Genomic DNA, 288358 nt, shown 5'->3' with positions numbered 1-288358 from the left:
GGAAAAATAGTGTGCATTTGAGAAGGTAAGGTCAAAAGGTCTCTCCTATACCCCCATGTCAAGTTTCAACACCCATTCCTCAGCTGCCCCTATGTATGCTTATGTCCCCTAAACCAAACTCTGTCCTTCAAACCACCCATATGTCTGATCCTCCCCCCATGCCAACCTCTGCCATTCCACCCACCCCTCAGGCTTCATGTTCCCTATGTCAAGGCCTGACATTTTCATGGCCATTCACCCACATTGCACTTTCCAGAACCAATGAACACCATAGTGACGTGTGTAAAAAAAAAAGCTTGGAAAAAATGTAACCTATTGCTAACTTTCTCCTACGGTTGAATACAAAATTCTGGCCTACAAGCTAAATTAAACTGTCAATCATCCAGGCCCTTTGAAGTTTTAAAAAACACAATCCACAAACACGTGAAACCCCTTAACTTCTGTAAACAAATATTGTGAAATTAACGCCTGAGTTATCAATCAAACAATGTTTCATCTGCGGAACAGGCATTCTCATGTTGTAAGAGCTGTCTGGTCTCTCTGCCATGCCTCATTATGAAATGCCGCCACATTTCTTCCCTGGCTGGTCTGACTCCAGCCCACCCCCAGTCCCCAGCAATGCAAGTTCCTTTTGAGGGCACTGTCTACCGAGGTGTGTGAGCCCAGTTGGAAATGTTGCCAACTCCCCCTTACCTAACAAGTATATTTTTTTGAATACTGTTGGGGGGGTTGCCTATCAGGGGAAAACAGAAGCAGCAGCCAGAGCAGTGGCATCACGGCTGGCTCCGTTGTTAAGCAAGGAGGGACAAAGCGCAGAAGAGCATTAGCTGTAGTGGATTCTATAGTCAGGGGTACAGATAGGTGTTTCTGTGGACGTGGATCTTGGGATTACTGCCTGTGCCACGTGTCAGTGAGGCTAGAAATAGGAAGATAGTACAGCTAAATATGTGGCTAAACAGCTGGTGTAGGAGGGAGAGTTTCAGATATCTGGACCATTGGTATCTCGTCTGGGGCAGATGGGGCCTGTATAAGAAGGACAAGTTGCATCTAAACTGGAGGGGCATAAATATCCTGGCCGCAAGGTTTGCTAGTGTCACACGGGAGGGTTTAAACTAGTGTAGCGGGGGGTGGGGGGGCGGGGACTAAGCAATAGGTCGGAAGGTGAAATAACTGAGGGGGAACTAAAGAATAGGGCCAGTAAGATGCAGAGGAAGCAGGGAGATATTGCTGAACATAGCAGGACTGGTGGTTTGAAGTGCATTTGTTTCAATGCCAGAAGTATAACAGGTAAGGCAGATGAACTTAGAGCTTGGATTAGTACTTGGAACTATAATGTTGTTGCCAATACAGAGACTTGGATGAGGGAGGGACAGGATTGGCTGCTAAACATTCCAGGATTTAGATGTTTCAGGCGGGATAGAGGGGGATGTAAAAGAGTGGGGGGGTTGCGCTACTGGTTAGGGAGAATATCACAGCTGTACTACGGGAGGACACCTGAGCGGGCTCATGGAGGCAATATGGATAGAGCTCATGAATAGGAAGGGTGCAGTCACAATGTTGGGGGTTTACTACAGGCCTCCCAACATCCAGCAGGAAATAGAGGAGATGTAGGCAGATTTTGGAAAGGTGTAAAACCAACAGGATTGTTGTGGTGGGTGATTTTAACTTCCCCTATATTGACTGGGACTCACTTTGTGCTAGGGGCTTGGATAAGGCAGAGTTTGTAAGGAGCATCCAGGAGAACTACTTGAAACAATATGTAATAGTCTAATTAAGGAGGGGCTGTAATGAACCTGGTAACAGGGAATGAGCCCTGCCAGGTGGTCGAAGTTTCAGTCGGGGAGCATTTTGGGAACAGTTACCATATTCAGTAAGTTTTAGGGTACTGTTGGACAAAGATAAATGTAGTCCTCGGGTGAAGGTTGTAAATTGGGGGAAGGCTAATTATAACAATATTAGGCAGCAATTAAAGAATCTAGATGGGGCAGATGTTTGAGGGTAAATCAACATCTGGCTTTCAAATGTCAGTTGATAGGAATTCAGAAACGACATGTTCCTGTAAGGAAGAAGGATCAATATGACAAGTTTTGGGAACCTTGGATAACGAGGGATATTGTGAGCCTAGTCCAAAAGATAAAGGAAGCATTTGGAAGGGCTAGAAGGCTGGGAAGAGACGAAGCCATGAGGAATACAAGGAAAGTAGGAAGGAACTTAAGCAAGAAGTCAGGAGGGCTAAAAGAGTCACAAAGTTATTGGCAAACAGGATTAAGGAAAATCCCACGGCCTTTTATACATATATAAAGAGCAAGAGGCTAGCCAGGGAAAGGATTAACCCACTCAAGGACAGGGGAGGGAATCTATGTGTGGATCCAGAGGAAATGGGCGAGGTACTGAATGAGTACTTTGCATCAGTATTCACCAAAGAGAAGGACTTGGTGGATGATAAGTCTGGGGAAGGATGTGTAGATAGTATGGGTCACATTGAGATCAAAAAGGAGGAGGTTTTGGGCATCTTGAAAAATATTAAGGGAAGTAAGGGAGGAAATTGCTAGGGCCTTGACAGAAATCTTTGCATCCTCACTGGCTACAGGAAGGTCCCAGAGTACTAGATAATAGCTAATGGTGTTCCTTTGTTTAAAAAGGGTAGAAAGGATAATCCAGGAAATTGTAGGCCAGTGAACCTTACTTCAGTTGTAGGGAAATTATTGGAGAGGATTCTTCGAGACCAGATTTACTCCCATTTGGAAGCAAGTGGACATATTTGGGAGAGGCAGCATGGTTTTGTGAAGGGGAAGTCGTGTATCGCTAACTTGATCAAGTTGTTCAAGGAAGTTTGGAGGATGATTGATGAAGGCAGGGCAGTGGATGTTGTCTACATGGACTTCAGTAAGGCCTTTGACAAGGTCCCTCATGGCAGATTGGTACAGAAGGTGAAGGCACACAGGATCAGAGGTAAGCTGGCAAGATGGATACAGAACTAGCTCAGTCATAGAAGGCAGAGAGTAGAAGTGTAAGGGTTCTTTTCTGGATGGAGGGCTGTGACCAGTAGTGTTCCACAGGGATCAGAGCTGGAATCTTTGCTGTTTGTAGTAATATAAATGAATTGGAGGAAAATGTTACTGGTCAGGGGCGGCATTCTCCCCTACCCGGCGTGACGGAGGGTCCCGGAGTAGGGGAGTGGCGCCAACCACTCAGGGGTCGGGCCTCCCCAAAGGTGGGGAATTCTCCCCACCTTTGGGGGCCAGCCCCACGCCGGAGCGGTTGCCACCAGTATGGGTGTAGTCCTCGGGTGTAGTCCCCGGCAGTGGGGCTGGCCGAAAGGCTTTCGCCGGTCCACGCATGCACCGGCAGTGACGTCAGCGGCAGCTGGCCGCTGACGTCACTGCCGGCGCATGCGCGATGTGGGGTTCTCTTCCGCCTCCACCATGGCGGAGGCCGTGGCGGACGCGGAAGAAAATAGTGCAGCCAGGGCACTGGCCCGGAGTCTGAGCGGGGGGCCCCGATCGCGGGCCAGGCCACCGTGGGGGCACGCCCCGGGGTTCGATCTCCCCCCGCCCCCCCAGGACCCCGGGGGCCTGCTCGCGGCGCTGAGCCCACCGTTCCAGAAGTGGTTTAAACCTCGGCGGTGGGAGAGGCCTCCCAGCGGCGGGACTTCGGCCTATCCGGGCCGGAGAATCACCGCAGGGGCCTCTCCGATCGGAGTGGCGAGATTCCTCCGCCGCCACTTCCCGGGTGGCGGAGAATCTCTGCCACGGCGGGGGCGGGATTTTAGGCGCCCCCAGGCGATTCTCCGACCCTGCTGGGGGTCGGAGAATTTCGCCCCTGATTAGAAAGTTTGCGACACAAAGATTGGTGAAATTGCGGATAGTGATGAGCACTGTCAGAGGATACAGCAGGATACAGATCGGTTGGAGACTTGGGCGGAGAGATAGCAGATGGAGTTTAATCTGGACAAATGTGAGGTATTGCGTTTTGGGAGGTCCAATATAGGTGGTAAATATATGGTAAATGGCAGCACCCTTAAAAGTATGGATCCCTCTGAACAACACGTAATTGTATTTGAATATGTGTATTATAGTGTTGTGCTTCTGATGTCAACTCACTACTGTCCACTACTTCAGAGCAAATGTAGCAAATGGCAGAAGCTTTCAGGGTATTGACAGGCAGAGGAATCTGGGTGTACAGTTCCACAGGTCACTGAAAGTGTCAAAGCAGGTGGAGAAGGTAGTCAAGAAGACATGCAGCATGCCTGCCTTCATCGGCCGGGGCATTGAGTATAGAAATTTGCAAGTCATGCTGCATAAAACCTTAATTAGGCCACACTTGGAATATAGTGTTCAATTCTGGTCACCACACTACGCGAAGGATGTGGAGGCTTTGTAGAGGGTACAAAAAAACTTTACCAGGATGTTGCTGGGTATGGAGAGCATTAGCTATGAGGAGAGGTTGGATAAACACGGTTTGTTCTCACTGGAACGATGGAAGTTGAGAGGCAACCTGATAGAAGTCCACAAAATTATGATGGGCATGGACAGAATGGATAGTCAGAAGCTTTTCCCAGGGTAGAACAGTCAATTACTTGGGAACATAGGTTTAAGGTTCGATGGGCAAAGTTTGAGGAGATGTGCGAGGGAATTTTTTTATACAGAGGGAAATGGGTGCCTGGAACTCGCTACTGGAGGAGCTGGTGGAAGCAGGTATGATAGTGAAGTTTAAGGGGCGTCTTGACAAGTACATGAATAAGATGGGAATAGAGGGATTCAGACCATGGAAGGATAGAAGGTTTTACGTTAGATGGGCAGCATGGTCAGCACAGACTTGGAGGGCCAAAGGGCCTATTCCTGTGCTGTACTTTTCTTTGTTCTTTGTACCTGCCTGGAGGAGAGAAATCTAGGTCCAGGTGAAAACAGTCCACCTGGTCATTTATCTCATTGTTTGTAGGGTATGTGAAATTGGCTGCCACATTTCCTCATGTTACCGCAGTGACTACCATTAACATTACTTCATCAGTCTTGTATAAGGCACTGTGAAATCTACCTTCTTTCTAGATCATTCTGATTTCACTGAAGTTAAAACCCAGTAATAGATAAAGAGATTTTAAAATGCATAATTAATTTATCCCCATTTATTATTATGGACAACAGTTAAGAATTTAAGTTTTAATTAAGCTAATTTGACGGAAGCTAGTGTCCTCCCCACCGTGCCCCTCCCTCCTCCTTCTCTCCTCCACCCCCATAGGTGGGAACTTTTATTTTAAAATAACATCCTGTCTGGGTCTGTAGAAATGGAACAAGAAATAAATATATTTCGAAGGTCTGAGTGTAAATAGTTAGCTTAATATGAAAAACAAATGTGAAAATGTCTTTAAATTGTGACTGAAAGTTTGGAATAATGTTAAATTCACAGGATTAACTCGGTTCCCAATGTATTGAATTGGTTTCAGTAACATATGGTACCGATTTAACCTCAAGCACAGTCCTATATCTTACCCCACTGTGCTGCCACACAGATTAAGCAGAGCTGAGTTTATTAAGGCATTAAATTATGCATGTAGATCTTGATTTTTATTCACTTGTCATCTATTATTATTCTGTTTTTTTTTAAATTATCCCTCCTCCTATATTCTGAGCAATTAAGAACAATCTGATCTTCATGAAACGTAACATTTATCAGAATACTGAAAAAGGGCCAATCAGAATCCTTTGGTAACCAAACAACACATTCAATCACAGTAGTTCTGAAAAACATTAAGAAACTTTTTTATTAATACGTATCTTAAGAAGCTTTTGTTTTTGAATTATTCATTTCAGTCAGGGATTTTCATCAGGCACAAGTTATTGTGGAGAAAACCATTTCATTGCAGTCTTTCACAACTTCAGACTCCAGTATTGAACGATACTGTGCAATTCTTAGCTGGGAGATCAAAGGGAACAATTATATTCCTGGAAGAATTCAAGCAGAATGAAGGTCTGCTAATCTTTAGCAAATTACATTAACAAGGTCTGGAATCAGACTGCAGGAGTTCTGCTAGCTTTTCTGGAGAATCACGCACACCCGAACACTTCAAAGTTATAATGAGGCTAACAACTACAGGGGGCCAGCAACAAATTTAACAAGGGGATTTTCCGTGGCCTCAAAACAAAAAGGTCTTCACTTCCACAGAATCAGGTCTCACTATTCAGCTCTCACACTCAAGTTCAATAATTCTGATAAGTATTCCTCACGCAAATATCATCCCTATTTTTTCCAGAGAACTTAATTAAATATTTTGCTGTCTCAATTTCACCCCTTAGGTTTCACTTCCAATTCAGTTCTATGTTTATCAGTACTTAATGGTAACTCAAGTTTTGAAAGTCTGTTACTTATCTGCTGCAGTAAAAAGTGTAATAGTATGCAATGTACTTAGTAAAACAAATCTCCTCATGCACCACACCCTAATTAACTCGTGCAAGAGCCTAACTATGTTTTATATCTCATGGAACTTGTTTCTATTTGAGCATCTTGGGTGATTAAGATCATGTAGGAAATATTGGGTTTTATTGAAAATATGCAACAATTATTTAAGCAGGCTGAAAGAGGTACTAAAGAGCTGCTGTAACCATATTTCAGGATGAATCACTACCTCCAGGCTAGGAGGAGCAAAGGGAGAAAGTTGAAGGGGACAAACGATTGGCTTCCATGACAGTTATTGTTGGGGGTGCGGGGAAGGAGTATCTGTTATATAATGTAATATATAGAATAGAGTCGTAGAGGTCTACAGAACAGAAAATAGCCCTTCAGCCCATCTCGCATGTGTCAACTTTTGCATTAGGTCTAAAACAACCTGGGACACAGTATTATGTTAAAGGTACTACATGACTGTGCAGTCAGGTGGAGCAGTTGGTGACATCACTGCCTCTGAGCTAGAAGCTCCCTCTTCGAGTCACACTCCAGGACTTGATGGCCAAGGAAGGTGCTTGATGGCCAAGAAAATCCCACCCATTTGTTTTCAGAATGTCGCCAGCCTCAGAATGCAGCCAACAAATTTTCTAAATACCAGGAGAAATGTGATACCTCTTGAATTATTGGTTTATTGCTCAGGATATTCAGGTCTGCTTGCACCTTTTGCAATGGTGGAGAGTTACCTTGCCTGGTGGGATGATTATTCATAGAATTTACAGAGCAGAAGGAGGTAATTTGGCCAATTGAGTCTGCACTGGCTCTTGGAAAGAGCACCTCACTTAAGCTCACCCCTCCACCCCATCCCCGTAACCCCAGCTAATCTTTTTTTTGGACACGAAGGGAAATTTAGCATGGCCAATCCACCTAACCTGCACATCTTTGGACTGTGGGAGGAAATCGGGGCACCGGGAGGAAACCCACGCAGACACGGGGGAGAACGTGCAGACTCCGCACAGACAGTGGCCCAAGCCGGGAATCGAACCTGGGACCAAGGAGCAGTAAAGCAACTGTGCTACCCACTGTGCTACCGTGCTGCCCATTATTCTCTGGTGGCAGAAAGCAGTTTCCAAATGACTTTCTGTGGAGCAAAGAAGCCATTCATTCCAGCAAGCACTGTTCTTAATGTACCAATATAAGTCATAGCATGCATATTCCAGCTCACATATAGCATAGAATGGAACACAATTTAGTTTTTAATTGTTCTCACATGGGTGTATTTTATATCTTGATCTAAAAGTATTTTCAGTTAGCAGTCGGGAATGAATGGGCCCAGGAAGCAGTTGCACAGTAAGAAAACTAACCAATGGAGTCCAACTAAATCACTTCTACTTTAACACAAGTCTGAACCATCCGATTAGATGTGCTGAGAGCAATATCAATGGACTAGATATGCAATTGACTATTACTACATAACAGGTTCGTGCTCAAAAGTGGTGGAGGGTAAAGACTGGAAACAACAGGGATACTCAGAAACTAGTAAAACGTGAGGAAAAAAATAAGATAACTTTTGGAAAAGCTATTTATTTGGCTAAATATGAAACATTTTATCACTAAAAACAATCACTAGTGCCTCTTTCGTTATGTGAGATGGTTACAGTGAATTGGTGGGCCCTGCATAAAGCGAGTTGTAGCCTCTTTGAAGTTGTTAAGATAGGCTTTCTTTCCAATGATAAATATAAGCTGACAAATCCATTCTACATTGCCATAATAGGCAGTTTATCCAGGCGCTTTCGCACTTCAATAGAACAAATCATTTTTTATGTGTAATATATTATGTACTTGGTTTGGGGGAGGGAAATACTTTTGAAGGAAGGAAATGGAACCCAAATTAGGTCTCTTTAAGCAACCATGATGTCAGTGCGGTTGAAGCTTGATAAATATTTATGCTGCCTTTATCTGTGGAGAAATATCAGAGAAATATTTGAATACATTCTAAATGCTGAAATTCAAATTTACAACAAAGGGGGCGGGATTCTCCCCCCCCCCGCCGGAGAATCGGCGTGGGACAGCGTGAATCCCACCCCGACACTGGCTGCTGAATTCTCCGCCGCTGGGGTTTTTGCGGGGGCAGGAATCGCGCCGCGCCAGTCGGCGGCCGCTGGCAGCAGCCCCCTTGGTGATTCTCCGGCCCGTGATGGGTTGAGCGGCCGCCCGTTTTCAGCCGTTCCCACCGGCGTGAATCAAACCAGGTCCATACCGGTGGGCGTCCTGCTGAGTCCCCGGGGGGGGCGGGGGATCTGGCTCCGGGGGGTTCCCCCCACGGTGGCCTGGCCCGCGATCGGCGTGGCGCGGAGAAGAACCCCCTGCGCATGCGCTGGGATGACGCCGGTACACACTGATGCTCCCGTACATGTGCCAACTCGCGCCGGCCGGCGGAGGCCCTTCGGCGGCGGTTGGCGCTGTGCCAAGTCCTTCCGCGCCATGCCAACCTCGCCGGCGCCGGCCTAGCCCCTGAAGATGCGGAGGATTCCACACCTTCCGGGCGGCCTGACAACGGAGTGGTTCACGCCACTCCTCGACACCGGTACGGCCCGCGCTGCCGGGTGGGGTAGAATCCCGCCCAGGATGTTGACGGAATGTCCTTTAGGCTCATGCTTGATTTGTAACGGAAATCGTGTCAAAGCATCAGCATTGGCATGCTGCTCTGACTTGTGATATTAGATTTCATAGGTGTGGTGCTGACAATATCAATGACAATCTTAGTAATCTACTAGCTGCTAAATAAGGAATACCTTCATACGGCCCAAAGATTGTGGTCAAGGGTCAATGCTCCATCAAAAGAGTGAAATGACATCTATGAAGGCCATGGAGGAACCCTCTTACATCAAAATGATGTTCAAAGCTTATTCTTTTGGCTGAGTGTTATTCGTTTCTGCGCTAGTAAGAGTTTGTGAAGCAAGTGCTATCGGTCGTTCCTCTCCTGAAGGCATAACGTACGAGACGACTGCACCAATCCCATAGGGTGAAGCAAGTCACAATTTCAGTTTGGGATTATAATGAACCAACGGCTCTGATGTCTGTAAGGCTACTTTTGCCTTGTTGTAAGCATTTTCACATTCTTCTGACCAGTGCTATACCTGTTTGACACATAGTAAAGGTTCAATCATATTCCTAAATTTGCCATATATTTACCATAATAATTGATCAATCCTAAAAAATGATCTCAATTGGGTCACATTTTGTGGACATGTTGCTTCTGAGATTGCTGACAATTCTTTGACTCCTTGTGTAAGCCATCTTTACCAATCATATAGCCTGACTTTGGTGGCGGCCATGGAGGGCAGCTCCGGCTCAAAGGCGTTGGTTTGGGCATTTTCTACCCATCAGTGGGGTAGCTCCAGCAGGAAAGCGGTGCAGAAGATGTAGAGGGAGAGGTTCTCCCCAAGATTGGCATGTCTACTGGCTACCAGACCCAGCATAAAAACAGTCAAAGACCTGGCTGAGGAACTGGAGGGGACAAGTGGCGGAATAACAATTGGGAAAATGGCAAAGGGAGAAGGGCCGATGCCAGTGGGAAAGGCCCAGAAAGGACAGTTGATGGCTTTCATCAAAAATGAATTTCGTCAGCAAAGGAAGGAGATGCATGGAGACTGGTCAAAGGCCATCGAGGGAGAAGTAGCACCGCTGCGAGGGTCGATGTACCGAGTAAGGAAGTGCTTGAGGCACACGGTGCGAAGATAGGAGAGGTGGAGACAATGGTGTTGTCTGACCAGAGTGACCAGATCATGTCCCTGGAGGCAGATATGGGGATCCTGGGGGATCTGTTCAAGTTGCTGAGGGTGAATAATGAGGAGCAAGAGAACAGGTCCAGGTGGCAGACCCTATGGATTGTGGGACTGCCAGAAGGTGTGGGAGGAACAAGCGCCACAAAATATGTATCAACGATGTTGGTCGGGCTGGCAGAGCGGGGAGTGCTGGACAAGGCCCAGAGGTGGATAGGGCCCACGGGTCTTGAAGGCAGAGGCCGAGAGCGGGGGAGCTGTCATGGAGGGTGATTGTGCAGACGCACAAATTCGTGAAGAAGGAGAAGATCCTACAATGGTTCCAGGAAGAAGCAAGACTGTGAATGGGACGAGAACCATGTCCAAATATATCAGGATACTGGCAAAGAGGCATGCAAGATTCAACCTGGCCAAGGCTGGGGAAGGGGTATGTAGGGGAGGCCTTTCAGCAGGAGCTGCCACGCTGGCCGGTAATGCTGGGGAACGGAGGTGAGGTGGCGGAGGAGGCCAGGAGAGGTGGCCAGGTTGGGGGAGGGAGAGGGGGTGATGGGGGTAGGGGCTGGGAGGGGGATGCGGGGGTAGGGTCAGGAGAGGGAACCGGGGTTTGCGACGTGGCAGAGTTGGAGACTGAGCAGCATCATGAACGAAGAGGAGGGCCATCTTGGATGGGCCTGATTTTGGGTGGTTTTAGAGGAAACCGATCCGGAGGAGAATGATGGTGAACGGTATAGGGGAGTGGAGGCGTAAAGCTTCCGGTAAGAATTGTAATGTGGAACATCCGGGGGTTAAATGGGTCGATTAAGAGTGCTTACCACTGTGCCACCGTGCCACCCAAGGTACAGTTCAAGGTAGTGCATAGGGTGCATATGACTCGGGCAAGGATGAGTGGACCGACAAGTGCGAGAAGTGCGGGCGAGGGCCAGCAAATCATGCGCACATGTTCTGCAGCTGCGAGAAGCTGGAGAGATACTTAGTAGCGATGTGTGGGACATTGTCTAAAAGTGTGAGGGTGGAGGTCAGGCGGAACCCAATGGTGGCGATCGTTGGGGTGTCAGCAAAGCCGGAGCTCATGGAGGGGAAAGGGGCCGCGTCTTGGCCTTCACCTGTCTAAGTGCCCGGCAAACTACTTGCTGAATTGGAGGTCGGATGTGTCGCCGGAGGTGGTGTCTGGCTGGGGGACCTGCATGACTTTCTCCGATTGGAAAAGATCAAATGTGAGTTGATGCAGTCGAAGGAGGGCTTCGACATAGTGGGGGTTGTTCCTGACAATGTTTGAGGAACCGTTCTTCGCGGGGAATGAGGAGAGAATTGTACAAACTGTGTATTGTGAGGTTGCGGAGGGTGCTGTTGTAAGTTACTGTTTTTATACGTGTTTGCAATAAGCCACATTTTAAAAAAATCAGGTAGCCAAGGTCATTTATGGATGACTTGAAAAACATTTTCTTCTTAACTCTCAGGTTGTGGTTCTGTAACCGGATCAGGGCAGCTTCCAAATTTGCCAAGTGCTCCTGTTCACTCGAACCAGTGACAAGTGTATCATCTAAACAACATTGCACTCCATTTAACCCACTTAGAATTTGATGCATGGATTTTTGAAAACGAGAAGGAGGAGATGTTATTTCAAAAGGAAGTCTTCTGTAACAAAACATCTTTGTGCGTTACTATGTGAGTAGTGATTTTGCAGCCACATTCAACTGCAGATATGCCTGTAAAAGATCAATTTTACTAAATTTCTGCCCTCTGGAAAGTCCAGCAAACAAGTCTTCAACCAGCAACATAATGATCTGCACACAATACTGGGTTAATAGTTGTTTTAAAATCTCCACATATTCTCACTGAACCATTACGTTTCAGGAGAGGAACTGTAGGTGTTGCCCAATCACTTGTAGCAAACGGTTCAATGACTCCTGTTTACGAGCTTTTCTAGTTCCTCTTCAACTTTAGGTTTAATGCTGTATGGTACGGGTTCTAGTTTTGAGATATTTGGATGTTTTGTCTGGATTGATGTTTAGGTGTAGCTCAACTGCAGTTATAGAAGCTAGCAAATCTTCAAACATCTTCTCGTACTTCATCAGGAGTTGCTGCAAGTTTCTCTTTGAATCCATTAGTTGGTTTACTGCTTCCCAGTTCAGCCGAACCTTTGCCCACCATGCTCTGTCAAATAGAGCAGGAAAATTTCCACGGACAACCTGAAGAGGCAACTCCGTTGTTTGCCCATTTGATTCTACTTTCACCATAATGCACCGTTTTAACGGTACAACCTTTTCAATGTCTGCCTATAGGATCACATTTGACAGTTGTAAAGGCAGATGCTTTAGCTTTTGATGGTAAGTTGTCTCAGATATTAACGATACTGCTGCACCCATATCTACTTCCATTTTAATTTCATGACCTTCGAGTTTAGATATGGCCAGAAATGTTGTTGATTGCCCCGCATTGAGAAGATACCTAGTTTCAGCTCCTGCAGTAGCTTGGTTATGTTATCATTTGAATGATCTTGAGCTTCTGTTAATAATTTATAGGATGCCTACTCTATTTAGCTGTGTTTAGTCTTGTACATTCTTGGTGTAGGAGTTTTTTGAGCCTAACATGACGTGGCGATATGGCCCTTCTTGCCACAGTTCTTGCATGCATTTGTCTTACTCCAGCATTCCCCCGCTGAGTGTCCAACCTGTGTACATTGGTGTCATGGTTGCACCCTTGCAGCCTTGTTCCTTGAGATATTCATTTTGCGAATCATCGCTCCAGTCCCTATCTGTGAAGCTTCTTTTGTTGTCAGCTCCACAGATGTGGCAATTTCCACAGCAGCTTTGAAAGTTAAATCACCTACAGTAAGCAGCTTCCTCTGAATAGTTTAACTGTGGAGTCCACAAACCAGCCTAACCTGCAAGGTATCATCAAATGTTACACCAAATTCACAATATTTTGTTATCCTTCTTAAAGTCGCTAAGAATTGTACACCGCTACAGAATGAAATCTTTCTACAATCAGTAACAGTCTAGGAAAGAAATGCTCCTCTAAGATTTTCATTAATTCAATATAGGACTTATCTCCTGGTTTTGATGGGTAAACTAAATTTTGTAGCAGCATTAAAGTTTTATGCCCAACTGAGCTGAGAAATGTTGCGACCGTTAAGTCCTCTGCTGTCTGATTTGCTATGAGATATAATTGGAATCTTTCCCCATATGAGTTCCAAGTCTCACAGTCTTCATCAAATATATCCATGACATCCATGTTTTCTGCCATTTCAGATCCCAGATCCTCGGGTCTATCTTCAATCAACTCCCTCCTTTCTGAAACGTTTTATGGAAAGTGTGTGCAAATGGAGCCCATTGATTACAAGCAACTAGAATTTTTTGTTCCATTTTACCTGACTGTGGTTTGACTTTTTCCCCCAAGTAGTGGTCCGTAAAGAGTCAGCAGACTTTGAAATTCCCGTTCCCCACAGACCATTTAGCTTCACGAAATGCAAAGCTCCTGCATCCTAAAGACCCTACTCACTTTAATGGCAGGTAGGTTTTCGCCAACTGTCGGTCTTTTTACTCATAATTGCAGTTGAAAAATCTTTAAACCTTCAGCATTGGCAGACGTGCTTCACCCAACTTGCGTGTGTGAGAGCCCAGTCCCAAGAATTTTCCTTTGCTCCCCATGCTGTCTCCAATGTTTAGTCGAGAATTCTTTTCTTCCAGTGACTTTTTCTGCCTCAATCCTCATCGCCAGTTTTCTCTTCTGTTATATTTCTTTATTGCCACAAAGAGAAAAGGTGTGGAAGTTCCCACACTTTGGAGTCTTTCAAATCACGTTGAGAGGTTTAATTAAGAGCTGTTTCTCATACAATCTAAGGTGGAGAACTCTGCAAAGCCTGCGCAAATACTCTGCTGATGGAACTGCACATCACTTAATCTGCAGGAATGTATTCTCTGATACATAGCAATGTGGTTTTACCAATACCCTGTACAGCTGTAGCAAAATTTCCCACCTTTTATATTCCATTACCCTTGCAATAAATGACACATTCCATTTGCCTTCCCAATCCCTTGCTGTACCTGCGGACTAACCTTTTGTGATTCATGCCCAGGACTCCCAGAACCCTCTGTACCTCAGAATTCTGCAGTGCCTCTCCATGGAAATAACATCCTAGTTTTCTATTCTTCCTGCCGAAGTGGACAAGGTCACATTTTCCCACATTATTATCCAGCTGCATTACTTTTGTCCACTGACTTACTCTATATAGATCCCTTTACAGAGGCTCCTTCATTCTATGGTCACTAGTATTGGGCTGAGCTTTCAGGCCCCTCCTGCTGGGGGGATCTTCCGGGCGATGCCCCCCCCCCCCCCCCCCCACCTTCCCGTCCTGGGTTCCCAGGCAGCACAGCCAGCAAACCAAACAAAACACCCTTGACATGGTGGGAATGGAAGATCCCACCACAGGCCAATGGCGAGCTGCCCCCACTGCCAGAAAACATGCTGTGGGGGGGGAGGGGGGGGGGGACAGGAAAATTATAAGCGATTGAGGTCCCAACATTGATCCCTGTGGCACTCCACTCATTAAATCTTGCCAATCCGAAAATAACCCAATTATGCCTATTCTCTGTTTCCTGTCAGCTAACCATTTCTCTATCCATGTTACCACCAACAGCATGAGCTCTTATTTTGTGTAGTAACCATTGGCGTGGCAACTTGGAAATGATTATGATTGGATTATCAAGATAAAAAAGTTAACTCTGAGCATTTGACACATTTTTCTTTCCTGTTTTCATCTTTTCTTCTTCTTTCTTTGCAAATGTCTGGGTCAAATGTGCCTCCCATGTTTCCACAAAATATGTTGGAGAAAAATGCAGCTGGGGAAAGAACAATAGCCTGTAGTGGATCGTTATAAAGTCCAGCTGGATTTTGCAAACTGTGCCAATCTAGAAAACTAACAAAAGCAGCAACTTCCACAAAGCTGTCAAGGACACTACAAAAGGTGACAGTTCACAAAGACCCTTTGAAACATGAAGACAAGGAGTTAGACTGTAAGTGTCATAGGCACAGGTTCATCATAACTTATGCTGCAGGTACAACGAACATCTGATTACTTTTATTCACTTATCTCATTGCTACTGAGCATCTATAATCCCAAAGAAAAGTCATTTTCTTGTGAATATTGATATTGGGGTCAAATACTGACCTCATCTATAAGCAGTTGACATGCAAAATATTGACCTGAATTTATTTTATTATCAGGGCTTTTATTCAGAACTGGAGTTTGTTTTCCAAATGTTCTTCTGAGCACATAATTGTATATTCATCTCAAGGCTCTTAGTTTTATGATTCAGAATTTACCAATCCAGCAATTGTCAAGTGCAGGAATAAGCAGTACTATATGGAATAATGCTGTTTTAAAGCCAGGATCTCTGAATAATGACCAATACACAAAGAATATTGATAGGATTATATCATGTGGTGAGATGGGATTCGGAAGCACATACAATTGTGTTTTAATAGCGAGTTAACATAATCTCTCAGATTTCAATAAGCACACAGCTGTGGAAAACACTCAGTTGTTATTAAAGCTAAGATTCACTTGACCACCGTCAAGTATAAATAATTTGCCATTAATTTAAGAAGTATTCAGCTACACTCCTCATGCACTTGCTAACTGCTTTGTCAGTTTGTTTTTTCAAGCTTTCAAACTGATTTAGTCCACATCCCTTTCGTCGCCCCCCAGCCTGCTTGCCTGTATTCCCTGTGGCATGCCTGCCAACTCATACAGGAAACAACAGAGATTGATATCCTTTATGGAAGAACCTCCCACCCTTTGAGAAAAGTATCAGTATCATCCTGACTGCCAACATCTCTCCGTGTTTACATGCTTTACTGAGGGACTAATCTGACTCGAGAGGCAAAGGATGTATAAACAATGCATGTTGCTTAATAAAACATTAATGTTTGCATCTTAATTTAACCCTTTGAGTATCATTTCATTGAGTGATATGACTCACATGGTAATTTTTCTATGTACATGGCGATGATCATGGAATTAAGGGAGTAGATGTAATCTGACATGAAACCACGGAACCAGGTTAAATGCAGCCTTGGAGCCTGCCCAATCCAACTTCATCTGGTTACATCTGTTTGCCTGGTTGCTGCCTGGGTCTGAACCGGTCTATATTGTGGCATCCTATTTGACTCTTTGATGTGTTTCTGACTATATACTCACTGCAGCATCAAGATCATCCTCCCTCCCTAGGGTAATCCTTGGTATGTAGCGATTATCTTGTGAGCAAAGGTTAAAGAGATTGGGACTCTACTCATTGGAATTTAGAAGAATGAGAGATGATTTCATTGAAATATAGTGGGTTCTTAAGGGGCTTGATAGGGGTAAATGCTGAGAGGATGTTTCCCCTCATGGGAGAGCCTAGGACCAGAGGTGTGTCAATTTAAGACTGAGATGAGGAGGATTGCTTCTCTCATAGGGTTGTGTGTCTTTGGAACTCCTTGCCACAGAGAGCTGTGGAGACAGAGTCCTTGCATATATTTAAGGCTGAGATAGATTCTTGATCATTCAGGGAATGAAGGGTTATGGGGAAAGGGCAGGAGAGTGGACATTAGGAATTTTGGATCAGCCATGATCCTATTGAATGGTGGAGGAGGCTTGAGGGACCGAACAACCGACTCATGTGCCTATTTTTTATGGTCAACTACTTCCATCTCTGTAACATTGTCCATTGTCCACTCTGCCTCTGTTCATCCACTGCAGAAACCCTCATCCATGCCATTGATTATTTCAGCGCTCTCCTCGTCCACCTCCTATCTTTCGTTAACTTGCACACATCCAGAATTCTGCTGCCCTATCCTAACTCACATCAAATCCCATTCACTCCTATTCTTGCTGACCTCCCGGTGCTGGAAAGATATTTCTAAGTTTTCATCTTTATTTTAAATCCCTCCACAGTCGCACTATTTCTTATGTCTATAATCTGTAAAAAGCCCCACAGCCCCTCCATGATTTCTGCGCCTCCAAATTGGCCCTATTTGCATATCCATTATTTTTCTTTTAATTGCTGCACAATTGTTAGTATTGCCTTTAGCTGCCTCGGCCCTGCTTTCTTGAATTAGCCCGTTAAAACTTTATCCGCTCTTAAGACAGTTTTTAAAAATTAAGACAATTTTTAAAAACCTATGGAAGGTTTTTGGAACCTGTCCTAATACCTCCTTACTTTGACTAGGTATCAAATTCTGTAACACTCCTTGGGGCGTTTTCCAACATTAAAAGCACAATATAAGTTCAAGATGTTGTTGCATTGTTTAGCTGTGCCTTCAATGGAGCATAAAATTAGGTCGTATCTAAAACCAGCCTTGCACCCGAATACATTTGTTCCCCAACAGGCGGGTTAGGTTAAAATTGCTCTCTCTGTCTCTACTCTGAGTCAGAAGGATACATTTTATCGTGGTCCTTGTTCAAGGCAGCAATGGTTATAGCGCTAATAATACAATATATTCATCGGGACTATTTCTGAGCTACTTGTGCCTGATGAGGTACTCAGGAGTGTAATACCCCATAAAGTCAAACTCCTTTCATGATCAGCCAATGCCTTGATACAATCTCCAGCCCTCAGTGTGGGATTCCCACAATGTTAACTGCACCCTACATTGCTAGCTTTACTTATTCTCCCATTCCTACCCCTACATGCGAATAAGGGTTGTGACCAAAACAAATCCAAAAGTACATTTAACCTAGTAAGGGTACAAACATGCATTAAAAAATACCTGTTTATCATCATCCACTTCTTCCCAAACCTCAAGGTCTAACTCAACCGTATTTCTCTCTTTTTCTGTTGCTGCACATCTTTGATAATATAGATCACCCAGCGTCTCCTATTTTAGTTTAGTTTATCGTATCTCAGCAGTAAGTCGCTCTCCTTCACTGCTGACATTCATATGTCCAGAGGCGCACTGTACTAAGTAATTGTTCATTATCCTGCCACCTACAGAGTAGAAACTATTGTGAAAGAACTTTGAAAACGTGAAATGTAGTAAAGCCATTCAGCCAACAATAAGTTATGATTATTATTATATCCGCCATGAACTCAACCAGTACAGCCGACTAACAAATGTGTTCATCGACCATGGGCTATTGTCAAGTAAAAATCACAGAGCATTCAATTTTACTGTGTATCCTTTGAATCACTGAAGTCAATGTCCCCTTCTGTTTGGAGTTACTGGCACTTACTGGATTTAGGACAAGCGTACAACCATCTCGTTCCCTCCGTTCAAGTCAAAAAAGCATCAACCACAAGACTGACAGATGTACAACCAGTCCTGTCTAATGTGGAAACAATTAAATTCTAAGCTCCAACTCGTGCAGTAAAACGGCCCCTTGGAGAATACTGCCAAGTCAAACAAACAGGTGAAGGTAATTCATTCTGAAGTCTTGGCAATTGCTTTTTGGACTGTTTTTCCTATTGTCCAATTTTAACATCAATGGTATTTTTCAGAAGGAAACTAACTTATTGCACAGCGTGCTATTTTAAATATTTTAAATCTCGTTTTTCACATTTTTTCCCAAATTTACACCTAACAGTAAACAACAATCAGTCACGAATGTAGTGTCAATCCCCATCTCAATAACAACGATCCTATTCTCCCACCAAACCCCCCAAACATTAGCCCGCATGTTAACAGAAACAAATTACAAAAAGGAATCAGGAATCACCCATAGTCACCATTAACACATACAGTCCCCGTCCCCCCAACCCTCCCAGCAACCAACCCCCCCCCCCCCCCCCCCACCACCACCCCGCCGCCTAATGTTCGATGTAATCCAATTCTCAAAAGTGCAGAATGAATAATGCCCATGAATTGTAGAACCCTTCCATCCTTCCCCTCAGTTCAAATTTGACCTTCTCAAGAGTCAAGAATTTCAGCAGGTCCCCCCACCACGCCAGGGCACAGGGTGGAGAGGTTGATCTCTATCCCAGCAGGATCCGCCTTTGGGCGATCAACGAGGCGAAGGCTACAACATCTGCCTCCGCGCCCGTTTCCAAATCCGGAAGAACAAAGAAAATTACAGCACAGGAACAGGCCCTTCAGCCCTCCCAGCCTGCGCCAATCCAGATCCTTTTTATCTAAACCTGTCTCCTATTTTCCAAGGTCTACTTCCCTCTGTTCCCGCCCGTTCATATACCCGTCTAGATGCCTCTTAAATGATGCTATCGTGCCTGCCTCTACCACCTCCGCTGGTAAAGCGTTCCAGGCACCCACCACCCTCTGCGTAAAAGACTTTCCACGCACATCTCCCTTAAACTTTCCCCCTCTCACTTTGAAATCGTGACCCCTTGTAACTGACACCCCCACTCTTGGAAAAAGCTTGTTGCTATCCACCCTGTCCATACCTCTCATAATTTTGTAGACCTCAATCAGGTCCCCCCTCAAACTCCGTCTTTCCAATGAAAACAATCCTAATCTACTCAACCTTTCTTCATAGCTAGCCCCCTCCATACCAGGCAACATCCTGGTGAACCTCCTTTGCACCCTCTCCAAAGCATCCACATCCTTCTGGTGATGTGGCGACCAGAACTGCACGCAGTATTCCAAATGTGGCCTAACCAAAGTCCTATACAACTGTAACATGACCTGCCGACTCTTGTACTCAATACCCCGTCCGATGAAGGCAAGCATGCTATATGCCTTCTTGACCACTCTATCAACCTCCGTTGCCACCTTCAGCGTACAATGGAACTGAACTCCCAGATCTCTCTGTACATCAATTTTTTCCCCAAGACCCTTCCATTGACCATATAGTCTGCTCTTGAACTTGATCTTCCAAAACGCTCTTGAACCGTTGCAGTCCCATGTGGTGGAGGTACACCCACAGTGCTCTTAGGAAGGGAGTTTCACGATTTTGACCCAGCGGCAGTAAAGGAACGTTGATACATTTCCAAGTCAGGATGGTGAGTGGCTTAAAAGGGAATTCCAGCTGGTGGAGTTCCCATGTATCTGCTGTTCTTGTCCTTCTAGATGGTAGTAGCCGTAGGTTTGGAAACTGCTGCCTAAGGAACCTTGGTGTCTGGTAAGTGATCTCCTTAATTACACATGTAATAACTACATCAAATGTTGCATTGAACCAGAAAGATTTGAAGATTCCAAAGCTGATTTCCAGTCTGAGACAAGATAGCTGACCACAGCAAGAAAACGAGATAATTGCATGCGTTATCTCCAAATTTGCAGATGACACTAAGCTGGGTGGCATTTAATACCCTTCCTCAAGGTGAATATCAGAAGCTATACAATCCGATGAGAGGGTGGTGGATGGGGACCTGCCACTTTTCCCCTTCTGCCCATGAAGTCTGATACAAGAAGGTTAATGGACCGCCTTCCTGCCGCAATGCCAATTGGAGCCCTTGAGTGGCCAATTAATGCCCTGTTAAGGGCCTCATCTTGTCTCCGCTGGTATTCAACCCACAGCGGGCAGGGCAGTTACCAAGCAGAAAGCACGAAAAACAAACCTTGTTGTATTTGCTTGCAAGATCCAGGGGTGGAGGGGGAGGTGTTGGCACACTGTGTCTGGATGAAGGGCCCAGCATTAGGAAGTGGAAGCGGGTGTGCTGAGAACCCCTGGGCCTCTGGTGGGTGCCTTGCCAGCAGCTACCACCATGCCCTCGCTGGCACTCATGACAATGAACAGCTGTCGGCCTCTCTTTGGCCAGCAGCTCGAGGGTGGTTTTTTCCTGCCCTGGGACCTTTGATCTCAGAGACGGCTCACCATTGGCCACTTAATTCAGCGGGTCTTACCCAAAGGAGGCAACCCAAAGCTCCCACTGCCCTTCAGCCAGTGATCAAGATCCCATCAATTGGATTAAATTTCACCCTCTGTGTGCAATAAATAGAGCCAAGCAAAGAACCAGAACCATTTGTAGTTAATTATCATGTAATTCAATGTTTTTATTATTTATTTTTTCTTAAAATATATTTTAGAGTCAAAGAGTAAACACAAGTTGAAACTAGTTTTCGTGTTTTCATTTTAAAGAGCAGATTTTGTAAGATGTCTCAGACACAGCAGGGATTGGAGCTTCAAAGTATTGATCATTGAAGTACTTACACCCTGGAACTCCCATATAATGAGCGCCTGATATCACATATGCTGCTGTGGGAAAGCAAAAGCTGAGAATCATTGAATTGTAACAGCCAGAAGGAAGCCAGTTGACCAGTCGCGCCTGTGCCAGTTCTTTGAAAAAGCTGTCGACATTAATCCCACACCCCAGCTCCTTCCCCGCCATCCTGCAAATTAGTTCCCTTCATTACATGTTCAATCGTCCAAGGAAGGTTCCATGAAATCCGTTTCCATTACTCTTTCAAGTAGTGTTCCAGATCTCGGCCTCCCTCTACACGTTAAAAAAAAAATTCTTAATTTCTCCTCGAATTCCTTTGGCCAGAATTTTACTTTCATGACCTCTGGCTACCGACACACTTGCCAAAAGAAACAATCTCTCCCCACTCGTGATCAAACAAAATTCCTAATTTTGAATACTTCTATCAAATCTCTCCTTCATCTTCTGTACTGTAAATGAGAAAAATCCCAGTTTCAGTATTGCTGAGAAAAGATACACACTGTTGAAGCTTTTCAACTTCCACTCGTTAAGACAGATGCAAGAATGCCAAATTTCAAAGGAACCAGCAGTTTATACTGCCTCCAAACAGTTGTTCTTGGCTTGAAATTGGACTGCAGTGTTCAAGGGGGAAAAGTAAACAGAAAAAATGCATTTTATGCTGGCAGTGAAAATCTGTTATTGGAAGGATTCTGCTTCCCTAACCCAGTATTCAGAATTTAATCTCTCTCCTGACCTCTTGAAGAGATGGTACGCAGTAGTAATGGATTGGTCTCTCTCTGGAGTCTATAGACCAGGGGTGGGCAAACTACGGCCCGCGGGCCGCATGCGGCCCGACAAAGGTTTTTATGCGGCCCGCCAATGAGGTGCCCGGAATCATAACCGGCATTTTTGAAAAGCCGCCGGGGAAAAGCCGCTGAAGGAAATGCGCTTATTCAATAAGCGCATTTACTTCAGTGGCTTTTCCCTGGCGGCTTTTCCAAAAATGCCGGTTATGATTCCGGGCACCTCATTGGCGGGCCGCATAAAAACGCGCGTAGTGGGGTGGATAAGTGGGGCTGTCTCATTGGTCGGTTTAGTTGGGTGTGCGACCAATAGGAGTCCAGGTTACAAACAATAATATTATTGTTTGTAACCTGGACTCCTATTGGTCGCACACCCAACTAAACCGACCAATGAGACAGCCCCACACATCCACCCCACTACGCGCATTTTTATCGTTGACTCGGCTAGGCTGTGCTTCTGTCAGTGTTAAGGATCAGCACAAGCAACTTGACACCTGATTTCAACAAACTGGTAAATGACTGCAGTCAGATGCATCATTCTCATTGACATTGCTCTGTTACTTACTGAGTTACTTTGTTTTTCAAATAAATGTGCTTTTTTTTCTTTAAAGACCTTTTATTTTGGCTATTTAAAATATTAATTATTTTACTACTGGGGCAGCAGGGTAGCATGGTGGTTAGCATAAATGCTTCACAGCTCCAGGGTCCCAGGTTCAATTCCCGGCTGGGTCACTGTCTGTGTGGAGTCTGCACGTCCTCCCCCTGTGTGCGTGGGTTTCCTCCGGGTGCTCCGGTTTCCTCCCACAGTCCAAAGATGTGCGGGTTAGGTGGATTGGCCATGCTAAATTGCCCGTAGTGTCCTAATAAAAGTAGGGTTAAGGGGAGGTTAATAAAAAAGTAGGGTTACGGGTATAGGGTGGATACGTGGGTTTGAGTAGGGTGATCATGGCTCGGCACAACATTGAGGGCCGAAGGGCCTGTTCTGTGCTGTACTGTTCTATGTTCTATGTTCTACTTAATATACTATGCGGCCCTTTAAAATTGTGAATTTCTGAATGTGGCCCTTGCACGGAAAAGTTTGCCCACCCCTGCTATAGACCCTCCAACGTCAGCTATTTAACCACTGTTCCAGTACAAATATCACAGCAGAAATACTAATTAAGTTCTCCCAAATTTAAACAATCTCACCAGGACCCAGTGCCCACTGATTGGAGTGATATCCCAGAACAAAGGTACCCTATGTAGGATCCCTACAATGCTAAAGAATTACTTGTACATGGTGAGTTGCTACCTGATGGGTGTTTTTTCACTTCTGCACCAATTCTCTGGCTACATGTGAAGGGTCCAGCGTTGTATCCTTCTCAGCCAAATCTTCAAAAACCACACTGTCACCATGTTATCTTCTTCAATTTAATGTAAACATGCCAATCTCACAATGATTGATAAAACAATGTGGGTTCTTCATTAGAAGGTCAGACTAGATGCATACAGTGTTAATTAGAAGGCACATCCAACTTCTGCTGCTGAATTCTAAGTACAGGGTCATGGGACATTGCATCCTGTCTCTGTGGTTGTGATTGACGACAGTTTACGATACATTCCTTTAAAGGTACATGCACATCATATCACAACAAATGCTACCAACTGAGCCACAGCTGATTCTTCCTCACACCAGCTCACAAGCCTCCCACGAACACAGCCGCTTTATTTTTATGGAGGAAGGTCCCTCCCAAGCATGAAGCAGAAGGAAGCAGTGGGAGGAGGCCGATCCCACCTGCACACTTAATCCACTTCGGAAGACCATTGCTGGCCAACACAGGCAGGAGCAGAGTCACACCCATGGTGGGTGGTAACCATGGAGGTGTTGTCATGCAGGTTTTCTTCACACCTGATCCTCAATTTCCCTTCTCACTCTTATTGCACCCGACACATTCCACAAACTCCAGAACGGCCGGATATTTGTGAGGCAATGTGATCCAACTGACAGGTGACTCAGGCCAGTGCAGAATTTCTTTACTCTTTTTTTTCTTTCAGTGGAGTGTGCTGGCTGTGCTAGCATTATTGCCCATGTCTAATTGCCCTTGAGAAAGTGGTGCCGGCTGCTTCTCAAAGTTGCAGCACAGTCCAATTTCTAGACCAACATACTCATTGTTCTGATTCCGCACTATTTATAGACTTCAACACTGAAAATCTTGGCTTCCTCTATCTTTCTAACCAATTAGACAGTCAAAGGGTATCTGTTTTTAAATTTAAGTGAGGTAATAGAATACATTTGAATGCCACGTGCCACAATAGCGATCCTTTCAATGGAGAAAATTACAAAAAGAACAGGTTAGACGATAAGACATAGGAGCAGAAATAGACCACTCAGCCCATCGAGTCTGCTCCACCATTCAATCATGGCTGATATGTTTCTCATCCCCGTTCTCCTGCCTTCTCCCCATAATCCCTGATCCCCTTATCAATCGAGAACCTTTCTATCTCTGTCTTAAAGACACTCCGTGATTTGGCCTCCACAGCCTTCTGCGGCAAAGAGTTCCACAGATTAACCATCCTCTGGCTGAAGAAATTCCACCTCATCTCTGTTTTAAAGGATCGTCCCTTTACTCTGAAGCTGTGACCTCTGGTTCTAGTTTTTTCTACAAGTGGAAACATTCTCTCCACGTCCACTCTATCTTGTAAGTTTAAATAAGTTCCCCCCTCATCCTTCTAAACTCCAACGAGTACAGACCCAGAGTTCTTAAACCTTGTCAAACCTCATATGACAAGGTTTTACCATTTAAAACAGAAAAGTATCATTGTAGAATAGAAAATCCAGCAAATTAGAGCTGAAAAGATTTAATGACTGACTAATTAACTAATCAGTGACACATCCTGACATTATTGCGGCCGAGCGGAACAGGAGTGTTCCCTCAGCTGCCCAAGAATATTATGTAAGTTGAATGGAATAACCAGAACTGTTTCACTTATATCATTCCATGGCAGTTATCCCAGTTGGCTGATAGCAGTATATGGGTGACAACCTGTGCTGGTTACCAATGCTGTTTTCTTTTACTATTTTGATCAGGGTTTTCCCGCTGTCGTTAGACAAGCAACTTCAACTTCATATGCAGGAATTCTGATAGTTTTTAAATAATCTTTCAAGAGATGTGGGTTTAGGTCAGCATTTGTTGCGCATCCCAAATTGCCCTTGAACTGAGTGGATGAATAGGTCATTTCAGAGCTCAGTAAAGAGTCAACCTCATTGCTGTGAATGTAGTCACATGTAGGCCAGACCAGGTAAGGACGGTCGATTTCCTTCCTTCAAGCAGCATTACTGAACCAGAATGGGTTTCGCAACAATCGATTATAGGTTCGTAGCCACCATCACTTCGACTAGCTTCATCTGCCATGGTGGGATTTGGACCCATGCCTCTGGACCATTAACCTGGGTATCAGGATTACTAGACCAGTGACATTACCAGTACACCACCTCCCTTTTAAATTATGGATGTAGCAGACATGCTTTAGTTTTAAATAAGATAAAGATTCATTTATTACAAAAACTACTGCTGAAAGTTACTTAGGTAAAAGTGATAAACATTATTAACTTAATAATAATAATAAACTTTATTGCCGCAAGTAGGCTTACAGTAACACTGCAATGAAGTTATTGTGAAAAGCCCCTAGTCGCCACATTCCGGCACCTGTTTGGGTACACGGAGGGAGAATTCAGAATGTCCAAATTACCTCGCAGCACGTCTTTCTGGACTTGTGGGAGGAAACCGGAGCACCCGGAGGAAACCCACACAGACACAGGGAAAACGTGCAGACTCCGCACAGACAGTGACCCGAGCGGGAATTGAACCTGGGACCCTGTCGCTGTGAAGCAACAGTGCTAACCACTGTGCTACCGTGCCGCTCCAGATGTAAGACGAAAATGCAGATAAAGTAAAAAGATATTTAAAGATTAGATTTCAAATCCATCCCTTGAGATATCACTGCAGGCCCCTTGCGTGAGCTCCTTCTTTCCAAAGTGAAGGCGTTTTAGTTTGAAAGTTAACCAGTCAGTGTTTGCCTTTTTCAGATGGACTCAGCAGGTTAGCAGGCTTTTGGGAGCGAGAGGTTTCCTATTCCTTACCAATTCTGTGGTTATGGCACTTGTATTTTGTCTGGCTTCTTTCAGCAGAACAGCAGTTGATTTCTTAGTACCTTACTCTTTGTCCACCCTCTCTGAAGTTGTTTTCATAGTTCTTCCTGCGATTCTGCACAAAAAATAGCAGTTCTCAAATAGACTTTATACAGTCGGCGGCTTTGTTAATATTGAACAAGCATTGTTCCACTAGGCAAAGACATTAGTTATGTGGAGGTCCTTTCCTGTCTCCTGTTTCCTCGGAAGTAAGATGGTTTTTCAGACCTTTTAGATGGCCATCACTGGAGATCTTTGCATTTTTAATGAATCCTTGTAGCCAGCTCGAGAGATGGACGTCTGACGAGATTTCAATAAACACTGGAAGGTGCTATGTTGTCTGTCTATACTTGCAATTTGAAAAAGGCTTTTAAACTACATAGAACATAGAACATTACAGCGCAGTACAGGCCCTTCGGCCCTCAATGTTGCGCCGACCTGTGAAACCACTCTAAAGCCCATCTACACTATTCCCTTATCATCCATATGCCTATCCAATGACCATTTGAATGCCCTTAGTGTTGGCGAATCCACTACTGTTGCAGGCAGGGCATTCCACGCCATTCAACTAGGATTGAAAACAGAAATTTGCCTTTAACACAATTGTCCTTAAAATCTATCAAATCATAATAGTATGTTCATGACAGACTCTCTTTTTTTATGTCCCATGACTTTGTACATAATGCTGATGTACAAAAATGCTGATATTTTTCATTCTTACATCTCTGACCCTCGAAAATGTGTGTGATCTGGGGGAAGGTCCTAGAATTTAGCGATTTTTGTAGAATTGGCTACACATCACATTCCCGTACCAGCCTCCCCAGACAGGCGCCGGAATGTGGCGACTAGGGGCTTTTCACAGTAACTTCATTGAAGCCTACTCGTGACAATAAGCGATTTTCATTTTCATTCATCTGCAGTGTTCCGGGAGGATCAGCTGGAAAAGACTGTTGAAAGGTCTCAGAGTGGGTGGGTGGGATTCTGCGACCCCGGGCCGTGTCGGAGAATTGCTGTGGGGGGGAGGGGGGGGGGGCGCGCGATTCACGTGACGACGCCCCGACGCCAGTCCGCCGATTCTCCGGTCACCGGCATTGCGGCCGGCGCAGTCGGCGGTCAGGGGCCCCTCTATACGGTCCCCCCGCCAATCCTCCGCGCGTGATGGGCCGAGTGCCTGCCAGGTTAGGCCGTGTCCCGCTGGCGCCATTCACGTTTGGTCCTACCCGGCGGGACCTCGCTGTTCATGTTGCTGGGGCGGCCTGGTGGGGGGAGGGGAGATCCGACCCCGGGGGGGGGGGCCTCCACCATGGCCTGGCCCGCAATCGGGGCTTACTGATTGGCGGGCGGGCTTCTCCTGGTGGAGGCCTATGTTCCTCTGCGCCGGGCCCCTGTAGCTTTCTGCCATGTTGCGTCAGGGCTGGCGCGGAGAGGGCATCTATCGCGCATGCGCGATTTCATTTTGGCTGTAGCATGCATGTGCGAGTTAGTGCCGGCCGTAGCGAGCATTGCCCGTTCTGACGATGGTGTCGGCAGCTGGACCTGCGCTCCAGTGCCATGCTGCCCCCCTGTGCGGTGCAGGATCCCTGCTCCTAGGGGCCTGTTGACGCTGTCGGAAAACGCGACGTCGTTTACGACGACGTCAACACTTAGCCTCAAGATCAGACAATCCCGCCCGGTATGTGGGGAATTTCAAAGTTTCCTTGGATTAAATCTGCACAAACAAAACAAAATGCATTAGCAATTTTGGGGGGAATTCACGGAATACTTCCCTGGATTTCCAGATAGTCCCATATGTGCTGGTGGATCCAAAGGCGTTGCTGGCCTGGCTGGGCATTTCTATGCTGACTTTGCACTAGCTTTGAGCACTCGAGGCTATCCCAGAACACTTAGCACTGATCATTCAGACAGACATCCCATCAAAATCTTAGTGTGTTTATTGGGGAGGTCCTGTGGCACAGTGGTAGCATCCTTTTCTCTGGACCAGAAGCTCCCAGTTCAAGTCCCACTTTAGGACTAGATCAGTGTTTTTCAAACGTTTTTTCCGGGGACCCATTGTTCCCAATCTTCGGGACCCACGTCGGCCGACCTTTAGGACTCACGCCGGCCGACCTTCGCGGCCCATGCCGGCCGACATTCGCCACCCACTATTTTCTCTTGCCTTTAATGCGAGAGGTGAGCCTGCTTGGTCCTCATGATCTCACTCCAATCAGGTTCACAGGAGGAGAGGACTATGCACATGTCGGGTGCAGGATTCAGCCAGTTCCTTTGTCCGTATTTTTTTAGCTGGTCACGGCCGCCATTTTTAAAGCCGCTCGCAGACGGTATTATTAAAAGCTGGCTGGTGCGGCTGTTGTGCGTGAATTCCTGCGATTGGGAACACCGCAATGGCTGGCTCCGCGACACCCGCCCACGACCCACCCGTGGACTACGACCCCCAATTTGAAAATGCCTGGACTAGAAGGTCTTGGAAGGTGTGTTCATAACATTTTCAAACAGCTTGATTCTCAGCCGGTAAATACTTCCAATATGCTGGTAGCAGGCAGTAAGAGATAGTCAACCATAGTGTAGAAGGCAACAGCAAACCACAGCAGTCCTTTGCCAGGCATAATCAGAGGCCAATCCAATGGAAGTCCATGATCACCCATAGCCTTTTAGGGCATGGTATCTGCTTTTACTATGCACTTCTATGTCTGTCAGCAGTTCATTTTCATAACATTCCTTCCAAGAATCTCATTCAATATGTTTCTCCAATCTGGAAGATTCGATCCAGCTGAGAATCTCTGAAGCTGGAAGATAATTGAGACAAGTACCCTTGAGATCTGGATCCGTGGCTTAGAATTCCTACAGAACCATAGAATTCCTATAGCGCAGAAAGAGGCCATTCAGCCCATTGAGTCTGCAACAAACCTTTGAAAGAGCACCCTATCCCACCCCCACCCTATCCCCTTAACACCAGAACCCCACCTAACCTTCACACACCTGCACACTAAGGGGCAATTTTATCATGACCAATCTACCTAACCTGCACATCATTGGACTGTGGGAGGAAACCCATTTGGTTTAGCTGGCCATTTATTGTTTTCATTAATGAGGTGCTTTGATTAAATGTGCACTTTTGTTTCCATATGTCCACTGATTATGCTAATGTAGCATAGTACGGTTAGGTCAGAAATTGTATTGTAAACAGAAAGCTTCTTTACGTTCAGCTTTAGAGGGTTGACAGAATGAATATATGTTGCCCGAATGTTGGCAAATCTTGATAAACATGTCCCATAAAATCTTCTCTTCAAGCATCAGCAACAATAACGGCCCCCCTCAGGCCCTGACCCTTGGCAGTGCCACCCTGGCACCTGCGTATCCTGCTACTGCCACCCTATTGCCCTGACAGTACTCCTGACAGCACAACACAGTCACCTTGGCTGTGCCAGGGTGGTACTGCAAAGGTGTCAGCCTGGCAGTGCCAAGATATCCTGGTGGAAATGGGAGAGACAGGGGCCACCTTTCCCTGTCCCTGACCACCCAGGGGCCTCCAATGGTCTCAGAGACCCCTAAGTGCCCTTCTGCATGATCCACTCAAAATTGGACAAGTACTAATTGGCACCCAGCTGGGGTCTCCCTGGGACACAGGCGGAGGCCAGGAGCTGGTTAGATCCAGCATCAGCATGGTTAGATGGATTCTTAAACCCACTTAGCCGTGCGGGGCTGATCACGGCATTCAACGACCATCGGGAAGCCTGGGGAAGGCCTCTCCAGGCATCTACCAGCTGTATCACACCCCTGTTCGGGCACGACACAGCCGGTAGATCGCACCCAATGTCAGGTTAGGTTGATTGGCCATGTTAAATTGCCCCTTATTGTCCAGGGATGTGGGGGTGAGTGGGGTTATGGAAATGCAGTTATAGGGTGCTCTTTCAGAGGGTCGGTGCATACTCAAAGGGCCGAATGGCTTCCTTCAGCACTTTAGGGAGAAAGCTCATCACAACCTGCCCAAGGTCAATTAGGGATGGGCAATAAACACTGGCCTCGCCAGTAAGTTCACATCCCATGAATGAATGACAACAGATCCATTGGGGCAACTTTTTCGTTCTTATCAGGTATCTGGTGAAAATTGCTCCTTTATGTCTTGTCTAACCTAATGCGGGGCTTGTGTGATTCATGTGAGCAATGTTTTCTTTCCACTTTGTATTTCTCTTGTAATTGGTGGATAAAAATACTTTTCTCTTTTATAAATGCAACATAACACACAGAGGCAGTGGTTTGAGTTTGGCAAATAAGTTTTGAGGTATAGTCAATCATGAGATTTATACAAGAGTGCAGTATAGTATTCATCAAAAGCTATTAAAGGAGGTCACCTGCCACTTTAAATTTCTATTGCTAATTGGAATATTTTAAATAGCTACCTTCCTCACAGTTGTGTTCTACTAATGTCTAGACCAGAAACATTTTTGGCGAGAACAAGAAAGCTAATTTGAGTGCTTGAGAGGTAAAAGTCACCTTCTGTGGATAGTCTGTCATCCACATTTGAGAAATATATTTTTTCTATATAGTTTTGTGGAGTCAAACTCAATAGTAACTTCAAAGTAACAAATCAAGTAATTCAATCGTGCCGGTGACCTTCTTCTCACTTTTGACCATGAGGGGCTGGTTTAGCTCAGTGGGCTAGATAGCTGGCTTGTGATGCAGAACAAGGCCAGTAGTGCGAGTTCAATTCCCGTACCAGCTGAGAATTCTGAATTCGCCCTCTGTGTACCCGAACAGGCGCCGGAATGTGGCAACTAGGGGCTTTTCACAGTAACTTCAATGCAGTGTTAATACAAGCCTACTTGTAACAATAAAGATGATTTATTATTATTTATTTTTTTTTAGATTTTTTTTTAAAATTTAGATTACCCAATTATTTTTTCCAATTAAGGGGCAATTTATCGTGGCCAATCCACCTACTCTGCACATTTTTGGGTTGTGGGGGTGAAACCCACGCAGACACGGGGAGAATGTGCAAACTCCACACAGACAGTGACCCAGAGCCGGGATCGAACCTGGGACCTTAGCGCCGTGAGGCAGTTGTGCTAACCACTAGGCCACCGTGCTGCCCATGATTTATTATTATGATGGGCGGCACAGTAGTTAGCATTGCTGCATCACAGCGCCAGGGACCCGAGCTCAATTCCGGCCGCAGGTGACTGTGTGGACTTTGCATGTTCTCCCTGTCTCTGTGTGGGTTTCCTCCGGGTGCTCCAGTTTCCTCCCACAGTCCAAAGATGTGCAGGTTAGGTGGATTGGCCATGCTAAAAAATTGCTCCTTAGTATTCAAAGTTACGCAGGTTATGGGGTTGCAGGGATAGGGTGGGAGAATGGGCCTGGATTGGGTGCTCTTTCAGAGGGTCAGTACAGACTTGGTGGGCTGAATGGCCTCCTTCTGCACTGTAAGGATTTTATAATTCTATGAAATCTCTGAAAGCATTTATGTAAAATTTATGATGTCTAATAGCATGGCTGTTGTATTAACATTGTGTAAAAATGGCTTTGAAAACAATTAAACTAAACACCAAAGAGAAACCCAGAGTCATATCACTAAATACATACCTTTGAAGGTTGGAGTCTCAAGACCAAACATTGTGGTTTAGTGTTGGGGTGGGAGCTAGTGAGAAGCCCGCAGGTGGAGGCAGGAATTTCCAAGCCTATTAAACTACCCATTGATCAGTGCGTTAGTGTTATCTCCCACCTGGTCTCCTGCATTCTCTTTGTTTAACAAGGCGTGTGCCTTTCATCAGCGGCAGTGGTAGTTTGGTCTTTGTTCCTTAACTGTTTTTTTATTCCTCCTCTGATTATGCACCATTAGACTCTAGTGTAATTAGATACTCCAGCAGGATAATTATCCCGTAATTTAGATTTGAATGGCTCTCTAATTATCTGGGTCACGTTTTATAAAAAACACTTCTATGAACCAGATTGGATTTGTTCCACCATACTTGAAATTGCAGTTAAATTGTCATAATGTTCGCAGCATTTAGGGGAAAGCCATGCTAGATTTTTAGCTGCTCTTTGAACACTCAGCACCAGGGCCACTCTTAGACTTTGCCATCCAGTGTTGAGACATCAGTCCAGACGGCCTTAAGGGACCTGATCCACCTCACCAAGGCAGCCCAAATCAGAAATTCCAGGTCATAATGTAACATAGTTCGAAACTTAAGTTGGTTTCCAAATGAAGATTGTTCAAATGCCAGCTCTGAAATCAGTAAAGCATACACACCTCAACCTAGGACTGCCTATATCGAAATTATCTGAATACTATGGAATGCTGATCTACAATTTGTGGATGACTGCAGTGTTGTGCACACTCTGCACCAGATTTGCAAACCTTTCTTGATCCCTTCAATTCTGCATACATGGATCTTGGCCTGCCCTTGAACGTTGCTAAAGAAAAAACTCCTATGTCAACTCACAAAAGGCCACATCATGACTCACACCTGGTCAGCCAAATATTCCACCTCCCATATAGGTGACACTCTGGAAGACTGAGAAATTCACATACCTTGGCAGCCACCTCTCTCAAAAGGCCACCATTGATGAGGAAGATCCAACGTCAGATCAACTGCGCCAGTCAGCCTTCTACAAACTGCTGCAGTGAATGTTTGACAATAAAGACCACAGAAGACCTGCAAGTCATCAGCACTCCTAGTGTGTGGTGAGTTGTTCCCAACATACTTCTGAACTGCAGTGAGACCTGAACTCTGTATCAGCAACACATAAGGGCACTAGAGCAATTTCATCAGTAATGACTCCACCACATATATCTAACGGGAGGACAATTGAACAAACACCAGTGTCATCGAAACCCTGTTCACAGGCATGCAGACAAAACTCCTGCAAACTCAACTTCAATGATCTGGACACTTGGCTGGAAGGTCATAAACTGGGCAGGATTTTCCGGTCCGCCAGTCGCGTTTTCCTCAGCAAGGCGCCATTGCCTGCAGCAGAATTCTCCATTCCCGCCACCTGCCAATGGGATGTCCCATTGTGGCCACCCCACACTGCCGGGATACCTATGGTGTGGCTGCCCAGCCAACGCAACGAAGAATTCTGCCGGCGGAGAATCCTGCTGACTGTGTCCCTCCCACACCACCCCACTCTGCACTCTGGATCTTGTTACTTCAAAGCCATCCTGCCCCATATGGCCAAAGGTGTGCAGGTCAAGAATCAGTCACTTGAAAACTCATGGCAGAATCTCATGACCCTAAGCGTAAATCACCCATAAATCGAGGGACAGCCAACAATGGCGTTGGAAGTCAATTTATAATATGTCTGGTCATGAGTATAGTAAAACAAAAAATTATGGTCGCTGAATTTTGTTCACTCTAAGGTGGAGAAAAAATACATTCTCCCGGTAGGTTGTGATACACTGGGAAAGGGTAATGGTTCAAATGTAGTGCTTGAGGCACCTCCTACCCCTCTGGATTTTAATTTGGATACTAACCTTCTTAACAAACTGTGCTTCACATATTATTATAAGCAGGTGAGGAGAGTACTTATCAAACATCTTGGAGTTTGCATGTCCTCCCCGTGTCAGCGTGGGGTTCTTTCAGGTGTTCTGGTTTCCTCCCAAAGTCCAGAGATGTGCAGGTGAGGTGAATTGGCCATGCTAAATTGCCCCTTAGTGTCAAAATGTGCAGGCTAAGTGGGGTTACAGGGTTATGGGGAGGGGTGGAGGAGTGGGCCGAGGGAGGGAGCTCTTTCAGAGGGTTGGTGCAGACTCGATGGGCCGAATGGCCTCCTTCTGCATTGTAAGGATTCTGTGGATCCAAATAGAGATCATTACACAGATTTGAGAGTTTCCCAGAAACTGATTTAAATATTCTTTTGATGTGCTTCAATGCCAAACAATATTGTTGCCACTTGATAAAAATTGGTAAACCTAGATGTTTGATTGCTATATTAACTGATTATCAGAAGATAGGTGGCCTTGAATAGAAACATGGAATATATAATTAATGGATGGGGTGGGGGTGGGAAGGGGGGCAACCTGGCAGTGTGAGGGGGCACCAAAAGGGAAAGGAACGGTAGATAAAATATGGTGAATTCATGGTTACTAGGATTAATTATACCAAATAAATATAAAATCCAATAGTCGAGTCAGACTTGACTGAACATTTTTCAAGCGCAAATAGTTCCAAGTGCATCCACACAGAACCTTGGCCCCACACAGTTATATTCTCTTAGGATTATGAATTTGGAAAACTTTCAAAATCAGTACTGTCCAATTGGTGACTTTACTTAAATGTGTAGCCATGTTTTCATAATTGGGTTGAAGTTTAGCTGAATGTACAGGAAGTCACACAAACTGCACTAAACTGAACTCTTCAACTTTAGCTTTACCCAGGAACGTGCATAATTCTACATTTGGTGTAAAGTTTGACTCTAATACCATCTGACTGGCTTGAGAATTTGAATGTGAGTTTCTTTGATTGCTGAATGAGTACCTGCCCTTCAAAGAGCGCTACTAACTCACTTTTGGCCAGGAAAATAGCAAGTTTAGTTCCCAGTGTGTTAATTCTGTCCGGAATACATCTGCAGCATCTCACCCTCAGTGTACAGAAAAGACACCAAAAATACATCAGCAAAGCAAGATGTATCTTGAAAACACCTGAATTCTTTTGTGATTGACAGAGCCACCCACATACAGGCTCTGCTCAATGTTTTATCCTAGCATTTTGCCGAATATTTCTATGGTGTGAGTATCTCAGCAAATAAAGTGACAGATAGGTTTTAGGGAAGTAGAAGGAGTAAAAATCAGAATATTGGGGATGCAGGACATGAAATAAAGACAAGGTGCCACACAAAAGGTTGTTGCATGAGATAAAGATGCATGGCATTAAGGGTAAAGTAGTAGCATAGATAGAGGATTGGTTAATTAATAGAAAGCAAAGAGTGGGGATTAATGGGTATTTCTCTGGTTGGCAATCAGTAGCTAGTGGTGTCTCTCAGGGATCAGTGTTGGACCCGCAATTGTTCACAATTTACACTCCAGTCCTTCCTGCTGACGGGATCTTCCGGCCCCGTCAATGGCGACCCCCACCCCTGCGGGTTTTTTTGGCAGCAGAAGGTGCGAGCCACACAAAATAGCATAGAGATTGGATGGACCGGAAAATCCTGCCAACAGCCAAATTGGACCCTTCTCCGCCGTCGGAAAAGAACGCACGGGATGGGGCGGGGGGGCGGGCAGTGTGATGGAAAATCCCTCTTGTTGTCTTTGTTTCTCTCATTACTGATGTTGACTGCTCCCTTTTTAGCATTTCCAGCATGTTTTGTTGTCAAAAGTAGTAGCATGAATAGAGGATTGGTTAATTAATAGAAAGCAAAGAGTGGGGATTAATGGGTGTTTCTCTGGTTGGCAATCAGTAGCTAGTGGTGTCTCTCAGGGATCAGTGTTGGACCCGCAATTGTTCACAATTTACATAGATAATTTGGAGTTGGGGACCAAGTGCAATGTATCCAAGTTTGCAGACGACACTAAGATGGGTGGTAAAGCAAAACGTGCAGAGGATACCGGAGTCTTCAGAGGAATTTGGATAGGTTAAGCGAATGGGCTCGGGTCTGGCAGATGGAATACAATGTTGACAAATGTGAGATTATCCATTTTGGTAGGAATGACAGCAAAAGGGATTATTATTTAAATGATAAAATATTAAAACATGCTGCTGTGCAGAGAGACCTGGGTGTGCTGATGTATGAGTCACAAAAAGTTGGTTTACAGGTGCAACAGGTGATTAAGGAGGCAAATGGAGTTTTGTCCTTCATTGCTAGAGGGATGGAGTTTAAGACTAGGGAGGTTATGCTGCAATTGTATAAGGTGTTAGTGAGACCACATCTGGAGTATTGTGTTCAGGTTTGGTCTCCTTACCTGAGAAAGGACGTACTGGCACTGGAGGGTGTGCAGAGGAGATTCACTAGGTTAATCCCAGAGTTGAAGGGGCTAGATTACGAGGAGAGGTTGAGTAGACTGGGACTGTACTGATTGGAATTTAGAAGGATGAGGGGGGATCTTATAGAAACATATAAAATTAAGAAGGGAACAGATAGGATAGATGCAGGCAGGTTGTTTCCACTGGTGAGTGAAAGCAGAACTAGGGGACATAGCCTCAAAATAAGGGGAAGTAGATTTAGGACTGAGTTTAGGAGGAACTTCTTCAGACAAAGGGTTGTGAATCTATGGAATTCCTTGCCCAGTGAAGCAGCAGAGGCTCCTTCATTAAATGTTTTTAAGATAAAGATAGATACAGGTTCGAATCCCGGCTCTGGGTCACTGTCCGTGTGGAGTTTGCACATTCTCCCCGTGTCTGCGTGGGTTTCGCCCCCCCAACCCAAAAAAATGTGCAGAGTAGGTGGATTGGCTATGCTAAATTGCCCCTTAATTGGAAAAAATAATTGGGTAATCTAAATTTTTATTAAAAAAAAGATAAAGATAGATAGTTTTTTGAAGAATAAAGGGATTAAGGGTTATGGTGTTCAGGCCGGAAAGTGGAGCTGGGTCCACAAAAGATCAGCCATGATCGCATTGAATGGCGGAGCAGGCTCGAGGGGCCAGATGGCCTACTCCTGCTCCTAGTTCTTATGTTCTGATGTAATAGATTTTGAGCAAGGAGTGGGTGGGACAAGGACTGAAAGAAAGTCTGTGATAGGGTGGAAGATAAGAGAGATTGAACGACAGAAGGGTTAGTCTTCCAGGGCCAAAGGGAATGGTGTTGGGGCAAGAAAATAAATTTTTTAAAACGGGTCTCCGTCCCGCCAGCCCCATTTTCCTGTGTGGCCCGTCCCCATCAGCAGCGGGATCCTCCATTCCTGCAGCTGGCCAATGAGATTTCCCATTGTGGCCACCCCACGCCTTCGGGAAACTGCGCTGCTGGCGGACCAGAGTATCCGGCCGACAGAGAATTCCTCTGCTGGAGTTTCATATGCCATGTATGAGCAACATACTGTTGCTCTGACCCAAATCAGCTTCTATGTACTTTCAAACAGGGATCAGCCAAGGCCAAATAAGAGAAGGCAACTGTGGAATACTTAATAATGCAACCTACTCCACTTAAGTGTAGTCCTGAATTAAGAATAAACATGATCAGATTTCAAGGAGGGTTACAGTTCCACTGGGCCTTTGAGTTCCATCTTGTTGAGCAAAGTCAGTGCAGTTCACTTACTTTGCGCCCGGCAATTGTCGCCTTTTCTTTGAAGCTGGGATCAAATACATTGCAACCGTTGAACACAAAACCACAGACGTTTCATAGTGTGGTAGTCAAATCTCCTGCTTTGTATATTAGTTGCAGTCCAACATTTCTCCATAAATCACTGATTCGCAGTAAAAGCACTTACACCTGTTTTGAATTCTTTACAATTAATCATATGGAATACTTGAAGTCTGTCCAAACAGCACTGCTTTCTATTTCAGATGTGCAGTTGAGTTTTAAATCCTCAAATAAAGAGAGCGAAAGTGGACACCCACTTGGTTAACGTACAGACCTCGAAGGTCCCAGATCTATTTCCAGCTGTGTTTGGTTTACTGTGTAATAAGGCCACGGAGGCAGAATCCCCTTTATTAACAAAATCAATAGCAGTACATCCACGTGCATTCAGCTTGCTGTCTACACTGGGAGTGCAGAGGATTTGACACTCCCTGCTATTTACAAAGAAGGGGTTCCCTGATTGGCCCCCTAATCAGGGAACTCATATTCCAATGGGCCAATCTCAAAGGCCTGGTCTAAATCATTAACACCTGACTTCGACTGAACGGCGGCAATATCTCCAACTGCCTCTGGATTAAACAGCCAAAGACTAGCCAACTTTCACATTCCTGAGCATGCTGTAGCCCCTCGATACCGTGTGTGGAAACTCTTACGCATCTTTCTTAGGTTTCCACTGTGATGAGCCAAAGTTATGGGAATGATTGGACGAACGCCCATGGAGATTTCGGGCGATGAGAATGAACAGCCTGCTACCACACTGTGTAAAATCACCCATACAAAATGGTCAATAGTGCAAGCAACTAAAGGCTATCTAATTATAAATAAATATTCAGCCAGCAAGGAGTTAATGCCGAGAGGAGCAGCAGAGAAAATCCATGGGAAGGAAGTATGGAAGGGCGGCAATTAACCCAGGGGAATATGGGGCCTCCTGAACTGCAGGTTCAGTAAAACTATCACCCACACACGGTAATGGACGACACTTCTTCCATTTAGTAGATACAATTTTCCACCCTGTTGAGTTCTCCTTCCTGTTGCCGCCTGAGGAATATTTCTCAGAGTTAGTCTAATTCCAAGTTTTTCCTGCACCCGGAAGCAGAAACTTTCCAGAAAAAATTGTTCACTGATTTTTTTTTAATTAATTTACGGGATGTGGGCGTTGCTGGTTAGGCCAGCATTTATTGCCTCTCCCTAGATGCCCTTCAGAAGGTGATAGTGAGTTGCCTTCTTGAACTGCTGCAGTCCTTCAGATGTAGGTGCATCCATCGTGCTGTTTGGGAGGGAGTTCCAGTATTTTGTTCCAGCGATAGTGAAGGAGCAATGATATATTTCCAAGTCTGGGTGGTGAGTGACTTGGAGGTGATCCTCCAGGTGGTGGGGGTCCCAGATATCTGCTGCTCTTGTCCTTCTGTATGGTAGTGGTTGTGGATTTGGAAGGTGCTGTCTGAGGAACCTTAGTGAGTTACTGCAGGGCATCTTGTAGATGGTGCACACAGCTGCCACTGTTCACCGGTGGTGGAGGGTTTGAACGTTTGTGGAAGGGGCAGCAATCAAGCGGGCTGCTTTGTCCTGAATGGTGTTGAGCTTCTTCAGTGTCGTTGGAGCTGCACTCATCCAGGCAAGTGGAGATAATTCCATTACATTCCTGACTTGTGCCTTGTAGATGATGGACAGGCTTTGGGGAGTCAGGAGGTGAGTTACTCACCGTAAAATTCCTAACCTTTGACCTGCCCTGGTAGCCACAGTATTAATGTGACGAGTCCAGTTCAGTTTCTGATCAATGGTAACCCTCAGGATGTTGATGAAGAGGAGCTGCCAGCTGTTTGGTTGAGAGAAGAACTAAATAATAGCCAAAAAATATAAATAATGATTTAAAAATGTAATTTTTTCTTTCAGCTCATTCAACTCCTAACATTGCTCTATTTTGCATGAAGAATCTGTGGGCACCAGCTTTTCTTCAGCAGTTTACCCAAGTGGTTAATCTTCAAGGGTGAGCGTGGGCAGTGAGTATGAGCAGGTTAATTAACCAGTTGGAGAGAAGAGGTAGCACAAGTGGTCACCCCAACCCCACCTTAAACTGTCGCTCCTCCACCACCAATGCACAATGACAGCAGTGTGTACTATCTACCAGATGCACTGCAGCAACTCACTAAAGCTCCTTTGTGGTGCAGTAGTTAGCACTGTTGCCTCACGGCATCAAGGACCCGAGTTCGATCCCGGCCCAGGGTCACTGTCCTTCTGGAGTTTGCACATTCTCCCCAAGTCTGCATGGGTCTCACCCCAACAACCCGGGGTGGGTGGATTGGCCACGCTAAAGTTGTCCCTTAATTGGAAAAAATAACTAAAGCTCCTTCAACATACACCTTCAAAGCTTGCGGCCTCTACCATCTAGAAGGACAAGGGCAGCAGATTCATGGGAACACAACCAGCACAGGTTCCCCTCCAAGCCACACACCACCCTAACTTGGAACTATATCGTTGTTCTTTCATTGTCGTTGGGTTAAAATCCTGGAGCCACCTTCTCAGTCGCACTGTGGATATATGTACACCACATGGATTGCACCGGTTCAAAAAGGTGGCTCACCATTACCATCCCAAGTGCAATTAAAAATGGGCAATAAATGCTGGCCTAGCCAGCGACACACGTATCCCGTGAAAAGAAGCTGCTGTATGACTATGCATGCACATGCACTTCTGGCAGGAGTCATTAGACAGGAATCAAGAATGGAAACCAACTGCACTTTCTTTACTAGTGTTAATTGCAATTGATTAAATCAGCATAATCTAGGAATTGCGTTTCAGACATGCTTGGTTTCTATGGCTGGGTTCTGCACTGAGTAATGCTCAGTCTTAATGTGCATAATTATTTTAGTTTAAAAATGCTATTTTGATAGTTGGAGTTTTGACAATTTGAAATAGATTTGAAAAAAAAAGCTATTTTTAAATGTTGGGTTTTTAAAGCAAAGTTTATTTATGTTAATTACAAAATGCACAAAAACGATAGGTGTTCACAATGCTAAGAAAAGCAAAAAAAAAATAAAGAACTACTTTGCGATAGCACCTGTCATGATTTCAGGACGTCCCAAATAACTTTCCAGCCAAAGGCGTACTTCTGAAAAGTAGCTACTGTTGTGATATTATAATCGTAATCATTAAAGCTTCCTCATAGGCTTTAAAAAATGTGTCAGTGTAGCAACTTCTTCAGCCAATCGATAAATACCTTCACACCAATGACATTGGGAAGGTTCTATCCGCCTTTTGGCGGTGAATGCAGATTCACAGAAGAGTCAGTCAGGTTTTGAGAATAGGAATCTGCGAATTAAGCTTTGGTAAGGTTCAACAATTTAGTACGCAGGAGGGTAATTAAGAATTATTGAAGTAAAACAACCTACTGATGTGGGAAAGTACAACATATTTGCCTGAAGAGTAATTGTACTGATTGGACTAAATTAATGGTATCTTAAATTGCTCTTTATGTTTGTTCACTGTGAAATAAATTAAATATATTTTTTAAATCTGGCCTCATCAAGTGTTTTCTCAATCTGCTTTTGAAGACATTAGAGAACACGTGTTGTGAGGCTTTGGAACTTCTAACCACAGAGAGCTGTGGGGGCAGAGGCCTTGTGCATATTTAAGGCTGAGATAGATTATTGATCAGTAAGGGAATAGAGAGTTAACGGGAAAGAGCAGGAAAGGGGACGTGAGGGGGGGTGGGCGGGGGGGGGGACCCGAGGGGGGGGGCGGACCGAGGGGGGGGCGGGGCGGACCGAGGGGGGGACCCGAGGGGGGGGGCGGACCGAGGGGGGGGCGCCCTGGGGGAGGGCGGCCACCGCGCATGCGCTGGTTGGCACCTGCCCAACTGCGCATGCGCGGGACCCGAGTGTCTGGCGCCCCCTAGCACATGGCGCCCCGGGCGACTGCCCGAGTTGCCGGTGCCTTGAGCCGGCCCTGTCTGCATCAATGGCTCTGAAGTGGAGATGGTCGATAGCTTTAGGTTCCTGGGGGTCACCATCACCAACAGTCTGTCCTGGTCCACTCACATTGATGAAATAGTTAAGAATGCCCAACAACGTCTCTACTTCCTACGGAAGCTAAAGAAATTTTGCATGTCTGCATTGACTCTCACAAACTTCTACAAATGTGTGATAGAGAGCACCCTATCCAGCTGCATCACAGCTTGGTATGGCAACTGCTTGGTCCAAGATTGCAAGAAACTGCAGAGTGTGGTGAACTCAGCCCAACGCATCACACAAACTTGCCACCCCCACATTGATGCTGTGTACATCTCCCGCTGCCTCAGGAAGGCAGACAGCATTATCAGAGACTTCTCCCACCCAGGCATTGCCTTCTTCCAGACCCTTCCATCAGGCAGAATGTACAGAGGTCTGAAGACTCGCACATCCAAACATAGGAACAGCTTCTTCCCCACAACTACAAGACACCTCAACGACTCCCCCTTGGACTGATCTGTTTGCTGTAAGAACACTATTCATGACGCCTTATGTTGCTCTTGCTCATGTATTTGCTTTGTTTGGCTCCTTATTCCGCACTGTAACCAATCACTGTTTGTCGATGTACCATTTGTCAATGTTCTCTGTTGATTATTCTTTTGTCTACTATGTACGTACTGTGTATGTTCCCTCGGCCGCAGAAAAATACTTTTCACTGTACTTCGGTACATGGGACAATAAATCAAATCAATCAATCAAGTCAATATTGCTGTTACAACCCTGCATATAATTTATTTATATATTGGACTTCCCAGTGCACTGCTAAATACTGTGCCAGTTTATGGGAGTGGTTAGCAGCACTGCGCCTATGAGAATATCTAATACCAAACTATAAACTTGTAGAAACTACCATAGTGTGTAAGGGGTTATGTATTTTTTACCAGTTTGTAAGTTTGTTTAAAGATACACAATTGCCATAACAAAGTTTCAGATGGTCCAATGTTTTATTGCTTGCCAAACTCAAAGAAATATAGACATAATGCTCTACCTTACAATCACTGGGTCAAGATGTTAGAAACTGACTCATCAAATACATACGTCTATTTCTGGCAGAGCCGTTCTCTGCACCTCAGCCTTGATCTAGGCATGGATGCACTATCTCAATACCGTATATAGAGATAAATATAAGGTTCAACACAGGAGCAGATCGTTGAGACAAACAAATACAGATTCATGTTTATCCTTTAAGCAAGCAAGGAATTCTAATCATATTTACCTACTCTATTTCCATATCGATTCATCACCTTTTAATTCATCCAACTGTCCAAGAATGTGGACATAGTTTTTACCTTAGCCAAGCATTGCAAGTGAATTCCATACCCTCATAACTCTATCCGTAAAGAATGCTCTCTGCTCTAGATCACTTGCATCTAATCTTGCCCCACCTGTCTGAATCTTTCAACAATTTCAAACAAGCCTACATCTACCTACTTTTCCCATCCTTTCAGAATTTTAAACACGTGTATCATGTTACCCTGTAATCTATGTTGTTTTGATGGCAAAACCCATGAAAGAGTTTTTTTTATTCATTCATGGGTTGTGGCTGCCCTCAACATCAAGGCAGCATCCGACTGAATACAGTACCAAGGAACCCCAGCAAAATTAAAATCATTGGGTGTCAAAGGAAATCTCTCCAATGATTGGATTCATAACCGCCACAAAGGAAATGGTTGTGGCTCTCAGAGGCTGTTAGTTGCAGCTGCAGAGAATTGCCGTAGGAGTTTCTCAGGGTAGTGATCATGTTCAACAATGACGCCCTGCCCTCTGACACATGGTCAGAAGTTTGCATTTGTTTGCTGATGATTCAATCCATTCACAATTCCTCCCAATACTGAAGCAGCCCAATGACAGTCAACAGCAGGAGCTGGATAACAGCCAGGTTGGGGCTAACAAGCGGCAGGTAGCATTTGCATTAAATGGCAAAACTTACCGTCTTGAATGAAAATAAAAGGTAAGCTATTTCCCCCTGACCCTCAATGTTCCCTCCCTCACCAGGTCAACCACCATCAATGTTCAGGAGGGGTTCAACAGTGTAAAGGCAATAGAATCATACAAAGATTACAACACTGGAGACCATTCAACCCAACCTATCTGGGCTGCAAGAGCAACTCGCTAGTCCTACTTCCATCCTTTAACTTTGTAGCCCTGCAAGTCTTTTCTCTTCAGGTAATTATCGAATTCCCTTTTCAACACCACAATTTAATCTACCTCCATCATTTCCGGCTGCGCATTCCAGGTCCTAACCATTCACAATGTAAAAAGGTTTTCTCACTTGTCCCCTCTGCTTTTTTTTGTCGATCACTGGTAAACGGTGTCCTCTGGTTCTCGCCCCTTTCACCCTATCTACTCTGACCAGACCCATCATGACTTTGAACACCTCTATCATTGAACCTAAGTTTAACTTTACCAGTCATGGTAACCACAAAAGCAAGGTAGAGTCTCGTACTCTGTAATAACTGTCCTCTCAATGCTATTCCACCATCCACAGTGCTTAGATCAAGAGTGTGATGGGATAGTCAGGACCTGTTTGCATGGGTGCAGCCAGAACATTTTTAAAAATGGAATATCATTCACGACAAAGCAATGCACTGATTGGTACCCCTACCACTGGTATGTAGAAACTTAGATGGTCTACTTGCTTAGGTTATTTCAACAGTGTCTCCCAGCCTGTAAATGGTTCATGACAATAATGCAATTTTTGCAGTAACATGCACATTTCGAGAACAAATTTAAATTATTGAGGTCAAAATGATGATTGGCCTCCTTCACAGACGCCGATGGTCTTTGTAAAAATGCTACAAAGACACTGGATTAATGCTTTTACTTCATCAGACATACAGTAACAGTTTTATTGTCATTTACCCATTGATATATGATGTTTGCGAACTTGCACTGATATAAAAGCAGCAAACATAACTTTGGTGTCATCTGAGATTCGTACTGTGAGGATATTTTTGGGAGAATTGCCCTTGCCAGCTTAAAGTCACATGCAGAGTTTATACTCAGCACCTGGTAAACTCTGGGACATTATCCTCGAGGGTTTTTTCCTGAGGAAAAATTGCCAGTTCAGCAAATAGTTGGGATGTTTAAATGTACAGTTTTAGAAGATGGTTTTGTGTGGGTAACGTTTGCACTTCTGAAGGTTGTCCAAGAATGAACTACTTGCTAAAATTCACAGCAGCCTCAGGTGAGGAATTCAACACTGGAGTTGTGTGAAAGGTGTATCACACTGACATAACAAACTATGTTGCATGAATTAGGGGGAGTAGTCCATTCAGCCCCTCGAGCCTGCTCGATAAGATTGTGGCTGACCAGACTGTGGCCATAACTCTACTTTCCTCTCTGCACGCTAGAACCCTTGACTCCCTTGTCAGACAAAATTTAACTCAACCTTGAATATATTCAGTGACCCTCCACTGCTCTCTGGAGAAGAGAATTTCTCAGACTAAAACCCCTCTTTTTAAAAATGGGTTGTGGGCGACCCTAGGTGGGCCAGCATTTATTGCCCATCCCTAATTTCCCACGGGAAAATGGTGGTGATCCGCCTTCTGAGCTGTTCAGTCCGTATGGTGTAGGCACCTCCATAATGGAGGGAGTTCCAAGGTTGTGAACCAGCTGGGGCTGTGCTCATCCAAGCCTGTGGAGCGTATTCATCACACTCCTGCCTTATGCCTAGTAGATGGTGGGCAGGCTTTCGGGAGTGAGGAGGTGATCCTGTCATAGGGTTCTGAACCCATGACCTACTCTTTTAGCCACAGTATTTATATGGTTAGTCCAGTTCAGTTTCTGATCAACGGTAACCCTGTGGATGTTGATAGTGGGGGACTTCAAATATGGTCGTGCCAGTGAATGTCAAGGGGTGATGATTAGCTTCTCTCTTGTTGGAGATGGTCACGCCCGTTGAGAGAATAAAGCTTCCTCATCTCAGTTTTAAATTGAAGACCCCTAACCTTCATGCCCCCTAGCTCACGACTCACCCGCAATGCAAATCATCCTCTCAACATCAACTGTGGAGTCCCCTCAAGACCTTCAGCTGAATTCTCTGTTTGGGAGCCAATGGGCCAGATTTTCCAATTCTGCGGCTAAGTGCGGAGGCTCTTTGGTGTTTTACTTGGAAAAGTATCGGCGGCGCCCCCTCAGCGATGCAGCGCCATGTAAAATTCCCAGCCTCCATGAAATAAACAGCCAGGAAATATCCGGGTCCGTGGCCGCGCATGCGCACGGTGATGACCTGCAGCGGTCACGCTGTAAAACATGGCGCCGGCCATGCACGGATCCGACCTGCCACGTGGTGGCCCCTTGGCCACCCCCTGGTCACCCCCCACCAGACCCCCAGCCCTCGCAGAAGCCTCCCCCGGCCATCAGCACGGCGCCACAGCCACAACTCCAGGTTCCTGCACGGTTAACACCACAAGTGAACCGCGCAGTCGGGAACTCGGCCCATCGGGAAAAGGCCTTTAGGTGACATGCTGAGGCCGTCCCAACGGTGTGCCACATGCACACGCAATGCCGCCGTTTTGGAGGGGGCAGAGCATACGCAACCTGTGTCAAACAGGCGCCACCCCCGATTTTGGTGCCAAAAGGGATTCTCCGCCCGATCAACGATTACGAATTTGGCCTCGGCAAATGAAGAAACCAACTCCTGTGTTTTCCCGCTGGAGCTGAATTGTACCTGTTTTACACTCCCCTTGCCATCATAAAACGAGATATAATTCAGTGTTCCATGCCTTGCAAATTTCTGCATGGCGTGAGTACAAAAGATTTCTAATGCCTCCCGCCACCTTGAGCGGCTAGCCTGATAGTGAGGCCCATGCTCAGCACCCCTCCCGCACCGCAAATTGCCTGGGATTGGGATGGATGAGCTAAACCCTTCAGCCAGATTGCCTGGGCACCCCCCCCACCCCCACCCCCAAGTACAGGGGTGACCCGACCTGCACCCCCCTCCCCTAGGGACCCCTGTAATAGGGGTACTACCCCACAGGGACCACTGTAATAGGGGAGCCCTCGCATGGACCCCTGTAAAATTGCAATGAAATCACATGCTTGGGTGACTGGAATGTACTGAGCATACGTAAAACTCTTTAATGTGGTCAACGTTTGCAAACATTGGGATTTCACAACTTAGGCCACTGAAGCGTAAAAGGATATGAAAGGAACAAAGCTGCAGGTGGTTTCTACGAGCTGTCAATCACAAACTGCTACTGGAAAGCTAGGAAAGGCTTGCAGATAGTGGAGCTGTGGAAACCAGATGCTGGCAGCTTCCTCTCCTTCGAGGAATGGCCATGTCGAGTTGCAAGGTAAGGATTTCAGCTATAATGCTTCCCATTACCCCTGTCAGACTGCTCCCTAACTTCCAGACAGGGGCCCTTTTGTGCGGGGGGGGGGTGGTCTGGTCTGTGTGGGGGAGGGGGTGTGTGTGGAGGAATGTGTGGAGGGAGTTCCTTTAGGCATAGGGTCCCTGTGGGCAGTTCCGCTATTACAGAGGTCCCTGGTGGTAGAAGGATTGGGTCACCCCTATATTTGGGGGAGGGGGGGCAATCTGGGTGGGGGGTGGCTGTGTAACCGGAGGGGGGGGGGTCAGAGCCGCTGTGCAGTGGAGGACGGTTGGGCCTCAGATGGGCTTGGATGGCCTCTATCATCAAGGCCGTGGTGTGGTGGACCTCACAGTGGGCCAAGGGGGGGGCGGGGGGGTAGCATTTGCCACAATTGTAGAGACCACAAGTGAAGCACATCCAGTTGATTCCTGGCAGATTTGCATTTATTTACATGCTCCCGCTGGTGTGGAACTTATTCACACTGGCAATGGAGCGACAAAGCATTGTGTTGGTGTTGGTGCACGCCTCCAATCCTGATTTTTCCCTGACGCCCCATTCTCCGTCCCATCAGGGAATGTATTCCATACGTCCCGGGTTGGTGAATCCAGCCCCTTATATCTTTCAATAAGATTACTTCTCAATCTTCTAAACTCTAATTATATCAGCCCAACCTGCTCAACCTTTCCTCACAACCTAACCCTTTCATCCAAGGAATAAAAATAATCTTTATAATAATAATCGTTATTAGTGTCACAAGTAGGCTTACATTAACACTGCAATGAAGTTACTGTGAAATTTCCCTAGGTGCTCACTCTGGCGCCTGTTTCGGGTACACAGAGGGAGAATTCAGAATGTCCAATTCATCGAACAAGCAGGCCTTTCAGGACTTGTGGGAGGAAACTGGAGCACCCGGAGGAAACCCACGCAGACACAGGGAGAATATGCAGACTCCGCAGACAGTGACCCAAGCGGGAATCGAACCTGAGACCTTGGCACTGTGAAGCAACAGGAATGAGCTGGGTGAACCTTCTCTGACCTGCTTCTAATGCAATTATTTGTTTTCTTAAATAAGTAGACCAAAACTGTGTACCATGCTCCATTTCACCTCTGCCCTGTACAGCTGTAACCACACTTCCTATTTTTATACTCAATTCACCTTCAAATAAACACCAATATCCGATTTGCTTTCCTATCACTTGCTGTACCTGCATCCTCGTTTTTTTTTCTGATTCATATACCAGGACTCCCAGATCCCTCTGCACCATTGAGTTCTGCAATCTTTCTCCATTTAAATAAGGCACTGCTTTTCCATCTTTTCTGTGAAAGCGGAACGAATTCACGTTTTCCCCACATTAAACTCCATCTGCCAGTTTCCTGCCGGCTCACAGAACTTGTCTCTGTCCCTTTGCAAACCTTTGCCTCCTCTTCACAATTCACTTTCCGACCCAGCATTGTGTCATCAGCAAATGTAGCTGCCAAACATTCGGTCCCTGCCGAAAGTCATTGATGTGGACAGCTGACCCATGAATTCACTCGGCTACATTAACAAATCCAATGTGTTCCGTCCGACTAATCCGAGTCGTTTCACAGAGACAGATGCTCCCTCTGAGTGGGGACAAGGTCCAAGGAGCTGGAGATGACTGACCCTCACAGACAGCATCGACAAGGCATCTTGCTCTTGTGTTTGACACTGCCCACAAACTCTGATCTCATTTGTAATCTTTGCTTTTCTGTAATTCCAACCCCCCCCCCCCCCCCAGCTCCACAACCAAATCCACTTTTAATTCGACTGGAATATAAAATACTCGATGACTGAGATTTTAAATTTGGGACTGAAGTTTTACTGTCGCTTTGCCAAAATGGTTTTATTATTCCCATATGCCAGCTGCTTTATTGGGATTTTTACTGACACGTGTCAGCTTGAACAGCTGTGGGTGGGTGGGATGGGGGTGTCCCCAGGAGCAGGGGAATGGTGCAGTTCAGCTCACCCTTCTCCAACTGTGGGCCAGTCAGCCTGGATCAGCTGCAGCTTGAGAACACGCTTGCAGCACATCTAAAAATATCTGGCTAATATTAGGGTGGCTGCAGTTTGGTGCGTGGAGAGGGCGAGGCGTGAATATCTGATCCAAAACAAAAAGAAACTGGAGGAGTCTTCACCGGTACGACCTGGATCAACTCGCTGCAGCAACACTTTCCCCGATTGTGTTGCTGCTGCAAGTGTGTCTGCCTGAGCTGCTGCTTCTCTCTCTCTCTCTCTCTGTCTGTCTTCGCCCAGCGCCGTCCTGAGCGGCTGGGAGGACAACTTTGCCATGGGTCGCTCTGGAAGTTTGCAGGGAAGTTTTCTGACCGCTGCTCTCCTCTGCTGCCTGACACTGCAGCCCGTGCCCGGATTTGCCAAGAGTGTTCGTGTGAAAGGAGACAAATACGATGTAAGTGCTATTGCTCAAAGGGTGGTTTGTGGCGGGGGGATACTGAAAGACTATTCCAAACCAGCATTTCGCAGTCGAAGAGGTATCGAGCCCCTTTTAATCCATGGCACATGTTGCTGGGGTTGGATCCCTTCAGGCAGGAGGTGAACTGCTAACTATAACGCTGTCAGGTCATAAATTGTGGACGAAGAGTCTCCCACTCATTTGCTGCTTTGCACAGGGCGTTAGCTGTGATGGTTTGAAAAGTACACGTCCTTTCCCAGCCAAGCCTGGAGGACTGGTGCAAATGCTGACAGGAGAAGTTGCTGGATTCATCTGAACTGTCTGGAGACATAGAAATCCTGTTGCCTTTGGGTCGGATTGATCCAGCCAGCAGCGAAACGCAACGGGTTCACTTTGAGAGACTTTTGAGACAAGTAGACTATTCCAAGCAGATGCATAAATTAGCCGACAGGGGGACGGTTGTCGGAGGGGAGCTCGTATGTGTGTGTAAAATGTGTGTGTGTGTGTGTAAATTGTGTGTGTGTAAAAGTGTGTAAAATGTGTGTCTGTAAAGTGTGTGTGTAGCGGGTGTGTGCCTATGCATAAAATGTGTGTGAAGTGTGTGTACATTGTGTGTAGTGTGTGTGCTTTTGTGTAAAACGTGTGTGAAGTGTGTGTGTACATTGTGTGTAAATGTTTGCGTGTCTATGCGTCAAATGTGTTTGTGAAGTGTGTGCGTACATTGTGCGTAGTGTGTGTACCTATGTGTAAGCTCGTGTTTGAAACAAACCTGTTGGACTTTAACCTGGTGTTGTAAGACTTCTTACTGTGCTCACCCCAGTCCAACGCCGGCATCTCCACATTATGTGTAGAATGAGTGTGTGAAGTGTGTGTAAAGTGTGTGTGTGCCTGTGTAAAATGTGTGTGGAAAGTGCGTACATTGTGTGTGTGCCTATGTGTAAAATGTGTGTGTGAAGCATGTGTGTGTAAAGTGTGTGTGTACATTTTGTGTAAAGTGTGTGTGTGCCTATGTGTAAAATATGTGTGTGAAGAATGTAGTGTGTGTAAAGTGTGTGTGTTTGTAAATGTGTGTAGTGTGTAAAGTGTATGTAAAATGTGTGTGTAAAATGTGTGTGTAAAGTCTGTGGTGTGTGTGTGTGGGGACTTCGCAAAAATAGCCAGATTGGCCGGTACCCTGGGCGAAAGGGCACACACATGGACAATCCATACGCAGTGCCTACACAGGGAAGGGAGTCTTACCATTCACTGCTAGTGACCATCCCAATTAACATTCAATTCAACTATGCCCAACTCTTAAAGTTGTCCTTTGCCTGGCAAGACCGCGGTGCTCTTAAAGCATGATGTCAGCTAACTTTACACCGAGTGAAGCAACTGTCGCAGGACAAAAGGACACTGTGGATTATATAATTAGGATGCAACAATTAATCCCAGTTCATATGCAGAAGATTTATAATTTCTGCAGGTTTTCAATAAACAGTATAAGATGGAAAATGAACAGGAGTGCAAGGGAAGCAATCAAGGGTCAAACAAATTTCAAATCCTGCGGAATACACGCACATCGTCACTAACTGGGTAAAAACTCACAGCGCCAGTAATGTTTGGAATAATACATCTCCAACATACTCATTACCAAGGATTGAATTTTATCTTAAACCTGAATTTCTCACATTTAGATGCTTTGGAAAGCAAACCCCCCGCAGTCTTCCTGATGTGAACCCGCTTCACAGTTTAATGACTATCTAGAAGGACAGTTTTTGATGGCCAGTGTTTTGTAACGAGCTACATCCCAGCGGTGGGTTATAATGGGCTTTCATGCTGGCTACAAAACACTTGAAACTCACCATCACTCAGGGAGAAGTATTCTGTTTGTTCTCTTTTGAAAAATGATCCGTGGAATGTGAAGCAGCCTTTTAGCGTTATGTTATGTCACTTATGTTTATTAGTCTTTGCTTTTAATTTGTGTGAGTTATAACTTTACTGACAAGGGAAATAATAGTCTTTTAGGAAAGAAATGAATGGATGCGATTAGTGTTTTTCATAGAATGAAAACGGGAAAACTTGGTGCCAACAATGCAATAGTCAACATGGAGCTGATTGAGTGAGGGTGATGTAAAGGTATAAGTACAAGGTTGGTAGCAAACAACACAATTAGATCCATAGAATCCCTGCAGTGCAGAAGGAGTCCATTTGGCCCATCGAGTCTGCACCGATCCTCCGAAAGAGCACTCCCTATCTAGGCATCCCCCTCCCCCACCCCCCTATCCCCGTGACCCCGTGCATTGACCATGGCGTATCCGCCTATCTGCACATCTGTGGACTATGGGATGAAACCAGAGCACCCAGAGGAAACCCACGCAGACATGGGGAAAAAATGCAAACTCCAAGATTTAACGGTTAAGCACAAAGTTGGTACTAGATAACACACTAGATCCATAAAATCCCTACAGTGCAAACGGAGGCCATTCAGTCCATCAAATCGACACCGACCCTCTGAAGCAGCACTCTCTACCTAGGCCCACTCCGCAATTTTGTATGGCCAATCCAACTAAACTATGATGTACCATCAATTGGACGTGAGACACGATGAAGATCCAAACTGTGGCTTTAATCAGCTAGTTGTTAGCCCGGTGGTCAACTATAGAGAAAGGCCGACCACCGGGAACTCTGGGTACTTATACCCCGCCTCAGAGGCGGGGTCTACTTGCCTCTCTACCAATTGGTGAGCAGTCACATGACTAGTCCCAGCCAATCAGATGAGAGTCACATGACCAGCCAGAGCCAATGGGAAACCAATGCTCTGCACCAATGGCAGTGCTCCCATTCATACCACCACATTCACCCCTTGTGGAGAAAGAAGGCGGGGGGGGGGGGGTTGTAAGGGGAAGAGAGAGAGAGAGGGGGGGGGGGGTCCGAGGACTGGTGGTATGAGTAGAGACAATCGAGAAGATGGGGGATGCCCACTGGCTCGTGGCAAAAATGAACAACACTAACTACATTAGGAGGCAAAAAATATTACAATAGAGTCCAATAAAGTCCCATGGTTGCATCAGATGGACACGATCAGCCTGTCGGGTGCCCGTGGTATTCTGGTGGACCGTCGCAGTGGAGCCGGTGACGTCGGGCCGATGGTCGTCCTTGCCTCCAGGAGCGTCAGTGGTAGATGTGTCTCCGTACCCCGGGCCGGTGGTGAAGACGCTGTAATTGGGGAAGAGGGGGTCTGTCCGCTGGGTCGTGGGGGCGCGGGGGGTGCTGGGGGGAATTGGGGTTGGGGGGAGGTGTTGATGTAAGAGGAGAAGGCTGCACGCCGGTGGGTGCCAGGTCCCGAAGCGAGACCGTATCCTGCCGACAGTCGGGATACTCCACGTACGCATATTGCAGGTTGGCGTGGAGTAACTGGACTCGCTCAACCAACGGGTCAGACTTGTGCACCCGCACATGCTTCCGGAGCAAGATGGGCCTGGGGGTGGCCAGCCAGGTCGGGAGAGGGAATCCTGAGGACGACTTCCTGGGGAAAACGAGAAGACGTTCATGAGGTGTTTGATAGGTGGTAGTACAGAGGAGAGACCGGATTGAGTGCAGGGCGTCGGGGATGACCTCTTGCCAACAGGGGATAGGGAGATCTCTGGACCATAGGGCCAGCAGGATGGTCTTCCAAATTGTGCCATTCTCCTGCTCGACCTGACCGTTACCCCGGGGGTTATAACTGGTCGTCCTGCTAGAGGCTATGCCCCTGCTGAGCAGGAATTGACGCAGTTCATCACTCATAAAGGAGGACCCCCGGTCGCTGTGGATGTACGCGGGGTAACCGAACAGGGAGAAGATGGATAGGAGGGCCTTTATGACGGTTGTTGTGGTCATGTCGGGACAGGGAATGGTGAAAGGGAAGCGGGAGTACTCATCAATAACACTCAAGTAATATGTGTTACGGTTGTTGGAGGGGAGGGGACCCTTGAAGTCTATACTGAGACATTCGAAGGGGCGGGACGCCTTAATCAGATGCGCTCGTTCGGGGCGGTAGAAGTGCGGTTTGCATTCGGCGCAGACGTGGCAGTCCCTGATGACGGTCCTGACTTCCTCAATGGAGTAGGGCAGGTTGCGGGTCTTAATACAGTGGTAAACACGGGTGACCCCTGGATGGCAGAGGTCCGTGTGGAGGGAGCGGAGGCGGTCAATCTGCACGCTGGCGCAGGTACCGCGGGATAGGGCATCGGGAGGCTCGTTGAGCTTACCAGGACGATACAAGATATCGTAGTTGTACGTGGACAACTCGATCCGCCACCGCAAGATCGTGTCATTCTTGATCTTGCCCCTCTGTGGATTATCGAACATGAAAGCCACTGACCGTTGGTCTGTGAGGAGGGTAAACCCCCTGCCGGCCAGATAGTGCCTCCAATATCGCACAGCTTCGACTATGGCCTGTGCCTCCTTTTCCACCGAGGAATGGCGGATTTCGGAAGCGTGGAGGGTCCGGGAGAAGAAGGCCATGGGTCTGCCTGGTTGCTTCAGGGTGGCCGCCAGAGCTACGTCAGATGCGTCGCTCTCGACCTGGAATGGGAGGGACTCGTCGATAGCACGCATCGTGGCCTTTGCGATATCCGCTTTGATGCGGCTAAAGGCCTGGCGGGCCTCCATTGACAGGGGAAAGGAGGTGGACTGGATGAGGGGGCGAGCTTTGTCGGCATAGTTGGGGATCCACTGGACGTAATAGGAGAAGAAGCCCAGGCAGCGTTTGAGGGAGTTGGGGAGAGGGAGTTCCATCAGGGGGCGCATGCGTTCGGGATCGGGGCCTATCACTCCGTTACGCACTACGTAGCCAAGGATGGCTAGGTGGTCGGTGCTAAACATGCACTTATCCTTATTGTAGGTTAAATTAAGGAGTTTTGCGGTTCGGAGGAATTTTTGAAGGTTGATGTCATGGTCCTGCTGGTCGTGGCCGCAGATGGTGACGTTATCGAGATACGGGAAGGTATCCCGTAACCCGTGCTTGTCGACCATTTGGTCCATCTCCCGTTGGAAGACCGAGACCCCATTTGTGACACCGAATGGAACCCTGAGGAAGTGGTAGAGGTGCCCATCTGCCTCAAACACGGTGTACTTGCGGTCACTCGCGCGGATGGGGAGCTGGTGGTAGGCAGACTTAAGATCCACCGTGGAAAAAACGTTGTACTTCGCGATCCTGTTAACCAGGTTGGAAATACGGGGGGGAGGATACGCGTCCAGCTGCGTAAGCCTGTTGATGGTCTGACTGTAATCAATGACCATCCGGTTTTTCTCCCCAGTCCGAACTACCAGCACTTGGGCTCACCAGGGACTGTTGCTGGCTTCGATAACCCCTTCCTTAATGAGCCTCTGGACCTCAGACCCGATGAAGGTCCGGTCTTTGGCACTGTATCGTCTGCTCCTAGTGGCGACAGGTTTACAATCTGGGGTGAGATTAGCAAACAAGGAAGCGGGGTCCACTTTGAGGGTCGCGAGACTGCAGACAGTAAGGGCCGCCGAATTAAAAGGTCAAGCTCTGCAGGTTGCACTGGAAATCCAGGCCCAAGAGTGCTGGAGCGCATAGACGGGGGAGAATGAGGAGTTTGTAGTTTTTGAAAACCCTCCCCTGGACCGCGGGTGATCCGTGGTCGCTGCGCGGAACAGCAGCAACCGACTTGATCAGGCAGACCACCGCGTAATGGCCCTTCTTTCCGCAGCTCTTACACAGAGCGGAGCGGGCTGGGCAGCACGGGCGGGGGTGTTTGGAGAGGCCGCACAAATAGCAGCGGGGCCCCGTTAGCTTGTCGGAGCGTCCCGCAGCGCAGGCCTGGGTGGGGTCGGGGTCAGCGGAGGACGGGGGTGGCGCGTGCCATGAAGTCCAGGGGGTTGCTGCGCGGCCGGGGGCATATGCGCGGGCGTCCAGGTCGGCGACCTCCAGGGAGGTTGCGAGGGTCCGTGCCTCAGCTTAGCTGAGGGCGTTCTTCTCCAGTAATCGTTGGCGGATAGAGGAGGATTGCATGCCGGCAACATAAGCGTCTCTAATTAAAAGTACCCTGTGCTCTGTCGCAGAAACTTGGGGACAGGCGCACATTCTCCCTAGAGCCGTGAGGGCCTGGTAGAACTTGTCGAGTGACTCACCAGGGAACTGTTGTCTGGTAGTCAGGAGATGCCGTGCATATACTTCGTTGACCCGCCGGAGAAAGTGTCCTTTCAGGATATCCATGGCCGCGTCATAATCATTTTCATCCTCAATCATTGAATATGCCGCCGTGCCCATGCACGAGTGGAGGATGTGGAGTTTCTGCTCCTTGATGGGCTTGCTGGCTGCAGTCGTCAGGTAGCTATTAAAACACGCCTGCCAATGTTTAAAGATTGCAGGCGCATTTGAGGCATGCGGGCTGGTGCGGAGGCAGTCAGGCTTGATGCGAAGCTCCATTCCAAAATTCTAGCTGATTAAATTGATGTACCATCAATTGGACGCGAGACACAATTGATGAAGATACAAACTGTGGCTTTAATCAGCTAGTTGTTAGCCCGGTGGTCGACTACAGAGAAAGGCCGACCGCCGGGAAATCTGGGTACTTATACCCCGCCTCAGAGGCAGGGTCTACTTGCCTCTCGACCAATTGGTGAGCAGTCACATGACTAGTCCCAGCCAATCAGATGACAGGCACATGCCCAGCCAGAGCCAATGGGAAACCAATGCTCTGCACCAATGGCAGTGCTCCCATTCATACCACCACAAACTATAAATCCATTTCAAGTTGCAGCATCTATATTAAATCTTGCATTCTCCAATGCTTTGGTTCTGTTTGTCCATCTGGGAGGGACTGCCCCCGGCATAGTTCCATTCCTATATAGTCATAGTCAGGAAATCACATGAAATGGCTTATCTTCCTGCTCCATTACCCCTGTAGTAACCCCATGATCCCTTCCTATTTCTGACTTCCTGGCTGCTCCTGAATACGAAGGATGGCATAGCCATAATGTCACTGGACTCGTAATCCAGAGGCATGCTCACACTCTGCGGACATGGATTCAGATCCCACCATGGCAGCCTGAGGAATTAGAATTTGACGATTAAATCTGGAATTAACGAAAGGAGGCATAGTGACCATGAAACTACCATCAATTGTTTCACAGGCTTTGAATCCAACTGCCCTTGTCCAGGTCCACAACAATGTGATTGCCACTTAAATTTCCTGTGAAATGGTCCAGCAAGTCACTCAGTTCAAGTGAAATTAGACATTTTCAGCACATTCTGACCTTTTCCAGTGATATCTGCATCCTGTAAAAGAATAAAGAAAAAATATTAGCAGAAAACCATGCCAAGTGCTACATATACACTGACATTTATAAAGACCCCTCCATTAGATTTGATTTGTCGCGTTGCTTGCCTGACATCCAGCCTTGGAGAAGGAGAAATTTCCTCCAATTAAATATTGGAAAGATCTTCTGTCCCCAGTGTAAACTGTATTTCTGCCAGTGACTATCCTCCCTGGCAACTGCCTGAAGCTGTTGAGAGGCGACCTGATGGAGGTCTACAAGATTATGAGTGGCATGGACAGAGTGGATAGTCAGATGCTCTTTCCTGGGATAGGAAAGTCAAGTACTAGGGGACATAGGTTTAAAGTGTGTGGCGAAAAGTTTAGAACAGATGTGCGAGGGAATATTTTTACACAGAGGGTGGTAAGTATATGGAATGCACTGCCTGGGAGGTGGTGGGAGCAGGTACGATAGCAGCATTTAAGAGGCACCTAGACAAATATATGAATAGGGTGGGAATGGAAGGGTACGGACTCCGTAAGGGCGTACAGTTTTAGTTTAGGCAGGTACCATAGTCAGTGCAGGCTTGGAGGATCAAAGGGCCTGTTCCTGTCTGCTGCATTGTTGTTTGTTCATAGTATCCTGACATGCTATCCTCTCTATCACCAAGGTTGCAAACTGTTGCCACCTCCATAATACTGCTCATCTCTCCCCTTGCCTCAGCCTACTCTTGATCATCAGCAAAGTGATCGAGCATTTATTCAGAAACAACCTACCAGGCTCACTCGGCTCCGAACTTCATTCCAGCCTTGGATGAAGTGTGGACAAAGGAGCTGAACTCGAGGTGAGGCGAGAGTGGACTGCCCTTAACATCAAGGCATATTTGACTGATTATGGCATCAAAGAACCCTAGCAAAACTGGTGTCAATGGGAAACAGGGGGCAAGCTTGCCATTGGTTGGAGTCATACCTAGTACAAAGGAAATTGGTCTGGTTGTTGGAGATCCATCGTCTCAGTCCCAGGACATCACTTCAAGAGTGTCTTGGAAAATATATTTATTTACTGAGGGACTATAGTGGTTTGGATATATTGGAAAAGTTGGCTACTTACTGAGGGACTATAGCGGTTTGGATAGATTGGAAAAGATGTCTATTTACTGACGGGCTATAGGTTTGTGGATAGATTGGGTGAAAATGGGGTTCCTCTCCTTGAAGAGAAGGTTGAGAGGAGATTTGATATTGTGAGGGACCCAGAGAAAATATATAGGGCGCGATTCTCCCGAGTTACGAAAACTCGGGAAGCTGGCGTCAAAAACGGGCGCGTTTGACGCCAGCCTCAGCCCCCCCGACCGGGAACCGATTCAGCTCCCCGATCGGGGCTAGCATCGCGCGGCCGTGAACTCCGGCATCGCGGGCTTAACGATTTTCGTTAAGCCCGCTAGCCAGAGTTAGCGACGGCTGACGCGTCAGATGACGTCAGCCGCGCATGCGCGGATTGGACGACTCCAACCCGCGTGTGCGCGGATGACGTCATCACGCATATGCGTGAAACCCGCGCATGCGCGGGCCGGTATGCCCCTCAGCCGCCCCGCGAATGGATCCAGCGGGGCGGCGGAGGGAGAAAGAGTGCGCGGGTTAAGTACCCGCTGCCTGCGATCGGTGCCCACCGATCGCGGGCCCATGGCACCCTTGGCACGGCCGTGGTACTGCCGTGCCAATCGGTGCCATGGTTCCCCAGATCGGGACTTTACGGCCGTTTTTACGAACGGCCAGACCAGGTGTGTTTTACGTAGATAAAAACGGCCGTAAAGGCCTTGGAAATCGGCCCATCGGCCATCGTAAAAAAACGGCGAGCAGCGATTCATGTCGGGGGGCAGCCGTGGGGGGGGGGGGAGAATAGCGGGAGGGCGTCGGACCAGCGTGTCCGTAAAAATTTACGCCGCCCGCTATTCTCCGAATTTTCGTGAACGCGGAGAATTGCGCCCATAGAAACTGTTCCCACTGGTAGAAGAGTCAAGTACCAGAGGACACAGATTTCAAGTAATTGGCAACAAAAAAAACAAGGGCACCAGGATTGAAAAACCTTTTAATGCAGCAAGTGTTTACGACCTGCAATCTTTGTTTTAAAGAGTGGCGAAGACAGTATCAATTGTGGCTTTTGACAGGAAATTTGTGAAGCACCTGAAGGGAAAACATTTGCAAGGTTATGGGTAAAGGGAGGGGGTCTAACTAAAATGCTCTTGCCAAACAGGCTGAATTGCTTTCTTGTGGTGTAACCATTCAATGGTTTAGTACAGAGTTCTAACTTGGACGCAGATGACAGAATAGATATGCTGAAGAGCATTGGTCTGGATGTACTCCATAGAACAGTGAACTCGCCTGCCCGTCTCATTGTAGCAACGGATGCGGACTTGGAAATACAAATAATGTTTTTTTCTTGGTTTGTCCCTTTGATAAATCTATTGATAGAAACTTGAATACAATTTGCTCCAAGCCCTTTTGAAGCTACCCCTGAAATACATAGCTGGATGAGTAGGAGTTCAGATCATGGCCATTTTTAAAGTGAAAAGACCACAATCCAAGTTTTCACTGAGTTGAATATTGTCGATCAGTGAGTTTCAATTTGCATTATTAAAAAGGAGAGACTTTTACAGTGTTGCTTAGGGACTGAATGAAAGAGAGCTGCACCTTCAGATCAAAGCATGAGGTCTTTCAGAGGTGTAACATGTCTGGTGCATTTCTTTCCAGAGGAAAGGACTATCCTGTATCGTTTATGTCATTCTGAAGCCTGCAGTTGCCTGAATTGCATTTTCGGAATCTGTAATGACAACCTGCACTTAAATATTTTACTACATATGTGAGTACAAAGGACAGTTCAGTAACAATTTGATTTAAAAGTACTATTTGTATCCTTTAAAATTATGACTGTCAGAAGCTTCCTGGAAATATACTAAGAAGGGCTGAGGTCAAAGTAGATAGAAACCATGGGCAATTACTATAAATACAAACTATCCACTCTTGGAGAAATTTAGTGTAGCAATTTTCTATTCATCTCATTTGTTTGCTTGGTAATTTCTACTTGTTGCCCCCCCCCCCCCCCCCCCCCCCCACCCCGCCCTGTTGCAGTTAGATTTAAAGAGGTACAAGCTACATACACAACCTGTAATCAGTGCGAAAACAGAGTAAAGAGATGACATTAATTGTGCGCTATTTGACATGACCTCGCGTGTTCGCCTGGTTGTTCTTGCAGAAGCATTTTCAATAAATATTGGAAAGTGACTTCTGCGATTAAAATGGTCATGGTAGAGTTTTATTTGGTGAACTGGGCCGGCTGAGAAGGGAAGCAGATCATGGATCCTTCCCATCAGGGGTCCACCTATTTCAATTATGGGCCATGTGTGACATGCACATGTATTGTAATTATCTAAGTGACCAAGTTGCGTCATTCTAAATATTCTGTTACCTTGAACGGTGGAGCAGGCTCAAAGGGCTGAATGTCTCACTCCTGCTCCTCAGCCCTATCCGTTACAGCATTGGGAACCGAGGGTAATTATTTCCTCCTGCTGTCCAATGTTGCAGTGACGGTGGAGAAAAAGAGGGAGATGATTGATTATAATTAATTTTGGCAAATAACCTTAACCAGCAACATAGGTTGGCAGCAACCGCTTAAACCCTCCTATCCCCGATCAGTTGCTGATGCTGATGGGGTGTCATTTTCACAATCAATCTGTGATGAAACGACAAATGTCATGAAACGACATTTCATGAAACTGTTTCTGGAAGACCATTTTAATTACATGTATAGTTGATGCCCTGCCTATAGCTTCCATTATTCTCTACAATACATCTTCCAGGTAAACCAAACATGCCTTTACCCAGTTTCTGTTGACCTCTGATCTGTCTATGGATTTCTAAGTATTTATTTTAACTCTAATTATTTCGTTTGATAATTTTCGATAATTATCAAAAATGTTTAAGCTAAACTAAATAGTTGCTAATTATGTGGATTTCCTCCTTTATGAACAGAAGTGTAACAATTTGCCTGCAGTCCTGTGACAAAAATTCTCTCAAAAGAATTTTGAAAATATCTCGGTTAGTCCCTCTTACTTCCACACTAATTGTACTTGGCTGCTAATGACTGCAAAACAACATATGCCAATTTTAAGATCTTTTAAGTGTAGAATAATTTAATGAGCAGTTTTATGCCTGTTGTAGACCAAAAATGAGACTTTAGTGGCGTTACTGGTGGTTAGACAAACTTCAATCACAATGGTCTCCCACAGATATCAGATGGATTTAATTAACCCCCAACCCAACATGTCTCAATGCCCTTAGAAATATAAAAACGTAGACCCAATCAACACTTCATATCCCTTGGGCCAGTCACATACTTCACACGTCACAGACTTGTTATGGCTCAGAAGAGGCCATTTGGACCATCGTTTCTGCACGTGATTTTCAAATAAGTATCATGATCTAGTACCATTCCCCTGCTTTTTCCCCATAACCCTGCACAATGTTTCTATTCAAATAATCATCTAATTCCCTCACTTTTTGTCTTTTGGATCATTCAACAGACCTGTTTGTCAAAAAAGTATCTGTCACCCCCTTACAATTTATAAAATCCTAGACTTCCTCCCTGGGTAGACTACTCCACATAGTCACGATCCACTACATGATGTTACATCTTTTCCTGTTTAAACTGAGGTTAATCACGCGATTCAGCGGACTCAAGTTAAAGTTCGGTTTTGGGTGCTTTTGGCGGGGGTTTTGCAATGGTTACGTTGGCGAGATTGCGGCACATATTCAATGAAAATGAGCCCCTACGAGATTCTTTTTTTTAAAATTTAGAGTACCCAATCCATTTTTTCCAATTAAGGGGCAATTTACCGTAGCCAATTTACCTACCCTGCATATCTTTGGGTAGTGGGGGCGAAACGCACGCAAACACAGGGAGAATGTGCAAACACCACATGGACAGTGACCCAGAGCGGGATTGAACCTGGGACCTCAGTGCCGTGAGGCAGCAGGGCTAACTCACTGCGTCACTGTGCTGCCCAACAAGATTCTTGATAGCACTGGCTCCATCGCCATCTGATTCGCCTGACTCATTCCTCAGCAGCTTGCTGCGAACAAGGGAGGGCTGTTTTTAAATGCTCCCTCAGCACTCACTACCAGTCAACACACAAGCATGTCAGCACGGTGGCCTGCTCTTCTTTAGGGATGCTGGCCTCACAAGGCTTCTCAATGCTGTGGACGGGAGGCGGGGCACCTTGTTCCCCTGAGGGGGTCGGAAGACGAGCAGCAGGGTCAGCAATGCAGCCTGGGAGGCAGTGGCTGTCAGTTTGGGCAGCATGACCAGGAGGACCGCCATCCAATGTCGGAAGACCAACGACCTCCACTCAGCTGCAAGGGTAAGTTACTACCACTCTCCTTGCATCAGTTACGCCGGCTGCCCCTCAAGTTCCTACCAACTAGTCCTCCAACCAGCACCCCCCCCCCCCCCCCCCCACTCCCCCACTCTCCCAATCAACTGGCTGACACCTCGCACATTCCTCACATCCAATCTTAGTGCTTGTTCCTCAGAGCCCCTGGCATCCACCAGCCCAACCTCTTCATGTCCAGGTACAGTGCCCACGCATGCCACCTACTATAGACCCTCCGACCCAACAAGCATGCGACTCACAATGCCTCTTTGCCCCGCAAGAGAAGATAGTCCATAATAAATGGGAAAGGGCCAAGATGGTGGGAGGAATCCCAGAGATTCAAGTACATACCCCCTATTAGGCATGGACCCAGGAAATCGCAGGATTACCCAAGGAGTTTCTATACCCAAGGGCAGCATGGTAACACAGTGGTTAGCACTTTTGGATCACATCTGCAGGATCCCAGGTTTGATTCCCGGCTTGCATCACTGTCTGTGTGGAGTCTGCACGTTCTCCCCGCATCTGCGTGGGTTTCATCCGGATGCTCCCCTTTTCTCCCACAGTCCAAAGATGTCCAGGTTAGGTGGATGGGCCATGTTAAAATTGCCCTTCCGTCCAAAAAGGTTGGGTGGGGTTACGGGGAAGGTGGAGGTGTGGGATTGGGTAGGGTGTCCTTTCCAAGAGCTGGTGCAGACTCGATAGGCCGAATGGCCTCCTTCTGCATTGTAAATTCTATGATGAGAGAGCAGTCACCGACAGCGTGGTCGGCCTTTGCCAGGGAGGTGAGATCTGCTGCCTCTTCACCCAGAGGCAGAGCCCCTGGCATCCGCCAGCCCAACCTCTTCATGTCCAGGTACAGTGCCCACACATGCCACCTACTATAGACCCTCCAACCCAACAAGCATGCAACTCACAATGCCTCTTTGTCTCAAGTGAATTGTTCATGTCAGACAAAATGATCGGGCCGTCTCACTGACCACATGTCCATTGTCTCGCAGGATCACCATCTGATAAGGCCGGGCCATCCGGAGACAAAAACTCCCCACCATCCCCTCGCCACCCAAAAGAACACCTCAGAGGAGAGCTCCGAGGAGACTACAGGCACACACTTTGATGGACGACAGTAATGGCCTCTTCCGCTTTTTTCCCGGCGTGCCCCGATCCGCGCTGGCCGCAACATGGGCGCTGACTTGCACCCTGAATACATATTTCATTGGCTGGAATTTTCAACTCCAGTGGGGGCTAAAATGGAGGATATCTGAGTGGCTGCCCATTATATTCCCTACCCGGTTTCCCTTTCCATTGATGTCATCTTTTTTATAGCCGTGCCGAAGTTTAAAGTGCCGGGTTTATCTTAATATTGAATAATATTGAATAATATCTTGTTGTGGCATTTCTGATAAAAGCGCAGTGAGGGAAGCACTGTATCTGCTATCTGAATGGACACGGTAGCTCCTTCACAATCAGATTGAAGGACTTATAAACAAACTGCAGAAGGGTGTGTGAACTAGTGACATTGAGATCAATGGAATTCAGGCCACAATCGGTTCACCCACAATCCTATCAAGTGGAAGCAGGCTGAAAGGGCCAAATATACTCCTGTTTCTAAATGGTATGTTTATGTGTAGATGCTGGAAATACTCCGCACACCAAGCTCCATAGAATCATAGAAAACAGACAGTGTAGAAGGAGGCCGTTTGGCCGATCGAGTCTATACTGACCCTCTGAAAGAGCACCGTAACTACGCCCACTCCCCCATCCTAGCCCTGTAACCCATAACACCAACTAACCTTTGACCACTACAGGCAATGTAGCATGACCAATCCATCTAACCTGCACATCTTTGGACTGTGGGAGGAAACCGGAGCACCCGGAGGAAACCCAAGCAGACACAGGGAGAACGTGCAGACTCCAGACACACAGTCATCTGAGGCCGGAATTGAACCCGGGTCCCTGAGGCTGTGAGGCAGCAGTGCTAACCACTGTGCCACCGTGCATCTGTGCAGAGGAAGACTGTTTGGGTTACGTGGGGTTACTGGGTTACGGGGATAGGGTAGAGGTGTGGGCTTAGGTAGGGTGGTCTATCCAAGGGCCGGTGCAGACTCGATAGGCCGAATGGCTCCTTCTGCACTGTAAATTCTATGAATCTATGAATATCCTAACAAGTTTCAGGGAAACGTATACCTGAAGTAATGCGACTGCACACTTGAAATAGTCAATTCTCAGAGCCCGATAAGTTGATTGGCAGTAACTGACAACAGTCATAACTTTTAAAGAATACTTGTGCTTGAAATGCCAAGATTTAACTTTCTTTGGTGAATTTAGTTCGATTCTACCAAACAAATAGAGCAACGTCATGGCATTTAGTACAAATCAGTGATAATTGCTGTTTTTGTGACGTGAATGTGCAATTGTACAACTAGTAAGACATAAAACTTACATTGTAATTCTTTCAGGTGTATCAGTAAGATGTGATGGCCATGTTAAACACAGGCCAGGGCGTTCCTGCCCTGCCATAGCCGGTTTTCCCGTGGCGGGTGCGGCGATCCATTTAAATCCCCATTGACTTTGGTGCACCCTGAAAATCCTGCCCGGGGGGAGAGGGGTGAGGTGGAGGGGGGTTGGAAAATCGCACTGATGCTTTTTGTTAGAATTATATGAATTGTTGATTGTCAGTGGATGAATAGAAACAAATCCATTTTTGTCTCTGCCTTTGAAAACGTGTTATATTAAGGTTCTTGCAACAGCCACTGAACTTAAAGTAATGTCCAAATAACCCACAGCAAATTGAATGCCTTGTATAATAATCCTTTGATAATGTGTATCGTAGATCATGCCAGACACCGTTTAGAAAATAACTTTTATTCCTGAAAATAACTTATCTTTGATGATTGCAGTGTTGCGCTGAAATGCTGGGGCTTCTGTTTAGGAAGTCTTGAAATGCTGCAGCATGCTGGCCTCATTCATCCTTTCTCCAAAGGAAATGCCGCTAATCATTGTCACTCAAGCATTCAGTTTCCTCCATTCCTTCCTGTGGCTCCTCACTTGGCTCCTGAAATGCAACTTTTCAATTCGGAAGTTTTGAAAGGGTGCAGGGTTGAACCACAAAGTCCATAGTTCAGAGCCGGGGGAGTCACCACTTCACAACAACCAAAAACTTTGTATTCTCCCTGGGTAATTAAGAATTACAGAGCTCTTTTGAATTCTAATTGTTCAGTCGCATACTTGCCTGGATAACAGCAGTCACTGTAGTCTAAGAATAACTCATCTTGTGAAGTCCTTTGAGAGGTTTCTGCTACAGTTAGGGCTACTTCACAATATGCTTTGCTCACACATACTGCTACAGTTTGCTTCCTTGGATCACACTATGTATCAACTGAAACTTAACCCGATAGGTGGTAATTTTAAGTCCCTGTGCCAGTGAAACGATTCTCCGACAACGATTAGCAATTTTCCTATACACAGTCACGCCATTCTCCAATGATTAAAAGGCATTTTGCAAAATGTTGGGCAGATTTAGCGTTTTCCCTGCCATGGGGCAAGGATCCCAACAGCGACATCGATTTGTAAGTTTCAGTCTCCTTGTGAAAAGGTCTGTGATGGTGCTGCCACAGGTTGGGCGATGATCAGGTGCGCACGAGTGGTAGCATGTTTGCCATAGAAGGTGACTTTGACGTCAACTCGACGTCAACTAACCCTAATGTGACTTCCATCAGATGTGATGTATTATCATAGAACCATAGAATTTACATTGCAGAAGGAGGCCATTCAGCCCATCGAATCGGCACCAGCGCTTGGATAGAGCACCCTATCCCTGTACCCCTCTACCCTATCCCCATAACCCACTAACCCCACCTAACGCTTTGGACACCAAGGGGCAACTTAACATGGTCAATCCACCCAACCTGCACATCTTTGGACTGTGGGAGGAAACTGATTCACCCAGAGAAAACCCACGCAGTCACGGGGAGAAGGTGCAAACTCCACACAGACAGATATCCGGGGCCGGAATTGAACCCAGGTCCCTGGAGCTGTGAGGCAGCAGTGCTAATCACTGTGCCACCGTGCCACCCTGAACTTTTATTTATCGAGATGCACATTGCATGCCACACACCTCAAACAAACTTTCAACCAGCTCCTTTACCCATGCCTGCCGCTGGATGTTTTTGTTTATCTACCGTGATGGGATTTGAGAACCCCAGAACATTGCTCTAAGGTTTACCAATTCAGTGACCTATGCCACAGAGCCACACAATGGTGACTAATCAGCCTAGTTTGAGCACAAATAGATCAGTTACCTATCGATGTGATGGAGGTGCGTGTGGTGCTGAACGTATAAAGTTCACATTTCCCGTTGGCCAGTATGACTTGTCCATAGGAGACGGCTCCTTTACTGATGAGGCTGTGCCATAGGTAGCGGAACTGTGTGAAATTCCCCCATGTCTCACGGCAATGTTGAAATTCTTAGTGAGACCTTCACTGTCTCTGTGAAGTGTTTTTTTCCCCAATCTTCTCTGGGAACGTTCCCCTTCGATTAACTCCACAGTGGAAGAGATTTCTTTTAGCAAGTGCTTATTTAGACATTGTAGCCCTTGCCCACCTTATCTAAGCTTTCCTCAGCAATGTGCGGATGCTATGCCTGTCAGGAGAAAATCTCAGTACCAGGCTCCTTGCCTTACCATCCGATCATGTAGTTTCTGTACGCAGGTCATGTGAATGTGTGTAGCTTGTTTGCATGCTTGGAATAAACGGTGCACCATCTCACAAGCAACACAATTATGGGAAGGACAGCCACGCTGTGTGCCCTCAGTTTCTTTGGGAGACTAACTCCTCTTCACCCCAAGACAGTTTTTCATAGCTTGCCTCCAGCAAAATAGGCTTCCTCTCATGAGTGAGTACAGACTAGGGGGCATAGTTTTAAAATTAACATTTGTGGTCATCCAAACAGATTAGCCATGATCTTATTGAATGGTGGAGCAGGCCTGAGGAGCTGAATGGCCCATTTCTCCCCTATTTGGTATGTTGTACATGTAACGGAGAGTATCTTGTCTTTTTATGGCTGTACTTTCAAGCAGCTTTTAAGCAGAAAATCTGTACTTTACGTCTATGAGATACCCTCAATCATGACACAGGAGAGAAGATAGATGATTCAAAGGCTTTAATCATCTGAGAACTGTACAGCAGCCGGGAACTGTGCTCATCACATGTTGCCTGAGTGAGCCTTATCTTATATACCGTTTCCTGGGGGCGGAGCCCGAGGCGGAGTCCCCCAGGGTTCCAAGCCCGATCTTAAAGGGCCAATGCATTAAAGGTAAGGTACCATTATAACAGCTACTGATAACATTCATCACATTCACCCCCTGTTTAAAAATAAACACATAGTCCATCGGGGGTGAAGTGGAGTTACAGGTTCAGTCTTGCGGGTGGTTTGACCGTCCGTGCTGACTTTCTCTGCTCCGGTGGTGGTGCTGTGGGTACGGTCGGTATTGATGGTGGTATTTCCGGGAGCACGGTTGACTGAGCCTTTGCCCGCCTTGGAGCGGGGAGGGTATCCGGGATGACTAGGGTGATCGGTGCCGGCGCCGGCTGGGGGGCAGGGGGCACTATGGGGGGGAGGCGCTGTCAGGGTCGGCAGCCGGAGCGGGGAGGGGAGCATCGGTAGGAGGGGGAGGGTCGGTGGGGATAGTGTCGGGGTCGGTGGGCAAGCCAGCGGGGTCGGTGGGAGAGCCAGTGGGTGCCTGGTCTCGCAGGGAGACGGTGTCCTGCCTGCCGTCGGGGTGCTCGACGTAGGCGTATTGAGGGTTTGCGAGTAGCAGTTGGACCCTCCCGACTAGGGGATCAGATTTATGGCTCCTCATGTGCCTCCGGAGTAGATCTGGTCCCGGAGTCATCAGCCAACGTGGAAGCAAGACCCCAGAGGTGGACTTCCTGGGGAAGACAAACAAACAATTGTGAGGGGTCTCATTCGTGGCCGTACAGAGGAGCGACCTAATGGAGTGCAGGGCATCGGGTAGGACCTCCTGCCAGCGGGCGATAGGGAGACTCCTTGACCGTAGGGCTAGGAGGACAGCCTTCCAAACTGTCGTGTTCTCCTTCTCCACTTGCCCGTTTCCCCGCGGGTTATAGCTTGTCGTTCTGCTCGAGGTGATGCCCTTGCTGAGCAGATATCGACGCAGCTCATCGCTCATGAACGATGTCCCCGGTCGCTGTGGATATAAGCGGGAAAACCAAACAGTGTGAAGATGCTGCGCAGTGCCTTGATCACGGAGGGCGAGGTCATATCGGGACAGGGGACAGCAAAAGGGAAGCGGGAGAACCCATCGATCACGGTGAGGAAATAGATGTTGCGGTTGGTGGACGGGAGGGGCCCTTTGAAGTCCACACTTAGTCGCTCAAAGGGCCCAGAGGCCTTTATCAGGTGGGTCCTGTCTGGTCGATAGAATTGCGGTTTGCATTCCGCACAGATCTGGCATGCCTTAGTCATGGCCTTGACTTCCTCTGTGGAGTAGGGAAGGTTGCGGGACTTGATGAAGTGGGCAAGCCGGGTGACCCCTGGGTGGCAGAGGTCATCGTGGATGGCTCTCAGGCGGTCTTTGTGCACGTTGGCGCACGTGCCACGGGACAGGGCATCTGAGGGCTCATTGAGCTTCCCCGGGCGATATTTAATAGCGTACGTGTAGGTGGAGAGCTCTATCCTCCACCTCAGAATTTTGTCATTCTTTATTTTGCCCCTTTGTGCGTTATCGAACATAAAGGCGACCGACCGTTGGTCGGTGATGAGGGTGAACCTCCTACCAGCTAGGTAGTGCCTCCAGTGCCGCACGGCCTCCACTATGGCTTGTGCCTCCTTCTCGACTGCAGAGTGCCGAATTTCCGAGGCGGTGAGGGTTCGGGAGAAGAACGCTACTGGTCTGCCCGCTTGGTTGAGGATAGCAGCCAGGGCGACGTCTGATGCGTCGCTTTCTACATGGAAGGGAATGGCTTCGTCCACCGCGTGCATGGCGGCCTTGATGTCGGCCTTGATACGGCTGAAAGCCGACTGGGCCTCATCTGTCAGGGGAAAAACCGTGGTCTTAATGAGTGGCCGGGCTTTGTCCACATATCTGGGGACCCACTGGGCGTAATAGGAGAAAAGCCCCAAGCACCACTTGAGTGCCTTGAGGCTACGGGGGAGGGGGAGTTCCTTAAGGGGACGCATGCGGTCGGGGTCCGGGCCTAGGACCCCGTTTTCCATGACGTAGCCGAGGATGGCTAGCCGGGTTGTGTGGAACACGCATTTCTCTTTGTTGTACGTGAGGTTGAGGGCCCTGGCAGTCTGGAGGAACTTCTTCAGGTTTGCGTCGTGGTCCTGCTGGTCATGGCCGCAGATGGTGATGTTGTCCAAGTATGGGAAAGTAGCCCGTAAGCCGTACTGGTCCACCATTTGATCCATCACCCGCTGGAAAACGGAGACTCCGTTTGTAACACCAAAAGGGACCCTGAGGAAGTGAAACAGCCGACCGGCTGCTTCGAAGGCCGTGTAGGGGCAGTCCTCTGGGCGGGTAGGGAGTTGATGATAGGCTGATTTTAGGTCGACCGTGGAGAATACCCGATACTGGGCGATGTGAGTCACCATTTCTGCTATGCGGGGAAGTGGGTAAGCATCGAGTTGCATAGAGCGGTTTATGGTCTGGCTATAATCCACTACCATTCGTTGCTTTTACCCGGAGCGGACTACCAATACTTGAGCCCTCCAAGGGCTGTTGCTGGCCTCTATGACCCCCTCTTTTAGTAACCGCTGAACCTCTGACTTGATAAAAGTCATGTCTTGGGTACTGTACCGGCGACTCCTGGTGGCGACGGGCTTACAGTCGGGAGTGAGGTTCGCGAAGAGGGGGGGTGGAGCAACTTTGGGTGTCACCAGGCTGCATACCGTTGAGTGGGGGCAGGGGTCCGCCGAACTTCAGTGTCAGGCTCCGGTGGCGGCACTGAATGTCCAGACCGAGCAGCAGGGAGGCGCAGAGTTGAGGAAAGATGTAAAGTTTAAAACGGGAGTATTTAGCACCTTGAATTGCGAGGTCAGCGACACAATACTCCGTGATTTGGACCGAATGGGACCCAGAGGCGAGGGCGATAGTTTGGGAGGCGGGGTGGGTGCGCAGGGAGCAGCGTCTTACCGTGTCCTGGAGTCGAATAGGCAGGGAGTGTCGTGGCCGTTGATTCGCACCCGCATCATCGAGTTACGCAGGTGTTTCGGTCGCGACTGATCGAGCGTGATCGCTCCTAGTTGCGGGTAGTCAGAGTCCTCGGTTCAGTCGGACTCACAAAATGGCCGCCTGGAGTCACAAAATGGCCACCGCCGTCGGTCGCACGTGTCAGGGTTCGAAGATGGCCGCCGCCAAGATGCCCGCCCCCATGACTCGCACGAGGTCGATGACGCGTTGGAAGTGGGCGTGTCCAGCCGCCACGCGGCCGCGTTGCGGGGCCTGTGAGACAGGGAGCTTGATTTCTGGGCCTGGTGAGGATTTTCTTTGTGGCCTTTGGGGCCCGCCAGGCAGACTTTAGCGAAGTGCCCTTTCTTCCCGCAGTCGTTGCAGATCGCGGAGCGGGCCAGGCAACGTTGCCGTGGGTGCTGACCTTGCCCACAGAAATAGCATGGGGAACCCCCAGAGTGAGCAGATCGCCGCACGGCGCAGGCCTGTAGCGTGGCCGGAGCTGGAGGGGATCGAGAGGGGTTTGCAAGGTCCGTGGAGTATGTACGGAGGTTACGGTCGGCCATTTCTAGGGAAGAGGCGAGCGTTACCGTGCCATGCAGATCCTTTGCCCCGTCTTCTAGGAGCCGCTGCCGGATGTACGAGGCCCTGATACCGGACACAAAGGCATCACGAATATGCAAGTTCATGTGGGTTTCTGCCGTCGCTGCTTTATGGTTGCAGATCCTCGCGAGCACAGTGAGTCTCTCCACGTACCCGTCCAGAGTTTCCCCGGTACGCTGGCTGCAGGTTGAGAGCAAATGTCTGGCGTGTACCTCATTAATTGGCTTCACGAAGCGTTTCGTCAGTATCTCGACCGCAGCTTCGTAATTTGCAGCGTTCTCGATCGCGGAGGAGAGTCGGTGGCCCACCCGGGCATGTAGTAAATGCAGCTTGCGAGCGCCATCGACCTCAGTCGCTGAGGAGTCAATATAGTCCTCAAAACACCGCAGCCAATATTTAAACATTTCTGGGGCTTCCGGAGACCGAGCGTCCAGGTTTAGTTTCTCCGGCTTTAGAGTGCTGTCCATCTTGATGTATCAGATGATTAAATTGAGATACCCTCAATCACGACACAGGAGAGAAGATAGATGATTCAAAGGCTTTAATCATCTGAGAACTGTACAGCAGCCGAGAAGTGTGCTCATCACATGTTGCCTGAGTGAGCCTTATCTTATATACCGTTTCCTGGGGGCGGAGCCAGAGGCGGAGTCCCCCAGGGTTCAAAGCCCGGTCTTAAAGGGCTAATGCATTAAAGGTAAGGTACCATTATATCAGCTACTGATAACATTCATCCCAGTCTACAACTCGGATGTTCCTAAAAATTAATCAAACTCATGCAGACATATATGAAAAGATTGCTTGAAAATACATGCTTCTTATCAATTGAACAACAGTGGGATTTGACCACACAGTCGAGATAAATATATATTTCTCATAATACCTTTAAGGTATAAGAGCATAAGAACATAAGAACTAGGAGCAGGAGTAGGCCATCTGGCCCCTCGAGCCTGCTCTGCCATTCAATGAGATCATGGCTGATCTTTTGTGGACTCAGCTCCACTTTCCGGCCCATACACCATAACCCTTAATCCCTTTATTCTTCAAACAACTATCTATCATTATCTTAAAAACATTTAATGAAGGAGACTCAACTGCTTCACTGGGCAGTGAATTCCATAGATTCACAACTAGTGGAAACAACCTGCCCCCATTTATCCTATCTATTGCTTCATAATTTTATATGTTTCCATAAGATCCCCTCATCCTTCTAAATTCCAACGAATACAGTCCCAGTCTGCTCAACCTCTCCTCGTAATCCAACCCCCCTCAACTTTGGGATTAACCTAGTGAATCTCCTCTGCATACCCTCCAGCGCCAGTACGTCCTTTCTCAGGTAAGGAGACCAAAACTGAATACAATACTCCAGGAGGGCCTCACTAACAGCTTATACAATTGCAGCATAATCTCCCTAGTCTTAAACTCCATCCCTCTAGCAATGAAGGACAAAACTTCATTTGCCTTCTTAATCACCTGTTGCACCTGTAAACCAACTTTTGCGACTCATGCACTAGCACACCCAAGTCTCTCTGCTCAGCAGCACGTTTTAATATTTTATCATTTAAATAATAATTCCTTTTGCTGTTATTCCTACCAAAATGGATAACCTCACATTTGTCAACATTGTATTCCATCTGCCAGCCTTATCCCATTCACTTAACCTATCCAAATCCCTCTGCAGACTACGGTATCCTCTGCACTTTCTGCTTTACCACTCATCTTAGTGTCATCTGAAAACTTGGACACATTGCCCTTGGTCCCAACTCCAAATCATCTATGTAAATTGTGAAGAATTGTGGGCCCAACACTGATCCCTGAGGGACACCACTAGCTACTGATTGCCAACCAGAGAAACACCCATTAATCTCCACTCTTTGCTTTCTATTAATTAACCAGTCCTCTATCTATGCTACTACTTTACCCTTAATGCCATGCATCTTTATCTCATGCAACAACCTTTTGTGTGGCACCTTGTGAAAAGCTTTCTGGAAATCCATATATACCACATCCCTTGGCTCCCCGTTATCTATCGCATTGGTAATGTCCTCAAAAAATTCCACTAAATTAGTTAGGCACGAGATGCCCTTTATGAACCCATGCTGCATCTGCCCAATGGGATAATTTCCATCCAAATGCCTCGCTATTTCTTTGTTGATGATAGATTCCAGCATCTTCCTTACTACCGAAGTTAAGCCAACTAGCCTATAATTGCCCGCTTTCTGCCCACCATTTTGCTAATTTCCAATCTGCCGGGACCATCCCAGAGTCCAGTGAATTTTGGTAAATTATCACTAGTGCATTTGCAATTTCCCTAGCCATCTCTTTTAGCACTATGGGATGCATTCCATCAGGGCCAGGAAACTTGTCTACCTTCAGCCCCATTAGCTTGCCCATCACTACCTCCTTAGTGATAACAATCATCTCAAGGTCCTCACCTGTCATAGCCTCATTTCCATCAGTCACTGGCATGTTATTTGTGTATTCCACTGTGAAGACTGACCCAAAAAACCTGTTCAGTTCCTCAGCCATTTTCTCATCTCCCATTATTAAATCTCCCTTCTCATCCTCTAAAGGACCAATATTTATCTTAGCCACTCTTTTTTGTTTTATATATTTGTAAAAACTTTTACTGTCTGTTTTTATATTCTGAGCAAGTTTACTCTCATAATCTATTTTACGCTTCTTTATAGCTTTTTTAGTAGCTTTCTATTGCCCCCTAAAGATTTCCCAGTCCTCTAGTCTCCCACTAATCTTAGCCACTTTGTATGCTTTTTCCTTGAATTTGATACTCTCCCTCATTCCCTTAGATATCCAAGGTCGATTTTCCCTCTTTCTACCGTCCTTCCTTTTTGTTGGTATAAACCTTTGCTGAGCACTGTGAAAAATCGCTTGGAAGGTTCTCCACTGTTCCTCAGCTGTTTCACCATAAAGTCTTTGCTCCCAGTCTACCTTAGCTCGCTCTTCTCTCATCCCATTGTAATCTCCTTTGTTTAAGCACAAAACACTAGTGTTTGATTTTACCTTCTCACCCTCCATCTGTATTTTAAATTCCACCATATTGTGATCGTTCCTTCCGAGAGGATCCCTAACTATGAGATCATTAATCAATCCTGTCTTATTACACAGGACCAGATCTAGGACCGCTTGTTCGCTCGTAGAGTCCATTGCATACTGTTCTAGGAAATTATCGCATTCTATAAACTCCTCTGGGCTGCCTTGACCGACCTGGTTAAACCAATTGACATGTAGATTAAAATCCCCCATGATAACTGCTGTACCATTTCTAGATGCATCTGTTATTTCTTTGTTTATTGCCTGCCCCACCATAATGTTACAATTTGGTCGCCTATAGACTACTCCTATCAGTGACGTTTTCGCCTTACTATTCCTGATTTCCACCCAAATGGATTCAACCTTATCCTCCATAGCACTGATGTCATCCCTCACTACTGCCGGATGTCATCCTTAAATAACAGAGCTACATCACCTCCCTTACCATCCACTCTGCCCTTCCGTATAGTTTGACACCCTCGAATATTTAACTCCCAGCCGTGACCATCCTTTAACCATGTTTCAGTAATGGCCACTAAACACTAAATCATCGTCATTCACGATGATTTGCGGCATCAACTCATTTACCTTATTCTGAATACTACGAGCATTCAGGTAAAGTATACTTGTGTTGGCTTTTATACCTCTGTTTTGAATCTTTTATTTTGAATCATTATGAGAGAGTGTAGCCAATCATTTCTTTAAATGTTTCAAAAACACCTATGAAATGCCCATTAACTCCTTTTGGAGGTCAAACAATGAGTGTACAAGTGATCTTAGTTAGAAATATCTGTTTGGTTCCATCGCCAGGGAAATTCAAGCTTCAGCGGACAACCTGGAATTAGGTTTTTGTTTCCCATCATGAAATATTCTTTCTATTATTCTCAATCCAAATTCAATTAGCATAGAAATTATAATCTAACCATGTATCTATTAAATCCGATAATAGGAGGCAATTAAAATTAGACTTTTCAAACTGAGCTCATTCATTTCATGGAACAGTGATTAAAGATAAATGTGTCAGCAGGCTCCTTGCTGGAAATCTGCATCTGAAAGATTGACCGTCAGAAAATGTGCTGTTGCCCAACTGATACCTCTGTCTGAACATTGCGGTTTTAAAGTTGACCGAAGTCTTGTACTTCGACAAGTTCAGCCGTCCAGTAAAGTTGTTTTGTACCCGTTGCATGTGGTCTATATGAAATTTTAATTCATTATTCGGAACCGGGTACCTTTTGGTGTATCAAGCTGTCGGTAAGATCATGCACGTCGGCAGTACATACCATTGATCTCTCAACAAATTTGTGCAGTGGCTTATACCATATCAGTGCCGAGAACAGCCCCTTTCCCTGCCTCCTACCCACCCCCACCCCCTAACATGGGCTGTGAGAAAATTCTCAGAATTCATACGTTTGCGATTGGTGAATGTTTAGTGAAGTGACCTTTGCAGATACCACTGGTCGTTCAGCCCCTTATTTAAGTGACTATCTGTTACATCAATTCAATGAGAATTGGCGGGCTTTTTGATTGTGTGAGTTGAACCTCCCATTTGCTTGCCTTGCACCCAGATTCACATCGTCAACCACTGCGAACTGGATAGCATTCATGAGTAGGAATGTTCGCTGTGCCTCAACAGTGCAGACTGTTGTGTCGTGCCCCTAATACAATCTGGGCTGAGATAAGTCAACTCCAGCAGAACACGAAACCTCAATGAGTTTTCAACGATCACTGGGACTCAGGGGCTTTGGGCCTAATTGGCCACAGAGTTTATTTTAGTTATAACTTAGTCTTAGTTTCTGATTACCTTGTAGCATGTTTGGGAGAAAAGAGATGACTTTTGATCTAGGTTTCCCAAAGCCTTCCACCACTGAGTGCTTTTCGGATTCCTTGTAAGACTATTTAGCAGGAATTGATTGCCAGTGTGAGTTAACAATCCCATTATCACCGAATCAGGCAATTACCAAAAGGGTAAACAGCAAACTAGCTGGACCTTGGTCGTTTTTTTGTGCCTACTAATTCTTATGTTCCTACCAACTGTTATAGCGGAAACCTTGCATTTGTGCATTTTCTGCCTCTTTTTCGTCCACTGTTAACAATATGGTACTCTCGGATTGCAGCTTAATGTCGATTATTTTCCTGCTACTGTATTCCACAAATGTGCAAATATGAATGGGGGGGGGGGGGGAGGGAGAGACATAAACAGCTTTCAAAAACAGAAATGCAACGCCAAAAGAGCTCCCCTTGGGAATGGAATTCAGTCGAGTTTATATCTACTTGTTTCCTGTAACTTAAGTGGGAGAGCAGTGAAAACGTCCGGAAAAGCAACAACCATTCTTTTTTCAAAACTTATTTTCTCAGGGTGTCTGCGGTTCCATCGGCGGAGTTGTAATCGGAATAACCCTGTGGTAAATCACCTGCCCACCTCCTCCCACTCTGCCTCTGATGCACAACTCGAAGTCTGAGTCCAAAACTCACTGTTGCAATGTTTTCTCCTGCCCAAGTCTGAGAAGTCATCTGTATAACAGCAGGAATCGCTGGGGTTGTGGCAGTGTTAGAGTGGGAGCCGTAACTTGTTAAATGGGGCCACCTGCAGGAATGTGAAAGTCACTGCTATTTTGCTCTATTAATGAACTCCAGTTTATAGTCCTGAGCATTGCATGGAAAGCGGAACTGATCAGATAACAATTTCTAACCCAAAGAATAGCAATAATAATACAAAAAAAGTCAACAATTCAAGGCAACTAGATGCTTCTCCGTTTTCTCCCACTTGGTGGGAGCATTGAGCATTCCCAAATCTCTCATTTATTATTTCCAACAAGTTGCATTCAGCAACTTGATGTTTCTTAACTTGTTGCCTTATCCCACTTTGGGTTTTGAGAGTCTGGAGGGTCGTGTTTCTGTAAAGAAAAATCTGTTGATAAGCTGCTGCTCCCCTGGTTGCGAAATCCTAAATCTGCCCATCAAGATTTACAGGAAATGTGCAAGTTAATTAATTGGATCATGGTTTTAAATTTCATAAAGTGAAACGCTGTGGATGTTCTGAATCTGAAATCTGCTGGAAAACACACAGCCAATTGTGCAACATCTCAGGAGGGAGCAACAGAATTAGCGATTGGAGCTAGAGGTTCCAGGCTGCAGAGAGGAAGGATTGGTCAGGTTGCCAACTCTCCAAGTTTGATCTAGAATTTCCAGGAATTGAAGATTAATCTCCAGGAAACAGCTGGTGAAAAAAAATCATGAGGACATTACAAAGGAAATCCCTTCATTTTTTTTGAACTCTTGGGATCTAACCCCTTCACCTTGTAAACCTCAGGTGAGCGCTGATCAGTACGGTACCCATTTATGGCGCTTGGGTGTGGGGTCCTCTAACCTGAGACCCCCAGGAAGTTGCCGTCTGGGCAGGGCGGCACCCTGACACTGGTGGCATCCTGGTAGGGGCATTGCCAGCCTGGCATTTCTCCCGTGCCAGGGATTGGGCCCGGTGGTGTCCTGCCCTTGTGAGGCGCAGGGGGTCTGAGCACCCCCTTATTGGTGAATTGGGGCTTTGTTGGGGTGGGGGGGTGGAGAAATTGGGACACCGTTTGTAAATGCCATCCTGATCTCCCCCTGTGGCGAGCGGAGTCCCTCAGTGCAGGAAATGGGACTAATTGCAACCTCGATGGTGCCCCAGATTGCAACAAAGCCCTGTTAGATAGCATGATGTTTCTCAGCACTGCGAGCGCCAGGAAATACCTGGCTAAACGCACCCGACACAAGAATCTGTTGCAATTCGGTTGGATCAGCCCCATAATCACAGTTCAAAACCTGAGGCAATGGGCAGGTAAGGCTCGGACCCTGGTCAAACACTTCTGCCAGAGGAGGTACCGACTAGATTGACTCCTCTGAATTCTTCATTTTAATTTGCATTTCTGAGGATGTCTCCATGGGGAGTTTCCCTCGCAATCCCCTCCCAGCCTCCGAGGCCACAGCTCTCCTTGTGGGGCTGTCAAGGCTCTGGAACTGCCGGCCCTCTGATTACTGCTGGCAACATTGGGAGCCCGCCCACCATCCTGAATAGGACAGCTAGCACGGAGGTGGCAAATTAGGAGGCCGCTTAGGGAGCATTCGTCCACTGGGTCTCACGGCAAATGCAGGCTCAAATCCCCAATTGGCTCTGGCATGAGGCTCCCAAAGACAGTGGGAAAATCCAGCCCAACGATTCTGGTCATTGACTGAACTGGAATATGTTGAATAGCTTTTCAGCAAGTACTGAACTGGAGAAGACAGTCCTGCGAGAGGGTGGAGGGCAGAAGCGACTACATTACAAAGAGAAAGATGGTGCAGGCAGAAAGAAGTGAATATAAATTTCAGATTTGGGCTCATCCTCAATTTTGACATGTTTCTTCGGGAATGGCACGAAAATAACCAAACTTGGACAAACCACATAGATCCAATTTTGTGCACCTTTGGCATATAAGTACCGTAATAGTCATAATAAAGAGACCATCACAATAAAGGTATTATTGTAACCTTAAACAATTTGTTTTTATCCTTTCTTTACAGTCATAGTTTATTTTGTATCTAAATGTGTTGGTGCCATGGAGTCCCTCCAAGTGGATCACACAGTATATCCAGCTGCTCCTGACAAAGTACATGTGGTACTTGGAGGTTAGAGATACGGAGAGATGGTGGCTTAATGGTAGTGTCGGTGAACTAATAATCCAGAGACCTACTCTAAAGTTGTGGGCCACTTGGGTTCAAATCCCACCATTTCAACTGGTGGAATTTAAATCTGGAATATAAAGTTTGTCTTGGTAATGATCGTGCTTCCCCAGCATGTTGTGGTGTGTGGTGAATTATAAACCTACTAATTCACACTGTGTTCCAGTATATGTATTGTGTCCTTTGGGCTCTGTATACGAGCCGTTGCGTGGCTCTGCCCATAGAGGGAGATGAGGAGTTTGTACTGGGCTCCGCCCATGGCTCCGCCCATGGCTCCTCCCACTAACCAGAAGTATAAAGCTTTGCAGTCGTGAGCCTGCTGCCAGTTCATCTCGTCGCAGGCAGGCTCTGTTGTAAGATTATTAAAACCACTTCACTTCCAATCATGTGTCTTGTGAATTGATGGTCACATCATGGTGCAGCCCCATCAACAGTATGTCACCCCACTGGTGAGTGAACAATCCTTTATCCCTCCAGTGGCTGCAGCCTTCCTTGTGCCTGATGATTCACTGAATGCAGTTGCTACTTCCACACCAGCTTCCAAGGTACGCAGAGTGCCAGTATCTGAGCTGGTGACAGTGTCAGGTAAAGTGATGGGTTCTCTTTGTGCTCTGCTGTTGTGTGCTTGTTCTTGCGCTATCACCTTTCGGCCTCCTCCCCTCGGCCTGGGCGTGATAGTCCAAGTAAAGCTACAATCGGGTCAGGTAAATAGGCTGCCTACTTCCACATGGGGTGGGCAGCTTGTAAATAGTGCTCCACGTGCTCCAAAACCAGCATAGAGCAATTTCTAGCTCTTTTACGCCTTGTTTGCAATGTACAGCACTTTGACATGACGATATGTTGTAGTGGGGAGACTCCTCTGGCCCATCTACATTCCATGATCCAACAGGCAAGTCGACCTCTTTCAAAGCTCTCTATTCCTGACAGGAAGGTGGGCTGCAGCTACTCCTGTCATGCCAAAGTAAAAGGATAGGAATGCTATATGAATTAATTTAGTGTGTGTGTATGTGCTCAAGAGTCAAAAAATGAAAAAGATAACGTAGTCACCATTTTGTAGGCACAAATGGGGATGAAGTTCCAGTGTGGCACACAAATGCTACATTGGTTAAGGTGCCCTCCTGAAACAGATATTAGACCCATTTTCTATTTCCACTCTGAAGCCCAAAGTTCCCTTTTGGCTCCTCTTGATAAAATTGGTTTATGATTGACTGCAACACGTGGCATGTATGTTGTGGTCAGCTTTCACGCGTGGACAAACCAACAATCTTGAAAGCGACTCCTGGAGGTTGACAGTACAATGTTTTCACTTGCCCGTGGAGCAAAGAGAAGCACAAATGCTCCTCGTGGCACCACATTAAAACCGTGTGGGTTGTCAACCATGACTCATGTCCTTCCTCCCCCATCTTCTGATTTCCTTCCCATGGCAGATTTGGTCTTTGTCAAGTGATATTGGCCTTCTTAATGACCACCACCTCTTGCGGCGCAGCTGATGTCTCCAGCAAACCAGTTAGTTTACGATGATACAAAGGGACTGATTTTGCAAGTTCTCTTGCTCAGCAGGTTGTGCAGGGTTTGGACCTAATGTCCGCCTGCAAGTTCAGATCTTTTCTAAATCTGCAGGTTTACATTTAGTTTAGTTACTGTAGAAAGACGGCTGAACAAATTGCTGGTAGAATTCTTACAAAGGAGAAATGTTCGTTGCAAATGGGGGGAGCAGAAAGATGAAGAGGGACAGCGTCTATTTCTAACCCAGTACAGTTTATTGTATCAGCATCTGTGGCAGGAAATTCTGCGGCGAGTAGAATCTGAGGGATTCTGAGGGATACCACTGGAATTGCAAAAAGAGGCAACTTTGTAAGATATGTATTTCTGGCTGCAAACAAAATAGCAGCAACATGGCAAACTAGTGCAATAATCTCGGCAACAAAATACCTTTGAGCTGGTTAATAAGTGTTTTTCTAAATCTTTTCCACAGGACTATGAGTATCAGCTGGTTTCATATTCATCACAATACCAGAAGAATGATCGCTGTCCTCCTCCTCCACAAGCTCTGCCAGACAGAGCCTGCGAGGTTCCCAGCTGCAGGTCGGACTCTGAATGTGAAAGGCGCAAACGCTGCTGTTACAACGGGTGTATTTATGCTTGTTTGGAATCTGTAAAGCCACCACCAGGTACACTTGGATCTTTGCAAGATTTTGTGAGTCTTCTTCGCTGCATTGTTAATGGAGCATTATATTGTTGCACGTTTTACTATGGGCGTAAAACGCGTTTATTGGAGTGTATTAACACGCCTCCGAGTTCGACGTGTGCTTAACACTGCTAGGCTCTGTTCTATGTAATTATTTAAGCTCTGGAGTCGCCAGCTGCCGTATAGGCAACGTCACAAGTATTCCAAGGTCAAATTCAAAGTAATAAAGACGATACACCGATTAGTCAAGTTCAAACGATCAATATTTATTATACAGTTAATAATAAATACTCATGCACACACACTAAGAGACTAAGCTACAACTAAACATAAGCAAACAGAATACTTATCTAACAGGAACAGGCAAGGTCAGAGAACGAGGCCTTCGTCCTGGTTTTGTCTGCAGCCTTCAGCAAGCGTTCTGGCACTTGGGAGTCTAGCGGGCTTGGATCGCGTAGCGAGCGTTGAACTTACGGTTTCGGCGGCTGGTGCTCAACGGCTGGAGTCAGGATACCAGGTGTCAGTCGAGGCCGGAGCACAGGTTTAACAGACCGGACAACACGAGGTCCCTATCTTTTATAGGGGTTCCGTTGTCCTTCCCTCTTCTCGGGCGGGCTCTACCTATTGGATCAATTTCTTATCGATACTGGATTAATTCCCCAATGCGAGGGGGTCTCCGTGATGGAGGGGGCGTTTCTTATGTCCTTTTGTTCGGAGGTTTCTGGTGCCTCGATGTCTGGGTCTTGATTGGAATGTGTCCATTCAGAACCAAATGTATCTATTGTGTGGGTGTTCAAGTCTGATGGCCTCATTAGCATGCAAAGCGTTTTGCCATTTGCACCTAGCTAAGGTCTCTTTACCTGAGCCCAAACTGGTTTCTGCTGCTGCAGAATGCAAACTGCTCTTTGCAGACTGCTGTTCTGGCTGAACTGTCTGTTTCTCAGCAGCCTTCCATTTTAGTTTGGCTCAGTGTCCATTTTGCGTGGCCAGCATGGCTACATTCCCTCCTTGTGATCCTCACAATCATACTATTGTGAAGGATCACCTATGTGCTTTGCCTCCTTGTGTTCTGACCTCTTGCCAGTTCCTGTTCTACTCTGTTCTAGACTATGGGAAGAAGAGAAAAAAAATTTAACTAACATTTCTACTTGGCCCTATGTCAAAGGGACATGCATTACTACAATTGGGAACCTCTACCTATCACTATTAACCTTAACCTTAACTTAAACATTTAATCACTCTAAAATCTTAACCATTCACACCACAACATCACACTTCCCAACTCGGCAGTCGAGTATGGAACAATATAATACATGGCTGAATTTTATTTACAGAGTGTTGTAATCAGTGAGGGGTTGAGGGGTTTGGTGGAATCCGAAGATGGGGGATTGCACTCTATAGATGGGTGAGGTGCTGGAACGAGAGGCTCTCCTCTTCCATTTCCTCAACCTGAGGGTCTGCACTAGGATGGTGAGGATCGCAATCACCAACAGTGATTCGATTATGTAGGACATGGAGTACCACGTCATGAATTTAGTACACCAGGTCTGAACCTCGCTGATCAGAGCTGAGCACTGGGGGTTTGCTGTACTAGAAACATTTACGGTGGGGGTTGTGGGGGAAACGTGTCTTGTTTCCACACATATACATATGACATTGAATAGTAATAAGTGGGCTTCCATCATCTTTTGTTGTTCTTCTTCTTTCTCTTCCTTCTTCCTCTGGTATTGGCAATCCTGGCTTCGACCTCTGTCTCGTCCTTTGAAACCTTTGGGATCAAGCACAGTATCTGTCAATACACAGTTTAAGACCTTTACTTGTTAGTGCATCTGTCTTTCAAAACCCAATTGACCCTTAAAAATGACTGGCTAAGTCACACCCTGTGACTCCCCTCATTTTTTTTTTTTCAAAAAGCGAATTTAAAGACCAGCATACACCTAACAATCCTTCCTTCTGCGAGCCGTCTCGCAGGCTTTGCTGATTTACCATCCGAATGTTCCCGGATGTAAATAGCATGTGGGATGGTGGCCGAAGGGCTACCTAACCTAAAATGAAAACAAAATTTGGAAAGAAACGTCCGAATGAGTTGCGTATGGGCCGCTACGGGTACGAGTTGGATGGAATCCCCGGGTAGGGCGTGCTGTGCCATACCCGAGCTTGGCTGACCAAGGGTTGGTTCTCAGACAGGGCGGGTCCTCAGTGCCGTTTGTCCACTGCCTGAGTAACCTGGAAAAAACGGGTACGAATGTGTTTACCATGACTTGCAGCCTCTATTTCGCCGAATAGAGGGGCACCTAAAAAAACCAAGGGAGCCAAGATGCTCCAACTGAGGACATGAGCTGGTCTTCAGATATTTTAGACGATACGGTGAGCTGCTCACCAGGCTGCCACAAGTGTTACAACTTTGGAAAAGATCTCCAATCAAACCGAAGTTCTCAGAAGTATCTGCGGACAAACTAACGTGTATGTGAGGTGGTCACAATCTTTTCAGCTGAAAAGAAGATGTCCATCCTCCAGCTGAACAATGTACATTCCTGAGACAAACAAACATAAAACGAAGACAAACATACGTGCAGGTTCCATCAGAAAGGACATCGTTTCCCTCAAACGATTCCTATCTTACATCATCTGGACACCTCACTTTGATTCTGCCTCTGTGAACAGGGTCACAAAGGGGTTGCCGTGTCGGGAGTCAGACACCGTGTCGTCCTGCTCTCCCGGATCCCACACCCTTGTGTGGATCAGGCATGCTATTTTGGCATTGTGTGACCGGGGGTCACTTTCATCATTGCGGACAAGTCTGTAGGAATTGTCCCTGTGCCATTGTGTGGCGTCGAGTGTGTTGTCGGGGTAGTCGGGGTCGGGTGGTGGTTCTGGGTTTTTAAGGTAAGTGACTTCCATGGGGTCACTGGAGTCGGGGTCGTAGTTGGTGCAGTGTGGGCTGTATGGCTGTGTGGTGTCGCTGTCTTCAGAGTCGGTGTCTGTCCTACTGTCTCTGCTGTGGCAGCTTGTGGGCGTGTCGGGGCGTGGTCTGTAGTGGTCTGTGGGCGGAGTCGTGGGCGAGTCCGTGGATGAACTGGTCTGTGAGGGGGATGGTGGAAAAGTGTCTCTGGTGGGCGGGGTGAAGTGTTCTGCTGCGTCTAGCAGGACATGGTGGGCATGGTTGGCCTGTGTTCCATATGCCTTTAACTGGTTTATATGGAACCACGCGGTCTTCCCATTAGGATACTTTATCCTGTAAACGGAGGGGCTAATTTTGTCCGAAATTGAGTAGGGGCCGGAATATTTTGGAGCCAAAAAACTGCTGGGGTTATAAACAGATAACATTACCTGTTGCCCAACCTGGAATTCTGTGGTGTGTACGGTCTTATTGAAACAGGCAGTCCGTTGCTGTCGGCGTTTCCCTAGCTGGGCTGCGGCTGCGAGCTGTGCAGACCTCACAGTCTCAACTAGTTCTTTAACTGCTTTTTCATGTGTGAGGGCCGTCACTTCGGGGCTTGTCATGTCCAGTCCTAAAAGGAATTCTGTACCTTTCATAGGGCGTCCGGTCATGAGTGTGTGTGGTGTGTATCCTGTCGATGTGGAGACAGTGTTCCTTATGAACATAAGTGCAAAGGGGAGCACTGAATCCCATGTGGAATTGTTCTCTTGAACCATTTTCCTAAGGGTAGTTTTTAGGGTCCGATTCATGCGCTCCACAATCCCGCTGGACTGTGGATGATACGCAATGTGGAAGTTCTGTTTGATTCCGAATATTGTCAGGACGTTCCTCATGACCCGTCCTGTAAAGTGAGATCCCTGGTCCGAATCGATACTTCGGGGTAAACCCCATCTCGTGAAGATGTGGTGGGTCAGGATCTTTGCAGCTGTCTTTGCTGTGTTTGTTCGCGAGGGAAATGCCTCTACCCATTTGGTAAAGGTATCTATGACCACCAGAACGTATTTATAGCCATTCCTACAAGGGGGCAATGGACCTATAAAGTCGATCTGGAGGTTTGTCCAAGGGCCGTTAACTGGGCGAGTATGCCGAAGTTGTGCTTTCTTAGAATACCTCTCCGGGTTATTCTGAGCACAAATCAGGCAATTCTCTATGTAGTGCGTTACATCATTCCTGAGATTAGGCCACCAGCAGAGTTGCCTGAGGTGCCTCGTTGTTGCATCAATTCCCTGATGCCCGTGTCCGTCATGGAACAAGGCAATCATCTGATTCCTGTCCTGCTGTGGGACCACATAAAGTTGGTCCTTAATGATCACACCCTCATGTGTGGTCAGTGCGTGTTTAAAGTGCTCGTAAGCAGGCACAAAGTTTCCCTTGAAAACCTCCCTGAGGTCTCCGTCCTGTTTTTGTGCTGCCACGAGATCTTTAATATCAGTCTGTGAGACTTGGACTGCGCTCACAGGGGCGCTAGCTGGTGCGCTAGCTGGGGGGGTCCATAAGTGTCCTCTCCTGGAACCTGCCTTAGCCAATGCGTCGGCCTTTACATTCCCAGGGGGTGATGACCTATGGTGACTTCTTACTTTTATTATGCCGAAGGTCCTGTCCTTCGCTTTTGCTAAAATATGCTGGAGTAGAGGGGCTGATGGAAGGGGTTTTCCGTCTGCGGAGACAAAACCTCGTGTCCTCCACAGGGGCAGAAAATCGGTCAAACTGTTACAGACATATAAGCTGTCTGAATATATGTCTGCTGGGCTGGGGAAAGAATCGGGGTGGTCCACTATGTACGCTATGGCTGCTAGCTCTGCTGCCTGCGCGCCTAAGTGACCTGGTAACTTAAGAGCTATCTCTTCGAGAGCGCGCCCCTGCGCGTCCTCTACATAGATGCCGCATCCTGTGATACGCTCACCATTTAGAACTGTGGAGGAACCGTCTACATAAATCCTCAAGGGTCCACACGTGTCTGTGGGCTGGGGGCTTTGTTTCGGGTTCCCTATCTTCCTGGGGGGTGTTTTGGCTAAAAAGGGTCCTGTGTTATGCAGGGGAGCTACAATTTCACAGTCATGGGGCTGTCCTGGGTATTGGAGGTTGTCTGCTAAGTATGTGTGGGTGCGTGTCCGTTTCACTGTAATGTCCCGTCCTTGTAAAAGTAGGGTCCACCTAGCTGCCCTAATCTGGCTAACTGAACCGTCCTTCAGTCGACCGTCTAGTAGTAGCTGTGTGGGTGTGTGTTCGGTCAGAATAGTAATGGGGTTGAGTCCGGTGATGTATGAGAAATACTGCACTGCCCAGAAGACAGCAAGGAGGTGCCTCTCACAGGCTGAAAATCCTTGTTCTACCGGGTCTAACAGTCGGGAGGCATAAGCCACTGGTCTTAGCTGCTCGTGCCGTTCCTGAAGCAACACGGCCGAGAGGGTCAGATCGGTGCTCGCTACCTCTATTGCGTACGGTGAAAGTTGGTCGGGGACTAGCAGCGCGGGTGCTGCACTAAGGGCTCGTTTCAACTCTTCCACAGCGCCTGTATGCTGCGGAAGCCATTCCCAGGGGGCTCCTTTCTTAAGGAGGTCTGAAAGTGGGGCGGCTTTTGTCGCGAATCCGTCGATGTGGTTCCGACAATAGCCAACCAGTCCTAAAAACGACCGGAGGGCTGATACATTCTGGGGAAGGGGCAATTTGACAATCGAATCAATTCTTTTGAATTCGATTTCGCGTTTGCCGTGCGTGATGACTGATCCCAAATACATCACTTTACTTTCCAATATTTGGGCCTTTTTCGGGTTAACTTTACAGCCAATTTCAGTTAAGAGTTCCAGGAGTTCGGCCAGAAGCGAAATGTGCTCTGCCTTTGTGTCTGTCTGCAGTAGTAGGTCGTCTACATACTGTACCAGACATTCGGGTCGGGAAAATTTTTCTAATCCACTTGCCAGCTGTCGGTGGAAAATGGAGGGGGAATTGTGGAATCCTTGTGGGAGGCATGTCCACGTGTACTGCTGAGTTTTGAAAGTGAATGCGAATTTGTATTGGCACGCTTTTGCCAATGGTATTGACCAGAATCCATTACTGATGTCCAATACCGTGAAGTACTTGGCGTTGAGACCCTGCTTGAGCATGGTCTCGTTGGGGCTACTGCGGGGGTTACTTTGTTGAGTTCCCGATAATCGATGGTCAGACGCCATGATCCATCGGGCTTCCTCACTGGCCAAATAGGGGCATTGTTGGTGGAGGCTACCGTTCTCAGTACACCTTGTTCCAACAAGCTGCCTATAACTTTTTCTATTTCCACCTCTGCCTCGAGGGGAAATCTATACTGCTTTTGCGGTCGGGGGTCCTGTCCGGTAACATGAACTTGTCCAGTCATTCTGCCACAGTCATGACGGTGACTTGCAAATGCTGTCCTGTGTTTGTTTAGTAGGGCCTTAATTTGTCGGTCGGTGTGGAGTGTAGTCAGGTCGAATGAGTACTCTCCCACTGCGCTAATCCGATTAGCGTAGTCTCCTACTGTGAGGGTGGCTGGGGCTCTGTCTGATCTCGCCATTCGCCAGACACACTGGTTCACTGGGTCGAACGACAAGCTGTGGGCGTTCATAAAATCTATCCCCAGGATGTGCTCTGCTGTCCGGGGAAGATTTACTAAAACTACGGGGTGCCTTGTGCTAATGTTCCCTAGCTGGATCGCTACGGGTGCTGTGATATGTCCCTGCTGCGAGTGTCCGGTGAACCCGCTAAGTGTGATGGTGGAGGTGGTCGGCCACGTGTCTGAGTGTGCCGTGGTTGTGGAGTTAATGGTGGTGCGGGATCCTCCTGTGTCCCACAGTAACTCTATGGGCTTCCCTTTGACTTTTGCCGTGACTACGGGCCTCCCTGATGAGTCCCATAGTGTGTCACAGACCCAAGTGGGGGAGCCCGAACACCGTCAGTTCGTCTCGTCCACATTGGTGGGTCCTGACTGTACTGCTACATTGTGGATGGGTTTTGCTTTGTTGCGGTTCAGAGTGCCTGTCTGCTGGCCTCTCTGAGATCGCTGGGGTGCTTGGCACTCTTTTGCCCAATGCCCTAACTGTCCACAGTTATAGCATTCCTGTCCTTTCTGTTGAGGGCTGCTCTTGCCTTCATTTACCCATGCGGGCTTCTGGTGCTCTCTGACTGCTTGGATATCTGCAGCAGCCTGAGCCTCTTCTGGGGATCTAACCTTTGCTTTTGCCTGAAGCGATTGCTCCCAAGCGCGGGACAATCTTTTGAGGACCCATTTTTCGTTATGGGCCTCTTCTGAGGGGTCGTAATTATTGCAAGCGCTCTGTCCTGCTTCTGTTGCGTGTGAGATAATTGTGCGCGTCCACTTAACCATGTTTTCGCGGGTTAAATGCGCTCTATCTAGCTGTCCGAAAACTGCGCTGAAGTGAATCCACAGCCTTCCGGCGAATGCTGTGGGGTGTTCAGATCTCTTCTGCCTGCACTTATTCAAGCCTTCTACGGGGTCACCTCTATTGTACCCGATGGCATCTAAAATAGCAGTGTGCATCTCCTCTAGGCTGCCTCCTGCCACGTTTTGTGGGTCGGGGAGGGCTGCCACTACACTCTGGTCTAAGCTCAACACGGTGAGCTTAACCTGCTCTCTCTCATCCAGGCCGTACATGGTAGCCTGCTGTTTTACTTTCGCGAAGAACTGGTAGGGGTCTGCGGTGGGGAGGAACGGAGTGATCTTTTCACAAGCGTCCCTTAGCTGGGTTACTGTTAAAGGGGTGGTGTAAGTTATGTCTGGGGCGCCTTCTGATTCGGCTTTCCTCTGTGTGGTTACGGGATTCATGGGTGCGGTTATGATCTGAGCTGTGGGGGGTTGGGGTGCCTGTCGTTTCTGCTGAGCTGCGGGCGCACATGTTCCCTGAACATACCGCTGCGCTGTCTCGCTTAATTCCTGCCAATCTGGGGCGTTTTCCCCATCTAACTGAGCTCCAAAGGTGCTTTGGAAGCCATTCTGCACCGAAAGCAGAGATTGCAGTTCCGCAATCTGTTTTCTGCATTTTGCGTGGTCAACTGTGCTTTGTCTTTGTTCGGTTGTTGCAGCATGGAGTGCTCTCAAAGCTGCTTTGAGATCGGAGCATTGCCTCTGCAATGCCTCCACCTGCTTCTCCGATTCCTGTCTTATCAGAACGGCACGTTGCACGTCCTGATAGGCTTTCTCATACTGGGTCTGGGAACTGTTCAGATGAGCTAGACAAGACTGGTGAGCCCTCTTGGCATCATCCACCTCTCTACCCTTCTCTGCCAACTTCCCTTTAAGATCCAGGTTTTCTTTCTCGATGTCCCTGACATCGACCTTACTCATTCGGTTCCTTTCCTCTAAATCTGCCCGGAGCGTCCTGATGACCTCCTCTGCGCCTCGCAACTGTGCCAAGCAGGACACAATCGCCATCGGCTTGCGTGCTTTACCTAAACTCTTTTTGTGTATCTGAGAGAGGTTCTCCCACCAAGTATGACCTATACTTCCGGGACCTGTCTCCTCATTTGCACAAAACTCTTTCCAAAGGGGCCATCCCTTTCCTTGTAAATATTTGCGGAGTTCCAGCTCCCACGTGGGACACTGGCCTACCCTGCTACTGCTGCTGGTCGCTGCGACCACAAACCTTTCTGGGTCCATCAGACGTTCCATTGCCTGCATGGCCATTTCCTCTGACTCTCTTTTTATAATTTGGAACAGGGGGTTGCTGGGGTGGTGTTTCGTAAAAAGGGTACGGCTTACGCTATTTTCCGATTACAAAACTACCGAAAGTTTGTCGCAACAAAAAGCTTTCAGTTTTACCTTACAGCCCTGTTAGTACGCATGCACTAAAACACACTTCCGAATTTCGCTTATTATTTTGAACACCTTGAATACTTGTGATCTCTTTCTTTCTCTGCAATTTGGAGTTCTAATTCAAATTTCAGGGTCCTGAACACTGTGGTGTTTCCACTTACAACAGGGTCCCGGCGGATGTCGCCACTAAATGTGCACGAAACACAGTTCCTCAAGGTTTCAAAGTAATAAAGACGATACACCGATTAGTCAAGTTCAAACGATCAATATTTATTATACAGTTAATAATAAATACTCATGCACACACACTAAGAGACTAAGCTACAACTAAACATAAGCAAACAGAATACTTATCTAACAGGAACAGGCAAGGTCAGAGAACGAGGCCTTCGTCCTGGTTTTGTCTGCAGCCTTCAGCAAGCGTTCTGGCACTTGGGAGTCTAGCGGGCTTGGATCGCGTAGCGAGCGTTGAACTTACGGTTTCGGCGGCTGGTGCTCAACGGCTGGAGTCAGGATACCAGGTGTCAGTCGGGGCCGGAGCACAGGTTTAACAGACCGGACAACACGAGGTCCCTATCTTTTATAGGGGTTCCGTTGTCCTTCCCTCTTCTCGGGCGGGCTCTACCTATTGGATCAATTTCTTATCGATACTGGATTAATTCCCCAATGCGAGGGGGTCTCCGTGATGGAGGGGGCGTTTCTTATGTCCTTTTGTTCGGAGGTTTCTGGTGCCTCGATGTCTGGGTCTTGATTGGAATGTGTCCATTCAGAACCAAATGTATCTATTGTGTGGGTGTTCAAGTCTGATGGCCTCATTAGCATGCAAAGCGTTTTGCCATTTGCACCTAGCTAAGGTCTCTTTACCTGAGCCCAAACTGGTTTCTGCTGCTGCAGAATGCAAACTGCTCTTTGCAGACTGCTGTTCTGGCTGAACTGTCTGTTTCTCAGCAGCCTTCCATTTTAGTTTGGCTCAGTGTCCATTTTGCGTGGCCAGCATGGCTACAATATTGAATCGTAAATAAAGCACAATTGACTTCAAAGCCTCTTAATCCCACTTACTAGTTGTTCAGAGCCATAACACAGTTTTCATTTTCCCACATTGGCTGGGTAAGGAATGTACTCCCAACTCTGCCTCTCCCACTGCTTGACAATTTGTCAATAGGCCTGCCACATTGTGTCAGCTTGATTTGCTTGCTCAATTTTCCTTCAGTTTAGGGCCGCCTTTTCTTGCCTCCTTCTGCCCCATGCTCACACAAGATTTGGAACTTGCCATGTGGGCAGCACAGTAGCACAGTGGTTATCACTGTTGCTACACAGTGCCAGGGTCCCCTGTTCGATTCCTGGCTTGGATCACTGTCTGTGCGGAGTCTGCACGTTCTCCCCGTGACTTTGTGGGTTTCCTCCGGGTGCTCCGGTTTCCTCCCACAAATCCCAAAAGACGTGCTTGTCAGGTGAATTGGACATTCTGAATTCTCCCTCTGTGTGCCCGAAAAGGGGCTTTTCACAGTAACTTCACTGCAGTGTTAATGTGAGCGAACTTGTGACACAAATAAAATTATTATTATGTGGAAATAGGAAAACAAGAATGTTAATCAAAAACTTGCTCTTATTTTCAATCTCAGATATCAATTCAGCATGTGAAACATTCAGCAAAATAAAGATTTTAGCTTCCAGGTATCAAACCAGTAGAATGTAGTTTCTATAAAATACTTGTTCTGGATTGCATCATGTGGGATTGCTTCAGGTTTGTAGAGACGCTGAAGTATGTGAAGGTGAGGAGGATACGATAGAATAACTGGATTTGAGGCACAGTGACACAGTGGGTTAGCCCTGCAGCCTCATGGCACCGAGGTCCCAGGTTCGATCCTGGCTCTGGGTCCATGTGGAGTTTGCACATTCTTCCCTTGTTTGCGTGGGTTTCGCCCCCACAACCCAAAGATGTGCAGGCTAGGTGGATTGGCCACGCTAAATTGCCCCTTAATTGGAAAAAAATTATTGGGTAGACTAAATTTATAAAGAAAAACTGGATTTTGCAATCTAAACTTTCAAATAATGAACATGATTTCCTTGTAGCCTCTTAAGTGAATGTATTCTAATCTTGGAAATGTAGGAGTTGATCTTTCATAGGAAGAATATTCATCATTGATGCAGACCATAATAATAATAATCTTTATTGTCACAAGTAGGCTTACTGCAGTGAAGTTACTGTGAAAAGGCCCCAGTTGCCGCACTCCTGTTCGGGATCATAGTGGCTATCTTCAGCCTTTTGAAGTATGGAAAAAAGCAACAGGCTTGGGATGACATGAGAATATCTGGCTGCCTTTACTGGAGAAACAAAAAATTGCAATAACTTATAGAAATGGAAGCAGGGATTACCGAAGACAGATGTTTGTACACTCCTCACTCTCACTCTCTCCATGTGTCTCTCTCTCAGTGTCTCTCTCATGTACCAATACAAATGACGGGTTCCAATAACAAGCAAAAATAGAAATGATGTGAATACTGAGGCCCCCAACTAATTACTCAAAATTATCTGTGGAATTTGCATAATTATAAGAAGAATTCTGAGAAGAATATTTTGTGGCATGTATTGCAGTTCAGATATACAAAGCATTTATAGGTTTTGTCCTACAGTCACACCAAAAAGCTGCACTATGTGTGTTTGCCATTGTGTTGGCTTGTTTAACTCATGTCAATTTTTAGTTCTAGATTGGTTGGTACAGCCAAAACCGAGATGGCTCGGGGGCAATGGATGGCTCCTTGACGGACCAGAGGAAGTACTTCAAGGTGTTGTTTCTTCAATATTATTAGTGATTTGGATGCATGTGAGCTGAGTCAATATATCAACATAACTCCTTGTAAATGAATGATTGAGGTTATTATTTTCTACGACCGTTTATCTCCTAAAGTCTGTTCTGCCATTCATATGGAGATGACAATTTTGTTGTTTCTTTTTCCCTCAAGTTGCTGAATACCTTGATCTTGTAGATCATTTATGGTCTGGTTTTATTGCTCGATTTTTAGGGTCTTAATTATTCTAATATTAACAATGGAAAGTGGAGCACGTCCAGGAAATGAACTGAGTGCCAAAAATCCTTGGTGAATTAGAACAAAAAACAGTAAAAATCTATATCCTCTATTTGAAACATCGCTAAACACAATATAGATAAGAGAAGGAAATATGCATGTACAATTTAACCAAATGATGAGCACCAGGCACTCCACTGCGGTCTCCACACTCGCAGTGTAGGTCTCGGTGCCACTCATTGCCGGCAACATCTCCTATGCCCGTAGCCTCTAGGACTCCTCCAACCGGCTATGGATATGCTGGAGTGTCACTGACACCTCCCTCTGAATGCCCAGGTTGGTCACTATCGTCTCCATCAGCCCCCGGTAACTCTGTACCACAGGCTCAGCATCAGGCTGGGACCCAGCTGGGTCCAGGGATCCAGCAGACCTCCAACTGCTGTCTTGACTGGGGGTTCCTGCCTCCACCCGATGTGCATCATCAGCAGTGTGGTGCTCACCGGACTGTGCCCCAGAAGCCTGTCCACTAGCTTGTCTCACCAAGGTGTGTGAATCTGCGCTGGTGGAGGGTGGGGATGACAGCTGTGCCACGACCACGGCCGCATCCTCGGAGCTCTCTTCCGAGGTGTTCTTCTCGGAATCAGGAGAGGGGGCCGTCCGGGATGGGCCGGCTCCGTCGACTGGAGGACCTGCGGGAGAATGGACATGTGGTGAGTGGGAGGGATGGGTTAGTCAGTAAGGCAATAACAACTCACATTTGACACTGTCCTCCGGGTGGAACACAGTGGTTCCTCACCTCTGCGGCGTCCGCCGGCCTCCGTGTGGTGACCCATCTGTCCTCGGCCACACCAGACACCTCCGAGGCCCGCTCCTCAAAGGAGGTGAGGATTCTTATGTTTCGCACCCCTCCGTCGGTCTAGGCCCTCTCCCGCCTATTAGTGGAGAGCTTTTTCTGAGGAGACACAGAAAGAGCATTGTTAGCCACACGCGTTGTTCCCAGTGATGGGAGAGGGAGTGTGCAAGAGGGCTTGAGGGGGAGGGGGGTGGAGGGAGGGCTTGGAGTTGCATGGGATGTTGGGGGTGGATGCTCCCTTTGGGGGGGGCATTGGTGCCTACTCACATGTGCTGTCCGGTGTAGGTCATTGACCTTCCTGCACTGAAGGCCAGTCCTCCTGTTCACACTCCCCGAGCTGACAGCTGCCGCCACCTCATGCCAGGCAGCACTGGCTACCTTGTGGCTGACTCTCCTGAACCCTCGGGGGAACAGGGCACCCCTCTTGACCCCCACGGCTTCTCGCAGCCTCCCCAGGTCAGCATCCCCGAATCTTGGGGTCGGTCCCCTGCGTCCCATTGTTGCGAGCTGGCTGGGATTGGCTGAGCAAGGGCAGCTTAAGTGCAGCTCGATCTTGTTAACGGGGGGCTGGCGATCACGGACCCGCCGAATCAGCTGGCAAGCCTTCATTTGGGACAAGAAGCCCGTGAGGCCTGATTAAAAGGACCAATTAACATTGAATAGCGTTGCCGGTCTCGCCGGGAAGCTCGCAGCAATTCCCACTCGCTGCCGCACTTAGAAACCTTTGCGGAGAAATGTGCCCTATGACTTCTGCACTGCCTCCAAGGCAGGTACCTATTCCCTCCCTATCTCCAGATCCTTAAACTGCAGGGTGAGCTCATCTAGAAACGCACTATTCATGGAAGCATAACAGGAACAACAGCTGTTGCTGCTCAAACTCTGAAACCCAAAGCTTGAACCCGCATTCCACAAGAGTGAAGTGCCCTCCATATCTCTGTTTATTAGGCTATTAACTGGCCTAATAGAAATAAACTGAAGATTTAAATAAACAGACGCCTCATTCGACACTCACCAGCTAGCTGCTTCCCTACACTGGTATCACTTTATTTTACAAGGAGGTTGGCTTTAAAGTTTTTACTTGACTCTTAAATATCTATAAGTCTTGGATCTTAATTTACTGACAAATTCAGAACCTTTTAATGCTACGATCCCTTGTTATTTAATTTTAACTTTCAATTTTCAAATTGACTTCAGGTTTTATACTAATTAATTGACTTTGGGTTCAGTTGATTCATTTAAATTAAATTCGAATGAAAGCATTTTGTTTATGAGCCTCCGTTTCAAAAACTGGAAAGGGTGTTGTTACTGCACAGGGATACTTAACTGGATCGGTCACCTTTCTGCAACAACTTGGAATAAGGTGCTCTCAAATTTAAATTCGATATTGTGCAGCCTGTTTCTGTTACTCTGACCGGCAACAAGAAGAGTGGAGCACAATTTGCCCAATGTGGGCATTTTCTGTATTTTATAAAATAAATATATGTAATGACAAATATTTTGCAACATTTTGCCATCCGTGAAATCATCCCTACATACAAAGAACTCAGAAATATAAGTGTATTTGAACTGAAAATTACAAAGCCGATTGAGCCTTTTAAGATGCTTGCCGAGTTCCTGTTTCTTTGCAGCTTCTCCTTGTGTCGTACATTTGTCGCAGGATTAAGAAAATACAAAGTACAAAAAAAAGGCTGTCGTTAATCATAGATGTTCAAGCATATTGTCCCCTTTCACAGTTCACTAGGCTGTGGAAATAAGTGGAACAGTGATTAAGGGTATTTACTTTCATTCAGTAATTGAACATATGAATAATTTTAGTCATCTGAATTTTAAATTGGAAAATGCTTCACTTTTCATCACAATGACTTTACTCAAAGTCATCCGTTTGAAACATTCTCATTCTCACCGTGCCAGATGTGAATAATAATGCTTTTTAAAATCACTCTGGAGACATCCTGAACAGGCGGAGAGTTGAAGATTATTCCTTGATCTTTAGCTTGGATAATTAATTATTAATGCTGTGGCTGTAAAGTGGGATGCAATTTAGTGTTTTCGGTTCAAATTTATGCACGGCGTGGAGTACGAGGAATACCCAGGGAATCCCGATGTCAGGCCTCCATCTTGAACAGGTGGACCGATAGCGAGGTCCCATGGTCGCCACCCCGCCCATCCCCCATCCGGTTCACACCACAAATTGGCCCTGACCACCTCCCCCACCCTAAATTGGAATATTGTATGCAGTTTTGGTCTCGTTATCTGAGGGAGGATGTTCTTGTTTAGAGGGAGTGCAGCGAAGGTTTACCAGACTGATTCCTGGGATAGTGCGACTGACATGTGAGGAGAGATTGAGTTGGTTGGAATTATATTCACTGGATTTCAGAAGTTTGAGGAGGCAATCTCATCGATACTTATAAAATTCTAACAGGCTTAGACAGGGTAGATGCAGGAAGGGTGTTCTATCTGGTGAGCGGGGTAAACCTTGTAGGACTGAGATAAGGACAAATTTCTTCACCCAGAGAGTGGTAAACCTGTAGAATTCACTCCCACAGGAGGCTGTTGAGACCAAAATATTGTTTTTAAGAAGGGGTTAGATATAGGGCGGGATTCTCCCAACGGGAGACTAAGGGCGCGATTCTCCGCTCCCGGGAAAATTTGTGAAGGCCATCGTGAACTCGGCCGAGTTTAACAACGGCCTCGAAGCCTGCTCCTCTCATCGAATTCAACCCCGCCCGGGGGGATAGGAACGGCGCTCTGTTATTCTCGGCCGCCTGGCCTTGACGCTTGCGTCAAGCACACCTGGTCGCTGACGGCTGATAGCTCAAACCCGCGCATGCGCGGTGGCCATCTTCCCCTCAGCCGCCCCGCAAGACGTGGCGGCTTGATCTTGCGGGGCGGCGGAAAGGAAATAGTGCGTCCAATTGAGACGCCGGCTCGATGATCGGTGGGCACCGATCGCGGGCCTGTCCCCTCCCGAGCACAGTCGTGGTGCTCATTCCCCACCAGGCCCCCTACAAGCCCCAAAACGGGCATCTCACGGCGATTTCACAACGGCAGCGACCAGGTGTGCTTGCCGCCGTCGTGAAACGGTCGCGAATTGCAGGCCGCTCGGCCCATCTGGGTCGGAGAATCGCCGGTCGCCGTGAAAAACGGCAAACGGCGATTCTTCCGAGCGGGGGGAGGGGGGGGGGGGGGGGGGGGGGGGGGGATGGGAGAATTGCAGGGGGCGCCAGGGGGTCGTGAAATTAGTCGGGGGGCCCTCTCGTGATTCTCCCACCCGGTGTGGAGAACGGAGAATCGCGCCCATATTGCCGACGCCAGAGTGAAAACTGGAGTGTTTCACTCCAGCATCGGAGGCCGCTCCCCGACCCCTATTCTTCCACCCCCGGGGGGGCTAGGAGCGGTGCCGCGTCATTTCGCGCGCCGGGCCTTGATGTCGCGTAAAAGCAGCGCTGCGTAAATTATGCGGCCGGCACCGATGCCGCGGTTGCCATCCTCCCCGCAGGCGCCCCGCAAGAAATGTCGGAGTGATCTTGCGGGGCGGCGGAGGAAAGGAGTGCGTCCTTCAGAGACGCCGGCCCGCCGATCGGTGGGCACTGATCACGGGCCAGACCCCTTTTGAGCGCCCCCCCCGGTGCTCGATCCCCCCCCCCCCAACAGGCCACCCCCGCAGCATTCGCGCGCTGTTCACGCCGGCAGTGACTCGGTGTGGTTGGCGCCAGCGTGAATACGTCGTATTGGGCAGGCTGCTCGGCCCATCTGGGCCGGAGAATCGCCGCTCGCCCGTTACAAATGGCGAGCGGCGATTCTCCGAGCGGCCTGCCGTAAATCTCGTTTTGGGGGGGTGGGAGAATAATGTGCGGGTGCCGGGTTGGAGTGGCGGGACTCGCCTGGCGCCCCCGTGATTCTCCCTCCTGGCATGGGGATGGGGGGGAGAATTGCGCCCATAGTTCTTGGAGCTAAAGGGATGAAAGGATATGGGAGGAAATCGGGATCAGGTTACAGAGTTGGATGATGAGCCAGAATAATATTGAAAGGCAAAGCAGGCTCAAAGGGCCGAATGGCCTACTCCTTCAATTTTCTATTTCCCATGAGCAGCAACAAGATTACTGATGTATTATTTGTGTATTAAGGCTGAGTGAGACAGATTTTTGATCTACAAGGAAGTGTATGCTTATGGTGAGGTAGCAGGAATGTAATGTAAGGCCACAGTCAAAAGACCCATGATCATATTGAATGATGCAGCAAGTTGGAGGGGCAGAATGGCCGAGCCCTGTTCTTACTTTTTATGATTTTGTAACTGAGGCAACTTTAAAGAATCATTTATCCATTTTTTATATTCACTGATTCTCTTAGTATCTTATTAACAACATAACATAAGCAGACATTGAAAGTGTTTTTTAATTGCTTTTTTTTGCACAAACTTTAATTATTTTAATCACATATTAGAATATAATCACAAAGTTGGATCCTGCCGGTTTGTTTAGCCATTTGTCTTTCTTGCAGCTGAAGCCTGTAGTACGACAGAGGACGGAGATGAACCCCTGCATTGTCCCACTGGCTACGAATGTCACATCATAAATCCTGGGAATCCTGCAGAAGGAATTCCAAATAGAGGGCAGTGCATAAAGCAACGAGGAAATAGTGGTCAGTTAATATCTCGCGTATTCTCCAAAGATACTGTGGTGACAATATATTAATATACAGAACGAGTGTTGATAATTGAATGGTACTGTTGACTCAAAACTCAGGTCTGAATTGATTGATGTTTACTTGTCAAGGGTGGACTCGGCAGACTGTAAAAACTGAGCAACGATTCTTCAGTACTAATTTCATACAAAACATAAACATTATTTGAAATGCTGAAACCGAGTGATCTACAACAAGTGGCCAGTTTATATTGCCCAGGGAGCAGACACTTCAAACCCCTCCAAATTCTTTAAATATATATATATTTTTAAAATGGCTTTTGGATCCAGGCCAGTTTGGAGTGGGATGATAGGTGGGGTGCGGTGGGGGGGGGGGGGGGGGGGTGGATTTGGAAAGAGGAGGAGGGTTATGGGTGATGGAGTCCTCTACAAGGTAGCCTACGGCTGCTCCTGCCCTCAGGTATGCATTCAAGGAGAGTCTCCACATCTGCCTGGAGCATTGGAACCACTTCAGTTGGTTCTTATCGAGCTTGACAGCTACTCGGAGTGTTGCATGAAGGCCGACTGCCTCATGAATGGCCTGGAGATGGAATGGAGCTGGGGGAAGCACCACTTTAGCCAAGGGAATTTGGTTTAGCTCCAGCCTGGGCTCAGTCTCTCAATTTTACAGGCTGGATATATCAGAAAGGGACAGACTGTAAAGAGCGATGCCGTGAGGTGCCGATGTGCCTGGACACCATTGTGCCCAACTCTGTAGCCTCTGGCAGATTTGAGGGAAAAGGCGACAGATTACATTGGTATCCTGATGCACAGTCTTGGTGAATTGCTTTCTGTAAAGTAGCTTGGTAATTTGGTCCATTGTGAGCTTTGATGAATAAGAGACAAAGTTGGTTTTCCACAAACAGTGAACTAATAGTCCTCCAACACAGAAATAAAATTAATATATGAAGGGATTAATGTGAAATAATAACTTCTCATGCTCTAATTTATTTGATGGGATGAATACATTTATTCTGGCAATAATTCCAACTCTATGATGCATGGAAATATTATTACTCTCCAGTTCCACCCATCCTTCAGTGCTGGACAGGGCATTCCCTTCTCTGCAATGCTTTTTCCAGCAAAATTTCAAAGGCTTCATCTGAACATGTTAGTCTGTGGCCCCTTCCTGTATTTTTCAAAGAAACCTTTTGCTTTCCAAAGCTGCAAATCACTATGCCTGTCTCCCAAAGCTTTTCCATGCTCTAGAAACACCAAAGTTCCTGGCGATTAATGGATGAGATCCCAATCATAAGTAGTTTCAACTTTAGAACCTCACTGATAGAATATTAATGAGGTTGACCTCAGAGATGCCTATGGAGTCAGCACATTTATGGTAAAGTAGTTGGTCTTCCTGCTGTACCCATCAAGTGCTCACCTAATCAGAAAATCTATGTTATCGCCTTACTCTAGTCCCAGAAATCTCAACCAGATAGATTAGCACACAGCCACAGTAGGCGATTCAAACTTCATAGTTTTATATCTTGTCGGTTAGAGCTCACTGAAGGCATACTTGCCTCTGCATCAGAAGAATGGGGGTTATTATTAATTCCAGTACAGTATTGAGGAAGCGGTGCCCTAACGGAGGTGCCATCCCTATGAAGCAAAGTTAAACTGGGGCCTGTCTGTTTTCATAGATTATCATAGAAGTTACAGTGCAGAAGGAGGCCATTCGGCCCATCGAGTCTGCACCGGCTCTTGGAAAGAGCACCCTACCCGAGGTCAACACCTCCACCCTATCCCCATAACCCAGTAACCCCACCCAACACTAAGAGCAATTTTGGACACTAAGGACAATTTATCATGGCCAATCCACCTAACCTGCACATCTTTGGACTGTGGGAGGAAACCGGAGCACCCGGAGGAAAACCACGCAGACACGGGGAGTATGTGCAGACACCGCACAGTGGCCCAAGCCGGAATCGAACCTGGGACCCTGGAGCTGTGAAGCAATTGTGCTATCCACAATGCTACCGTGCTGCCCTGTTGTCTTCAATGGTTTGAAAATATCCCACGGCCCTACACAAAGAAGTGAGCAGGGTTGCCCTCCCAAATGTTCTGATCAATAATTCTCCCTCAACCAACATTTACTAAAACACATTATTTAGTTATTAGCTCATTGCCATTTGTGGGACCTTGCGATGCGCAAATCGTCAGTCAAGTTTCCTGTATTACAACAGTAACTCCACTTGCATTGTCTCTAGGTGTTTTGGGAATCCTGAAATCATGAAAGGGATGAAATTAATACAGGTTTTCATTTCTTAATTATGAAGATCTATTCTTTAAAATAAAGTGCAGCATATTCACCATCATCTTTATCCATGAATTATTGCGTTCACTGGAAATAAATCATTTTATAATGGATAATAGCTTGGGTAAACAACATACAATATTGACATACAGGGAGACCCAATGTTCTGACACTGTTTACCATTTATTACTTGAATTACCATAAAAGGGCATATTATTTGAGCCAGGAACCCTTTAATTTTCTTATCGTTTAAAGAAAAATGAACTTGTACACATCAGAAAGCAATGAGCTATTTGACAGATAATGTTTAACGGGAGAATGCTATCACGGTATTCACGAGAGAATGCGATCAGGGGCTGGTATAGCACAGTGGGCTAAATAGCTGGCTTGCAAAGCAGAATAATGCCAGCAGTGCGGGTTCAATTCCCGTACCTGCCTCTGCGAACAGGCACCAGAATGTGGCGACTAGTGCTTTTCACAGTAACTTCATTGAAGCCTACTTGTGACAATAAACTATTATTATTACTATTTTATTCACTATTTCCTCAAAAGTTAATCCTAATTACTCTAAATGTCTGTTTTCAGATGGGCGCAATTTAAGACCGAAAATGTACAAGGACTATAAGGATTATTTTGGTAAGAACTTGCAGTAAATTGAATAGTGTTCCCACTGATTACATGTTGTGTATTACATGTTACGATTCCCATGGAGACCGATAAAGTTATTTTTAAAAATGTCCAATCCCAGCAACCAATAGAAAGAATCGCACAAGATTTCAAATTGATGATTTTATTTACTGTAACATCAACATAAACTAAACAGACTTATAGACAACTAATATAGCAAACTACAGAAAGGGTATTTACAATTAACTAATTAGCAACCAAAATATTTTGCAATCCATTATGCCACGCTCCCAGCAGATATTTAGCATTGATGATTGAGTCCCACGCTCCTGCCAGCTTTTCAGCAGGCTCCCTTCTACCTTCACCCCAACATGAGTTTTCCAGTGCTGTTTGAAAGTCATTTCACTCAGTATTGAGTATCCAGAATGGACTTCCATCAGCAATAGTGTAGTCATGGCCGAGTGGTTAAGGTGATGGACTAGAAATCCATTGGGGTTTCCCCACGCAGGTTCGAATCCTGTCGACTACGAATGTTCTTATGGGCAGCACGGTAGCAGTGTGGATAGCACAATGGCTTCACAGCTCCAGGGTCCCAGGTTCAATTCAGGCTTGGGTCACTGTCTGTGCGGAGTCTGCACATCCTCCCCGTGTATGCGTGGGTTTCCTCCGGGTGCTCCGGTTTCCTCCCACAGTCCAAAGATGTGCAGGTTAGGTGGATTGGCCATGATAAATTTCCCCTAGAGTCCAAAATTGCCCTTAGTGTTCGGTGGGGTTACTGTGTTATTGGGATAGGGGGAGGTGTTGGATAGGGTGCTCTTTCCAAGAGCCAGTGCAGACTCGATGGGCCAAATGGCCTCCTGCACTGTAAATTCTATAATTCTATGATAAAGGCCAGCCTATAATATTGTTCCCTTTGGCATCCCACTAGGTGGCTAACACAAAACAGTCTTTTGTGTCTGCTTTTCACAGAAGCAGTTGCCGATTCCATCTCCCTCTCCAGGTCTCAAAGTCCGAGAGTCCTATGTTCAGAAAGAGCAGCTGGCCTTTTGTGTCATGGTGTGAAAAATGGCATTTGATTTTCTGCAGGTTTTGGCCTGGGCCGTTTTCCCCGTGACAACCAGGTTACACGGACCTGTCTCCTGGCAGAATCCAGTATGTTCTCACCATCTCCCCCAATCCAGGGCATTCCATTTTACCTTCAATCAAAAGGAGACAGTTTCAAACATAACCATCCTATCAAGTCTCGCATTTGTAACAAATGGAAGATTTATTTCTCCGTAAATGCAAAAATTTGCATTTTGTTTAGAATCTCAAAGGCATGAGAATAATCTAAGCTGGATTTTCCTTTTCCAGTGCAATGGCAATAAAGCTTTGCTGGGGTGAGATATCCACCCTCTCCTCACCCGCAGCTTTGAGCCAGATCTCATTTAATGTTGTCAGGATACCGTGGTATCCATCTTAAATGTGGAAGGGAAATTGCAATCATGCCCAACAATTAAAATGTAAAGAGAGGTTAGTATATTTAAATTTAGGAGTTTGATGAAGGCAATCGATCATTATCATATAAGTCCAAGTGTTCACACAATATTGAATTGCTGTCCTAACAAGATACAACACTACTTGACACCAGGAAGATGACCAGCGAGATTCTCCGACCCCCCCGTCGGGTCGGAGAATCCCCGGGGGGGGCTGCACGAGTCCCGCCCTGAGACCGGCTGCCGTATTCCCCGGCGCCGGTTTTTAGGCGGGGGCAGGAGTCACGCCACGCCAGTCAGGGGCCGTTGGCAGCGCCCCCCCCCCCCGGCAATTCTCCGGGCCCGGATGAGCTGAGCGGCTGTCCGTTTCTGGCCAGTCCCGCCGGCGTTGGTTAGATATGGACCCACACGGCGGGACCTGGCAGGTAAGTCGGCTGGGGCGGTCCTCGGGGGAGGGTTGCAGGGGGATCCTACCCGGGGGGGGGGGGGGGGGGGGGGGGGCGCAGTGGCCTGGCCCACGATCGGGACCCATCGATCTGCGGACGGTCCTGTCCGGAAGTCGGGGTTTTGACGCCGGAGGGGTTCGCGCCGGTTTGCCCGCCGGTGTGGGGACTTAGTCCCCGGAAAGAAGAATCCCACCCAACCTATTTCCTTTATTAATGTGGCATTTCAACACATTCATCCAGATGTGTTGGGAGAAAATCCGGGAAGTATTGATGACGTGCAAGATTTCTTCAAAGTCAGTCCTGGCTGATTTCTGTCCTCCCCAGCTCCCCTGATAATGAGCAGGAAAGAATGCAAACAGCTTTTTATTTCAGAAAGCTACCAACCGATAGAGAAAATTGAGAGTTAAAGGACAAAGTGGACTAATACTTATCACTTATTCACAAAAGTGCATGCATGTGTTTAGTGAAGTCAGGTTTATGGTTTGTTGCACATTCCTTACAAAGAGATTATGATGCTGTGGGGTTATCATCAAGGTTATGCACATGCTGTGAGAACTACCATAACTGGATTTCACTTGATACTGTTCCTGATGCATTGAATATCAATGATTTGGAATAAAAACAGAAATAATGGAAAAACTCAACAGGTCTGGCAGCATCTGTGACGGGAGAGCTAAAGTTTCAAACCAGTATGACTCTTTTTAAGATACTGAGGTGGAACTAAAACTATGTTAATTCATGAGGGAAACATGCACTTTAATTTAAGAAAGCACCGTAGCACTGGTTAGCACTGTTGCTATACAGCGCCTGGGTCCCAGGTTCAATTTCCGACTTGGATCACTGCCTGTGCGGAGTCTACACGTTCTACCTGTGTCTGGCTGTGGTAGTATGACTAAAGGTACTACGGTACTTGGGAGTGTGAGCTACCATTGGTGGAGTAGGCTCGCTGCTCATTGGCCCAAGTGTTTGCATTTCATTGGTCGGAACGTAAGGTAGCTCTGCCCAGTGAGCCGGGGTATAAGAACCCGTGTATCCCAGCAGCCGGCCTCTTTCTGTACTCGAGCTGCTGGGGAAACATCTTGTTGGTTAAAGCCTTCAATTCAGACTACATCCTCGTTTCAGTCGTTATTGATCGCGCATCAATGGGTTTCTTTCCTCCCACAGGCCCCAAAAAATGTTCTGTTAGGTAATTTGGACATTCTGAATTCTCCCTCAGTGTCTCCGAACAGGCGCAGGAGTATGGCGACTCGGGGCTTTTCACAGTAACTTCAATGCTGTGTTAATGTAAGCCTACTTGTGACAATAAAGATTATTATTATAAAAACAAAATGGTAAGCAATAAAAAAGGATCTGCCATCAATTGCGCACCTGATAGAGCCTGTGGTACCAAGAGCTTGATATACAATAGCACGACCATGCAGCAGATCAGGACGAACCAACATACTAACCAAACCTTACTCCTGCAGTAGAATGAGTGGCGGGATTCTCCCATCCCACGGCGGAGTGTCCACTCCGTCGAAACGCAGTCGCGTTTCACAATGGCGTGAACGGGCCGCTGCCAGGAGTAATTCTGGCCCCTACAGGGGGCCAGCACGGCACTAGAGCGGTTCACGCCGCTCCATCTGCCGATCCTGGCCCGAACAGTGTGCCGCGGGATACGCGCATGCGCAGTAGTGGGGGGCCTTGCGCCACGCCAACCACTCTGGTGCCAATGGCGCCGATTCTCCGCTCTGCGGAGATTCTCGTGCCGGCGTCAGGGCAGCATGGCCTGGTCGCGGGGATTCTCCGGCCCTGCCCAGGGTTGGGAGAATCCCGCCCAAGATCTTTTGTGTAAGTTTTTTGCTCACTAGTATTGAACACGATACTCAATATGTGGGCAAAACTGTAAAGCCTTAGCATAATTTACCCTCTATTGTTTTAGATATACATTCCAATGTTCCGTTTGTTTTGCTGTATTGTTCAGACAGGGCAGCACGATAGCACAGTGGTTAGCACTGTAGTTTCACAGCGCCAGGGTCCTGGGTTTGATTCCTTGCTTGGGTCACTGTCTGTGCGGAGTCTGCACGGTCTCCCCGTGTCCGTGTGGGTTTCCTCCGGGTGCTCCGGTTTCCTCCCACAAGTCCCGAAAGACATGCTGTTGGGTAATTTGGACATACTGAATTCTTCCTCTGTGTACCCGAACAGGCGCCGGAATGTGGCGACTAGGGGCTTTTCACAGTAACTTCATTGCAGTGTTAATGTAAGCCTACTTGTGACAATAATAAAAATTATACTGTGAAAGTGATGAGTCTGCGAGAACTCCTAAATTCCTTTCTAATCCAGCCTTTGTGAATTCAGTTCTACTCTGTATTTATAATATATAATTTTTCTCACCAATGTACAATATATTGATGAAATTTACTTGGCCATTTGCTCATCGGATACTTCTGTAAGCCTTTCATAATATGCCCTGTCTCTACTTCTGTTTCACCGTTGTTAGAAAATTTTACCTTTTGTTTTCTATTCATGTAAATTAGGAATAATGAGGATCGAGGGACTGACACTGTGGAACTCTACTCCATTTCTTCCAGTAGATTAATATTACCTCCCATGATTACCCCATTTCCTACATGTAACAAAGTTCATATTCAGTCACACTATTGTGAATTTCATTTAATTAAAAGTCTTTCAAATGTAATTCTGTTAGATTTAATTTAGACTTGCAGAATGCTTCCATCATATTAGCCTTTGCAAGACCCCCAAAATAAGTCGTACAGGTTGGTGGAACAGATTATCCCATCTAATATCTATACCTCCCTCAATACATGAGCTTGCAGCATCCTATGGGCTGTTAATGTCAGACAGTAAGTTCAATGTGAATTGCAAGTAAAGGTCCGTCTTTAATTACTAGGGATGCATGACTTCTACTGGTAACAACTTGCATCTTTCTTTGTTGTCCACGGCAACTTGGCTTCCATATGAATTAATTTTCAAGAGATAAAAGCATAGGTATATAAGCCAATAAGATGCAGGAGCAGAAATAAGCCATTTGGCCCATCAAGTCTACTCAATTCAATGAGTCCATTCAATGGGGTACAAAAGGTGAAGTCACACGTTATCGGGGTGAGCTGGCAAGGTGGATACAGAACTGGCTAGGTCATAGAAGGCAGAGAGTAGCAATGGAAGGGTGCTTTTCCAGTTGGAGGGCTGTGACTAGTGGTGTTCCGCAGGGATCAGTGCTGGGACCTTTGCGTTTGTAGTATATATAAATGATTTGGAGGAAAATGTAACTGGTCTGATTAGTAAGTTTGCAGACGACACAAAGGTTGGTGGAATTGCGGATAGTGATGAGGACTGTCAGAGGATACAGCAGGATTTAGATCATTTGGAGACTTGGGCGGAGAGATGGCAGATGGAGTTTAATCCGAACAAATGTGAGGTAATGCATTTTGGAAGGTCTAATGCAGGTAGGGAATATACAGTGAATGGTAGAACCCTAAAGAGTATTGAAAGTCAGAGAGATCTAGGTGTACAGGTCCACAGGTCACTGAAAGGGGCAACACAGGTGGAGAAGGTAGTCAAGAAAGCTTACGGCATGCTTGCCTTCATTGGCCGGGGCATTGAGTATAAGAATTGGCAAGTCATGTTGCAGCTGTATAGAACCTTAGTTAGGCCACACTTGGAGTATAGTGCTCAAATCTGGTCGCCACACTACCAGAATGATATGGAGGCTTTAGAGAGGGTGCAGAAGAGATTTACCAGGATGTTGCCTGGTATGGAGGGCATTAGCTATGAGGAGCGGTTGAATAAACTCGGTTTGCTCTCACTGGAACGACGGAGGTTGAGGGGCGACCTGATAGAGGTCTACAAAATTATGAGGGGCATAGTCCAAAGTCCAAAGATGTGCGGGTTAGGTGGATTGGCTATGCTAAATTGCCCGTAGTGTCCTAAAAAGTAAGGTTAAGGGGGGGGGTTGTTGGGTTACGGGTATAGGGTGGATACGTGGGTTTGGGTAGGGTGATCATTTCTCGGCACAACATCGAGGGCCGAAGGGCCTGTTCTGTGCTGTACTGTTCTATAGACAGAGTGGATCGTCAGAGGCTTTTTCCCAGAGTAGAAGGGTCAATTACTAGGGGGCATAGGTTTAAGGTGCGAGGGGCAAGGTTTAGAGGAGATGTACGAGGCAAGTTTTTTACACAGAGGGTAGTGAGTGCCTGGACCTCGCTGCCGGAGGAGGTGGTCGAAGCAGGGCCGATAGTGACATTTAAGGGGCATCTTGACAAATACATGAATAGGATGGGAATAGAGTGATAAGGACCCAGGAAGTGTAGAAGATTTTAGTTTAGTCGGGCAGCATGGTCGGCACAGGTTTGGAGGGCCGAAGGGCCTGTTTCTGTGCTGTTTTCTTGTTCTTTGTTTTATTTGAGATCATGACCAATCTGATCATCCTCAACTCCATTTTACCACCTTATCCCCATAACCCTTGATTCCCTTACTGATAAAAATCTGTCTGTCTCAGACTTGAACATACTTAACCTCAGCTTCTACAGCTCTCGGAAGTAAAGAATTCCACAGATTCACTACCTTATAAGAAATTCCTCCTCATCTCGGTCTCCAATGGTTGACTCCTTACTCTGAGATTCTGCCTTCTGGTGCTAGACGCTCCCACAAGGGGAAACAGCCCCTCAGCGACTCGGGGCTTTTCACAGTAACTTAATTTGAAGCCTACTTGTGGCAATAAGCAATTTTCATTTCATTTCATTTCAAGCCCCCTGAGAATCCTATATGTCCCCTCTCATTCTTCTAAACTTCAACGAGTACAAGTCCAATCTACTCAATCTGGCCTCCAAGAAGTGCTCCATACCGGGACGCAACCGCGGTGAATCTTCCCAAATAAGTGGGGGGAAAAAAAGAGTGGGTAAATCCTGAGTCAAGCCTTTTAAAAAGCATTATTAATATAATGATGTCTATTATTGGCAGACAAGAGGGAGAAATTAAATGTACCTCGCTACTAAAATACATTATTTTATTCAAGCAGAGAGCATCGATTGTATCATTGGAGAGGGAGGATCTGCTAAATCCAGTAATGTAAGGGAGTTACATTTATATCAGGCAGAATAATCAAATTCCACATCACCAGTAATTTCAACTGCCTTTCTAAATTCTCCTCCCTCACATTGTTGAACTGAGAGGCTCGGTCAAACTGGCTTGTTAATCGGGTTGGAACATTCTTTTTGATGTGAAAAGTCATAGAACATTTTTGAAGTCAAACGTAATTGCGTTTTCCAACGAGGCAGCATAATTGTAGGATCAACACTATTCGCAAAATGGGGAGTTTGCAAGATTTTACCTTTATGCCATGGGCGATTAGAATATGGAATGTATTGCCAAAACTGGTGATTGAATTATAAGTCCTGACATTTAAAAGGGAATTCAACATGAAGAAAAATGTTAAGGGAATAGATGGAAAAAGCAGCAAATTAAGATTAGATAACTGGCTCTCTGGAGCTAACACAGGTCCTACAAAATGGACGAAATGCCTACCTCTGTTCTGAAATTGTAATCAATCTAATTCTTTGTAAATATCACTATTAATGTATTCTTTTTATAAATGAACTATATATCCTTTTACTAAAAGCTCATTGCTGTGTAGCTGCTCTGGTCAGCGGTGGCTCAGCAGCAGCTGAGTGGGGCAATGACAAGGTTGTGGCTTCAGGAATTTGAGCACATTACCTGAACTGGCACAATGGTGCAAAATTGGGGAAGTGCGATACTGTTGGAGTTGCCATGTTTTGAGTTCGGTGCTAAACTGAGGCCCCATCTGCCCTCACGGGTGAATGCCAAAGACCCCATGGCACTACTCGCAAGAGTAGGGGAGTTCCTTCTTTTGGTTAGGCCCGAGCCAAAATGTATCCCTCAGCCAAGCTAACCACCACCAACCCATCCCCATATGCAGTATACCACCACCACCACCCCCACCAGCCCCTCCCCCACCCCCAATGCCACTGGATATCATTGTTTAACATTGCTGTTTGTTGGAGCTTGCTGTATATAATTTTGTTGCCATGTTTCCGACATTACAACAATAACTGCGTTTAAAGTTCATAATTGATTGTAAACCATTTTTTAACATCCGTAGATTGTGAAAATTAAATCTTTCTTCCGGTCGCTTCTCTTCCTGTATAAATTGCGTTGAAGCTTCATCTCCAAGGTAGATGGCGCTGTTGCTCGCTCATCTCTGAGGCCTGGCAGCTTCAACCCACAACAATTTCAGGATAGCGTTAACCTCCATGGTGCAATCCAGTTTGAAATTTCAAGGCAGTGTGCCTTCCAATGCTGTGACTGCCTCCTCTCTCATTTGCCACCTTCTCTTCTGAGAAGCAGTGTGCTGTTGAACGGGACTCCTCCATTGCAATCCCCACACAAGGTTAACACTCGTGAGCGAATGAAATGAGGAGCATCATTATTCATGTCCTGTGGTTTCTTTTCTCGCCCTCTAGGTCTCAAAGAGAATGACAGAAATCAATTTCATGGTAGCAAACAGAACAAATTTAGACAATTATATTTGTAACATGACTATTTTCATTTTGCAGGAACTAGTTCCAACAATGCAGTTGGCTACAAAAAGCACCACTATAAACATCTGGGCTAAAGTTGCCAAAATGAAGGTACAGCAAGATCTGTTGTCAGAACACAATGTGATTAAGTGTATACGTCCCGTAATTCTACAAGTGTCAACTGTTGCAAATCTACAGGTAACTCGGATAATTATTCTGAGTCACGTCAGCCTCATCGTTAATTGCACATCAAGTAAAAGCCCAGAATTTGCTGGCAAAATAATGACGAGTTAAAGCCGCACATCGGTATTAGCGAGTCAAAGCTCCATCAATTTGTGGCAAAGAGATACACAGTGAGCTGTGAATCGCTGTAAATTGCTGGACAATTTGCTGTTAATCTCCCTGCAAATGTTAAGAAATTCCTGCACTCGTGCTCTGAAAACTGAATTAAGCAATTCGCAGGAAGTGGCTTCAGTTGAACAGTGTGAGGACCCCCAACAATGGAGCAATTTCTGTTTCCGGTGAACTTCCACTGTGAAACCAGTTAGCAATTAAATGATAATTGTTCTGCACACAGCCACAGAAAGCACACAACCGGGATGCAAGTCAAACTGATTGTTCTACAGATATAAATGGTTTGTTGTGGATTCTTGCTGGGAATAAAGTCAATGCCAAATTTAATTCAGCCTGCCAGGAGTGAAGAGTTACCCTGCCCACTGCACTACCCACCTCAAAGATTTGTGGGTCCACAAATTTCTAAGTAACCAACAAAACCACGCTGATTCCAAAAGTGGCAGAATGTTTCGAATTTCCAAAAGAATATGTTGCGGGATTCTCCAATAATGGGGCTATGTCCCCACGCCCACGAAAAAGCGCGCGCGAATCACTCCGGACTTTCCTGAAGAAGGGGGCTTGCAGGGCCCCGGCGTGCTCCTCGCAGCTCCGGCATCCGATACGGGGCACTGCACTTCCTGACAGGGGTCTGCCCATGTGCACGGCGGCCGCCTGTGTCGGCCGCCCCGCGCGACATGGCCGACCCACACCACGGACCGTCACCAAGAAGATAGACCCCCCCCCAGATCGCGCGCGCCCACGGATTGGTGGCCCCCTATCGATAACCTGGCCGTCCTGGAGCCCCCCCCCCCTCCCCCCCACCACCATCCATAGAACATAGACATAGAACATAGAACAGTACAGCACAGAACAGGCCCTTCGGCCCTCAATGTTGTGCCGAGCCATGATCACCCTACTCAAACCCACGTATCCACCCTATACCCGTAACCCAACAACCCCCCCCTTAACCTTACTTTTTTGTAGGACACTACGGGCAATTTAGCATGGCCAATCCACCTAACCCGCACATCTTTGGACTGTGGGAGGAAACCGGAGCACCCGGAGGAAACCCACGCACACAGGGGGAGGACGTGCAGACTCCACACAGACAGTGACCCAGCCGGGAATCGAACCTGGGACCCTGGAGCTGTGAAGCATTTATGCTAACCACCATGCTACCCTGCTACCCCCCATAATCCCCGGTGAATGATCCCCCAACCCCCCCCCCCCCCCCCCCCCCCCCCCCCCCAGGGCGGCCGCGGACTGAGTCCGCAACAGCCACGCCGAGTGCCTGCCGGGTGGAACCATGAGAGAACCAAGCCGGCGGGAACTCGGCCAGCTGCACTCAGTGAATCGCCGCGGGGACCTCTTTCAATGGCCCCCGACTGGTGCCGTGTCGACCCGCGCGCGACCGATTGCCGGCGATTCTCTGGGGACCAGAGAATCGGGGAAGCGGCATCGGACCTGATCTCAGGTTTGACGCCCATTCTCCAACCCTGCGCGATTTCAGCGCGGAGGTTCGGCCGAGTTCTTTCATATGTATCAGCAACTGCATTCTATTCATCTAGTAAATTGAAATTAACAATCTGAATCCTGAGCAACAGGCTGTCTGTTTCATCTCTCATGTTCCATTGGCCAAAAAATAACTTAGAACAATACATTTTCTTCCCAGTAATCCAGTGATAAACCTTTACTTTTGTAAGCAGATGGCCAATCTCTGACTTCAAAGCTTTGCTAACCATTCAAATTCTTAAATTGTAATGGTGAAGGAGGTAGACGATTAGTCCGATCATTCTCCCACCTCTCGCCCTCCAAAAATTGACAACACAAAAATAATTGAAGGTGACGCGAACAATCCTGTTATCGGCACTCACCAAAGTTTCCATCCCAGCAAATTCTGGGCCAAAGAAATTAACCCACATTGAAAGCAATTACTTACGCAATAAAGATAATGATCTGGATCTTGTGATCGTAATGATGGTGAGACTTAGCGTTCACTGCCAGTAACTGATGGCAACTTCTGGGGTACACACATGTGCAGTTAAGAACAGAGACCCAGAAGGTGTTCTCTGCTTCTCCATAGGGTACACTGTTGATGTCCTTTCACATGCAAACCAATGATTTGACTTGAACTTCCACACTTTATATTGTTAGTCTCCATGCAAAAACCCTCGAAAGAATTGGACTTTGTTGAATGAGGTGTAGCTGGATTTGTAATGACAGACTAAGTCGCAATTCCGACCCAACAACTTATCTGACCCTGGAAAACTAATGTTATATTTATGGAATGCAAAATTTCTCCCTTATGATAAAATTCCACAATTCTTTTTAACTTCAGTAAGCGAAAGTGTATTTTTTAAGATGATAATAATTTGGCTGCAAACTAACCCATGTATGTGTTCCAATCCTTCTTTCACACTCTGTAAAATGATTTAAAAAGTGAAGGATAATCAGTGTTTTTTTTCTATTTCCCAGTTTGCCACCTGAGACTGTTTCAGTATGGTTGGCCATTTAGCTTGTTCCATGATGTCATCATTGTTGGACACTGAAGATCTCCGATAATTATTGGCAGAATTAAGTCAGTGTTGGGAAGGGGAAATCCAGAGATTGCTAGATTTTTGGGGGCAGTTTAAAGTCAGCAGCGAGAGATGACATTTACCCATTGACCACAAATTCCAGGCAAATGAATTTAAAACTGATAATCCATAAATTGATAAAATGTTCTGTATTAGGGTTGTCATTTGTTATAAACATCTACACTGCCCTAGACGAGGTTAGTCAAGAGACAACTGAAGTGCCTGGACAAGAGATATGAATTGGGTATGACATAGAAATGGACTATGTAATAGAATCCTTACATCAAGCCTGCCCTGACCCTCTGAGAGACCCATGCCTGCCCTATTCCAATAACACCATCTAACCTTTTTGTACACAAAGGGGCAATTTAGCATGGCCAATCCACCTAACCTGCCCATCTTTGGACTGTGGGAAGAAACTGCAGCATCCGGAGGAAACCCACGCAGACACAGGGAGAATGTGCAAACTCCACACAGACAGTCACCCAAAGCTGGAATTGAACCTGGGTCCCTGGTGCTGGGAGGCAGCAGTGCTAACCACTGTGCCACCGCCGTTGTTTTGGCAAAAAGGGCTGATGTCATGGATGATGACGTTGGTTTGCAACTCATGCACATGTGGGCACACAGTGAAAACTATTCTGCCACGTGTAATGTGGTAAAGCAATCACTGGCAAGTGTAAATAACGTTTCTGCTGTCAGGGCCACTCTGGAGTAGCCCTGCGGTATTTGACAAACCACATGTCAAGTTTTGTGGTGGCATGTTACATGCTGCATAACCTCGGTTTCATGAAGAGCTGCCCTTGCTGTCAGTTATAGAACATAGAACATAGAACAGAGAACAGTACAGCACAGAACAGGCCCTTCGGCCCTCAATGTTGTGCCAAGCCATGATCACCCTACTCAAACCCACGTATCCACCCTATACCCGTAACCCAACAACCCCCCTTAACCTTACTTTTATTAGGACACTACGGGCAATTTAGCATGGCCAATCCACCTAACCCGCACATCTTTGGACTGTGGGAGGAAACCGGAGCACCCGGAGGAAACCCACGCTCACAGGGGGAGGACGTGCAGACTCCACACAGACAGTGACCCAGCCGGGAATCGAACCTGGGATCCTGGAGCTGTGAAGCATTTATGCTAACCACCATGCTACCGTGCTGCCCCAGGGTATGACCAGCACTTTAAGAGCGAGAGGAAGGGAGCAGACATACTGGCTGGGATTCTCCCTTCTCCATGCCGGGCGGAAAACTGGCGCCAACCACTCCGGCGTCAACAGCCCCCAAGAGTAAGGAATTCTCGGAACTTTCGGGGGTTAGATGGATGCCAGAGGTGTTACCGCCGCTCCAGCCGGCAGCGAAGAGACGGCACGAGTTCGCGCATGCGCGGAACGGCCGGTGTGATCTCGCGCATGCACAGACCGGCTGGCGTATTTCTGTGCATACGCGGGGGTTCTCTTCTCCGCGCAGGCCCCCAGGCAATATGGCGGAGCCATACAGGAGCCCGGCATGAAGGAAAGAAGTCCCCCCATGGAACAAGCCCGGCCACAGATCGGTAGACCCTGACTAGATCCCCCCCGCGTGACCCCCCCCCCCCCCCGAGGACCGCCCCGCATACTCAGCTGTCAGGTCTCACTGTGCATGAGGTGAGTAATTCACGCAGGCGGGACTGGCCAAAACTGGACGGCCTCTTGGACTATCGGGGCCCGGAGAATCGCCGGGGGGGGGGGGGGGGGGGGGGGGGGGGAGGGGGGGGGGGGGGGGAGGGTGCGCGATCAACAGCCCCTGACCGGCGTTTCAGAAATCCCGCCGCACCCTGAAAAACTGTGCCAGAGAATAGGGCATCCGACATCGGGGCGGGATTCACACATCATCCCCGGGGAATCTCCGACCCGGCGGGGGGTCGGAGAATCCCCGCCACTATTTCTGGTTGGGCTCTTTGTGAATAGTGCAATTGACTAGGATACCAGCAAACACAATTCCTAATTCCCCATTCGCCAACAGTTCCTCTGTCACTGACAATCATAGGTACAGCTTGGGTATAACACAACCTAGCCGTGGGCTGCACCATGTTGATGGGATGGGAGGTGGGGGGTCATAACCACCTATGCTGAGGTGGTTAGCATGGTGGCAGAGACAAGAGCATGACGCTATCATCCTGAGAATAGCAAAAGGAGAGCAGCGTTGTGTCCCACGGTCACTGCCACTCCCGCAAGGTGACACCCAATAAATCTGTCGGAGAATCGATAGCTGCGACACCCTTCAAGCCTCTTCGCATGCTGGTATGCACTGCACAGCATCATGTAGGTTTCAGATATCTCCCATGGCAGCCAACTGAGCTTACAGGACAGAAATCAAACTTTCTGCTGCAGCATCCAGATATCAGGTGGCTTCTGCTGGTGCTGCGATGAAGACTGAGCCATCGGACATCAGTAGCTGCTTCCTAGTTGGGTCCACAAGTTAGCTAGTGGCGTTGCCCTCCATTTCCATGCGAGAAAGTGTTATGGGTACATATTTAATAGGTATGGCTATGTTTCCAACACACAGCAGTGTAAGAATGTGCTATAATATATCATGTGATTTCTGTATGCTGGCAGTCTGAAGAAGAGACATGTCAGTGCCGGCATGAACAACACTTCAATAAAGGATCCACATTATTGTGTCACTGAACCCTTCTTAAGTGGTCAGTGCTGTTGTACGTAAATAAATAGTTATCACAGAGGTTAACAGAACGCAATAGAAATGATGGGTGCCAGGTTTTTAAAACGCCAGACAGTTGTGCCAGGTTCCCCAATGCTCTTTGATATCACAGTAAGAAGTCTTACAACACCAGGTTAAAGTCCAAAAGGTTTGTTTCAAACACGAGCTTTCGGAGCGCAGCTCCTTCCTCAGGTGATTCACCTGAGGAAGGAGCTGCGCTCCGAAAGCTCGTGTTTGAAACAAACCTGTTGGACTTTAACCTGGTGTTGTAAGACTTCTTACTGTGCTCACCCCAGTCCAACGCCGGCATCTCCACATCTTTGATATCACATGCAGGCTTTCTGGCCAGCCTGCCAATCTCTCAGGTTTTTCATTGGGTGTTTATACCAGCTGACTTCTGTAACTTACCCTATCAAAGTTCTCATCTGAGTGAGTCCTCTGCGGCAGAACCCATTTGAGATCTGACCATCTAGGGACTTGGCATCTATGCTACCCTTGCCCTCGCCTTGACTTCAGGTTGTTCTTACCCAATGTTTCACCCCATGCACTCTCCCTCAATGTTATCCATTTAAGTATGCGAAGTGCGAATATTTGAACTGATGGCTGCAAGTGTGAGATTGGGTGGGTGGTGTTTCTTCATTGGCACTCTCTTCTTGCTCTTCCACCTGTTCTTCTAGCACTGCCTGACCAGTTGCAGTGCTTGAAGAGGAGGGAGACACAAGGGAAGGATTGTGGTGAAGAGTTGGGGAGGGAGGTACAAGGTGTCACACTACTACCCGAGTGTGGGTAGCATGAACAGCAGGCACTGTGATAAAAGTACAGAGCTTCAACGCACAGCTGGCAAGAAGGCAGGCGGAATATGAACCTTGTGCCACCAGTGGATCCTTTATTGCTCCAAAAGTCCATACATATAGTGAATGGTTTGAGAAGGGAGAATCAGTTAATTAATAAGATTAAGCCCCGCCCATTGGGCTAGATTATTTAAGCCTTTAGAGACATAAATTGTGACCTAAGAGATTACAAATCATTAGTCAATCTGGATTGTTAGAACATAAATACACAAAACCACAAACAGCATTGAACACATTTAAAAAATTTTTAATTTATAACAATAATCACCCCCACATTGTAAATTTGAACCTATTGTGCAAGCATCAGTTTCAGGTTTCATAAGAACATAAGAACTAGGAGCAGGAGTAGGCCATCTGGCCCCTCGAGCCTGCTCCGCCATTCAATTAGATCATGGCTGATCTTTTGTGGACTCAGCTCCACTTTCCGGCCCGAACACCATAACCCTTAATCCCTTTATTCTTCAAAAAACTATCTATCTTTACCTTAAAAACATGTAATGAAGGAGCCTCAACTGCTTCACTGGGCAAGGAATTCCATAGATTCACAACCCTTTGGGTGAAGAAGTTCCTCCTAAACGTCCACATAGGTGTATTCACCCCTCTATTCACACATCCCTTTTCTCCACTTCAATCCGAGTGGAGGAATGCGTAAGCCATAGGTTGCCAACGGCAACACTCAGTGGTACGCAGAATCTTAGTTCCTCTTTTGTCCTTCCACTGAAATAATTGAAAAAAGGTAAGCAGATGGATACGATGGCAGAGGTCACCTTTTACAAAGTCAGTGCCCAATAATGTATGTTAGAACATGTGTATAACTCAACAAGGGAGTGGATTCTCCGTTTTGGGGACTACGTCCCCCACGCCATCGTGAAAGCGGGCTCAAAAGGTCACCGACTCCCCGTTTTGCTGGGGGCTAGCAGGGAGACAACATAGAACTCGCAGCTCTAGCTTCCGATACAGTCCCCAGCACTTCCGGTTCAGAGGCCGAGCCGTGCTCTATGGCAGACTCAGCCCGCGAACCTGGACCACCAAAGTAGTGCACCCCCATCAGCCGCTGGCGCGCCCCGGACCATCCGGCCACAGTGCCCCCAACCCTGAATGAAGCCCCCCTGCCCGCCGATTGGCCCTCCCTCGACCGTGGTGGCCCTGTACTGAGTCCGCAGCCCTCTCGCGAGATTTCCAAACGGCTGGGACCATGAGCGTCCCACCCCGTCGGGGATTTGGCGGGTTGGGGACGGAGCATCGCAGGGCGGGCTTCAGGCAATGGCCTGAGGCAGTGGATAATGGTGCGGCGTAGTCCTAGAGTACGCCGTACCCATTATCAGAAACCAGTGCCACTCCCGATTTTGGCACCAAAATGGATTCTCCGCCCCGTCGCTGAACGCCATTTCAGTGTCAAGGAGTGGAGATCCAGCCCAAGATGTTTATACAAGTGTGTGTGTGGGTGAAATGTTTAAGTGACGGGGCTGTCTATTGCACAAGCTTACATTTTCTGAATTAGATGAGGGGAAAGTGACATATCGGAGGTGGACGAAGCAGGAATACATCTTCCTCTGGCTTAGCCTCAGCAATGGCTACTCCAGTGATGGGAAGCGTTGTCTCCTGCACTGGAGGAGGGCATGAAGCCACACCTATTTACCAACTGTTAGCACCTGCTACCTGCATTTCTACAGCACATTGTTTTCCAAGAGTTGAAAGTGTGCCAGTAAGTCTGGTGTATTGAGTTCAAATAATGGTGCTGTCATGGTTGAATAGCTGGCAGGGCACGCGAAGTATGGGATGTGAGTGCAAGGCTTGCAGCAGTACAAAGTGTGAGAGTGTGAGATGGAGTTATGTTAGGTACGGGTCCTGGTCAATAGAGATTTTTTACAATGGTGAGTGATGCAGGCGCGGTGCATTGAGCAATGTCTGAGCCTAGTGGTGCAGTTAGTTGGATATTGTATTTGATGCTGCATTCACTGACCTAGACCACTTGTGTGAACTTTCTGTGGCATTGCATCCAGGACTTTGCAGCTTGACTTGTAGCATTGCCTCCACGGCTATCCAATCCCATTGCCTCCTTGAGAGTTTGTCTGGAACGTCTTCTGCAAATTCACCACGTTTCCTCCTCTTCATCTCCTCGAACAAAGTAACAAGTCCACTGTCAGAAAATATTGGAGCCCACTCTCTTCCATGTTGGGTCATTATTTGAATGTTTTCCAGGTTAGAATTAGTTGGGTATACCTGCTTCAGCCACAATGCACCTCCCCCTCACCGGTTTAAGAGAAGCAAGCTGATTTTTTAAAGTGGTACTAGGCAGCTTCCACTGGTGCTAACCTCTCACTATTTTGGGCCCCCTGAGACACGCACAGTTGTTCAACAACGTAGTTAGTTTTTCTGCTCTGCTACAGTCATGCCGACTATTAGGGAACAATGATGGTATGCTACCTTGCAGTAAAATGAAATGGCCATGGGTCAATCACGCATAATGATCCCAGAGCCTGTTTTCAAAATCTAGTGAAATGTACTCCTTTTATATAGTGGAGTATTTGAACACTTTTGTTATTCGATAATTATGCATTATCTATAGAAACAGAAAATGGCAGAAATGCACAGAAAGCCAAGCCAGCATCTGAAAAAATGATAAAACTGTAGGTGCAAGTTACTCTACCCTTATCTTTCATATATTAATCGACCTGCTGTATATTCCCGTACCAGCCTCCCGGGACAGGCGCCGGAATGTGGCGACTGGGGGCTTTTCACACGAGTAGGCTTTTCATTGAAGCCTACTCGTGACAATAAGCGATTTTCATTTTCATTTCATTTCATTCCCAACATTTCTTTTACTTTTAAGGTATATAATAGCACTTAATTATTTTCATTTTTAAAATGTTTTTGTTGCAACTTATATGGTTTGCATTGCAACAATATTTAAAACAATCTCAATTAGAGATAAAAAAAAAGGTGCTAAAACGTACAAAATATTTCATACATAGTATTTAAATTAGTATAAAATTAGCTGTTGTATTCTTAATATCGGTTAACAAAAATAACACTATGCTGGACCTCAATTATACAATAACACCTCATATGAATCCTGAAGTCTGTTTTTGATTGAAGAATAGCTGAATTCGGGAACTTGCTTGTCAGCACTTACTGAGTTTCCGAACATGTGTACAGAGAGGAAAGTGGGTTTAGAGACTTAGAAATGGTATAGTATTTGTTACAGTGTGAAATGCTAAATGGTTAATTAGAAATTAAAACGTTTCGAGTTAACATGTTACTGAATAGCAAAAAGTGAATCAGCTGGCACCTAGCACATTGTCACCAAGCAATGGTGGCAACTGAACTGATTGTTCTTTACCTTCTTTCTTGGGTCAGTCTTCTTGTCCTGTCCTTGGATACAGTGAGACTGTTACTCAACTTTTATTGCTTCACCTTTTCACAGTGCCATCAATTCACGATTTAATAGAGCAAGAATAGCAAAGCCTTCCATTCATCCTGCATTTTGTCACCACACTGTAAGCCAACTGCTTTCAGTGGATCACTGGATTACACACGAGGGTCTCCAAACTTTGTTCTCAAAGAAACTGCTTTGGAATCATCCCCCAAACAACACTTTCTCTCGGGTGCCTTCACCAAGGTTCCACATCCAGGATTTCAACCTCCCTGCCCTGGAACAAGCATTCAGGCCTGCACACAATCTCTCAGGTACCCAGCCACGACAACAGAAGACCACTTCTTCACAGGCTGTATACGATGTCACCAACCTTAGTATCACAATGGATGTCTGGTTTCTTGCTAGCCAGCTTCTCCAAGTTTGTATCTTGCAGCCTCTCTCTTTGCTCTTGACGTCAGTAAGCTGTACCTTGTTTAGATCTCGTTTACTTGTCCCTTTGTCTTAAGTCTTCTTAGAACTTTCCTCCTGTTTATTCCCTTGTTACTGGACCTTTCTTTTCTTTAGCTTCTGGGAGTTGCTTTCTGCCCATTACTTTATTACTCTGCCCATACAGTCAGTTTCTGTGGAAATCCTCTTGCTTTTTGGGTCATCTAATCCAACTGAACTGCTTCTGCTTTTCAGTACACGTCTCTGGTTGCTAAGCAACAGCTTCGTTTTTTATGTTGTAAAACATCAATTGCAATGCAGGCAGAGTTAAAATGTAACTAAACTATAGACTTGCAGTCACCTATGTTTAACATGAAGCTAAAATAAAGTTTTAATCCTTTCTGAACACACAAACTAAGTTTAATTTTAAACTTTATTCCTAATACCCACAAATATAAAATTTAAACTAGGACCATAGAATTCCTACATTGCAGGAGGCGGCCAATCAGCCCATCAAACCTGCACTGACCCTCTGAAAGAACACCCTACCTCGGCCCATTTCAATGGCCTATCCCCATAACCTCACCTAAGCCGAACGTCTTTGCACACCAAGGGCAATTTAGCATGGCCATTCCACCCAACCTTCACATCTTTGGACTGTGGGAGGAAACCGGAGCACCCGGACAAAACCCATGCAGGCAAGGAAAGGACAAGCAAGGTCCGCACGATAGTGACCCAAGGCAGGAATTGAATCCAGGTCCCTAGCACTGTGAGGCAGCAGTGCCACTATGCCACTATCTCTATTTCCTAACAATAGTAACATACTGTATGGATCACTTTTTCAATTGAGTTCAAAAAAGTTGGCCAACATTAGTGGAAATTTTCCTTTGCTGATATCCGCTTTACATTCAAGCCAATGTTTTTTCACAAACTTTAGCAACTGGAATAAAATAAGACGCCACTGATCACTAAATCAAGGAAAGAGAAATTGCAGATGTAAAATATGTATGCACGTATAGTGACAACACTTGTTTTAAGTTTGTACTAGCTCATTTGTATGGATTTTCTAAAGGCCTAAGTATGCAGCATTTCGACCTTTAATGTGACATCAAGCAAGTGCACTGTAAAAGCTGCACTCTTAATACAACTTAGTTTACATTAGAAAAGCATAATCGTCATTTTTACTGAACTGTTTTAAATGCAAACAAATGATAATGTAAATCTTAGGTGTTTATCTTAAATCTGATTAGAGCATTATATTAATTCTTGCATCTAATGCACACTTTTGCCATGTCGCATTTACTTAATAGTTATGGTATTTGTCCAACTTTTATTCTGCCACATTAAGTGTGGTATACTTATCAGTCAGTCCCTCAATGTCATATTTCCTCGTCACTTTGACTTCCTTGTGATTTTTCTTTTAGCCAGCCTGCTATTTTTACTTAGCTATGAATAATCGTGACACATTCCCAACTTTGTCCTGTAAGCTACCCACAATTCATTTGCTCAGAAACTTGGAAAGAGTCGTGTACAAATATTGTGTGGACAACAATATCCTAAACCTCCCTCTTCCCCACTCCAATCACACATGGTGGTTTGGGAAAGCTAAAACAAACACGGGTAGCTTTAGGTCAGTTTAAGAAAGAAACTCTGAGAAAGTCCCCTCTGCTCCTCAGACCAGTCTTCTAATATCCTCTATATATGTACAGAATCTAATCCTTTTGTTTCCATCGAAGTCTAACTATATCACCACAATGTCTAACCATCTAAATATAATTCTAAATCTAAGCTGATTACTAACAAATGGCAGTTGAAACAATTTTACATGGTTAATTTTTTAAAATCTAAATTTGATTTACTTCCTGATGGACTTTATTCCAAAACAGTTCCATTCACATTGCTAGTGATTTCCCAACAGACCTGACCCCGAATTAATCAAATGACATTGATTTCCTTTACAAGAAATTCTTACTCCATTAAATATTTTAGGGCGGCACAATAGCACAGTGGTTAGCAATGTTGCTTTAGAGCACAAGGGTCCCAGGTTCAATTCCCACTTGGCTCACTGTCTGTGCGGAGTCTGCACGTTGTCCCCATGTCTGCGTGGGTTTCCTCCGGGTGATCCGGTTTCCTGCCACAAATCCCAAAAGATGCACTTGTTAAGTGAACTGGACATTCAGGGGGTGATTCTCCGAGCCCCACGCCGGAGAATCGGAGCAACTGTGCCACAATGCCCCGACGCCAGCGCGCGATTCTCCGAGGTGCGGAGAATCGGCGCCATTTGCACCGGCGCAATTGGCGCGCGCGAGCCATTGGAATCGGCGGGGCCGCCGATTCTCCGGCCCGGATGGGCCGAGCATCCGCTTCGACACGACAGAGTCCCGCCACCGCCGTTCACCCCTGGTCGCTGCCGGCGGGAACTCTGCGGGAACGCTCAGGGGGGAGGCCTGTGGGGGGGGTTGGGCGGGCTCCCTCACTGGGGGGGGGGGGCCTTCGATGGTGTCTGGCCCACGATCAGGGCCCACCAATCGGCGGGCCAGCCTCTCTATCGGCGGGCCTCCTTTCCTCCGCCGGCAATGTTGGATCCCTGTGCATTTTTGTGCGGGGCGGCCTGGGGGAGGACGGCCACTGCGCATGCGCTAGTTGGCGCCTGCCCAACTGCGCATGCGCGGGACCCAAGGCGCCGTGTCTTTTACGCGGTGCCAGGTCTCCGACGCCACGCCGAGGCCCTGCCCCTGCAAATCGCGCCACGCCCCTGCCAGCCCCACAGAGGCCCCAGAATGGGGTCTGGGAACGGGCGCTAACGTCGGAGTAAAACACTCCGGTTTTTACTCCGGCGTCGGCACTTAGACTCCCGTTGGGAGAATCCCACCCTCTGAATTCTCCCTCAATGTACCCGAACAGGCGTCAGAGTGTGGTGACTTGGGGATTTTCACAGTAACTTCACTACAGTGTTAATGTAAGCCTACTTGTGACAATAAAAAGATTATTATTATTATTGTCTGCAGCCTCCACACCTAGCCTCCAAATAATTAGAATCACAGAATGGCCTTCTCCTGTGCGGTAACTATTCAGGCCATAATATCGATGTTGGCCCTCTTGAAGGAGCAATTCATCTCGTGCCACTCCCTGTATTTCCCTGTAGTCATACATGTTTTTTCTTTTTCAAATAATGATCCAGTTCCTTCTTGAAAACTACAATTGACCCTGTCTCCAATGTGCTCTCAGGCAGTGCATTCCAGACCCTCGCTGCGCAGTATGTTTCTTCATGTCACCATTGCTTCTCTGGCCAATTATCTTCTTCTGCCCTCTGATCCTCGATCCTTTCACCAATGGGAACAATTCCTCCCTTTGAACTCTGCCAAACCCTTCATGGTTTTGAATACCTCTATCACATATCCTCTTAACCTTCTCTTCGCCAAGGAGAAGAGCCCCATCTTCTTCAGTCTTCCTACATATCTGAAGTTCCTTATCCCAAGATCGATATTCTTAAATCTTTTCTGTGTGGTGTTCAGAATTGGACGTGTTACTCCAGTTGAGGTTTGTCTGCTTCACACTTGTCCCGGTCTGCGTTAAGTTGATATTAATTCTTTTAGGACACATACTTGTATATGTAAATCTCTTTTTTTTAAATTCAGTTACGTTCCCTCTGTCCCAAAGCAAATGATGATGTTGGTGCTGAGCTTTTGAAACTTTCAAAAGCCTTTACATTTTAACTTTTAAAAAATAGTTTACTAGTTAACATGTTACTATTAACAAAGTGTGAAGTAAGGGTGTCAGAGGAGGTGTGGACCAAGTTTAGCATAAAGAAGTATTTCATAGAATTTACAGTGCAGAAGGAGGCCATTTGGCCCATCGAGTTTGCACTGGCTCTTGGAAAGAGCACCCTACCCAAGGTCAACACCTCCACCCTATCCCCATAACCCAGTAACCCCACCCAACACTAAGGGCAATTTTGGACACTAAGGGCCATTTAGCATGGCCAATCCACCTAACCTGCTCATCTTTGGACTGTGGGAGGAAACCGGAGCACCCGGAGGAAACCCACGCACACACTCCGCACAGACAGTGACCCAAGCCGGAATCGAACCTGGGACCCTGGAGCTCTGAAGCAATTGCGCTAACCACTATGCTACCGTGCTGCCCACCACCCTGGAGCCATGAAATATTGTGCAAAATGATGGAAGGTGACAGTGATAATGTCATCAAGTGGCACTTATTTAGCAATAACTTTCTCACAGACCCTCAGTTTGGGTTTTGCCAGGCCCACACAGCTCCTGACCTCATTACAACATTAGCCCAAACATGGACAAAAGAGCATGGGGGGATGGGGATGGGAGTGACTGCTCTTGGCATCCAGGAGCACCAGCAAAACTGAAGTCAACGGGAATCAAGGGAAAACCTTTTGCTGGGTTGAGTCATACCTGGCACAAAGGAAGATGGTTGGGATTGTTGGAGGTCAATTGCCTCAATCCTGGAATATCACTGCAGGGGTGCCACAGGATAGTGTCCTCAACCCAACCATCTTCAGCTGTTTCATCAGGGATCTATTCTCCATCACAAGGTCAGAGATGGAGATGTTCGCAGATGAATGCACAATCGCAACTCCTCAGATACTAAAGCAATCAATATTTTTTTTTACATTCATGGATGTTAATAACGCTGGCTAGGCCAACATTATTGCCCATCCATAATTAAGCTCCAGCCAAATGCAACAAGACCTGGACAATATTCAGGCATGAGCTAATGTTACTTGTCCCTCAATTACTTTCTCCAACAAGAGAGAATCTAACCATCTCCCCTCAACATTCAATGGCATGACCATTGCTGAATCCTCTGCTACCAACAGTCTGGGTATTACCACTGGACTTGGACTAGCCATATAAATACTGTGGTTTCAAGAGCAGGTCAGAGGCTGGGAATTCTGCAGAGCGTAACTGACCTCCTAACTCCCCAAAGCCTATCCCACCATCTGCAAGGCACAAGTTAGGAGTGTGATGGAATGCTGTCCACTTGCCTGGATGAGTGCAGCCTCCAACAGCATTCAAGAAGCTTGACACCATCCAGGACAAAGCAGCCCACTTGATTAGCATCACATCCACCACCTTCAACATTCAGTTCCTCCACCATCAATGCACATTAGCAGCCGTCTGTACCGTCTGCAAGATGCACTGCAGGAACTCACCTTCAGCAGCTCCTTCCAAATCCACAATCTCTTCAGTTAGAAGGACAAGGGCAGCGCATGCATGCTAACACCACCACCGGCAAGTTTCCTTCCAAGGCACATACATATCCTGACTTGGAACTATATTGTTGTTCCTTCACTCTGTCACTGGGTCAAAGTGCTGGAATTCCCTTCCTAACAGCACTGTGGTGTTCCTACACCACATGGACTGCAGCAGTTCAAGGAGGCATCACACCACCACTTTCTCAGGGGCAATTAGGGGTGGGCAATAAATGGTGGCCTAGCTGGTGATGCCAGTACCCCATAAAAGAATAAGAAGTTTAAAGAACATAAGAACTAGGAGCAGGAGTAGGCCATCTGGCCCATCCAGCCTGTTCCGCCATTCGATGAGATCATGGCTGATCTTTTGTGGACTCAGCTTCACTTTACGACCCGAACACCATAACCCTTTTCCTACCTAACAGGTCTCATTCAGCCACCATCCCTTCTGACACCCCGATCCTTATCCTCCCATCACTTCTGAAGCAATCACTGGTCTGGTGAACTGCTAGTACCAATGAGTACCACAAGATAAAAATAATATGAATGGGAATGGAACGTGGTAGCAAGTATTCACTCTCCAGACTTCTGTAAGACACTCATGCCCACGTCCAAGGTGCTGCCACAGTCTAGGTATTGGTCAGTGGTGCTAACAAACCTCAGGAGGCCAATCCCTAACTGTTCTTTACCCTCAGGAACCCCGAAGTGAGTTAAACCCCCAGTTCCACTGAAGATCGGGTTTCTCCTCAATGCCACCTAATCCTCTGCTGGCATTTCAAACTCCAAGAGCATCTGCACAAAACCAGCAAACCTGGCAGCCTTCACTCATGTACAGAAACATCATTGGACACTTTCCCTTGTGCTCCCAACTTCATAATAGCTGCTTCTTCCTACTAAAGTCGAGAAATCCAGCAGTACTGAAAGCCACAAGACTGCCATCCCTTCTGCAATAGTTATAAGCTATTATAAATTTAAAAAATAAAGTAAATAAACTATCTTCAATGTGGTACATTTTACCAACCATCTGATGTTACATGCACTAAAAAAATGTAGAATACAACACAAACTAGTATATCCTCTTGAGTCATTGTGAGCAATGGGCATGGAAATTTACTCCCATTATTCCTGCATAAATATACCTTTTCATTTTATATGCATAATCATAGTGGTTGTCACGTATTCTGTTCGTAGTTTTCATCTTTGTTACTGAACATATTGTAGATTGTTTCAGTAACAGTGCTAATAAAACATTGTACATTGTAATATTTTGACTATTTCCCCCATTGCACTGTCGTGAGCATCTCAATTGTGCAATTATTTTCATGTCTTGCTGTTTTTTCATTCATGTCACAGATTTAAACAATGACTCATTCACAGTTTACTTTAATGATCGAAGCTGTACTTGCCTCAGATAATCAATATTTTACATGGTGCTAAATATGCAATGTTACGGTTCTAAACATTTGTGTACTGTTCAAATACATTTTTTTGTTTCACTTTGTAGCAATGGCAACAAAGTCAAGATTGTGAATTAAAAGCTCTCTGAAACAATAAATTTAATGGTTTTATTTTAGTTTTGTTGTGTTTGAAAATTTTGCAAAAGAAGCTTTGTCAAACACGTAGCATGTAATTAATTTGGCTTTTCCACAGTATTTTAGATCATAATTTGTAATCATGCTGTTTAGCACATTTTAAGTTTTGATCCCCCCCCCACCCCCCACCCCACCCCCCCCCCCCCCCCCCCCACCCCGCAACATCACTTTCAAAGTGTTAAATTACTGCTCCCAATGTACCAATGACCTATTGGCCATGATTCAGCCGATTAAAAACGAAGTGCTGCCACCAGCGGGAAAACCGGTGTTTCCAGGAAGCTCTTCAGAGCAAAGAAACAGCCTCTTAAAAAACAATGGTTAGAAGCCTGCTCAAAGATGGAAGCACTTCACAGTTAGTGGACCATGAGGAGCTATAAAAACAAATAAGTTAATCCCCCCTTTGAAATAGCCTGGATCTGTCAATCAAGAGACCTGTAAAAGGTGATGGACCGGAAATTGAATGAAAACAATGCAGTTCAACAGTTGTAGGCTTCTAAGTAGGCTTGAAAAAGTTAAAGGGGAATGGAATTGACTAAAAAAAAGCACTTTCAGTTTCCAATGCATCAAACGAAGGCATTCACCTAAATCTGATAGATCATTGATATTGATATGCTGGGCGAGACATCAAAGGGTTCCAACACAGAGGGAAGACTTTTAACTGCAGCTTGACATGCTAAATAACAGTTTAATGATTTTCAAAGCTAAAGAGGGTAGACCAGCCACACGAGCCCCATCCCAGGAAAGACCCCTGACCTGAGCTACTCCAGCCCATACAGAGACCTCTGACACCCTGGAGGCAAGTGTTAAGAGGGTACTCACTCCCTTGCCGCCACCTCGGAGTCCACAGCATTTGGTCCCCACTTGTCAGGACCAGGAGAGACTGTTGTCCATGGGACGTCCGGCTGGAGTGGAGGGGGGGGGGTGGGGGGTTCGGCACTCATGCCCAATTCAACAGGCCATCGGTAATCCTGCGTGGGACTAGCAGCATTGGAGAATTAAGGTCATTCTCCCCTCCCCTGTCTCCCAGTCCTCCCACCTGGCCCTGACTCCAAATGCAGGCTCCTGCCCTCTAATCTTCTCTCCACCCTCATGTGATTCCATCAACTACTTGCTAGGGTACAGATTCACATGTGCCAGTCAACCTCCAGTATCTCACCCAATTGGTCATGTGCGAATCTGCGCAAGCTATTTGAACAAAGGGTCATCGCACCTGAGCTAAATCCTGCTCCATCCCACTTTCCACACACATTTAGTTGTGGAGGCATAACTCGGAGAGGAAATACTGACAAAAAAACAATCTTTTGGCTGGTAATCCATGGCTGGTATAGCCAGTTTTAACGATCTTGACCAATGTCTACACTCAAGCTAAACTCAGCTAAACAGGTGAGGAATCAAAACTGGAGTCATTTTGTTCTGTTAGCTATTCACGTCCGCAACCTGCTGAGGCATCAAAGAAATACAGTGTTTTAGTATTCAACATCTAAATTTGTCACGTGAGGTGAGAACAAGGATGGGAATGTGGTGGGGGACAGAAACCCCCTACCAAGATTATCACCTGGAATGTCAGGGTACTTAACGGCCCAGTGAAAAGATCCAGAGTCTTCACCCATTTAAGAAGTTCGAAAGCCGACATTGTCTTCCTGTAAGAGACACACCTGAAGGAGAAGGTAAGAAAGGGCTGGGTGGGACAGATGCACCATTCATTCTATAGGACAAGGGCTAGGAGGGTAGCAATACTGATTAGCAAGAGGACGGTGTTTACAATGACAAGAACGGTTATGGACCCAGAGGCCGGTACGTCATACTCAGCGGTGTCTTAGACGGGGCACCGGTAGTCCTTGTAAACGTGTACACGCCCAACTGGGACAACATGGATTTCATTAAAAAGACCATCGGCAAAATCCCCGACATCGACACACACCCGACTGATCTTGGGGATGACTTCAAATGTGTACAGGACCCATTGATGGACCAATTAAGCCCCAGAACGGGGAAAAAGACAGGCATGGCTAGGGAACTGGGAACTTTCATGGAGCTGGTGGGGGCAGTGGACCCACTGCGGTTCCTACACCCTGGTGAGAAGGAATTCTCATTAATTTCACCAGTGCACAAGATATATACTCATATTTACTTATTTTCTGTGGGGAAATCAGTCCTTCCAGAAATAGAACAGGAATCTCTGACTATACTCCACATTACATAGATGCGAGGTTGGAGGTGGGCTGACAAGGTCTTCTTGTCATTACAGGCCATAGGTGTACATCACTAACAACCAGAACAGGGAAGTCTCACCTTTCACATTCTGGGAGGCACTGAAGGCAGTGATTAGGGGAGAGATTACAGCCTACATGGCTTGTAGAGATAGGGAAGAGAGGGCGGCCAGGCAACAACTGATCAACTCCATCCTGGAGGTCGACAGAAGAGATTCTGGATGAGAGGAAAAAGTGACAAATGGACTTTAACCTGCTATCCACCAAGAAAGCAGTTGTGAACACAGCCCAGTCCATCACACGAACCTGCCTCCAATCCATTGACTCCATCTACACCTCCGGTTGCCTGGGGAAAGCGGGCAGCATAATCAAAGACTTCTCCCACCCGGCTTACTCACTCTTCCAACTTCTTCCATCAGGCAGGAGATACAAAAGTCTGAGGACACGCACGAACAGACTCAAAAACAGCTTCTTCCCCGCTGTTACCAGACTCCTAAACGACTCTCCTATGGACTGACCACATTAACACTACACCCTGTATGCTTCACCCGATGCTGGTGTTATGTAGTTACATTGTGTACCTTGTGTTGCCCTATTATGTATTTTCTTTTATTTCCTTTTCTTTTCAAATACTTAATGATCTGTTGAGCTGCTCGCAGAAAAATACTTTTCACTGTATCTTGGTACACGTGACAATAAACAAAATTCAGATGAAAATCCAGATGAATCCAAAGAGCTCTTGTAAATTTGAAGTCAATGGGAATGTCATGCTCTGGTATATTCTGAATATCAAACTTATTTTTATATTTTACAACTAACCGCACAGGGCTACAAAAGACAGCCCCCCAAGGGTCTCCTGGTTTATTTTGTGGATTGAAGCTATTCCCCTATCTAAAAGAGGGAACAGATGGAACATTCCTGACTTATGTCGAATCAATGGCTCTTTATGAAACTAATTAACAAGGTCATCATCAGTTGAATGGGCCATTTAAATACAAGTTGCTGGCTACCTCAAACTCTCAATGTGTCACCTGACAACACAGGATGATTGATGCCATGTGAGAGTACCTTTAAGAAATGGGTGTTTAAGAAATGGGTGTTTATCAGTGATGTCAGAGTGTGGGTGGCGCTGGGCTGTCTGTCAGCTTTTTACTTTCGTTTTAGGCTGTTTGCTGCAGGGTGTGTTTTAGTTTTGTTTTCAGTGTTGGAGCTGAAGCCAGACAGAGCAGGTGTACTGTAGATCTCTCTGCCATGAAAAGACTATCCCGTGATCATTTGGTGAATTCAGAATTATAAATGTTGTCAGTAGTGAATGTAAACCTAATGTGCTTCTGTAAAAAGATGTTTCTTTTGTCTTCTGGCTGTTGTTTGGGAAGTTATTAAGGATTACTTTGTGTTGTATTCTTTGGGGGTTGTATTTGAATTGATGGTTTCTAAGATGTTCACTGGATGTTTTAAAAAGGTTAACTTGAGTTCATAGAATAAACATTGTTTTGCTTTAAAAACTACTTTTCGATTTCTGCTGTACCACCCTGTAGAGTGGGCCGTGTGCTCCCCATACCATAATCTATTAAAAGTTGTGGGTCAGGTGAACTCCATGATACTCTTTGGGGTTCTATAAACACTGGCCCATTACATTGGAACCAACATACATATCATCCTTTGTTTGGAAAAAGGAATTTTGAACTTTAGAATGTCACATGACGCACCATAATCAATAACCTTCTTTATTTTTAAAACTCACTAATGGCTTGCGGCTGGAATTATCTAATTGGGGTACTCAATTTGGGGTATGAAACCACCTCATACAACATATTGATCATGGGCAGTAAAAATAAACATATAAATTCACTCCATGACAGGGAATCAGGGAATATTTTCCAAAAGCCAGAGTAAGCTGGCAGTCAAGAAAGCATACGGAATGCTTGCCTTTATTGGACGGGGCATTGAGTATTAAAACCGGCAACAGTTGTATAGAACCTTGGTAAGGCCACTCTTGGAGTATTGCACACAATTCTGGTCGCCACACTGCCAGAAGGATGTGGAGGCTTTGGAGAGGGTGCAGAGGAGGTTTACCAGGATGTTGCCTGGTCTGGAAGGTGTTAGCTATGCGGAGACACTGAATAGACTCGGACTATTTTCATTAGAACAACAGAGGTTGAGGAGCGACCTGATAGAGGTCTACAAGATTACAAGGAGCGTGGATAGAGTGGATGAGAAGACAGGGTGGAGAGGTCAGTCACTAGGGGGCATAGGTTTAAGGTCCATGGGGCAAAGTTTAGAGGAAATTTACGAGGCAGGTTTTTTTACACAGCGGGTGGTGAGTGCCTGGAACGCGCTGGTTTTCAAAAGTCATCTTGAGAAATAGAAATAGGATGGGTATAGAGGGATACAGCACTAGGAAGTGCTGAGGGTTTTGGCCAAGGTTGGTATCATGACCAGTACAGGCTTGGAGCGCCGAAGAGCCTGTTCCTGTGCTGTATTGTTCTTTGTTCTTTGACTGTAACTGCTAAAGGCCAATCATTTTAGTCCCAGGACAATACTGCAGGAGTTCCTCAGGGGAGCTCACCAAGCTTCTACCCACCTCCAGACTCCCCAAAGCTGGGCTACCATCAATGAAGCACAAGTCAAAAGTATGATAGAATACTCCAATAAGGCTCAAAAACCTAAGTACCTTCGAGGACAAAATAGCTTGCTTAACTGGCATCCTAACTACCACCTTAAACATTTCCTCTCTCTCCCACAAGCACACCATGGGTGCAGCGTGTACCGTTTACAAGTTGCTTTGCAGCAACCCATCAAAACTTTGTTGACAGAACCTCTTAAATCCACCTTAGAAGGATAAGGGTAGCAGGTTCTGCCAAGTTCCCTTCTGAGTCACACACAATCCTGGCTTGGAACTACATCACTGTTCCTTTATTGTTACCAGGTTAAAATCCTGGAACCTCCGACCTATCAGCACGGTGGGTACAATCGGCAGATTGCAGCGATTCAAGAAGATGATTCACCACCACATGTTCAAGAGCAATTAGAAATGGACAATAAATGGCAGCCTTCTCAATGACACACACATCCCATGAATCATTTTTTTAAAGTTTTGACATGAAGTCCAGCCAACCCTTTTCAAACTCTGAACTCGTGTCTTGTTTAGGAATATTCCCAGGGCCTCAGCTTTTCAGGAGCTTTTAGATTCTACACATTACTCGATATAACGCATTGATTCATAGAAACTATGGAAACGACCCTCTATGCTCTTTCCATATCATCACAATTCCGCCCAATGGAAAAATCAGTCCCTCGGATATACAGGAGAAAGGTACTTTTATTCTCCAGGAAATAGCTAGAACATTTTTAAAATATAATTGTTATCTGCAGTCTATCACACTATATGGATTTTAAAGATTAACTTTCTATGTACCTAGGGAGAAGAGGCGATGGGACACCACAAGAATAGCCGGGGAAAAAAGTCTTAATCGATCAGCTTTGCACAATGCGTATTTCTCATTATGTCAAGACACTGCCTTTTGTAGGAAGGGGGTGAAAGGTTATCAGGGGTAGGCCGGAATGTGAGATTGAGGTTACAATTACAACAGCCGTGATCTTATTGAATGGCAGTGCAGGCTCGAGGAGCCGTATGGCCTACTCCTGCTCCTAATTCGTATGGTTGTATGTCACAATGGCACTGAAATATATTTTCTCCTACTCCTCCGGATGTTATTTGTTGGCTTTGGCGCAAGGGTGCGTTTCTTCGTCCCGGTTATGGTTCCCCAGCCATCGGCTCTGTCCCACTCCCTGGCTGCTTTCCTGAAGCTAAAACAGGCTGTCTGCCACCTTGACTTACTATTTGGCCCAGAGCCGAGTGTCCAACCGTCTACCTGCTCCAAAAAAAGCCTACATCTCAACATCAGAATGCCGCCCGCCCCTGATCCTGTGTCAGATCAACTGCGCTGTCATTTCTCAATCAGGTCTTTGTTACTTCTAACCCGAACCGTTCCAATGCTCTCCTGGCTAGCCTCCAATTTTCCACCCTCCATAAACTTGAGCTCATCCAAACCTTGCCTGCCCATACCTAGCTCAGAGCAAGTGCTGATCAAATGTCATGCTGTGCTTGATAATCTGCTTTAGCTCCCAGTTTTGTGGCATCTTGATTTGAAAATTCTCACCCTTTCGTTTCCAAATCTCTCCATCGTCTGGCTCCTCAATGCCAGTGTGATCTCTGTAGCATCCCGCCATCTACCTCCGGGGTGGGAATGCTTGTCTTTCCCATGTTCTTTGCGGAGTACGAGCGCCCCTGCTCCGGGGGGGGGGGGGGGGGGGGGGGCATCTCAATTAACCTGTGTATAAAAGGTTGGATAGTATGCATAGGGATCTACCGGGGAGTGTACATATCGCTTGTGTAAATAAAACTTTGTTTCCTATTTTACTCGGTGTGGACTCCCCATGTCCTTATTAAACTGGCGATCAGGAGTAAATTGGTTTGCTATTGATGCTGCGACCTGCTCAGCTGAGGCACGTCCTTGATTTTCTGGACCCAGGTTTGGATATCTTTGATTCATCATGCCTCGGGCTGGTTACATGCATTTGACACTGGTGTTGAAGACTGGAATCAATCCGCTGAACGGATGCGTTATTTCTTCCCGGCCAACAATATCACGGAGAATGAGCACCAGACGGTCATACTATGACAGGCTGTGGACCGCATACGTTCGGGGTGATCTGGAGTCTCACGTACCCGGCAATGCTGGATATGCAATCATTCAACCAGCTTGTAATAATTAATTACATTTTTAAAAATAATCTTTATTGTCACAAGTAAGCTGACATTAAAACTGCAATGAAGTTACTGTGAGGGGGGCTATAGGGAGGTGGGTGTGCACACGATCGAAGGGATTGCAGACATTAGGGCAGGAGGGCGCTAGGGGAAGAGTACATAATGCAAGGGTCTGAACACAAGGATTGGAAATCTAAACATTGCTGAACTGGGAGCCAATGTAGATGGGGGTGAGTGGACGGTGAAAGAAGGCAATTTAGAAATTAGCGCTGCCAGCATGTTCAGAGGTGGCCAGCATGTTCAGAGGTGGCGTTTACCCCGGGCAACCCCAGAGACAACTTTAATTGTCAGATTTTGGTTGATGAAAGAAGTAAGAAAATAAAGGCGTGGTCAATTGCTCAACATAAAGACAGGTTACGTGGCAATGAGCCGAATGCAGAATTGTCACTTTGCCTAATGCGAGAGCCGGGGGGGGGGGGGGGGGGGGGGTGGTGGTGTGGCTTTAGTGTGGTGCGGGGACAGGTGTGGAAGGGCGGGCCCAATGGTCACAGCCGCTCCCCTCGGCTGCTTTGTTTAAAGCGCACATCTCACCCGAGTCTCCCGCTTCTATTCGCTGAGGGACAACAAATCTCTGACTTTAGAAGAAAATAAAACTCCGCCGCCGTCCACGAAAACGAAACAAAACATCCGCCAGGAGAGGAAAAGAAGAAGATGAATAATAATATTACCAGGAAGCAAACAGCAATTGCCAAGTTCTTCAGGAAACTTTTCTCTCGGAAGAAGTACCAACTGGTTGAGGAGAGTGACTCGGACGGCAAGGTGAGTGAGTGCGTGCTTGCTGATTGTGGGATGCTTTCCCTCGCCCGAATGTGAACAGTAGGTGGTGGGTGGGGAAATTTTCACAGTTTTTTAAAATCAGTATAGAATCACAGAATTTACAGCGCAGAAGGAGGCCATTTGGCCCATCGAGTCTGCACTGGCCCTTACAAAGAGCACCCTAATTATCTACCCTATCCCCCTAACCCAGTAAACGCCACTTGACATTTTTTGGGCACTAAGGGCAATTTAGCATGGCCGATCCACCTAACCCCACACATCTTTGGGCTTGCGGGAGGAAACCGGAGCAGACGGAGGAAAGACACGGGGAGAACGCGCAGACTCCGCACAGACAGTGACCCAGCCGGGAATCGAACCCGGGACCCTGGAACTGTGAAGCAACTGTGCTCACCCACTATGCTACTGTGCTGGAGTATCCAGTATTTGGGTTTTATTTTTTTCAACCAAAATACCGATGAACGGAATGTTGAATTTTCTGGGAGCGGGTTTGCGTGTGGGTGAGGTTGGTTCGAAACTTGGCTTTTTTCAGCTAGCCCGCCAACACAAGCACGATGGGCCGAATCGCATCCTGCCCCCCCCCCCCCCCCCCCCCCCCCCCCCAGCTGCAGTCCGATGAATCATGCCGACCGTGGTAACTTTCTGCTAATCGAAAGGAATTGGCAGCAGTTTTTCCCGGTCATGACCTGTGCTTTTGTTTCAGTTAAACCGACCGTACTGGCTAACCTTTATCTTTCAAAAGAAAAGAAAAGAAAATATAGAGGTCATTGTTTTGATTTTTGGACCTTTAATGAGTTTCACACTGCATTTCCAAATTACTACAGCATTGCTGATTTATCACTTTGCAGCTTTCTAACCTGCACTGCAGGCTCATGTAGATGGTATTGCTAGACTGGTACACTGGGTCCCCGCATAATGTTTTATCTTGTTTTACAATATTGTTAAGAACACTGACTTGAAGGAATAATTGAACCTATTGGAGGCACTTTTTTAAAATCTGGTTTACAGTCGATGAGGGAATATTTACCCATGGGTAGGTTTAAAATGTACGATGGCCAAAGGAATTTCAAAACAGTTCCCAGCTGTACAGAATTAAGTTTTAAATTATCAAACGTATGTTCCCCTGATGCTCTCCATTATTTGAAATATTACTGTTACGCTACGGGCTTTCTGTCTAATGTTCAAATGTTTAAGGGGCTGGTTTAGCACAGGGCTAAATCGCTGGCTTTGAAAGCAGACCATGGCAGGCAAGCAGCACGGTTCAATTCCCGTACCAGCCTCCCCAAACAAGCACCAGAAAGTGGCGACTAGGGGCTTTACACAGTTACTTCATTTGAAGCCTGCTTGTGACAATAAGCGATTTTCATTTCATTTCAAATCAAGATTCAGGCACCTTGGCTAACACTGCATTCCCTGTGCTCAGAAACTTGCAAAAGGTGCCCACTGATATGGTTTCTGATATGGATAGTGATTATCTTTCTCTTATGATTACGTCCCATAATTTGATTTTGTTGGGCGAGGGGGGGATGATGTTGGAGTGGTCATGTCACTGGAGTAGTCATCCAGCGACTCAGGATAATGCCCAGCAGATGCTATTGGATAGCCTGGGGGAATTTATGGCGGGATTGTCCATCCAGCGATGCCGGAATTGCGAAGCACGATTGGGCGGAAAATCGCTTGTCAGACGGAAATCGATGCCGGTGCCAGGCACCGTACAGAATGCCATGCTCTGGTGCGTTGACAGTGGCGTGAAAATGTTCTACGCCGCACACTGACGTGGACTTGCAAATTGTACAGTCGACGCTGTTGGCATGGCATGGCCCGACCCGACAATTTTCCAGAACCCCCTGCCATGAGGAATCATCGACTGTAAGGTTCACTTGTGGTTTTTAACATCGGAAAACAGGTGCCGTGGCTGTTGAGGGAGAGTGGGAAGGGGTATGAAAAGTGTCCAGCATTGCTATAGTGTGCTGACATTTGTGCCGCTGGCCAGGGTGCTTTGGTCAGGACAGGGGGGCGGCCAGGATGTGGGCCATGGGGTCGGGGTGAATGCACACGGACCACCATTTTTGCAGCCTGCAAGGCAGCCATGTTGCTGCGCATGCCACTTACTGCCCACTGTGAACATAGTGCCATGGGTCGTATGGGTGCCTCCCCAGGCAATCACACTGGGTACCCTCTGGCCCCAGCTGACCCATCAACAGGATGGCGGGGTGGGGGGGGGGGGGGGGGGAGGGGAGGCTCCAGCGCAACAAGTGCCATCTTTTTGGCTGGGACAGTGGGGTGTGGGGAGTGGAACATGGAACAAAGAACATAAAATGCAGAAGGAGGCCATTCGGCCCATCGAGTCTGCACCAACCCACTTAAGCTCTCACTTCAACCCTATCCCCTTAACCCAATAACCCCTCCTAACCTTTTTGGACACTAAGGGCAATTTAGCATGGCGAATTCACCGAACCTGCACATCTTTGGACTGTGGGAGGAAACCGGTGCACCCGGAGGAAACCCACGCAGACACGGGGGGAACGTGCAGACTCAGTGACCCAGCAGGGAATCGAACCTGGGATCCTGGCACTGTGATGCCACAATGCTAACCACTATGCTACCAAGCTGCCCTATGGATCATAGAACATAGAGTGGAGTCCCTTTCTGCAGCTGCTGCTGGTCGGGCTCGCCAGTGCCGCTCCTGGCCCCGGCGAATCACACGCCAGCGTTTGTTGGAATTGCGCTAGTTTCACGAGGCGCCTGTGCTAATCCATTCGGGTGTTCTGAATCGCTCCAGGATGTCACCGCTTTCGTCAATGTAGAACTCTCACGTTTCAGTCCCGCCATCAGCACTTAGTCTCTCAAACGGAGAATCCGCCCTTAAATTCAAACAATAAAATCTGGAATTGGAAGCTATTCTCCCTCATGGTAACCATGTCAATTGTTGTTTTAAAAAAAGCTCCATCTGCTTCACTAAGGTCCTTTTTAGGGAAGGAAATCTATCAACCTTACCTAGTCTGGCCTCCATGTAATTACAGACCCACAGCAATATGGTTGACTCAACTGTCCTGTGAAATGACTGAGCAAGGTACTCAGTTCAAAGGTGCTCGGGGATGGATAACCAATGTTGGCCTTGTCAATGATGCTAGCATCCCATAAAAGAATAAATTAATGTCCATAAAATTACCAAAATCGGTTCCGGTTGCGGCTATGCGGAGCTAAGTCGCACGTTCGGCAGCTCCCGCCAGGAATGGACTTTTGGGCTCTTTTTCGGGCCCCCAGCGGTACTTTTTCGACGGTTCCCGACGTGGGAAGGAGCCAGTAACATTTCCCCGGCAGTATATGGCCTGGACCAGGAGTGGGGCGAGTAAGAAAGTGGTTGCAGTGCCAAAGCAGAAGCGAGAGAAGAAGCACAAGATAGCGTCGGGCGGAGACCAGGAGGCATGGAAGCAGTGGACGCAGGAGCAGCAGGAGACTCTCCAGCGCTGCTTCAGGGAGCTTAAAGCAGAGCTGCTGGAGCCGTTGAAGGCTTCAATTGATAAGCTGATGGAGACCCAGACGGCCAAGGGGGTGGCGATTCGAGAGATCCGGCAAAAGGCCTCCGAAAGAGAGGACGAGACCTTAGGCCTCGTGGTGAAGGTGGAGATGCACGAGGCGCTCCATAAAAAATGGCAGGAGAGGTTTGATAGGTCGAGGCGGAACAATCTGCGGATCCTGGGCCTTCCTGAAGGGCTGAAGGAGTCTGACATGGGGGCCTATGTGGCCACCATGTTAAATTCGCTGATGGGAGCTGGGTCCTTTCAGGGGCCCCTGGAGCTGGAGGGGGCCCATCGAATATTGGCAATATTCGGGAGGTGGGGTCGGGCAGGTGGAAAGCGCGGGCTTTTTCCCGCGCTATGGGTTGAAGGGGGCGGGACCGGAGCTGGGAAGCGCGGGCTTTTTCCCGCTTGAGAGCGGGAGGGGGAGGAGGAAAGCCTGCTGGTGGACACTGGGGAGGAGGGGAAGCCCCACGTTGGGAGGGGTCGAAGGAGTGGCGGGAGTAGCCAGGGTCAGCAGGAGTCAGCTGACTTGCGGGAGTACAATGGGGGGAGCAACGCAGCTAGGGGTGGTCCTAGCTGGGTGGGGTGGGGGTGGGGGGGGGGGGGGGGGGGGGGGGTACCGGGTTGCTGCTGGAATGGCCGAGAAGGAGCTGGAGTATGTGGAGGGGGCGGGATGGGGGTCTGCCGCCGTGGGGAATGGGCTGAGCGAGGGGCGCGGGCATGTGGCGGGCTGAGGATGGGTAATGGCTAGTCGGTGGGGGAGGGGTCCGGTAGCACCCTGATCTGGCTGATAACCTGGAATGAGAGGGGACTGAATGGGCCGGTCAAACGGGCCCGCGTGTTTGCGCACCTGAAGGGGCTGAAGGTGGATGTGGCCATGCTTCAGGAGATGCACCTGAAGGTGGCAAATCAGGTTAGATTGAGGAAGGGATGGGTAGGCCAGGTGTTTCATTCGGGGCTGGATGCAGAAAATCGGGGGTGGCAATCCTGGTGGGGAAGAGGGTGTCGTTCGAGGCGTTAAATGTGGTGGCGGACAGTGGCGGGAGGTATGTGATGGTGAGCGGTAAGCTGCAGGGGGAGTGGGTGGTGCTGGTCAACGTATACGCCACGAGTTGGGATGATGCGGGTTTCATGCGGCGCTTGTTGGGCCGGATTCCAGATTTGGAGGCAGGGGGGGTCCTGATAATGGGGGGGGATTTCAATACGGTGCTGGACCCGGCACTGGATCGATCCAGGTCCAGGACGGGGAGGAGGCCAGCGACGGCTTAGGTGTTGCGGGGGATTATGGACCAGATGGGAGGGGTGGATCCATGGAGGTTTGCAAGGCCGAGGGCCAGGGAATTTTCCTACTTCTCCCATGTGCATAAGGCCTATTCCCGGATTGATTTTTTTGTTATGAGTAGGGCGTTGATTGCGAGGGTGGAGGATGCTGAGTATTCGGCGATCGCCATTTCTGACCATACCCCGCACTGGGTGGACCTCGAGCTGGGGGAGGTGAGGGTCCAGCGCCCGCTTTGGCGCTTGGAGGTGGGGCTGCTGGCGGACGAGGAGGTGGGCGGGCGGGTTCGAGGATGTATCAAGAGGTATCTGGAGGCCAATGACAATGGGGATGTCCGAGTGAGGACGGTCTGGGAGGCGCTGAAGGCTAGGGGGGAGTTGATCTCCATTCGAGCCCACAGGGAGAGGAGAGAGCAGAGAGAGAGGGAGAGACTGGTGGGGGGAGACGGTGAGGGTGGACAGGAGATACGTGGAGGCACCGGAGGAGGGATTGCTGAGGGAGCGGCGTACTCTCCAGGCTGAGTTCGACTTGTTGACCATCAGAAAGGCGGAAGCTCAGTGGAGGAAGGCACAGGGAGTGGTGTATGAATGTGGGGAGAAGGCGAGCAGGATGCTGGCGCACCAGCAACCTAAGAGGGATACGGCCAGGGAGATTGGTGGAGTTAAGGATAGGGGAGGGAATGTGGTGCGAAAGGGGGTAGACATTAATGGGGTCTTCAGGGAATTTTATGAGGAACTGTATCGGTCCGAACCCCCAGCAGAGGAGGGGGGGGGGGGGGGGGGGGGGGGGGGGGGGGATGGTGCGCTTTTTGGACCGGCTGAGATTCCCGAGGGTGGAGGAGGGACAGGTGGAGGGACTGGGGGCGCCGGTTGAGCTGGAGGAGCTGGTCAAAGGGAGAGGGAGCATGCAGTCGGGGAAGGCGCCGGGGCCGGATGGGTTCCCGGTCGAATTCTATAAGATGTATGCAGACCTGTTGGGCCCCCTGTTGGTTAGGACCTTCAACGAGGCAAGGGAAGGGGGGGCTCTGCCTCCGACGATGATGCTTAAGCGGGAAAAGGATCCCCTGCAGTGTCGGCCATACAGGCCGATCTCGCTCTTAAATGTAGACGCCTAGCTGTTGGCAAAGATCTTAGCCATGAGGATAGAGGACTGTGTGCCGCAGGTTATCCACGAGGATCAAACGGGATTCGTGAAGGGGAGGCAGCTGAAAACTAACATACGGAGGCTCTTGAATGTTATAATGATGCCGGCGGTGGAAGGGGAGGTGGAGATAGTGGTGGCGTTGGACGCGGAGAAGGCCTTTGATAGGGTTGAGTGGGGGTACTTGTGGGAGGTGTTAGAGAGGTTCGGGTTTGGGGAGGGGTTTGTCAGGTGGGTGAGGCTGTTATATGAGGCCCCGATGGCGAGCGTGGCCACGAATAGGAGGAGGTCGGAGTATTGCCGGTTATGCCGAGGGACGAGGCAGAGGTGTCCCTTGTCCCCCCTGCTTTTTGCGCTGGCAATTGAACCCCTGGCCATGGCGTTAAGGGAGTCGCGGAACTGGAGGGGGCTGGTGCGAGGTGGGGAGGAACACTGAGTGTCGCTTTACGCGGATGACCTATTGCTGTATGTGGCGGACCCGGTGGGGCAATGCCGGAGGTGATGAGGATTCTTAGGGAATTTGGGGATTTCTCAGGATACAAGCTCAACTTGGGGAAGAGCGAGCTGTTCGTTGTACACCCGGGGGACCAAGAGGGGGGGATCGGTAGGTTCCCACTAAAAAGGGCGGAGAAGAAGCTTCAGGTACTTAGGGGTCCAGGTGGCCAGGAGCTGGGGGGCCTTGCATAAGCTTAACCTCACGAGGCTGGTGGAGCAAATGGAGGTGGAGTTTAAGAGGTGGGATATGCAGCCGCTGTCTCTGGCGGATAAGGTGCAATCAGTCAAGATGACAGTGCTCCCCAGATTTCGGTTCCTGTTCCAGTGCCTCCCCATCCTTATCCCGAAGGCCTTTTTCAGGCGGGTTAACAGGAGCATTATGGGATTTGTGTGGGCGCACGGGACCCCGAGGGTGAGAAGGGTGTTTCTGGAGCGGGGCAGGGATAGGGGGAGCTGGTGCTGCCCAATCTCTGTGGGTATTATTGGGCTGCCAACGCAGCGATAGTGTGTAAGTGGGTGATGGACGGGTAAGGGGCAGCATGGAAGAGGATGGAGATGGCGTCCTGTGTGGGCACGAGCCTGGAGGCGCTGGTAACGGCGCCGCTGCCGCTCCCTCCAACAAGGTATATCACGAGCCCGGTGGTGGCGGCTACCCTCAAAATTTGGGGGCAATGGAGACGGCACAGGGGGGAGGTGGGGGCCCCGATGGGATCCCCGATACGGAGGAACCACCGGTTTGTCCCGGGGAGAATTGATGGCGGGTTCCTGAGTTGGCACAGGGCAGGTGTTAGGAGGTTGAGGGACCTGTTCGTGGACGGGAAGTTTGCGAGCCTGGGTGAGCTGGAAGGGACGTTCGGGCTCCCTCCGGGGAACACCTTTAGGCACATGCAGGTAAGGGCGTTTGTCAGACGGCAGGTGGCAGAGTTCCCTCTGTTGCCGCTGCGTGGGGTCCAGGACAGTGTACTCTCGGGGGTGTGGGTTGGAGAGGGGAGGATCTCGGCAACGTACCAAGTGATGCAGGAGGTAGACAAGGCCTCGGTGGAGGATCTGAAGGGTAAATGGGAGGAAGAGCTGGGTGAGGAGATTGAGGAGGGGACTTGGGTGGTCGCCCTAGGAAGGGTGAACTCCTCCTCTTCTTGTGCGAGGCTTAGCCTCATAGAGTTAAGGTGCTGCATAGGGCTCACATGACCGGGACAAGGATGAGCCGTTTTTTTGGGAACGAGGACAGGTGTATTAGGTGCTCAGGGAGCCCAGCAAACCATGCCCATATGTTCTGGGCATGCCCAGCGCTGGGGGAATTTTGGAAGGGCATAGCAAGGACGATGTCGAGCGTGGTAGGATCCAGGGTCAAACCGGGCTGGGGCTCGCAATATTTGGAGTTGCAGAGGAGCCGGGAGTGCAGGAGGCGGAAGAGGCCGGCATTCTGGCCTTTGTGTCCCCAGTAGCCCGGCGGAGGATTCTTCTTCAGTGGAAGGATGCTAGACCCCCCAAGCGTGGAGGCCTGGATCAACGATATAGCGGGGTTTATTAAATTGGAGAGGGTGAAATTTGCCCTCAAGGGGTCAGTGCAGGGGTTCTTCAAGAGGTGGCAACCATTCCTAGATTTCCTGGCAGAACGGTAGAAAAAGGCCAGCAGCAGCAGCAACCCAGGGGGAGGGGTGGGGGTGGGGGGAGTGGGGGGAGAGGAGGGGGAGTGGGGGGGTGGAGGGGGAGTGGGGGGGAGAGGGAGTAGGGGGAGGGGGAGTGGGGGGAGGAGGGGGAGTTGGGGGGAGGGGGTGGGGGGAGTGGGGAGGGGGGGGCATTTTCTGTGTTTTGGGCTGAAGGGACGTGTATATTTGTTCATTGCTAATGACAGCCGTTAATTTACTGTTCTTTTTTGTATACATGGGGTGGTTTGTTCTTGCTTTTCTTGATATTTTTCGTTATTGATATTTTGCGAAAATTTGAATAAAAATTATTTAAAAAAAAAAAGAAATGACCAAAATCAGTATAGGAGCAGGAGTAGGCCATTTGGCCCGTCGAACCTGTTCCACCATTCAATCAGATCATGACTGACCATCAACCTCTGTGTCGTTTATCCCATATCCGTTGATGTCATTAGTATCCAGAAATTCATCAATTTCTGCCTCGAACAGTCTCAGCGATTGAGCTTCTCCATCTACTGAGGAAGAAACCTCTCCCTGCCTTGATCTGAAATGGCCTATCGCTTATTCTAAGGCTCTGTCCCTTGCTTATAAACTCATCAACCCGGGGAAGCATCCTAACCACATTGACCCTGTCACTTTCTATAATAATTTAGTAATTTTCCACAGGATAGCCCCTCTATCTTCGAAACTCTAACGAGTACAGGCCCAGTTTCCTCAACATCTCCTCATTGTACAATCCCGCCTGGGATTAGTCTGATGAACCTCTGTTCTACTATGCCTATAAAGCGTGTATATCCTTCCATGGATCAGGAGACCACTCTGCACACAATATTTCAGGTGCGGTCTCGCAGGTCAATCTGGAAATTCATAGAATCGCAGCACCCTAGAGTGCAGAAGGAGGTCATTCGGCCCATCCAGTCTGCACCAACCATTTGAAACACAGACCCAATCCCCTCCTATTCCCTGTAACCCTCTAACCTTTGGATACTACGGGTCAACCTACCTAACCTGCACATCTTTGGACTGTGGAAGGAAACCGGAGCACCCGGAGGAAACCCGCGCAGGTGGAAATTGTACGCAGACGGTTACCTGAGGTTGAAATCAAACCCGGGTCCCTGGCGCTGTCAGGCAGCAGTGCTAACCACTGTACCACCATGCTTCCTGAGAAGTATTTATTAAGAGGAAGAACTAACAAAAACAAAATTGTTCAATCAGTTCAATGATAATAATTCTGGAAAACTTGATTTTTCACCAGTACTTTAAAACCATTTCCATTGATGGAAGTTATTGCAAAGAGCCAATTAGTCGACGTGCCCTCGATTTATATATATTTAAAAAAACACAGGTCTGGATAAACTCCAGTCTGCGCAGAATTTTTTTTTTATAGAGTTCCTACAGTGCAGAAGGAGGCCATTCTGCCCCTCGGGTCTGCACTGACCCTCAAAATGTGCACTCTGCTGAGGCCCACTCCTCCATCCTATCCCCATAAGCCCTCACATTGATCATGGACAATCCACCTAACCTGTACATCATGGAACTGTGGGAGGAAACCAGAACACCTGGAGGAAATCTATGCAGACATGCGAAGAACGTTCAAACGGAGAACATGCAAACTCCGCACAGTCACCCAAGGCCAGAATTGAATCCCGGTCCCTGGCACTATGAGGCAGCAGTGCTAACCGCTGTGCTACTGTGTTGCCATGTGTGAGGAGGGGCAAACCGAAGCATCTGATCTGTCAATCTGGTTTGTTTTATGAGGTTGAACTAATACTGGAAGAAGATTTAAAACCGAAAGCTATGAGTTAACAATTAATCAAACCATTCAAAATGTGCTAATAATGCCTCGTAGATATTAATGTCTTCATAATATTCGTTGCATAATAACTATAAATTTGTTACCCTCGACATTAATCCTAGGTTTAAAAGAAAATGGCTTTCCAGGTTCAAATTAAATCAATTATGCCTTCATTTCAGGGGACGATAAATAACTGCTTTTGTCCTCCTATACATCAATTTCCTTTGCCCCATAACTAATTAGTTCACTGTCTGGGATTATTTTCAATGTATACATTTTAATTGGAGGTTTTTTCCTGTGACTGTTCTTCTGCTGGTCCCTTTGCAAGAGACTTGTATTCACAGAGAGTAACGGATTTGCAGCCCTCCAGAATGACACATGATGGCCAGGAGATAGAGCTGCTTGTGAAAACTCTGTGTCACTTTAGAAGCATTTGAATGATGTGGCTGAAGAAGGAAGTTTGGTGTGAAGCTGTAATGGGAATCTAGATTAGGAGCAGTATGTGCTCTTTAAATAAGTAACTACTTTATTAATGTATACCCACATCATCAATCACTAATTTACAGTTTAGCCAGGAAGCAAGTGGTTAAATTGATGTCCAGTTGAACAATATTAAAAAGAATGTGTGAAAGATGGTAACCTAATGTGATCTCCATTTAGAAAGTTGTTCGACAGAAATGAATTTGTCTGTGACTCGAGAGAATGAAAACTATCGCCACCGACATTGTGAAGTAATATATTTACAAAACACGTTTTAATTCTTTCATGGGATGTGGCCATAATTTCCCCTCAACCAAGTGACTTGAAAGGCCATTTCAGAGGGCAGTTAAGAATAAGCCACTTTCCTGTGGATTTGGAGTCACATGTAGGCCAGGCCAAGTAAGGATGGCAGATGCCCACCTCCCAAAGGACAATAATCAATGATAGTTCTCATGGTCACCATTACTGAGACTAGTTTTATATTCTAGGGGGTGTTGGTTTCCTCTAGGTAGATGCCTGGTGCGGGATATCGTTTAACATGGGAATGCCATTGGACATCAGAAGATGCATGGTCCTTGACGGAAAGTAGTTCCAGTGGCAAAACCTCGATGACTGGGGACCTCCTCTACTGCTGCAGCCTTCATCCGCCGTTGCAGATGCTGATACCATACAAGTATCTTCCACCTGATTTGCCATTTTGGATTTATCTGGTACCTCTCCTCTGACCTCTGACCCTGCTGGCAGTTCAAGACTCCTGACAGCATTGCTCACGTGATGAATGAAGTGCTCAAGCCTCTCCACCATGACAAGGTGGCAATTCTTGGAATGAAAGAAAATGTTCTTCAGGCCTGTCACATTCCTTTGGGTTGAACCCAGGCAGAGCTAATGAACCTTCCAGATTATTGTGTAAAGGAATTCTTGGGGGTAATTGGGAAGTATAACCAAGTTCATAGCATAAGCAATTATCAGCTAAAATGTTAATAGTGCTTGCTTCATTTAATTTTTATAGACAATTAATGTTTGCTTGTTTTAAGAGTGAAATGGTATGAAGTAATTCTGTCATTGACTTATGGTGTGTTTGGGTTTCTCTTTAAATGCTAATGGTCCGTAACAAGCTTGTTACACAGTGCAGATTTTGCCTATTTGAGAGATACTACAGATACAATCATCACTGTGTGGCATTTGCAAGAAAAATGAAAGAAACGGCACCAACTGCTGTATGTGGCCTTTTTCAACCTCACATAAGCTTTTGGCTTTCAACCATGAGAGCTTATGAAATATCCTTCTCAAATTGGTTACCCTCAGAATTTTGTTGCTATCCTCTGCCTACTTTATGATGGTCGGGAAGCTGTGATCCTCAACAGCAGAACCATTCTATCTTAGTAGAGAATGTGGTCAAAAAGGACGGCTGGATTCTCCGTTTCTGAGACTAAGGGCGGGATTCTCCGATTGCCGACGGCAAAATCGAGTTCAAAGATTGGTCGGAGAATCCGTCTTTACTCCGAAATCGGGGGCTGTGCCGTTTTTCAGATGCTCCGCCCCTCAGAAACAGCGTGATCGCTGAGTACGCGGCACACAGTTGGGACGGCCTCAGGACGTCACCTGAGGCCCTCCCCCAATGCTCCACGCCTGATGGGCTGGCTTCCCGATGGCATCAGTCACGTGTGCTCATAGTTTTCGGGGACCTCGCGTGGCAGCTGCGGCCTGTGTCCAGCACCGCCATAATCGAGGGCGGAGGGGGGGTAGCTGTTCCTCTGGCCGGGGGGCGGCTTCGACGGGGGCTGGGAGGACTGGTGGGGGGGGAGGGGGTCCAGGGGTAGCAAGAGGGGTTACAGGTGGACACTATCAGGCAGGCCAGGCATGCGCCATGTTTCACTGCGCGGCCGCCGCAGGTCGCCACAGACCCGGCAATTCTCCATCCACATCTGCAGGTGAAGCCGGGGGCTTTATGTGGCGCGACTACTAGCCCCCGCAGTCAGAGCATCAGTGCGGGGGCGGCTCCGACGGTTTTGGCTGAAATCAGAGAATCCAGCCCTAAGTGTTGACAACGGACCAGGATTCATGGACATCCATGACAGCAAAACTGATGCTGCACATGGGCCGATTCAACGTCCATGGGTACATACGGCAGGGCAAGGTTTATAACTGGGGGAAGGGTAATTACGATGCGATTAGGCAAGAATTGGGGAGCATAAGATGGAAACAGAAACTGTCAGGGATAGGCACATTTGAGATGTGGAGCTTGTTCAAGGAGCAAATACTGTGTGTCCTTGATATGTATGTCCCTGTCAGGCAGGGAGGAAATGGTCGAGTGAGGGAACCATGGTTTACAAAAGAGGTTGAATGTCTTGTCAAGAGAAAGAAGGGGGCTTATATAAGGATGAGAAACCAAGGTTCAGTTAGGGCACTTGAGGGATACAAGATAGCTAGGAAGGAGCTCAAGAAAGGGCTTAGGAGAGCTGGGGGGGGGTGGGGGGTGGGGGGGGGGGGGGGGGGGGGGTGGGGGGGTGGGGGGGGGGGGGGGCATGAGAAGTTTTTGGCAGGTAGGATCAAGGAAAACTGCAAGGCTTTTTACACTTATGTGAGGAATAAAAGAATGACCAAAGTGACGTTAGGGCCGGTCAAGGACAATAGTGGGAATGTGTGCATGGAGTCTGAAGATACAGGAGAGGCCCTAAATGAATACTTTTCTTCAGTGTTCACAAAGGAGAGGGGACATGTTGCTGAGGAGGATAGTGCGATACAGGCTGGTAGGCTGGAGGAGGTAGATATTCAGAAGGAAGCAGCGTTAGAAATTTTGAGAAGCCTGAGGATAGATAAGTCCCCTGGGCCTGATGAGATATATCCTAGGATTCTTTGGGAGGCGAGGGATGAGATTGCAGAGCTTTGGCTTTGATCTTTATGTCCTTACTGTCTGCACGCATTGTGCCAGAAGACTGGAGAGAGGCAAATGTTGTCTCCTTGTTCAAGAAAGGGAATAGGTATAACCCTGGGAATTATAGGCTGGTTAGTCTCACTTTGGTCATCGGTAAATCATTGGAAAGGGTCCTGAGGATAGGATTTACGATCATTTGGAAAGATAGTGCTTAATCCAGGATAGTCAGCACGGATTTGTGAGGGGTAAGTCTTGCCTCACAAGTTTGATTGTATTATTTGAGGAGGTAACTAAGTACAGAGATGAAGGTAGAGCAGTTGATGTCGTATACATGGATTTTAGTAAGGATTTTGATAAAGTGCCCTATGGTCGGCTCATGCAGAAAATAAGGAGGCAAGGCATAGAGGGAAATTTGGCCGATTGGATCAATAACTGGCTATCACATAGAATGCAGAGGGTGGTGGTAGATGGTAAATTTTCATCCTGGAGCCCAGTCACCAGCGGTGTACCACAGGGATCAGTGCTGGGTCCTCTGCTATTTGTGATTTTTATCAATGACTTGGATGATGGAGTTGAAGTTTGGGTTAGTAAATTTGCTCATGACACCAAAATTGGTGGAGTAGTGGATAATGTGGAGGGCTGTTGTAGGCTGCAAAGAGACATTGATATGATGCAGAGCTGGGCTGAAAACTGGCAGATGGAGTTTAACCCTGATAAGTGTGAGGTGATTCATTTTGGTAGGACAAATTTGAATGCGAATTACAGGGTTAACGGCAGGGTTCTGAAGAAAGTGGAGGAGCAGAGAGATCTCGGAGTTCATGTCCATAGATCTCTGAAAGTTGCCACGCAAGTGGATAGAGCCGTGAAGAAAGCCTATAGTGTGTTAACATTTATTAACAGGAGGATTGAGTTTAAGAGCCGTGACGTTATGCTGCAACTGTATAAGACCTTGGTTAGACCACATTTGGAGCATTGTGTGAAGTTCTGGTCACCTCATTATAGGAAGGATGTGGAAGCATTGGAAAGGGTGCATAGGAGATTTACCAGGATGCTGCCTGCATTGGAGGGTAGGTCTTATGAGGAAAAGTTGAGGGAGCTAGGGCTTTTCTCATTGGAGCGAAGGAGGATGAGAGGTGACTTAATTGAGATGTATGAGATGATGAGAGGGATAGATAGAGTGGACATTCAGGGACTTTTTCCTCGGGTGGATGTAGCTGTTACAAGGGGGCATAACGATAAGGTTCATGGTGGAAGATATAGGAGGGATGTCAGAGGTAGGTTCTTTACTCAGAGAGTGGTTGGGGCGTGGAACGCACTCCCAGCTATGGTAGTGGAGTCGGATACTTTAGGAACTTTCAAGCGGTTATTGGATAGGCATATGGAGTGCACTAGAATGATTGGGAGTCGGTTGATTTGATCTTAGTTTCAGACTAGTTTGGCACAACATCGTGAGTGGAAGAGCCTGTACTGTGCTGTACAGTTCTATGTTCTATCTATGTTCATCGAGAGGCTAGCACAGGCGCCACGTGGAACACAATCGATTCCAATGAGAAACGGTGCAGGATTTGCGATTGGCACTCAAGAGAGAAAGGAAGTCTTGGGGGCCTCCTGTCAATGAAGGCAGGAGACAACTGAAATTCATTGTCACCTTGAATGTCCCCTTGCTAGGGGGGCAGCAATCTCCTCACTCCTAAATGTTTTGGAGATTTAGACAACCTTTAGCAGGGATCTCAAAGCACTGGATAAGTACCAGTAACAGTGGTTTTGCAAGATACTCCAAATTGAGTGGCAAGAAAGATGGTTCAACAGCAGTGCCTTCTCAAAAGCCAATATGTTTACCATCAAGGTGCTAATCATTCAAAACCAACTACGCAAGACAAAACATGTTCCAATGCCTGACACCGGACACGCAAAGCAAATGCACTACTCCAATTCAAAGACCTCTCCAAGCAAGACAGCGGAAATTCTCTCGCAATGTCCTTGAAGCAGTTCCGAAGAGTCAAACCTCTCTGCCGGCTCATGAGGTCCTTGGCGTGTGTCTGATCAAAATGGAAAAGGCTCCTTTTGGGAAGGCACGGAACAAACAGAAATACTTTTTGGGAGGCAAATGCGAGTTACGGAGAAAGCACACACCTCCAAACAGCTCACCTACCTGATCCTCCAATGCCACCTGACCTGCAGTGGAGGTGTCTGCAGATGGTGCATTGGACTTATCACGCCTCTCCGTGCCATCAAAATTGAGTGGAAGCAATCCCGAGCGTCTGCCTAAGATCAGACTGCAGCAACTTAAGTCTCCTTGGACATCACCTTCCAAAGTTGTGACCTTTTACTACCCAGTAGAACAAGGACAGGAGATGATGAGAACACCAACACCTGGAATTACCCCTCCCAAGTCACACACCATCCTGACTTGGAACTATATCGGAGCTTCTTTGTTATCGCTGGGTCGAAATCCTGGAACACCTTAACAGTACTGTGGCCCACATCCCAAGAACACATTAATAATAACTTTATTTGCACTTACCTTGAATATTGATATTGCAGCCAATAGTTTTGCAATATGCTCAATGAGGGGACCCAAGTTGTTTCTCTACCTGCTGTGGGAAAGGAAAACACTCTGCAGTTTTGGATATCCTGTGTTGCAAAGGAAGACTATGTGTTAGATGGGAATGCCCGATATGAAGGAATGAGGTGAGACTTGTGCACCTAAGTTTTTTGTCAAAGAAATTGAGTGGAAATATTCAAATCCTTTAAAATGTTGAAAGATATGCTAGAAGTAAGCAACATATTTAGCTGAGATTGAGGAGACTGAACTAAAAAGGACTGTTGCAATTAGGAGGTTTCCAAGCGTATTATGCTTTGTGACTCTAGCTTTATATTTAGGGTAATTGAAGGGGATCATGTGGCCTGTTCTGCAGTCTGCCTGAGAATTATCCTGGATGGCTCAATTATTGAAGATCGAAGGAAGACTTAGGTTGCTTTACTGAGAGGAAGGTGCAAGGTATTTACACATGGAACCAATGACATCAGTTGCTGAGTGAGTAGACGGAGTCTCCCAAAGTTCCAGGAAGGTGTTGTAGGTATTGAATTATAAACAGTTGTACTATAAGCTATCCAACTACTTTGAGACAGAAGCAAGTTGGGTCCCAGGATACCTTCCGGTAATTAGCTTTTCGACCTGAATGTAAGGCTAATGTGTTTCATGTTGTCATGGGAAGGATGTCTGTGGCCTGTTATGATCCATGTAGAGACTAATAACCTTTAAAAGGTCGTTTGAATTACCAGTTTAAAAACTGAAAAAATGGCACGTCAAGATTTCACAGAATAAATGACATATTTTCTTCTTGTGGAAAATTTGTACTTTAACTGCAGAGAGGGACATTCCCTGCGTATATTTATAACTCATTCCATTTTCAAGGAAAGCCAGGTTTGCGATCCGGTTGTAGGCTTCCCCACCAACAAAGAACTGTCTCAGACAGACAGCAGTTCTCTACATTCAAAAGAAAAAAAAGGCTCAGATAAAAGCAAAATACTGAGGATGCTGGAAATCCGAAATAAAAGCAGAAGATGCGAGATAAACTCAGCAAGCCTGACAGTATCTGTGGAGGGAGGAACACAATTAACGAATCGAATCGATATGACCCTTCTACAGAACTTCTGAAGGCTCTCCTCAAGAAAAGGCTGCTTGACTTTGTGAGCTTTGAGAGCTGTGGGAGAGAGATGGTCTTCAATCGAAGAGACGTGTCCTGCAGCTTTTCAAGGATTCCAGGAGATTTATCCTGGCAGGGCTGGAGGAAGAATTTCAGCAGAACATGCTTTACTATCTGTGGTAGATTTAAGAAATTCACGGAAAACTGAGCAAAGTACCTGGAGGCTGACACTTCTCGTGGAAACTGAGGATACAGGTGCGCAGTGGTAGCTGGGAGAAAATGTGAAATGTTTGCTATAAGAGCAGCCCTGAGGAGTGTGTTGTGTGATAAGTATAACAGGAGAATGTTCTTCTTTCTAGTTTGAAGTATAAGTTTCCCGCAAAATAGAAATGGTGTTTGGTCAATAGTGCTTTTAACATTTGTCAACAGTAAAAGCTTTAAAATGTGAAAACTTTGTTGTGTCATTGTTTCAGCTATTAACTGGAAGTTCAAATCTTTCTGAAAAAATAAGTTTATCTGTCATGTAAATCTTGCCGATTGTAAAAGGGCACAAACTAAACATTTGGTTTTACAGGTAAGGTTAAGTCTGTTCCACATTGAAGCGGTCCTCTAGTACAGATTCCTAGTCAAGGGCATTCGTGCTTCAAACAATTTGAATAAAATCTGGTTGGAATTAGGGTAAAAAGGGTGTTCATAGGGGTAGGTGCAGACTAAGATGAGGAAGTACACAGAACAAGTAAGGGCAGCACGGTAGCATTGTGGATAGCACACTCGCTTCACAGCTCCAGGGTCCCAGGTTCGATTCCGGCTTGGGTCACTGTCTGTGTGGAGTCTGCACATCCTCCCCGTGTGTGTGCGGGTTTCCTCCGGGTACTTTGGTTTCCTCCCACAGTCCAAAGATGTGCAGGTTAGGTGGATTGACCATGCTAAATTGCCCTTAGTGTCCAAAATTGCCCTTAGTGTTGGGTGGGGTTACTGGGTTATGGGGATAGGGTGGAGGTGTTGACCTTGGGTAGGATGCTCTTTCCAAGAGCTGGTGCAGACTCGATGGGCCGAATGGCCTCCTTCTGCACTGTAAATTCTATGTAAATTCTATGTGCTGCTATAGCTAGTGAAGCATTCTAATCCGACAGTTCAGAAGTTGTTGCAAGAGGTATCCTGTTGCAAAATGATAAATAACAGTGCAAGCATTTGTCACACAATTGCATTTATTCATGAAGTTTGTAACTTACTCTTAGCTTCTGGTGCTTCGCCAGACGGAATTAGTGCACTAGAGAACGTCTAGTTCGTGACTAGTTGAATATCTATTGATTAATAATAACATGGGTCAGATAACAATATGAAAACTATTAAAATTTCTCATTATTAAATCACTAGTCTAAAATTATCTAAAAGCTATTACAAATCACAGAATCACAGAATTTACAGCGCAGAAGGAGGCCATTCGGCCCATCGAGTCTGCACTGGCCCTTGGAAAGAGCACCCTAACCCCACACCTCCACCCTATCCCCGTAACCCCGCCTTACCTTGCCTTTTCTTTTGGCCAATCCACCTACCCCTGCACATCTTTGGACTATGGGAGGAAACCGGAGCACCCGGAGGAAACCCACGCAGACACAGGGAGAACGTGCAATTCCGCACAGACAGTGCGACTATCCACTACGACAACTACTCACCAGACTCCCCAAGGTAACAGTGTCACGTGGTTGTTTTTTACTGCCATCTGCTGGTTGGAGGTCGTATCTGTTAATAGTTATATAATTGCTTATGCATGTCATCACATCCCTTTTCCTTTGGAAATGAACAATATTTACATGCATAATCTCAATTCAATACACAATACATATGATATGCATAATACTTCAATTATTTACATATTCAATGTCCATCACAAATTCAACCTCTGATTTTCTTCCGTGTCTTGTTGACCTTCTATGGACCTGATGGTTGTATTAACATTGCTCACTTCAACCATCCATATCCATCAGGATATTCTATCCTGACTGTGTCATTCTTTGCTAGCGGTTGCAGACATCTTGTAGATCTATCACAATATTTCTTCTGCCTTCTTTTTTGAAATTTGAGCTTCTTCATGCGTTTACAATTGGTTGGCTCCTGTGAAATATATGGTAAGTTGGTTGAGTTGTCGATTCATTAAGAATTGTGAAGGTGATAACCCATTAATCAATGGTGCTGCTCTTTAGCTAAGTAACGCAAGAAATGGGAGCTTCCCGACTGTCCATTGCTTTTTTGAACAGTTACTTCACAATGTGAACACCTTTTTCAACCTTCCCATTGGATTGCGGACAAAGAGGTCCAGATATGATGCGTCAAAAATCATAGTTCTATGCGAACTCGGTCCATTCATGGCTGCTAAAACATGGCCCATTGTCACTCATCACAAGTTGTGGTATGCCACGATGAGCAAAAATATCTTTGGTTTGTTCGATGACACACCTGGCTGATGAATTGGCTAGTTTTACCAACTGGAAAGTTAGAGAAATGGCCGATCACTAACTACATCACTATTCTTTTCCTGCTAGACAGAAAAGATCTATTCCCACTTTCTGCCATGAAAACGTTATCATTTCGCACAGCTACATTGGTTCTTCTCATTGCTTGTACTGAAATTTCTGACGACTTGCACAATTTACGATCATCCTCTGAAAGCCGTGATTTATGCCTTGCCTGTATATTGTGTCTTGAGCACTTCATTTACATTTTTCAATGCCTAAGGGCGGAATTCTCCGCTCCCGCGCGGCATCGGGAAGGCCGTCGTGAACTCGGACGAGTTTCACGACGGCCTCGGAGGCACCCTATTCACCCTCCCCAACCCCCCCCCCTCCCCCCCCAGGGGGCTAGGAGCAGCGCTCTGTAAATCTCGGCCGTTGGGCCTTGACGCTTGCGTGAAGGCGGCGCGCTGAGAATGACGCGACGGCAGCGCCGTCGTGACGTCAGCCGCGCATGCACAGGTTGCAAGGCTCCAACCCGCGCATGCGCGGCTGACGTCACGACTGCTGACGGCTCCAACCCGCACATGCGCAGTTGCCGTCTTCCCCTCCGCTGCCCCGCAAGACGTGGCAGCTTGATCTTGCGGGGCAGCGGAGGGGAAAGAGTGCGTCTCTTGGAGACGCCGGCCCAACGATTGGTGAGCACCGATCGCGGACCAGTCCCCTCCCGAGCACGGTCGTGGTGCTCTCTCCCCTCTCCGCCCCCCACAAGCTTCAAACAGAACTTTGGCGCAATGTTCACGACGGCAGGGACCAGATGTGGTTCCCGCCATCGTGAACCGGTCGGGAACGTCAGGCCACTCGGCCCATCCGGGCCGGAGAATCCCCGGTCGCCGTGAAAAACGGCGAGGGGCAATTCTCCGAGCGGGTTGGGAGAATCGCGGGGGGGTGTCAGGGCGGCGTGTCGTGAATCGACCGGCCCTCCCGCGATTCTCCCACCCGGCGTGGGGAGCGGAGAATCGCGCCCCAAATGTCTAAGGGAAATGCAAAATGAAATTATGTCAAACAGAGCAAAAGATCATCTGACTCCACACGGTGTCTATGTCTTGAGCGTTCTTGGATGTTGTGTTGTTACTCGTGTCTTAATAAACCTCGTAGTCTCAAATGTGAAGAAGCTGCTTTATTGTGAATTCGTTCTCTCTTCAGAGCTGTTACCTACGGCTACCTTCAGTGCTACTTGCTGGTGTGTATCTGTGTCCTGCCCCAAGTTCTGCCCTCCGTGAAGTGTGTCCTCACTTCCTGTCCCCGTCTATTTATATGGCTCTCCCGTGCCCCCTCTAGTGTTTGCTCAGTTGTATTGCATCTAGTTAACTTGTGATCACCACATCCCCCTTTTTCTCTTTACATATTTTCTGTACATCGTTAAAGAAAATTGTACATCCTGTCCTGGTGTATTTATAGCTCTCCCTCTGGTGTTTGCTCAGTTGTTTTGTATCTAGTCAATCTACGATCACCACATATCTCTGCTGAATGCAGACGCCAAAATACTGGCCAAAATCCTAGCCAAAAGGCTAGAAGACTGTGTACCTGAGGTGGTCACAGAGGACCAGACGGGCTTTGTCAAAGGTAGACAGCTGACCGCGAACATCAGGCGCCTGCTGAACGTGATAATGACCCCCTCCGGGGAGAGAACACAAGAGGTGATCGTCTCCCTGGACGCAGAAAAGGCCTTCGACAGAGTCGAGTGGAAATACCTCATAGAGGTACTGGAGCGGTTCGGGCTTGGAACAGGGTTCACCGCTTGGGTAAAGCTCCTGTACAACGCTCCCATGGCGAGTGTACAGACCAACAATACCAACTCCCAATACTTCCAGCTGCACAGGGGCACCAGACAAGGATGCCCACTGTCCCCGCTGCTGTTCGCACTAGCAATTGAACCGCTAGCAATCGCGCTCAGGGCAGCAAAAAATTGGAGGGGGATCCGAAGGGGAGGTAGAGAGCACAGAGTCTCACTCTATGCGGATGATCTGCTCCTCTATATCTCGGACCCACAAAGCAGCATGGACGGAATCATCGCGCTCCTGAAAGAGTTTGGAGCCTTCTCGGGCTACAAACTCAACATGAGCAAAAGTGAGATCTTCCCATTACACCCGCAAGGGGGGGGGGGGGGGGGGGGCAGCACTAAAGGGGCTGCCGTTCAAACAAGCCCGACATAAATTCCGCTACCTGGGGATCCAAATAGCCCATGACTGGAAAGGGATCCACAAATGGAACCTCACCAGCCTGACGGAGGAAGTTAAAAAGGACCTGCAAAGATGGAACACACTCCCGCTCTCCCTCGCGGGGAGAGTTCAGACGATCAAAATGAACGTACTGCCCAGGTTCCTCTTCCTGTTTAGATCCATTCCGATCTACATCCCCAAGGCCTTTTTCAAAGCGCTGGACAAACTCATCATGGCGTTCGTATGGGGGGGTAAAAATGCTAGGATCCCAAAGAAGGTCTTACAAAAAACAAAAACCAGGGGAGGGTTAGCCCTCCCGAATCTACAATTCTACCACTGGGCAGCAACAGCCGAGCGAGTAAGGGGATGGATCCAGGAGCCAGAAGCTGAGTGGGTGCGTGCGGAGGAGGCCTCCTGCATGGGAACCTCCCTCCGGGCCCTCGCCACGGCAGCACTCCCATCCCCACCCAAAAAACACTCCAGCAGCCCAGTGGTGACAGCCACCCTCCAATCCTGGAACCAACTGCGGCAGCAACTTGGCCTGACCAAAATGTCGAACAGGGCTCCCATCTGCAACAACCATAGGTTCAAACCAGCACTGACCGACGCCACCTTCAAAAGGTGGAGACAGGACGGGGGGACACTGACAGTCAGGGACCTATACACGGACGACAGGATCGCAACACTGGACGAACTGACAGAGAAATTTCAGCTAGCTGGGGGGAACGAGCTACGGTACCTGCAGCTCAAAAACTTCCTACGAAAGGAGACAAGGACGTACCCACAACCGCCACGACAGACACTACTGGAAGACCTACTGGACGCAAGTATCCTAGAGAAAGGGAACTGTAGTGACATGTATGACCGACTGGTAGATAGGGACGACACCGTACTGGACGCAACAAGGAGGAAATGGGAGGACGACCTGGGGATGGAGATAGGGTGGGGACTCTGGAGCGAAGCACTGCATAGGGTCAACTCCACCTCCACGTGCGCAAGGCTCAGCCTGACGCAACTAAAAGTGGTACATAGAGCCCACTTAACAAGAACCCATATGAGTAGGTTCTTCCCGGAGGTGGAAGACAGATGTGAACGGTGCCAAAGAGGCCCGGCCAACCACGCCCACATGTTCTGGTCTTGCCCCAGACTCGTGGAGTACTGGACAGCCTTCTTCGAGGTTATGTCCAAAGTGGTGGGAGTGAGGGTGGAGCCATGCCCGATAGTGGCGGTCTTCGGGGTTTCAGAACAGCCAGATCTATTCCTGGGGAGGAGGGCGGACGCCCTTGCCTTTGCCTCCCTGATTGCCCGCCGTAGAATCCTGTTTGGCTGGCGGTCAGCAGCACCACCCAGAGCTGCAGACTGGCTGTCCGACCTCTCGGAATCTCTCCAAATGGAGAAAATCAAATTTGCCATCCGAGGGTCGGACGACGGCTTCCACAGAACGTGGGAGCCATTCATGCAACTGTTCCGGGACCTATTTGTGGCCAATGTACAAGAGGAAGAATAGTCGGGGGAAGGTAGCGGGAGGGGGGGGGGCTACAGGTTCGTTACGGGGGTTCGATGGCTAGCTAAGGCCCAAAACCAAACTAAATAAACATGTTGAGGGGGGGGGGGGGGCGCAGTTACTACTACGAAGATGCTTACCTGTAAATATGTATGTTAATTTTTGCGTGTTTGTTTTTTTTTTGTTTCTCTCTCCTAACAATTTGTAATTTGTTCAATATAAAATATGAAAACTGAATAAAAACATTTATAAAAAAAAAAATCTACGATCACCACATCCCCCTTTTTCTCTTTACATATTTGCTGTACATCGTTAAAGAAAATTATAGAAAACAGTTACTTATGATATGCGTATCTATACAGGTGATGGTGCTATTGCATATTTTACAAAGCCAATGTATTTATATGTCCAATCTTAATAAAAACATTTATGAGTCCAAACTTGATGAATTTGTTCAGAGCTTTTTTTCTTTTTGTTGTTGATGACATGGTGATATTGATATTGCAAGTCCGCTGTGAATGTTGTTGGTGTTCCTTGTTATTTTAAGTACCCAATGCATCATCCCGAGGTGTTTGCATGGTCACCTCACTGATGTTGACTGGCATGGACTTTTTTCTGTGCTTGTGGTATTGATTTATTGTCTCATCCGCCTTGGATGCTGGTGTGCTTGCTCGTTCTGGAGCAGACGTGAGTTTGTGCGATTCGTTGTCATCCCATGACATGTTTGTAGTCTTGTCATCGTTTTGCAGTGTGCTGTGGCATTGTCCTTCATGTGCCGAGTAGTACCATTGTGTACAAGTCGTTGTTTCATTGCTGTTGTTTCTGTCGTTCCTGTTTTTGGTGTTGGCACTGTCGTTGTTCCTGACTTTGTTGTTTTCATTGCCGTTCGTGTTGCTGTTTTTGTCGTTTCTGTCTTTGGTGTTGTCGCTATCTTTGTTCCTGACTTTGTTGTTTACGTTGCCGTTCTTGTTGTTTCTGTCTCTGTCGTTGTCGCTATCTTTGTGCCTGACTTTGTTGTTTGTCTTGTCGCGCTTCATGTTGCTTTTGTTCTTGCTGTTGTTTGTCCCGTTTCTGCTGTGCTTCTTTTGACTTTTGTTTTTCTTGTTATACTCTATTCGTGTCCCGAGTGGATAATTTGAGTCATTGAGCATTTCGTCTCGAGAGTGGTGCGAATGATCTGATGTTGCATCGGTGCAGGTGACATCAATCATTTGTGGAGAATTGGATTCCTCATCTTTGCTTTCTTGGTGCTCCTCTTCCGGTGTCAAATTCTTCTCGATTTCATTTGACGCGGTGTCTCTGGATTCTTGGCGCTCCTCTTCTGGAGTCAAAACCTCCATGATTACAATTGACGTGGTGTCTGTGGACTTCTGGCGCTCCTCTTCTGGAGTCCAAATCTGCATGATTTCAGTTGAAGTGGTGTCTCCGGACTCTTGGTGCTCCGCTTCTGGAGTTGAAATCTTCATGATTTCTGTTGATGTTGTCTCACTGGACTCCAGGTGCTCCTCTTCTGGAGTCAAAATCTGCATGGTTTCTTTTGGCTTGGTCTCTCTGGACTCCAGGTGCTCCTCTTCTGGAGTCAGAATCTGCATGGTTTCTTTCGGCGTTGTCTCTCTGGACTCCAGGTGCTCCTCTTCTGGAGTCAAAATCTGCATGTTTTCTTTCGGCGTTGTCTCTCTGGACTCCAGGTGCTCCTCTTCTGGAGTCAAAATCTGCATGTTTTCTTTCGGCATCGTCTCTCTGGACTGTTGGGTGGCCCGACTCTGTGCTTCTGTACAGACAAGCTGAGAACTGTCAGTCTCGCTGTGATCCTGTACGTCGAGTGTGATCACCTTGTCACTGTCTTCGCATGCAGTGGGTAGAGGTGCATTGTCTTCTTCTTGTTCATGTGAGCTTGTTAGACTTTCATAGTCTGCTTGTGGTGGCTCAGATACGGCAGGTTGACCTTCATGGTCTTGTGCATGCATGGTGTCAGTGGTTAGATGTACGTTGTCTTCTTCTTGTTCCTGTGAGCTTGGTAGACTTTCATAGTCTGCTTGCGGTTGCTCAGATACAGCGGGTTTACCTGCATGGTCTTGTTCATGCATGGTGTTCGCCAGGGAGTGTTTGCTTGCATCCCTTTTGGAGTCTTTCATCACTCGCACTGTGGAGCCTGTCATCGCTCGCTCTGTGGAGTCTTCCTGTGCTCTCTGTGTGGCGTCGTCTTCGTCTAGGGTATTGCTGTCATCCAATGTATCGACGAGCTGCCATGGCATCATGGTGTTGGATTCATCTACCATGAGTAGAGTCGTGTTGAGCTTTGCAACGGTGTCGCTGATGCTGTGATCAGCATGTCCAAATAACTCCTCCATGTCTGAGTAGTATTCTTTGAAACCCATTTCATCTTCGTTGGCTTCTTCTACCACGAGTTGATTCGTGTTGAACTTTGCGACCGTGTCGCTGATGCTGTGATAAGCATATCCGACTGACTCAGCCATGTCTGAGAGGTAATCTTCGAAAAACAAATCATCTTTTGTTGTTTCGGAATTCTTTTTGTTCTCTTCACTTTGGGTGGTGCAGACTGCTTTTTTCAGGGTGTTGTGCAAGTTGTTTTTAACTGTTGGTTTAAGTTCAGGTGTTTTTCTGTGTTCTGAGGCAAGAAAATTTGTGTTTACCACTTTAAGTGTCTTATTTTCAATTTTCGGGCATTTCCCTTTTAAGTGGGCGTGGTCGGGATGCTCAGACGTCATGGCGTCACGCGTAGGAATGAATTGCGCATGCGCAAATCGGCTTTCCTTCCCTGTGCGGTTCTGTGTCCATTGCGCATGCGCGGCTTGCGCATGCGCATGACGATCCGCGACCAAGACTTTTTTTGACTGCGCATGCGCGGCTTGCGCATGCGCATAACGATCGGCACCGCGATCTTTTTTAAACTGCGCATGCGCGGCTTCCGGTTCCGGCGCATGCACAGACGCGATTTGTAGTTCTTTGCTTACCGGAGACTGCAAAATGTGCTCCGACGCCATTTTTTCGCGGATTTCAGCGATTTTTCTTTCCCACCAGGACTGGATTTCTAAAAGTTGTAAGTTACCTTCTCTTCCCGATCTGGACAGGGTTTCAGCGTTTTGGCTTTGTGAGAAATTCTTGTTATTTCTTCTTTTTGATCTGTACTTTTCATTCGCGATTTCTTGTTCTTTTCGTGATTTTTTAAGTTTTGCATCACTCAGTCTCTGTGCAGTTTGGACTCTGAGCATGCCTTGCTGTTCAAATTTCTCACAGTACTCTTCAAATTTGTTTAGTAACGTTTGTAAGCTGTTTCTGTCTTCATCTTTTGAGTATTTAAATCCATTATACACTTTCCTATTTACAGGCCCTGCAGTGAGAATTGCTATTTTAATGTTGTCTGAGGCTTCTTGTACATCATTAGCTATGAGATAAATATCAAACATTTGTTTAAACCTTTTCCAGACATTTCTTACAACGCCAGTCTGGTCCAGCTGATCTGGGTATCCAATCCACATCCTCGAATTAGCGATGTCTTCCCAAGTCAAATGTCCAGTAGGAGATTTCCATGCCATTTTGAGCTTTCTGTATCTGCCACTGAGTTGTCCTGTAGTAAGCGTCTGAAGCCACTCCTGGGTACCATGTGTTGTTACTCGTGTCTTAATAAAGCTCGTAGTCTCAAATGTGGAGAAGATGCTTTATTGTGAATTCGTTCTCTCTTCAGAGCTGTTACCTACGGCTACCTTCAGTGCTACTTGCTGGTGTGTATCTGTGTCCTGCCCCAAGTTCTGCCCTCCGTGAAATGTGTCCTCACTTCCTGTCCCTGTCTATTTATATGGCTCTCCCGTGCCCCCTCTAGTGTTTGCTCAGTTGTATTGCATCTAGTTAACTTGTGATCACCACAGATGTGTTGTCCTTTTTCCTTCGTACGATGCGGCATTATTATGTTTTCCTTTTTGCACAGGTTCAGTGAACAAGGAAGACCATACATTTTAGTTCAGTGCACGTGGTTCAATGCGTAATTATCGGATTTTTACGCGATGTGTTCAGAGTCAGAGTAAAATGTATGAGCCAAGAAGACAATCCAGTTTATCTTAGAATTTGTAGTGCAAAATGAGGCCATTTGGCCCATCGAGTCTGCACCAGCTCTTTGAAAGAGCACCTGACCAAGCCCACATCTCCACCCTATCCCCATAACCCAGTAACCCCACCCAACACTAAGGGCCATTTTGGACACTAAGGGCAATTTTAGCATGGCCAATCCACCTAAAGGGATCCACCTAGTAGCAGAGTTGGTTAATTATCAAATGAAGATCAAATGTATCCCAATTGCATGTGTCTATATTTTACCTTTTTATCATTAATAAAGATTTTTTTTAGACTGATAGAAAAATGTGTGGATTAAGCACATAGGATTATAAATTATACCTTCAACCATATGATAACTTATGCTTTCACAGTAATTGAAGGAACATTTTTCTGCCAATAGGAGAATGAAGTACTCCAGGAACTAAAAGATGGTAGCAAAAAAAAAACAATTGTGCCCGTGTCTTCTAAAGAAGCTAGTACACGGTACTTGGATGAGCTAGTAAGCGACCTGCAGGTGAGAATATATTTTGATGTAAAGAAGAACAATTCACTGTATTCTCCTATTGGAATAGTATTTGTTGTCCGGGTTGAAGTGGCATGTGAAGAATTTGCTGAAGGCACTTTCATTATATAAACTTAGTACTTGTGTGTTCACATTCCTTACTCCTTCAATAGTTTGTTCAGTTGGCCGTGGACAGCCAAGTATGTCGATCAAATTAACACCAATAGCAGAAGGTTCAATCCTAACTTCAGATGAGGTCGATCCAGACCCTGCCTCCTCACCCCAGCCTCCGAAGCTGAGTATCACAGCACTTAGCTATGAGTCAACAACAACAAAAAACTAATGCCAAAGACCTGCCTTTGGGTGGATAAATAAGAGGCACATTCCTTACTTCAATCCAAACATGCAGTTTTGAAATGGTTGTTACAAAGATGTTTGAAAATTGGTATTTGTTTGGAAAACCTGCTTTCAGTGGAGGTACTGTCAGCAACTTTCCCCACCAGATATTGAGCAAATTGTATGGGAGTCGACACCGCAGAGGCTAAAATGGTCCTCAGACGTCAGCAATATTTTATGCAAGACTTGCCGATGGCTGTCACGCCTCCACAGACAGCTTGTTCATTTTATAAATATGAAGGTCAGATCACATGGCTCGGGTGGGGGAAATTGCAGGTGTTGCTGCACGTGAATTATGTAGTCAGCAGGGCATACCCGTTCCTGCCTCCACAGGGAGCTACTTTTTCTGAATTTTATTTTTAATAGTTTAAACATTAATGGCAGCTGCTGCTTGGGCTGTAGGATGTGCCAAAGAATATTGAGAGGAGCACCTATCTGACTCAATCGAGATCAATGTCTTCAAGGAGACCCAAAACAGGAGATGGGACTCTTATCTGTGCATATACAATGTCTTGCACCTCTTTTGGTCAGCTACCTAGGAGACCTGCAGAGTAGCCTTTACCATAGTGGCCTCCATACTACAGATTCAGATCGGCTACACAACATTGTGCCCTGAAATAGTTCTTGTTGTCCCTCCCTTTTGCAAGTGGATAATGTGTACAAGAACCTATTTCCATCCCTACATAATGAGTTTGGAAAATGGTACTAAAATGTTAATGAACAGCTAATTCAGGCAAAAAAAAAATTCTGGTATACATTAATCAGTTTTACACAGCTAACATTTTTGCCACATGGCGTGTACTCTATAAGTGATTTTTCTGTTTTTGTTTAATTCAATTATGAGATGTGGCCATCGCTGGTTACACCAGCATTTATTGCCCATCCCTAGCTGCCCTTCAGAAAGTGGTGGTGAATCGCCTTCTTGAACTTCTGCAGTCCTTCAGGTATGGGTACACCCATTATGCCGTTAGGGAGGGAGTTCCAGGATTTTGCCCCAGCGACAGTGAAGGAACGGTGATATATTTCCAAGTCGGGGTGGTGAGTGACTTGGAGGGAACCTCCAGGTGGTGGGGTTCCCAGGTATTTGCTGTTCTTGTCCTTCTAGATGGTAATAGTCATGAGTTTCGAAGGTGCTGTCTAAGGAACCTTGGTGAGTTACCACAGTGCATCTTGTAGATGGTACACAAGGTTGCCACTGTTCGTCGGTGGTGGAGGGTTTGAATGTTTGTTGAAGGAAGAGCAATCAAGTGGGTTACTTTGTCCTGGATGGTGTCAAGCTTCTTGAGTGTTGTTGGAGCTGCACTCATCAGGCAATTGAATGCTCCTTTGGTGCTTCTTTATAGGTTGCTATTGATTCGGTAACTGATTGCTTTTTGACATCCAGACATCCAGCGTATCGGTTATAAGTTGTATTTCCAAAATGCAGCACATGGATGGTTTTGAAAGGTTTTACTCATTTGAATCACCCGATTTTCCCACAATTATGTTCCATTACAATGATACCACGTCTATGCTTTCAAGGATGTTCCTGGCATGGCCAGTATAAATGCGTTGGGTTCTTGGATCACTCACTTGACAGAAAGGACTTTCAACAAAGAGTAGTTCATTCATTAACTTATCAGCTACGTCAACCTTTGTTCTGTGCCCACTGGCGGGGATAATTCCCACGCTCCTGCCAGATGACTTATTTTGTAGCCGTGTCATCACATTCACACATGACCATTCAGTCTGCATCTTTCCTGCTAGTTGGAACATCCAGTGGCATGAAATATAACAGTGTGTGCAGCCCCCACCACCACCACCACCATCGCCACTTATTCTTGTAGAAAGCTGAAATTCGAAAGCCAGTTCTCGGCTAAAAATGGTAATAAAGTCCTGGAACCTCGTGTTCAGTTTTCCGATACCTGTAGAATTTGCCAGTGGTTGTGAACATAATGGGGACTGTCTATGGCTAACACGTAACTGTTCAGCTGTGTTGGGTACTCTGGATCTGTGGAGACTGTGTTTACCTTAGCAGTAATATAGACAGGCTAGCAACACTTGTAATAGTACAACTATATTTTAGTTAACTAAGAGCTGTTGAACATACTTGCACTGTGGGTCGACACTATGTTAGATTGACTGAAGACCTATGCCTAACCTGACCAGCCTATACTGCTAGTACATGGTGGATGTTTGTGCTACTGACTGCGGGCTCTGTCTGTCTCAGAGGCTGCATCCCGAATGAGTGGGAAAACTAGTGCACTCTGGCTTTATAGTGACCGTGCCCTAACTGGTGATTGGCTGCTGTGTTGTGTGTGTTGATTGGTCTTGCAGTGTGTCAGTCAGCGTGTGTCCCTGCACCATCATATACTGATGTGTATATTATGACAGGGAATGGCTGTGCACTGCCACCAACTGATCATGTATGGTCTTTGAGTCTTTGACCAGGTGTTAGAGGGCTGGGTCTGTAGGCCTTCCGATCATTGTGCATTTTGCTTCTCAGTCCATTGCATGAGAGCATCATTCAACTTTGCTTTCAAGTTGGACTGCAGCAGAGCCATCGCAGTAGGAATTGCGATCCTGGTACATCTAGAAACGAGTCATTGTGCTGGCGAGGACAGGGCCTGTCATGGTAGATTGCATAGGCTGAGGAGCGCAGCACAGGAGTTTGCGCAATTCTTGGCACATTTCTCCAGAAGATATTTGGCTGAGAAAACTATCCGTTCTGCGAGACCATCTAACTGTGGATATAGGGATGAGCTCGTGATGTGCTCAAAGTCCCATTTGTGTGCAAACTTATAAAATTCCATGGAATCAAATTGGCGAGCATGTAGGGCAAAATATCTCTTGAGCTTGGTGATGACTGTGTCACTCGTCGTATTTTGCAGGTAGTTTCATGCAAACCATCCAGAATATGAATCGACTAAGGTTAAATGTTGTTTACCATCCCATTCGAAGATATCAATTACCCTGGACAACCATGGGAGGTTCTGGATCTCATGTACCTGCAGTGGTTCTTTTGCGTGATGTGACTTGAGTGCATTGCATGGTGCACATCTGGAATCTTCCCTTTCTATGTCTGCACATGGAGGGTCAGTACAGTAATTTCTTGGCCCTTCAAACCCAGGGTGCCCTCAGTGAAGTTGTAGAGTGTAGTACCTCTGAAGAGCACGAGGGATGACAAATCGCTCACCATGCAGTATGACTCCATCCTGTGTGGTTAATTCATCCTCTGATTCTGAGGAACGTGCAGAGCTTGTGGGGAAGCTCCCTTGAGGATTCATGATGACTTCATGCAATTGTCTGAGTGTGATTTCCGCTTGTAAGGAAGCTTTGAGTTCCTGAATTTGATGAAAGGACAGCACATCTATTGTCATGATGTCTATGTCTTCCTCACGATCTGCATGGCCTGGAATGGGTAGGAAGGGTCTGGAGAAGGCAACAGCCAAGTACAGCTCCTTACCACATTTGTAGACTACGTTGAGATTGTGTTCAGTTAGTCCAGCCAGTGGAAATGTTTTCCCTGATTCCCATTGGCTTCAATTTCGCTAGGTTTCCTTGGTGCCACACTCAAATCAATCCAATGTTGGGTGTGACCTCATTAAAAGGTGGATCGATCTGGCTCAACGATAGGGTACTGGGACAGCAGCAGCAGCTCTGGCTCAACGATAGGGTACTGGGACAGCAGCAGCAGCAACCCGGGGGGAGGGGGGAAAGGGGGGGGGGGAGGGGGGGGGGGGAAGGAGGGAGGGGGGGGGGGGGAAGGAGGGAGGGGGGATGTTGACTATGTTTGTATATTTAATTTTAATTTATTTTTAAGTTTTTTTTTGTTGTTCATTGGGGTTGGGGGAGTGGGGGGGATGTGATACATGCGTTGATACGGTTTGGGGAGTGTTACAGTTATTATGGGGTTATTTTGTTACATTTCATTGTTTGTTGTTATATTTTCTGTAAAAAATTCCAATAAAATTTTTTTTTTTTTAAAAGGTGGATCGAAAAGACAAAAAATTGCCAAAGAGACAGCATTATTTTGAAATATGAAGTTAGAAAGATGCACTGGGTTTTACTTTAACAAAAAACCTTTGCTTTTGTAGGGACTTTCCATCAGAGATTTTAAAATGCATCTTTTGTTTTAATGCTAGGCTGACTTGCAGAATGGCCTTACGGAGGTCCAGGTGCTCGAACGTCGACTGCGGTATGGATGGAATGAATTTGAAGTGTCTAAACCTGAACCAATTTGGAAGAAATACCTGGGTCAGGTAATGCATAATGTGTATGTGTGTGAATTCTGAAATTATACAGATTTGGTCAAAAAACAGATAAAGGTTGAAAAGGATACGTCCTACGTCCAAAGATGTGCAGGTTAGGTGGATCGGCCATGCTGAATTGTCCTTTAGTGTCCAAAACATTAGGTGGGGTTTCTGAGTTACAGGGATAGGGTGAGGGTGTAGGCTTAAGTGCGGTGCTCTTTCCAAGGGGTGGTGCAGACTCGATGGGCCGAATGGCCTCCTTCTGCATTGTAGGTATTGTATGATTTGACCTTGGGTTAATTATGATTCTCTTTCAAAGTTATGCATCACAAGAGGACTTTTTGCAGAATTGTATTACCAACCGAGGGTGGGTTCAAGTGTGGGTGAGATTTTAAACCTTAAAAGTGCCTGCTCCAGGTTTGACCAAGACGGTAGTAGGAAATCAATTAATTATGGATTTAACTCAGGATTTTGGTTTTAACTGCTAACATATGAATTTCCTAGCTATGTGGAGTCAGCAAGCTGAGAAGAAAGCAGGAAACCATTGCCCAATGAGACTGAGAGGCACAGCTGTGGACCACCCTCCTGACCTGTGCTCACAGCCCTGGTAGCAAGAGTCTGCTTTTACTACTTCTCGGGTAACTTCTTCACCGTTTTTGGACTTTATTAACCTTGATCTGAATTTCCCTGCTGTCGGCCTTCAGCGGAGCCTGGGAGCAACGTTAATAGCTATAGCATGGACCCTCTGATGGGGAACAATGGGAGCAGCCACGCCAGCAGGAGCAGCAACAACACTAACAGAAACTGCCTTTTCCATTGCCTTGTGCTTCATCGAACAGAGGTGATACACACAGAGCTCCCGCATAGGGTTATACAGACTCAGGATCTGCTTCCTCAACTTGACTGAGCAACAGTGCATCAGAATTCTCAGGCTTTCATAGCAGATCGTTGCTGATATCGGCAGCCTCCCTGAATAAGAAAATAAACACCAATCTAAAGAATTGGGATGGGGACCAGAAGCATGATCAAAAAGGCAGGTTTTAAGGATATCTCGGAAGTAGAGAGGTAGGGACTGATTGGAAGAGAATTCAAGAGCGTGGTGCAGGAACAGCTGAAAGATGGCTGCCAATGTGGACTGAAGAAACTCCAAAGTGGAGTTCAGGGAAGATTAATAAAAGGGAGGGGTGAGACCTTCGAAAGACTTGTATGGGAGTCTACCCAGGAATGCATTGAAATAGTCAAAGTGCAGAGCAAACAAAGTAATGGATCAGAGGTTTAGCAACTGGTGGGCTGAGGCAGGGGCAGAACCAGAAGATATTGTAAAGGTGGAACTAGGTGGTCTTTGTCATTGTGAGAATGAAGAGTCAGCACACAACTCGGGGAAAATTGGACACCAAAGTTGAAAAAGTCTGGTTCGACGAGAGATGGTGCCCCCCCCCCCCCCCCCCCCCCCCCCACCTCCAATGAGGGTGAAAATTTGACCTCATGCCTTTGGACGTTATGGCGAAGGGATGTGGATGAGGGAGAAGAGGATACCAAGGAGAGATAGTTAGGGAACTTCAGGACAGGGAGAGAAACAACTGCTGGTAAAGCAGTGGCTGCAATCTGAGTGGAACAAATAGGAATTTGATTTGGGGACAGGGAGGAATGCGGCGATATTAGCTCGCTGCAGTTGTGCTAGGAGAGAATGTTGGTGAGAGGAGTAGGGTCAGTTTCTCTTGTTGCACATAAGCAGGTTTTCAATTTCTTTATAAGCTATGCAGATTTTACTTATGAAATGTACATATTTTTATACAAATAGAGTTTAGCTGTCGTTTAGCAGTGGTTTAAAAATGTTTGTATTTCCATCAGAAATGCAGTAGGCTAACAAATGATCACCTTCATGGATGAGTCAAAATGTTAGCATTGCGTAAATTTATTGCTCCATAACAGTAGGAGAGGTTTTATACTGAGATTTAAAAAAATATTAACCTGAAGTACTTTGTTTTTTGTGAGTTAAAATAACCTGTTTGCTGATGGGTTTGTGTACGTTGGTAAGCACAGTTATAAATATATTGGAAAAAACGTTATTCATGCTTATTCCTCCTTGCACTGTTAACAGTTGACTGTTTAACTAAGATTTCAATCCTTTTTTGAATGACCTTGATCCTTTGAGACAATATTACACTATATGTTTCCCTCACTAAGTCATTCAGTTTTGTTTATCTAGCACTGTAGCGGCTGCATTGTTCATTATCTCTGTGTCAGAAGACAACATGAAAGCTTAATTTTTAAAAAAAAAACATGTATCAGCTTTTACAATCGCATTAATTCAGTTCAGACGCTTTATTATTTTGCCAGACACGTACAAACTCATGGCTGGTATATTAGAAACTGAGATAATCTATTTTGATATATAATATATTCAGTGTTATTTTGCGTATTTACTAATTTCTGGTCTCAATCCTAGTTCACGAACCCCCTTATTTTGTTGCTTCTGGCCTCGGCTGTTATTAGTGTCATCACTAAAAATATTGAAGATGCAGTGAGTATAACAATGGTATGTAGAAATACTCACCCAGTTAACTCTTGTCAGTGAATGTAATTTGGCATGTTTAGTTTTTGGTGAGGGACAGAGGGGACCAACTTTCCACTGTCAAGCAAAGATCATCAAATTTAAATTTAAATTGGGCAGCACAAGTGGATAGCACTGTGGCTTCACAGCACCAGGGTCCCAGGTTCGATTCCCTGCTGGGTCACTGTCTGTGCGGAGTCTGCACGTTCTCCCCGTGTCTGCGTGGGTTTCCTCCGGGCGCTCCGGTTTCCTCCCACAGTTCAAAGACGTGCAGGTTAGGTGGATTGGCCATGATAAATTGCCCTTCATGTCCAAAAGGTTAGGAGGGGTTATTGGGTTACGGGGATAGGGTGGAAGTGAGGGCTTAAGTGGGTCGGTGCAGACTCAATGGGCCGAATGGCTTCCTTCTGCACTGTATGTTCTATGTTCTAAATATTGGGTTTTAAAAGCAAAGCGCATGTACAAACATGTTCTTAAGGATTACAAAGGGAGGTGGGTAATATGCTTAATGAACTAGAAATTGAAGTTATTTCTCCAAAGCGTGACAATGCTCAGTAATTTGCTTGCCTGTTTCAGTAATCAATGCCAAATTTCAACCTCAGGTCCTGAGCATTCAGCTGGGGCTTCCTCCTTTGCCTTGGTAGTGAGAGGGGAAGACAAAATAAGGACAGAAACATACACTAACTGTTCATGTTTTCAAGCAGAAAGCTGCTGGTGCAGGATTCTATTAAGACCCGGAAGACGAGTAATCAGATGTTAGCAAGAGGGCACAGATTAATGGTAAAAGAGGTGCGATGATGCTTTGTGTATGCTTGGTTGAGAGCCCAGACAACTAATATAAGAACATCTGTGCCTCAGACGAAGTATTGTTTGAGTAACAGTTCAGGCTCTCTGATCTCTGCTGTCAATTTTACAGTATTTATTTAAATAAATTAAGTGGTTTCAAGAGCCTCTGGTTTGGAGTTTTTGAACTTTCAATGGACTTGCATAATTTACACTTTTATTAACTTGTAAGGATGCAGGTTAGGTGATTGCCAAATTGCCCTTTAGTGTCCAAAGGTTAGGTGGGTCTACGGGGATAGGGTGGGGCCTAGGTAAAGTGCTCTTTTGGAGGGTCAGTGCAGACGCAATGGACCGAATAGCCTCCTTCTGCACTGTAGAGATTCCACGAAAGTGTACACTGGGTCATTGGGCATGCAAGTACATAGCTTGGCAAAGGAGGCATGAGGGGACATAGGGGGTGAGTCAGGGGCATGAGGTAGCATGAATGGGACATGAGGAATGTTTGGAAGATGAACAACGTGTGAGGAGTGAAAGCTGCAGGCCTTTGTTATTTCTTTCACTGCGGCAAAGTCTCATGGTACCAAGGTGGGCCATTTAAACAGCCCAGCGCTGCACCTGGCCCCCAGCAGTGAAGATCCTGCCTTTGCGGGCACTTTCTCCTGAGGCGAATCGGTCGAGTCAGAAATTTCCTGACTCACCTCCAAGCCATCATAAATGTCAAGGCAGTGTTTTGTTGTATTCCCTGACTCACGCTTTGTTGGTCCTATAAGTCAATTTTGCAACGTCAGCAATAACTGATTTGATAACTGCTGACTGTGTGGAGTTTGCACTTTCTCCTATGTCTGCGTGGGTTCCCTCTGGGTACTCCGGATTCCTCTCACTGTCCAAATAAGTGCAGGTTAGGTGGATTGGCCATGCTAAATTGTACCTTAGTATCCAAAGAAGTGTAGGTTAAGTGGATTGGCCATGCTAAATTGTCCCTTAGTGAAGGAATTTAGGATTACCTGACTTCTACACTTAGTATCCAAAGATATGTCGGTTAGGTGGATTGGCCGTGCTAAATTGTCCCTTAGCATCCAAAGATGTGTAGGTTAGGTGGGGTTACGGCGTTAGGGTGCAGCAGTGGGCCTAGGTAGGGTGCTCTTTCAGGGGGTTGGTGCAAACTCGATGGGCCAAATAGCCTGCTTCTGCACTGTAGGAATTCTATGGTTCTAATCCGGTAAATGTAATTTTTTTAACAATATTATCACGTTTTAGGACATAAACCATTTCAATGAGATTATAAAGGTTGAATTTCTAAAGGAAAGCATTTAGCCTTTGTTGTTATAAATATTCGCTATAGATTAACAACTGAACTGAAAATACTGTAGTAAAGTATTTTGTGTTATTTATTTTGTACATTTTAGATGTGGTACCTACATTTTGTGCACGTTTTTAAAAACAAAACAATCATAGCATGTGTTTTGCTGCTCTGGTTCTTCTGTTCTTTCAGACCTTTTGTATATGAACGTGACATTCGACCATAACTTCATTGCAGTGCCCACAATATTTGCCTCTCAATATCCGTTGTACCTTATTGAGACAAAACATTCAGTCATTCAGTTACAAATGATGAGCACAAAGTGGGCCAACATGCTTAAACTACCAAGGGGCCCTTCAGCAATTTCCCTGTTCAAATCTAAAGACCGTTCAATGGGTTTTGCTGACGAACTTTAGAGGATAGTGGAACCATGTTGAGCATTTTCATATTTTCACCTACTGGTTCTCCATTCCAACCTCGCAGAAGGAATATATTCTACGGCCAATATTTTGCCCTGATATGTAGCTGGAAACTATTGAAGAAAGTAAGGTTGCAGCCTGACTGAATGAATTTTCAGATTTTCAATGCTAGTCTCTAATAATAACAATCATCTTTATTATTGTCACATGTAGGCTTACATTAACACTGCAATGAAGTTACTGTGAAAAGCCCCTAGTCGCCACATTCCGGCGCCTTTTCGGGTACACTGAGGGAGAATTCAGAATGTGCAATCCGCCTAACAAGCACATCTTTCGGGACTTGTGGGAGGAAACCCAAGCAGACACGGGGAGAACGTGCAGACTCCGCTCAGACAGTGACCCTGCCGGGAATCGAACCTGGAACCCTGGCGCTGTGAAACAACAGTGCTAACCATTGTGTCACCGTGCCGCCCATACCTACCAGCACATTCATTTATTTATATTTGAGATAACCTTCTTTGATTTGGACATTTCCTAGGGTCCACTGTGTGGATGCAATTATGGAGGTAATAGCATTGCTACTCACCCTAGCTTCAGCTAAAGAATCTGTCCTGAATCACAGTGACACGGTCAATTGCACATCTAGGGCAAGCACACCGATCCTGCATGGGAACATCAAGGACCACCTGGTCTTAGAAAGAAAAATTAGCTTGTAGGTTTTCAGCTCTAAAATGAGCCAGTTAAAGTCCAGACAAGGAGAACAACTCTCCTACAATTGATTACCTTACTCTAGTAGAGATTAGTGGTCTTCATGAGGGCTCGGACACATTCTAGTTAAGTTAACAACCAATCGGCTGAGATCTTTCAAGACAGTAAAAGGTTCCCAGGAAAGTTCAGGAACGCACTCTGACACATGGGCAGTAGAACTGGTTATAGTCCCAACCTAACCATGTCTCCCCAGCACCCTAACCATGTCTTCATCCCCCTCCCCCACAATATGACACTGTAGTTTAAAGAGTCATAGAGCCAATATCTGCCCTAAGGTCTGGGCCTCCTCTTAAGAGGTCTTCACCCACTCCAGCCTCAACCTTGTTTGCTAGCTCACATGCATCTTGCAACAAAGTTTGTATTATAGCAAAAATGAATGGGAAAAGATCTAATTTCATTTTAATTCTCAGCTATTTTGGAGAGGGGATTCTGAAAAAGCAAAGCATTGAACTTGTGGCGTGAATGAATGCAACACCCTGTTATGTTTATGAACAGATTGCAAAGGTTGGCTGAACAAGACTTTAATGGCAGGTCTTTGTTTCCTGCCTGGCAGCAGGCTATATTGGCAAGCTGGCTGTCTTCTGGATAAGAAAGCCAGTGGCAGGAGGCAGCATCAGGAAACCCTTGGTCATCATCAATCAGAAAGGGAGCAGGTGCTATTCATGACTTTTGGCGGTGGGGTGACTGGTGAAGGGAAGGGAGCGATCATTGCAGGGGAAAGAGATTTATTCGTTGAGGAGATGATAAGGAGTACTGTTTAAAAACATTTTAACTTCAGGAGCCAGCAGCTCCCTCCATCATTTCACTGCAAAATTACACGGTTTACATGACCTGCTTTCAATATATTAATATGTTTCAATATATTAATATGTTAGACCCTGGAAGCCAGTTCGATCTGGCGTCTGCACTTAACTCTGCAAGTCTGGGTCCTGCCTATTATAAGACCATAATACACAGGAGCAGAATTAGGCCACTCAGCCCATCGAGTCTGCTCCGCCATTCAATCATGGCTGATATTTTCTCATCCCCATTCTCCTGCCTTCTCCCCATAACCCCTGATCCCCTTATTAATCAAGAACCTATCTATCTCTGTTTTAAAGACACTCAGTGATTTGGCCTCCACAGCTTTCTGCGGCAAAGAGTTCCACAGATACACCACCCTCTGGCTGAAGAAATTCCTCCTCATCTCTGTTTTAAAGGATCGTCCCTATTATGGGCGGGAGCCAGATTGCAACGTCTTGCGAGATCTCCTGAGACCTTGCGAGGCATATTGACCATCGGGAATCCCCGGATCTACCGGCCGTGTTCCATCCTGATTCCGGTGGGACACAGCCGGTAAATTGCACCCTTAATCTTCTAATGTTAATGGATCCTTTAAAAAAAATTCCAGGTCTGCATCTTCACCAAAAACTGATCAGTTCTTCCTTGCGCCGTTACTATCTGTGTACCCAGTTTCATTGAAGTCCGGCATTAGTTTTTGAGGTATTTTCTTAATGAACAGGGTGAAAACATTGCCTCTGCCCGTCTTCATTGACAGGTAACCGATACAAAGATGCATCAAGCTGAACACTGGCATTATCGCAAAAAGATCTTCATTACTTAATCCATAGAAGTATAGCCGAAGGATGAAGAAACTTTTTATCTTGCATTATAGGATTTTCAAACCGTGGCCTGCAAACTCCCACATAGAATCCTTTTGCATTTCTGAATCTAGGCAATATCAATGTCCAACTGGTCAGTAATTAGAAACACAGAATCTTGCTGGCCAAGTACCTGTGCTTAGGCAGCAAACAGTCCTCTTGATCAGGGGTATGTGAAGGAGAAGGATGAGGCCAGGAATTTTCACCCCCACCCCATCCCCCAAACAACATGTTTTCCAGTGGTGGATGCGGCTCGCCCTTGTCCATCATCGGGATCTTCCGGTCCCACTGAAGTCAATGGCCATTTGCAGTGTTTGCCGGCCGCACGGCCGGGGAACCTGCCGTGGAGGGGTTCCTTTGGTGCGACCAGAAGATCCAGGCCAGAGTTGTTGGGAAAGCAAGAGTACCTTCTTGGGCCTTTGGCATGAGGTCACTCAATAAAGGGCTCAAGTACTGCAGCAATTTCTGACAAGCAGTTAATCAAAAAAAAAATCCAAACACAAAAATACATTTATTTAGTGAAATTCTGTACATTTGTGCAACAGAAAGTATTTTACATAAACTGAATAACCTAATGTCATTCATTTTATAGGCCATTATAATTGTTGTCACAGTTGCCTTTGTGCAGGTAAGATATATTTACCTGTTAGTTCAGTAGAAAGCTTTGTGAAATTAACAACTTAAAATCCTTCTGTTGCCGAGTAACCATTTTGTTTTTGCAGGAGTACCGTTCTGAGAAGTCTCTGCAGGAGCTAGGCAAACTAATCCCTCCAGAATGTAACTGGTACGTGCTCCCTGCAAATTGTTCAAAAGAGATGTGGGAGCAATCCTCCCTGTTCAGTGGGAGAACGATGCATGGGACAGGAACTTTATTGGGACCGTTGGCACTTAGCTCCTGTCACTGAGAAATTTGTGGGTGTATATAATGCACTTCCGATAAAGTTGTGACCACATATCTGGAACATAGATGCAAGGAAATTCTTGCCAATAATCTATCAGAGAACAGGAGCCAAGTAACATTAAAGAGACAACAAGTTTGGTGCTTATTTAATGTCTCAAAAAATATGCACACTAATATTAGCACGTCTGTCTTCTCGTGTAGTATTCGCAAAGGTCAACTGGAGCACCTGTTAGCGAGGGAACTTGTACTGGGTGACACTGTGTGCATTTCAGTTGGTGATCGAGTCCCTGCAGATGTCCGACTCTTTGAGGTTTGTTTTCTTTTATATTCTTAACATAGAACCATAGAAATGTTACAGCACAGAAAAGGCCAATTCAGCCCATCGTGTCTACGCAGCTGAAAAGATTAGCCACCCTTTCTAATAAATAAAAAAGCGTCATTGTCACAAGTAGGCTTACATTAACACTGCAATGAAGTTACTGTGAAAAGTCCCTAGTCGCCACATTCCGGCGCCTGTTCGGGTACACAGAGAGAGAATCCACAATGTCCAATTCACCCAGCAGCACGTCTTTTGGGATTTGTGGTAGGAGACCGGAGCACCCGAAGGAAACCCACGCAGACACGGGGAGAACGTGCAGACTCCACGCAGACAGTGACCTAAGCCGGGAATCGAACCTAGGAACCTGGAGCTGTGAAGCAACAGTGCTACCCACTGTGCTACCGTGCTGCCATTCTAATTCTACCTTCCAGCACCCAGTCCATAGCCTTGTAGATTACAGCAATTCTGGTGCAGACCCAGGTACCTTTTTAAATGCGCTGAGGTTTTTTGTCTCAACTACCAACCAGTGCAGCAAATCCCAGACACCTACCAGCCTCTGGGTGAAAAGCTTTTCCTAGCATTCCCTTTAATCCTCCTATCAATTACATTAAATTTATACCTCCGATAATTGACCTTTCTGCTAAGGGAAAACAAGCCCTTTCTGTCTACTCTATCGAAGCCCCTCATAATTTTGTACATCAATTAGGTCACTCCTCAGCCTCCTCTGCCTTAAGGAAAACAACCTTGGCCTACCCAATCTTTCCCCACAGCTGTAATTTTGAGCCGTTCCAGCAAATCAGCAGAATAGAAATAGTTCATTAACCGGCAGCTCTGCGCCAACTCTCGAGGAAAATTATGAATAGGTAACAAATGGTGGCCTTGCCCGGCAACATTCCCATCCCAAAAATGAATAAACGAAAACGGGTCCGTGATGTGGATTGATGATTCATGAATTAATTAATCATGACGAGCAGTCAGGGAGTGCATGGAAACAAAAACAGGACAAAATAACTGGAAAAGGCAGCCTGGCGAAAGGAAAAGTAATCGGTCAACCTCAGGTCAACACTTCAACTGAGCAAGGGACTGCCACTCCTCAATCCGTCCTCTCCAGCCACAACAAACGATGTTTAATTCAGTCCATCGTCGCCCAAAACGGACAAATGTCTACCAAATAAAACTACATTTTCTGTGTCTCGTTCTAACATTTAAACCAGCTTTCAACAAACATATCCACAAAGCAGCAGAGTCCTGACAGCGGAAACTGCCTTTAGGAACAGTTTGTTCACATTGCAACATTGGCATACCATTACTGGTTCATTACTTTAACACACCAATGTCTCAAGCACCTACCATTGAAAATAATAGAAAATAAGATGCCATAATTCTGCAAACTCAGGGAGAACTCTGAAATTTTTGGTGCATGTGATATAATTATGTGTGGTAACATCAAGTAATTTTGGATTGAAAATAGTGCACTACAGTTCCTAAATAATTTCTAGTTTTTTCCCTGTGTTTTTTCTTTATGCTTTAGGAGTAGATGTAGGACTGTTATAAAGTGTTTGAATAGAAGGAAAAGTGCTGACCTTTGAGGAAGTAGATCTTGAAGATGGGTTTTATACATGGTCGGCATTGAAATAGTCTGAATTTGACTGGTCGTTTCTGAAACTTTCATTGCATGTGGCTCTTTTTTAAAAATATTTTTATTCGGTTTTTAACATTTTATACCTCAAACAATAAGAACAATAAACTCGCCATTCGACCAACCAACACCCCAATAACTCAAAGAATAGACCCCTCCATCACCGCCCACTCCTCCTATCCTCAAAACCTAGCATCCAGTCTCGCCGGCTCAAACACCAGCATTAGCTTTGACCCTGCCCTAACTGCCCACCGGACTACCTGAGCATTTCCCAGGAGCAAATAGGAACGGCGCCATTGCCAGCGCCCGGAATCTCGGCCTCCAACAAGAGCCTGCCTCCATCCTCACCCATATTACCAACAGCTCCACCCTTACCCACCCATACAAACGCCAAAATCAACCATTCGACCCCATAAAAAATGCCTTCGGCCAAAAGACTGGGAATAAAAATCAAAACCGTGGCAAGATATCCATCTTTACCACCTGTCCACACAGGCTCGACTCGGCTGCAGCACCTCCCCACACTTCACTGCCGTTCATCAGCCAACTTATGTTTGCCAGCAAGGTGGCCCCTCCCAGAGCCCCCTCCCCCCACATACCTAGTATGAAAACCAACAGAGAAACCCCCCACACCCAGCCCGTCTAAATCAGCCAAACATGATAAACCCCAAGCAAAACGGGAAAGAGAACCCCCCCCCCCCCGCAACACATTATCCCACCATCCCAAAAACAAACCCTTCTCAACCACAACAAAAGGAAACAAAGTCCAAACTCAATTCAGTCTCAGTCCTTCAGCCTTCGCCTTCCTCAGCTCCTCTCCCATTGAGACGAACTGGTCGGTATGCTGCGACAATGCCTCCTCCAACTTCTTTAGCACATCTTCCTGCTCCCGCACCGCTGTCAAAGTCGTTCCAAGAGCCTCCTTTACCGGGGCCAATGTATCGCACGCCACCTGTTTGAGCTTTTCCATCATCGCTTTTCAGTGCCTCTCAAAATGCTCGGCAAACTGCCGCTCAAACTCCACCGCCATTACATCGGCTGACACGTGCACCGTAATGGTTGAGCTTGCCCACGCCATCTTTCCTCCCTCAGCACTCCTCACTGAACCCGAGCTCTCAGGTGGACTAGTGTTTGTTTCTTTTCGGCCCATATTCTAATGTTGGGTTTTTGACATCCTCTGATTACTACGACTTTTCTGGAGACCGGTCATATAAAGATTCCCCCAAAACTGGATGAAAAAGGCCAAAAAGCAAAAGCTGTAGTGGGAGCCACCCAACGTGTGACTTCCATCTACATATCGCCACAGAAAGTCCCATTTTATGTGGTTCTTGGTTCAGAAATTATGAATACTAATGTGTACCGAGACCTAGATGTCCTCTTGCACCTGTTATTGAAGGTAAGCATACAGGTAAAGCAGAAGGTAAAGAAGGAAAATGGTATGCTGGCCTTCATTATGAGAGGATTCATGTACAGGAGCAGGGATATTTTGGTGCAATTATTCAGGGCCTTGGTGAGGCTACAGCTGGAATATTGTGTGCAGTTTTGGTCTCCTTATTTGAGGAAGGATGTACTTGCAAAAGAGGGAGTGCAGCGAAGGTTTACCAGATTGATTCCTGGGATGGTGGGACTGAAGTATGAGGAGAGATTGAGTTGGTTAAGATTGTAGTCGCTGGAGTTCAGAAGAATGAGAGGGGTCCCATAGAAACCTATAAAATTCTTGAGAGGGTAGATGCCAGAAGAATGTTCCCGATGTTGGGGTGTACAGAACCAGGGGTCACAGTGTGAGGATACGGGGCAGAACATTTAGGACAGAGCACGGTAACATTGTGGATAGCACAATTGCTTCACAGCTCCAGGGTCCCAGGTTCGATTCCGGCTTGGGTCACTGTCTGTGCGGAGTCTGAACACCCTCCCGTGTTTGGGTGGGTTTCCTCCGGGTGCTCTGGTTTCCTCCCACAGTCCAAAGATGTGGAGGTTAGGTAGATTGGCCATGATAAATTGCCCTTAGTGTCCAAAATTGCCCTTAGTGTTGGGTGGGGTTACTGGGTTATGGGGATAGGGTGGAGGTATTGACCTTGGGTAGGGTGCTCTTTCCAAGAGCTGGTGCAGACTCGATGGGCCGAACGGCCTCCTTCTGCACTGTAAATTCTATGATAATCTATGAGGTGAGGAGAACTTTCCTCACCCAGAGAGTGGTGAGCCTATGGAATTTGTTACCACCGGAAGTAGCTGAGGACAAAACATAGTATGCTTTCAAGGAGCAGTTAGACATAGCACTTGGGGCGAAGGAGATCAAAGGATATGAGGGGAAAGGTGGGATTAGGCTACTGAGTTGCATGATTAGCCATTGATCATAATGGCAGAGCAGACTTAATGGCCTCATCCTGCTCCTATTTTTTATCTTTCCATGTGATACAGGGTAAATCTTATTTTCCGCTCTACATTCAGAGCAAGTTCAGTTAATTATACCTGTCTAATGTCATCAGTGTTTCACGGCAATTTAGAGTCTGCTGTTGACAAACCAGCTTTTCTTTAAGAGCCTAAAGAAAGATTTTGTTGTTCTTCCAGCTGCAGGTTCGGATTACAATTCATAATCCTAATTAGTGTCACAAGTAGATTTACAGTAACACTGCAATGAAGTTACTGTGAAAATCCCCTAGTCTCACGCTCTGGCGCCTGTTCGGGTACACTGAGGGAGAATTCAGAATGTCCAATTCACCTAACAGCACGTCTTCCCGGACTTGTGGGAGGAAATCGGAGAACCCGGAGGAAACCCACGCAGACACGAGGAGAACGTGCAGATTCCGCACAGCCGGTGACCCAAGCCGGAATTCAAACCTGGCACTGTGAAGCAACAGTGCTAACCACTGTGCCACCGTGCCGCCCAGATTTGTTGTACAGGGTAATAGAAAATCAGATCAGAGAGTTTTATGGTTGTTTTCACTAAGTCCTTTTGCTGTGTCTCTTCCCTGGCCCCCAGCCAGGTGGTGGGAAGAAGGGGTACTTCCTTTGAGGGGGGGGTGGGTCCTTTCTGCCTATTAGGGACACCCCCTTGAAGGTCAGACCCTTCCCCTTTAATCCTTCCCTCTCCCCCTCCCCACCCCTCTCTGCTTGCTGGGGCCTGCCAGGAAAGCTTTGCCAAAACGTCTGGCTTGTCTTCTGTCCAACTTCCATCACCTCCTCTTCTTCGGGTTCTGGCTCCTGTTCGAACCTGCAGCTGCTGCTGCTGAGACCACAGAGCTATCAGCTAATCAGATTCCACCCCAGGCAGGGGAAGCCTGAGCCAATTAGCCCTCCTCTCCCACGAGTGTAAAATCGCTACAGGGCAGCTGGATTTTTGTGTGCTGGCTCCCAACCAAACTTTTAGTCAGGGGGGGAGGGGGGGGGGGGGGGGGGGGGAGGAACCTATAAAATCCAGCCGCTGGTAAGAGCTCAGGCCCGTATAGCAAAATGTTGCTAAGTGAATGTGCATTCTCCATATAAATATTCTTATGGGTAAGGAGATGGGTTCCCTTGAGCCATACGGCAGTAATGTATTTGATATGTTCAGATGACCTATTTTCCTTGGACACCAGAAGATGGTTGTGTTTGTTGGATAGATTTACTGAGAGGTTATGTGTGTTGTACGATGTTGCATTTTCCTTGTTTTTCTCTGTTGTTGCAAGAACCGTGTTGAATCAGATGTGTTTCTAGTGCACGTAATGCTGTGTTGCGTGACATTGAATTTCAGTTTTGTTTATATAAATATGTTGGTGTAATAACCTCCACTCATGGCTCATGGGAGTACTGTGATTGGTCTCCCCGTGGGGCCTGTGGAATATGAGCTTCTCCACTAGTGGGCAGAGGCACACCCAGCTGGGCCTCATGGAAATGGAGTGTGAAGGAAAGCCCGGACAGCGACCAGCATATTGGTTGTCCCAATGAGACAATGTTGTTGATGCATGATCAATCACTACTGAAGCGAGATTGTAGTCCAATTGAAGGCTTTAATGAACAAGTAGCTCCGGTACAGAATGACTGCTGTGGGTGAAACACTGACTCTTATGCTCCACCTGCTGGGCGGAACCAGCAGGCAGGTTCTACCACTCATACTACAGTATCAGGTACATCCCACCTAGGTACCGCGATACCACTAATATAGCCTATCACATTCACCCCCTGTTTAAAAAAGAGTCTGGCGGGGGTGGTGGCCTTGCTTTTACAGTGGTAGAGGTTATAGAGGTACCCTTCGGTGCCTTTGCATGCAATACACATATTTACAGACAATTATTTACAAGTTCCTTTTACAATGAAACTATCAGCCGGTCGAGGGCCCTGGTCGTCCTCTGCGATCGGCGCAGTCCCGACGATGATGCTGGCGTCGGCTTGGGCATCCATGGCTCTGGGAGCGTGTTGTCTTCAGCTTCATCGCATCCAGATGGGGCCAGTGGGAGGACGGATCCTCCTGGGAAGGGGGCTGCGGTGGTGTGTGCTGGTGAAAAAATGGTTGGGGTTGGTGGGGTGGGTGAGGGTGGGGATCCAGCGGGGGTCAGATCCTGGAGGGAGACCGTGTCTTGTCGGCCGTTGGGGTACGTCACATAGGAGTACTGGGGGTTAGCATGGAGGAGATGTACCCTCTCGACCAGTGAGTCCGACTTGTGGACCCGTACGTGTTTGCGGAGTAGGACAGGTCCGGGGGCTGCCAGCCATGTTGGGAGCGAGGTCCCCGAGGAGGAATTCCTTGGGAAGGCAAGGAGACATTCATGAGGTGTTTCATTGGTAGTAGTGCACAGTGGTGATCGGATGGAGTGAAGCGCATCGGGGAGGACCTCCTGCCATCGGGACACTGGGAGAGCCTTAGACTGTAGGGCCAGTAGGACGGCCTTCCAGACTGTCCCGTTCTCCCTCTCTACCTGTCCGTTTCCCCGGGGGTTGTAACTGGTCATCCTGCTGGAGGCAATGCCCTTGCTGAGCAGGAATTGACGCAGCTCGTCACTCATGAAGGAGGACCCCCTATCGCTATGGATGTAGGCGGGGAAACCGAACAGGGTAAAGATGCTGTGGAGGGCTTTAGTGACGGGGCAGCCGTCATGTCGGGACAGGGAATGGCGAAAGAGAACCGGGAGTACTCATCAATCACGTTTAAGAAATACGTGTTGCGGTCGGTGGAGGGAAGGGGCCCTTTGAAATCCACGCTGAGGCGTTCAAAGGGGCGGGAAGCCTTCACCAGGTGCACTGTCTCTGGCCTGTAGAAGTGCGGCTCGCACTCCGCACAGATTTGGCAATTTCTGGTTACGGCCCTGACCGCCTCGATGGAGTAGGGCAGATTGCGGCTTTTAACAAAATGGAAGAACCGGGTGGCAGAGGTTGTCGTGGAGGGTCCGGAGTCGGTCTGCTTGTACACTGGCACAAGTGCCGCGGGACGGGCATCAGGAGGCTCATTGAGCTTCCCGGGATGATACAGATTTCGTAATTATAGGTGGAGAGCTCGATCCTCCACCGTAAGATCTTATCATTCTTAATTTTACCCCGCTGTGCATTGTCAAACATGAAGGCTACCGACCGTTGGTCAGTGAGGAGAGCGAATCTCCTGCCGGCCAGGTAACGTCTCCAATGCCGCACAGCTTCGACGATGGCTTGGGCCTCCTTCTCGACGGAGGAATGGCAGATTTCTGAGGCATGGAGGGTGCGTGAAAAGAAGGCCACGAGTCTGCCCGCCTGATTGAGAGTGGTAGCCAGAGCTACGCCTGATGCGTCGCTCTCGACCTGCAAGGGGAGGGACACATCGATTGCGTGCATTGTTGCCCTGGCGATGTCTGCTTTGATGCGACTGAAAGCCTGGCGGGCCTCTGCCGATAGGGGAAAAACCGTGGACTGGATTAGTGGGTGGGCCTTGACCGCATAATTGGGGAACCATTGGGCGTAATAAGAAAAGACGCCCAAGCAACATTTCAGGGCCTTGGGGCAGTGGGGGAGGGGAAACTCCATGAGGGGGCGCATGCATTCGGGATCTGGGCTTATGACTCCATTATGCACTACGTAGTCGAGGATGGCTAGGCGATTGGTGCTAAACATGCATTTGTTCTTGTTATAGGTTAAGTTAAGGATTTCTGCAATATGGAGGAATTTGCGGAGGTGGGTGTCGTTGCCCTGCTGGTCGAGGCCGCAGATGGTGACATTGTCGAGGTACGGGAACGTGGCCCGCAGACCGTACCGGTCACCATTCGGTCCATCTCCCATTGGAAGACCGAGACCCCATTTGTGACACCAAAGGGAACCCTTAGGAAGTGGTAGAGCCTCCCATCTGCTTCGAATTCAATGTACTTGCGTTCATCCGAGCAAACAGGGAGCTGGTGGTAGGCTGATTAAGGTATACTGTGGAGAAAACCTTGTATTGCGCTATCTGGTTGACCATTTCAGATATGCGAGGGAGAGGGTACGCGTCGAGCTGCATATACTTGTTGATGGTCTGACTGTAGTCTATGACCATCCTATGCTTCTCCCCGGTCTTTGCAACTACCACTTGAGCTCTCCAGCAGCTGTTGCTGGCCTCGATAATGCCTTCCTTCATTACCGTTGGACTTCCGACCTAATGAAGGTCCGGTCCTGGGCACTGTACCGTCTGCTCCTGGTGGCGACGGGTTTGCAATCGGGGGTAAGGTTTGCAAACAGGGAAGGCGGATCGACCTTGAGGGTCACTAGGCTGCAGATAGTGAGGGGGGGGGGGGGGGTATGGGGCCGCCGAATTTGAACGTTAAACTTTGCAGGTTACACTGGAAGTCCAGTCCCAGGAGTGTGGCAGCGCAGAGATGGGGGAGGACGTAAAGTCGGAAGTTATTGAACTCCAGGCCCTGGACCGTGAGGTTTGCTATGCAGTACCCCCGGATCTCCACAGAGTGGGACCAAGAGGCCAGGGAGATGTTTTGTTTAATCGAGTGTACAGCGAGGGAGCAGTGTCTTACCGTATTGGGATGGATGAAGCTCCGCGTACTCCCAGAGTCAATCAAGTAGGATGTCTTGTGTCCGTTGATGAGTACCGACGTTATAGCGGTTGAAAGCGTTCGAGGACGAGACTGGTCCAGTGTCACTGAGGCAAGTTGTGGCAGAAGCTGAGGGATCTCGTCGGGCGATACACGGCCACCCGAGTCGGGGTTTTGAGACGTCATCCAAGATGGCTGCCCCCATGAATCGCACATGGCCAGCTGGGAGATCTCATCAGGCGATACATGACCAGCCGAGTCGGGGTCCTGAGATGTCATCCAAGATGGCTGCCCCCATGAATCGCACATGGCCTGTGAGGAGAGGAATGGCAGCGGGCCCGGTTTGCCTGTGAGACAGCAGCGGCCGACCGGGCCTGGCATACTGCCACGAGGTGCCCCTTCCCGCAGCCCTTGCAGATTGCGGATCGAGCCGGGCAGTGTTGCCGCGGGTGTTTGTTTTGCCCGCAAAAATAGCATCGGGCTTCCCCCCCGGGGTTTCCTGGCTGCCACACAGCACAAGCTTGTGGGGAATTTAGGGGTGCTTTGGAATCGGCCGTGGGTGGGGTCCACCCTGTCCATGCGGGTACCGTGCGGTTGGGGACGTAGGCCTGGGTGTTGCAGGAGGCTACATCTAGGGAGTGCGCAAGTTTCCATGCCTCTTTAAGCCCTAGCGTGTCGTTTTCCAGCAGTCGCTGGCGGATTTTAGAGGACAGCATGCCCGCAACAAAAGCATCCCGTATGAAGAGTTTGGTGTGGTCATTGGCTGAGACTTGTGGACAGTTACAGTTTCTACCTAACACTAACAATGCGCGGTAAAAATCGTCTCGTGATTCCCCTGGGATCTGCCATCTGGTAGCTAAAAGATGCCGAGCATATACCTGATTCACAGTGCGGACGTAGTGCTCTTTTAACAAAGTCATTGCGTCCTCAAAACCGTCCGTGTCTTCGATAAGCGTGTAGATTTCTGGGTTCACCCTTGAGTGGAGGACTTGCATTTTCTGTTCCTCTGTGGGGGTAGTTGGGGCCATCCTGATGTACCCGTTGAAACATGCCAGCCAATGTTTAAAAGTTGCTGCTGCATTTGCCGCGTGGGAGTTGATTTGTAGACACTCTGGCTTGATGCGGAGAGCAGTATTCTTCAATTTTGTTCTCTAAATTGATGCACGATCAATCACTACTGAAGCAAGATTATAGTCCAATTGAAGGCTTTAATAAACAAGTAGTTACCCCAGCAGCTCCAGTACAGAATGACTGCTGTGGGTGAAACACAGACTCTTATGCTCCGTCTGCTGGGCGGAACAGACAGGCAGGATCTACCACTCATACTACAGCATAAGGTACATCCCATCTAGGTACCACAATACCCTTAATATAGCCTACCACAGTTGTGTAAATAGTTAACTGCTGTGACAGCCTTTTAAAGACCTTGGTTAAAATCTACATTCTTCAGGGCAGCACGGTGGTGGAGTGGTTAGCACTGCTGCCTTACGGCGCCGGTCACTCGGGTTTGAAATCAATCCTGAGTCACCGTCCGTGTGGAATTTGCACATTATCCCTGTGCCTGAGTGGGTCTCACCCCCACAACACAAAGATGTGCAGGATTGATGGACTGGCCACGCTAAATTGCCTCATAATTTAGAAAAAAATTGACGTTCTTCTTAAAGCTGGCTTCCTGGGTCTTAATACTGGTGATGAGGTGAAAGGAAAATCTGAACTCTAATTCTGGATGTGTAGAGATTGCTGTTTAGCAACGTGTGGAACTAACGTATGAAAATGCCACTTTTCGGGGAACTGGAGGCCACTGATGGAGGCCTGGAAGATTGCGCTCAGTACGCAGAGCAGATGAGGTACTTTTCCAGGTCAATGGCATCTTGGGAGGGGACCAACAGAAAGTAAGCACGGTAGCATAGTAGTTAGCACAATTGCTTCACAGCTACAGGGTCCGAGGTTCAATTCCCGGCTTGGGTCATTGTGCGGAGTCTGCACGTTCTCCCCGTGTCTGCGCGGGTTTCCTCCGGGTGCTCCAGTTTGCTCCCACAGTCCAAAGATGTGCAGGTTAGGTGGATGACCATGCTAAATTGCCCTTAGAATTGGGTGGGGTTACTGGGTTATGGGGATAGGGTGGAGGTATGGGCTTGTATAGGGTGCTCTTTCCAAGAGCTGGTGCAGATTCGATGGGCCGAATAGCCTCCTTTTGCAATGTAAATTCTGTGTCATCCTCCTGGCAGTTTCTGGGGCCCCAACCTTCATCGTTATAAAGAACCTCCTTTATCCAACTGCTCCAGATTCAAAATCTTTCAATGAATTAGTTGCGCTGTTTGGTGTCTGACCATTATCACCCAAAGCCATCAATAATTACACAAAGGTATGGTTCAACACTGCTGTACAAAATCTGAGGGAGTCAGTAACGGATTACTCAACTCCACTCCGGCTGGCTGAGCATTACGAGTTTGGGCCATCCCTATCCGAGATGCTGAGAGATCGGTTAGTCTGCGGCATCAACAACGTGGCCACATAGATGAAGCTGTTGGCGGAGCAACGTTAGATTTTAAAAATGGCCATTGATCTAATGCTGTGGAAATGTGGAAAATGGGGTACAGGAACGCCAAGATTCCATGGACCATAGTGTTGCCCGACATCCACACCTGGCACCAGTGGCATCCTAGAGTATTGTTCGAATGACCAGGTCACTTCCAAAGCAAGAACCGAGGGTACAACACTGCATCTGGACTCAATATTCTGAAGCAACTGCAGACCAGTGGGACACCTTTCCTTAAAACGAGGGGGACTTCCGGGATTATTGCCAGGCATGTGGGCATGGAGCACTTGGCAATCAAGGCTGCCAGAAGCAGCAGAGAACCCACCACTCTGGACAGATGAAGAGATTGCCCCGAGCCTGGACCTTGCCTCACCTGAGGAAGACATGGACCTTGCCCTACCTGAGGAGGACATCATGATGCAATTGAACTGCATCATGGTCCTGAAGATGGTGCCAATTCAGGAAACTGCAGGTGAATGTGATGTGTTGGGTATGCTGGGTCTGTGAGGACTGCGTTTACCAGAGCAGTGAGAGAGACAGGCTACCAACACTTGTAGAAGTACAACTCTATTTTATTTAACTATGAGCTGTTAAACATACTTGCACTGTGGGTCGACACTATGTTAGGTTGACTGAAGACCTATGGCTAACCTGACCAGACTTTACTGCTAACACATGGTGGATGTTCGTGCTACTGATTAAGGGCTCTGGCTGTCTCAGAGGCTGCATCCCGAATGAGCAGGAAAACTAGGGCCCTCTGGCTTTATAGTGGCTGTGTCCTGTCTGGTGATTGGCTGCTGTGTTCTGTGTGTTGATTGGTGATGCACTATCAATGACCACAGAAGTGAGGTTGTAGTCCGAACTGAAGGCTTTAATAGACAAGATGTTTTCCCCAGCAGCTCAGGTACAGAAAAGAAGCTGTGGGGGATACACGGGCTCTTATAACCCGCCTTAGTGGGCGGAGCTACCTTACAATTCTAACCAATGGGTGACTAGTGTTACATACCATTGGGCCAATGAGCAGCGAGCCTTTTCCACCAATGGTGTCTCGGCATTGCTAGGTAACGTAGTACCTCTAGACATACTGCCACAATTGGTCTTTCAGTGTGTCAGTCAGTGTGTGTCTATGCACCATCATATACTTGTGTGTATATTATGACAGAATGGACATCCCCTAGTGATGGAGATGTACACAGGGGCCACAGTCTCCGTCACTGGTCAGCAGACCTTCTGTCAACTCTGCACAGGAATCCTGTCACTTAGCCTGCACGACACCATGGCCAGATTGATGACTAACTGGGGAACCGCTGAGCATCTGTGAATCACTGTGAATCCGGTAACCCACGGGCAACTGTCAGGCCACCTTTGGTTGTGGTGCAAGGGCCGGTACCTGGTATGCTGGGGCGTGATTGGCTCCGAGTACTCCGCTTCGCTTCGATTGGCAGTAGATTTCCTGGATGGGCAGTGGAAACCGACATGAGTTCCTTGGAAAATATCCAGAGGTATTTCCAGAGGGCCTGGGTAAGATGAAGGGAGCCAAGGCACGAATCTATCTACATAGACCCTGAGGCCCAACCCAGGTATTTCAGGACACAGCCAGTTCTCTAGACTTTGCTCACCAAAGTGGATGCTGAGTTGCAGCACCTGGAAAGTTTGGGCAACATACACCCTGTGCAATTTGTGGAGTGGTCCGTTCCTGGGGTCCCGGTGATGAAGCTGAACAATTCTGTTTGTTTCTGCGGGGATTATAAACTAACTGTAAACAGAGCATCACACCTGGACCCTTTGCCAGTCGTTTACAAACTCGGGGTGGATTGTGGGCAGAAGTCGGGAGGGTCACGGAGTGATGGGTCACGGTGTTCCTGATCGTGGGAAGAAGTGCCCAATGGCCCCATCTCCTTTTAAAAGTGCCATCGCAACTGGCTTTCAAGAATGTCGGCTGTCCCGTGCATACGTGCCCCCTCAGGCAGATCTAGCAGAGTGTAGGCCCGGAGCCCAGCGGGGCAGGATCTCACAATCAGATCTACTGGAGAGAGTTTCTCAGGAGAGTTCACGGCAGGACAAAGCAGTGCTGGTGTGAGCTGTATCCAGAGCTCCAGGGACTCTGATGAACAAACAATTAAGAAGAAACTGAAATCGGGAACAAATCAGGAGAAAGCTGATTTCTTGAAGTGTGGCTTTGTTAATTTTGCCAATGCAAATCAAGATGTAAAGCCCATGTGTGTTAGATTGCCTAACACTGCTCGTAGTTCAGGTGTTTAAGAAAGAACTACTCTGGCTGACTTCACCATCCCAAACACACATATGGTGTTCATGATCAATAAGGGAATTTCTTAAATAATATGAAGATCAGGGGTTACGGAAGAAGGCAAGAGAATGGGGATGAGTAACACACCCACCATGATCGAATGGCAGAGCAGATTCAATGGGCCAAATGGTCTAATTCTGCTCCTATATCGTATATGCAGCGAAGTACTGACCAATGAAAGTTTAAAACCCTCAAAACTTCAAAGACATTTGATGACTAAGCATGCCAAGTTCGAGGACAAACCTCTTGACTTTTTACAAAGGATGTAGTGAGAAGTTAAATTGTCAGCTGATGACCTTAGCTGAAATGTAACATTGAATGACAATGCAAGTGAGTTTGTAAGGACCAAGCAGGTTCATCTGTCATATTCAAGGTAAGCAATAATGGTGTTCGCGAAGATCAGCCAGCATGGGTCGCGAAGGTCGGCCAGCGTGGGTCGCGCAGTTGGTAAAAGTGAGTCTCGGGGGAAAAATGTTTGAAAAACATTGCCCTATGCCTCGCGTGGAGGTCTTGTAGGAGGAACTGGTTGGAGGATGTTTGTTCACCAAACTAGATATGAGCCACGCATATCTGGAGTTAGAATTAGACACTGCATCACGAAAGTATGCAACCATAAATGTCCACAGGGGTCTGTTCGAATACACTCGCCTCCCATTCAGGGTCTCTTCAGATGTGCAATTTTTCAAATGATGATTGAAGGCATCATTCCGGGATTACCCAAAGTGATGGTATATTTAGATGATGTTCTCATCAAGGGGGCCACTGAAAATGAGCACATGGATAATCTAGAGGAGGACCTCAGACGATTATCCCAGGTTGGTGTCTGCCTGAAGAGAGGCAATTGAGTCTTCCAAGCAAAGGCTGTGACATACTTGGGTATATATGGGATCCACCCCATCACCCTGAAGGTCCCTGCTGGAGTGGAGTGGAGTGGAGTGAAGCGGGAAACTATTCAACCTCCGACATCTCCTGGTCAGAACCAAGACCACCCCAACCTCTGTCGTTGAGCTGCAGTAAGTAGACGATGCCAATGTGTGGACACATTCCGAGGCCGAGCTACCAATCATCGTCGACACATTCACCTAGGCATATGAGAGAATAGGCCTCAGACTAAACATCCAGAAGGCAAAGGTTCTCTCCTGCCACGCAAAACTGCCCCCCAACCATCAAGATCCACAGTGAGCCCTTGGACAATGTGGATCATTTCCCACACCTCAGTGCGAGCAGAAATTGATGACAAAATAAAATATTAACTCCAATGCGCCAGTGCAGTCTTCCGATGCCTGAGGAACAGAGTATTCAAAGACCGAGACCTCAAACCCAGCATCAAGCCCCTGGTCTACAGAGCAGCCGTGGTCCCTGCTCACCTGATGCATCACAAACATGGACAATGCCATTCCAGAATGGTCAGCACCAGTTCACATCAAGCACCAGCAAAGACCTGGAAATCTAAAATAGTCTATTGGCTGACAGCCAAGTCCATCAAGGTGAGTCAGCTTTGATCTCTCTTTGAATCTGCAGTTTTGAAATGTAAATAACTCTGAGCAACCTGCCTTGCCTGAGCTTGTAGGTCAGTCCTCATGTTCCAACCATTTGAATTAAAGGTGTAGTCCATCTTAAAGGCATAGGTACAGTAAATGATCCATGTAAAAAGATTGCAAAATCTAAAACAACACAAAATAAACGGGATAAACAAGGAACAAATGGGGATTAACAGGAGGGTCCTTGCATACCTCCGTTCACGAAAATAATGAAATGTAGGGGATGTTTTATTATGTAGTACACAAAACATACAACACCAACACAAACCTATCTAAACTAGCCCCATTATGCAAGTGCCTTCCTCATTGATAGCTTAGTCATGAGCCAGCTTTTAACCACATGGCAAAATATTTACAAACACATTGGGCAGGATTCTCCATAGCCCGACGCTGAAATCGGGATCAGCAATCGGGCGGAGAATGGCTTCCGAGGCCGGATTCACGGCAGGTGCCGGTTTGATGCTAGTTGGCAATGCTCCACCCCCTCCAAATCGGTGTCATTGGGACAGGCGCCACACGCAGTCATAAGACCGTTGGTGCATCATCATCCGGCTCACCCACAATGCTCTGCTCCTGATGGGCCGAGTTCCTGTCGGCGCGGACCGCGTGTGGTCCCAGCGATTGGGAACCTGGTGTGCTGGCTGCAGACAGTGTCCGGCGCCGCCTCACTTGTCCGGGATCTGTGCTGCTTCCCAGGGTGCTGCTGCTAGGGCTGGGGGGAGTGGTGGGAGGTGTGGCCAGTGGATGGGCTGTGGGGTTGGGGTGGGCAGGTTAGGGTTCCAACAAGGCCAACACCATGCATTCCGACGCAACCGGTACTGCCTGCGCATGCGCAGCCCGGCCCCCGCCGATTCTGCGGTTGTTCCACGCGGCGCCGGTGCTATCCCCTCACTGGTACCAGAATCGGTGAGGGTTTCGCGCCGATTTTCCCATCGTGGAACACCCACAGATTCTCTGTTGGCACCGGCACTTAGCCTCGAGAAAGGAGAAATTCCCCCATTCGCTTTTCCAGGAATATGTACAGTTCAACTACAAGCTATTGTGAAAAAAACTAATGGTTAATGGTTTGGAAATGTTCAGAGCTGCCAACCCCGTTTCGTCCTCCAACATGGCCATCGATATCCCAGACTCCCCTTGTTCCGTGGACCATAATCGTTTTGCTTGTTTCAGAAACAGATTCAGCATGCATTGTTCCTTCGTCTCTAACTGAGTCGGTCTCTGTGGTTTCTGTTAAGGTGGGGGTAGACTTAGTGGTTCAAAATTTCTAAATGCCACACCATGGGTAGTTAGTGCCCCCTGGTGTTTTCCTACGACTCCGTCAATGCTCTTCTAACACCTGTACCATATCTGTCTCTTTCTGACCCTCATGTAACACTGGTAGTCTTTTGTGATTATCCAAGAACATTTAACCAAATTTCAAGGATCTTCAACAACTCAAGTACAAGTATGTTTGTCTACACTAGGAAAGGTATTTCGTTCACTTATAACCAATAGACTCTTTTCAACCCTTCCAGCTTCGCTTTCTCTCTTGGCCTTCACATTACTAGCTGCCGCAACAAGTGCAGCTGAGGGGACAATCCTCGCAAGGTTGGTTGACTTGAAAGTCACCATTCCTTATGTGATACCTTTTACCTCCTCATTGGAGTTTTTGTAATCACTACTTTTATCTCCAATTAGCAAGATAGACTGACGTGATTGGTACTTTCCAAATTTAAATTTTGCATCTCTACCTTTAGAATCAAAGCATGGTACATTATTGACTCTACGAACTTGATGGTTTTTGCTGACATCTGTGGGCACAGAACCACTTAAGGGTTCTCCATCCATCTCCCTCAATTCCAGCAAAACTAAAGAGCTGGTCATTGACTTCCAGAAGCAATACTGTACACACCCTTGTCAGCATCAACGGGGCTGAAATGGAGATGGTTAGCAGTTTCAAATTCCTAGGGGAGCACATCTCCAAAAATCTGGCCTGGTCCACCCACGTCGACACTACCACCAAGAAAGCACAACAACGCCTATACTTCCTCAGGAAACTAAGGAAATTTGGCATGTCCACATTAACTCGTACCAACTTTTACAGATGCAACATAGAAAGCATCCTATCTGGCTGCATCACAGCCTGGTATGGCAACGACACGGCCAGGACTGCAAGAAACTTCAGAGAGTCGTGAACACAGCTCAGTCCATCACACAAACCTGCCTCCCATCCATTGACTCCATCTACACCTCCCGCTGCCTGGCGAAAGCGGCCAGAAAGACCCCTCTCACCCGGCTTACTCACTCTTCCAACCTCTTTCATCGGGCAGGAGATACAGAAGTCTGTGAACATGCACGACCAGACTCAAAAACAGCTTCTTCCCGCTGTTATCAGACTCCTAAATGACCCTCTTATGGACTGATCTCATTAACACTACACCCCTGTATGCTTCACCCGATGCCGGGGCTTATGTAGTTACATTGTATACCTTGTGTTACCCTATTATGTATTTTTTTTTATTCCCTTTTCTTCCCATGTACTTAATGATCTGTTGAGCTACTCGCAGAAAAATACTTTTCATTTTACCTCGGTACACGTGACAAAAAACAAATCCAATCCAATCCTCTTAACAATCGAAAGGAATTGATTGCCAATTACTTCAACTCTCTTGCTATCCACTTCTGCTACCTCGAAGAGATGCTATAGACCTTCAGAAGGATGTGGCTCAACCAACCTCTCGCTGGTATCACTTCACAGCCCCTACTTTCCTCATCCTGACCAACTGAGGTCATGCAGTCAGGAACCCTTTCTTTCGAAGCAAACCTGCTCTGAGAACTTCATTAATCTCAAGAGAATAGCAATAGGTTTACTACAAGAGGAAGTAACAAGTTACTTCTAGCAAGGCCCAATTCTTCCAGTTTGCTATCTATTTTCCTTGTCTTGGAAGAATTGCTTGCCTGTTGCTCAAGTTCAAATAGTGACGGGTCCACTTGGTAACAACTGTTTATCATCACTTCCTAATCAGTACCAGAATCAAAATCAAAATGTTCGTCTGACTTATACCCTGGCATCAGTCGTAATGAAGTGCTTCGAAAGGTTGGTCATGAAGCGCATCAACTCCATACTCCCAGAATGCCTTCATCCACTGCAATTCGCATACCACTGCAGCCGGTCCACAGCAGACGCCATCTCCCTCACCCTGCACTCATCCCTGGAGCATCTCGACAACAAGGACTCCTACAGGCCAGCACGGTGGTGCTGTGGGTGGCACTGCAGCCTCAAGGCGCCAAGGTCCCAGGTTCGATCCCAGCTCTGGGTCACTGTCCGTGTGGAGTTTGCACATTCTCCCCGTGTTTGCGTGGGTTTCACCCCCACAACCCAAAGATGTGCTGGGTAGGTGGATAGGCCACGCTAAATTGCCCCTTAATTGGAAAAATGAATTGGGTACTCTAAATTTATGAAAAAAAAAACAAGGACTCCTACATCAGACTCCTATTTATTGACTACAGCTCCACCTTCAACACCATACTCCCAGCCAAGCTCATATCAAAGCTCCAAAACCTAGGACTTGGCTCCTCACTCTGCAACTGGACCCTCGACTTTCTGTCCCACAGACCACAATCAGTAAGAATGAAAAACAACACCTCCTCCACAATAGTCCTCAATACCGGGGCCCCACAAGGCAGCGTACTTAGCCCCCTGCTGTACTCCAGTACACACATTGATGTGTTGGGTGCTCTGGATCTGTGAAACACATACAGGCCACCAACACTTAAAATAGTACAACACTATTTTATTAAATTATAAACTGTTGAACATACTCTTACTGTGGGTTAACACAATGTTAGATTAACTAAAGACCTGTGCCTGTGCTAACCAGTCTGATCACTCAGCACATGTTGAGAATCTGTGCTGTAAACTATAAGCTCTTGTACTTCTGAAAGGCTGCATCCCGAATGAGCGGGAAAACTGATGCCCTCTGTCTTTATAGTGAGTGTGCTCTAACTGGTGATTGGCTGCAGTGTTATGCATGTTGATTGGTCCTATTGTATGTCCATCAGTGTGTGTGTCTGCACCATGATATACTGGTGTATATTGTGACACACATGACCGCCTGACATAATTTGGTTCCAATTCCATCTACATGTTTGCTGACGACACGACCATAGTGGGCCGGATCTCGAATAAAGATGAGTCAGAATACAGGAGCGAGATAGAGAACCTAGTGGAGTGGTGCAGCGACAACAATCTATCCCTCAATGCCAGCAAAACTAAAGAGTCAGTCATTGACTTCAGGAAGCAAAGTACTGTACATACCCTTGTCAGCATCAATGGGGTCGAGGTGGAGATGGTTAGCAGTTTCAAATTCCTGGGGGTGCACATCTCCAAAAATCTGTCCTAGTCCACCCACGTTGACACTACCACCAATAAAGCACAACAGCGCCTATACCTCCTCAGGAAACTAAGGAAATTCAGCATGTCCACATTAACCTTTACCAACTTTTACAGATGCACCATAGAAAGCATTCTATCGGGCTGCATCACAGCCTGGTATGGCAACTGCTCGGCCCAAGACCACAAGAAACTTCAGAGAGTCGAGAACACAGCCCAGTTGTGTACATAATGGGCACCGCCTGAGGCTAACATGTAGTTGTTCAGTTGCGGGAAAAGGCTGTGTACTACCGGCAACTGGTCATGGCAACGTGCGGTCTGGTTCCTGAATATTTGACCAGGTGTTAGAGGGTAGAGGCTGTGGACATCTAGATCGTAGTGTGTTTTGTTTCTCAATCTTCATTGCGTGAGGGATCTTGCATTTTTGTGTGAGGTTTTGGCTGCAGCAGAGCCTTGGGAGTAGGAATCGTGGTCCTGGTGTGCCAGGAAAAGAGCCATTTTGCTGATTAGGGTAGGCCCTGTCGTGGTAAATTTCACCCACGAAGAGTACAGCATAATAATCTGCCCAATTGTGGACACATTTCTCCAGAAGCTGCTTGGCTAAGCATATTGCACATTTTGCCAGGCGATTGGACTATGGATATAGGGCTGCTTGTGATAGGCTCAAAGTTCTAAATTTGTGCAAAGTTTTGAAATTCAGTGGTGACGAATTGGCCAACACTGTCTGTCATGAGTCCCTGTGGGATGCTGTGTGTGGCTAAATGTCTCTTGAGCTTGATGATGGCTGTGTTATTCGTCATGTTTAACAGGTAATAAAGTTCAAACCACTGGAATATGAATCATCTTACACTACGTGTTGTTTACTATTCAATGTGTAGATGTCAGCTGCTGTGAATGACCACAGGAGGTCTGGGACCACATGTAAATAACGCAGTTCTTTTGCTTGATGCATTGCATGGTGCAAATCTAGAGACTTCTCTTTCTGTGTTGGTGTACATTAAGAGTCACTGTAGTGAATTCTTTGCTCTCTATCGGATTGCTTTCAACCCGGTGTCCTTGGTCAAGTTGTTGGGTGTAGAACCGCTGAAGAGAAGTAGGGATGACAAATCACTGGCCATGTAGTTTGCAGTGGGTCAGTAGTTAACAATGGGGTTTATTGGTGGAAGGCAAAGGCAGTTAAGTAAAGGGCACAGACTGGGGCAGCACGGTGGTGTAGTGGGTTAGCCCTGTTGCCACACGGCGCCGAGGTCCCAGGTTCAATCCCGGCTCTGGGTCACTGTCCGTGTGGAGTTTGCATATTCTCCCCGTGTTTGCGTGGGTTTCGCCCCCACAACCCAAGATGTGCAGGGTAGGTGGATTAGCCACGCTAAATTGCCCCTTAATTGGAAAAAATGAATTGGGTACTCTAAATTTTTTTTTTTTTTAGAAAGTAATGGGCACAGACCACTATATATAACAGGTCTTAACACTTCAGCACCCTGGTTCACACTGCACTGGGTCCTGCTCCCAAGGCCCTGCACAAAACTCTCTATTGGCCGAGGTTTGTGTGCTCACGTGTGATTGGCCTTGAGGTCATGTGGTCCCAGGAACCCACTCCCTTTAGTGGCCAGGCTACCACATTCCTCCCCCTTTCAGTCTCTTATTAGAACTACGCCAAAAACTGTATTCAGAAGTGTTCAGATGTATTAATGTTATTTTTTTTTAAATTCCCAAGCCAGAGCACATTGAACAGGATTCCTGCTGAAATTGCAAAACTATTCCTTACCTATTCCACCTTTTCACTCATCCATTCCTCCTCTTCAAGACTGTAAAGTGTACTAATTTTATACTGTTGTGTGTAGTTTAATAGGTCTCACAAGGAAGTTCTGAGTCTTGTATAGTTTAACAGTAAGTATTTATTAACTACTCATAACCATGTACTAAGGCCTAAGGCCTAATAAGGCCTAAGGTAGGGGCTGTCTCTAGTCTTGCCTTTATATGCATCTCTATCCAGTACAAGACTGCCCTCTAGACTTGGGTCATTTGACCCATTACATCATTGTGTGGGTGGTACTGTACTAGTTCCATATTTAACCCTTCCTGGACTGATATACTGTATATACTTAATACATATTATGATGGTGCATTGTGTTTATACTGCCCCTATCATAGTCATAGAATAGTACAGCACAAAAGAGGGCCATTTGGCCTTTCGAGTCTGTGCTGGTTCTTTGAAGAGTAATCTAGGTAGTCCTACACCCCTGCTCTTTCCCCACATCCTTGCAACTTTTTTCTTCATTTAACTTTTGAAGGCTGTGTATCTGTTTTCTCTATCCTATCAAACAGTGAATTTGGAATCCTAACCGCTCAGGGCGTAGAGAAGATTTTCTTCATGTCGCCTGTGATTCTTTTGCCAACCAACTTAAATCTGTACACTCTGGCGATGGACCCTTCAGCTGCTGGAAATGATTCATTGTTGTTTACTCTGTCTAAATCCTTCATGGTATTAAATATATCGACTTGCCAACAAAAATGTTTGTAAACCTAAGTTGATGGTGATGGGCTGGAGTAGGAATTTGAAGGTAGCTAGCAGGGAGTAGGCAACGTACAGAAGAGGGAAGAAATGAAATGCGGACCGTCGCCAAGTGACAGGTGAGGAATGATATGGGAGAGAGGAGCCTAAGAGGGGGTTCAAGAGCAATGCAAACAAAAGTGAAACCAAAATAGTTGGATTTGAGTCCAGAGGAGCAGCTGAAATGCACACTTGAATGGACGTGCAGGAACTATAATTGCCGTGCAAATGCACATTTAATTAAATGTTTACAGTTTTATTTAGATCCTTGGGATTGCAATTTATAGCACGCAGCTTTGTTAAGGCAGCAGTGTAAGGTACATAATTCAGTGTTACAGATACTTCCTATTCATTTTGAAAATGTTACGTTTTGTTTCTGTCCATATGTCTGAACTGACTGGTTTATTGATTTTAAATTTAGGCTGTTGACCTGTTGATTGATGAGTCAAGTTTCACAGGGGAGTCGGAAGCTTGTATCAAAGGCGCTGCAGCCTTGTCAGTAGCTGGGGATTTGACTTCTCTTCAAAACATTGCATTCATGGGAACCCTGGTACGATGTGGGAATGGAAAGGTATCTGTCTCAATAAATTGCTTTTCTATCAAGTTAAAATGTAAACACACACCCAAGAAGTATTAAATGGTTCTGAGATGTTGCAGTATTGAATAATTGTATTATTTATTATCTGTTCCCAATGTAGTTTATTATCCACTTCCATTTTTAGCTTGAACTTAATTTTGTCTTTCTCTGCCCACTCGATTGATGGTGCAGAAGAAATCGCTGCAAGAATGTGTGAATGTGTTGTAACATAACTCATGTTAGATTCAAATTTGTGCTTTAAAACAAAGGAATATTATTTCATGTAACAATGTAGTATTTTGCTTTGCTAATAATGTTGATCTCTCACATAAACTCTTTCCTTAAAAAAAAGTACGTAAGTAGTGTGCCAACCACGCAGGAAGGTAAAAGCCAGAATTTTCCCAACGCTGCAATTCTCTGTTCCTGCCGGCGGAATACCCCCAGGTTTCCCGGCAACCTGGGGCTGACTTCAATGAGAAATCCCATTGACAAGCGGCGGAAAGAGAAAATCCCACTGCCGGTGAACGGCGCAACGCCGAGAAACTGCGGCTGGGGGATCGCCGAATCCAGCCCAAAGAAATAAACCTCTTCCATTTTTATATCTGCCACTTATTAAATCTCTGCACATAATATGCTGTGTATGTAGTGGGTAAGTGAATAACCTCTTGACTATAATCAGTTGAATGACTTTCATTGTGCGTCAGCTTAGATCAATTTCAGACACAAATTTATAATACTTCCACAATCTTCCTCTTGACTCATTTCTGCCAAATTTCCACTTCTTTTTTTCTAGTCATTGGGTTGGATTTGTTTATTGTCACGTGTACCAAGATACAGTGGAAAGTATTTTTCTACGAGCAACTCAAACAGATCATTTAGTACATGAAAATAAAATTAAAATAAATTACATAATAGGGCAACGCAAGGTCCACAATGTAAATACACACACACTGGCATCTGGTGAAGCATACAGGGGTGCAGTATTAATCATGATCAGTCAATAAGAGGGTCATTTAGGAGTCTGGTAACAGCGGGGAAGAAGCTGTTTTTGAATCTGTTTGTGCGTGTTCTCAGACTTTTGTATCTCCTGCCTGATGGAAGAAGTTGGAAGAGTGAATAAGCCGGTGGGAGGGGTCGTTGATTATGCTACCCACTTTCCCCAGGCAGCGGGAGGTGTAGATCGAGTCAATGGATGGGAGACGGGTTCGTGTGATGGACTGGGCAGTGATCATGACTCTTTGACCTTTCTTGCTGCCTTGGGTCGAGCAGTTGCCATACCAGGCAGTGATGCACCCAGATAGGATGCTTTCTATGGTATTGCTTGACAGGGGTATTGAGTTTTATAACGGCAAGACTCAACATGCGTAAATGGACAATTTAGCTATCAACTTGAAAATAAAAGTCATTTTGTTTAATGTCTCTACTGCACTAAACCTACTGATGCTCTTCATTGACACTGAGATACAAACCTCGAGTACATTTTGGGGATCGTGTGGAGCTGCTCACATCGGTAATGGACCAAGGGGCGATGGTTAGAGTCTCTTGTTGGAGATGTCATTGTCTGGCCCTTTTGTGGTGCGAATGTTACTTGCCACTCATCAGTCCAATCCTGGAATTGTCCAGATCGCACTGCATTTGGACATGCACTGCTTCAGTATTTGAGTAGTTATGAATGATGCTGAGCACTGTGCAATCATCAGCAAACATCCTCAATTCTGACCTTTATGATGGAAGGTAGGTCATTGATGAAGCAGCTGAATATAGTTGAGCCTAGGACACTACCCTGAGGAACTCCTGCAGTGATGTCCTAGTTGAGCTCCAATAACCACAACTTTGTGCTGGGTATGAATCCAATCAGCGTACAGAACAAAGGAAAATACAGCACAGGAACAGGCACTTTGGTCCTCCAAGCCTGCACCGATCATGTGTCCTATCTAGACCAAATGCCTGTATCCTTCTATACCCCACCTGTTCATGTGTCTATCCAGATAAGTCTAAAAGGTCGCTAACGTATATGCCTCAACCACCTCACTTGGCAGTGCATTCCAGGCCACTACCACCCTCTGTGTAAAAAAAAACTTGCCCCGCACACCTCCACTGAACCAATCCCCTCTCACCTTGAACTTGTGCCCCCGAGTAATTGTAATTTCTGCCCTGGGAAAAAGCCTCCAACTGTTCACCCTATCTATACCCCTCATAATTTTATAAACTTCTATCAGGTCGCCCCTCAGCCTCCGTCTCTCTAGGGAGAACAATCACAGTTTATTCAATCTCTCCTCATAGCTAATACCCCCCATACCAGGTAACATCCTGGTGAACTTTTTCTGACCTCTCCCCAAAGCCTCCACGTCCTTCTGGTAGTGCGGTGACCAGAATTGGACACAGTGGCCGGTATTTTCCCCTACCCGGTGTGGCGGGGGGTCTCGGCGGGACGGAGTGGCGTGAACCACTCCGGCGTCGGGCCTCCCCAAAGGTGCGGAATTCTCCGCACCTTTAGGGGCTAGACCCACGCCGGAGTGGCTCCCGCTCCACCGGCCGGTGCGAACGGCCTTTGGCGCCCCACCAGCCGGGGCCGAAAGGCCTTCGCTGGCCGGCGGAACTCCGCGTATACGCCGGTGCGCCAGCGGCTGCTGACGTCATACCGGCACATGCGCAGGAGAGGGGGGTCTCTTCCACCCCCGCCATGGTGAAGACCATGGCGGGGCGGAAGAAAAAGAGTGCCCCCACGGCACAGGCCCGCCCGCCGATCGGTGGGCCCTGATCGCGGGCCAGGCCACCGTGGGGGCACCCCCCGGGGCAGATCGCCCCGCGCCCCCCCCAGGACCACAGCGCCCGCCCACGCCACCAATCCCACCGGCACCAGACGTGCTTTGATTCCCGCCGGCGGGAACGGCCTGTCAGCAGCGGGACTTTGGCCCATTGCGGGCCGGAGAATTGCCGTGGGGGGCCCGACGACCGGCGCAGCGCGATTCCCACCCCCGCCGATTCTCGGGTGGCGGAGAATTCGGGCCACAGCGGGGGCGGGATTGACGCCGGCTCCGGGCGATTCTCCGACCTCCTGGGGGGGTCGGAGAATTCCGCCCAGTATTCCAAATGTGGCCTAACCAACGTTCTATATAACTAACATAATTTGCAAGCTTTTATACTCAATACCCCGTCCTATGAAGGCAAGTATGCCATATGTTTTCTTTACCACCATTTCCACCTGTGCTGCCACTTTTAAGGATCTGTGGACCTGCACTCCCAGATCTCTGTGTCTCTATGCTCCTGATGGTTTTGCAATTTATTTTATAGCTCCTACCTGAATTGGATCTACCAAAATGCATCAACTCGCATTTGTCCTGGTTAAATTCCATCTGCCATTTCTCCACCCAATTTTGCAGCCCATCTATATGCTCTGTATTCTCTGACAATCTTCAACATTATCCACAACTCCTGCAATCTTAGTATCATGCACAAACTTGCTAATCAGTCCAGCTACATTTTCTTCCAAGTCATTTATATATAAAACAAGCAGCAGAGGTGCCAGTACTGATCCCTGCGGAACACCACTAGTTACAGACCTCCATTCAGAAAAACACCCTTCCACTGCTATCCTCTGTCTTCTATAGCCAAATCAGTTCTGAATCCATTCAACTAATTCACCCCTGACCCCTAGTGATTTAATCTTTTGCACCAGCCTGCCATGAGGGACTTTGTCAAATGCTTTACTAAAGTCCATGCAGACAACATCCACAGCCCTTCCCTCGTCAATCATTTTTGTCACCTCATAAAAAACCTCAATTAAATTATGATGTGGAGATGCCGGCATTGGACTGGGGTGAGCACAGTAAGAAGTCTTACAACACCAGGTTAAAGTCCAACAGGTTTGTTTCAAACACGAGCCTTCGGAGCGCAGCTCCTTCCTCAGGTGAATCAACATTCACCTGAGGAAGGAGCTGCGCTCCAAAGACTCGTGTTTGAAACAAACCTGTTGGACTTTAACCTGGTGTTGTAAGACTTCTTACTGTGCTCAATTAAATTAGTGAGACATGACCTCCCTCGTACAAAACCATCCTGCCTGTTGCCAATAAGACCATTCACTTCCAAGTGTGCATAGATCCTGGCCGGGATTCTCCGCTACCCGGCAGAGCGGGGCGTACCGGCGCCGAGGTGTGGCGTGAACCACTCCGGCATCGGGCCGCCCGGAAGGTGCGGAATCCTCCACACCTTCAGGTGAAAGCACTGTTGATGACCCCTTCAATCACTTTCATGATTAATAGAATTTACAGTGGAGAAGGAGGCCATTCGGCCCATCGAGTCCGCACCGGCTCTTGGAAAGAGCACCCTACCCACCTCCACCCTATCCCTATAACCCAGTAACCCCACCCAACACTAAGGGCAATTTTGGACACTATGGGAAATTTATCATGGCCAATCCACCTAACCTGCACATCTTTGGACTGTGGGAGGAAACCGGAGCACCCGGAGGAAACCCACGCAGACACGGGGAGAACGTGCAGACTCCACACAGACAGTGACCCAAGCCGGGAATCGAACCTGGGACCCTGGAGCTGTGAAGCAATTGTGCTAACTACTATGCTGTTATGCTGCCCCCAATGATGATTGGAAGCGGATTGGGGCAGTAATTGTCTGGGTTGGATTCTCTCTCTCTCTTCCCTATTCCCCCCTCCCCACTACCACCACCGACAATCACACCCACTTGCCTTCTCCCTGGCTTCTCAAAGTGCCTGGACCTTTAAACCTACCTGCTTCATGGCAGATAGTGTTTTAAAAAAGGGCTGGTCACCCTTGCCTTCGACTCAGCTGCCCTTGACATAGGACCTCGGGAACCCACTGCAGTCCACCTTTCTCATCGGCCCCGAGGCGGAATGTCGTGGAAAATAGGTACAGCTGAAGTTTTTAAAAAATAAGTCTCAGTGGAATAGCAATCCGACTGTCATTACGACTCCACTGAAGTTACAGCTTGTTTATCAGTACATTCTTGACCTACTTTATTGCTGCTTTCTTAATGTCATTTGAGCTTGCCAGCTACCAATTTGATTCACACCCTATTTTATGTGTGTACAAGAGTATTATATGACTTAACTATGAATTCTTAAATGTTTATTTTGCTGTTTTAGCCGCCTAACATAATTTGTTTCCTGTGCTGAGTGAACACCTATTCTGCAGGGTGAACACTTTAAAGAGTCAAGGAGCAAATTCTCCGAAGACCTGCGTGACGCCCATTTCCGGCGGGCAAAAGCGGTGCGGATGACTCCGGCATCGGGGCCTTCTTTTAAGCCGTTAATCTCCGTTCCCGAAAGGGCCAGCAGCGGACTGACGCGGTACGCGTCAGTTTCACCCGCTGCGGACGTGGCGAGTCCCGGCGTTTGTGTGGTGGGGGGGCGGAGAGAGACCCGGTGTTGGGGGGGGGGAAGAGAGAGAGAGAGTCCCGACGTTTGGGGGGGGGGGGGAAAGAGAGAGAGAGAGTCCCGGCGTGTTGGGGGGGGGGGGGAAGAGAGAGAGAGAGTCCCGGCATTGGGGGGGTGGGGGAGAAGCGGAGAGAGAGTCCCGGCGTTTGCGGGGGGGAAGAGAGAGTTTTTTTGCGAGAGAGTCCCGGCGTTTTGGTGTGGGGGGGGGGGGAATAGAGAGGTCCGGCATTTGGGGGGGGGAAGACGAGAGGGAGAGTCCGGCGTTTGGGGGGGGGGAAAGAGACCAGAGAGAGAGCGTCCGGCGTTGCGTGGGGGGGAAGAGAGAGAGAGAGAGTACCTGCGTTTGGGGGGGGGGGTGAAAACGAGAGATAGAGAGTCCCGGCGTTGGGGGGGGAGAGAGAGAGAGAGAGTCCCGGCGTTTTGGGGGGGGGGGGAGGAAGAGAGAGAGAGAGTCCCGCGCGGAGTCTGGGTGGGAAAAAGAGAAAGAGAGAGAGGTCCCGTGCGTTTGGGGGGGGGGAAGAGAGAGAGAGAGTCCCGGCGTTTGGCGGGGGGGAAGAGAGAGAGAGAGAGTCCCGGCGTTGGGGGGGGGGGGGGGGGGGAAGAGAGAGAGAGAGTCCCGGCGTTTGGAGGGGGAAAGAGAGAGAGACAGAGTCCCGGCGTTTGGGGGGGGGGGAAGAGAGAGAGAGAGTCCTGGCGTTTGGGGGGGGGGGGAAGAGAGAGAGAGAGAGTCCCGGCATTTGGGGGGGGAAGAGAGAGAGCGAGGTCCAGGCGTTTGGGGGGGGGAAGAGAGAGAGAGAGTCCCGGCGTTTGGGGAGGGGGGAAAGGGAGAGAGAGAGTCCCGGCATTTGGGGGGGGGAAGAGAGAGAGAGAGTCCCGGCGTTTGGGGGGGGGGAAGAGAGAGAGAGAGAGTCCAGGCGTTTGGGGGGGGGAAGAGAGAGAGAGAGAGTCCCGGCGTTTGGGGGGGGGGGGGAAAGGGAGAGAGAGAGCCCCGGCATTTGGGGGGGGGAAGAGAGAGAGAGAGTCCCGACGTTTGGAGGGATGGGGGGGTTGGGGGGGTAGGGGGTAGGGGGGGCTGAGTGGGGGGTGGGGGGTGGGGGTGGGGGGGGTGGGGGGTAGGGGGGTGGTGGATGAGGGATGGATGAGGATAGATGGAGGATGATTTCGGAGGGGGGTGGATCAGTGCAGTGCCCCTGAGGAATGCCGAACCCTCCCTCTTTTCCCCGCCCCCACACCTGGGTAAACACAGAACCTAAACCGCACTGTAAATCTGTGCCAGTGCACAGTGGGACCAAATAGCTCTGGAACAAAGGGCAGGATGAAGAGAATGTGAGAGAGAGAGAGGAAAAGGGGGAGAGAGTAGAAAGGGGGAGGGAGGAGAAAGGGGGAGGGAGGAGAAAGGGGGAGGGAGGAGAAAGGAGGAGAAAGGGGAAGGGAGGAGAAAGGGGGAGGAAGGAGAAAGGAGGAGAAAGGGGGAGGGAGGAGAAAGGAGGAGAAAGAGGCCCAGGGGGTGGGGAGGCAGAATTAATCCAAATTCCTGCTTGTTTCCTCAGACTCTTCAAAAGGTTGTTTCTCCCCAGGATTAGAAAAGGTGCCTTGATAATTCACAGCGCAGAACCCTTTCTGCGCTGTGAATTATAAAGGCAGAACCCAGAAACTTTGCCAAAAGTTTTTCCCTCTCTCTCCGCGCGTTTTTCCTGTTGTTGTGAAACTGACCTGAAATCGCAGAGGCTGAAGCTGAAATAGACAAATCCAGACACATCTCCCACCCCGGGATCCCAGCATTTCCCTCTGCATTCTAACCAGGCAATATTCCTGGGTTTAGGCAGATTGCAATATACTCACCAAAGCCCTGCTCTCAGCCAGAGGACGGACGGGACTCCCTCTCTCTGTCTCTCTCTCTCTGTCTGTCCCCACAATCTCCCTCTCTCTCTCTCAAACAAAGACAAGGCAGCTGGGAGGAAGGGGAGCCTTGAGGAAGATCTGCTGATGCCCCCATCCAATGGATGCCCGGGGCCAACGCACCGTCGCCCCCCCCTCTGCACGCCGCTGCCCCCACCCCAACCCCCCTACCCCTACCCCCCATCCCCCCCCCACCCCTACCCACCCCCCCACCCCTACCCACCCCACACCCCCCACACCCCCCACACCCCCACACCCCTACCCACCCCACACCCCCCCCCACACCCCCCATCACCCCCACACCCCTACCCCCCCACCACTACCCCCACCCCTACCCCCCACCCCCTAACCCACCCCTACCCCCCCCCACCCTACCCACCCCTAACCCCCCACCCCTACCCCCCCCACCCCTACCCACCCCTACCCCCCCACCCACCCCTGCCCCCCCCACCCCTACCCCCCCACCCCAACCCCCCCACCCCTACCCACCTCTACCCCCCCACCCCTACCCCCCCCCCACCCCCACCCCCACCCACCCCTAACCCCCACCCCTACCCCCCTCCAACTGAATGATGGTTGACGCCGTTAGAAACCTACTGTGATTTTCGCCGACGTGACCCGTGGCCGCATCGGCGGGACTTCGGCCCATCCGGGCCGGAGATTTGTTGACAGTAAAAATTAAATGAAATCCCGCCGGCGCCAGCTGTTCTCAGAGGCTGCCGGCGGGATTTGCACAACGCCGGTTTTTGGCCGCTCGGAGAATAAAAAACCTGGCGGGAGCGGGATTAACACCGCAGCCGGCCGATTCTCCGACCCTGCGTGGGGTCGGAGAATTTCGCCCACGGTTACCATGATCTCTTAATTCTTCAATGTTATCTTTGGTTATTTTGATACCATTCATGGTGCTTCATGTTTTCCTCCCTGCAAAAACTTACCCTTGTGCACATTACTTCACATTTCACTTGCCTTTTGTTCCACCCACTTAAGTAATTTTCCCCAAACTAGTTTCAGTGTCTGAATTGCCTGCTCAAAGTCAACTGATTCTGGGTTTGAAAATTGTTTAATTCGGAAATAGCAGGCTCACCATAATGTTCTCTTGAGGCATCCATTCCACTCCAAATGACCTGTTGTCCAACCATCCCCTCTACTCCACCCTCCAACTCCACAACATCCATCCCCCAGTTATCCATCGTCTTCTCCTCTTCAGGACATGTCCTAACCGTTTTCAGGATTTATCCTGAATTCTCACCACTTTGATCTGAACTACTGATATTTCACGCAGAATAACTTCTGGCAAATGCTTTGAAGTCTGGGCTTTCGATGGTTTACTTAAGATGTCACTTCTACAAAATCTTTTTTTTTAATGTTTTTATTAAGTTTTTTGCACTGCTGCCACACAGCACCAGGGACCCGGGTTCAAATCCGACCTTGGGTGACTGCCTGTGTGGATTTTGCTCTTTCTCCCTGTGTCTGTGTGGGTTTCCTCTGGGTGCTCCGGTTTCCTCCCACCGTCCAAAGGTCTGCAGGTTAGGTGGATTGGCCATGCTAATATTGCCCAAATGTTAGGTGGGGTTACGGGGATAGGAGCGGGGAATTGGGCCTGGCGAGGATGCTCTATTCGAGCAAGGGCCGGTGCAGACTTGATGGGCTGAATGGCCTCCTTCTGCGTGTTGGGATTCTATGATTTTAGGAGGATTCTATGAACATTTTAAACAAAACTACCAAACACATCAACAAATATCTTTACAAATCAAATCAGAAAAAGGCCAGACACCTCCCCCCCCCTCATCCAACAGCCCCAGTTTGACATCATGGGCGGAATTCTCCGACAACCCAGCAGGGTCGGGGAATCGCCCAGGGCCGGCATAAATCCCGCCCCCGCCGTGGCCAAAATTCTTTGCCACCCGGGAATCGGCAGGAGCGGGAATCACGCCCCGCCAGTCGCCGTGCCCCCCGCGCCGATTGGCGGGCCAAAGTCCCGCCGCTGACAGGCCAATCCCGCCGACGTGTTTTAAACCACCTCTGTGCCGGCGGGATTGGCGGCGGGGATCGTACCCTGGGGGTGCCCCCACGGTGGCCTGGCCCACGATTGGGGCCCACCGATTGGTGGGCGGGCCAGTGCCATGGGGGCACTCTTTTTCTTCTGCCGCCGCCACGGCCTCCACCATGGCGGAGGCGGAAGAGACCCCCCTACCGCGCACGTGCTGGTGGTGACGTCAGCGGCCGCTGATGCTCCGACGCATGCGCGGACTCATGCCGGCCGGCGAAGGCCTTTCGGCCAGCCCTGACGCCGGCCGGCGTTGCGCCAAAGGTCGTTGGTGCCAGTCGGCGGAGCGAGAGCCACTCTGGCGCGGGCCTAGCCCCTAAAGGTGCAGAGAATTCCGCACCTTTGGGGCGGCCCGACGCCGGAGTGGTTGGCGCCACTCCGCTACGCCGGGACCCCCCGCCCCGCCAGGTAGGGGAGAATTTTGCCCCGTATCTTCCCCGCTATCCATGCATACATTCCTGATGTACTGCCCTCCTTCCACTCCGCACAGGAGAGAATTTCGCTCCAACGAGGAAGATGGCGGCACCACCAGAAAAGCCCCCCCAAAAAACGTTCAACAAAACTCCTCACCTGGAGGTACCTGTACATGTCCGAGCCCACCAGCACAAACTTCTCCTTCAGCTCCTCCAAGCTGGCAAACCGCATCACCAAGCATAAATCCCCACTCTCTCCAACCCTCTCTCCCTCCACACACAAAATGAGGCAGCCAGCCAGCTCAAATAGATGGTTACCACAAATGGCAGCCAGCCTTGAAGCTGACACCAACTTAAAATGCTGGCGGAGTTGCCTCCTTATTTTAAAAGGGGCCACCACCACTGGATTCGCTGAGTACTTTGCCAGTGCCAACTGAAGTGGCAGCATTACCAGTGCTCCCAAACGTTTCCCCTACATGACTCCGGCTCTACCTGAACCCAGAGAGCCCCCGGGCCCCCACATCACCCGCGGGTCCCCACATTACCCCGGGTCCCTACATCACCCCAGCACCTTCTCCGTGTTGGCTGCCCAATAATAACACAACAAATTTGGCAATGCTAAGCCCCCTACCTGTCTCTCCCTCTGGAACACCCCCTCCGAATCCTCAGGGCCTTACCCACCCAGATAAAACTGGAAATAAGCCAGTCGACGTTTAGGAAAAATGGCTTAGGCAGAATCACTGAGAGGCACTGAAATAAATAGGGAAACAACGGCAAGATGTTTATCTTAACCAATTGGACCCAACCCGTCAACGATAGCGGGAGACTATCCCACCTCTGCCTTAACTTTACCCACCAGGCCATTGTAATTCAACCTCGGAATCTGCCATCAATCCCCCGCCACCTGGACCCCTAGGTGTCGGAAACTAGTCGCCGCCAACCGAAACCGCAACCCGCCCTGCCAATCCAGCTGCCCACCCTGGTGCACCCACCTCAAAATATTCACTCTTCCCTATGTTCAACTTGTAGCCTAATAAGATCCCAGAGCAATGCAAAATATCCATAATATTCTCCATGGATAACCCCAGGTCCCTAACGTACAGCAGTAAATTGTTAATGGAAAACGACACCCAGTGCTCCATCCCACCTCTAACGATCCCACTCCATGCATTGAAGACCCTCAACGCATGGTCAAGGCCTCGATTGCCAATGCAAACAACAAGGCAGACATCAGACACATCTGCCTCATACCCCGATACAACCAAAAGGGTCCAGAGTTCATGGTGTTAGTACAAACACGAGCGAAGGGAGCCACATACAGCACCTACGACACAAACCAGGGCCAAATCCAAACTCCTCCAGCACTGCGAAATGGTACCCCTACTCCACCCGGTCAAATACCTTCTCCGTGTCCAACGAAAGAATTATCTCTGGCACCGGCCCAGCTGCAGCGATAATCACCTTATTCAGCAGCTGGCGCACATTCGACGACAACCTCCATCCCTTCACAAGCCCTGTCTGATCCTCCCCCACTACCTTTGGGAGGCAAGGCTCCAATCTTAATGCCAACACCTTGGCCAACAACTTGGCATCCACGTTTAACAGGGAGATCGGATAATACAACCCACACCCTCTGGGGTCCTTGTCCTTCAGAAACAGCGAGATGGATGCCGGCCCCAGTGTCCCTGGAAGGGTGCTCCGTGCAAAGGAGTCCCGGAACATACCCAACAACAATGGACCCAACTGATCTAAAAACGTCTTATAAAATTCCACTGGGAACCCATCCAGCCCCGGTGCCACCCCCGCCTGCATCTGCTTAAACTCTGTTTGAATCTCCTCCAGGGACAAATGCACCTCCAACTCATCCCGCAGTTCTTCCCGCACCTTGGGTAACTCCACGCTCCGCAAAAGCTCCGCCATCTCTAATTCGTCCTCCAGCAGCTCTGACCTATATAACCTCTCATAAAAGGTGCTGAACACCCCATTCACCTTCTCCTACCCTTCAGATCCCTGAACAATCTCCCATCTGCCTGCCTCCTGCTGCCTCAGTTGGTGCACAAAAGACAACTGACCTTCTCCCCATACTCGTAAACCACCCCTTTTGCCCACCTCAACTGCCACACCGCCTTATCCACCCGAAATGCCATTGCAGTTCTTTCGTACATACCAAAAGCTCCAGAGTCAGGTCCCTCGCATACCTACGGTGCACCCTCAGAATCTCATCCACCAGCCTCTGTCCCTCCACCCTCATCTCCCCATCCACATGTGCCTTAAGCAAGCGCTAGTCTCTCCCCAGATCACCACTTTCAATCCCTCCCACAAAATCGAGGGTGAAACCTCCCCGTTATCATTATGTTCCACGTACTCCCGTATGGCCCTCGAGGTCATCTCACAAAACGCCAAATCCACCGGCAACCCAATGTCCAATCGTCACTCCCAACCGACTTCCAACACCGTGTCCACCCAATGTGGGGTATGGTCAGAAATAACCACAGCCGAGCACTCAGCCTTCCTCACCCCAGCCAGAAGACCCCGGCTCATAATAAAATAATCAATCCTCGAATACACCTTGTGTACCAAAGAGGACTTCTTTCCCCCAGAATACATAAACCTCCAATAATCTGCCCCTCCCGCCTCCTGCATAAATGCAGACAATACCTTCGCCATCCCAACCAGGGCCAATGATTTTGGCCTAGAGTTATCCAACTTCGGATCCAACACACAGTTTATATCACCCCCGCACCTCAAAATTAATTGGTGGATGTCCAGATCTGGCACCATAACCAACAACCGTTTTATAAATGCTTCACCATCCCAAATCAGGGCATACACATTCGCTAAAACCAGCTGTTTTCCCTCTAATGACCTTACCACCATCACATATCTTCTGCCCAGATCCACGGTAACCATATCCACCCGAAACCGAGCCCTTTTATTAATTAAAATTGCTATCCCCCCTGGGCCCCACTATCAAGTCCCGAGTGACACACCTGGCTTACCCAGGCGTTCTGAAGACTAGTCCTAGCCTGTTCCCGAATGTGAGTCTCTTGTGAAAACACCCCGTCGGCTCCCAGACTCCATAAATAAACAAACACCTTCACCCTTTTTACCAGACACCCCCAGGCCATGCACATTCCAAGTGACTAACCTTGTCGGGGCCTCTAACCTCCCCTCCCCCCTTCACCCTCGGGTTGGCCATTTCCACCATGATACAGCATACCTTCTCCACCAATTTCTAGGCCCCAGACCCATTAAGATGGCCGCCTGCCCCACCCCCTGGGTGAGACAAAAACAATCCCTGGTCGCTGCTAGGTCCCCTTGGCCCATACTCCCTACCACTATGTCCCAATCCCAGCATATCCACCATATTTTCATGTGCTTCCAATTACCATATCAGACCCCCTGCTCTACCATTCCCCATAACCTCGGTCTCCAGGAAAGAAAAAATCCCCCCATCATCTTCCAAGAATAAAGAAGAGCAAAATCGTAACATACCTTATTGCAATACTTACGGTCACCCCATCCCAACTGACACATCCCACCAATCTTCCTCAAGCCAGTCCCAGTCCTTTGTCTTTGATGAAGGCCTCAGCCCGCTCCGACATGTCAAAATAATGATCGTTCAAGTCCACCATGACTCTGACCCTCGCTGGATAGACCACCCCTTATTATACAGCACCGCCTTCACCTTATTAAAAGCACCTTGCCACTTTGCCGACTCGATACCAATGTCCTGGTATATGCGCACCATGTGCCCGTCCAATCGATACTCTGACTCGTTTGGCCCACTTCAGGAGCCAGTCCGTCTTCTGGTAACTGAAATCGGACAATCATCGCCCACAAAGGCTCCCTCTGCCGCAAAATTCTGCGGCAAGGCCCGATGCACCCTGTCCAATTCCGGCGTGGGGAACACTTTATCCAATCGAGAGAATATTTCTGAGAAATACTCAGTTGGCCTTGGGCCTCCACTCCTTCCAGCACCCCACCAGTCTGAGGTTCATGTGTCTCGACCTATTCTCCAGATCCTCCACTTTGGCCTTCAGGCCCTTGTTCCTGTCTGACATGAGCAGCATCTCACGATACAAGCTAGTCCTCATGCCTCAACAAGCATGAGGATCTCCCCTCGCTCCATTTCAGCTTCGGCAACTCGCCCAACTGCTCTTGTACCGGGCCCAACACCTCTTCAATGGTGGCTTTGAACCATTCTCAAATCTCCCTCCCTTGTCACTAGAGTTGGCCATCCATATGCCTGCCAAGCTTATCCATCTCCTGCGTCATCACTCCAGCCAACGTTTCTAGCGTGATGGGTGTGGCCGCCATCTTTTCGCCCCCGAATTCCTTTGTCGGGCTCCCAGTCAGGGCTTTCTTTCTCAGAGCATTCTTCGACCAGGATTTTGACATTCCTCAACAAACCTATTCGAACTCCTCACCAATCTACTGGATTAGCACCCAAAAACGCCTTAAAACACGGGCACACGGGATCGCAATACCGAGACCTTAGCAGGAGCCACCTTTTGTGAGACCTGCTCTCACATGCCACCAGAAGTCCCACTCTGCAGAATCAGTAAGGTTGGTGAAGTTGGTTTCTCTCCAAATCCAGATTGGCTGACATTTATGAATTATTTTGCAGAAAATTCTTAAATTTGATCCGGATCAATTCCATTATACTGTTCTGTATTAAATCTGTTCATAACTGTCTCACCAGAATAGTGTAGAATGATATGGCATCAGTATAGCATCTTACATGGTTCACATTGTTACTCAAATTTTATTATGCAAGCTGTCATCTCTGTGCAGGACTGATGGAGGAAGGGGTTGAAAGATAGTTATTCTGAAATGTCTGCCTCCACGACCATCTTACAAAACATGTTTTTCTGCTCAAGTCCAGCAAAACCATTCCAAAGGTTACAAAATCCGTTCAGAATCAGTTTTGCATTTGACCAATGGAGTCGATGGATTCTGCTACAAATCTGCATTTATATTATGTGCTTACGTGAAATCTTTTGTTTCTTATGTCCAGGGCATTGTGATTGGAACTGGTGAAAACTCTGAATTTGGAGAAGTTTTTAAAATGATGCAAGCTGAAGAGGTATATATTTGAATATTCTTTTTTTTAGTACGATCGCTTCTGTCAAAACAGGTCACATATTCATGCAACAGGATAGGTTGGCGTTGAGATTCTCCTCTCACCATGTTTAATTTTTCTCATTGAAATAAAGAATGACCATTGTTAATTTTACACAGATGTGTTAAATTGTATGTAGCTAATGGACATTTACTGGGCTTGCATTTGTGCCCTATAAGTAGACATAGACTGAAACTTGGTTGTTTGATCAGGAGGTGCACCGTCGTAATGTCTAATTCTGTATATAAATGCTTATAAAAGTGTTTAAATATTGGCTCCAGTTCGATCCTTCACCAATTTACATTGAGATAGAATAACATTAACCCGCATCCCATTAACCATTCAATGTCACCATTGAACACCATTGAACAGGCATAACAATAACAAAGTATAGTGCTCTCCATTCTGTCCAGCAACATGCCATAGGTATAACTTTACAAAGACACTGACTTGAATCTTTCCTTTTCCTGGAGCTATGCATATGATTCTTCAGGTTGTCAGATTATACTAAATATAATGACTGTTGTTTTCATTTTACACCATATTCCAAGAAGGGAAAATGGTCAGATAACCCATCAGAAGTTAAAAGGTGCACTATGATGGAGCTCTTTAAGTAATTTAGAAACATGTCTGAAATGCCACATAAATATCTCAATTACAGATGTTCATACTGATGTGTGATTTTCTTTGTTCTTTTCCATTTCTTTTATTTTATTACTTTGGTCCGTGGATCCATAACTGGGATATGCCTTTTGGCAGAGTTTGATTGCCAGCGTAGAGGCAACTTAATCTCCAAGAAGATTGCTCTGCCAATCTCTGTTCCAGCAAGTGTGGACTTCCATTTGGTCCCGGTGTCACAGTCCTGAAACCCGTGGAAAAACCCAGCTCTAAGAGTGTGAATTAGGATTCTCCATAAAGGAATCTTATCCATAATCTTGTTTTCAAAATGGCAAACTTGTTTCTTAACTTTTTATTTTCAACCATTTGATGGAATTTGGATGTGTTAGAACTGACCAGAAACGGTTTGCACAAATACAACAGTTCTAAAAAAACACATGAAAATGAAATGAAATGAAAATCGCTTATTGTCACGAGTAGGCTTCAATTAAGTTACTGTGAAAAGCCCCTAGTCGGGGGAGGCTGGTACGGGAATCGAACTGTGCTGCTGGCCTGCTTGGTCTGCTTTAAAAGCCAGCGATTTAGCCGAGTGAGCTAAACCAGCCCCATGGTTAATAGTACTTCAAGCAAATAATAAATCTTGCCCATAAATTTATAATTGTAAACCATGTAAGATATTTAATCCTATTATCTGTCAAATATTGATTTTTTTTTTGTTTTAAATTTGTCTAGGCTCCAAAGACCCCCTTACAAAAAAGTATGGATAAGCTCGGGAAACAATTATCACTCTTCTCTTTCGCAGTTATTGGTAAGTTGGACAAAGTACAACTTTTTAATTTTATTTTGTGCTGTATTGGGTTTGCCATTTGTCTGATCCTTTCAAGTGGGATAACATCGCAACTACTAATTAATGTTAGATCTTGCAGATTTGTAACACCTTGCTTTCTCCACTCACTCTTGACTCTGGACAAACCAGAGGAAAAATTCAACTCGTGGATATGTTTTGCACCAGAAAGCAGGTGTCTCATGGTTGAAGATTGGATGAGCGTCTTGTCCTCACGCATAATGTGATGAAAGCCAAATTTGGTGTGTTCGCAGTGGGGTTGGGTGTCAATTTCCACTTAAGATTTAACCTATGCTTGTTTACCTCACACTGAGGATCACTTGTTAGTTTTTTATCAGATACTTGAACAGAGGAGAGGGTGCGAGACGCGATCCTGGTACGAGAAGACTTGGGAATGGCAGTCGGCATGGGAGCCTGAATCAGGACACCTTGACTTTTTCTCGGAACTGTTTATGTGTTTATCCAGGGACAGACAAAAAAACAGCTCCTCTGCCAAGGCAGCCTTGTGCTCCACCAACCAATTTTATAACAGTTTTATATTTATTCTGAAAGGCCCCATTTCTTACAGGTCCAAACACTACTCTGCAGGTGTCTCCTGAGATCATTTATCTGGGCGTCGTCCTGATAACACAGGTCATTGGCACAGTGAGCAATTTTTATTGTAAAACAAAGAACAGTTTGAAATCATGATCGAATGATGCATCTGGATGAGCAATGACACATTATACCGAAAAGTGGTGAAACAATGATTGGAACTGCCTTAATATCTGCATGGAACGATGAACAAATCACACTGATCATTCAAGGAATATACCCAACTAAACAAGCTGCAACTTAAACAAGAAGAAAGGCAATTATTTCCTGCCATTTGTTTCTGACTTGGAGCCAAGAATTTAGAGTACATAAACTTCCCCAGAAACTGCCTTTATTTTATCTCAGTCTATATCACAACATTCTCCTCCGCTATCGCCCAACAGTGGGGAACTGCACTTGTCTTGTTCCGTTATTATCTATCTTATTGTAACTAAAGAATCTTCCCAATTTTTGCAACCCCAAAACATGCGCACGTGATTTGCTGGCCCTCGCCCACACTTCTCACACTTATCTGCTACCCACTGGAAGAACCCACTCATTCTCGTCCGAGTCATATGCACCCTGTGCACCACATTAAACTGTATCAGACTCATCCTTGCATAGGAGGAGGTCCAGTTTGCCCTATGCAGTGCCTCACTCCATACTCTCCATTTCTCCTTTATCTTCACCACCCACTCTCCTCTCTGCTTCCCCAGCCACTTGTATATGTCCCCAATTCTTCCCTCCGCTTCCACATCCGGAAGCAGCTGTCGCTCCAGCAGAGTGTATAATGCCTTCATCCCGACCACCAATGTCATTCATCTGCTACCAACTCCATTTCTCTTCCCGGCAACTGGCTGATGCCAAACAAGAATTTTGCGACCGTGGCGTTATGTTTGACCTCTTCAGTTTTGAACCGCATATGCAAGCCTTCACTAAGATCTCTGTAAGATCACTGACAGGTATCCCTATGCCACCCCCACCCTCACCCCCCACCACCACCCCACCTACCTCCCATCCCAGACTCAACTCACCTGCTACTGAAACCTTCCTCTATACTTGTGTTACTCCTGCACTTGACTATTCTGATGTGCTCCTGGCCAACCTTCCACATTGTACCCTTGTAAACTTGGGTCACCCAAAACTCAGTTGCCTGCATTGTAATTTACACCAAGTTCTGTTCATCTATCAGCCCTGTACTCACTGACTGACATTGGTTCCTGGTTAAGCCATACCTCAATTTTAACCTTCTGACCCTTTTCTAATCTCTCCATGGTCTTATCCTTCCCTACCGCTGTAATCTCATCCAGCCTCATCACCCTCCGAGATCTCAGTGTTCCTCTACTTCAGGCCTCTTGGGCATCCATGATTTTTATCATTCCACCATTGTTGGCCAAGGCTTCAGATTCAAGGCCCTAAGCTCTGAAATCTGCTCCCTAAACTTCTCTGGTTCTCTACCTCAGTCCCAGTCTAACAGTTATGCCCTTTAGGACCCGGCCAACGTGGTTTGTGGTGGTACTACTGAGCCACAATTGGTGATGGACATTGAAGTCTACCACCCAGAATATATTCTGCACCCTTACCACCCTCAGTGCTTCCTCCAAGTTGTGTTCAACAGGGTGATGGTGGACAGTACGTGGTAACCAACAGGAGGTATCCTTGCCCATGATTTTTAAAAATAAATTTAGAGTAACCAATACATTTTTTCCAATTAAGGGGCAATTTAGCGTGGCCAATCCATCTACGCTTCACATCTTTGGGTTGTGGGGGCAAAACCCACGCAAACACGGGGAGAATGTGCAAACGCCACACGGACAGTGACCCAGAGCCGGGATCGAATCTGGGACCTTGCGCCGTGAGGCAGCAGTGCTAACCACTGTGCCACCGCGCCGCCCATCCTTGCCCATGTTTAACCTGAAACCATCAGACTTCAGGAGTCCAGAGTCTATATTGAGGACTCCCAGGACAACTCCCTCCCAACTGTATACCACTGTGCCCCACCTCTGCCAGTGAGACAAGACATACCCAGGAGTAGCGATAGTGGAGCCTGGGATATTGTCTGTAAGGTATGATTCTGTGAGTATAACCATGCCATGCTTTTGTTTGACTAGTCTGTGAGACAGCTCTCCCAACTTTGGCACAAACCCTCAGATGTTAGTAAGGATAGCTTTGCAGGATTGGCAGGGATGTCTTTGTAGTTGTTGTTTCTGGTGCTGGGTTGATGCTGGGTGGTCCCTCTGGTTTCATTCCTTTGTCATGTTTTTGTAGTGGTTGAATACAATGAGAGGATATTTGAGAGTCAGCCACATTGCTGTGGGTCTGGAGTCACATATAGGTGACCAGATCAGGTAATGAGGGCAGGTTCTCTTCCCTAAAGGGAACTCGGGAAGGGGCCATACTGGACCTGGTATTGGGGAATGATCCCGGCCAGGTGGTTGATGTTTCAGTCGGTGATTACTTTGGGGAATAGTGATCACAATTCCGTAAGTTTTAGAATACTCATGGACAAAGACGAGAGTGGGCCTAAAGGAAGAGTGCTGAATTGGGGAAAGGCCAAGTATAACAAAATTCGGCAGGAGCTCGGAAATGTGGATAGGGAGCAGCTGTTTAAGGGTAAATCCACATTTGAAATGTGGGAATCTTTTAAGGAAAGGTTGATTAGAGTGCAGGACAGACATGTTCCTGTGAAAATGAGAGATAGAAATGGCAAGATTAGGGAACCATGGATGACGGGTGGAATTGTGGGACTAGATAAAATGAAAAAGGAAGCATACATCAGATTGAGGTGACTCAAAACTGATGAAGCTTTGGAGGAATATCAGGAAAGTAGGACAAATCTCAAACGCGCAATAAAGAGGGCTAAAAGGGGTCATGAAATATCTTTGGCTAACAGGGTTAAGGAAAATCCCAAAGCCTTTTATTTGTATATAAGGAACAAGAGGGTAACTAGAGAAAGGATTGGCCCACTCAAAGACAAAAGAGGGAATTTATGCGTGGAGTCAGAGGAAATGAGTGAGATTCTTAATGAGTACTTTGCATCGGTATTCACCAAGCAGAGGGACTTGACGGATGTTGAGGCTAGGGATGGATGTTTAAATACTCTAGGTCATGTCGGCATAAGGAAGGGGGAGGTTTCGGGTATTCTAAAAGGCATTAAGGTGGACAAGTCCTTGGGACCGGATGGGATCTATCCCAGGTTACTGAGGGAAGCGAGAGACGAAATAGCTAGGACCTTAACAGATATCTTTGCAGCATCCTTGAGCACGGGTGAGGTCCCGGAGGACTGGAAAATTGCTAATGTTGTCCCTTTGTTTAAGAAGGGTAGCAGGGATAATCCAGGGAATTATAGGCCTGTGAGCTTGACGTCAGTGGTAGGCAAACTGTTGGAGAAGATACTGAGGGATAGGATCTATTCACATTTGGAAGAAAATAGACTTATCAGTGATAGGCAGCATGGTTTTGTGCAGGGAATGTCATGTCTTACAAACCTAATAGAATTCTTTGAGGAAGTGACAAAGTTAATTGATGAGGGAAGGGCTTTAGATGTCATATACATGGACTTCAGTAAGGTGTTTGAGAAAGTTTCCCATGGCAGGTTGATGGAAAAAGTGAAGTCGTATGGGGTTCAGGGTGTACTAGCTAGATGGATAAAGAACTGGCTGGGCAACAGGAGACAGAGAGTAGTGGTGGAAGGGAGTGTCTCAAAATTGAGAAAGGTGACTAGTGGTGTTCCACAGGGATCCGTGCTCGGACCACTGTTGTTTGTGATATACATAAATGATCTGGACGAAGGTATAAGTGGTCTGATAATCAAGTTTGCAGATGATACTAAGATTGGTGGAGTTGCAGATAGCGAGGAGGCTGTCAGAGAATACAGCAAAATATAGATAGATTGGAGAGTTGGGCAGAGAAATGGGAGATGGAGTTCAATCCAGGCAAATGCGAGGTGATGCATTTTGGAAGATCTAACTCAAGAGCAGACGATATGGTCAATGGAAGAGTCCTGGGGAAAATTGATGTACAGAGAGATCTGGGAGTTCAGGTCCATTGTACCCTGAAGGTGGCAATGCAAGTCGATAGAGTGGTCAAGAAGGCATACAGCATGCTTGCCTTCATCGGACGGGGTATTGAGTACAAGAGTCAGCAGGTCATGTTACAGTTGTATAGGACTTTGGTTAGGCCACATTTGGAATACTGCATGCAGTTCTGGTCGCCACATTACCAGCAGGATGTGGATGCTTTAGAGAGGGTGCAGAGGAGGTTCACCAAGATGTTGCCTGGTATGGACGGTGCTAGCTATGAAGAAAGGTTAAGTAGATTAGGATTGTTTTCGTTGGAATGACGGAGGTTGAGAGGGGACCTGATTGAGGTCTACAAAATTATGAGAGGTATGGACAGGGTGGATAGCAACAAGCTTTTTCCAAGAGTGGGGGTGTCAATTACAAGGGGTCACGATTTCAAGGTGAGAGGGGGAAAGTTTAAGGGAGATGTGCGTGGAAAGCTTTTTATGCAGAGGGTGGTGGGTGCCTGGAACGCTTTGCCAGCGGAGGTGGTAAAGGTGGGCACGATAGTATCATTTAAGATGCATCTGGACGGGTGGGGAACAGAGGGAAGTAGATCCTTGGAAAATAGGCAACAGGTTTAGATAAAGAATCTGGATCAGCGCAGGCTGGGAGGGCCGAAGGGCCTGTTCCTGTGCTGTAATTTTCTTTGTTCTTTTGTTGTTCTAAAGGACATTAGTGAACCAGATAGGTTTTTATGACAATCAACAGTGGTCACCATTAGGACGGCACGGTGACACAGTGGTTATCACTGTTGCCTTACAGCAGCAGGGACCCAGGTTCGAATCCAACCTCGGGTAACTGTGTAGAGCTTGCATGGGTTTCCTCCGGATACTCCGGTTTCCTCCCATAGTCCAAAGATGTGCAGGTGAGGTGGATCAGCCATGCTAAATTGTCTCTTGGGGTAGTGTTGCAGAAATAGTATGGGAGATTGGGCTTAGGTATGGTGGTCTTTCGTAGAGTCGGTGCAGACTTGATGGGCCAAATGGCCTCCTTCTGCACTGTAGGAATTCTATGATTAGACTTTTAATTCCAGATATTTTTCTCCTTACCCTGCGATGGTGGGATTCGAACTTGGGTCCCCACAGCATTACCCAGGGTCTCTGGATTACTAAGCCACTGCCTCCCATTTGAAGTAAGTGTTGACATGGAAGATAGACCAGTAACGTTGAAAATTGTGAGAAAGCTCTTTGAATTCAGCCATACTTATCAATTCCATTTCAAAATTTTCTGGTAACTTTTTTTTTTGTTTCTCGTTAAATGCAAATCTGCTGCGAATGATCAAAGCTTGATGCTGCAAATAGAAATAAATCAATGGGAGTGGATCTTATTTGTGCTTCTTCTATTTCATTGCTGTAACTTCGCTGTTGCTGAATTCAGAGCCACGGAATGGCAGCTTTCCCTGGGAAATTCACCTTCAACACCTTGATTAATTTCAACATTTTTAATAAAATTGTAAACGTTGTTTTCTACAGGTTTAATGATGCTAATTGGTTGGTTACAAGGGAAGCACCTCCTTGGCATGTTTACGATAGGAGTTAGGTAAGGACACAAATTTCAGATGTGTACAGCTTAATGTGCTAGCATACCACTAACCATTGTGATAGGGCATATTATTATTAAGGATACTGAAATTGTTGACCTTCAATAATTTTAGCTGCAGGTTATATAATAAGTGTGAAAATAATCTTTTTGTTTTGCTTCTGGAGCGTATTTAGCTACAGCATTGTTGTTAACAGATAAATGGAGTTGATCCAACTTCTAAATAGGATTCTGCCTTGTTACTCGTGAAACAGAAAATACTATTATCAGGCAGGATTAAGCTAAAGATAGTTCAGTAGAACTTGGAGAGCAGGCTAGTTGGCCACAGACAGTTCAGCTGCACCAGAGTAAGGAGAATACATATTGGTAAAAAACAAGACATTGAAAGTCCTTTCAAAGAAAGAAAGTGAACAAATTTATTCAATCTTTTACTCTCTACCCAAAGTATTCGCTCCTGAGATCAGGGAAAGTTTTCATTATTTATCATTGAATTGGAACATAATTTATAAATATGCGATTGTTTTTGTTAATTGAGTTGTTGTGTTGGATTCTTTTTCTTCTCCTTTTATATTATTTGTTGTGTGACCTGTTGTTGCGAATGTGGTGATGTTTGCCATATCTACCCTTCAAGGGTTAGCTGAATGGTTCCGAAAGCGGCAATTTTTATTTCAATTCCTATCCCTTCCTAGATTTTGGTGAGTCTATAGTGTCTGTTTTTAAATGCCTTGAGAAGCACCTTCCCCAAACGTTTCTCCACCTCTTGCTTATGAAAAATGAAATGAAAATCGCTTATTGTCACGAGTAGGCTTCAATGAAGTTACTGTGAAAAGCCCCTAGTCACCACATTCCGGCGCCTGTTCGGGGAGGCTGTTACGGGAATCGAACCGTGCTGCTGGCCTGCCTTGGTCTGCTTTCAAAGCCAGTGATTTAGCCCAGTGTGGTGGTACCTGCATGAATAGAACTCAATTTAGTTTGCAGTATCTTTGTGAAACTCTCCTCTTACCTATTTGAAACATTAGTCTGTGTTATTTTCTTTGTATTGAATTTGCAGCAGTACATGCAGTCATCTGTTCTCTGCATCAGATAAAATCCATGATTTCTCTCCGTAATGATTCAGAAGCACAAGAATTCCTTTCAATATATTGTTCAGTCTTGGCATTAGATTTTCAACTCCATTGATGGTAACAAACCCAGGAGTAAACTTTCCTTGATTAGAAATGGAACTTTGTATTCTTGTCTTACATGTGGAATGGTCAATAGTGATTATTTAAGCTGCCATAACCTATAGAATCAGAAGGAAAAAGGACAGGTAGTATGATTATGATAATTGATCAAGAACTAAAATGATGGAAGTTAGGATGTGCTGAACTAACCTCGAGTAGGCTAAGTTAATTCTTTTTGAGGGATTTAGGCCATGGATTGGCTGAGTATCAGGAGACCAAACTATAGTTATTGTTATGGGCCAGGGTTTAGAGAACCCCAAAGTGTATCATGGAGTTCACCTGACCCACAACTTTTAATAGATTGTGGTATGGGGAGCACAGGTGTGGTACAGCAGAAATCGAAAAGTATTTTTTAAAGCAAATCAATGTTTATTCTAAGAACTCAAGTTAACCTTTTTAAAACATACAGTGAACATCTTAGCAACCATTAATTTAAATACAACCCCCAAAGATACAACACTAAGTAATCCTTAATAAATTCCCAAACAACATCCAGAAGACAAAAGAAACACATTTTAACAGAAGCACATCAGTTTAAATTCACTACTGAGAACATTTATAATTCTAAAATGATCAACAGATAGTATTTTCATGGCAGAGTGAACAACAGTACACCTGCTTTGGCTGGCTTCAGCTCCAACACTGAAACAAAACCAAAAAAAACACAGACACACCCAAGCTTTTCTCAAAGTGAAACAAAAAAACCGAGCCAGAGCTCAGCTGCACCTACACTCTGACATCACTGCAGTAACATGAGCAGCCAAACATTTCTTAAAGTGACATTCTCATGACACCTCTCTCCAAGAAAAAAAATAAACCATCAACTGCAAGATGGTTTCATTTTTCACCTTCTCACTATCCTTTAAGAAATGCACGCAGTAAATATATATTTTTGTTTCAAAAAACAACATCCACAAACAGGTATAATAATATAGTCCAATTTTTTTGTTCTTCTTCCTCCAACTGGAATTGTTCGTGATTGACAGTCTCTTTGGACAAGAAGGTCTCTGCACGAACCATCCATTTCGCTACTCCTCGGCATGTCTCTTTAAAGTCAGATACTTTAGTTCAATCTGATCACAGAGTCCCTTGTAATCCTCCAACACAGGAGCATTGGTTATCACAGCTTTCAGGCAGTCAAATGCCTGTTGAAATTCCGCTGTCCACTGAAATTTTCGGCATTTCTTCAGCAAGTCCATCAGTGGAGCAATCACTCAACAAAACTTTTGCACAAATGTTCGATCAAATCCGCACATGCCAAGAAATTGCATTATTTCCCTTCACCTTGAGGAAACTCCCCAGTAATTTTTGTTTTCACATCCCATGGGACCATTCAACCCTGTCCGATTGTATGGCCAAGGAGAGTGACTTGTGCTTTTCCAAATTCACTTTTGGTTAGGTTTATAACCAAACCCGCCTCCTGAAGTTGATCGAATAACTCCATCAGATGTTTTAAATGTTCTTTCCATGTCTGGCTGAAAATTATCAGATCATCGATGTAGACCGCACAATTGGGTAATCCTGAAATGATTTTCTTAGTTAACTGTTGAAATGTGGCTGGTGCGTTTTTCTTGCCAAATGGCATAACATTGAATTGGTAGATACCATCTGGAGTCACAAAAGCTGAAATCTCCTTCGCCCTTTCGGATAAAGGTACCTGCCAATAACCCAGGGGTGGGCAAACTTTTCCGTGCAAGGGCCACATTCAGAAATTCACAATTTTAAAGGGCCGCATAGTATTAATAGTCCCGGTTGTAACCAATTAGCGTGCGGCATATACCTCAGCGCTTCCCCCAGCGGCATCCTGCCTTTAGCCCTCTTTATCTCTACTTTTCAAAAATGGCGCTTCACCCGGTTATGATTCTGGGCGCCTCATATAGAACATAGAACAGTACAGCACAGAACAGGCCCTTCGGCCCTCGATGTTGTGCCGAGCAATGATCACCCTACTCAAGTCAACGTATCCACCCTATACCAGTAACCCAACAGCCCCCCACATTAACCTTATTTAAAAAAAAAAATTTTTTTAACTTTTTAAAAAAAAGATTTTTTTTTTTAATGACTTGATCTTGGTGGGCCGCATAAAGACCTTTGGCGGGCCGCATGCGGCCCGCGGGCCATAGTTTTCCCACCCCTGCAATAACCTTTAAGTAAATCCAGTTTGGAAATAAAAGCTGATTGTCCTACTTTCTCAATGCAAACCTCCAAATGTGGGATAAGATAAGAGCCCGTTCTTGTAACTGCATTAACCTTGCTATAGTCCACACACAACCGTTGGGTACCATACGGTTTTGGTACCATCACTATGGGTGAGCTCCATTCGCTGCAACCCACTTCAATTATGCTATTTTTAAGCATACTCTCAATCTCTTTGTTAACCTGTGCCAATTTTAAAGGGTTAAATCTATATGGATGTTGTTTGATTGGAACAGCATTTCCCATATCTACATCATGTATAGCCAATTTAGTACTTCCCAATTTGTCTCTACAAACTTGCCCATATTATATCAATAACTCTTTCAGGTCAGTCCATTTTTCCTCTGGAAGGTAACTCAACAATTTATCCCAATTTTTAAGAACATCCTCATTTTCCAATTTAATTCAAGGTATATCAAATTCACAGTCATCTGGATTTGGTTCGTCACTTTGAGTTAGAATCATTAAAACCTCCTTTTTCTCTCCTTCCCTTTCAAAGTACCTCTTAAGCATATTCACATGACACACTCAGTGAATCTTCCTTCTATCTGGCGTTTTTCCCGCATAATTCACCTCACTTAATTTCCTTTCAATCTGATAAGATCCACAAAACCTTGCTTTTAAAGTTTCACCTACCACTGGTAGCAATACTAAAACTTTATCTCCACTGGCAAAACTACAAACTTTGGAGTTCTTGTCCACTACCTGTTTCTTCACATTTTGTGCAATTTTTAAATGCTGTCTAGCCAATTCACCTGCTCTATTTAATCGTTCCCTAAATTTTGACACATAATCCAATAATGTAATTTCCGATTTCTCATTCACCAATTTTTCCTTAATCAATTTAAGTGGTCCTCTTACCTCATGACCAAAACTTAGTTCAAAAGGACTGAATTTGGTTGACTCATTAGGTGCATCTATACTGCAGATGTAATCTATACTATTCTGCACTGTAAATTCTATGATTTAAAAAAAATTCTATGATAAATCCCTAATTGCAAACAGTACGAATGGAATTCCTTTATCCCAGTTCTCTGGATAATCTTGACAATAAGCCTTCAACATTGTCTTTAATGTCTGATACCACCTTTCTAACACTCCCTGTGGTTCTGGATGGTACGCAGCTGATTTAAATTGTTTTATTCCTAAACTATCCATAACTTCTTTGAATAACCTTGAGGTAAAATTCGATCCTTGATCCGATTGTATTTCTGTGGGTAGTCCATATCTAGTAAAGAATTTAAGTAACTCCTCCATAATCTTTTTGGCTGTAATATTATGTACTGGAATCGCCTCTGGAAACCTAGTAGACACGTCCATTATCGTCAAAAGATATTGATTCCCACTTTTTGTTCAGGAAGCGGTCCTGAGCAATCAATTAGGACCCTTGTAAAAGATTCCTCAAATGCTGAAATGGGTATTAAGGGCGCTGGTTTTATCACTGCTTGGGGTTTCCCTATCACTTGACTTGTGTGACATGATCGACAAAATTTAGCTATATCTTTATGTAGTCCAGGCCAATAAAAATGTTTTTGTATTTTAGCTTGAGTTTTCCTTACTCCCAAATGACCTCCCATTAGTACCTCATGTGCAATTCGCAACACCTCCTTTCTATACCCTACCGGCAATACTACTTGATGAACTTCTGCCCACTTTTCATCCGCCTGCATATGTAAAGGTCTCCATTTTCTCATCAAGACATCACTTTTATGATAATAACACTCTGGTATACACTCAGATTCCTCTTCCTTATATGCTTTTTGATACATACGTTTTATTTCTATATCTTTCTGTTGTAACTCCGCCAATTTTCCTGAACTAAAAGTATCCACCTCATCCTCCACCTGTTCTTGTTCTTTTACAACCATCTGATCAAAAATCGTTTCTGATAATTGCACTGCCACTTCATCTTCACTCTTTGATTTCTCCTCTTGTCTTAATCTGGGATTTTGTGACCTTGTTACTATACAATCCGGAAAAATCCCAGGATATTCGTCCTTCAACACTTCAGTTGTCTGATTTTCCACTGGTTTATGACCCACAGTAGGCATCACTCCCACTTGCGATCCAGCTATATCATTACCTAAGATAAACTGTGTTCCTGGACAAGATGGTTTCTCTATTACTCCTACTACCACTTCACCACTCTTCACTGGACTTTCCAACCTTACCTTATATAATGGAACGCTATTCCTCTCACCCTGAATTCCACATATTACCACCTTTTCTGGCAACATTCTTCCCAAACTACATAATTCCTCATCTCTTACCACTAAAGATTGACTAGCTTCCGTATCTCTTAAAATTGTGACTTCTTTACCTGCTCCTCCTGATATACATGAGTAAACTTTACCCACACAAGTAAATTCTTTAAAGAGATCTGGAACCTTCTTATCAATCACCTCTTGATCAGGCTGTACAATCTTTTGCACCTCCGTCGCTTCCCTTGGGCTTTCCTTTCCCACTCTATCAAACCCCACTGTCTTATCCTGTTTTACTACATCAGCCTTTGCACTGTTTTCTTCAGCCACCAACACTGTGACTTTACATGGCCTAGTTTATTACAGTGAAAACATTTGAAACTTTCCATGTATTTTCCACCCTCCTAGATTTCTTTTTTAATCTGAGGTACACTCTCCTTATTATCTCCCATCAGATCACCTTTGCCTCTACCACTTGAGTATTTCTCATGTCCCCAGTTTCTATCCCTCACAGGCTGAATCTGATGTCGGAAACCAAACTTTGATTTATGAACTAATTCATAATCATCTGCCATTTCGGTTGCTAATCTCGCAGTTTTAACCCTTTGCTCTTCCACATGAGTTCTCACTACATCAGGAATTGAATGTTTAAACTCCTCCAAAAGTATAATTTCTCCAAGATCTTCATACGTTTTGTCTATTTTCAAAGCATTTATCTACCGATCAAAATTACTCTGTTCCTTTCAAACCCCTTGAATGTTTGACCAAATTCTTTCCTTAAATTTATAAACCTTTGTCTGTCGGCTTCAGGCACTAGTTCATATGCACCTAAGATAGATTTTTTCACCTCCTCATACATCCCAGATACCTCCTCCGGTAGTGATGCAAACACTTCACTAGCCCTACCTACCAGATTTGTTTGAATCAGTAATACCCACATGTCCTGTGACCATTTAATTTGTTTAGCTACCTTCTCATATGAAATGAAAAAGGCTACCACCTCCTTCTTGTCAAACCTTGTCAATGCATGGACATATTTAAATAGATCCCCACCAAGCCTTCAACTACTTTTTTAAAATAAATTTAGATTAGCCAATTATTTTTTCCAATTAAGGGGCAATTTAGCATGGCCAGTCCACCTACTCTGCACATTTTTGGGTTGTGGGGGCGAAACCCACGCAGACACGGGGAGAACGTGCAAACTCCACACGGACAGTGACCCAGAGCCGGGATCGAACCTGGGACCTCAGCGCCGTGAGGCGGTTGTGCTAACCACTAGACCACCGTGCTGCCCCCAAGCCTTCAACTATGATACTCTTTCTCACTATCCTCATCACTATCATCCAATTGTACGTTTCCCTTTATGTCTGCCAATTTTAACTGACTCATGTTTCATGGCCATTTTCTGAAGTTCAACCTCTCTCTTTATTTTTTCGCTGATCTGAATCTCCCTTTCTCTTTCTTTTTGTTCTGCTAGGGCTATTCTTTCTTTTCTCCTTTCTTCTCTCTACTTATCTTTTTCCTCTCTATCTCTTTCATATTCAAGCTGCTTTAATTCTTTCTCATGTTCTATTTGTTTAATTTGTAACTGAATTTTTGCCATTTCCAATGAGTCAAACTGTATCTCAGGTAACTTTAAATGCTTTAAATGCTTAGCCACCGCCATAATTACCTCACCTTTTTTCATTTTGTCACGTAATATTAACTGCAATATTTTTGCCAAATCTAACAGTCTGCTTTTAGTCTCTGTCCATGAGGTACTGCATGTGACCGTCCACCCCCAAAACTTCAGAGCCTCTGAAAGAGCCATTGTCCACAACACACTCCCTACTTAAACTGGAATACAACACCTGAAAAGCACCCACAATATGCTCACCCCTCACTGTCTTTAAGTTCACTAAGCCAATCCAATAGATAGACTTTTATCCTGGACAAGCCCCCGTTTTGTTATGGGCCAGGGTTTAGAGAACTCCAAAGTGTATCATGGAGTTCATCTGACCCACAACTTTTAATAGATTGTGGTATGGGGAGCACATGGCCCACTCTACAGGTGTGGTACAGCAGAAATCGGGAAGTATTTTTTAAAGCAAAACAGTGTTTATTCTATGAACTCAAGTTAACCTTTTTAAAACATACAGTGAACATTTTAGCAACCATTAATTCAAATACAACCCCCAAAGAATAAAACACTAAGTAATCCTTAATAAATTCCCAAACAACATCTAGAAGACAATAGAAACACCTTTTAACAGAAGCACATCAGGTTTAAATTCACTACTGAGAACATTTATAATTCTGAATTCACCAAATGATCAAGAGATAGTCTTTTCATGGCAGAGTGAACAACAGTACACCTGCTTTGTCTGGCCTCAGCTCCAACACTGAAAGAAAACCATCACTGCAGTAACATGAGCAGCCAAACATTTCTTAAAGTGACATTCTCATGACAGCATATCTTAATATAAAGATAAAAGCAAATTATTGTGGATGCTGGAATCTAAAACAGAAAATGTTAGACCATCTCAGCAAGTCTTCATTAAAGTCTTCTTTAATGAAGTTCTTTGAAAATGTGGTATTCATATGGAGATCTAAGGGTCACAAAAATCAGTTATCGAGTTATTGGTAACTTGGGGTATGTCTTTTCCTTCCTCATTGCAGACTCTTAGTCACTTCAAAATTTTGGACTGTCGACTACCTACCTTCTTAGCTAAATAATTCACATTTGTTTATCTTGTAGAAAAGGGTGTAATAATTTTCAGTGGCTTATGGCAGCTATGTTATGAGTAATCACACTAAAATGTCCATCCAGAAGAATACTAATTGTTTAGCACAAAAGAGACCCATGTTTTTTAATGGCTTCTCTGGCTACGTAAATAGATGGCTACAGTCAGGTCAATGGTGAAGCCTGTGATCATGAATTCTCTTGAAAGAAAGCCTGTTGTAAATATCTGATTGCCAACACGGTCAACAGAAAATTGTAGAACATAGGAGCAGACATAGGCCATTCAGCCCATCGAGCCTGCCCCGCTATTCAATATGATCATCCACTTCAATGCCTATTTCCCCACAGTATCCCCATATCTGGTTCCATCATTGGCATTTAGAAATTTTTCAATCTCTACTGTAAACATACTCTGACTGAGCTTCCACAGTTTCTGGGGTAGTGAATTTCAAAGATTCACTACCCTCTTGAGTAAAGAAATTCTCCTTATCTCGGTCCTAAGTAGCTTCCCCCTTATTTTGAAATTGTATCTCTGGTCCTAGATATCCCAACAAGGCAACGCATGTACCTGCATCTACCTTGTCAATCCCATCAAGTATTTTTTAGGTTTCAGTATGATCAGCTCTCATTCTTCAAAACTCTAGAGAATACAGGTCCAGTTTCCCCAATCTCCCTTCATAGGGCAGACCTGCCATATCAGGAACAGGTGTGATGAACCTTTGTTACACTCCCTCCATTGCAATAAAATCCTTCCTGAGGGTCAAGAATTTCCTGGGCTCTGTAGCTAAACCCTTGCATTTCCTGAGCAGTTTCTTTTCTTAAGCGTTTGAAGAAGAGCTATAAACAAAAGTAAGGGATCTTTCAAGACTGTACCTGAAACCTCTTGGGAGTAATTAAGAATTTCTTAAGTTTAGGTTATAGTACCAGCAGAGGGCAGCAGAGCAGAGCTACTGATCAGCTGTTCTGGGGAAATTTGCATACGTGCAGTGCGGTCAGCCTAAGTTGAAGGTGAACCTGCGAAGAAGACCCAAGGAGTTTGAGTAAAGGCAAGCAACCAGCAGAGGGCAGCAGAGCAGAGCTACTGATCAGCTGTTCTGGGGAAATTTGCATACGTGCAGTGCGGTCAGCCTAAGTTGAAGGTGAACCTGCGAAGAAGGCCCAAGGAGTTTGAGTAAAGGCAAGCAACCAGCAGAGGGCAGCAGAGCAGAGCTACTGATCAGCTGTTCTGGGGAAATTTGCATACGTGCAGTGCGGTCAGCCTAAGTTGAAGGTGAACCTGCGAAGAAGACCCAAGGAGTTTGAGTAAAGGCAAGCAACCAGCAGAGGGCAGCAGAGCAGAGCTACTGATCAGCTGTTCTGGGGAAATTTGCATACGTGCAGTGCGGTCAGCCTAAGTTGAAGGTGAACCTGCGAAGAAGACCCAAGGAGTTTGAGTAAAGGCAAGCAACCAGCAGAGGGCAGCAGAGCAGAGCTACTGATCAGCTGTTCTGGGGAAATTTGCATACGTGCAGTGCGGTCAGCCTAAGTTGAAGGTGAACCTGCGAAGAAGGCCCAAGGAGTTTGAGTAAAGGCAAGCAACCAGCAGAGGGCAGCAGAGCAGAGCTACTGATCAGCTGTTCTGGGGAAATTTGCATACGTGCAGTGCGGTCAGCCTAAGTTGAAGGTGGTTTGTGGAGGGGCTGTTGGCAAGTGACAGTTAAACCCGAAACACTTTGTGAGTGTTTCCCACCCTACCTCCTCCTCGAACCAACCCCCCCACCCCACGGTGGTTGGGAAGCGGGAGCAGGGGCCTGTCGTGAAGGTGAGTGAGTGCCTTTAAATTTGCTTACCTTTCAGCGGGATCAGGGTTTGAGGTAATATCAGGTAAGCTCTTCCTTTCTTTTTCTTTTTCTTGTTTTTTTTTTTTAATCTAGAGGGGATGTCAGGGAAGGCAGTACAATGCTCCTCCTGCAGAATGTTTGAGGTGAGGGACGCCGTCAGTGTCCCTGCTGATTTCATCTGTGGGAAGTGCACCCAACTCCAGCTCCTCAAAAACCGTGTTAAGGACCTGGAGCTTGAGCTGGATGAACTTCGGATCATTCGGGAGGCAGAGGGGGTCATAGATAGGAGCTTCAGGGAAGTAGTTACACCAAAGACTGGAGATAGATGGGTAACTGTAAGAGGGACTGGGAAGAAGCAGTCAGTGCAGGGACCCCCTGCGGTCGTTCCCCTGAGTAACAAGTATACCGTTTTGGATACTTGTGGGGGGGGGGGACTTACCAGGGGTAAGCCATGGGGTACGGGCCTCTGGCACGGAGTCTGTCCCTGTTGCTCAGAAGGGAAGGGGGGAAAGGAGTAGAACATTAGTAATTGGGGACTCAATAGTCAGGGGCACAGATAGGAGATTTTGTGGGAGCGAGAGAGACTCACGTTTGGTATGTTGCCTCCCAGGTGCAAGGGTACGTGATGTCTCGGATCGTGTTTTCCGGGTCCTTAAGGGGGAGGGGGAGCAGCCCCAAGTCGTAGTCCACATTGGCACTAACGACATAGGTAGGAAAGGGGACAAGGATGTCAGGCAGGCCTTTAGGGAGCTAGGATGGAAGCTCAGAGCGAGAACAAACAGAGTTGTTATCTCTGGGTTGTTGCCCGTGCCACGTGATAGTGAGATGAGGAATAGGGAGAGAGAGCAATTAAACACGTGGCTACAGGGATGGTGCAGGCGGGAGGGATTCAGATTTCTGGATAACTGGGGCTCTTTCTGGGGAAGGTGGGACCTCTATAGACAGGATGGTCTACATCTGAACCTGAGGGGCACCAATATCCTGGGGGGGAGATTTGTTAGTACTCTTTGGGGGGGTTTAAACTAATTCAGCAGGGGCATGGGAACCTGGATTGTAGTTTTGGGGTGCGAGAGATTGAGAGTAGAGAGGTCAGGAGCACAGTTTTGACTTCGCAGGAGGGCGGCAGTGTTCAGGTCTGTGGTTTGAAGTGTGTCTATTTCAATGCCAGGAGTATACGAAATAAGGTAGGGGAACTGGCAGCATGGGTTGGTACCTGGGACTTCGATGTTGTGGCCATTTCAGAGACATGGATAGAGCAGGGACAGGAATGGTTGTTGCAGGTTCCGGGGTTTAGGTGCTTTAGTAAGGTCAGAGAAGGGGGCAAAAGAGGGGGAGGTGTGGCGCTGCTAGTCAAGGACAGTATTACGGTGGTAGAAAGGATGCAAGATGGGGACTCTTCTTCCGAGGTAGTATGGGCTGAGGTTAGAAACAGGAAAGGAGAGGTCACCCTGTTGGGAGTTTTCTATAGGCCACCTAATAGTTCTAGAGATGTAGAGGAAAGGATGGCGAAGATGATTCTGGAAAAGAGCGAAAGTAACAGGGTAGTTGTTATGGGAGACTTTAACTTTCCTAATATTGACTGGAAAAGATATAGTTCGAGTACATTGGATGGGTTGTTCTTTGTACAATGTGTGCAGGAGGGTTTTCTGACACAATATGTTGACAGGCCAACAAGAGGTGAGGCCACTTTGGATTTGGTTTTGGGTAATGAACCAGGCCAGGTGTTAGATCTGGAGGTAGGTGAACACTTTGGAGACAGTGACCACAATTCGGTGACCTTTACGTTAGTGATGGAAAGGGATAAGTATACCCCGCAGAGCAAGAGTTATAGCTGGGGGAAGGGCAATTATGATGCCATTAGACATGACTTAGGATGTGTTGGTTGGAGAAGTAGGCTGCAAGGGTTGGGCACACTGGATATGTGGAGCTTGTTCAAGGAACAGCTATTGCATGTTCTTGATAAGTACGTACCAGTCAGGCAGGGAGGAAGGGGTCGAGCGAGGGAACCGTGGTTTACCAAAGAAGTGGAATCTCTTGTTAAGAGGAAGAAGGAGGCCTATGTGAAGATGAGGCGTGAAGTTTCAGTTGGGGCGCTTGATAGTTACAAGGAAGCGAGGAAGGATCTAAAGAGAGAGCTGAGACGAGCAAGGAGGGGACATGAGAAGTCTTTGGCAGGTAGGATCAAGGAAAACCCAAAAGCTTTCTATAGGTATGTCAGGAATAAAAGAATGACTAGGGTAAGAGTAGGGCCAGTCAAGGACAGTGGTGGGAAGTTGTGTGTGGAGGCTGAGGAGATAAGCGAGATACTAAATGAATACTTTTCGTCAGTATTCACTCAAGAAAAAGATAATATTGTGGAGGAGAATGCTGAGACCCAGGCTATTAGAATAGATGGCATTGAGGTGCGTAGGGAAGAAGTGTTGGCAATTCTGGACAAGGTGAAAATAGATAAGTCCCCGGGGCCGGATGGGATTTATCCTAGGATTCTCTGGGAAGCCAGGGAAGAGATTGCTGAGCCTTTGGCTTTGATTTTTAGGTCATCATTGGCTACAGGAATAGTGCCAGAGGACTGGAGGATAGCAAATGTGGTCCCTTTGTTCAAGAAGGGGAGTAGAGATAACCCCGGTAACTATAGGCCGGTGAGCCTAACGTCTGTGGTGGGTAAAGTCTTGGAGAGGATTATAAAAGATACGATTTATAATCATCTAGATAGGAATAATATGATTAGGGATAGTCAGCATGGTTTTGTGAAGGGTAGGTCATGCCTCACAAACCTTATCGAGTTCTTTGAGAAGGTGACTGAACAGGTAGACGAGGGTAGAGCAGTTGATGTGGTGTATATGGATTTCAGTAAAGCGTTTGATAAGGTTCCCCACGGTCGGCTATTGCAGAAAATACGGAGGCTGGGGATTGAGGGTGATTTAGAGATGTGGATCAGAAATTGGCTGGTTGAAAGAAGACAGAGAGTGGTAGTTGATGGGAAATGTTCAGAATGGAGTTCAGTTACGAGTGGCGTACCACAAGGTTCTGTTCTGGGGCCGTTGCTGTTTGTCATTTTTATAAATGACCTAGAGGAGGGCGCAGAAAGATGGGTGAGTAAATTTGCAGACGACACTAAAGTCGGTGGAGTTGTAGACAGTGCGGAAGGATGTTGCAGGTTACAGAGGGACATAGATAAGCTGCAGAGCTGGGCTGAGAGGTGGCAAATGGAGTTTAATGTGGAGAAGTGTGAGGTGATTCACTTTGGAAAGAATAACAGGAATGCGGAATATTTGGCTAATGGTAAAATTCTTGGTAGTGTGGATGAGCAGAGGGATCTCGGTGTCCATGTACATAGATCCCTGAAAGTTGCCACCCAGGTTGATAGGGTTGTGAAGAAGGCCTATGGTGTGTTGGCCTTTATTGGTAGAGGGATTGAGTTCCGGAGCCATGAGGTCATGATGCAGCTGTACCAAACTCTGGTACGGCCGCATTTGGAGTATTGCGTACAGTTCTGGTCGCCTCATTATAGGAAGGACGTGGAAGCTTTGGAACGGGTGCAGAGGAGATTTACCAGGATGTTGCCTGGTATGGAGGGAAAATCTTATGAGGAAAGGCTGATGGACTTGAGGTTGTTTTCGTTAGAGAGAAGAAGGTTAAGAGGTGACTTAATAGAGGCATACAAAATGATCAGAGGGTTAGATAGGGTGGACAGCGAGAGCCTTCTCCCGCGGATGGAGGTGGCTAGCACGAGGGGACATAGCCTTAAATTGAGGGGTAATAGATATAGGACAGAGGTCAGAGGTGGGTTTTTTACGCAAAGAGTGGTGAGGCCGTGGAATGCCCTACCTGCAACAGTAGTGAACTCGCCAACATTGAGGGCATTTAAAAATTTATTGGATAAGCATATGGATGATAAGGGCATAGTGTAGGTTAGATGGCCTTTAGTTTTTTTTTCCATGTCGGTGCAACATCGAGGGCCGAAGGGCCTGTACTGCGCTGTATCGTTCTATGTTCTATGTACAGGAGGTTGCGACAGTAAAAGATGCAGCGGGATAAATGGATTGCATTTAGAGCCAAGGGCAAGGCAGTTGTCAGGAAATTAGCTTAAATAGTTTGCTTGTTAGTGAAAGTCTGATGTCATTCATATCAAAAGTGATTCCTCTCAGCTGATTCCATTGACTAATAGATAGGGATATAACTGCAGTGAAAAAGTGACAAGCTAGTCCCCAAGTTGTATTAGAAACATAAATTACAAATTAATAAAAGATGTAGGGGTAAATTCTCCACTGGCAGAATTCTCCGTTCCATTGGCAGCGCATCCCCGCCTATGGGTTTCCCGGTGCTGGCAATGGCGTACCGTCGGGAACACGTGGCTGGGGAGGCGCAGAATTCACCCCCTAGTATTTCTGTATTCCTCTGTAAAGTATCTGATCTTGGCTACAACACAAGAGGGATGTTATTGCTGTTGAATGGATGCAAAGTGAAACTATAGAGTCAGCCGGGAAAATATCAAAGTAGTTGCATATGTTCTCTTTTAGAAAGGAGGATTCTTAATAGGCTGAACAGAAATGTTGTAAATGATAAGAAGATGGGTTAAATTTCAAATAAATCATTCACATTTATGCAAGTAATTATTACAGAATTAAATAGATCAGGTCATTTGTGGGTTAAAACCAGGGAAGGAAATTAGCATTGGAAGCTGACAGATTTTGTAAAACCCATCCAATTTACAAAATCTTTTTTGAAGAAAGGAACTTAATATGCAACTACTTTGATCTTATCCCCTACTATATCCCCTCTTTTGTTATTTCCTCCCATAGTCCAAAGGCATGGAGGTTAGGGGGATCGGCCATGATAAATTGCCCTTTGTGACCAAAAAAAGGTTAGGAGGGGTTATTGGGTTACGGGGATAGGGTGGAAGTGAGGCTGTAAGTGGGTCGGTGCAGACTCGATGGGCCAAATGGCCTCCTTCTGCACTGTATGTTCTATGTTATATTCCTAATATGGGACCAACATATGGCTCTATCCCCACAACATGAGTTGGAAAGCAACTAGAGATTGGCAACGAACGCTACCAAGTTGGTGTTGGCCAAATCATGAAACCAAGAACAAATTAGTGAATTGTTGGCCCTTCTTTCCACCATTTTCTACGATTCCTGCTTCTGTTTGCTGTTCAGTGACCAACTCTCCCCCCCCCCCCCCCCCCCCCCACGGTAAAATGCACATATGCACTTGAGTATATGAATAGGATCAATCCTAGCTGTAACATGGCTTCTTGTTTTATGTTCATAGCCTGGCAGTTGCAGCTATTCCAGAAGGCCTACCAATTGTTGTAACGGTAACATTAGCACTAGGTGTAATTAGAATGTCAAAGAAGAAAGTCATAATAAAGAAACTTCCTGTTGTAGAAACATTAGGTAAGTCAACAAAATTAATTTATTTAATTTAATTTTAAGTTACTAAACTTAATATCATGGATATATTTTCTTTGGCATAATTTGATTTGCTCTACATTCATTTAAAAAAACAACCACTGTTCAAGACGCAGCAGAGTCGATTAATTTAAGATATATATTTTACATGTTTGTATTGCTCAACAAAAATTGTAAATGAAATTTCTACTTTTCATTCATCTTGATATGTACAGAGTTCTTCATATTTGAATGGCCAAGAAAGGTCTAGAACCAAAAGAGAAAACGGTGGAAAATCTCAGCAGGCTTGGCAGCAGCTGGAAGGAGAGAAAAGAGCTAACATTTTGAGTCCAGATGGCCCTTTGTCAAAGATGATAGGCATAGAAAGTGGGTATATTTATACTGTAGGGTGAGGGAATGAAAGATGAGTCATAGCCACAGAAACCAAGGGAAAAGAGTGCTAATGGCATTCCCCAGCGAGAATAAAAGGTGTGAAAGGCCAAACAGCAGAGTAACTAAAATCAGAGGGTAAGATGTGACAGATGTAGATGTGGGGGAGGGGGGACATGGGTGGGAGAGAGGTAGAATGAGAAAAAGGGGAAGCAAAGGGGAGAAAAGGTAATGAAAGAGGGGATACGATAAGGGGAAAGAGTGGGGGGGAAATACATATAAAGAAAGACAAGAAAGAAATAAACGGTAAAAGACAGTTAAAATGAAATAAAATGAAAACAAAGCGGTCAAGGTGGAAGAGTTAATCATCTGAAGTTGTTGAATTTGATGTTGACACCTGAAGGCTTTAGCGTGCCTAACCGGAAGATGAGATGCTGTTCCACCAGTTTATGTTGAGCTTCACTTGAACATTGTAGCAGGCCAAGAACAGACATGTGGGCATGGGAGCAAGGTCTTGTGTTTAAATGGCAAGCAACGGGAAGGTCCGGGTCCTGAATGCGCACAGACCGAAGGTGCTCAGCAAAGCGATCACCAGTCTACATTTGGTGTCTCCGACATAGAGGAGACCACACTAGAAAGATCTAGAACTCTGTGTTAATAACTTAATTTCTAAACTAATTCTTGAATTTAGTATATGGCCAGAATTAAGTACTGTTTCTAATACAATGCAATTACCAGTTACTCTTTTTAAATAATAGGTTGTTGTAATGTTATCTGTTCTGATAAGACTGGCACCTTAACAACCAATGAGATGACTGTAACACAATTGGTTACCTCAGATGGAATACATGCAGAGGTGGGTATTAAAGTACCTTGTACTCTAAATTTAATAAGGATTTTACAGTTTATTATTACAGAATGTTTGGAGGAAACCTATCACAATTTATCCACATATCAAACTTTGGGATCAAGTAGATGGCCCCCCTAAACTGGACCTGGGGGGGGCTGGCATTGCCCAACCTCTGTGGGTACTACTGGGCTGCCAACTGGTTGCGTAAGTGGGTAATGGACGGGGCAGGGGCAGCATGGAAGAGGATGGAGATGGCGTCCTGCGTGGACACGAGCCTGGAGGCGCTGGTAACGGCACCGTTGCCGCTCCCTCCAACGAGGTATACCACGAGCCCGGTGGTGGCGGCTACCCTCAAAATTTGGGGGCAATGGAGACAGCATAGGAGGGAGGTGGGGGGCTCGATGGAGTCCCCGATTCGGGGGAACCACCGGTTTGTTCCAGGGAGCATCGATGGCGGGTTTCTGGGCTGGCACAGTGTAGGTATTAGGAGGTTGAGGGACCTGTTTGTGGATGGGAGGTTCGCGAGCCTGGGTGAGTTAGAGGGGAAGTTTGGGCTCCCCCCGGGGATTATGTTTAGGTACATGCAGGTTAGGCCGTTTGCCTGGTGGCAGGTGGAGGGGTTCCCTCTGCTGCCCCCATGTGGGGACGGGACAGGGTGCTCTCGGGGGTGTGGGTTGGAGGGGGGAGGATTTCGGACGTGTACCACGTCATGCAGGAGGTGGATGAGGCCTCAGTAGAGGAGCTGAAGGGTAAATGGGAGGAGGAGCTGGGTGAAGAGATTGAGGAGGGGACGTGGGCAGATGCCCTGGAAAGAGTGAATTCCTCCTCTTCCTGTGCGAAGCTTAGCCTCATGCAGTTCGAGATGCTGCACAGGGCCCACATGACTGGGACAAGGATGAGTAGGTTTTTCGGGGGCGAAGACAGGTGTGCTAGGTGCTCGAGGAGCCCAGCGAACCACGGCCATATGTTCTGGGCATGCCCAGCGCGGGAGGAGTTTTGGAAGGGGGTAACAAGGATGGTGTCGAGGGTGGTAGGATCCAGGGTCAAGCCACCCCTCTCAATTTTTGGGGTTGCAGTGGAGTCGGGAGTGCAGGAGGCGAAAGAGGCCGGTGTTCTGGCCTTTGCGTCCCTCGTAGCCCGGCGGAGGATCTTGCTTCAATGGAAGGATGCGAGGCCCCCGAGCGTGGAGGCCTGGATCAATGATATGGCGGGGTTCATCAAGTTGGAGAAGGTGAAAATTGCCCTGAGGGGATCAGTACAGGGGTTCTTTAGGCGGTGGCAGCCTTTCCTGGACTTCCTGGCAGAACGGTTGGATAATAGGCCGGCAGCAGCAGCAACCCGGGGTTGGGGGAGGGTGGGAGGGAGAGGAGGGTGGGGGGGAGGGGGAGGGGGTGGGGCGGGGGGGGGGTTTGTTTCGGGAAAAGGGAGAAATGTGTATATGTGTTTATTGGATATGCCGGGTGTTTATCTATCTCTCCTTTTTGTAGTTACTGGGAGGCGGGGAGTTTGGTTTTGGGGGTCAGTGTGTTTTTCTTTTTGTTGTTAATATTGCTTTCTTGGTGTTATTTTCTGTTTTGGATATGTTTTTGAAAATCTCAATAAAAATTATTTTTTTAAAAAATAGGTTGAATCTAATTTATTTATATTATAACCTGTGAAAACGTAGCAAATTAAATTTGATTTGTTGCAGGTATCTGGTACAGGATACAATGGAATTGGCAATGTATGTTTATCGGCCAGTGGAGAAATAGCAAAGGAATTCTCCAACGTGTCTGTAGGAAAACTGGTTGAAGTGAGTTCATTTTAATTCATTGTTAGAATGTGGGTGTTGCTGGCACGGTCAGCATTTATTGTCCAATCCTTGTTGCCCTCAAGAAGATGGTGGTAGGCATTCTTCTTGAACTGTTGCTATCCGTGTGGAGCAGATATTCCCACAAATGCTGCTTTGATGTGAAAGACAGTCAATCCCACCTCACCTCTGAAATCTAGCTCCAGTGTAGAATTTTGGAGCAAGGCTGTAATGAGGCCTTGAACCAAGTGGCAGTGGTTGAACCCAGAAGGTGGAATTTTCCAATATTTCTTTTCAAAGTGTCGGTCCCGGCGAGAGAACCGGGAAGCATCCCGTCATCGGCGCCGACGGAAAAAGGCGCTGGATGTGTGAGTGGGTCGTTTCTTTTAAACACCTCCCCAGCACTTGTTCCATCTGCCGTTGGGGGGGGGGGGGGGGGGGGGGGGGGGTGGCTGCCAGGAAGACAGCAACACATTTCATGGATGGATGGCGTCGAGAAGAGGTGTGATATCCTCTACCCACGATCGGGCAGATGTCCAGCAATTAAGGTCACCAACCCCGCCTGGGAGGCTGTTGCTGCAATAGTGAGTGCCACCTCGCTCCATATGGACGATAAGGGAATAGTGTAGAGGGACTTTAGAAGGGCTTCACAGGACGGTGCAACATCGTGGGCCGAAGGGCCTGTACTGCGCTGTAATGTTCTATGTTCGAGAAGAGGCCTAAAGTGCCAAATGAGGATGATTAGCTTTCTTCGTGTAGCCAGGATATGTCAGCCTCCTCATGTCTCCCATTGCACCTCTTAATACACCCAACACACCTCCATGGCGATCTCTCTCCCAGCCATCTCACGGGCATCCCAACACTTGTCACGTCACCCTCTCCACACCACACTCCCCATGGAACCCCAACCCAGTGGATAATCAGCTCCTCCAGAGGTGAATGTACATTTTTGGGGACCTCGCGTCACGCCACCCACCCTCTGGTGACATGGCAGCCAACCCAATGGCATCGAGCCTCACCCTCAATGATCGTTCCCACTGGCTGCTGCTCCCAGATTCCCCGAGACTCAATGCCGCCATTGTCTAGCCTTTTTTGTTCCTACCGACTGCTGCTCTGTTCACCACTCGGCTCTTATTCAGGTGGCCGGGCCTCGAGCCTTGATGATCAACGACTGCATGTGCTCCTGGTTGGTTGTGTGCTGCTGCTGGCTATCTGGCCTCTGCTGAGTCCCTGGCAAATGACGTGCCCATGGGTACTGTCATCCTAGAGCTGCTGGAGCTGGAAAGGCAGAGCCATAAGCATCAGGAATGGATGACAGCATCCCTTCTTGGATGGCAAGGCCAACTGGAGGGGTCCCATTCCCTTCTGTCCGAGGAGATGGTACTGTTACTCCAACGCAACAAAGCCAACACTGCAACAGTGGCATCCACTGTGGAGATCATGACACAGGATGTGCACTCCATGGGCAGGGATGTCCGCTCCATGGTTCTGCTCATGACCTTCATGGCTGAGGACATGAGCTCTATGATGCAGGGCTTCAACTGCATGGTGCAGGTACTAGTGCAAATCCACGAGTGTCAGCACCAGCAGACATGGGGGGGGCTTCTGAATCTCATTCCAGCTGCCCCTCTATTCCATGGAGACGCCCAGGGGCTCCCAGGTACCCATAGGCAACATAGGGTGTGGAAGTCAGAAGGCTGACTCAACCTCAGCTGTGGATCCTGGGGATACAGCTAGACATAGCAAGAAGGTGAGGAAGAGAAACAAACTATAAGCACCTCGTGGGCACGGATGAACCTCGGCACTAGTAGAGAAAGTATATCATTTTAATAACTAGTTAGCATTTAAAATCACTTTAATCATACATAACGAATCTCCACAATGTCACATTATTGTGCCAATGCTCCAGAAATTGCTGCCTAAACCCGGTGTATCATCCCTATGGCGTGTGGGAACGGCAGCACTATATTACTCTGACCTCCCACACTGACAACATAGTAATGCCGCGTCGCTCCTGATGCAGGCCACCCCAGCCCCACCCCCACCCCACATCAACCATCAGTCCTCTCATTTCTCCCAGCACTCTGTGGTTATGCGGATGCCAAGGGAAGAAAATGTCTTGACAGTCTGTCCACCTTGTCAGGGAAAAACACCGGACAAATAACTTTGGAGGACACAGTAACAGCTGAGATGTGCCATTCAGCCTCTCAGCCCGTCAAAATCAGCCCGTTTAATGGCAGGTCGCATTCAGCATTGTCAGGCAGGCTGAGGATGCGAGGAGCATCGCTCTGTCCTCACTGCAAGTCATCACCATTCTCCTGCAGCGCCTAGCCATTCGCTTTAGCACGCTGCCCATGACTGTAGCTGCAATCACAATGACCTCCCGCAGGCACCATAGTAGTGAGAGGATGTCAGACCTTGGGTGGGAGAGGTCTTCACATCCTAGTCCTGATTGTCCCCAAATCGAGAGACGATGAGGGAATCCCTAACCCGAAATCCCTAGCACTGCGGCCATCACCTGATATCCTTCCGCCATCTCCCCCACAGGTTGCCCCTTGCTGCCCTCCTCCACAATGCTAATCATCCTTGGAGAAGTAGCGCTCCTCCATCTCCTCCCCGTCAAGCTGCTCTCCATGCTGCAGGGCCAGGATGCACAGAGCGCAGAAGACCACTATGATGTGGGATCTGTAACCTCCCTTTATGCACATGTGTGCGGCAGACTGGAATATGCCACACGGGTCATTCGTGTTGCCCTAAAACGAGCCGCTGGCGCAGACATTCAGAGCAGCAGTTACTTTCAGGGCCACAGCCAATGGGTGACCTCCCAGCCCATGTGGTGTCAACTGTTGCATTAAGTGGCACAGGTGGTCCACCGTTCCCCAGGACAGATGCAATCTTTTCCAGCACTGGACCTCTGGCATCAGGGAGGTAGCAGGTTCTCCAGCAGTATATCCCTGGACTGACCCTGTCGATTAACTTGCTGCCACCAACTTTCCAGCTGCCATTCCAGAAGGGCAATCCCATAGTGGTGATATCACCACAAGCCCAGCAAGGAGGACACTGGATGCGATGTCTGCAAACGGATCCCTTTAACCTATTGGCTCACAGCTATAAAGGACAGCTCAGGCCTGCAAACAAACGCACTCTTGGGAGGTGCTAACACTGAATCCGCCACATCCTCTGAGCGAGTTGCAATTATCTGTGTCCCTCCAGTGCCCTTTCCGCAATTGATCCCTTGAGGGTGATTGTGACACGAGCGCTCACTTCTGATATTCCCTTCGGAGGAAAGGCGGCCAGCTTCTCATTTTTTTCCGGCGTGAGAGTTCAATAGTGACATATTGCTGTATTTAAATGAGCTTCCCGACCTGACCCAGCGGGATCCTCGTTACGTGACCGGCGAGGGGCCTGGAAAATCAGGAAGCACGATCTCGCCAACAGGAATCCTGTTTCCCGATCTCACCGTATTTTGCACCCTCATTGCTGTTCTCGCTAATGGAATGAGTATATTATTGATGAGTGCCACTTGTAGAGTAAGTAGTCAGCCAATGTACTGGGTGAGTATTAGAAAGCAACAAAGGATGATCAAAAAAATCAAGAGGGAGAAAATGGAGTCTTGGGGAAACAACCAAGAATTATAACAACAGATTGAAAAGCTTCTCTAAGTATGTAAAAAGAGAATAGCAAAAGTAAAGATTGGTCCCTTAGAGGCTTAGACAAGAGAAATTAAATGGAGAATAAGAACATGGTAGAGAAGACTGGTAAATATTTTTGTCTTCAGAGTGGAAGACACAAAACACACCAAAATTGGGGAACCAAGGGTATAATGTTGGCGAGGAAGTTAAAGTAATTCATATTCGTAAAGTAAAAGTACTAGAGAAATTAATGCGACTAAAAGCTGACAAATCCATAAAAAGATATATTTTTAAAAAGCTGACAAATACCTTGTACCTGGTGGCTGGCATCCTAGATTTTTAAAAGAGGGGGCTGTGATTTAGTGGATGCATTTGTTGCCATCTTCCAGAGTTTGAGGAATTGTAGAATGGTCGCAGCAGATTAGTAGATAGGAAATATAACTCGGCTGTTCAAGAAAGGTGGAGAAAGAATTGGAAACTCCTGGCCAGTCAGTGTGACATTAGTCCTCACGAAAGTGTTGAATTTCATTGTTAAGGAAGTGGTGGCAGGGAAAACCATAATGTGATTCAGCAGAGTCAACATGGTCCGTATGCTTGCATGGTTCATGGAAAGGAAATCACATTTGACAAATCCATTATAATTTTTCAACAACGTAACCACGAGATAAAGGGGAAAATAGTGGATGCTGCATATTTGGATTTTCAAAAGGCATTATGTTATAACCCATACAAGACCTACGAGGTCGGACCAATTAGTCTTCCCATGCCTCGCTGAGGGGCGGGGGGCCACATCAGCGGACCTATGGACACTATGTATAAAAGCTCGTCCCGAGTGGGAACTGAGCAGAGAAGTCCCGTCTCGGAAATGTGCACAATGTGTAAATAGTTTCCTGTTCAATAAACAAATGTTTGATTTTAGCCTCACGTGTGGATTCCTCTGTGGACACAATACATTGCATCAGCTGCCACTCAGAACAATTGTTGCCCAAGATGAGAGCTAGTGTCAGACAGGTGAACGAAAAAGTCCTTACGTCGCCGTATGTTGTATAGTAAAGATATTCTCTTCATACAGTAACAATTAGCTCGCAATGAACAGGACATGGTCAGGTCGGGAAGCTCATTTAAATACAGCAAATGTCATTATTGAACACTCAATGGATTAAAATACATAGCGGATCAACTGTATAATTGTTATCAGAGATAGAGGAGTATTTAAGAACCAAAATCAGAGTAGAAATAAATTGATCATTTTCAAGTTGAAGGTCAGTTACTGGTGAAGTGCCACAAGGGTTAGAGCTGGGACCTCATGTCTATAATTTGTTTGCTCATAGGCTGGATGTGTATGCAATAATGCTGTCATCAGAGAAGACAAATTAATAGGACAGCCAACAGAGGGTGCATTAATTGCTCTTGCCATGAAGGTAAATGCTGAAAAAAAATTTATATTTTAAACTGTAGGCCAAGTGGAATATTATCTACAAGTTAAGCCAAAGTACTTCTACCTGATCAGCATTTCTTAAAAGCTGGACACCTATCTTCGCTGGGAAGGAGAGCCCTTTGGCAAAACACAAAATTTTTTTAAATGCCGCTAAGTGATGTCAATCTCGTCTGAACAGCTGAGTGCTTTCATTACAACTTAACTATTCAAACACAGCTAATGAGCTGAGACATAGTCGGGGTTCATTCTGAACGGGAATGCAAGCAAACAGGAATACAAATAATCAAAACAAATAAATGTCCAGCACCCGAGAGAGAAAATGCTGGAAAATCTCAGCAGGTCTGGCAGCATCTGTAGGGAGAGAAAAGAGCTAAAGTTTCCAGTCCAATGACTCTCTGTCAAAGCTAACAGACAGAGAAAGTGGGAAATATTTATACTGTGGAGTGAGAATGAAAGAAACCCAGGGAAACCGGGTGCTAATGGCCACAGAAACCAAGGGGAAAGAGTGCTGGTGGCAGTCCCCAGAGAGGACAAAAGATGTGAAACAGTAGGGAAACTAACATCAGAGGATGAACTGTAGATGTGGGGGGAGGGGAAGGGGGAAGCATAGAGGAGAAAGGTGAAGGAAAGGTGGATAAGATTGGGTGGGGGGGGGGGGGGATTCAATATATATTAAGAAAGAAAGAAATGGTAAAAGACAGATAAAATGAAATGAAAACAGTTGGGTCGAGGTGGGGTAGAGCTGATCATCTGAAGTTGTTGAATTCGATGTTCAGGTCAGAAGGCTGTAGCGTGCCAAACCGGAAGATGAGATGTTGTTCCTCCAGTTTGCGTTGAGCTTCACTGGAACATTGCAGCATGCCAAGAACATACATGTGGGCATGGAAGCAGGGTCTTTTGTTAAAATGGCAAGCAACAGGAAGGTCAGGGTCCTGAATGCGCACAGATCGAAGATGCTCAGCAAAGCGATCACCCAGTCTGCGTTTTGTCTCTCCGATATAGAGGAGACCACATTGGGAGCAGCGAATGCAATGGACCAATGGAAGAGATGCAAGTGAAACGCTGCTTAACCTGGAATGAGTGTTTTGGGACTGGGATGTTAAGCATGGAAGAGGTAAAGGGGCAGGTGTTACACCTTCTGCGATTGCATGGGAAGGTGCCATGGGTGATGGGAGAGGTATTGGGCATGGTGGAGGAGTGGACTAGATTGTCTCGGAGGGAACGGTCTCTGTGGAATGCTGACAGAGGGAGTGAAGGGAAGATGTGTTTGATGATGGAGTCACGCTGGAGTTGGTGAAAATGGCGGAGTATTGTGCTTCTCACACGGAGGCTGGTGGGATGAAATGTGAGAATGAGGGTGACTCTATCCTTGTTCTGGAAGGGAGTGGAGGGGGCGAGGGTAGTGGCGCGGAGATGGACCGCACACTGTTGAGGGCCCTGTCCACAACTATAGGTGGGAAATCACGGTTGAGGAAGGAGGAACACATTTTCGAAGCACGATTTTGGAAAGTGGCATATTTGGAACAAATGCGACGGAGGCGAAGGAATTGAGAGGAAGGGATGGAGTCCTTACAGGGTGTAGGGTGTGAAGAACTTAGTCCAGATAGCTGTGGGAGTCAGTGGGCTTGTAGTGAATATTAGTGGATAGTCTATTGCCGGAAATGGAGACAGAAAGATCAGGGAAGGGAAATGAAGTGTCTAAGATGGACCAGGTGAAAGTGATGGAGGGGTGGAAACTGGAAGCGAAGTTGATGAATTTTTCCAGGTCCGGGCGAGAGCATGATGCGGCACCAAAATAGTCATCAATGTATTGGTAAAGGAATTGTGGGAGGGGTCATGGGTAGGCCTGGAACAAGGAATATTCCACATACCCCCCTGGCGTAGCTAGGACCCATTGCTACACTTTTGATTTGGAGAAAGTGAGATGAGTTAAAGACGAAGTTGTTGAGAGATAGAACAAGTTCAGCCAGACGGAGGAGAGTGGTGGTGGATGGGAATTGTCCGGCCTCTTTTCGAGAAAGAAGCGAAGAGCTCCCAGTCCATCTTGGTGTGGGATGGAGGTGTAGAGGGATTGCACATCCATGGTGAATAGAATGCAGTTAGGGCGAACTGGAAGCTGTCAATATGACGCAGGGCATCAGAGGAATCCTGGATGTAGGTGGGGCGGGAATGGACCAGAGGAGTGAGGATGGAGTCAAGATAAGAGGAAATAAGTTTGGTGGGGCAGGAGCATGCTGACACAATGGGCCTGCCGGGACAGTCCTTTTTGTGGATTTTGGGAAGTAAGTAAAAGCGGGCTGTCCGGGGTTGGGAGACTATGAGGTTGGAAGCCGTAGGGGGAAGGCACCCGGAGGAAATGAGGTCGTTAATGGTGTTGGAGATAATGGTTTGATGTTCAGTGGTCTGGTCATGGTCCAGAGGGAGGTAAGAGGAAGTATCGGAGAGTTGGCGCTCAGTTTCTGCGAGGTAGAGGTCAATGCGCCAGACGACAACAGCACCCCCTTTGTCGGCAGGTTTGATGACAAAGTCGGGGTTAGACCTGACGGAGTGAAGAGCAGAAAGTTCGGAATGAGAGAGGTTGGAATGGGTGAGGGGGGCAGAAAAATTAAGACGGCCAATGTCCCGTCGATAGTTCTCACTGAAAAGATCAAGGGTTGGTAATTGTCCCGGCGGGGGGGGGGGGGGGGGGGGGGGGGGTGTCCACTTGAGGCAAAATGTTGGAGGCACATGAAAGGATCAGCGGAATGGGGGGAGGATTCTTGCCCAAAGAAGTGGGCATGGAGGCAAAGGCGGCGAAAGAAGAGTTCAACATCATGTCGAGCCCAGAATTCATTGAGGCGGGGACGTAAGGGTGCAAAGCTGAGTCCTTTGCTGATAACAGCACGCTTAGCCTCAGAGAGGGGAAGGTCGGAGGGTATGGTGAACACGCAGCAAGGGCTGGGGCTGGGAGAAATGGGGTACGAGGGATTGGGACTGGTGGAGGGCCTGGGATGGGCTGTGGTGTTGATGAGTGGGTAAAGCTTGCATTCCTAGGGCAGCACGGTGGTGCAGTGATAGCACTACAGTCTCACGGCGCCGAGGTCCCAGGTTCGATCCCGGCTCTGGGTCACTGTCCGTGTGGAGTTTGCACATTCTCCCCGTGTTTGCGTGGGTTTCGACCCCACAACCCAAAGATGTGCAGGGTAGGTGAACTGAACATGGTAAATTGCCCCTTAATTAGAAAAAATGAATTGGGTACTCTAAATTTATTTTTTTAAAAGCTTGCGTTCCTTAACATCTGTAAGAGACAGGAAAAGATTCTTGTTAAGGCGTCGAATGATGTGAAGAATGAAATGAAACTGGGGACAGGGACAGCTTTGAGAGAGAGTAAGATGGTGCTGCTGGAGAGAGGTGTTGAATGTCTTCATGTGGCGGCGCATGGCACTGAGAGTGGCTTTCAGGATACGGCGAGAGCAGTAGTTGGAAGAATGTTGTATATCCTGGAGGTATCTGTAATCCTGGAGGTTACATGCAGCATGGAATTTGAGTTGAAATCCCCGTGCGGTAAATCGGAGACGTAGACAGTCACTGAGGGAGGAAATATGGCTGTGGAAACGAATCTTGGTAAATACCTTGTCCAACACTAAGAGAGAAATGGAAAGCAGTGAAGTTGGATAGTGGGGGAGGGACTTACAGAAATCCTGTGGGAGAGAAGTGCAGTACTTCTTCAGGATAGGCACTGGAAGAGAGGTGGCAGTGCGTTAAACACTGGATAAAAGCAATTAACTGCAGATGCTGGAATCTGAAACGAAAGAGAAAATGCTGGAAAATCTCAGCAGGTCTGCCAGCATCTGTAGGCGAATGAAAAGAACTGATGTTTCAAGTCCGATAACTCTTTGTCAAAGCTAACAGACAGGGTAAGTGGGAAATATTTATACTGTATTTATACTATATTTCTTTCTTTCTTAATATATATTTAATTCCCTCCAATCTTATCCACCTTTCCTTCACCTTTCTCCTCTTTGCTTCCCCGTTCCCCTCCCCCCACATCTACAGTTCATCCTCTGATGTTAGTTTCCCTGCTGTTTGACCTTTCACATCTTTTGTCCTCTCTGGGGACTACCATTAGCACACATTCCCCTTGGTTTCTGTGACTCTTTGTCAAAGCTAACAGACAAAATGGGGAATAATTATACTGTCGAGTGAGAAATGAAAGATGAGTCATAGCCACAGAAACCCCATTTTGTATGTTAGCTTTGACAAAGAGTCATTGGACTCAAAACGTTAGCTCTTTTCTCTCCCTACAGATGCTGCCAGACCTGCTGAGATTTTCCGGCATTTTCTCTTTCGTTTCAGATTCCAGCATCCGCAGTAATTTGCTTTTGCCCAATGTCTAACACCCCACTGTCCCGCCTTCCACTCCGTTACCTCCGGACCCACCTGCGCACCGCCGACACCTATTCTCCACTCCTTCAAAAAACCTTCTCATCCCAGCCACAGTCACGTGTCCCCTGTGAACCACTTTAAGCAGAATAAGGCTAAGCCTAGCACACGATGAGGATGCATTCACCCTCCTCAAAGCCTCCTCCCACAGCCCAGCCTCCACCGCCCTTCCTAACTCTTGCACTTACGCTTCACTATCCCAATCGGGGCTCCCTCCCAGTCTATCAACTCTTCATAAATTTCTGAAACTCTACCCTCACCTACCCCTGTTTTTGACACCACCTTGTCCTGCAGCCCCTGGGGTGGCAGGTAGGGAAAGGTCTGGATCTGCTTCCTGACAAAATCCCTCACCTGTAAATACCAGAACCCATTCCCTTCGCTGTAAATCCCAGAACCCATTCCCTCACCTGTAAATACCAGAACCCATTCCCTCACCTGTAAATCCCGGAACCCATTCCCTCACCTGTAAATCCCGGAACCCATTCCCTCACCTGTAAATACTGGAACCCATTCCCTCACCTGTAAATCCCGGAACCCATTCCCTCACCTGTAAATACTGGAACCCATTCCCTCACCTGTAAATACCAGAACCCATTAGTGGTAACTGCTTTTAGGGTGACTGCACCCCTCTATTACAAATGAGCTTATTTACTTTTAATCCATTTTAACAAGCATCATGAATAACCTGGCAGGAGAAAGGAGGATAAAAAAGATATGATCCAGAAGTTAAGAATCGTGGTATTGTTAGTGGCCCAGGAAGACCATCATCTCCTACTGTGCTCCTACTGTCTCCAATCCTATCATGACCTGTCCCCACCTCCCGACATGTTATCAACTCCTCACATGCATACAAGTTTTCCTACCTCAGTCAGGTTGAGAGGTTGACGGGTTGGCTGAGACAGACAAAAGGAAAGTTCCCTGTTTGACAGGCTATAAAATGATATGAGCTTAATGGGAAAATAACAGGGTAAAACGACAATGAAAGTACCCAAGGAGGAGCATCTTAAACATCTTTTCTGGTTACCTTTTTATGTTTTTTGCATATCATTTTAATTCTGATCCAATGCAAACGGGCCTGAAGAAAAATTAATAGATCACTTGATTTAACTATTGAACAGCTTTCGATTTTAAAATCTAATGTCTTGCATTTTGAATTGAAGATGGACCTTGATCATGTTAGACAAAGCTACACACGGAAGAAGGAATATCCATTTAGCTCAGATCAGAAATGGATGGCCGTTAAGTGTGCCCACAAGAGTCAGGTAGGAACTATGGGATTTGGGAGATATTTTCAGTTATTTAGCCGCATGTCTAAGACAGCACTAACCGTTTTTATATGACATTTAAAGGAAACTGAAGACATTTACTTCATGAAGGGTGCATATGAGGGTGTTATTCAGTACTGTAGCAATTATAGCAATGGTGGCATGCCCGTACCCCTCACACCACAGCAAAAGGCAATATACATCCAACAACAAGCAAAACTAGGAGCGGAGGGCCTACGTGGTAGGGTCTTCTGTTCTGTGTTAAATTTCAAATAATGATTTTTGTAAAGAAAAATTACATTTATTTTGTAATGTCTTTTCATTCTAAAGTAATGTCTACCATGATAAAAGGATAAATGTTGAATGTTATTTTGCAAAATAATGGGCGGAACTTTTTCCATTTTTCTGCGCAGTGTCACACCGGGCAGGAAAGGTGGCATTGAAGCCACCAGCCCCAACAGTGGCTTTCTAAGCTGTCTTGTTAATGTGTGTGACCCACCGCTCCCAAGGGATGGGTCCCACGACGTCATGCTGGCCGGGGTGAGCTCAGTCAGGGCCACCAGAAATGCGGGATGCCATTTTTCAAGGCCGCCCTGATACAAAGAAGTAAGAACAACCCCCCCCATCCCCCAACACAACACATCACCCCAGTACTGCCCTCTGGCGCCGCCAAGAAACTGCAGGCAGTGTCTGGGCATGCTATCCCCACTCCGAGTGATGCACTCACCTGATATTCTCTGGTGGGTTCTGCCCACCAGGTGCATGCCACGGGAGACCTACTGCAATTCATGTCAGTATGAGGGCATGCCGATGTGAATGGGTAATGTAATGGGTGAAGAGGGGATTATCAGGCATAGAGGCCTGATAGTCAGATGCAACTTTATTGTAATGAGGTTCCTGACGTTGAACGTGGCGGTATTCCCGTTGCGTCACTGGCGAAGGGGGTTGGGGATAGTCATGTCATGCCTTTACATCAGCATGAAACGGGATTTGGGCCACCCGTGGGATATTCCATTCTGGTTGCTGATCCTGCCTGACAGAAATGGGAGCATAAATCCTACCTCCCAATTTTTTTTTTAACCATACCAATATTTTGTTATATAATGGCCCCCAAAAGGTTAAAGCTCTTTTCTCATGCCTACTAAGATCATACCTTTTGCAACAAATGGGTGAACATCAAGTCCTTCTTTCTGTAAATCGAGGGCTCCCAAAGTACCCTGCATATTATCTCCGTATATATTGGCCCCAAATGCATAGCACATTAAATATACTAGACATTAAATAAAGACAGAAATTGGTGTTAATGAGTATTTTCCTGTTTGCTTTTCCAAGTGCTCACACTAGCGGTTGGGCAGGAATTAGGTGCACTTACCTTCTTGGGACTGATAGGTATTATTGATCCCCCGAGAAATGAAGTCAGGAGAGCAGTTCAATTGCTTCAAAATTCAGGAGTTGCTGTAAAGATGATCACTGGAGACTCCAAGGAAACGGCCCTTTCTATAGGTACAGTGAGTTTTGGTACTTATCGTTTTATGCAACAAAGTGTTGGTATTGTTTGTCTTTATTTTTAACGCAGATCTATTCTGGTGTTTACTGTTCTAATTCCCGCCAGAATCCAAAATAACTGACAATTTTCCTATCAAATTCTATTTGTGTAATGAGACATGGGCCGGGATTCTCCGCTATCCGGCGGGGCGGGCCGTACCGACGCCAAGGAATGGCGTGAACCACTCTGTCGTCGGGCCGCCTGGAATCCTCTGCACCTTCAGGAGCTAGGCCGGCGCCAGCGGGACTGGCGCCGCGCCAGCTGGCTCCGAAGGGCTTGGTGCTGCGCCAACTGTTGGCGAAGGACCTCCGCTGGCCGGCGCGAGTTGGCACCAGCGTATACTGGCGTCATCCCAGTAGATGCGCAGGGGGGTTCTTCTCCGCGCCGGCCATGGTGGACTGTCACAGCGGCCGGTGCGGAGGGAAAACGTGCCCCCACGGCACAGGCCCGCCCGCGGAACGGTGGGCCCCAATCGCGGGCCAGGCCACTGTGGGGGCACCCCCCCCCCCCGGGGCCAGATCTCTCACGCCCCCCCCAAGGACTCCGCAGGCCACCCGTAGAGCCAGATCTCATCGGTAAGGACCTTTTTTGATTTACGCCGGTGGGACTGTCCGAAAACGGGCGGCCACTTGGCCCATCGCGGGGCGGAGAATCGCCGGGGGTCCGCTGCCAACGGCTCCCAACCGGCGCGACGTGATTCTAGCCCCCGCCAAATCCGGCAGCCGACGACGGGGCGGGATTCACGCTGCCCCTCCGGCGATTCTTCACCCATGATTCTAGGTGCAAACTCTGCAAAACAAAATTGTGTGCAAGTCAAATTTAATGGAATTGTGACAATTAAAAAGAAGTTGATTAGGTGCTATATCAGATGTTAGTGAGGAGGGTTTTCCTCTGCGCTGGACCACAGCACCATGCCATAGTTCAGCGCAGAGGTCACTTGCCTGAAAATGTGCCATCAGATTTCACCACACAGCTGACTATTGCAATCCCTTCCGATATTCAAACTCTATTGTACACTGGAAAAAAGTGTCAACCTCAAATAGATTGTCTTTTTATCTTTCGTGTTTTTATACAGAGTGTAAAAGAGTAGGAGCGGAAAGTTTAGATCCTCCCCCACCTCCACCCCCGCCCTCCCCAAGTATTGTCTCAGGCAGGAAAAGCAGAGGGCAGCCTGTTAGCTGCCTTGTCGACTTTCCCACCCAAATTTTCAAGCACTGTGGTGGGAACAAAATGGAAGCGGTGGGTCACACAATTTTTGTGGATGGGCTCTGAATGAGACTGCTCCGCCAGCAACTTTGGTTCCTGCCAGGTTGAATATCTGAAAAAGCAAATTTTTTTTTGTTGAAAAAGGACCCCCCCCCCCCCCCCCCCTCCACCCCCCACAACCCCCGCCAAACACAAGCCGTAAACATCCCCACTCCACACCACCAAACACAAGACTGGCCCTCACCCGACACTGCTTCCGGGGTGGTGGCAAGGGGCAGTACCCAGGCCTGACCCTCTCCCCCTGGGGCTGTATTTACCCATGCAACCCTCTTTGTCAAAAGCTGTTGTAAACCCTGCTGACAAGATGTCACCCCGGCAGGACGATGGGAGGTGGTGGGAATTCCTTACATGAGGGGGATAATACAGCGGGGAAACCAGCCAATGATATTGAAACGTCTGACAATGGGAACCCTGTTACTTCACTGGCGGCGGTGATAATGGGAACGGGATGTCCCAATGGTGTAAAAGCCCCCACTGGCGTTCCCATCCACCGAAAATGGGGTTGGAAAACCTCACCCTCGGAACTGGTTGTGCAGTAGGCTAGTCAATGAAGGAAATATTGAGCATTTTAACAGAGCAGTGTATGAAACCTGTATCTATCAAACTTGAAAATTATAATGATAGATATTGAAGTTCATTGTTACCGCCCTTCAGTTCCCTGTGCAAGTCTAGTTAACAGACTCAAAGGAAATAATATTTACCTTAAAATTAACAGTTGTTGGTAGCTTGAAACTCTAGCTCCTAGAGGACCCGGGGTTTCTTTTTTTTTTTTTAAATTTAGATTACATAGAACATAGAACATAGAACAGTACAGCACAGAACAGGCCCTTCGGCCCTCGATGTTGTGCCGAGCAATGATCACCCTTCTTAAACCCACGTAACCCGTATACCCGTAACCCAACAATCCCCCCATTAACCTTACACTACGGGCAATTTAGCATGGCCAATCCACCTAACCCGCACATCTTTGGACTGTGGGAGGAAACCGGAGCACCCGGAGGAAACCCACGCACACACGGGGAGGACGTGCAGACTCCACACAGACAGTGACCCAGCCGGGAATCGAACCTGGGACCCTGGAGCTGTGAAGCATTGATGCTAACCACCATGCTACCGTGAGGCCAATTATTACCCAATTATTTTTTCTATTAAGGGGCAATTTTAGCGTGGCCAATCCACCTACTCTGCACATTTTTGGGTTGTGGGGGCGAAACCCACGCAGACACGGGGAGAATGTGCAAACTCCACACGGACAGTGACCCAGAGCCGGGATCGAACCTGGGACCTCAGCGCCGTGAGGCGGTTGTGCTAACCACTAGGCCACCATGCTGCCCTCGACCCGGGGTTTCTAAGCATGCACCGGCTGTAACATGGCCACTCGTGCGCAGTTGACCCATTTCACATCTTAATGCTGAGAATCGGTCCTGGGAGCATGCACAGTTTGTATTTTTTGATTGGGAAGCCAGCCCTGCGCAGAAGTTAAAGTGAAACTGTGTGAAATGGAGGCCCAGCAGCCTGGAAGAGGAATGCCATTGTGGAGAGGGTGTTCCAGGGAACTGGACACGGGTGGGGGACAGGGAGCAGGTCCCAATTCAAGAGGAGGTTCCCAAACCAGGGAGTGGTTCCAGGAGCAGACCAAGTTAAAGGGACAAGGACAGGAATCTGGAACAAGTCCTGTTAAAGTACAGTTCAAAGTAGGGAGCAGAGTATTTTGATCTGGAAATAATGAGAGAAATTTGCGTGGAGCAAGCATGAAGCAAGGTGGGCTTCAGAGGAACCAGACATTCTGAGGAGGCAGTCAAAGGTTGGTGATTTCCTACTGTGGGTCCTTGGAGTACTGGTTTTCAGTTTGGCGCAGCCAAATACCTGCAATTGTGTGAGGAAGACGAAACTCCAGTATATGCAGAGACCCAGGAAAAAGGAACATTGGAAGGAGAGATTGAAACCTTGGAGAGGGATCTTTGCTGAAGCCTCCAAGTGGAAATTATATTTGGGAGGCAATTACAAGATGAGTTCTTTATGCATGGAGATTAGGAGCCTGTATGAGAAAGACAGAGGACTGGATTGTCCCAAAATAGGGCTATGTCCACTGCTGGCGTTAAAACGCTGGCATTTCACTCCCAGTTTCCTGCAAAAAATAAAGAGCAGGGGGCTAGCAGGGACCCGGGAGTTTCATGCAGCTTTAGCTGCGAATATGTGCCCCCACACTTCTGGTTCCAAGTCCGCGCTGGAGGCCGCGCCAATCGCCATGGCGGACTCGGACCGCGGACCATCACGAAGAAACAAGGCCCCCCCCCCAATCAGCCCCACGCCCCTGCATCGGACCGGCCGATAACTGCCGACCGTCCATAAGGCCACCACACCTCCCCCCACACCCCCGGTGCTGGATCCCCCCCACCAGGGCGGCCGCAGACTGAGTCCGCAGCTGCCACGCGAGAGTCCTGACTGGCTATACGTGGTTAGAACCACGCCATTGGGAAATTGGCCAGTCGGGAGCGGATTGTCGCTGGGAGGGCATCTGGCAATGACCCCCCCAGCCACACAGCATAATTCACGGACGAGCGATTCTTCGGGGAACGGAGAATCACCAGAGCGGCGCTGGGCGCAATCTGGTCAGGAACGTCGGTTCTCTGACCCCTCGCCTATCGTGATTCCGGCGCGGGGCTGCGGAGAATCCAGCCCAGAATTTCAGTGAGACCAGTTGGGATACTGTGTAACAAGCATCTGGAGGTGTGGTGTGACTAATGAGATATCCATGGAATCTGCTTTGGTGATATCTGTCATTTGGTTTTGGGGTGTGGTGTGTCGAACCACAGTCGGGATTCTTCGAAAACTGGCGGGGCGGGCAACTCCAGCGTGAAGGAGTGGCGTGAACCACTGTGGCGTGGGCCGCCCCAAAGGTGCGGAATTCTCCGCACCTTCAGGGGCGAGACCGGCGCCGGAGTGGTTTCTCCGGCGCCAGCCGGCGCAGAAAAGGCTTAGCGCCATGCCAACCTGCACCGAAGGGCCTCCGTCAGCTGGCGCGAGTTGGTGCATGTGCGGGACATCAGTATGTGCTGGCATCATCCCAGCGCATGCACGGGGGAGGTTCATCTCCACGTCGGCCATCACGGACTGTTACAGCGGCCGATGCGGAGGAATAGAGTGCCCTCACGGCACAGGCCCGCCCACGGATCGGTGGGCACCCATCGCAGGCCAGGCCACCATGGGGGCACCACCCCGGGCCAGATACTCCCGTGCCCCCCCCCCCCCCCCCCCCCCCCCCGAGGACACTGGAGGCCGCCCGCGGAGCGAGGTCCCGCCGGTAAGTACCTGCCATAACATACACCGGCGGGACCGGCCAAAAACGGACGGCCACTCTTCCCATCGCAGGGCGGAGAATCGCCGGGGGCAGCCGCTGCCAACGGCCCTTGACCGGTGCGGCGCGATTCCCGCCCCCGCCAAATCCCCAGCGCCGGAGAATTTGGCAGCCGGCGGGGGTGGGATTCACGCCGCCCCCCCCCCGGCGATTCTCCGACCCGGCGGGGGAGTCGGAGAATCCCGCCCATTATCTTTACACTGTTTTATGGGGTGAATTCTCCGTCAGCGTGATTCTCCGTTCCACTGGCAGTGCACCCATTCCTGGGGGTTTCCCGGCGGCGTGGGGTGGCCACAATGGGAAATCAATGGGGGCGGGAATGGAGAATCCCGCTACGGGTGACTGCGTGCCACCGAGGAACGCGTGGCTGGGAAGACGGAGAATGCCTTTTAAATAAAATAGTCCAAGAGATGAAAACATAAGCTAAATGAATGGCAGGGGATAATCTTTTCCAAATGTATACACACATTCAGGAAGAAGCATAAACCTATATAATGATGGTATGGAGGTTATGTCAGGAGAGCAGCTGGAACAGTTAGAAGATAAGGATCTTTCCCTCATGGTGCTGAAGGTACGATTCTAATCCAATTATTCAAAGTTATAACAGCCATTTCCTCTGTGTCAAAATAACTTAAAGGCAATTTCCAAACATGTATTTATGTTCCTCTTTAATATATTTACTTAACCACATAATATTTTCATGTCTTGACCCCCCCCCCCCCCCCCCCCCCCCCCCCCCCCCCCCCCCCCCCCCCAACCGTGTCTCTCGTGCAGGTGGCTGTATTCTTTAGGACAAGTCCAAAGCACAAACAGAAAATAATAAAGGTATAATATCTTTTAAACTTGCACAATAAATGCTGAAAGTATCAATCACTTCTGCCTTAGCGTTATCCATATGTTTGTCTCATTTGTGGAACATCACCAAAGCATTGTCATGGTAAATGGAAGTTGCTGCTAACATGCAGTCCTCTGCCTCTTTTAATTGTTGCTACATAGGCCCTTCAAAGCAATAATGCGGTGGTGGGGATGACTGGAGATGGTGTGAATGATGCCGTTGCCCTCAAGTCTGCTGATATTGGCATTGCCATGAAAGGAACGGGAACTGACGTCACTAAAGAAGCGGCGGGCATGATCCTGTTGGACGATAACTTTGCATCTATTTTGTGAGCAAATTCACCTCGTTCCATTTTGATACTTACCTTTTAACTGCAAGTTCGCAACAGTACGTTCACTTTTGCTTACTGGGTGATTTAACATGAAGCCTTTTCTATGAGTCTTTTATTTAATATATGGTAAAAAAAAATCCCATTTTTTGTAAGGTTAAATTTGCGTAATGGTTGACTCGTCAAATTGTGACATTCACTGTCCACGTTTGCAAATAGGTATTGGCAACTAAGGGTGTAGAATCAGAGGGCTACCACAATCTTTCATAGAACTTTGTATGGGAGAAAAATTCATGCAGGCGGAAATAAATGTTGACGTTAAAATTTGTATAATTTAATCATTTCCATGATGTTGAATAATCGTCCAGGTCATTAATTTTTGTAGGCATGCAATGGAGGAAGGCAAAGGAATATTTTACAACATTAAAAATTTTGTGCGATTCCAGTTGAGTACGTAAGTGTAAATATAATTATTCAAAGAAAGATCTCAAATTGTTTCTTTGGATTATACAACTGTTATGAGGCGTACATATAAATATGTGAATATCTGTCTGCAATTATTTTTGTTTTAAACATGCAGGAGCATTTCAGCATTGAGCTTGATCGCACTTTCTACTATATTCAATCTGCCAAATCCACTAAACGCTATGCAGATTCTATGGATCAACATCATTATGGACGGACCTCCAGCTCAAAGGTACAGATCGAGATTGGGGGTTTAAGTGTAATATCAATGCCTTGCTCTGCTCCTGTGGCATTGTATAGTTGGGGCTAAGTGTTTGACTGGAATCCTATTGGTACCCTCTTTACATGCAAAGGTTGAATTATTTTAATATACTTTAGTTCATAAGCATTTTTTTTCATACCCACATTTTGTTCCATTAGTTTAATGTTAGGCGAATCCTTGTTTTCATTCAAATAGAGTGATGCATCATATTACAGCAGCACCGTGTGCATATTTAATCCATATTAGGTTCAAATACATGGGGCTGGATTCTCCGTCGGCGGAATCCTCCGCTTTGCCGGCAGCACATTCATGCCCGTGGATTTCCCGACGGCGCGGAGGTGCCCACAATGGGAAACCCCATTGGCCGGCTGCTTGGATGGTGAATCCCGCTGCTGGTGGGGGGGGGCACCGGAAAACGGGTGTGGCGGGACGGAGAATCCCGCCCCATCCATCTGTGGTGCTCTATACTTTTGCTTTGGTTTTTTTCCCTCAGATTGATCTGATTTTATCTTTCATTTTAATGCAGTACTCCAAATCCCGTTTACCTACAGTCCAAGTATGCAACTTGACATCTTTCCACTTCATTTGTTTTTGGTTTGCGTGATTTCTTACCCCAATATGTAGCATGGGACATTTACAGAACAACTTTCAGCCTTGTGCAAAACAGTTTCCACTTTGCAGTGCCATTTCAGACCACATGGCCATAAGAAATAGGAACAGGAGGTGGCCATTCAGCCCCTCGAGCCTACTCTACCATTCAATGGGATGATCGCTGATCCAGCATTCCTCACGTCCACTTTCTTGCCCTTTCCCCGTAACCCTTGATTCCCTTACTGATCAAGAATCTATGTATCTCAACCTTAAATATACAAAAGCACTCTGCCCCTACAGCTCTCTGTGACAAGAAGTTCCAAAGACTCACAACCCTCTGAGAGAAGAACTTCCTCCTCATCTCAGTCTTAAATTGGCACCTCTTTATTCTGAAATTATGCCCCCTGGTCCTAGACTCTCCCACAAGGAGGAAAAATCCTCTCAGTATTTACCCTGTCAAGCCCCTTAAGAATCCTGTATGTTTCAGTCTTCTAAATTCCAATGAGCAGAGTCTCAACCTGTTTAACCTTTGCTCATAAGATAATCCCTCCAGATCATCCGAGTGAACCTTCACTGAACCGCCTCCAATGAAATAATTTCTTTCCTTCCTTAAATAAACAGACCAAACCTGCTCACAGTGCTCCAACTTGTACAATTGCAGCAAGACTTCTCTATTCTTATCCTCCAACCCCCTTAAAATAAGGGCCAACATTCTGTTAGCCTTCCTGATTACCTGCTGCACCTGTGTGCTAGCTTTCTGTGTTTCGTGCACAAGTACCCCCAAGTCCCTTTATGTTGCAGCTTTCTGCAAGTTTTTCTCCATTTAAATAATACTGATTTGTTTTTGTTCTCCCTTCCAATATGAACAACTGCCCATTTTCCCATATACCCCATTTGTCAACTTTTTACCCATTTACTTAACCTATCAATATGTCTTCGCAAACTGTTTGTATCCCTCTCGTAACTTGCCTTTCCACCTATTTATATGTTGTTTGCAAATTTGGCTACAGTACATTGGTTCCCTCCCCCAACCCATTAACATACATTTGTAAACAGTTGTGGTCCAGCATTGATCCCTTTGGAACCCCACTGAAGCCAACCTCAAAAACAACCCTTTATCTGCACTCACTGTTCCCTGTTCACGAATCAAAGCTGAATTATAAATTAGGGGTGGAATTTGCCGATATTTTTTCAAAATGTCAGTCTCATCGAGAAAACCGGAGAGAATCCCACAGGTGCCATCGGCGGGGAAAGTCACCCTGTATACAGCCTCTTCAACCATATTTTTCTCTCTCTGGTTCACGCTGTACTCGTGGCGGCTTGCCTCTGATTTGCTCGTCACAGTAAAACTTAATCTCTATAATGAGTGGGGTGCTCTTTTTAAACGCCCCCCCGGCACTCGTTCCAAGTCCAGTTGAGGATTTGGCTGCCAAGAAGACAGCACCACGGAGGGAGACCTCACCAAACTCCTGGATGGTGTTGGGAAGAAGCGTGAAATCCTCTAACCACAATCAGCCGCACTTCCAGCAAGCGAGGTGACCAGCCCCACCTGGGAGTCTGTGGCCGCAATAGTGAGTGCCAGCTCGCTCCATAAGAGGATGGGGTCACAGTGCTGAAAGAAGATTAATTACCTTCTTCGTGCAGCCAGGGTACGTCTGCCTCCATGTACCCCACTGTGCACACCCATCACACCTCCTCAGTGATCTCCCCCCAGACACTTCACAGGGCCCCAACACATGGCATGGTATCCTCCTCCCCCACCCCACTCCCCATGACCTCCTCTTCCCCCCCGCCCCAGTAGCTAATCTTCTCCTCACATCCCCACTCCCACTCACCTCCCACCCATGCCAGACTTCTTGATTATCTGACCTGGCAGGGCTCCTACCACCTACACTCTCTACATCTGTCTCATTGCAGGACAAACTCGAGCATAACTGGCGTGAGCGGGCACAACCTGCCGGAGTCATGCCTGAACTGAGGACCCTAATGTCCTTTTGAGGAGAGACCTGGCCTGTGAGGAGCAGGACCGCACCTTTGCAGAGGGCAAGGTGGGGGCAAGAGACAACAGTGACATCCCTCAACACATCCAGCCATGGTGCAAGCTTCACATCAGTCTGCCCATGCCAGAGCCCAAGACTCTTCTATGCCACAGGCCAATGATGTGCCCCAGGTATGGTCATCCCAGAGCTGCTGCAGGTTGTGAGCATCCGGAAGGAATGAAAGCATTCCGGCACAGACTGCAAGGCTGAATGGAGGAGCCCCATCACCTTCTCTCTGAGGTGATGGTGCTGTCACTCAGAGGCAACCAGGCCAACACTGTGAGGGTGGCGCCACAGTGGAGACCTTGGTGCAGAATGTGCGCTCCATGGTTCAGCTCATGATCTCCATGGCCGAGGCACGCGATCCATGGTACATGGCATCAACTGCATGTTGCAGGCACTCGTGGCAATCCACAACTGTCAGCAGCATCAGGACCCCTGACCTTGGAGGAGGCAGTAGGAATTGAGACGTGTCATGCAGCCTCTCTGAGCCCCTAGATCACCCTGCCCATTGGGAAGTTACATTCAGCCCCCTGTCAGGCAGGAGTCAGGCATTTTAAAGAGGATAAGAGGCACATCGCTGCAAGCCATCATCCTTCTTCTGCAGCATCCGGTCAATCGCTTTAGCGCCCTGCCCATGAATTTTGTAGTCATCAGGATGACCTCCCGTAGGTATCACAATGGTGAGAGAATGTCAGGCCCCATGATGACAAGAGGTCTTCAAACCCTAATCCTGATCATTTCCAACCAAGAGGCTATGACAGTGTCCCTAGCCCTGTGCTCCATGCTCCCCGCCCATTGGCACAGGTCCTTCCTCTGCCTCCTCCATGGGTTGCCCCATCTCTGCCCTCCTGACATCCTCCTCATTCGAGATGTGATGGTCCTCCATCCACTCCTTTTCCAGCTGCTCAGCCCGCCTGCAGTGCCAGTTTGTGCAGAGCATAGTAGATCGTTCGCCTGCTTGACCAGGGCATGCATGAGCCTCATTGTTGTGAGTCTCAGCAGGTGTTTGGGACTCTTGAGGGGATACCCTTGTCCCTGAGGAGCCATCCCCTCATCTGCTGCTCTCCCTGAAAAATGGCTGGGATATGCGAGCATCCCAAGGTGTAGCTATCCTGGCCACTCCCCAGGAAATGGGCACATACCTGCTTGATGCGCATCATTTGGCCACAGACGATCTGGGCATTGCAGGAATGGTATCCCTTGCAGTTCACAAATGGCGCTTCATGCTGCCATGGGGAATGCAGAGCCACATGGGTGCAGTCGATGACACCCTGCAAATTGATGTACGTGTGGGCCCTCACAAATTGCGCACCTGTAACCTCTGTGGTTACATCTCTGGTAGATGCCTCACAGGTCACCTGTGCAGCCCTGAAACAAGCAATTGGCTTACAATTTCAGAGTGGCAGTTACTTTCAGGGCCTCAGGCAATGGGGGACCTTCTAGTTGGTGCCAACTCTTGCATCATCTGGCATAGGTGGTCCACCATCTACTGGGACACGCGCAGTCATCTTCAGCACTGGACCTCTGACATTTGGAGATAGGAAGTTCTACGACGGTATACCCATTGCCGGTAATGTCTCCTCTGAGGCTCTACTATCTTTGGCCCTGCTCCCGAAAGATCAGCGCGCCCTGCCTCCCCCTTCTCTGCAGGGCACTGGCCCTGGTCACTTGCAGCAGTGTGTCAATGTCGCTGCTGCTGCAGGTTGATCGCAATCAAAAGAATAGCCAACTTGACTGACTCCATGATCCTCCCGAATCAAAAACTGAAAGGAAGAGAATTACCCTCTTACAGACTGGACGGATCTTTCTACGCGTCCTCTCTATAGTTGTAGCACTATATTCCATGTACTTCATCCGCTCGATGTTTATGTATTTGCATTGTCCATTTATCATATGTTTTCATGTCTGGAGCGATCTGCCTGGACTATAGGCAGAACAATACTTTTCACTGTACGTCAGTACACGTGACAATAAGTCTGAATCAAAGAGCGATGAGGAGACCTTACAATGGCCTTTACCCAAAACCCTCTCAGGATCTGGGTCATCCATCCATGACCATCCCCCAATGTGAGTGCCTTTGCAATGTGGCTCAGTCCCACCCTTGTCAAACAATAGCCACTTCCCCACAGTTGCCACTCTCAACTCCATCTAAATGAAGCGTCTCAGTGGGCCGTGTGACTCCTCCAAGTAAGGGCAGTTGAGTAATTTCAGTGGACCTACATCTAACCTCAGAGTGAAATGAGACACTGCCACTTGTCTTCTGCTGAACGGGGTGACTGATGAGCCTCTTCACCATAATGCCTTGCGTTGGAGGCTACATCTGTGCTGCGCCTCTGGAGATGTGAGTATTAGCCTTTGAGTTCAAAGTTCGTGAGCTCTGCTTCCAAACTGTTAACTATTGGGCGCCAACCAGTGGCACATTCATGCATTGCAACCTGACTAAATTGGCACCATTGACTCATCAAGGAAGGGTCAGGCAACTAATTAAACAACTGGCTTCCCGTTGCTGAAGGCGAGATACACCGGATGTATGTGAAGATGCAAATTATAGTAAACTTCATCCTTGAATGGCCCCCTCATTCCTGCTGTGGATTAAACAAGCGTTCTAACATCCTGCCACCCACTAACAATCCCTGACTACCTGGACTCCATAACCAGAGACTTTCAACTTCCAGACAGCTCATACCCTCAGGCTGCAAAGCTCAGCCTGTGCGTGGGGGTTTATTCTGACTGCATTCATTCTCCCCCCTCTGCGAGGGTGTTCAGATTCATTAGGCTGGGAAACACTTCTTGCAGAGTCCCCCATTCTGCCCATGCTGCCTGGCATCTCATGGAACCCTAGTCAAGGACTTTGAGGATTCACCTGCTCCCACTCACTTTCCAGTTGCCCCTCTCGAAGGGCATTCCCTCAGCGGTGATCGCACCACAGGCCCAGCAGGGAGGAAACAGGAAGCGATGTCTGCAAACCAGCCACCAAACCCTTTCAAACCTAGAGGCTCACAGCCATGATGGGCCGCTAAGACCTGTGAGCAGCCCCACACCCTGAGCTACGGGAGGGCTTGCTAATTATATTCTGATGAATTTAAATGAGGTTCCCAACCTTCGGAATTCTTGTTACGTGACTGGCGACATGTCTGGAAAATTGGGAAACGCAATCTCGTCAACAAGGATCGCGTTTCCCAATTCTCAATGTATTTCTCGCCGTGGCTAAAAAGCGCCCCCAAAGGAGTTGGGTCCCAACCTGACTCTGGCGAGAAATCATGTGAAACTCCCTGGAGGAGGTAGATTTGCAACACTTGGACTTGACACCACAGGGAGTGTGTCAATGCGACTCTGCATGATTTAAACAAAGACCATTGACCTTGGCGATGTTATATTTCATGCACTCGTTCACAGATAGCATCTGTTTTCCTGGGAAACCTGCGCTGCACTGCTGCCTGTGCCTCATCCACGCACTCAGCAGAGCAGCAAAGGACTCAGGCATATGTTCGGTGCTCTGCTTTGTTCCTTGGCCAGTGTACAAGGCAACTGGGGCTTTGCAAACAATATAGCATAAGGTACTTTCATTTGAATTGAGCCCCGAGTATTTTCTGTGCTGAATACAAAAAACTGACAGGGACAAGAAACCTGCAATGTTATTTTTTAATTTTTCGAAGAACCCTTTTAATTTAAGAGTCAAGAACATGTGAGGTGAATTTTCATCCCCTCTTGACTGGATAGTAATCTATGGAATTAAGGTATTAGATTTGAAATTGGGCATCCTCACTAGTTTACTGCCCAAGAAATGAAATGGAAAATTTACCCCATTCTGTTTGCATTACTCAGTACTAAAGTTTTACTGCAGGTGAATAGTTCTTTGGAACTATTAGGTTATGCAGTGGTCTGGCGTGAAAGTGCAATAGCTCTGCCAAGTCTAATCTGACATCAGTCAACAATAGCCAAGCCTTTCAAGTTGGTTGTTGTACAAGTTTAAGATTATCTTACATCTACTAGGATCGGAGTTAACTTTTCTGGCCATACACGTTGCTGCACAAATTAAGTCTTCCACTAGAAACAAAAGGAAAGGGCGGCACACAGGGGGAGAGGTTGGCACTGCTGCCTCATGGCACCGAAGACCCGGATCCAATCCCGGCCCCGGGTCACTGACCGTATGGAGTTTGCACATTCTCCCCATATCTGTGCGGGTCTCACCCCGACAACCCAAAAAGATGTGCAGGGTAGGTGGATTGGCCATGCTAAATTTCCCCTTAATTGGGAAAAAAAATAATTGGGTACTCTAAATTCATATTAAAAAAAGAAACTGTAGGAAACAGCTTAACGAGACGAGGGAGGTGTTCTTTGTATGTAACTTTCCAACGATTGTATTAACAGTTCTTGTATCTGAAGCGTTTTAGCAGGTTTTTTGTCACAATTGCCTGACTGCAATCGTTGCTGTAGATATAATCGGAACGCAGTACTAATACAACAATTTTAAAAATTAGCAATTCCAGTAAATCAAAAGACATTCTGCTACTGGTTAAATGATTGGAAGATTGATCATTTTTTTTCCCTACTCTTCTTTCTGTAGCTTGGGTGTTGAGCCAGTCGATAAAGATGTCATTAACCGGCCTCCAAGAAGTGTCAAGGACTCTATCATGAATAAGGGCCTAATTATTAAAATATTATTTTCGGCTATTATCATTATCAGTGGTACCCTCTTTGTTTACTGGAAAGAGGTGTGTATAATTTATAAACTTCAATAGCTGATCTCTTCAGCGCTAATCGATTCTCAAATAAATCATTTGTGTACATGCATGAGCAGCATATGTGGAAACGTTCTTTAGGCAGTAGATTATTCAGATTGCACAAACGCAGACAGACTTAGAAAATAGTGAAATAGTGCTTCTTTGTTCCAGAAAAAATTTGTTCCCATCCAGCACTGAATACGATAAGTGTTCCTATTGATTTTCCATGGACAAGGAGGAGCATCCTAAATGTCTTGGTTCCCCCAAGACCTTTTCATAGTCCATTCTTGGAGCAGTATCCAGCAATTCCTTATTAAATCCTTAATTTTCTTTTTCAAATAATTTCTTGGCAGCTGCAGCACTGAGAGACATCCCGCTATTCAATGGCACTTAACCCTTTTTTTTAGGCCTCTGAGAGTTTCTGCATGCTGAGGCCGCATTTAGTTGGTTTCCTGCTGGTGAGCTGATCTCGCCTACAGGAACGGCTGTTCTCCGATCAAGGGGCCATTTTGATCGGCAATCCTAATCGCTTTCCCCCAACCCCCCACTTATTTTAGGCGCCCCCCTCCACTGCTTTATCGACTCCCTCCCCCCTCACCCACTAACCTTGCCGAGGCCCCTGCCAGTGCCAACCTGCCACCCTGGCAGTGTCAGTGTGGCACTGTCAGGGTGATGCCAGGCTGGCAGTGCTAAGGTGTTCAGTTGCCAAAGGGAGTGCCAGGGGTACCAGTTTTCCCTGCGCCCCTGGCGAGATCTTGCAGCGCAGCTGTTGAGTCAACCGGCATCTGGGTACTTAAATATGGCTCATTTAAACATGCAGATCTGGATCGTGCCCAGCGGGGGCAAAATCCAGATGGCGCCGGGTGGAACAAGTTGGGTGAAGCACAGTCGGCCCGGCATGGAGCCCGATTTGGAGCTCTTGTGCAATTCACCGATGCAGATCCGGGCGCAACGGGTCGCTGAATCTCGTGGATAGGCTATTTATCCTGTTTCAAATATCTGCAAATTTCTTCCATTATTTTAATCATAAACTGCTTGTCTTTGGAGATAATTGATTCATCAGTAGTTTTATTTCTTACGATAGCTTAAAATTCATCATTTTATTTAAAATAGCTTCCGGACGGGAAGATTTCCTCCAGGACCACAACCATGACGTTTACTTGCTTTGTCTTCTTTGATATGTTCAACGCTTTAAGTTGTCGCTCTCAGGTACAAAATACTAACTTTTTTAGAATGCCCTAGTGTGAAGGGATTGTGTTACTTGTCATAATATCCACTCATGTATATAATGAGATGCAGACAGGCAGTGATTGACACACAGGATGACCAATGAACACACAACACAGAACAACCAATCACCAGACAGGCCACCACCACTGTAAAGCCCACAGGGCATTAAGACTCCCTCTCTCTCAGGACCCAGACACTGAGACAGCCAGAGTGCACAAGTTAGTGAGCGCTATTGCCATGTGGTAGCTAGTAAGTCTGGTCAAGCCAGTAAGAGGTCATCAGTTGGATTAGTAGAGTGTCAACCCACAGCTGAATATGTACAGCAGTCCAGAGTTAAATAAAACAGTGTTGGATCATCTCCTGTGTCAGACGTTTGTTTCTAGCTTCCCTGCGTCCAGTTGCAGTCAACATCGAACCAACCTGCCAAACACATAATTACTTTTGGAAAATGAGGCAAACTGCAAATTACAGGTGTTTATTCGCTGTAACCTGTTTTGATATATGTTTGTAATAAAATGTTAGAATCCATGCAAATTTCAAGAAAATTATATAATTTGCACTTGTAACAATCCCAGTCGATATAATTGGTTGGGAAGATCCCAGCACAAAGCCCTGACTCAAAAGATCATGGTTCTGTTCACTTAACTCCAGATGTTTTGAACATTTCTCTAGTTTCCTTAACTATCTGGACATTAGAGTTCCGGTGTCTGTTTTCTCAACCATTACTCCATAGTATGGCCAATTAGCGGCCTAAAACCTAAAAGCTTCTCAACCTTGCAAGGCCCAAATTTCTAAGCAATTGGTTAAGTTCCAACAGTGTTTATATTGTGCTCAGAGAGGGCTACGGTGTGAAGAATAAATAAAACGAGACAGGTCAGTTGCCCGCCTCCACTCCCAGCATCCTCCACACCTGTTCAGGGGTGACCTTGCCTGAATCCATGGAACTCAGTATGGATCCTGTAATTTGCCCATAGTGGATACTGAGTGAGCTGGCAAGGTGTGTGTAACGGTAATGGAGGTAGCTGGGGGAATGGTTGGCATGGTCGGTATGAGGGACACTATGTTGGCAGAGGGACACAGAATGTCATGGACGTATGAGGGGCAATGGAGTGGGAAGAATGTGGGTTAGAGGGGCATGAGGGCCTTGGGGTGGACAAAAGAGGATACATTGGAATGCAGGGTGGATGGGTCAGGTATGAGGCAGAATGGGTTGGCATGGATGGGGCATGGGCAAGTGCGGGTGTGAGGAGAAGGTGAGGGCCAGAGGGTTGTTCTCAGCATTTATTGGGGTGAAATAAAGTTGGGTTCATGTTTTCCATTACACAATTTATTTCTTTAAAAACTCTCATTCCTGAAAACCTGTTACTGCATTTACATTCTTTCAACTGCATTATCCCTTCTAACAACACACATTTCATTCAATTGCATTATATCTTATTAAAAGAAAATTGAAATTCATAGTCCCAATTCTAACAGTCCAGAACCACTTAGAGCTATCCATCAAACTGAAATGCTGATTACTGCGATAACGGACAGTTGTGAAATCAGCCATGCAGAAATACAGTAATGGAAACTATTAGACTTACACAATAGAGTGAAATAGAAAGCAGTCTTTTTTAACAATGAAAATCATTTTTCTCAAAAGTGTTAAAGGGCAGGAGTTTTAATTTTTTTTGTTAGTTCCCATTGGCTGTTCATTTTGACCCTTTTGACAGTTATTTTTGACAGCTCCAGTGACATTTACAGTTCCAATAAGTTTACGCACATTCATGTCTACTTTGAGAAATCCCAAAGGCCACCTGTCATCCCCAAACAGCACCCGGCTTCCCCCAAAGGTGTCCCAGGACCATATACAAAGGCTACCTTGGGCGCGATTCTCCAACCCCCACGCCGGATGGGAGAATCGCAGGAGTGCCGGGCTGTTCCCGCCACGCCGCCCTGGCACCCGCACACGATTCTCCCACCCCCCCAAAATGGCGTGCCGCGTTTCACGACAGGCCGACATGCCCAATCCGACATGTTCACGCTGGTGCCGCCCACAACTGGTCGCTACCAGCGTGAACAGCGCGCGAACGCTGCGTGTGCGGCCTGTGGGGGGAGGGAGGATCGAGCACCAGGGGGGTGCTCAGTAGGGGTCTGGCTCGCGATTAGTGCCCAGCGATCGGCGGGCGGGCGTCTCTAAAGGACGCACTCTTTTCCTCCGCTGCCCCGCAAGATCAATCCTCCATGTCTTGCGGGGCGCCTGCGGGGAGGATGCCAACTGCGCATGCGCGGGTTGGCGCCGGCCAACCTGCGCATGCGCGAGTGATGTCATCTAAGCGCTGCCGGCTGCGTCATTTACGCGGCACCGCTTTGATACGGCGCCAAGGCCCGATGCGCGTAATTGACGCGGTGCCGCTCCTAGCCCCCTGGGCGTGGGAGAATAGGGGGCGAGGAGCGGCCTCTGACGCCGGAGTGAAACACTCCGGTTTTCACTCCGTCGTCGGAATTTTGTCTCCCGTTGGGAGAATTTCGCCCCTTATCTCTCCAAAAAATATCCTAGCTATCCAAACAAATCCATAAAGTTCATACCTCCTCCAATCAGACCTAATCTGTGCATGTCAGATTCCCGACACCTCTCACTCCAAAGTCAAATATGAATGGTATCAGCTGCCAATTTCTATGGGCAGTTGATTCCATGAGATTCACATGACAAACTCCAACCTGGGGCTTTTGTACTATGCAAAAATTATAGCTGCCAGGCTTGCAGCTGGGACTTTGGAATTTGTGCCTTTTCTGCCATTTTTGAAATTACACAGATGCTCTTGAAATCCAGCCAAGCATTCATAATGGCTACAGCTGTTATAAAAAAATCCAGCTACATTTTCTAAAACTGACAAGTTCATTTCCATTTTAAAGCATACTTCTGTCACTCAATGAAAGGAAGCAGGATCAGAAATTGTTTTCAATTTTCAAAAGCAGAGGTTTTTTAACAGCCAGAGTTGTCCTTCGATTTAAATCAGAGCACAAAATAGGTCATCAGACCTCACTAGATGTTTTTTTTTAATTCAACGCATTATGGCACTTTCTCCAATGGCAAGTAACTGTAATACATGGTAACACTTTTTCCACGTAAGGATCAATTACGTTTGTTGATCCCCATGATGAATCACTACATTGGAAACACATCTACATTATAATGTAGCATCTACTAATGACATTTAAAGGTGTCAAACCATTTAGCCCTTACCTTTTAAAGTATTCCTAACCCCTCAACAGGTTTCCCATAGTGGCCACAAGCTCTCCAAGAATGTGCGTTCATTCTTTTCCCAAACCCACGCCAGCACACGAAAAATGTGTGTGGGGGGGGGGGGGGGGGAATACAGTTTTCTTGTGGCTCTCAAAACGTGGATCCTGACCTCTGAAGGTGTCTGTGTGCCTTTTGAACCCAAGGCCTTCCCTACCACAAAATCACCACAAAAACTGCTGCAGAGGTGCGAAGGCAGAGGGAAACTGTTTTTCCAGCAAAGAAACAATCTTCAGTATTTCGCAACCCAATGTGCATCTCCATTGAGAGATAGAAATGCCACCATATATTCCGGATGAGGCCACAATGTTATATCAAGGTTTAGTGTAACGCATACCTGTTCTTCCTTTTTCTAGACTAAATCAATATTCCAAATAGGTCTTTTCCGTAATCGTGTTTTCCTATACACCGTGCTTGGCTCACTTCTGGGACAAATGGCTGTCATCTATTTCCCACCTCTGCAGAAGATATTTCAAACAGAGAACCTCAGAGCACTTGGTATGTAACTAGAGACTTCTTAGTGATGCATTAAGCTTTTTGAATTATTTTCCAATGAAATTCTTACCTGTAGTGAAATTTGTTGGCAACTTTATATAGAATTTAATTATTTTAGTGATATATTTAGAGTTCAGGTGGTAGTGTTGATGCCATAGGTTGTAAATCCCGTCTTGTTGCATATGCTCACACGCATGATGGCCAGGATTCTCCAATCCCGCAGCCAGGTTCTGGCGCCAACCACTCCGGCATCAACGGTCCTCGATTATCAGGTATGCTCCCCTTCCTAGGGGGCTAGGTTGGCGCCGGAGTGGTCTCCGCAGCTGCAGCCGGCCCAGCACGGCCGGCGTGATTCCGCGCATGCGCTTGGGTTCCCATCTCCATGGCGGCCCCCAGGCAATATGGCAGAGCCCTACAGGCGCTCTGCACTGAGGAACATAGCCCCCCCCAACGGAACCAGCCTGCCCGCCAATCAGTAGGCCCCCATCGGGAGGCCCCGATCGCCGGCCAGGCTACCGTGGAGCCCCCCCCCCCCCCCCCCCGGGTTAGATTCTCCCCGCTCCCCCACCCGGCAGGCGCTCAGCCCATCGAGGTCCGGAGAATCGCAGGGGGCCCACCGTCAACGGCCTCCTACTGGCGGGGCGGCGATCCCGCTGGCGACGGAGAATCGGCGAGCCGGCGTCGGGGCGGCATGGGGAGATTCTCTCCCTCCCCCCCGCCCCCGATTCTCCAAACCGGTGCTGGGTCGGAGAATCACGGCCAATATCTTGCACCATATATAAGCAACATTAATAAAATCCTTTGATATGAAAGTACTGACCTCACTTTCTGAATTTAACAATCCAATTGTTCTTGAAATCTAAACATATCTGCGTTTTCCATTCCTTTACAGACTTGCTGTTCTTGATGGCCTTGGCCTCTTCGGTTTTCTTTGCATCAGAGATATTGAAGTTAATTGAGAGAACATGGTCTTCAGCCGCTCAAAGGGAAAGTGGAGTCACTTTAGCAGTTTGACAATATTGTTAGAAATTTAACTGTTTTGGCTGAACCAATGTTGATTGCACAACCACACTTTAACAGAACTATCAGCGGCTTTGTGAAATTTCATATTGGAGATAATGGAAGTTAAATTTTCTTTGTACATTGTGGGATTTCACCTCAGAAAAATAGTTATGTTTAGAATATGGCGAAGATCTTGAACAGAATGATTCCTTTCACCCAAATTTGCAAATTTTGAAGGCAAAGTTACATTCTTTAAAAGTGTTGCAATGGAGTTTGGATATGCAAAAAAACCTTGCAGCTCTAACAATGCCAATTCATTCTGTTTCTAATATTTGCATGGTTGAAATGCAGGATATTCAAGGTATAATGCAGTTGCAATGCAGAACAAGGCCAGCAGCACGGGTTCAATTCCCGTATCAGCCTCCCCAAACAGGTGCCGGAATGTGGCGACTAGGGGTTTTCACAGTAACTTCATTGAAGCCTACTTGTGACAATAAGCAATTATTATTATTATTGTATAACCATTCTTGCTTATGGCAATCTTTGTTAAGTATCATACATGTCTCCAGCTATATCTCAATCAAGGGATAATGGCTGATATTTATAGTTTGATTCTTTAAAGCAACAAAACATTATAACATGCTGAAATGGATTGGACATTCCATTAATTAGTCATCATCTTCAGTTGCCTTCATTGTATTAGCTCTGAATGGATGTGTACTGTCGATAAAATTGCTGACAACAGGCATGATAGAAGTGATCTATATGTTCCCTGTCCATGAAAAATTTCAAAAGAGTAGATATGTGTAAACAGCTTCAACTTTCGGAGACAGCAGTGGCAGATTCATTGCCTGTTTTGTGAGCATTGCACAAAAACTGATGGTAAAAAATTGATTTTAAGGCTAAACTGAGAAACTAGGAACACAATTCACAGCAAATGAAGAGTATTTTACAGACGTCAGGAAAACAAAGGTAGTTTTAAGGGAATTATATTTATATTGGTAAACATTAAAAATAAGCTTTAATTTTATGTGTGTTTCATGTTTCTGTGCCTGAAAGGGTAAAACGTATAGGTAGATTCATGCTAGAGAAAGGTGTTTGTATGTCAGGGTTGATTTCAATTCCAACTCTGCTCGGACAGGGCTATGGCGTGAAGAGTAATAAACCAGCAGTGGTTGCTTAGCAACTGGGAATGGGTAAGGCAGAGAAGCTTTTTAAGTTTTAATTAGGTAATTTTGTTGCAGTTGGAGATAGGTAGTAAGAGAGAAAGTAGCTCTCTGATGCAATTGATTTTAAAAGGCTAAAGAGGGAGCATTTCTCTCAGCCTTGCAAGAAGAAAATACACACGATAGAGAAATGGTTAAGAAAACAGATGCCGGAAATCTAAAGTCCAACTAGTTAAGGAAGCTACAGAATTGAAGAGATGTTTCCAAGAAGTCTGGAGTTAATTGAACAGAGGAAACTGGGAACCAGGACAGATTACTGTTCAGTAAAGTCACAGAGAGTTGGAAAGACATTGGATCGTGAAAGCCCAGAAAGATATCTGAAGTATCACAGAATCATAGAATTTACAGTGCAGGAGGCCATTTGGCCCATCGAGTCTGCACCGGCCCAAGGAAAGAGCACCCTACTTAATCCCACGCCTCCACCCTATCCCCGTAACCCCACCTAACCTTTTGGACACTAAGGGGCAATTTAGCGTGGCCAATCCACCTAACCTGCACATCTTTGGACTGTGGGAGGAAACCGGAGCACCCGGAGGAAACCCACGCTAAGGTATTTTAGAAATTATTACAGTTTAGAAGACATGATTTGAAATAATTGTGCAAATCTTGGTGGCTGGACCTCAGAGTTTGTATAAAAACTTTTAAGACAAAGGAAACCTGAAGGGCAAGGTGTAAAGCCTTGATGGAAGCAGTGGAGAGAAAGCATAATTAAAAAATTGACTTTTGAAAGCGTAATTTGAACTTGCTCATGTGGAATCCGGAGGTCAGGGAGACAAGGTGACTCATGGTATAAGAATCATCTGGGGGGGATTTTGAGGAGAAATCTACAGATATTCATTGTGTACAGAGAGGAATGTGTCTTACCACAGGCATCCTGTGTGCTTAAAAGGGACTTTGTGTGTTAATGAAACCATTATAATTTAAGATTTATTTTGTAATCTATGTTAATCTTAAAATCTGTGTAATTGTTAAGATAAAGGAGTATTGTATTCTAATCTACTTTTTTCAAATTTAATAAAAGAAAATGTTCTTGTTGTTCAAACTATTAGTGGTCCTGTGACTATGCTCCTCCATGTTTACAAAAAGCAGTAAAAGTTGCAGGGCGGGATTCTCTATCTAGCCAGCTGGCTAATGGAATTTCCCATTCTCCCACAGTGTCAAGTGCGCCATGACCTATTCCACCATCGGTCGAGGCTCTTCAGTATACAGTACAATGGTTAGCAATGCTGCCTCACGGTGCCAGGGACCCGGGTTCGATTGTGGTTTTAGGTGACTGTGTGGAGTTTGCACGTTCTCTCCGTGTCTGCATGGGTTTCTTCCAGGTGCTCTAGTTTCCTCTCACAGTCCAAAGATGCGCAGGTTGGTTGGATTGGTTATGCTGAACTGCCTCCTGTTGTCCAAAGATGTGTAGGTTGGTTGGATTGGTTATGCTGAACTGCCTCCTGTTGTCCAAAGATGTGCAGGTTGTTGGGGTTGCGGGGATGGGGCAGAGGAGTGGGCCCAGTTAGGGGGCTCGTTCGGAGACTCAATATGCTGAATGGTCTCCTTCTGCACAGTAAGGATTCTGTGGAATTCTATGGATAACCTGTCTGGCAAACACATGATTGCCCTCTACCTCAGTTTGTGGCATCTGAAATGGTGCCGTAAGCCATGGCAGCAGTAAGGGGTTGGGGTGGTTTGTCTTGTCCCCAGTCACCTAACCCTTGGGGGTTCCTCTCACCCATCTTCCCCAAGCAATGCAGGCACCACCGTTAGGAATCTTCCTGTTAATGAAGTGATCACTACAGGCCTGAGGAACATTGAAGCATTCACCTGCCAAATGCTTTATCCCTTGCTACTATGTGATTAATAGGTTACACATTCCCCATGAACGACTAGAACAAACCACACGCTCAAAATTTCAGGGGCTGAATTCTCCGCCGGCGAGATGCTCCGTTTTGCCAGCAGCCCGGGAGTTTCCCGATGGCGTGAGGCTGGCCCACAATGGGAAACCCCATTGACCAGCCGGCGAAACTCCCTGGGATGGGGGTGCGAGCGGAGCTATCCCCTGAGGCTCCCCTGCCACCTGGAACTGTCAGTCCTGGAGGCCCACTCTGGTATCGACCAGGGTCTGTATGCTGGCAGCCATGGAGCACAGTCGACCATCTCCCTCTGGGACTGCATCACATCACCCATTGACTGCGCCACCACCTCTGGACTTGTGTCACGTCAGCCAGTGAATGCGCCATCTCCCTCTGGGACTGGGCCACCTCGCCATGTATCTGGGCCACGTTGGCGAGCGCCTGGGAAATGCCACCGACGTTCTTAGCCATGGCCTGCTGTGACTGGGCCACGCTCAACATCACTGCTGCGATGTCCAGATGACACTGGGTCACGGTAACTTGTGAGGTGGCAACTCTGTCCTGGGTCTCAGCCAGTGTCTGCACAGAATGCCCCAGACCTTGGACATGCTGATCCATAGCCAAAACCGTCGCCCCCAATGCCTCCACCTTGGACGTGACTCATGTGGTGTTGTCTGGGTGGCACGGGTACCATTTGTCAATGTTCTCGGTTGATTATTCTTTTGTCTACTATGTACGTACTGTGTACGTTCCCTCAGCCGCAGAAAAATACTTTTTACTGTACTTCGGTACATGTGACAATAAATCAAATCAATGAATCAATGCAAGGCCGACACCACCTCCTGCTCCTGCACGTGGTTTGATTCCTCCAACTGCAACTGCAGGTACTGGATGTTCACCGACAACTCCTCACGTAGTCCCTGGCTCTGGACTATCGATGGGACTGTCCAGCCCAGAAGTCCGAAACCTGTCTGGGCGGCAGCGAGCCCCAGGGGATGGCCCGCCCTCCAACCATCCGCCCCCTCGGGGGTTCCTACCTCCGCCTGTTGTACTGGATCAGCTGTGTGGTGCGCTCCAGATAGTGTCGCAGCAGCCTCTTCACTAAAGTATCCACCAGAGTGTCTCTGGGATGGTGGAGGGTGTTGGAGAGAGCTGTGACGGGAAATCACTGTCACCCTCCAACCCGAGCTCCGGGGTGTCCTGCATCTCGTGTGGAGGGCTGACATCCGAGCTGCTCTCACCATCAGTGCTAGGCTCATGGGGGTGGTGCTCCGGCTGCGGCACTGGTTAGGGGCGGGGGACGCCAGATGGGCCCACCCCATCTCCAGCAGGTCCTGTAAGACACACAAGACGCATGCATGATTAGACTGCGAGCGGGGAGAGGGGGAGGGGCAGTGTGGGTGAGGGTGGTGTGGGGGTCAGAGTGGTGTGGGGGGGGGGGGGGGGGGAAGAGGTTGATACATGTGTCATGGGGAACCGCAACTCAGCAGGGTCTCACTTCCTTGCCTGCGGCTGTCCACCCTGGCGACTGTCCTTTCCTCCAGGCCACCGACTGACTACTTTTAGGATCCTCCGCTCTGCCATGGCAAGTCTGGCAGTCCCCCTCCAGTCGTCTCCCACACTGGCGGTTGTGTTGGGCAGGCTTATCCAGGGGGTGGGGTGCAAACCGAAAACGACAATGTTAAACAGTCCAACACATGCAGCCCAGGGGGTGGGTAGCTGGTGGCCTCAGTGGCCAGGGCACCCGGCCATGGTGGCCGGTATAGGTGTCGGCATGTGGTGCAGGGTGACGGTTTTCCTGCCCTCCCGGTTGTGGGGGGGTAGGGTTACGGTTATGTGGGACGGTGGTCAGTGCCAGGGGCACAGTGCTGCCTACTCACCCTGGCCGCCCTAAGGAGGTTGTGCTAGCCTGTCCACACGGTGTTGCCCACGGCCTCTGCCGCCTGCGCCCAGGCTGGGCTACAAGGTCATCCATCTCTCCTCCACCACGTCGAGGATGGTCTCCAGCTTGGCACCCTCCAAGCATGAGGCTGCGCGCCTTGCTGCCATCCTATTGGCTGGTGTGTGTGGGAAGTGAAGTGTGCATATGCGGCTGCAGCTTGTCAGCCTCTTGAGTGTCAATCGCTAAACCGGCGAATCCCACACCATTTCTCTTTGGAATCAATTGTGTTCCACGTGGCACCGGTGCTAGCCCCTTAACAGTAATGGAATTGGTCCAGGTGTGGCGCCAGTATTGCCGCCGTGGAACTCCATAAATTCTGCGTCAGCCTCAACACTCAAGAAACGTACAACCCCGCCCTTTATATTTAAAATTCGGCCAATTCTTTGGACTATTTGATTTTGTCCAGTTTAAGCTGCCGAGCACAAATCATGAGAAAACTTTAAGCCTCCATTCTCATTTCACAAAAGGAAATTAAGAGCTGTGGGTGACTTTGTGGAATTTGCATTTTCTCCACATATCTGCGCGAGTTTCCTCCGGGTGCTCCGGTTTCCTCCCACAGTCCAAAGAAGTGCAGGTTAGGTGGATTGGCCATGCTAAATTACCCCTCAGTGTGCCCAAAGGTGTGCGGGTTAGGTGAGGTTATGGGGTTACGGAGATAGGGCAGGGGAGTGGGTCCAGGGAGCGTGACCTTCCAGAGGGTCGGTGCAGACTCGATGGACCAAATAGTCTCCTTCTGCACTGTAGGAATTCTATGACTATTCTATGGTTTTCTCCATATCTGCTCTTCTATTTCTCTTAGATGTTAGGGGGCCTCTAGAACACTCCCAAGCAATGTGATTGTTCCTTTTTAGTTTCTAAGTTCTACCCATATGACTTCTAAGATGTCATCCCTCCTTACTGCTGTAATTGATTTCCTGATCAAAATTGCGACACCCTCTTCTCCTCACCGAAGGTGAAAACTGTAACATAATCATGTAAGGAGAAAACAATTAATAAAGTATATAGATTTCTGGGCTTTATTAAAAGGGGTGTAGAGTACAAGAGTGAGGAGGTTATGCTGAACTTTGAAGTAAAAAACTCACCACTATTCTTAGAATTCCTCCTATACCAAAAAGGGTCAATAAGACATTCTAAATGGTGAACAGAGATTCTCACTCTGACTCCTATGCAAACTTCAGTGGGTGCTATTTGGGTCAATCTATATTTTCAAGTTATCCCCTGGTATAACCCATATCTTCACAGAAGTTTTCATCTATTTACCACTTCTCAGCGACCCTGGGTCGCACGTTGCTAAGTAAGTAAAGTAGACTTTGTAATAACCACTGTTTCGGATTGTTCAAGGTACCTTTAATCTTAATTACTACTAGCACGACTATGTATTCATGTTGAGTGTGTTTTTAGCTCATCGAACTCCGATTACATTTTTTCCCTTTGTAATGTTCAAAAGTGCTTTGATCCTAGAAGAGTTCTGGGTCCTGTCACTTCTAAAGTTGCTTTATTACCAAATAGTGCCCGTAGCTTGTCAGAACTCTGACCTCGATTTGGGGTTAACCTGTGCTCCCGTGGACACGTCGTCTCCGGCTTCCCATATTCAACTGGTGCCAGCAGGATTTCACACCTAAACATTTGTCACCCAATTCAACTGAAGATCCTGGCAATTCTTTTTTAGCTGCTTACGAACATAATTAACTTCAAAAGGTGCGCAACATTGTTTTTCTTCATGTAACTAAAAGTTCAACCTGCTTTGACTTGAAAGTTTTACAGCTTGGGTAGTCACAAGCTGTTTTCTTAACGCCTGTTTGATAAAGGCTATCTGCATTTCAAAACCTTCTTTTGCAGCTGCTGTTAACCCTTCATGGGATGCTTCCCTACATTTTCTCATTTACCCTCAGGTCAGGTTTTGCCCGATATGTTTCAAATAAAATTTTTTCCCATTTTTACTTTACAACTGGTACAAGACACTAGTTCGACCTCAGCTGGAATATTCTGGGCAGTTCTGGGAGCCACATTATAGGAAGGATGTGAACGCACTGGAGAGAGTGCTGTTTATCTTAAAACAGAGTTCATCCTGTCCCTATGACTAATACTTTATTATGTTTAAGGAAGAAGTACCAGCCAGTCAGCAAATTATTAAAAATATAAGTAATGTTTTGGGTAATGTCCCCCCCATTCAAATTAACTAAGTGTTTTGTTTTATATTGCACCCCCCCCCATCCCCATTGACAAAATAGTCCTTCAATTCCAGAAAGCATAAGGAATAGGCACACATTTGAAATATAAGGAAAGTTCTCCTAATTTGAAGGAACAGTTAAATCTAATGCGACCTAATTATTAGGTGCTGTTGCTGATACAAGCAAACTATTAACAAGAAATTTTGTTCCTCATCAACACCCGCCCTGAACCTTTCCCTTAATCTTTCACCACGGGCATGTTGCTGACTCGTGAATTCCTGTTGAGCAGTGGATAGAGCATAATGAGGAAAACAAAGGGAAACTGTAGATATCCCAACAGCCGCAGACATGACATTTAAAGAGATTCTCCCTAATAAAAAGCTAACCCGAGTTGACATAGTCTAGGCTACGGGGAAATTCTTGAATTCATGATCAAGGAAAGATAGGACTGCCAGATCATACCAGTAAAAGAGAGGCATCATTAAAAATCTATAAAAGCTTCATGCAATAACATTCAGGTCATTTTTAACGGGGTGGCATGGGCTCTTGGCTTGGGCCCTTCAACACTTGGCACGGATACAGTCTCTTTAAACACAGAACTTTATTAAGAAATTTGAAGGGAAGCACAACAATTTTACTTGAACAAATTGACTATCATAGGAAAAATTATATACATCGAAAAATACAATCATTCTGCAGCAGTATTAACATCAAAAACTAATGCAGCATATATTAGAGTGATAAAAAATTGCCACCATCGAAATCTATGTGAAGATCTGGACTATGTTTAGAAAAAAAGTAATCTAAACCACTTTCAAACAGAAAAATACTGTGGATTCTGAAGATCTGAACTTTCTGTTCTATTGTTCCATTTCCATTCCAAGGTACTCATTTCCTTCACACCTCCCAACTTTGGTATGGACTGTCCACAGAAATGAAACAGCACTGGGATCTTTGCAGTGCAGATAACCTAATTCATTCGTAAAAAACCTAAACCAACTGTTCAACACTTGGTTATGGAAAGGTGCAGAGCTGGATACATCAACTACAGTAAAACCCCCTTCCTTCTCACAAAAGGCGAATCTTACTCATTTTTTGTTTCTCTAATGAACACTGATGTGGAATTAAGTGTTTGAGTAATTAGCTTTATAATAGTTTATAATCCCCACCCAAAAAGTGGAAAACAGCCCAGGAATCAGTTAAAAAGGTGCACACACCCTCCACTTTATGTGCAGCAAATCTTTTATCGTGATGGATGTGCTTATTTAGTATTCCATATGGAAGAACAGAAATTCCGACTTCATTTGCTGATTAACTAAAAGTCAATACCAGAGAACTTGAACAATTCAATTGTGTCCTCTTTGTAAGGAGTAAGGTTCACATATAAAGGCTTTATTCTGTGCTTTCACATTTGTAAGGCACTTCATTCTTCCCCTTCTTCACTTGGATCTCGCAGTCCGTCACTCATGCGTGTTTTTCCAATCATGTGCAGCAAGGCCTGTGCTTCAGGTTCAGAATCGAGTACGCTCTTGGGCTTAGACTAGAAATGAAAAGCACAACACTGTAGGACCTCAATTCAATAACTGTAATCGAGAGCCACCTTACCTCTGGTCGGCAGTGTTGATCGTTGATGAAGCAAATTGGGTTGTTAGTTGAATTTGGATTTTAAAACAAAATCCCCCGCCCGATCCCCATAACCCCACCCAACCTATGACACAAGGGTAATTTAGAGAGTGGCCAATCAAGCTAACCCGCACATCTTTAGAGTGCAGGAAGGAACTGGAGCACCCAAAGGAAACCCATGCAGACACAGGGAACCTTGTATTTTGAACAGTCACTTTAATTAGACCAACAGAAAATGCAGCTGGCTATCTACTACCCCTTTCCTACAACTCTCCCGCTATTTCCCACCACTCTATTAGGTATTAAATAGTTCTGAATTCTCCCTGTGTACCCGAACAGGCGTCAAAGTGTGGCGACTGGGGGATTTTCACAGTAACTTTATTGAAGTGTTAATGTTAAGCGTACTTGTGACAATAATAAAGATTATTATTTCTCGCCCGCTCTCTAACTTGCCCCACGCTTTAAACATTTATGCACCACCACATAAGGGGGAAAGGGGAACAAAATATTGATTTTAAAAAAGATATGGATCATTGGCTTCTGGTTTGGTATTTTATTTCTTCCAGGCTTTATATAATCCTCTCAAGGTTGTCCACCTTCCCTGCAGACTCTGCATTATTTCAGGTTGACAGCAAAGGATGTGCTGGGCACATTGTTTTTAAAACAATGGATCAGTTGTATTGTGTTTATGTCCTTTGTACCTTACAAAGGAATCCACCAAACACGGCGACTTGTCCAAACCAGAATCTTTTATGGAGTCTCGTGAAGATAGCAATCTGATACAGAGTGCGTTATCATGGGGTCTGCTAACTATTCCTGTGGAACTTTCACCCAGCACTTGTATGTCTTATTACCCTCTCAATCCTCTTCCGAAGATGGCCGGATGCGTCTCCCCTCCAGCGGAGTCACAGGTCACATGACCTTAGTCTAGAGACCACATGGTGTGTCTGTACCACCACCTGCTGGTTGGAAGTCGCACACCATCCATCCATGACATAGCCCATAAGCATTTCACCACGAATTATTTTACTTCAGGCCCTGAAGAGCAACAAGCTGCTGGTTTTGATACACTCCAAAGACCTTCAGCTTCCACCTACATGCAGCAGGGAGAGATAACAACTAATTTCACTTCTGAGGTCTAATCACCTCTAGAAGGTTCTCTCAGGAACCAATTATTGAATGTCGTCAGGCAGAACACTGTCCCAGGTCAACCCATTGGTTGCTAGTTAATCAAATGAGTTCCCCCCAAAACTGGTTCCCCCCATCTGCTTTGTGTCAAAAGAGTCTGGCAGCTCCTTCTCCCAAACATAAAGCCCGAGAATACAGTATCCTGGCAAATAACTTCTACTTCCTTCCCACCGCTTAAAAGGCGCATCCCAATTATTGATCCATTGACCAAAATAATAAAAATAAAGTAAAAGAAATGGGAGCAGACGGAATAGGAAGAACTCCTACATACCTCCCCCTTAAAGGAGATGAAACGTCTTTGCACAAGGGATGTGACACCAACCACAAAACACACATCCATTCATCCTTCCTTTCCACATCTACCACCTGACACATCGGCTCCTTCCTATCTTCTTTCCTTCGAGTAGCGATCAGGTAAGCCGCCTTACTCACCCTTCTTGCTATCTTATAGGGACCACTGTATTTCACTTTCAGAGGACCACCGTGCAAAGGCAACAATTGCCAGTCCCTCATCTCCAGCTTGGAATGTCCTGGACTTGGCATATTTGTCTGCCCACATTTTAATTCTTGCTGCTGAAACCTTTAAATGCTCTTGGGAACAAAGAAAATAGAGAGGAACAAATTTTACAGCTGACGGGACATCTCTAGCCACACCTTTTTAATCCGGTAAAGTGGGGTGAGGCAAGAACAGAAATTCCTGTCGAGGAGATGACAAGTTTGCTATTTTGCTTTCGCACGTTTTGACTGAGCATTTGCTGAAATATAATGTAATAAATTAACTGAATTATGTCCACTCGAACACCACTTGACTGGCATAAGCTGATCTTCGGGCTTTCGAGTGGAGTTCATCTCTTTTAAAAACTTCAATTGTGACGGCGTCAACAATAATTCAAACTGGGCATCAGTCTTTAATATCATAGAATTTACAGTGCAGAAGGAGGCCATTCGGCCCATCGAGCCTGCCCCGGCTCTTGGAAAGAGCACCCTACCCAAGCCCACACCTTCACCCTATCCCCATAACCCAGTAACCCCACCCAACACTAAGGGCAATTTTGGACACTAAGGGAAATTTATCATGGCCAATCCACCTAACCTGCACATCGTTAGACTGTGGGAGGAAACCGGAGCACCCGGAGGAAACCCACGCACACACGGGGAGGATGTGCAGACTCCGCACAGACAGTGACCCAAGCCAGAAATCGAACCTGGGACCTTGGAGCTGTGAAGCGATTGTGCTATCCACAATGCTACCGTGCTGCCCCTGTACGGATGTTTTTTTCCAAAGGCGAGCTATAACCTACCAGTGGATCTTCAGGAGGGTTTCCTACTCTCCACAGCTCCATTGTGTCAATCACAAAATGTTCCTGCGCCGATAACTGAGGGCTGTTGTATGTTGTACACCGTGGCTTTGCTTTGCTGTGCCCTCCTCCATAATCACCATCAACCCACAATCCAAAATAATGAAGCTGTCCTCCCATGCCCTGTGTAAACATTGCAAAAGAACGTCAATTTTGTAATCATTATCCCCACTACAAATTTAATATTTAATGTCACTTGCTTTCACACAATATTTATAATGCATTGCTTCAAATTAGTTGTTCATCAAAAAAAGACAGCCCACAGCCAATTAGGAGATAACTTCATTTGTTTTTTTAACTCTCATACCGTTTGCCTTTATTGGAATTATGTTCAACAAAGGTTTGACTTTGGAAGATTGCATTGTATAGCAACTTCGTCTCATTGCTCAAACATTCCAAATGACTCCAAATACAAAGTAAGAAGTCTTACAACACCAGGTTAAAGTCCAACAGGTTTGTTTCAAACACTAGCTTTTGGAGCACTGCTCCTTCCCCAGGTGAATTCTGGTGTTGTAAGACTTCTTATTGTGCTCACCCCAGTCCAACCCGGCACTTCTCCACATCATGGGCAAATACAAATGAATAGTGTGCCAAACGTAACTAACTAATCAGTTTTTGATGTTTGCTCAGCAAGGAACATTGTCCATGGCACAGTTGAAAGACTCCCAATAAAGTAACATTGCACAATAGTATCAGTTTAGATTGTGAAGTTAAGAAAACAAGGATGACATTTATTTATATAGCATTTTTCATGATTTCAGGATATCTTAAACCACTTTACAGCCAATTAATTCATTTTGAACTATTTGTTGTAATGCAGGAAATGTGGCAATCAATTTTCACATTGTAGGCTCCCACAACCAGAAATTAGATGTCGCTTGCAGTCAAAGATCTCCCCTGCTCTTCCTAAAATAGTGCCATGGGATATTTTACATCCATCACCTCTGACAGTGCAGCAATGAAGTGTCAGCTTAAATTGTAAGCTCACATTTTTGGATCGGGACTGCAAGCTTTTGAGTCTATCAGTTTTGCCTGTTGGTAACATTGACTCCCAGTTGGGAAATTCCAAAAGTGCAGGGAACAGCTTTGTGTAATAAACTATATCGAAAACAGAAAATAGCGGACACCCTCAGCAGGCCTGTCAACATATTGGACGTTAAAGATCAGACAACATCACGGGAATGGGCCTTCTGTCACGATAGTGTTCACATCTGAAACACCATTTGTTTCTTCCACATCAGGTGCCTTGAACATACTTTGTTCTTGTTAATGATTTCCAACATCTCCAGCTTTGTCTTTTGCTCATTTAAAAGAACATAGGAAAAGTGCCCTTTCTGCTGCCCTCTCTGTTGCGGAGGTGTAAGTTGCATTAGTTGAATAATGGCTGTGGGCTGTGAATTCACATGATTTTTCTCTATGCGATAGACAAAAAATGTAGCGTTTACCAAACTTCATTTTTCCAATGTTCCCCGATTCCCAGATACAAGTGGTTAATGGTAAAGATGGTAGGTTTTCAACCGCCTTTTCAAAACCAGAGGCCATTGATCCCCTATATTTATGCACCCACGTGGTGCTACACTGTATGAAAGGTGAAATGGGATATTTTGTTTTGGTGTTGACGTACTTTTGTAATAGAAGAAGAAAGGAAACCAAAGAGCCTCTGACACCTGCTCCGCCATTCAATAAAGTTAGCTGATCTTCAATCTTGGCTCCATGCACTTTCCTGACCGGTCTCTATATTCCTGGATTCCTTTAATTTCCAAGAATCTACCAATCTCAGTTTTGAAAATACTTGGAAACTGGGAATACCACTCTAATCTGTACATCATATGCAGAAAACGTGCCACTAGCGTGGCTTAGATGGGATGGCTGTCAGAAACAGAAGCCCGTGTTTAAGATAGGAAGTATTATTGTTGTTCTGTTAATTAGATGGCTGGAAATAAAAGAAAGACTTACATTTATACAGGGTGTGATCTAATGGCTACGTTGCGCCCAGCGTAGATCCGAACAGTTAGATCGCAGGAGGGGCCAAAATCGGGATCTACGCCAGGTGCCGATCAGTTTCCGATCTAACCAGCCCGTTCCTGTTCGTGAGATCTAGATCCTCCCTAGGCGTGGCGAGAGCAATAATCACCAATTAAGGCCAATCTTCATATCTTTTAGGGACGGACCCCCCTGTCGACAGCCTCCCGTGATGTAACCAGATCCCCAGCAAGCGGTCACGCAGGGGCCCTTTCACACACCTATTAAAAAAACGTGAAGCAAGCACAATGGCTGCAGTTGGGATTGGAGGAGGTCAGTAGCCAACTTTGAAACTGGGCAATCAGCCTGGGGGCACTGGGGTCAGCCGCCATTGGGAGGGGGGGGGGGTCGCCCCTGGGCTGGGGGGTTAGGGGCTCAGCGCCTGCGGATCCAAAATCCAACATCCAAGAGCTGGGCCTCAGCACTGGGGATATCCCCACGACCAGAGTGTGGGTCTGTGAATCAGGAGGGAACCTCCACCTGGTACAAGTAATGATCCTGGCGGGGCTCTGGGGTCTGGTACGTTTGCAGTGAGAGGAACCCCCAGCACAACCCGCACGTTGGATGGCACTGTGAGAGAAGGCAGAAACGTAAGAGTGGGGGAGGCTTAGGGATTCGGGTGTCCTGGATTGGAAGCCATAACCAATTGCCGGTCTCTCACTCTGTCCAATTCCTTCCAGGCATCACATTATGGATGATATTGTGGACCCCGCTGCAGAAGGTAGCACAGTGGTTAGCACAGTTCCTTCACAGCTCCAGGATCCCAGATTTGATTCCTGGCTTGGGTCACTGTCGGTACGGAGTCTGCATGTTTTCCCTGTGTTTGCGTGGGTTTCCTCCGGGTGCTCCGGTTTCCTCCCACAATCTAAAGATGTGCAGGTTAGGTGGATTGGCCATGCGCAATTGCCCTTAGTGTCCAAAAAGGTTAGGTAGGGTTACGGGGATAGGGTGGAGGTATGGGCTTAGGCAGGATGCTCTTTCCAAGGGCCGATGCAGACTCGATGGACCGAATGGCCTCCTTCTGCACTGTAAATTCTATGATTGTTTATGATTACCTAGTTGCCCTCATGGTGGTGGTGCCAGACCAGACGCTGGAGAAGGCAGCTACCCACACCCTGAGCGCCCGGCCGCCCATCGGGCCAGAGGAGGAGGCCGCAATGGCCCAAAGTGGACAGGCGTCGCACGTTGTTTGAGGCGATGTCGGACAGCATGTGCCACAAGAGGTTCCTTGTGGACCTGGCACCACATGGAGGAAGAAGAGGATAGCCACTCCCGGTGGCCGTCAAGATCAACGCAGCCCTGAAACTTTATGCCTCGGTTTCATTCCTGAGGTTGAGCGGTGACTTGTGTGGCACCTCTCAACCTACAGCCCACAAATGCATCCGTGAAGTCACGGATGCCTTTTCTGTCCGGACATCTGACTATATAAACTTTGACCTGGACTAAACCCATCAAGATGCCCAGGCAACAGGAGTGCCCCAGGTTCAGGGAGTAATGGTTGGCAGGCCATACCGGGTGGTCCGAGAGTGCCATTCATCAACAGGAAGCGTTCCACTCCCCGAATGCTCAACTTGTATGCGACCACCATCTTAAGATCATGCACGTGTATGCACACTTCCCGGGAGTGTGCACAACAGCGACATCCTGGGGCAGTCGAAGATCCCCAATGTCTTCAAGGGACATCCCAAGGTGACCGGTTGGCTCTTGGGGGATAAGGGGTACCCGGCTGAGGTCCCGGCTAATGAAGTCAGGACAGAGGCCGGGGATCGATGTGGAGAGCTGATATAATGAAGCCCCTGTGGGCACCCGGACTGAGCAGTGCATGGACTGCTGAAAATGCGGCTCTGATAACTCGGTCGCTCTGGTGGTGCCCTGCCCTGTGGTGGTCTGCGTGTCCTCCACAACCTGGCACAGCAGCGGGGCAATGTGCTGGAGATGGAGGAACATGCTGCCTCATCGGAGGAGGAGGGCGAGGAGCCGCTGAAGCAGGAGAGGCTGGAGGGCGAGGTTGGGGAGGACCCATGGAAGCAGCCAGAGAATGGAGGGCAGGCAGCGGCAAGGGTCCTGCATACCCGGCTCGCCCGCTTCTCATAGGATGTGGCTTCATCTCTTCCCGCCACCCCCGATCTTACCCCCTCAACCATTCCCACCCACCCCTCATCACCCCCCACCCACATCGCTCCCAGGTTCCATGTAACATTACTCCAGGGTGATGGGTCGATGCCAGCATTCTCAGCTGCTCAATGTCAAGACGGGAGGGTGATGATTTGAGCAGAGCTCTGGTGCGCCTCCATCAATGCCATAGTCTGACTCCCGTTTGCCTACTGACAGCACGCTCACACCCATCACCTGCATGTAGTATGCCTCAGGGTGTGGGTGGTGGTGGGGGCCAGATCTAGGACCACTGCGCCCAGGGGGGCTGAAGCTGGCCTGCAGTGTGGAATAACATGACAGAGGCTTAACATGTCTTGGGTGTAACGTGTTTTAATGGTGAACAATCGTTACCCTAAATGTCCCTAGATACCGATGGTGCCGCCCCCTCTCCCACCTCCAGTGCCCCACAGTGATCCACAAACTGCTTAGCTCTCTGTGCTATGCCGCTGCTCTAGGTGTGCCTCCAGGATGCACATCAGAGGTGGAAGCAGCCCCCTGCCCATGGCCTTTGATATCCCTGGTGGACATTCTCTGGGGGCCCTGGGGCGTGCGTGGCCCGGCCACCTTGCCGGTGGCACATACCTCGCCGTGCCACCATGTCCCGCCCTTTGTCCCCTAGACATGCCATTGTCAGGAGGGGGTGGGACTCGGGTAAGCTGGAGACCGTCTTCTTCCTTAGGGATGTTCTGGGTCAACCTCCGGCGCTTCTTCCTCCCAGTTGGTGCCCATAGAGCCATGTGGGTCACCATGGGATGGAGAAGCGGCTGGAATGAGCTCCAGAGACCCCTGCGTCATTTGGCTCTGCCAGCCCTGGCAGCTACCCATTGCCTGCACCATGGCGTCGATGCCCTCGGCGATGTCCCTCTGTGACCGGTCCATGCTCTGCCGTATCTCGCCAATGTCCACCTGCATCTGGGACACTGTCCCTCTGGAGCACCTTTGGCAATACTCACCCGAAACTGGGTCATGGACCGCAGCATCTCGGCAAGGTCCACAATAATCTGGGCACGCCCCCTCAGCAACTGGCACATTCCATGGGGCACTCAGCCATGGCCACCACCACTCATGGTGCTGATGTCGTGCTCCAGGCTTTCCACTGCGGTCATCACTCTGGCAGTGTTGGCCTCAGTGTCACGCATTGCTGGAGCCACCTCCTGCATCCGTAGCCTTTGAGGCTCCTCCAATCGGCTATGGGCCCAGTGGAGTGTCACTGACATCACCTCATGGCTGTACCCTACCGTCTGCATCAGCACTGGGATAAGGTGTGTGGCTCTGCGCTGGTGGAAGGCGAGGATGACAGCTGTGATGCCTCAATGGTGGCACGTTGGAGTTCTCCTGGAAGACGAAGGTGGAGGCTCCCGGGATGGGCTGGCACCATCAGATTGAGATCCTGCAGGAGAATGGACATGTGATCAGCGAGAGGGAAGGGTCATTTTGTCTGGCATGTAAAACTCAATTTGGGACAGGTGACCTGGGTGGGGGCCGGTGGATCCTCACGTCTGCAGCGCAGGCCAAGCTCGATGTTGGTGACCGCTCTGTCCTCTGCCAGCCCCTCGATCTCCAGGGCCAATCCCTTACAAGTGGTGAGGATTCTGATGCCCGCACCCCACCGCCCCCATCTGGGCCCTTTCCCACCTATTATGTGCGAAGTTCTCTTCCAGGGACAAAGAGAGGGCATCGTAATCGGGTCTATGGCAGTTGAAATGTGTTGGCACTGTTGCTGGGCATGGGTGGTTATGAGGTGCGGTATTATGCAGGGGTGGGTGTGAGGTTCCAGCCGCCGACTCGTTTGTGGGGGGGGGGGGGGGGGGGGGGGGGGGTGTCAGTGGGTGGTTCACCCAACCGAGCACTCCGGCTACATTCCCGATTTCGAAAATGGCTGCTCATCTCCTCCAATCCCTTCAGCAGCTGTTTTTAAATAGGTGCGCTAAATGACACCTGCATGACCTCCCGCTGGGGAGCCTGTTAGATCCCGGGAGGCGATAGG

At 47.1% G+C, this 288358-nt stretch overlaps 3 protein-coding genes and 1 non-coding gene across 5 annotated transcripts in view; 3 read left to right on the top strand and 1 right to left on the bottom strand.

Moving 5' to 3' along the window:
- The first annotated feature begins 48726 nt into the window (after positions 1-48726).
- On the top strand, positions 48727-109891 carry wfdc1 (WAP four-disulfide core domain 1). Its single transcript, XM_038806319.1, has 6 exons — positions 48727-49185; positions 80375-80570; positions 92017-92100; positions 97694-97834; positions 100712-100762; positions 109247-109891. Exons 1-6 carry the CDS (start codon positions 49066-49068, stop codon positions 109303-109305), a joined length of 651 nt encoding a protein of 216 aa, XP_038662247.1. The 5' UTR covers positions 48727-49065; the 3' UTR covers positions 109306-109891.
- trnas-aga lies at positions 101201-101282 on the top strand. The gene has a single exon. It is a non-coding gene; the product is annotated as a tRNA-Ser (tRNA).
- Positions 109892-133799: 23908 nt separating the features above from the next.
- LOC119971145 (calcium-transporting ATPase type 2C member 2-like) lies at positions 133800-272041 on the top strand. 2 transcript variants are annotated; one of them, XM_038806317.1, is made up of 27 exons: positions 133800-134093; positions 161640-161753; positions 166262-166378; positions 168819-168908; positions 174426-174461; positions 174556-174617; positions 174936-175044; positions 197384-197533; positions 212333-212401; positions 213788-213863; positions 220009-220075; positions 235512-235636; positions 236779-236876; positions 238561-238662; positions 243623-243712; positions 249312-249413; positions 249501-249657; positions 250749-250919; positions 256060-256157; positions 256361-256411; positions 256583-256749; positions 257135-257203; positions 257330-257446; positions 264677-264824; positions 265947-266042; positions 269706-269847; positions 270737-272041. In XM_038806317.1, the coding sequence occupies exons 1-27, from the start codon at positions 133986-133988 to the stop codon at positions 270856-270858; spliced, it is 2853 nt and encodes a 950-aa protein (XP_038662245.1). In that variant the 5' UTR covers positions 133800-133985; the 3' UTR covers positions 270859-272041. The 2 variants fall into 2 exon arrangements, with proteins under 2 accessions (XP_038662245.1, XP_038662246.1); XM_038806318.1 differs by lacking the exon at positions 243623-243712.
- A 6569-nt stretch (positions 272042-278610) lies between these two features.
- meak7 (MTOR associated protein, eak-7 homolog) overlaps positions 278611-288358 on the bottom strand; it is a 55322-nt gene continuing 45574 nt past the window's right edge. The window contains exons 7-8 of the mRNA XM_038808438.1: positions 282139-282318; positions 278611-279566 (exon numbers count right to left, since the gene is read on the bottom strand). Coding sequence (XP_038664366.1) covers positions 279450-279566; positions 282139-282318 — 297 coding nt within the window. The 3' untranslated portion in view covers positions 278611-279449. The remainder of the gene's footprint in view (positions 279567-282138; positions 282319-288358) is intronic.

This window comes from Scyliorhinus canicula, chromosome 9 (assembly GCF_902713615.1).
Source record: "Scyliorhinus canicula chromosome 9, sScyCan1.1, whole genome shotgun sequence".
Taxonomy (NCBI): Eukaryota; Metazoa; Chordata; class Chondrichthyes; order Carcharhiniformes; family Scyliorhinidae; genus Scyliorhinus; species Scyliorhinus canicula.
Note: the sequence above shows the minus strand (reverse complement) of the source record. Positions and strands in the feature narration are given on the sequence as shown.

Coding starts and splice junctions, on each gene's coding strand:
- wfdc1 (XM_038806319.1), top strand. CDS start 49,066: ATGGGTCGCTCTGGAAGTTTGCAGGGAAGTTTTCTGACCGCTGCTCTC. Junction 49,186..80,374: donor TGAAAGGAGACAAATACGAT/GTAAGTGCTATT, acceptor TCTTTTCCACAG/GACTATGAGTATCAGCTGGT. Junction 80,571..92,016: donor ATCTGTAAAGCCACCACCAG/GTACACTTGGAT, acceptor GTCAATTTTTAG/TTCTAGATTGGTTGGTACAG.
- LOC119971145 (XM_038806317.1), top strand. CDS start 133,986: ATGAATAATAATATTACCAGGAAGCAAACAGCAATTGCCAAGTTCTTC. Junction 213,864..220,008: donor CTTCTCTTTCGCAGTTATTG/GTAAGTTGGACA, acceptor TGTTTTCTACAG/GTTTAATGATGCTAATTGGT. Junction 235,637..236,778: donor TCCTGTTGTAGAAACATTAG/GTAAGTCAACAA, acceptor TTTAAATAATAG/GTTGTTGTAATGTTATCTGT.